The 245,993-nt window shown below is 36.7% G+C and overlaps 5 protein-coding genes and 1 non-coding gene across 15 annotated transcripts; 2 read left to right on the forward strand and 4 right to left on the reverse strand.

Moving 5' to 3' along the window:
• The first annotated feature begins 20,662 nt into the window (after nt 1-20,662).
• On the forward strand, nt 20,663-28,260 carry LOC139967925 (uncharacterized). Its single transcript, XM_071972147.1, has 5 exons — nt 20,663-20,801; nt 22,629-22,832; nt 23,887-24,049; nt 25,274-25,518; nt 26,208-28,260. The coding sequence occupies exons 2-5, from the start codon at nt 22,637-22,639 to the stop codon at nt 26,528-26,530; spliced, it is 927 nt and encodes a 308-aa protein (XP_071828248.1). The 5' UTR covers nt 20,663-20,801; nt 22,629-22,636; the 3' UTR covers nt 26,531-28,260.
• A 2,001-nt stretch (nt 28,261-30,261) lies between these two features.
• On the reverse strand, nt 30,262-47,185 carry LOC139967928 (PACRG-like protein). Its single transcript, XM_071972152.1, has 8 exons — nt 47,028-47,185; nt 44,766-44,948; nt 43,956-44,023; nt 43,364-43,454; nt 41,227-41,361; nt 40,551-40,658; nt 38,222-38,302; nt 30,262-31,966 (listed from the first exon to the last, which is right to left on the reverse strand). The coding sequence occupies exons 2-8, from the start codon at nt 44,916-44,918 to the stop codon at nt 31,910-31,912; spliced, it is 693 nt and encodes a 230-aa protein (XP_071828253.1). The 5' UTR covers nt 44,919-44,948; nt 47,028-47,185; the 3' UTR covers nt 30,262-31,909.
• Nucleotides 47,186-51,009: 3,824 nt separating this feature from the next.
• On the reverse strand, nt 51,010-162,976 carry LOC139967926 (1-phosphatidylinositol 4,5-bisphosphate phosphodiesterase epsilon-1-like). 4 transcript variants are annotated; one of them, XM_071972149.1, is made up of 40 exons: nt 161,459-162,976; nt 160,224-160,408; nt 158,876-159,874; nt 152,479-152,704; nt 146,406-146,524; nt 143,771-143,959; nt 141,102-141,545; nt 136,869-137,441; nt 108,335-108,695; nt 99,978-100,237; nt 93,448-93,590; nt 92,538-92,778; nt 83,009-83,178; nt 81,500-82,199; nt 78,860-78,988; nt 77,822-78,080; nt 76,930-77,043; nt 76,190-76,333; nt 75,819-76,036; nt 75,120-75,236; nt 73,973-74,077; nt 73,051-73,158; nt 72,097-72,213; nt 71,081-71,233; nt 70,166-70,271; nt 69,733-69,844; nt 68,736-68,878; nt 67,749-67,988; nt 65,043-66,413; nt 62,042-62,171; nt 61,256-61,380; nt 60,584-60,747; nt 59,797-60,058; nt 58,873-59,036; nt 58,109-58,237; nt 57,146-57,334; nt 56,451-56,585; nt 55,768-55,989; nt 54,458-54,545; nt 51,010-53,571 (listed from the first exon to the last, which is right to left on the reverse strand). In XM_071972149.1, exons 1-40 carry the CDS (start codon nt 162,945-162,947, stop codon nt 53,471-53,473), a joined length of 11,244 nt encoding a protein of 3,747 aa, XP_071828250.1. In that variant the 5' UTR covers nt 162,948-162,976; the 3' UTR covers nt 51,010-53,470. The 4 variants fall into 4 exon arrangements, with proteins under 4 accessions (XP_071828250.1, XP_071828251.1, XP_071828249.1 ...); XM_071972150.1 differs by having other exon boundaries at nt 65,100-66,413; nt 158,876-159,877; XM_071972148.1 differs by having other exon boundaries at nt 158,876-159,877.
• A 42,105-nt stretch (nt 162,977-205,081) lies between these two features.
• On the reverse strand, nt 205,082-205,153 carry Trnaw-cca (transfer RNA tryptophan (anticodon CCA)). The gene has a single exon. It is a non-coding gene; the product is annotated as a tRNA-Trp (tRNA).
• Nucleotides 205,154-205,806: 653 nt separating this feature from the next.
• Nucleotides 205,807-227,877, forward strand: LOC139967915 (protein regulator of cytokinesis 1-like). 6 transcript variants are annotated; one of them, XM_071972126.1, is made up of 15 exons: nt 205,807-205,984; nt 207,222-207,477; nt 208,819-209,052; nt 209,303-209,473; nt 210,372-210,518; nt 211,064-211,211; nt 211,681-211,817; nt 212,666-212,761; nt 214,139-214,285; nt 215,292-215,408; nt 217,453-217,560; nt 220,950-221,072; nt 221,968-222,105; nt 223,811-223,984; nt 224,541-227,877. In XM_071972126.1, the coding sequence occupies exons 1-15, from the start codon at nt 205,968-205,970 to the stop codon at nt 224,631-224,633; spliced, it is 2,106 nt and encodes a 701-aa protein (XP_071828227.1). In that variant the 5' UTR covers nt 205,807-205,967; the 3' UTR covers nt 224,634-227,877. The 6 variants fall into 6 exon arrangements, with proteins under 6 accessions (XP_071828227.1, XP_071828229.1, XP_071828228.1 ...); XM_071972128.1 differs by lacking the exon at nt 220,950-221,072; XM_071972127.1 differs by lacking the exon at nt 217,453-217,560.
• Nucleotides 227,878-229,189: 1,312 nt separating this feature from the next.
• On the reverse strand, nt 229,190-242,267 carry LOC139967917 (uncharacterized). 2 transcript variants are annotated; one of them, XM_071972133.1, is made up of 4 exons: nt 241,803-242,267; nt 235,486-235,769; nt 233,253-233,378; nt 229,190-232,924 (listed from the first exon to the last, which is right to left on the reverse strand). In XM_071972133.1, the coding sequence occupies exons 2-4, from the start codon at nt 235,735-235,737 to the stop codon at nt 232,718-232,720; spliced, it is 585 nt and encodes a 194-aa protein (XP_071828234.1). In that variant the 5' UTR covers nt 235,738-235,769; nt 241,803-242,267; the 3' UTR covers nt 229,190-232,717. The 2 variants fall into 2 exon arrangements, with proteins under 2 accessions (XP_071828234.1, XP_071828233.1); XM_071972132.1 differs by having other exon boundaries at nt 235,486-235,772; nt 241,803-242,260.
• Between the last annotated feature and the right edge of the window lie 3,726 nt (nt 242,268-245,993).

Consider the following 245,993-nt stretch of genomic DNA (forward strand, 5'->3'; position numbering starts at 1 on the left):
GCTTGCACATTCAAAATATGTTGAACCTAGCATTTTTAAGTAACTCATACACCCGCTATAATTATCAATGTATCGCGGTGTTTATTATCATTTTACACTTCTTGCTATCGTTAGAAATTGAAACAATTATTTGCAACCCCCGTAACCTGCAGCTGTGGATTTATCTTCTCTTTCCGGATATTTGTTCTTTATACCTACAGCTACTCAGCCAGTTCATACCTCGCACTCCAGGTTAAGAAACGCTGCTCTGTTGCAGCAGTCATACCGCCACCCACCAACCCACCAACCCACCTACTCACCCACCCACGCATCGACCCCAGTAACAACCGAACCCTTCGCTCGCAACAACACGCGCAGAAAACTAAACTGCATCGTTTGACGACTATATCAGGTCTTTTTGATATTCAATGTTTTATTATCTAAAAAAAACATAGGACTTTACTCACAATTCAATGGGCGTTCTACGTACTTCATGTAAGGTTATAAGAGTTGGATTGATGGAGGGTTTGGGCAGGGCCGGATTTAGCTTGTGGGGGCCCGGGGCCAGAATAGTTTGGGGCCCTTCTACGATTAGGCCCACTATCTAAGCGGAGCGCCACCATAGGTTGGCGCGTAGCGTGCACGAAAATTTTGGCAGAAAATGCTTCCCAGATCGCTGGAAATGGCACTTCCCAGGCCTTGCAAGTTGCATCTAAAAATGTCCAATTTTGAAATCTCATGTTCTGGGATTGACTATTGTCACAATTAATATGTAAATTTTGTTTTTGGTTTTACGTTGTTTCTTCTAATGCCCCTCCAGGAATCAATATTCCGTTTTCAGTAGGAATCACATGATCGGTGGTTGATATAGCTAGAACGTCATCCAAATATCTATAGGGATGCCAATTTGTTTTGTGCAAAACCGACAGAATTTACATTTGTAAACACTGAATTTATGGGGTTTGTGGTGTCACGTGTGTGGCAAGTTACGCAAACGCCGCAGACTAAAGACCTTGTATCCTTATAGGTCCCATGTATTTATGGAAAGACAACTTTTTATTCAGTGTGAAGTTTCGAACAAAGGTCCGTTTCTTACATGTTGACATATCGACGGACGGACGGAAGGGCATCTTACGCCTCCATTTTTTGGACACCCATATGTGGGGGCCATAAATGTGGGGGGAGGGCCGGTGCCTGGACCCCGGTGAGCCCCTCCGTAAATCCGGCATTGGACCGTTTGGGGTCGGGTCATGTGGGTGTGGGCGATGTGAGCTTGATCTGTCCGTCCTTTAATATTTACTACTTACATAAGCTTGTTTGTTTCACCTTTGAGAAGTTCATCATAGATTCAAGTTTTGTAATAATAGTTTTCATAGACTCGTGGATACCAAATATATATATATATATATATATATATATATATATATATATAGGTGTACATACAATAGGCTTATACGTAATTATACTAGTATACGTAACGTATATCTACTATAAATTTTTAATATGTTTATAACAATTTTTCCCCATTTCATGTAAGATTTAAGTATGTTATTATTGACGTATCCCGCTGTGCCGATTGCCTTACATATTTAATTTCGAGACATTGAGTAGCTTTCGGACCCCTGCCGTTTTAAATTCGCTATATCAATATTTATTCTCAAATTGTCGGGTTAAGTTTCTTTCGTAACTGCAACCTAAGCATTAAAAGTATTATCTGTCACGCTCCAGAGATTAGCTTAAATTCACTGGTTTACGAAACACATATTAAGGGAGGGGGAAAATATCAGAATATATTTATGTTTCGATTTTCTTTGTTATAGTTCCACATCTATAGATAACTGTGCAATTTGCAGCTTGCATTAAATACATGTACTTGTAGCACAGAGATTTTGCCTGTGTAAAATCGCGTAGTTAAGCTAACTGTTAGCTTTGCTATTGTGTAGATTGAAATCTTGTCAAACTCGATTGAACTTTTACGTGTCAATTGATTTGAAGGGATATTCCTGTGGCTGAAGTTAATTGCTGAAGTGATGCAAAAATTGTCTGCATCTATAAGAAAATTTAACCTCATCATCATAGCAATTTTTGTATATATGATAGACGATTTTTCAAATTTGATGATATTTTTGCAACGACAGAACGAATGACGTCATCATGGCAACTGAGCTGACAATATTTCTGTACTCTCTCTTCTTTTATCTTTTTTAATATTTAATCATATTTATGATAATCTTTTATCCTAGGACGAGTATAAAATGTCTACAAAACAGTAGCGTTTGATGATCTGGTAAAATTGGTATTCGTAGAATTAGACTTTCTTATGGCAGACGTTCCAAATGAACCACATTCCAAGGATAAATTAACAAAAAAGATTATCAATCGTATACCACCGGGATATCTCTTTAATAGTAATTGAATTTCGTCTGTATTCTGTTCCAAAATTTTAAGATTCTAAAATTTACAATTTTTTGGCCCAAACTTATCTTTTTGGAGGTATTCACTCTTAACGTTATTGGGGAGGACATTGAGGAGTACTCAATAAAACTAATTAAATCTCTCAACGAAAGGAAAATGCTTTGAAATTTGCAATGCTGTGCAATGCTGTTTAACATTTGATTATGAGTGACCATTTTTAGACTTTCTAAAATATCTGAATCCAAACATGATGGATGACATTTAACGGAAAAGTATGCATGAAAAAAGCCCACGCTGACTTTGACTGTTTATGTCATACCCTAGATGACAAAAAAGGTTAACAAATAATTTTCTATCCAACTGTCCAGCATGACTGGTTAGTACTTCATGCCGTTGGCGTAGCCAGGCGGGAGGGGGAGGTATAGGGTAAAAAGTCTCCCTTCACCTCCAATCACTGACCCGCACACACACAACAGAAATTTTCAGGTACGAAAACTGGCAAAATGAAAAATAAACAGCTAGGCCTATATATGATATATATAATGCTGGATAGGATTTGTTTTCATAGCTGTACTGGGAAAGACCGGGGACTGCACTGAGCCGTACTGTGCTGTGCTGATCTGGACTGTTTTACATTCCAGTGCACTGAACTGTACTTGGCTGGACTACACTTTATTGTACTGGACTATACGATGTTGGACAGTAATATTATGTAGAGGACCGCATTGGATAGTAATGGACTGATTTCTACTGTACTGAGCTGCACTGGACTGCACTTTACTGTACTGTACAGGATTATACTGGAACGCATTTAACGATATTGGACAGTAATGTAATGTAGTGAACTGCACTGGACTACAATTTACTGTACTGCGCTGCACATGATTATACTGGACTGCACTGAACTGTACGATATTGGACAGAAATGTAATGTTCCGAAATGGACTGCTTTGGTATGTAATGGACTGTATTCTACTATACTGTAATGGAATATATTTAACTGTATACAGTACTTAACCATACTGTACTATGCTGGACTGTACTGTACTGCGCTGGACTGCACATTTTCTGTACTGTACCGTACTGTACTGGGCTGAATTATACTGTACCCTATTGCACTTGAGTGTATTTTGGACGGTACTGGGCTGGTATGTGTTGTACTGAAGACTGGAATGGACCATACTGTACTAAACTGAACTACACCTGAACTGATCGGACCAGTCCAGACTGAACTGAACCGAACAGACCAGACCAGAGCTGTAACGTTCTGAAACGAAGTCAGCCTAAACCATCTAAAGTAAACCTAAACCAACCGAACGGAACCCATTCTGACACCCCTCTCCGACTCCCTTCATCCAAGGTATATCAACTTGAAATAAACAAACATACTCCATTCATTGTTCTTGGAACATGAATGGTAGTATCTCACACAGTAACCAATTTTATTATCTTATATCTTATAGTAGCGTCCAACCCACTATTCCTGTAGATAGAAGGCGCTCCAGCTGCTCAAGATGAAATTGCAGGGAATTTCCGCAGGTCCTGTATGCAAACACAACAAAAGCCCTCGACTTCAGTTTGGGGGTTCCTAATACGGTAATAACTACCCTATTAGGTAATAATTGACCTAAATCGACTGTTAGACAACTTCTAACCCGGTGTTGAAGTTTAATTAAAAGAATGAAAACTATATAACTATTATGTTTGTTTATAGATACGCTCTTAATTTGAAACGTTCAATAAAAAAAAAGAGATACCTTGAGTTAGCTTACCAAATTTAGCATTGATCGGTATGATGCTGGTTAAAATATAACTTTTGTATCAGTTTTTAATTATCGCAGCTGTTTCTTTCTTTAATTAATTGTCCTTTTCTTTGAAATAATCAACTCTGCTTGCAGATTACGTCAATTACAGCAGAGACTATTGATTGTCTTCTGATTGCAACTCGTAATGTTTGCGGCATTCGCACGTGTTTAATTCAACAATTTTAAAAGTTTACAATTTTGGTGATTGTTCGGGTTCGGTTAGGAGGCCTACATGCGCTTTGTTATACATTCAATAATATTGTGCGCCTCAAACAAGGGCAGCAGCCTCAAAATTAAATTTGATAACGTCATAGAGTACAGCGTAATTACAAATACACACGTTAGAGTAAGTACGAATATTTAAAAAAAAATAAAAATCATCCACTACACAATGAATTGACATCTCTATTGAAAACGACTAACTATAATCTAAGAAACAAGTCAATAACTCCAAAATACAGAATATGTGCTTACAAATATTCATTTGTATACCAAGCTGCTATATATATCCAAAATGGCAACGTTAAACTGTTATTGTAATTTTAATATACAGTAAATGTGTTTAAATATTTAATTTTCTATACTAATATTCATATTTTATGTTTATGTTTAAATGAACTTTCGTATTGTTTTTCGTAATGTACTTTTTGAATTTTTGATGTCCTTTTCATAAATATTTATATTTATACTGGAAATAAATAAACTGAAACTGAGTCTCCCTTGGTAAGAGAAAGAGGAAGGGTACGAAGGTCTAATGGCGAGTATAGGACAATGGCGTCGCTATACGTGTGGGTGGGGCAGGAGGGGGAAGGGGTCTACAATGATAGCAACATTTGGAGGCACAGAAATCGGACAGTTCGAGTGTGTATCGCGAAGAAATGTTGGCAAGGTTATATAGCCCCTGGCGGGTGGGGGGGGGACCACTTTGTGGTTTTATCATTACAACAACTTACATCAATTTTTAATCAGCAGGATTTTGTTGGTATGGATGTAAACTGTAGAATCAGTAGAAGTCAGAAAGCCTGCCTATTTAATTTTGTGGAGTACCGGGCTCACAGCATATTTTGTGTCACCGATATTGACTTAGTATGACTTATTTCGAGGACTCCATTAATGACATCATTAATTATTGCGCAATGCACTTATCGCAAATAAAAATCGTCAAGTTCAGATGTTTATATCTCAACCACAAAACACGATAGGAGATGTTTGTAGAAGACGTTATCCCTTTAAAGCCTTCGACTGTGCTTGCAACAAGTCGTTTTACTGTCAATAGAAGAATCAAATTGTAGCAGTATTGGTATATACAACAACGCTTATGCTCCGGTAGGTAGATATCCTTATTTGTGTGCTGCAGTGTGCGTAGTATATAGACAATAACACTGTTTCAGATTAAATGGTATAAATTAAGGAGGTGCATAATTTCAATCGGAGCAAGAGTGAAAGTGTTTTCATTACTTTTTAGCATATTTCGAATTAATATTCAGGATCTTGTAGGACAGCTGCTGTAAAAGACGATACGATGGAGATATGATGACGTCATGTTTTTCGTCTGAGATAAATTCACAAAACATTACGCTACATACAGCACTTTTCCTGAATGATCTGAGCGTGGGTGAATTTATATAGTTTTTCCTGGTCACTTAATATTCAAACCCTTCACGGTACATTTTAACTGACTCAATATTTCCTCAAAGCAGAAAACAAAAACGAAAAAACAGGCGAACAAACATGCACAAACACACACATACACAAACACGAAGCAATAAAATTGCATCCCCTTTTGCTATTCTCATATATATATATATATTGTTTTTGCTACACTCAGAGCTCTTCATTTGAAATAAAGGTCTAACGTTTTTCTTCGGACAATTAAGTTATGATGATATCCATTATATGTTGATATTGATGGAGCTTTAATATTTCATCCGTTTCAAATTATTTGAATTAAGTTATGAAGCAAGATATTATTATTACGTGATATTTGTAGCTTTCTGTGAATTCTAGTTTCATATTCAGGTTGATTAGTGAAGGATGTCTTCTTTTATCCCCGAAAGAAAATACAGAAAGACAGAAAGAAAGGAAAAAAGATGAGTTTTATCGTTTATGGTAACCGCATTAAAGATGCACTTATAATCAAGAATTATCATCTTTTAAAACGAATGATGAAATGATCAAACGTTTACGAAGATACGAGTTATTTTGTTGAGAAGGTATTATTGTGTAAACAAACACATTATAATTCTTGAGCATATACACCATCCGAAAATACCGCAGTTTGCATATTAGATATATGAAGAAATAATATTTAGGAAGGGTTAACTAGTGGCACACTTGAAAGAATATCTTAGAAATCTTCAAAGCTTAAATAAGATTTACTCTGGAAAAGAGAGGGGTGGGGTGGGGTGGGGTGAGAGTTGAGTATCGATAAATATCGATAAATGAGAAGGTATTGTTGTGTAAAGAACTACATAGTTCTTTTTTAGCATACCCGCCGTATATATGGCAGTTTGAATAATAGAAATATTAAGAATAATATTTAGAAAGGGTTAACTCATGACACACTTGTAAGGATATCTTAGAATGTCTTAAATGAAAAAAGGGAAAAGGGGAGGGAGTGGGTTGGGTTGGGGGCCTGCCGGGGGGTGGGGGGGGAGGGGAGGTAAGTATCGATAAATATCAAAATAAGAACCGAGATAGCACTGTGTAAGAGACCATTCGGTAGGATGTATACGGAATGCACGCGCCGCAAATTTACTGCAAAATTGTATATAGTGTAACTTGTTATGATCAAATTAATATGTTTGTATACTTAATCTTTAATTCAAAATATCAGAGGGGAACGAGAGCGCCCTATATATAGACTCCCTACCTGGATATGCACCGAAAAAGGGGCAAGTATTAAACATAACTATTTTTGTGTTTTATTTACCTTTATATTTAAATTGATAACAAACTTCGCTAATTTAGTTATATTACAGGATTGAAGACTGGGCTGCACTGTATTACACGTTAATGTACTGTACAGTACTGTACTGGATTACACTGGACTATTAAAATACGTATTCATGTGTGTTATATGTAGTACTCCTGACAAAGGATGCAACACTTAACAGTATGCAGTATTTATGATAGAAAGCAATAAAACGCATTGTATAATCTTTCCACCGTTGTCTCAGCAAATATTCTCATTATTACCGCGATATCAATATAACTGAGGGCGACATACAACTGACAATAATGGTCCCCAAGTGAAAGTTACTTCGATTCGGTTCGCAAAGGATTCGAACCATTCTTTAATAGCTTTTATATAGTGTGCTGAATTTGGTGCGAGGGGTTGGGGGGGGGCGGCATAATTAAGGAAACCAACCAGAAAATTCCACAATAGGTTTTTTTCACTCTTTAAACAATAGCTCCGTGTTTTAAATCAACATCATTTTTTCCATGACATTACAAATTGATAAATTTTTCAAGAAATATTGAACCTTCTTCATGATGGTTGTAAGATTATCCTTCCAACGCCCCTAAATCTTGTGCCCTTAGATAGCCTACGACGAAAGGAGGATTAGGAGGTGTGTGTAATATCTCAGGGTCAAGATTACATTTTATGAAACTGAGACATCATTCTTGATTAAAATTTAAAATTAACGAATTTGGCTCCTTTTGGACATTTTTTCATTAGTTTTAATCACATGGTGATAAAATGCAATTCGATTTTCATCACTTTTACTTCATTATTAGAAACGAACCTGTTAAAATAATCGAGATAATGAACTGTCGATATATATGTGATATTGGGAGTGTTGAGGACATCCAGATATTTACCAAAAATTAGACATAAGAACTTCTTAAAATCTCTAGTATTCAATTTTTTGGCTAAACGTAGATACATATATATAAATGTATATATATATTTATATTTATATATATATATATGTATATATATATATATATATATATATATAAAGCCTATATATAGCCTATATATAGCGTACATATGGCATATAGCCTATATATATATATAGCGTACATATATATAGCATATAGCCTATATATATATATATATATATGCGTACTTTTGTTTATTAGTCAAAGACCATTAATAACAATGAAAATGACTCTTAAGGTTTATTCAATAAACCACTATTATATTATGAAAACTTACTAATAAAGTCACCAATACAAACGGCTGCGTTGCCTTATAGTTTAGTACAAAGGTAATTACAAAGAGGTTATGAAAATAATAACATATTTCGTTTAAACCTGGAAAATTAAAGACAATACCCTTACAACAGCTTCGCTCCTTTTGCTCCTCCTCATTCTCATTCACACTGCGTTTCCTATAAACAAAATATTAAAATATTTGTATTCTTATGTTTGCTGACATTTTTCTCAGTCTTACAAAATTCACCGACAAGGCGGCTTCTTTGATCACCAGACAAAAAAGTTTAGCTATGGAATGGAGAGTTTTGTCAAGGTAATGAGTTAAGCAGTTTTCAGAAACGTTTCCTTTTGGAAATATTTGCTGATTTATTGCAAGAATTTGATGAAATTAAAGTTTTTGACCTTTCGAAGGGAAGTTTAAACTTCTTAATATATAATGAAAATTGTACATTGATAAGATTTTCTTTTCTCATTTTGCAACAAATATTAAAAATACAAACAAATATTTTCGTAATATTAATCATTTCTAGAAGAAATTATTGGATCATACTTAAAATTTAGAGTGGTCAAAACTTGAAACAGATAATGAAATCAGGGGCGTAGGAGCCGCAAAGGGGAGGGGTGGTTGATGGGTATTTACCTCACCCCTCCATTAGTTTACGACCAACAAAATCAAGACATGCATTTAAAACCTTAAAAATCGATATGAGAGAACATAGAAGTAGCTGAAAATACCGCACCTCCTGCCCCCCCCGCCACCCCCACCCCCTAATCCGCGAAATTCTACCAGGGCCATGTAGCCCAACCAATGACAGTTTAACCCCCTCCTTTGCCCTATAATTTGAGATCATTAATCGAAAGCTGCACACAGAGTTGTGCATGCTGTGTGGTATACACTTGCCGCTGTTTATTTTCCATATATAATAACTGTCTTGATTCAAACGTTAGAACAATAGACAGAGAACATTGTACTTTTACTAACGAATCTGGACATACCATGTTCTACAAAGGCTTCTGTTATTGCTACTTATTGCTACAAATTGAAAGTGTTCATTTAATAAATAGCCTATTAAAACAAAGACAAAAGCATTAATATCACATGCTAAAATCTGTCACTTTAATTTTAGTTTTAGAACTATTTTACCTTTTCCACACACCCCACGTCTCGTCCCCCCCCCCCCCCGCCCTCCCTTCTCCCATCCCCGCACATCTTCGTATTTTCATTCTCTACTATTTTATTTTTCATTCTTATTTTTGCCCCCTTTTTCATTTCCATATTAAGGTTATTGAAGATGATTTGATAAGGAAAAAAGTACTGGAAAGTACTGGCAGCAGTTTTATAATCCAAACAAGTAAAACGCCTGGCTGAACACGACTACACATCCTCAGACAAGCTCTGTGGATTAACTAATAACTGTCAGAACCGGGACCACGTCAATCAATCTTTCATTGTCTTCATGAGCTTATTATCTGTAATATTAATCACCGGCCATGTTTGAGCACAGTTTGGTTTTGTCATTATTAGTGTTAATTTTGACTAAACACCCCAAGGTCTTAAAGGAACGCATCACTTTGGAGGGAACGAAGGCTCTTTGTATATATAACAGTCAAGAAAACAAAAAGTTGCGTTTTATATATAATCCATCAAACAGTTTGATTCTGTCCTATTCCAAGGATAAAGTCATAGATGTTGAACAATTAGACACATCCATATATATATATATATATATAGATAGATAGATATACACAGAACTAGTATTGTTCGATACAGGTGACAAACGCCTATAGTGGAATTACGACCTTCAATCAGCGTCCATGGCCTAGTGGTTAGGGTGTCCGCATATAAAGCGGGAGGCCCGGGTTCGAATCCCGGTGGAGTTTTTTTCACTGTTTGGATTTTACAACTCATTACGATTTCAATTATATATATATAGATCGAGGTGGAGAGGGGTTACTGTGATACAAGAGCACAAAAAGGGTTTGTTGATGAGCTCCCTCATTCGACATGCAACACCTTTGGCTACATTTTAAGATTAGGAAATAAAATGATAGCGTGTGACTTTGTCAGGGTATTCTTCAGATTACTAAAAACTTCAGAAAGTGTACGATTATGAAACAATATAATGAGGGTTGTATTATTTCCTTTAAATAAGTGAGAATTTTAGACAATAACATAATCATCCATTACGTTAGATTTATATTGTCTAGATGGCAAAACAATTGCATTATTTCCATTTTTTTTTTAAAGCATATATATTTCGACATATCTCTTCTTCGTCATATCAACAAAATAGTACTGCTGAAAACAGTTTCCTCTTTTTTTCAGCTCAGAAACAGCTTTTATTCTCTTCACTACACTTAGTAACTTAATATTGATCGGACTTTAATGAATGTCTAACTGATAATGTGGTAGATATTTTGTGACTTGGCTTAACTTCGACAGATATAGTCAGCAAGTCACTAAAACCTTCTGAGTAGTTATAAGAATGACTGGCTTCTCCCATCAATCTGGACCCTTTAGTTCATATTACTGGCCTGCCTTCCGGGACGATACTGAACTAGCCCCCCCCCCCCCCAAACCACCCGGTATAATTGAGACGTTAACAGATGAACAAACAAAACATCATTTTACGTGGTTTAGCAGGGGAGTTGCTAGGGTCTTATGATGGCGGGGGGGGGGGGGGAATCATACCATTCCAACTAGAATCATAATATTCCACCTGGGTGGATTCGTAAGGAGGGGGTGCAGTATCGCAAGTGCGAAATTTTCAGCAGCATAACACGAGTGGGTTGTTAATTTTTTGTATACCATAAATATGTTATACCGGGTTCGTATAGTAATATGCTAAGGTGCTAAATCGAACGCCAATCGACAATTGGCGGTATTCAGACAATTTAAAAATTAGTTTGATAGATTATCAACTTCATTATGGGTTATAGAAACAGGATATCGGTTAATTTTAAGTTCGAATTTCATCAAATCTTGTAATAATGTAAGCCTAAATTTAGAAATAGGCTAATATTATTGACTCATAAATCAGAATTATCCTGTCGAGAGTGCGATAGTAGTAGTAGTAAGTTGATCTCGTCTATCCGACATGCTCAGTGATTAACCTCTGCCACGTATCACGATCTTGCGCAAGGTTTATTGCTTCCTCAAAATTGTTAATATTAACGTCTTTAAATTGCGGCCTTATTTTTCCAAGCAAGGTAGTCACGGGCCTTCCTACTGGTTTAGCAGTATGTCTCAGTGCTCCTCTTAAAGCAACCTTTGCTGGAGCGTCCTCCGGAAGTCTTGCTACATGACCGAAAAATCTCAATCTTCTAGAGTGCGATCAGCTAAATTATTTTAAGAGACGATGCATAGATATAATTTTCCAACTGTCATGTTTTGGACCACCAATTTTCCAACTATTGAAGATTCAAGCCAATTATTGGTGGGTGAGATACCCCCCCCCCCCTGTATCTACGTTATTATACTGTTATATATTTGAATTCACAGTGTACTCTAAGTGCTTCGAAATTGTTCCTCATATTCATAGTAAAAACCGTAAGTTGTCATTGGCGATTATTATTTGGGGTCCATGTGGATATTTTTTTCCTTTAAGATTTACTTACACAAATCATAACCTTTTTATAAAATACCCACCTGCACAATTATACAATCCATATTTATTTACATTACTTTCCGCTTACTTATTAACAGCCAAATCTTATTTTATTTCATCTTATTTTATAGTTTCTTCATTCCACCTCCCCCCTTTTTCCATAAAAGTGGAAGGTCGTCGCTAATCTCATACATTAATGTTGCAATGGAATTATCCACAACTTTGGAAATATTGCCTCAAAAAGTGCAATTAATTGGTTTAATATAATTCTAGAAACGCATTTGAGATATTCTAATGAGCTATTCTATACATCATTGCACTCGAAATGATCTATGTTCTACAACTCAAGAAATATTTCTCAAAAGCAAGACAAGAAACAGGAATGGCTTGTACCAGCATCCTTATAATTTCCGATAAATAACAAAACCTAAGCCTGTCTCGTGATTAAAGTTTCACCAACAACAACGAGACACCAATGAAAATAAATAATATTTATTTTCTTCTGGGTGATTTGTAGATTTGTTTTTCTTAGTGATGACCATCTTGATACATAAAGAATGGTAATAGAATTACTCTGGGATAACTTTCTCTCCAATAATTATCAGCTTACATATTCCGTGACATTTTACAGACCATAATAATAGTACTGTCGTAAATTTGCTACAAAGAGAATCCTGACAAAACCAAGATAATTTTCGCACTCTACTTTCAGACTCTGGTTCGTCTGCTTTCGTCTTCTTTTGACTTTATCACTTGTTTATCTGTGTTGTACAAAATCTTATATAGTTTTATACTCTGCTTCTATCTATAGGTTACTATCGATATACGTCAGGCCGTCCAAGTTTTATGCTTTTGGGGACAAATTGGGGGGGACATTACTATTTAGAAAATTTATGAATATTTATCAAGCTAAATTCGAGAGCATTATTAAAATATCTTTGCTTAGAAAATGATGCAAATCTTTACCATAATACTGAACTCGTTCCGCTCAATTGAACAAGAATATTGCGCGTCAATTCCAAACGATACCGTATGGCTTACGTTACCAGTTCCAAATATGTTTATAACCACGTTAGAATCGAGTAGGATAACAATATGATTGGATCTATATAGTACTGGTGGACATAGTGCGGCCCTATTAGCAAACTTTCCAGCGTCTGCGAAAAGCTTTTTATGATCATACTAATGAGGCCCGCAGAACTTTCTGGCAAGGACAACATTGAAAGATGTATATATATATATATAAATATATATATATATATATAAATATATATATATAAATATATATATATATATATACTCACAGTACTTAAACATGCTGTGCCCCGCGGATTGCGGACAAAGTTTTATGGCGGCCCGTAAGATCCATTTTGTGACCACGCATGATCTATATAGAGGACGGAAAATACGTCAGCAAACTGGAGTAGTATTAATAATTGAGAGGGTGCAACCTTACTTTAAATACAAGGACCTGGTTTCAACCAACCGCACCATTACATCAGTGTTAAAGGATGCCTCTAAGCAGAATTTTAGTCTTGACATGTTATAATCCGAGTAAATAAGAAAAACAATGGTGTGCTGTTATTGTTTCTATACCTAATCCGGTTTTCAAGATACTCGCGCTCAATCCTAGGAATGCTCCTTTAAGGCTAAATTATTTATGATGACTTAATCTGTTAATGTTAACCCTTTGTTTTATCAATTCTATCAGCCAAAACATGTTCGTTTAACCCTATATATATATAACGGCTTAATAACACGGCACACACTGGATGAGAGTTAACACCATTTTGTCTGCAGACTAATTGTGTTGCATTTGAGGAACTGACGTAAATGGTCTGTGTTTTAGAATATATAGTTCAGTCGCTATAACTGAAGCACTTAGGCCCTATTGGTAGATCATAGGGTACGCACATAGAGCGGGTGCTTGTTTTCGAAGCACGGGGGGGGGGGCGGGGGGTGTTTCCGTTCTTGTTTTCAAAATGTCAAAACTATTTATATGTTGTATATGTCTTTTGCAAATCATTTCTACATTGATAATATTCAGATAAAATATAAATGTTTACTTTTCATCATTTGCCTCAAAAAATATTTTCATGTTAGCTATAATCCTTAATATTTCATCCATTTGAATAACGCGTAATCACATAAAGGGAGATGTGTCTCTTTTGTTTCATAAGTTACTGCTTGTATCACTTTAAAACGTATAAACAGAGTACAGTTTATACGAAATATCTGTTATCCATCGCAAACTAAACTTTCAACGGGTGAGCTCCGCATAGATAATCTCATCCATAACGGATCCGATCATCAAGGTCACCGTTATTAACATTTATTTCTACTTTGACATTTCGAAAAATTGACTAATTAACCATAATTTTAACATTGCCCTTTTCTCCCAAAATGAACAGAGAGCGATTTCTTTTTTTTCCTGGTGAAATATCGCGTATCTCCCCATGGTGACCTTCAGTGTTGACCACCACGCGTAACTTCTCATATGTTCCCCTCACAAAACTTCTAGAAGATATAGAAAGAGATAAAGATCATGGAATTAAGATTACAAAAATATACTTACATGGAGAGACAGAGAGGGCGATTGATGTGAATAGAAAAAACAATATGTTAATCTACCGCAAAACAATGATGATGTAAATATAGAATTAGAGGGGCACGATAGGAAGAAATATTGATGGCGCTGTATGCGTGAAGTCGTTGTTTTTTATCCTTGGCTCTCTGAAAAGACGGAATTTTTAAGAGAGACGTTGAATACCAACTTATTCTAAGCTGAATTGATCGTTCCAGTCACGTGATGTTACGTCAACGAAAGTTATTGTTCTCTCTGGAAATGCATCTAAGAAGACAGATGAAGAAGACCTCGCCAAAATATCACCAGGGGTCAAGAAGTTAAGAGAAGCCTTCGAATTCCTCTCTCCTCCAATGCTAAGACACATATCGTGTTCATACGTATAAGTAATCAATATCACATTAGCGTTTCCAGGGGACTAAATCTTTCAAACAGTCTGTAACCAGTCGATTTAACCCCCTTAGCAACCAGCAGGAAACAGAAAGAACTCTTTCGCCTAAGATCATTTGAAGTTCGGCCATTGTTGTAGTTGATATCGTTCGTGTATAGTATAAATTGAACAGACTATAGCAGGTTTAAAATTTGCGCCAATTCGAGCACATGACTAGAAATACACTAAGATCAGTCCCTAAGTCTCGTCAAGACTAAGTCCTGTTAAGCTACTTAGTGAAGCGTGGACTAAGTCTTGTACGCGACTTAGTGATCTTTGTGAAACCGGCACTTAGTCCTATCCACTAAGACGCGTCTTAAGACCACTAAGACGCAGCTTAGTGCTTTGTGTAACAGTCCCCTGGAAAGGACCAAACCAAAAAATGGACTTGGAGTAAAGTACGGGCTACGTGAGCTCTACAATGGAGCAACTCTAGGCTAGACAAACCAAAATGGACGCTGAGACAGACAGACATACAAACAGACAGACAGGCAGACAGACAGGCAGACAGGCAGACAGACAGGCAGAGAGACAGGCAGACAGACAGGCAGACAGACAGGCAGAGAGACACAGGACAATGTTGGATGCAATTTTGATCAAAACAATCCAAATCCAAATTGAGACGGACAACCTAAGTTAGGAGTAACATGACAGTGTTAGAATTGCCTGCCAGTTTACAAGTACATTGTATGGTATCAAAGAATCCTTCGCTCGTCAAAACCAAGTTACGTCTAAAATTGAGCATTCTGTTAAAGACCAATCAATACTGCCCCCAACTCTGCTGGAAGTTCAGATAATGATCAACCATGAACACCTTATAACAAACGTTGTACTGCCCCTTTAATAGTTCTTATCCACAATAAGACGTTTAATTGTCTAACATAAAGCTCCTGAAAGTCTTTAACAAATTCAGAAGAATCGGAACCTTCATGGCAATTTATTTTTTGTTTCAGTACTTCGAAGCCTGTTAAACTCTGCCACCAATACTGATGGATTTTAAACTTTTTTTTTTCTTCTAATTTTCTTTCTCATGATACTAGAGATAAACTAAATGCCTATGTCTAGTAATTATGTATATTAAAGGGATCTTGTGAGCTGCTCTGTAGCCCAAAGCGACTTTGTTTTATGTGTTGATTATATTGCAATCTACATTGACATTATACTTGAAAATTTACGAATACGTCAAGACCACTATCGAAAGTTTGGAGAGAGAAAAATGTTGCTGTTTGTTTATGATTAATACTATTAATTCATTTGTTTGTTTTATCGCCAATTGTGTACAATGGGAAAGGAAGTCTCCTATAAAGTCTTAAAAAGACTTAACAAGGTAGGAGACTCCCTGGGAGAAAAGAAAAAAAAAATGTACAAATCTATATAATACAGTATATACGTAAGGAAAATATACAGTAATAATATCCTAATGATGCTGAGATGGATACGTGAATAGATTATATAATACTAGTTACGATTTAATAAATTCCTTTTCAAATGTCTGGTGAATGTGGGTTTTGAAGTTATAGACTTCAACTTTTTTGATAGCTCATTGCAAATTTGTATTGCTCTATTACGAAAACCGAATTTCCCTGTTACTATGGTAAAAATTGCAATGAGCGTTGTCGGCTTGTCTTGTGTGATGGTTATGTAAGACTCTGTTACTACATATAAAGTCATTAAAAGTGACTGGCAGTAATCCATTCCATGCTTTGTAAGCAAAGGTAGCAACCTTGACTGTTTTAATATCACCAAGTTTTAATAAATTTAGGGACTTAAAAAGTCCACTATAGTATGTTCAAGTGGTGGGGCATTAGCAATGTGATGTATCAGCCCTCTTTTGGAGAATATTTAGGAATTCATTCATTATTCATTATTTATTTGATCCAAGACATAAACAATACAAACATTACAAAAGACAATAGGATCTGGATGAACAAAAGGAAACTAAATTCCTATAGCCCAAAGGCCTGTGCACCCAAAGGCGGTCAATGTTAACATTGTATGTACCAGACCAAATAGTTGTACAGTAGGATAGGTGTGGCAGAACTAGTGTTTGATAAAGCATTCTAAGGACATGCTGTGGGAGGAAATATTTCAGTTTAGATAATATACCAGTATTTTTAGGTACATTGTTACATACTGACGAAATATGGTTATTCCAAGAAAGTTTGCAATAGACCTAGAAAGTGTCTGGACGGTGAATTTTTAAGAATTGTATGGGAATTATTAATTATTCGCTTAGTTTACTCTCAAATAGAAACTTTATATAAGAGGTTGTCGTATTTGGAACAATTCTAATCTTATTTGAAAAGTTCGTGGTTTTGAGGTTCGCTAACATTTCCAGGAGTTGGCGACAATAGATAAAGAGCTACTTGGATGGGTTTCTATACACGGTAAACTTGGTTTTCCAGCCGCTTCGATTAATGAATCACCGATGTTCATGGGATAATTTCTCCAAAACCTAAAAGTGGTATTGGAAAGTACAAAGTAGCCTAATAGTATAATTGTTTCTTTAATGTTCTATAAGATATTAAGTTTATAATTATCGAGCTAAAGTCATCCTTTGATTTACCGGATAAAACTTTTGCCTCAACATGAAAATTATATTGAATATAAGATATTCTAAAGTGATAATTGGAACCCCTCCCCAACCCCCCCCCCCCCCAACTCCCGCCCCAATATCGTGTTCTTGACTCGATATAAATTGAATGAATGGAACCTATTTTGAACGTTGTTCAACCCTTGATTCTCCCAGGGGTGGATTATAGTAGGTGGTCTGTGACGTCATAACTTCCTTAAACCACCTAATACTTTTCTTCTTGTCGACTTATCCTTGAAACTTCAAACATTTGGAATATTTGATAAGCTGTCCAGTTTCAGTGTATTTACAATTTCATCAAAGTGCGACTTGTTTGTATCAATATTATTTTCCTCTGTGAATAAGTGAGTTAAAACATTATAAAGAAACACAGAAATAGTTTCACCATAATTGCCGTTAAAATGACACTATTCACCATGTTGTTGCCAGATACATTTACAAAGTACCAGCAGATTTGGAGAAAATAAAAATTATAGACCTATCTCGGCAATGAAGAAAGAAAATTCTCTGAGGTTGTGGTTTTTGACCTAAAGGTGCAGAAAATTTCCAAAAAATTGATTAAGGAATGAACTTAAGCGACCGGAATATCCCTTAAAAATTGTCTTGTCTGCGTCTCCATTCAACTCAAATTAAAAAAAGTAAGTAGATTATCCTTTCCTCCAAAAAAAAAAAGAAAAAAAAGTGACATTTACATCCTTAACAAGATAGTGTTCTCGATTTCTCCTCGTTGACTTAAAAACAATTAAAACTTTTTACCCCTTCGTGAGAAGCCGACAAGAATTCTTTTCCTTCCATGGTCTACTCTTCTTTAAAATTTAATTTAATGAAGTTATTAATCACACTAAATTAACGTCATTCAAACAGAAAGTTTAATCTTACACCTTTCCTAGTCACGGTCAAAAATCATCTCACTTCTTCTTTGTTTTTAGTCGTAACTGATACAAAAGTAACGTCATCAATAACAAAGTAAGCAAAGAAAAGTTACTAAAAATTAACATTAAAAAGATCCTTGTTTTTTTTTTCAAACCTTAGAATTTTCTTTCTTTCATACAGACAAAAGGATCAGACAAAAACTAAAGTTTATCTTTGATTCTTTGAAGTCGTTAGAGCGACGGATGTGTACAAGGGCCTCATGTGTTTGCAGATACTTATATTCTGTCTAAGCTAACGACATATTTGTTCCAAGTCGGTGAGAATAAATAGCCCATACGAGAAAGAGACAATTAACCTTTTTTGAAATATACTCTCTTAGCTAGAATGTAAGCCAGAAGTCACCGGCACTTAACCAAAGAAGTAAAAAAAAAAAAAAAAAAACATGAATGTAAGAAAAAGGAATTCACGCACCAATGCGTAAAGCGCAGAACTTGCATCACTCAAAACGAGTCTTGGCTGGCCGCGGGCAACGGTGTAACATGCGGTTGCTTGACACAGGCTGTTTAACTGGTTTTTAGGCTTGTAGATATTTAGTTATCCGTCAAATTCGACGGGGCTCTTTAAGTCAAGTCTTGGAAATATGAATTAATCTCTCTCTTGTCTCCAATTGGGCGTGAATTCTGGGTGTTTGTGCGGTTATTAGCATGGGAATGAGCTTCAATATGGAGTCAACTGTTTTTACGTTATTATATGCTTGGCTTGATCTGTGTACCTGAACGAGGAAGAACTCATATTAACGTTTAATACTTGGCGTATAAAATGCGACCGATGATACATATCATCAACAACAAAAAAACAGGAAGAAAACGAGAAAAGTATGCACTATTTGGAGAAACCAGTTATGACGATAAAACGGTTTAGGAGGTAGAAATGAAAAAAATAGTTCAGCGAACCTTAAGCAAAAAGGCCAAAAATAAATGGTGGTTATTTCGTCTTAATATTTTGAATTTTTACGATGTGTTAAAATGTATGTTAATCAAAGCGTAAAATTAGCAGAGCACACATATTTTTTTTAAACGTTGACTTTTGACAAGTTCACTCAAACTTAAACTCAATATATTTGTTGATATAATTTTTTTTTATTCCTATGCGTAATTTTTGCATTCCTATGCAAATGTAATTATTTTTTATAACCTGCCATGTAGTCTAATAAAACTGGCGCCTTCTAAGTGTCATAAAGAAAAAGTAATAAAGAATTTGGATCACTTGACATTTCCGTAAATCGAGTGATTCCTTTGTGAGATGGAAATTTAAATACGGCATTGAACTTTACGGGAAGTTTGATAACTTTTTTGCGTAAGGGCGAAAAACTCGCTTTGTTGACTTGCGCAAGAATATCCACAGCAGGTATAGTTATAGTTCATTGTAAGAAACAGTGTTTGGTTTTTAAAACAGTTGCCTCTATTTAGGGATAAGGATGACGGATCTTGAAGCTAATTAATAAATGTATACCTACATAAATACATACATAAATGCATACACATACAGATATACATACATACGCACACACGTACACACACAAACACGCATACATACATATATATATATACATACATTATATTGATAATATTATACTTTTACAAAGTGCTGGTACCCATTTATGAACTGAATGTTGGAAGGTTTCAAGCCCCTTAAAGTGTTTGCTAGTTGGGTTGTCTTTATGTGAAGTATGTTAAATATTTTCGGTTCAAATTCCTAAATTGCCAAATTCGTTTCGCGGTGTTGCCTGAAATTCAGTTAAAGGAGAAGGGAGGCGTACTTTTGGGAAATGTGAGATTTGAGGTTGTTTTGCTCTGAAGAACATTAATGAATATCATCTTGGTATATAACGTCATATTATTAATGGGGTATCCTTCTCTAGAAAGTATCTAAATCTTCTTCATATGATCTTTAGATTTGTCTTACGCCCGGCCAGTGCTGACATTTCTATGTGTTTATATCATATCAAATTTATATGATTTGTATAATATATAATTTATATTTATATATAAGTCGATCGAGTGATACGCTGTGAGACAACCGTCACATATGTTCAAGACTCAGGATTCAGTATAATTTGTTGCATATTTGTTAAAAGCAATCAAATAAAATATGATGGTAGTTTGGATGGTAAAAAAAAACCCGCAGAGAGACAGATGGTTCTTTTAATATCTGAAACGGAAGTTACCACACCTCTCAACATGTTGGTAGGCCAGGGATATGAAGTAACTAGTCTAGAAATAATAATTCAGCAGATATCCTAACGGGGCTGCCCAAGGAGGAATCGGGTAGGGATACTCTCAAGTAAATGGTAAGAAAAACATTGCTTTCTTTTTGTAAATTCGTCATGTAAATTAAGTTGAAGTATTCACGAATTCGGTTGCCTTGGTTGGGACACTTTCGTCTCCCTCAAATAAGCTCAAGTGAGGAAACAAAACTATTTGATATCTTTGTTACAACAGAAATCAGGGCGGGATTAAGATAGTGCGGGGTCTGTAGCAATCAGCTAAGACGCCTTCCATTCTCGTCTTCATCTTTTGTGCAGCGGCTATGACTTCACCAGTTTCAAATATTTATGCGTCATATATGTATCACAGAGATGCCACACTCCTATTTTAATGTGTTAAATAATAACCCAAATGAAAGGTAATAATAAGCTAACACTGCTAACCTTAAACACCCAGTAGTTCATAAAAGTTGCCATGGCAGTATAGCACTATAGTAACAGAGCAAGTATATAGGACCATTGAAAATGCGGGGCCCGTAGCATAGGCCTATGCTACTTTAGCTATTAGGTTAATCCTGCGCTGGCAGTAATAGCACAATAGAAATCGAAAGCCTTTACCAGCGGTTGTTAGTCTCAGCAAAAACAACAACGCCGCCTTTCTCTGTATGATATTGAACGTATATAGCTCAGATAGCCTATATAGCTTACTTTACTTTAACCTTTGACATTTAACCTAAACTCGTTTCCACCTCATTAATAATTCATGCATAACAATTATCATTTACACGTAAATTAATATCGAACCTTTGTCAGATATTATGAATGTATTTGATAAACATTCACTATATGGTGTATATAGAGATATACCAACTTTTCGTCCATGCATGTTTGTATAGACAGATGTTTGTGAAGAAATACTACAAAAGCCCCATATGTGCAAACATCTGGTACTAAACTTGACACACAATATCTGCAATATATACACATGGTAGAAGGCTAGGTCTTCGCATATATCTCACATATTGCGTAGTACTTTCACACATCCGGTTTGACAGTATTGCACTAGGCTAACTTTTGCGCTCGCTACTGCGAATTTTGCGTGGTGACCAGCCTTATATACGCTTACCAAACATTTTTTATCTAACATTCTCCGAGGGTCCTTCTCCGTTACGCTGTATAGCCGGTTAGGACGTAGTCTATAAAGTGACGTAGAATTTCTTACGTTGTTAAAATGTAATATGAGTTTTTATATGGCTCTACATGCTCCTCAACCTGTCTAATTTCCACTAGTTCTTGAAGTGCAGTCTTGATTTAACTTTTAACTGAGATCTACATTACGTTTAGAGTGTATAATTATGTTAGTATTATAAGTGGTATCCGGAAAGTCAATCACCCGTATTCTCAATCATCATTCACTCACGCCTATAGCCTCGTAGACTGATACTTCATGGATACTTAGTGTTGTGGTTAATATCTACCGAAACAAGTAATAAGCCGTGTCAAATTCAATAACTCAGAGTCCCCTGTTTTTTTATATACTTTTATATATAAGTTTTTTTTTTGATAGAGTTGCTTAGCACTTTCTCAGTGAAAATTAAGCGGCTGAGACTTTTAACTGTATAATTACGTTAGGAAGGGTAATTTAGACCGGTTTAGGTAGTATGAAATTTCACAAACCTGTTAAATATTAGGAACACATATTTTGTTCATATAGTTAAATGCTTCAACGACTACCTGGCACAGGGTGCAAGACAAATCAACCTTAATTTTTCTGTTTGCTTTTAATATAAAAACGTTTATTTTTCTATTATATTTGTCTCACTGTGACACGACTATTGGAAACGCGACAATTTGCATTCAAGATATTAAAATAATCAACTTATGCTCACTGTCGCATCGATTTTTCTGCAGTGGTCAAAATGGCGCGAATCTTCGCCATATCCGACATCCACGTAGATAATCTGAACAACATGTATTTCGTGGAAAGACTCTCTTTCAAAAAATACCAAAACGATGTTCTTCTGTTAGCCGGTGACGTCACACACGATTTGCATAAATTGAAGTCAACCCTTTTACTACTCAAGAAGAAATTTAAGGAAGTTGTATTTGTACCCGGTAGGTTATATATATATATATATATATATATATATATATGTGTGTAATATTTGGCTATATACGGCATACATAAGGCCTATATTATAAGGCTTTTCGACACTGACCATCAATTTTTTTTAAGTCCATTTATGAATTGAGGAATAGTTATGTCAAAGGTCACTTGAGATGTACACATATGCAGATTGGTTCTGTAACAAATACATGGCCACGGTACCGGATATGTCAAAGTCGCTATACAGATAATATATATAAATATGATAAAGTGAGAGTGATATAAACTAAATAGAAAAGCACAATATTTATTGCAGAATACGTTTCAGGTCTTATAACTACCTTTCGTTGTGTATTTTAACGATACCAAAGGATATTTAAAAGTGACATTTAAAAACACCAAGAATCCTATTGAATTACTCGTAGCTTTTCTAGGTTTCTTCAACATCAAGTATAAAACGATTATGATATACCTGCAAAATTTGTCATTGTTTTTCCTTTTTTTGTTTGCTATGCAGTATTTCCGCAAGTGAACTATATTTGTTTGAGCGGATGAACAATATTTCTCTTTAGATTCGTAGACCAGCAGATCTGAAGTTCGAAGGCAATGTTTGTCTATGACGTCGTAGATAATGACTTCCTCCGGCAACACTTGGCAATTAGTTATTTGCATAATTTTTTATGATATTGCTGTACATTGAGAACTGCGGACTCTTAAAGTAGTATGACAGGCTCACAACACACACCAACACACACAAAACACACACGCACACACATACAAAACAAGTGAGCACAGGTGTGTTTCACACTCACATACACATGATGTAAAAGGGTGGCATAATTATGGTGGCATGATGGCATAATTATCTGCCGGAAAAATCAAAAACTTTATACTACTACTGGGAATCGATCGAACGTTTTATTTCTGATGAATGGTATCATTATTATTACACAGTTTGATTTTGGGTAAAATGTTTACATTTCACCCCTCCCCGTTTCCCACCCCCCCTCCTAAGAATAAAATATATGTAATATTTGTTGAAAACATTATTTTCCTTTAAAGGTAATCATGACATCTGGATACGTGAAGTCGACAGCTGGGAGACATCTATTGGCAAATTTCATCGTATTATACGAATGTGTAAGAACATTAATGTCAAGACAGACCCCTTTGAAGTAACACTGCTGGATAATACAACAGTATGGATTGTTCCACTATTCTCATGGTAATTTTTACATTCTCATGGTAATTTTTACATTCTCATGGTAATTTTATCGCTATACGTCACGAATATTTAAGTGTCATGCATGAAGATGTTTGATACGTTAAAGCATTTTTTTTTAGTTGGAGGATCGCGGGAAGGGCCTACCTTCACCCCGAATATTGAGTAATTAGCACAAATAGATAACAATAAAACAATAAGTTTACTAAATCGGGTTTGAGGGTGTGGATACCATTATTCATCTCCCACCCCCACCCCTTTCCACCTTCATCAAAATTCTCGGTAACACCCCTCTTCACAAATACACAAAATAAAAGGGATGTAACGAATTGACTCCTTGTGTCATTTGTATTCCTATATACCAATTACAATCCCCTCAGTGCTTTCTGTGTTAAGTGTATTATTTTGAGCTTTTAGTCGAATTAAAACCTTAATTAGTACAAACTATGTTTAATTTAATACAATACATGTCGAGTTCCGTCCTCATGCTTTCCCACACGGTTGTTGTCCCTGCCATGTGATCCCTTATTATTTTATGTAATTCTATTTAAAATGACCAATGAACAATCCATTTTGTTTTAATTGTGTTGGGTTTAATGTATTTCATAACAATGCAGAAAAGTGTCGGTTGACATATATTTCTTGTTGTCGCATGACTGTTTAGCAAATGACAGCAGTAAGAGACTGATTTTGATAAATAACCATCAATTTCTTCTAAAGTAACAGATCAATTTAAGAATCTATACATTGATGTAGAGATTAAAACTATGTACATGCGCGCATGTACTAGGATGGATGCAGTAGTTTTGACAAACGGCCCCAATTAAAACTGATCTGTGATTTACTATTCAATGTTTTCGACTCGGGGAAAGTCTCAAAATTATTTAACAAGTTTTAACATAAGAGATGATTTGGAGAAATAATTTTGCGTAGTCTAAGTATTCAATGCCCTTTTTTGGTCACATATGTTGAGTTCAGAAACAGGTCTAAGCATTATTCGCCAAAAATATAAAGCCTAAGTTTCATATGGAATAGTAGGTTACTACGATAGGGTATTATACATACTCGTCATTCCGTTGTTAGTTGGTCTTAAAGTACGAACGGAAAAGGTAGGGGCTCTTAGCATTTGTGTTACTATGACAACCAAATTCAATTAGCCTAAGCTACTTTTCTTTGATATACGACGACGATAGGCTAATATTCATATACTCACCTCACTACTACTAGGTATTCAACTCCGGAAGAGGACGCAGACGACACCCTTTACATCTTTGATCCTTCGATAAAAACTCCTAAGAGAGACCTTTCAAACAAAATGTGGATGGATCATCATTACTGCGTATGGCCAGACGACATGACCGAAACTCCCGCCAAATATTTTGGTGATTTGAATTCTGATCGATGTGACGTAATATACGATGCTCCCGTGGTTACCATTAGTCACATGGTCCCTCGTCGTGAGCTTATTCTCGGTAAGTTTAGAAAGATGTGTCGACCGAGGAGGTATATCATGCATGAAAGTAAATATTTCGACGGGAAGACAAATGCAAGCATTTATCTGCTGGTATAATTACTTCAAAGTAGAACACCTTAATTTTTTTTCAGGAACTAAACGTAAATATGCGTTGAGTTCCTTAGTATATACCAGAACGATGAAAATAGGCTTTGTGTGAAGAATGGTACAAATAAGGAAAAGAGTCATGTGACCAGATATGTTATAAACCAAGCGGGTGGGGGAGATACAAATTACTATTCCCACCCCTTCCCTCAGCCGCAGTTAGCTCCGCTGTTGAAATGTTGATATAGAATGTCCATTAATAAAGGAACCCACCACTCACACCACCTTCCCCCTGCTTCTCCCCTCCCCCTCCCCTCCCCTCCCCCACGTAATGGGTGGACCGGCCTCGTTACCGGATTAAACCGGCAGGGTTCTAGCCCATCCCCATATCTCCATCCCTACAACGCGGTCTACCACTATCTTGTCTTAAGCAAATGACCAATTAAGTTGGTCTCTCATTTCAGAACGTCACTTGTAAACATATTAAATAAGATACACTACTTTTCCCTTCGTGCTGGTTTCAGTACTGTCCATGTTTTTTTTCTTTCTCAACTTGTATTTGTCACTGTCTCTCTCTCTCTCTCTTTTTAATGAAACCATCAGCTGATTCAGATGATAATCAAAAGACATCTGAGGAAAAACGGCGACGAGGACTCACGACTCTAATTGAAGGCCGACAAGGAGCGGCTAAAAGTTTCAACTTTACTCGCTTCGCCGGATCACAAACCATCGAAAACCAACTCAGACAGGTTGGAGCTGCGATTCATGTCTATGGCCACCAACACAGAAACCGTGACAGATGCATTGAGGGCGTCAGATATATTTCTCACTGCTTAGGGTCCACAGGTGAACAACAGAAGGGTCTCATCACTGGAATGGACGAATGGAAAGGACCCAAACAAATACTACCCAGCCCTAGTCAGTGACGTCAGATAGGTTAGGCTATATAACGTCATGAATATAAAAGTACAATGTAATGCAATATATACCGGTATTTGATATTCTGTGATACAACCCTCGGAGATTCCATGGTTATTGAAGCAACGATGAGATCAGTCGTGACGTAATTTGCGTAGAGATAATTTGTTTGGTGAGTGGAGGGGAAGGGGGGTTGAGGGGTTAACATGAGAGTTTGTGCCTGAAAATTGCAGATCGAGAGTGGGTTCAACATCCTCTGATCTTCCCCACAACCTCCCGTGTCTATCGTCATTTATATTGTTCAATAGACGAATTGAACGGTCCCCAACAAACCCCTGCCTAGTCCTCGTCGGCCGACGTTTGCTAAACACTAAGCCATGGAAATAAGAGTATAATATGTTAAGATATAAGCCAGAGTTATCTTCTGTGGCGTAATTCTTCGAGGTTTGAGCTTACGTGATCTGTGACGTCATATGGTGGTGCAAAACAATTTCTTGGGGTGGATATGTTGGTAGAAGAAACATTTAGCCGAAAGTGGAGAATATCACGAATTAGGACAATATCGTCTGACCATGTCAACAATCTCCTACAATCCTACCAATCCATGGTATCCATTTATATCATTCAATCACCAGATACTAATAAGATCACCGTACATTATCACACAATGTACGAGGAAGCTATATAAACCCTATACAGGTCGTAGGGGAAGATACAGGCTTACCCGATACAGGACTATACATGCCATACGTCATTGTGATTCATGAAATAAATGGCCATAGGACAAGAACCCTGTATAATTGGTCATCCGCATTATTCCCAAATATGTTAGGAAGTCAAAGTGTCTAGAAAATAAGGAATGCGGGGTTGGGGTGGGAGAAGGTGTCTGGACCTCCGACAATGTACTTTTAATAGACTCTTGGCAATGTTAGCAATTTAAAATCTGAAGGGCGTAGTGATGAACTCCAAAGTCCATTAGTCTTGGCCTCAAATATTTTTAGCATACTAAACTCGCTTAAAACTTTGATCCCTAGAAGTTACAACTTCTGCCAATTAACAAACTTCCCAGACAACAGGGTTAAATTTAGGCAATTCAATGTCTTCTGGTGAGGGGGGGGGGGGCATTCACAGTGGCAGTAAAACGCTTCTTAAGATTTGAGCATGATGTGACCATTATTTAACTTTTTAGCATATTTGGGGCCAATACAGATGATAGTTAATGTTGCATTCTTGGTTACAAACATGGAATAATGAACACATTACCAATGTACGGTAAACATTGATCTCATAAACTATAAAGTTTGGTTATCGCTCAAATTACATTTACATAAATCCATGCTCAATTTTCTCGCTAGCATTTAAGGCTATGGAAGATTAATTATTTAATAAGTGGAAGAAAGAAAGGTTATGATTAAGAGAGACAATAAAACCATAGTTTTGACGGATTTTTTTCCATTAAAGGTATGAGTCAACTGTCAGTAAATCTAAATTCATAAGTTTGGCATGACTCATAGGCTAAAACTGCCAAATAAACACATGTTTTTCTTTTTGGGAATTATTTACGTAGAAAGCAATATTATTTTTAAATTATTATAAAATATTCATATTAGAGGGGACGGTTATTTTGTCATCCATTATGTATGCATTTTAAACTGTTAATAAGAGCATGATATACTAAAATATATAGAATATATATATATATATACATATATATTGGTGAGCTAAAACATAAATGAAAGTGTGAAGCACTCACTCTCTTTCTATGTTGATGTATCTATGCCATGAGGGGTTCCAGCTAATGAACGAGGGAGGGAAGGGGGGGGGGTCATGGTACATAACGGTTCAGTGTTCCAACCGGCGACGCTGTTGCCTTGAGACAAGCAAGCGGTGCATATATCCTCAGGGACAAACCAGTACCTTTCGCGACCAAGAGGAATTCGGCATCTACTGCAACTCCACCTTATCGCGGGGTAGTCCAACTCGTCCCGGGAAGGGTTTAGGGGTGGCGGGGCTAATATCCCCGTGGTAACCTCTTTCTGTTCTTACCCCTAAATGAGAAAAAAAGTGAATGCCATATGCTATACTTTATGAGTCCTCTGTGGGTTTAGGGAGAGGGGGGGGGGTTGTGGCCGGCGTGGGGCGGAGGAAGGGGTGGGGAAATTTCCCTCGCAGAATGATCAAACATTATTATGCGGATAACAGATCGTTGTGTGTAAACATGTATAATGATTTCTCATATGGCCTAATATGCAACGAGATAGCAATTAGAGAGTGCAATTAGAGAGTGCAATGAGAGAGTGCAATTAGAGAGTGCAATGGGAGTGCAAATTAACATCCTGCATTCCAAGTTGTCAAAATATGTCAAAGAAGGAAAATCTTAGCAGAAATCTGGTACCATCATCATGTTTTCTTTATATAGTTTGGCGTCCTCTCCTTCACTGGTGAGTATACATCTTATAGTTTACTAATATAGGCCGTTGTTTTCTAACAGTTTCTGCATTAGGGCTGAAAATTGAGCTTTAACTCAGGGAGGGCGTTTAAAGAAGCATTTCTATGTAATGCCGATTAATGTACGTGATAACCCATTGAATTATTTAGAGTACCAGCTGACCCAACCAGACGCTAAGTGCATGACTGACTGACTGATTGACTGACATACAGATTGACATACAGATAGACTGACTGAGTTGTGTTCAGTTCTTGAGGATGGTACATAATTGAATAAAACACGAACAGTCCTGAGAAAAATTCACTTTACTGAGAATTTCTTCCGCTTGGCGAAAGCTTTCAAAGAAAATATATCAAGAGCGGAAACTTTTCCTTCAGATTTAGGTCAATATGTATGAATATTTAGTCAAGATGAATACTTAGGACATTTAGCCCGGAATTAATCACACTGTATGGACTTGTAAAGATGTGTGAAATATTCCTTGACTGATGGCGGCATGTGACAATTGGTTTCAGTTGGAAACTACATCACTCCATATGAGGCAGTTGGGAGTGGCGAGAAACCAAAGATTCGGTAGAGAGGGGTACGGATGGTGGGGGGGGGGGGGGTAGATAACTAAGGGAGGCAGGATTAGGAGAGAGTGCAGTCGCAGCTGGGTAAGTTAATACCAGTCTGTGAATTTATCGTCAGGAGCATTAACTTACCATATTCTACACCACTGAATTTTACCGGGAAAATTCGCAGACTTATTATCAATTGGGGCAGCGGTTGGGCCTCCGCACTTACTGGGAAAGTTAAGAGGTATTTTTTGGAAGCATTACTTCCGAGATCTCGGTAATAAAAACCTCATTTTATGATACCTTATGGCACATTGCAAAATAACATGCCGCATTTTGTGATAAGTAACATTTCAGACACAATAATCTAGGTTAATACATCTCATTACTATCGTCCATTATCATAATCATGGAAACCGCAACATTTAAAGGATTATGATGCGTGAACCGAGACTAATGTCCATGAAAACCGTTTCAATTTTGATGCTCTGCTCTGCTTGCTGCCACCTTCTCTTTCGTCAACCGTTAGCTCATCTATAGGGATGTTCTTTTTGTTCATATTAACTATTTATTGTCATCTCAATTCTAATTATGAAAGCGTCCGACCATCTTAAGACCCCCCCCCCCTCACCTCCATAAACATAGGCCTACTCATATGTCTTCATTACATGTATCGATTTAACTGTTTTATTTTCCAAAGAGAAAAAAACAGACAAAACATGACACTGGTTACTTCCGTTTCAAGATTTTACGCCATGTATTTAAGAAGACCAACAATAACATTATGAAAAGTTATGCTTGTCCAGAATGCGCAACCGCTAAAAGGTTATATAAAGTGACAAAATGAATACAATTACTATGGCAACATCGCATATAGAACAAAATGAATACTTTGCGGAAACAAAAATAATCTTAATATTGACCAAACGCTGAAAGGCACTTATGTAGGTCTACGTGTTGAAAGCAGGAGTTTGCGACGAACATGTCGACTCTTTTTACATGCTCGTAATTCTTTTAAACAGTTTTAATGCTTAAATTTTACAAAAATTACTTCCACTGTACACGTTTATGCATGGAAACAGCGAACGTTTGAGCTTGTCATAGGATTAACACTAATGTAATCAAAGGCGTCTGGGCGATTAATATTTTTCAACAAGCGTTGTATATGGAACAGATAAATGTTCCCTCCTCATTTACAATACAAATAACTTCTTTCGGAAAGGTTCAGGGATATAAATTTTTTTTTTTTAAATCAACTTTTGCATAAAAATACAGCTTTCATCCGTGTAGCTTTGATATCAAGGTGAAACTTACATTCATTATAAACATTTTGTGTAGAATGAAGAATGTGTAGAAGAAACAATTTTTAATAATATTTCCATTTAAATTAACAAAAACACAATAAAGACAAAGAGAAAACATTAATTAGAGAGATTGTGTTTTTACTCCTTGTTATAATAAAAAGAAGAGAGCCTCATTGAAACATAACACGACGATTGAAGAGAAGTAGGCTAACCTAATTTGAATGAACATGTTCAATAATAAGCCATTAAAAACCCTTTCTGGATACCATACAGTAAAACTATTCAAAAAAAAGAAAAGAAAAAACGATCGTGGTAGGATATAAATATGCCATAGATCAATAAAAGCAAGTAATTTAGGCCGTCTCTTTGATGAATTCATTCATAAAACAGTATCATAATTCTCAACACCCACTGCATGGCTTCAAAGAAAATGGTATACATATATACATGTATATGTTACTGAATAGTAATAATAAAAAGTTTTTATAAGGATGAATAACACCTTACGGTTAATAGCACAGATCATAAGGCCTTCTTCATTTTTTATTATTAATGTATTATTATATTTTAATGACTGGCATAAAAACTACGAAGGCAAAATTCAGGGAACTCTAAAACAGATGTTGTGTGTACACAGTTGTAAGAGGGAGACGAAAACACTGGGCACAGACATACACACAATCGTAGTTCAAAAAAGGTCGTTTGTCAAAGGCCTCGAGAGCAGTGAAACTGTTGCTTGAAGAGTGTATAAACCAATTGTCATGCTGAGTAATTTATGATTTGAGAATTCCACCAGAGCTGGGGGTGGCAGTATTGTGATTAAAAAGTGCCCTGTCGTTGAAAAAAAAAAAATGCAAAACAAAATTTGAGTAGTAGGTTGCCATGACATTGAGAAACAATAAAAGATAGGTATTTTCTGGCATCAAATGTACAGGTAATCCAATTTTGTCAGAATAGTTTTTTTGAAGGTAATGCTGTGTTTTGCTCCACAAAGATTGATCATCAACTGCTTGGGAATGTTAGAAATATTAAGCATCGGCTAAGACAAGGAGGAAAAAGTACATAAATACAGCTTGCTCAGGTTATCACAGATGTGTAGGTTGGAATCTTATTTTTGATGATTGGGAGGCTTTCCTGAAAAAGACAAAAAACATAAAAGAAAAACAAAAGATTAAACATTTGGCAAGTTAAAGGGGTAGTCTGGTGGAAAGCTAATGCAAGGCTTATTATATTGGAATGTAAATATTTCACATTATTATTATAGTTTAATTACCATATTACACCATCTCAATGCCATGTCCTTAACTCAAGATTTAGTTAATTGAGTGTATTAATTCTGGTTTGATTGGCTAAACCTTCCCTGACTCTAGGAAGTGGATCACATTGGGTGGCATGTGATGTCCAGTGGCGGAGCTAGGGGTATTGGTCAGGGGGGCGAGAATGGTCTGTAGGGGCGCTTTCGACACTATCTAAGCGGAGCGCCACCACAGGTTGGCGCGGATCGTACAGACATTTTTTGAGTAAAGATACTCCCCAGATCACCGGAAATTACCCTTTCCGGGCCTTGCTAATTTGCAGATAAACGAAGAATAAATAGGTGTCATCGCCATTTTGTCAGAAAATTACACCAACAAAATGTGACAAATGTCAATAGGTATTTGAGAGCGCAGTAAAAAAGTCATAATCGCGAATAAGTAAAAAGTGGTAAAAAGCTGAAATGGGCGCCAGCAGTCCATTTGAGTCCGTCAGGGGGGACATCCGCCCCCTGACTGTATGGACGCTCCGCCACTGGTGATGTCATCAAGGTTAAAGGTACTTCAAATGCTTAATCTCACTGTTCATTTATCCTTGAAACCCGAAACAAACTGGAAAGTTTGCTTGCATGTTCTCTGCATTTAGAATGTCATCAATATGCAACTGTTTGGTAAATATATTTCATTCCCTCTGAGTAAAAGTATAATTTTAATATTACAAAGAAAAGACAAAGACATTTTCCGCATGACATCATCCACCGTGCAATTGTCAGATATATTCACGAAATATCACCAAATTTCGAGAGTTCATATCTCGGCGATACGAATCTCTATTCAGTGATGTGGTTTTTGCCCGAATAAAAATAAACGACGTTCTTCGCACTCTTATCAAAGAATATGACTCGACGGACGTGTCAGCCATTATCATCCATCATATGAAATAAAAATAGGTCAGCCATGAAGAATGAAATCTGGTAACAGTCCAAGAATGACTCATTAAAGCTGGAAATATTTAAAATGTGATGAAATCAAGAATTTTCATCAATCTAAATCAACCAAATATCCTGATGACAGAAGTCATAACTGATGAGAAAACATTATATATTTTTTTACTGTTTCAAATTTCCTGGTTTGGGAGAATTTTTTGTCTAGTTATCTTTCTTTTTTTCCCCTTTTTTTAAGCTCTTGGGAGAATTGATTGTCAACAAGAAGAAAGAAAAAGGGAACTGTGATGACAAAAGCAAAGAATGTTTACATCTAGCACAAGACTTCCAAATGTATGTTTAGCAACAATGAAGGCATCATTCCCATGGCCTAAAAATTCCATTTTGAAAATTAAATTAGTAAATTAATCATTCTCTTCTTAGCAGTTCTCTCAAGTTTCCAATTCGCAAACCTAACATACCAAATTCACGTGACAATCGACCCGAAGAAACTGCACGTCCCATAGGACATCTTAATATCTTCTACTGAACTTGAGATGTGGTTCATTGAATGTTTGTAAACCTATTTTGACTGGCCTAAACTTTCAAGTATGCCAGGAAAGTGGATCCCATTGGGTGGTCTGTGATGTCATTATTGCAGATGTTGCTCTTCAGACACATTGTTTCACAATATAATTTAATCACGAGAGCAACTTGGAGATTATTTAAAAAATTTATCAGATATTGCTCTCCATATTTGAGATCATGAAAAACTTGAACTACTCAATAGCCATGTAATTGATCTGTGCTGTTAATTGCTTTTGTTTTAGTTACAAAGTCGTTATGCAAATTGACCAAATTTAACGAAACAAAAGGATGAAAAGGACAAAATGGATGACTACTTGTATGGGCACAGGCCAAGAAATTTAGTGAACAATGAACGCAAGGTTTAATTGACCAAATTATTCATCGGTAACGATCGTGAAATGCTGTTATTAAAAACATCCCAACATATTTCTTATCTTTAACAAGGTACAGTATAGAGAGGAAACTTGAAGCAAGTTCAAAGACAATCAAATAACATAATTTATACCAAGTATTTTATCTCATTATTTTATCTTATTATTATCAGATAATTCTTTGTTTCTCATCTATTAGTTTTTACCTCAACTTCCACAAACAAAGTCTCAAAACTACTTACTGGAACAAGAGTTCTGATAGAAATATCACCCCTAGTTTTACAATTTGTTAAGTAGGAGATCATTACCAGATGAAATAGTAAAATTCATTTAATTCCTCACTGATCTGAAACAAATGTCCTAGTTAATACGCAACCTTTCAATAGTGAACCAACTGCAAACATTGCAAGCTGTTTTTGCTGGTTTCAGAGAAATTCAAACTGATACAGCCCAAAATTGTTACAATGTTTTGTTCCTTTGTTGAGGAGCAAACTTCAAACACTAACCCTCCCCTGCCCCCCCCCCCTCCACTTTATCAGATAAGAATCTTGTACCGTAATCTTCTGCTTGAACAAACAAAGCTAAACAAGTTTCAGAAGAGCAAACATCACATGGGCTACTGATCTGTCAAATATGACAAACAACGACTATTAAACAAGAATCATTCAAAACACCTGTTTTTTTTTAATTCATGAATGGCATTGTATAATTCCTTGCTTACAATATCTTTCCAAATTGGCTCAGCCTCAAGCTTTATAGGGGGAGGGTCCAGGAAGGTGGGGGGCACCCTTGCTTTGTTTAAAACCTGAAAAGTGTCACTTTTCATAAACTTTTAGAAGTGTCCCATTTCCTTCCACTTGAGTAATCAAACAGTGCCCTTGAAAGTGCCGTTTTGTTGAAAAATTTAAGAAAATCATTTGAAAATGTATCCCTTTGTTGAAATAAAAGTATGCCGTTTGTGGAAAGACATTTAATTACTGTCTCTTTTGGTACAGAATCGACAGAGGATTCATTTTGTAACAATGCTTTGAAGTAACTTTGTGACTTGCTCCCTCAAACCAGATTCACATATCCCAATGCCCCCTTCACATTTTGTTGCCTTCCCAGAGTGAACCCCTTTCCAGAGCACATCCCAAATTTTTTAATTTTTTGGGGACTTTTTCCATTTCCATTTGAAATTAACGGATTAGTTCAGGTGTCATACATGTTTATCTTATATGAAAGAAGACAATAAAAGAAACACAATGATGAAGAAACTGTTCAAATATCTTATTCCGTTATGGAGATATTCAAGTTTAAAGTTCTATCTGATTGTGTAGAAGCTGATGCTGCTGTGATGTCACATCCTCACATTTCTGAAAAGTCTTTGTTATTTTATTAAAATGTTTTGTGAGATTTTATGACTTACAACCAAAAGATATGTCATGTGGATCTCATATTTGTCAATTTTGTCAAGGGAAGTATCAGAGATTTAGCATCTGAAGAATTTTTGATTACATTTTTTTAGATTTGTGAAAAAAATGTAATTAATTTTTATAGAAATATATTCACACATGTTAAGAAAGTAAGGATGTGACGTCACACCCTCACAGTTAGTCTTTCTACACCAGTCATTTTCAAAGAAATTTTTATATCTTCAAAGCATGATATCTCCTAAACAGAGCATGCTATCATGGTAGTTTCTTCACTGTTCTGTTTGCCTTTTTGAGCTCTTTCATACAAGATAGACATGTCAGACACCTGAACCAATCCTTTAACTTTGACTGGTCCAGGTAATAAATTGCTGTACATCAATATGGCATTTAATTATTGACATAGATTTTTCAAAATTTATTTAAAAAACAGCAGTATTAATATTTCATATTGATATGAATTTGGCAGACATGTATATTGGAAATATTAAAATATCTATTGTGATGAAAACTGTAAAATAACAAAATAGCAAATGCACATCACCAGCTGTTTTACAATAACTGGTTTTATGGAGTGCAAATTTGGTACATTATTAAAGATTTTATCTTATCTGGAAACCTGATTGGCTAGTAATTTTTATTGGATAGTTCTTTTATTATATAAAATAAAGACAACTTTTATAAAAAATATAAATATATAGTATATTGAATCTTCACCTGTGTAAACAGAGAGATATATAAAAAGCTAAATAGGACAATTGTTAATGCTCTAAAGTTTTTTTATAAAGTTTTTTAGTACAAAATCTTTACCTACATCTGCCAGGTTTAATGGTTACAAAATGTTTATTTGACATCCAAAATTAGTCTGTATTAGACAAAAAAAATTTAGCTTGTTAATATTGTAAAAAAAAAAAGTAAAAAAAGCTTCTGCCAGCAATTAATCTAAAAATGGTTTTAAATGATAGAAAAAAATTGCATTTGTACCCAAATATTGGATTTTGTGTTGTCACCAGTATTTGATTGATTGTAAGAACAGCCTTGGGACAGACATTTTAATTGGAATTATAAGATACATTCTGACATACGATGATCATTCTAGTCGAATGTTAATTAGATATGTTTCGACTGTACTCTTCTCTGAGTTTATTTCAAGAGAACTCATTACTCTTAACTAAATTATTGTCAACGTATACTTTCCTGGTTTCACAAAGTAACATGAATGATTACCTGTATGCCCTAAAGATATCCTTCAAAAATATGGTGTGGGACACGGGTGGAGGTGGGGGGAGGTGGGGGAGGGAGGAAGGGGGTAGGATGTGTGAGTGACGGTGAGAGGGGAATAAAGAAGACCATAGGTACAGTAGCAGTATTTAATATGGAGAAGTTTTGACAGGCTAATAGCTGTATTCTGCAGACCTCTCCACTCTTTCCTACATTCCACATTTTTAGACACATTGAGAAAGAATGATTTTTGTTTATATTCCCAAAAGAATTGTGGGATGGATGATATTAACATCATCTCTGTCGTGTGTTGTAATATGAAAAGTTTTCAGATATTTTTATCTCTCGTACCTTGCTCATCTACACTCCTGCAAAACCTAATCTGCCAGAAGCACCCTCAACCACCATTCAATTCAAAGTTTATTCTTCTTAATATCTTCAATTCTTCTTAAGATCCTGCTAGGATCGAAATGTCAGGCCAACTTACTTTTACACATCCTTAATATCTTCATAGAGATGTTAGCCACTAGTCTCATTTTACAAAATTTACAAAAGATAAATTGACCATGGCATTATTATATTATTTTAATAGTAACAAAATGTATGGAAATAGGACGGGGGAGAGCGGGAGGGAGGGGGCCAAGAACAAAAGGAAAGAGGTAAAGAATGTAATGAGAAACCTTTCACTTATGAGCTTAAGCGGAGTAAAATGTGGAGAATTAAAGGCATTTAGCAGTTACCATTGGCACACATAGCTTTCTGGTCACTTCGCCCAACAACCATTTCGCCCAACTGCCATTTCGCCCAACCAGCATGGTCATTTCGCCCAACCAGCATGGTCATTTCGCCCAACTAGCATGGTCATTTCGCCCAACCATTTTTTTACTCATATTCAGTCAAAATAATATCACTTTTTCTATTTCACTAGTTCAATTTGATTTATTTTGGGTTATATTACCTCGTGGTAGGTAAATAAAGTGATGTCCGTTCGATATGGATCGGAGTCTGAGCAGTTATTTCGGGTATGATGGGAGGATTACACTACTTTAGGCGGTTACGCATACAATGGAAGTTATTTTATTATACAAAGGGGAATCGGTGTGGAATAATATCACTTTTTCTATTTCACTAGTTCAATTTGATTTATTTTGGGTTATATTATCATTACACTACTTTAGGCGGTTACTCATACAATTGAAGCTATATTTTTATTCAAACAAAGGGGAATTGGTCTCCATAAAACCTATCAAACCTAACCCGTAAAACACTGATCCATGCTACCAACTGTAACCACGACTTCAAGTTTCCTTAATATTCGGTTCGTATCCCGTAACGTCAAAAAAATTCCCGAACGTTTCCTTATTGAATTGACCAATATTGAAGTATAATATTTAATCAATGTTGGTCGAAATGACCAGCAAGGTTGGGCGAAATGACCATGCTGGTTGGGCGAAATGACCAACAAGGTTGGGTGAAATGGTAAGGTTGGGCGAAATGGCAGTTGGGCGAAATGGTTGTTGGGCGAAGTGACCAGCTTCCCACACATATATACAGAAGCTCTATATATGAATGAATTACATATTTCTTCATGATGGAAGCTATGAATAAATTAAAAGTTTACCTTTCCACAGGCCTGTTCAATGTGTTGAAGAGTTGAATAAATCTGTTCTTTGTATCTCTTGTCCATCAAGCCTTTAGACAGCTGTTTCAAGAATAAAAACACAAGAAGAACAGAACCAAAGAATAGATTTCATGTGCAAATTATGATAGAGAGAGAAAAAGATTAGACATCTTACAGGCATTGAAGGACAAACCTAAACACTGATTTATTTTATTTTTTCATAGTATATTTACTAATTCACAAAATGAATGTGTAAAAGTAAGAGGGGCCTGAAGTTTCGATTCCTAGCAGGATCTTCTTCAGAGGCTGAATGACAAGTAACAGTAAAATACAAGGGACAAGATACAAAATGAATGACAAAATGAATAAAAGAATGAATAATGACAATCAGAGAGAAGAAAAAAATTCATGGCTAAGCAAGTTTGGCAATGAGAAAAGCAGAAAAAAAGAAGAACAATTATTATGTGCTCAAACTATGGGAAAGAATAACCATTGTTTTAGATATTAAAGACAAAGCAAAAAAGGAACTGTTTAATTTACAAAAATGATTGATGGATATCAACTGGGAAGCATATTCAGAGCTATCAATGATAGGAATTAACAAAAAAACAAATTCTAGCATAAGTTTGATTGATTTGAATGATCATTTTTCAGTTTAACTGCCATTAATGAAATCACTAAACTCTGCCATTCCCAGATTCATTCATCGAATTCCATCAGATGTTACAAAAACTGTCTCTCTAGTTTCATAATGCTCTTTAGATGTGAATGTGATCTGTATGGAAAGCCAAAACCGACAAAATGTAGAAATATATTTGGTTTTGAAGAATGTAAGCAGTTCGTTGGTCATTATGTGGATACTATCTTATCACCACATAAGGACTAAAGCAGTTTGTTGGTCATTATGTGGATACTAGAATCACCACATAAGGACTAACAAACTGCTTAGTCCTTATGTGGCGACATGCGAGATCCCCACATAAGGACTAAAGCAGTTTGTTGGTCATTATGTGGATACTAGAATCACCACATAAGGACTAACGCAGATCGTTAGTCCTTATGTGGCGACATGCGAGATCCCCACATAAGGACTTGTGAATATTGTCGGTATTGGCGGTCATTATGTGGCAGTGTTAGGATCGCATGACAAGTAAAATGTTCTTGGTCATTATGTGGAGGTGCTATTAGTGCCACATAAGGACTTACATTATTTGATCATTATGTGGCGATTACTTTGTGTTTACATAATGACTTAGGTTTACATAATTTGTTTCTGCATTTTTGTTGGTTTTGGCGTTCCATAGATCTGAGCATGCAGAAAATTCCCAGCAAGTCTGTTAACGATGAACGTCAGTCACGGGGGGATATCCTCTAGTGTTTATATCAAATATTGATACACTCTTATTTCCACAATATTTTTACAGGAACATAAACTTATATGACCCAACCAAAAGAAACTAAAGCTTAATTGTTGTGTTTAGCATTATAGTGAGCAGAAATTCCCCTCTTTGCTCAAAATGTCACATTTCTCAGTTCAACTGAAATGTTAATTATTCTTAAACCCCTTTTTTCTTATCAGTATTTTCTTGTGTAAAATAGGTAGTGATCCGTAAACTGTACACCTTGAACTGTCTGAAGTCTGAAATAAACAATTTTTTTTGTGGATAGGTTTACTTTGAAATTTTAACCAAGTTAAGCAACTTTTTGTTCCAAGAACACATACAGTATTTTCCTTTGTTATTAGTCGTACCTATTCAACATTTTATGACTGCGTTAATGAGGAAAGATCAAAATGGGAGAGAAATGTGGTTTGCTAAATATACATGTGTTGATTTTATACTTAATTGTCCTCATACTGTGCCCCTTGTTAATATCACTTGTACCTTGTGCAGAACAGGTGGTTCTATGTTAACTGACACACACACAAACAATAAAAAATAATAATAATAATAAAAAGATGGCCAGAATTTACTCAGATGAATGGAATCTTTCTAATAGTAATATTTCACAATGATTTTCAAGGAAAACAGGTGCCCCTGTAGTTATTAATAGTCATCAAACAGCTTCCAAACGATGGCAAATTTCATCACTGTCATCTTTATTGCATCATAAAGTCCGCTGCAACATATCTTTTACGATAGTTTACGAATGATCACACGCACATAAAACACAATGCAAATATGATTCCATAAATTAACAAATTATTTTCATGTTTTTGGACAATTTGAGTACATTTTTTATCTACCCTCTCATGTGCACCATGACTTTTTTGTGTCCAGATAATTGATGCTCTCAATAGACACCGAACAAAGCAAACATTGTTACTTACATAGCTGAGAAATGACTTCAAGTGGGGGCAAAGGTGAGGGCCTACAGCAGAGCTGAGCTGAGCGAGTGCTGACAGAGCGCCCTCATATACCGACTGTTTCGTTGACGTCTGATAAGGTAACAAATAAAACTCGGTGGATGGTGAGTATAGAATTAATTCATGTTAAAAATTGAGTAAAAAGCAGTCAAATGACCTATTTCAGTGATTTTCTCTGTCCAAAATATTTTTTTCCTGCAGGGCTTACAATTAAAACTAGGGACTGCTATAAAATTTAATTTTAAAGTAAGCTGTGATATGTAAAATATTGAGCGATATATAATAGTGTATGGTACATTGGCAATGAGTACTCAATAAAACAGTATAGACTGGTTTGTGAAGACGGGAGTACTCACTAAACAGTTTGGAAATTTTGTAATCTAAATTTTTATCCAAATTATTCAATTTTGTTATATAAAAGATATAAAGAAATGGAAGGGTTTTCATTTAAAAAAGAAATGTATATTGAATTTGTGAAATTTTGTGAAATGACAGAATATACTTGCTAAAACAGTATAACATGGTGTTATGATATGGTTGGGTACCCACTTAACACAGTATAGAAGATTAATACTAAAATGATACAGTAAAAACTATTCAGTGTGCAACATCACTATTAACTGATGCCGTGCATACTCACTAATGCAGTGCGTAATGGTGTTATGATTTGATTCAACAATGGTAGCGCCTTCTCCCCAGCATCTTCAACATCTAACAGCTCCTTAAATCCTTGTTGAGCCACAAATTGGTATGGGTGTTTGTATTCCTTCAAGCCCTAAAAAACAACAGAAAAACAGTTCAGTTGTATGGGATATATACATATATACACCGATACACGCATACATACACACATACACGCATACATACACACACACATACATATACATACATATATGTATATATATATATATACATATATATATATATATACATATATATATATATATATATATATATATATATATATCTATATATATATATAGGAATAACGGAAAAACTGTTAAACAACTATGCTGCATTTAGAGAAAGGCTGGATCTCGAGTGAGATACAATAATTGAATTAGGTAAGTGATTGGAAGTAAAACAGCCAATGTTTGGTTTTTTTTATATAAATATATATATATATATATATATATATATATATATATATATATATATATATATATATATATATATATATATATAAATATCACAAGTTGCACCGAGAGCCTATTTCACTTACGTATTTGCCCTCTTTACAAAGAACACAGTAGAATATGTAAATGACATTGCTAACATCACAAGAGAGGGAAGGGGATCTTAGACCATAGTCAACATTGGGAACTTGAACCACAGCGACCAGGGTAACATGGAGGCATATTGGGCACCAAGGTTTTCAGCTGCAATGGAAATTACCTGCGGAGATGGAAACTGGGTAAGGAAGTCTGGAGGAAGGGAGTACAAATCAAAGGCTGGGGGTTGACGAAAAGCTAGCATGGGGGAAAACTTAAATGATTTTCTTATAGACTGATCGTCTTGGACACCATGTCATACTCATGAAACATGACGAGAGGCCATTTTATAAACATTGTGTTCATTCATAATATCAGGACTGGTGGCGCTATTGTAAATTATAAATGTGACACCTACACCCACTGGTAAGTTCATTCAAGTTAGACATTTGAGGTTTGTGGATAATGTAGTGTTTTACAGTAAGACAAAAGATTGTACCTCTTACTTGATGTAGAATATGGTTTACTGTGTAGGTATTCTCTATTTTATGGAGTATGGTACGTTAATATCAATTAATGTCCAACTATATTGGCTAAAGAGTTGTAGGGTTCCTCTGATTTTCGTTTCTAAAACTGCTTGAATGTCCGTTAAATCTTGTTTAAAACAGTATTCAGTTAGTCCAACATATCATAATAATAATTATATAAGAATTTGTAAAAGCGTTTTTATCCAGTTAAAAAAAAAACTGCTCAGAAGCGCTGCAGGAGCAAAGTACCCAAAATGGACACAACAGTTATCAAAGTTATCAAACAAATGGATATGCATTCATGAATAAGAACGTCTTGAGTTCTTTCTGGAAAGTTGACACATGGGAGTTCTGTGTGGACAGTGTGAAACCATTGTGGTAGTTTAAATCCCCTTGGAATTATATAGGGGTTATCTCTCCTGGCATTAAGTAAACCAGTTTTAATTGTTGGCAGATTATGGCTTTTGGGGCTGCTCCTATGGATCGGCATGTGGTATCAGGCTTATCCTGGGATTGTGATGTAACACATGTGATATTTTCTAGGGATATGTGATCACATTCATCTCTGTAAAGGAGTACAATTGTTTGGGGATGGTAGGAATGTACTGTAGTATTTGTGTATTATGTCTTAAGCTAAGTTGTAAGGTAAAGTTCATCATTTGTATACATGTGGTATTTCCACGTATTGTTAAGGGATTTATATAAAATGCATTACCTGGGAGGGACAGGCCAGTCTACTCTGGTTGCTGTTGGACAAACACTCTTGATGGTAGGCTTCAGGGCCACTTAGCCTCAAGTTTGTACCACATATCCAGTACAAGACACTTAACCTTACTGTAAGAAGTTTTCTTTTCAATATATTGCTGTTAAAAATACCATCACCTCTCTGGATTTATTTTGTGTTCATCTTCATTCTCTGGCCAATTACAATACTACATCTTAGGCCATGAACCCTGAATCAGCTGGTCGGCGCTACTCACAGAGGAAAGTGTTACAATATATTTATTGAATATTATAAATTACCATAAGAGCATATTACCTCAGCTAAGGTCACCAGCAAAGGATCAAATTCGAGTCCTTCTGGATCAGAATCCCATTGCAGTTTATGTTTGACTGATCCATGAACCAATCTGAAATGTAAAAAGAGAGAGAAACTGACAAACATTCAAACATTTTGGAAAAGAATTCATGACAGAAGCTTCCAAAACATCCAAATGCATGAATTACTAAAACTATACGATTTGAGTGCACTTCCCAACACACCAATATAACTTTTAATCAAAGTGAGTTATTTTAATTTTAACTCTTTCAATTATACCCTCTCCTACCTGTAAGCAGACAAGCTACTTCAAGAATAAATAAAACACACGACTTCACCCCAGATCTTTATATATATGTAAATGACATTTATAGACCTAGTGCATTAACTATGAATGAGTTACTGTATAGGACTAGGCTAAATTGTGATATCATTTGAACTGCCAAAGGATTGAACGTTCTTACAGTATTCATTGTCCGTTGTAACATTTATCAGTGAATGATGTGATCAACACATAGTTCCTCGATGGGAGACGTTAGCTGCAAATACAACGTGGGGCTGGTTTATGATTTTATCTAATAACTACACTGACCTGCATGGTAATCCACCACTGACATAAACAGATTCAAACCCTGACTTGGGCTTCCAGTTGTCTTTGAACTGAATGAAAAAAGTAAAAAGAACATGTATTACAAGTAAAAATTTGGTCGTCTGTTCAATCAGTTAGGCAATGCATGGTTTATTCAAATTGTCGAAAGGTCTTCTTAAAACAAAGTATAAAGTTTCCCCTGTTGCAGTGTTGCGACCAGTCTAGAGTCTAACAAAATATCGAAAAGTGAAGTAAAGCAGATATTAGTTTGTTATTATTTTCACTTTAACAAGATACTACGATGACTCCAGTCTTAACTTAAAATCAGAGAATATTACTATGTAAGTAATGACTCTGCTCAAACCTTCACATTTAGCGAATCACCACAAATCTATCCCATTCTTCTTGTTAAATGCTGTGCATAACAAACTATCACTGATGAAAAGCGGCAATCCTTACTTTCACAGTATCTGGTGATTCTGGAAGCTGCTGATTATTCCAATATGCAAATTAGTGGTGTAGCAAATATTAATCAGAAATATTGAAATACTTTCTTGAAAGTAAATATCAACTAACAAAATGGTTTTGACAATCCCGTCCTCATCTGCAAAACAGATTCACCCCTCCCCCTCCACCTCACTCAAATGCCACCCCTGCCCTACCGCCTTTCCATCCTTCCGTCACCCCCTTTGTCTACGTGCCACTCTTATTTTTGAGATTACAATATCAATTGTTTATTTCTATGACATAATCCCAAGAGTGGCGCTGTGGACAGTTGACTGTTCAACGTTTAACAAGCTTCCAAGTACTCACAGGATCGATTGTTTTAGGATTAAGTCTATCAGATGGTCTTCCGTGTTTCTTGGCAACTCTAGAATCCCCAGCCATGGCTCCCGATGACTGACCACTTTTCCCAGCCACTTCTTTACCTCTAGACTTTCCTATTGCAGTACTCCTTGAAGACATTTGAGCAAAGAATCCAACTAGAATGGTTCTCTGTGACAGGAAAGAAGTTAAAAATTATGTATTTGATGTGAGGTTAACATGTACAGTAGAAACAAACAATTACACTCCAATGAACAATGACAGAGATGGGTTATTTACTCCTGCCAGCATATGGTCACCATTTGTTAATGTATCACAGGGGCTTTCAGTGTGCCAGCTAAAAGGATTTTCTAGTGACAAACTTTGCAAATTTTATACATACTTGAGATAAATATTTCCACAATATGAATTGAAAGTTACTCCATCTCAATATCTTGTGACTAACTCGAGATATGATTGATTGAATGTCAACTATTGAGACTGGCTAAACCTTCAACTTCTCACATAAGTTGGATCACAGGAGGTAAGGGGTCTGTGATAATGCTCTTCGAAAGTTCTACTTAGGCTATTATAAATCTTCTATTTGATTCGTCCTTGAAACCTGATACATTTGGAATGTTTGCTTAGCTCATTACTAAGAAGTTCATCAAAATGTATTTAAGTTGCAGAAATATGATTTTCCTCTGTGGACAAATGATTGAAAAATGATCAAGAAAGATCAAAATTTTCAGCTGAGATGAAATCATTCGTTCTACTGTTGCCAGATGCATTTATAAAATATTTAAAAAATTGAATAATTCATATCTTCACCATATGAAATGCTATGAGGATGTATTCTACACCTAAACTTTCAGTAATTTTGCTTAAGTAATCATCTTCTGCCACTAGAAAATCCTCTTAACTACTTCTAAAGTTTCAAATAGAAAACTTAGGAACTTTAGTTATCAAGAACAGGGCTCAAAATTTAAGAAACTTTTAAGGTTGTCCTTCAGACAACCTTACCTTCATATTTGATTGTCCGAAGGATTTTGTGGTTGTCCAAATGCAAGCACTTGGATTTTAAAATGGCGTGCCTTGCGCGAGAGTCATACGTAAGTAATACTAAAATGTATCGATTTAGCCTTGTAGGAGAGTACCGTAACGTTAGGCTATGCAGGCCTAGTCTATGGCCTGAGGCTTAAGTCTTACGCTTAGTGACTAATCTTATGGAGATCGAAAAATCTTGGACAGAACTGTAGTGTAGAGTTATAGACATTTTATGTCGTGTATGACACTGTCCATGATTAATCATGTTGGGTTTCGGGAATTCTCTGGTAGTGAAAATGATTTTTGTTATCATTGTTGTACTCCAGCTAGCTTGTCATAAATGCGTGCGGCTGTGAGGTAAAAAGCAAGGGTGGTTGCGGCTGCCAGGGTCTGTACTCTGTAGTGTAAAAGTATGCAGTACTGTATGTAACCATTAATGCATACGTACACTATGCACATACAGCTAGAATGTTGGATTTCCCCCTCATTGCAGAACGTACCAAAATGTGATTTATTTCTTACGTTGTTTCTAATATGAATGGAGGGCCATAGCAACGAGCTACAATAATGTTTAGGTGGATTTTTATTTTAAAGAAAAGGGATTTTCCAAGTTTTGTTCAAAGTGTTGAACATTTACTGCAAAAAAGCAAGTAATATCATAATAATATCGTAAATAAGCTAAGCATGGTGTTAGGTTGTCCCACGTGATTTTTGGTCGTCTCGGACGATCGCACTACCGTTAAATTTGAGCCCTGAATAGAGAAGTCAAATAACAACCACAATATTTCCATCTTTTGTCAGTGTATGACAGAATTGTGCAACAAGTTTCCAGCACAAATTGTTTCTCATAAGTAGTAAACACAGACTGGTAATGGTATTCCTGTTAATGTACATCAGTCAACCACTGTTGAATAAGATTGCTTTAACTAAAGAAATATCTTATATACTGAAAGAACCTTCGTAACATTTACACATCTTTTTAAGAAGTATATCCGACTCTTGTTAACCAAAAATATATGCCTCACCTAGCCTAGGCTTATACCTCTTCACCTAGTGTAATACTAATACTAGGCCTATGTCGCGAATCTGGGTAAGCACAAAAATGTAACGATAACGTCAGTGCAAAAACTTAGGCCTAGCTGGGAGATCGATGGGGATATTGCCTAAGTGTTTAAGTCAGCTTGACTACTTCAAAACGATAAATGAGAACACAGTATACATACAATTCTGAATTCCTCTTTATAAAAAGCAAATTCCGAACAACTTCAGCTACATCACTAAGAAACAGCGGCTATAGGGGTGCTGTTCGAAGTACTCCAGAGTGAACAATGTTTACCCTGCCAACGTGACCTTTTGACCTTCAATTCGGAGTCGCTTGTTGGGTAGCCATCGTTGACTTTCCAGTTAGTAAGATTCGATATACATGTATATATGTATGCTTTTATACGCTATTCATTTATCCAAAAATATGTGTGGAAGGAGCAATTACCACAGAAATACATCACCTGCGATGTATTTCTGTGGTAATTACATTGGCGCATGGGTAATAGTATACAGTTAACGATAGCTAACATAATGCAATTGAGTATTAACTTGAACTTGAAGGGCACAAATGTAAATCTGTCAATGGATACTGATCACAAATCGGGTATAGATAATTTTAGCCTTTGAAGAAGATACCCAGCAAACACAAAAACGTTTTTAAAACGTTATTAAAACGTTTCGTCTTTTGTTTTGATAACGTTATTTGTGGTGTAATGAATATGTCACGAAAACGTTTTCAGGCTATTATTTCAAAACATTTTTTCGTTAAAACATTAATATAACATTAATACAACATTAATATCTCATAAAAACGTTATGCCGACGTTTTTATAACACCACATTTAACGTTATAAAAACATATTTTATAGGCTCTTTTAAAATGTTATGATAACGTTTTGTGTTTGCTGGGATCCTGCTAGGATCGAAAGGTCAGGCCAACTTACTTGGCAAAAAAATATGCTAAGCAGATCCACTTCCCACAAGAAGAAAGGACCAGGTAAATAGTTATAACGATAACCCTTGTTACCCTATTATCTACAGATCGTATATTCTCTTACTATGAGACTCTAAGGGATATTCGGTTGGATGAAGTGAATGCTTAGCAAAAATGCTGGAAATTGAGTCAGAATAGGGGGAAATCGTATGCGGCATCGCATTTACTATATGACGGAACGGATTGTTGTTTTGCATTTTTGAATATATTTTGTAAAAGAATACGGCAACAGCAGCGTCACATTTAATAATGTCATCATGCCAATTTAGCTGCAAAAGGTTTTACTTTTCTTTAATTATGATGTTGAAATCATGATGCAAAGAGACGGGTGAAAATAACATTGCTACAAAGAAAGTCATATTTTGATGGAATTGGAAGTTGTATAAACATTCTAATTGTATCGTATTTTATGGATAAACCAAACTATAGCTGCTTCTCTACCGCAAAAAAAAAAACATGGTAAATATGAAAAAGTTAGAGGGCCTGACGTTTCGATCCTTACAGGATCTTCTGAGTTTACCTGCTAAGATGGAATCATTTGTCAGGCCCTCTATAGGAACGTACAACAACAAAAAATGGTTCCATTGACTTACACACTAAACTCGTCACTTAAAAGGTCGGCTACTGACAGCATATATAGATCATGTTTTCAACTGACACATATCCTAGGGCCCACCACATCATAGCTGAGGTCTTGGCCAGTTTCAAGGCAACTTTCCATATCATGATCGTTTAGATTTTGAGCTTGAAGAGGAGCAAGTTCAGCACACTGAACCCCAACCCTTCCATCTGCTCGTACGGCGGGAGTAATATCCACATTTAACCAAAGGTTTTCTTGACTAGTGCTTTATATCATCTTCAATCCTCCTTATTTTCACACTATCTGTACCTTGATTTATGATCTTTCACATGAAGGCAGATAAAAACGACGTAAGCGACTGGAAATCTGCCGAAACAAACACTGCAGTAGGCATAGGGTAGGAGCCCAATTTGATTTTTTTTGGGGGGGGGAGGGGGGGCTGTAACGACTGTAAATCTAACCAAAATTTTTCGCACGCTCATAGGCATGCATCGGTTATTACATCGCATGCCAATTACATACAAACATTTGCCGTGTTGGTACCCTTCCATATTGGTTATTTTTCGTTACAATAATAATGATAATTATAAATAAGTTTAACCATTGAAAAACACATCGCAATTTATTTTCTTTTAGTACGTGCCCGGAAAATTATTAGCATATTGCCCGAATTTTCACAAAAAAATATTTGGTTGGGGGCTGCAGTCCCCCCCCCCCCCCGCTTCCTACGCCTATGGCAGTAGGTCATTTTGCGCCATTTTTTTTACGTGCGGATGTACAAAATTTACTGTAATTGTGGCATGGTACCTTTATGCATTATTGTCTGCATGCTTGGAACGATCTCGAAATCTAAGTACTGTATTACAGCATTTAGACCCTAGGAACACCATGCTGCTGCGATGGCCTGTTAGGTTGGTCGGGAAGCATTGCGCGTTGGTGTTTGCTGCAGGTCGTGTGAACTGCACCTATCAGATGCATTGTCATAATGGCATGGCCAAAAAAGCCAATTTGACTGGGTTGATGTTAAAATTAAGTTAAACCATGTCCACTAAGAGGCATATTGAGGCACGTAGCCAGGAATTTGCCAAGGGAGGGGCGAAAATATAGGCAACCTATCAGAGCCGTAGATATGTCATTGCAAACTATCTAAGCGTAGCGCCACCATGGTTGGCGCGAAGCGTACAAGAACATTTTGGCTGAAAATGCCTCCCAGATCACTGGAAATGGCACTTCCCAGGCCTTGTAAGTTGCATCTTAGCATTTTCTCTTTTGAAATTACTAGGGACATCATAAAAACATTTTAATAAAATAATAAAAATATGCTCATTCATCTTTTTGCTCGCTAAGTAATCAAAATTTAGTTAGGATTAACTTTATCCTCATGGTTGCCTATGTTCGACTCCCCGCACAATCACTTTTTATAAATTTTACACTTTTATGGTGGGGTCTTGCATTACTGTAATTTTGACATATAGATGATTTGATTGCCCAGTCAATTTTCATTTCAAAAGATGAAGTCTGAGGAGCCGAACAGCTTCATTTGTCTGGTAGACTAAAATTTGGAGATTCAAACTATCAAGTTCATCAATTGTTGGGTGTTTAATCTTCACTCGGTTAAAAAAAAAAAAAAAATGTGGGGTGTGGTGGTCTGATCAACTTGTTCTATTATTACCTGCAGTAATTGACCAATGTAAACCACCACTTTTGTAAACCACCTAGACTAATCTTTTTGTAATGTAAACCAATGTAAACCACCTAAACTAATCTTTTTGGTGAATTTTCATAGAATTACTCTCGAATACTCTAAAAAATATTCTCCCTTCCACAGCACTTTGACTCAAAACCCAGAAAATATTTCTTAATCTACAGATGCTCATTTTTATTGTTACAACAAGACTCTAACAAGAAATTAAAGACATTGCTGAAGCTTTCACTAATTTTTTTTCTTCATTTATTTGCATATAAATTCAAGGTCTTTTCTTATGAAAAAACAGAACAAGAAACATATTTATCATACACTGGCAGTTGTTTGACACCTTTGTGAACAGTAACATCCAAGTGTGGCAGTATTCAGCTCATTGCACAAAACTTTATCAAAGATTCATTTGAATTTTAATCAGTAATTTTTTTTTTTCAAAGAACAAAAAACATGATACATATATGCTGACAAAGCACTTAAGAATAAAACAGCAAGGGAAACTAAACGAAAAAGAAGAAAAAAGGAAATGTTTCAATTACCAAAGATGACCTTAGTTGGCTACACCTAGTGCACATTGCATCGAGTACATGGATGAAATAGGAAATACATCTTCTAAAATGCTTTGGTGAAAATATCATTCATCCAAATTCTTTGCTTTTTTGTTTACTCTTGATATGTTTTTTTTGTGGCAGTTTCACATTTATTTATTTTTAAAATGTTTACTTAAACTCTTCAAAGCTTTGAAATTGCCTTTTTCAAGTAAAATATTGTCAATGTTGTGAGAAAAAAAGAATTAAAAATACATTGTAAACTGTGCTATCTACAATTTATTCAGTTTGTAACTTTTTCATCAGATGGCTTTATTCAAGAACACGAGGATACAATATCAGGTGCGTATCCAGGGGGGGGGCGTTGGGGGCGCGCGCCCCCCGGGTAAGGAAAAGAGGAGAGAAGAAAAAAGAGAAGAAAAAAAGGAAAAGGAGGGGGAAAAAAAGAAAAGGAGGAGAGGAAGGAAGGGAAAAGAAAAAGAAAAAAGAGAGAAAATGGAAAATCCGCCCCCCCCCCCGAGCAAATTTTCTTTATGACATCGCTAGTAATTTCAAAATAGACAATGCTTAGATGCAACTTACAAGGCCTGGGAAGTGTCATTTCCAGCGATCTGGGAGGCATTTTCGGCCAAAATTTTTCTTGTACGCTTCGCGCCAACCCATGATGGCGCTTCGCTTAGATAGTTTGCCTACAGGCTTCGCCCCTCCCTTGGCAATTACTCGCTACACGCCTGTTCGAATTTGTAAAGCAAAGAGCAGATATAACATCATATCAGTGAGCATTGAAATGCATGTTCCACGATGAACAGCCTCAAAAACTGTCTATGTGTGTAGTTAATAGGCGTAGGAGCCCAATTGGATTTGGGGGCTGTAATGACTTGCCCGAAAAAAAAGCCAAAATTTTTCGCGCGATTCGCGCGCGTTCAACGTATCGATGCCAATATCATATAAGCAAGCATCGCTCATTACAGTGCATGGCATCGTGTACCGCACGGTCCGTGAAAGTTGCACAGTATACCGCTGGATGCTATGTAAACAACCAAATGTCTTATGTAGATGGAGAAAAATCATACAGATCCATTTATGTCAAAACTCTCTTTTACAGTAGTAATGTCGGCCAAGCTTCGAACTTTATTTTAATTACCAAGGAGATCATTTTTAAGCTATTCATTGCTATTTATTTTTCTTTCAGTAGGTGCCCGAAAAAGATGGGGAAAAATTTGGTTGCGGGGGGGGGGGGGGGCTGCAGCCACCGCATCCTACGGGATCTACGCCTATGTGTGTAGTGTTCGCTTTCGATATACCTGATATCGGAAATATCTGCTATTTTTCATTTCCTTCAACCAAGTTTTATAATAGCCATTATAAGAGGTTTTAATATTTCTACACCAATAAATTAACTCTGTCTGAATTTTCCAAAATTTCCTCACCAACATTCTTCATCATACTTTCCTCTACTCGTGCAACTTTGACCTGTCTGTTAGGGGATCAAGGAGGTTTTTCTATATTGCTTGTCCATAGATTGAATTTTGTGCAACATTATGGGTATGTTTTCAAGTGATTTTATTCACGAGAAATGTGAATTTTCAAATTCTCAACAAATAATGGGCTTAAAACCTTGAAAAGTGGGGCTTTCGGATATTGTGGGCCGTGACGTAGAATCACCTACAAAAGCAATGATCCATAGGACATGCAATGAGGTCGAACATGATGTGTGACTGGTGATAATCTTCAAAAAGGTTATGGATGGCAAAAACTTTTGGGAAATACTTGGTTCTCAGGCAAAAGTGTACATCTGGTTGGTCATTTTCAAGCCCGAGAAGTGCTATTTCCGGTGATCTGGGGGGTATAAAAACCAGAAATTTTCTTGTACGCTGCGCGCCAACCGATGGTGGCGCTTCGCTTAGATAGTAATTCGCGCCCCCCGGGTTAGAAAATCCTGGATACGCGCCTGAATATACTGTGAATACATTACAGAGACAACATGGAAAGTTCATCATTCAATCAAAAGTCTGATATAATTTAGAAACAGTATTGTTTTTAAGTTTCAGATCTAGGCAATTTTATATGATATCGTCCATTTATGGTTTATCAACAGTTCAAAATGATTTTCAGGGTACATAAGAAAATAAGGAGGGAGGGCCGGGGGGGGGAGGGATTCTTAACTATAAATCTGGTTTCTTTTTAAAAACAAGTTAACTCCAAGTTGGACCTTTCTCTTACTGCTGAAGTAAGAACAGTTGTGATGGGAAGGTTTAAAGTTACACCACAAGTGGGAAGAAAAACCTGTCTGAAGGAAAGAACTCTCCATTTTAAAACAATATGGGCGGGGGGGGGAGGGGATTTCAAAGAGTACTGGATAGGGAGGGGATTTCCTATAACCTCCTCAAATTTCTAATTTATCCCAATCATTTAGTTGACAGGATGCTTCAAGTTTTTTTTATACCCGCCCTCGACTCTGGCACGATAGTCTCGTCCACTTCAATACATTGCTACAAAGCTGACCAAATTATTCATGGAATAAATTACACTTGGATTTAAAAAGCTTAAAAAATTTAAAAAATAGCTTCTCGATCAAGGAAACGATGTATCACAGAATACAATGAATTAAGATTTTATTAAACAGTAATTAAATTTACATCATTGGTAACAAATTTTTCAAGGTCGAAATCTCGGAATAATAAAAATCACAGAAAACGTGATGTTAGAACGAAAGAAAATTTGGATTAAGAAAAGAAAAGAACAAACAACGAAACCAAAAGAAAAACAGAAGAAAACTGAAGGATGTGCCGATGGTCCTGTTTACGAAGACTTCCATATCTTGAGTTTACTGACTTTGCGCACTTTGGAATCTGGTTTAATAATCCCCTCTGAGATTTCCCCCGTCACTGAAACCTTCTTAGCTGAAATTGAGATGCGGAGAAAATATGTTTACAAATAAAAAGAAGACAGTAACTAACTTCCGAAACAAAATAAATAATTTAATATTTAATTGACTGTGAACACCATTATTATTATCACCTCTTTGATGGAGTAAAGAAAATAGTGGAGTGGGCTAGAATAAATTTTGCATATGTGTTCTCAGAAATAAAGTGTGATGTGCATATGAACCAACTCAAAGTCTCAAATTTTGTGGTGCTCCATGCTAGCAATTTCCTTGATGAAGAAGGAGGGGCATGAAGTGGAGAGAGAAGTGATGGTCCTGGGGGCCAAGAACCATAACAACTTCAATGGGTGAAAAATAAAACCTGGAAAGGGGCCTAGCAAGGAAGGTATTTATGGTCCTGTTGTCCCTCACCCCACCCCTACCCTCCAGGCCCCCCCAAAAAATAATAATCAAGTAACAGATAATGTAGTTTACTTTGTACTCAAGGTTTCAAATATTTATTTGTATTATAAAGGGGAACAATTGCTGCTTAGAAGTACAAAGAAACCCAGCCATAATAGCTCAAAATTTGAGTTTTTTTTTGTGTGTTTCACAACTAAACTAAATGATTCAAAACATATTAATACTGTTCTTTGTCACTACATAGGAATCTGCCTTCGATGGTTGAACCTAGCCCCCCCCCCACCCCCAACCCCCCTTTTGTTAACCTTTGAAACATTGCTATCTGTTTTGACTGGTTTGGGCCTATCTAAATATTTCAATTTTGGGACTTGGTCTGGGACCTTATTATGCTGTAGTGGTTTGAGTCACTAAATCCTCTTGAAAGGCTTGAAAAGTTGTATTTTTTTTGTAGGTCCTATCAATTGGTAGTAGATTGATGGTTCCACGACTCGTGTACTCACCTTGGACGGCTGCTGATTGCATAATCTTCTGTTTTCTCTGCCGTAGACTTGTCACCCTCCGCAATTTAGAAGTTGAAGTACTCTTCTCCTGAAGGAGACCAAAATAGCAGTTCGATATTAAAGAAGTCTGTTTTCAATTAGACCTTTCTATCAAAGTATATATGTTCTCATTTCTATGGAAGAAAGTTCTATTTTACATATCTCAGACTTTTGAATTAAATGTTATTCTTTTGATCATCAAGCATGAATTTAGTTTCCTGAATCCACTTTTTGACTACAATTTCAAGTTATTTTCTTGTTTTGTACGGTGTTGCTAACAATTCGTTGCTATTTTCCCAGAGGACTTTTTCATTTTTCCTTACACAGGATCGACCAGGTTCAAGAACACAAATGAAAGCCTTTTAGCGATTTAATTGACCCTTCAGACTATTTAACCTCTGTTAATTTCAGTACTGTCTTTACAAAGTGCTCACTTAGTATTGTCAAATTCTGTCAGGTTTATTTCTTTTTCACATCTATATATATTTCTTTGTAAAATGTGTATTTATTTAAACAAATACACACACACAAAAAAGGAACACAGAATGACATCTCAATAGTAATCTACAATTTGAAAAAAAAAAACACTTTAAATTACATGTGAAGACATTCAACAAGCCATTAATTACACTTAATGAACCAGTAATTTCATTAACTAACAAAATAAACTGAAGACTTGAAAACAATAAAGAACTATGTTTTTCAAAACATTTATGATTATGAAAGCTTATTTTAAAGTTTAATAAAGCAGTCTTCACATATTATGCATGAATGAATGACCGAATAATTAATATATACAAGTTGAATGCTTGTAAAAAAGCACAGATCTAGTTTTATTAAAACACCCTTCACTGCTTTACTTTAAGGCATTGATGACTCGCCCCAAACCGTGTGTGGCCATCTGAAAAAGTTAACTTTCTGTTGCTTGCAAGTGACGTTTTGTTTGTGTCGCTACAAAATGCAGACAGTAATGAAACGTGATACCTTGTTATCTTTAGCTGGACCTAAGATGTCCATCGCTGTATCGTTTATACACTGTGCTGTGGGTATTGACCACAGCTGTACGTACTGACTGTACACTAGTGTCTAATTACCAACGGTAGCAAGCTGTGTGTGTATTTCTTGGGATTGATGGTGGTGTCTAACACTTCTGTTACACCTCATTCGAAACTAGGTCAGATTACCGGCATTAGACGTTTCTTTTTGCCCGAGTCTTCACACCCTTTAATTACCCATATCATGCTTTATTCGACCACACTAGACTGACGCACCTCGTTTTTATCTCGGACAGAGAACCTGCCGTTTATCCCCGCTGTGATCCATTGACTCTGTACGTCCCAGGGCTTCTCATCATCTCCCATGATCCTCTGTATCAGCTTGTCCGAACTCTTGCGGGAAGTGTCCAAGTTAAGATTCTTTCCGTCCTTTGATTTCTCCTCGTAGAGTGAATACTGCTCTGGGTCGACGTCCAACATACCAGCTTTGGCTAAAACCTTGGGAGAGGAAAGAGGAAACAGAACAAGACAAAGAGAGTGTTAGCTCAGTTGTTAACGCCGGTGCCTTTCAATCATAAGGTCCCGAATTCGAGTCACTCCAAGATTAATTGACAATTCATAATCATGGACGTTAAATACGAATCTAAGAGACTGACTTCGGACAGCTTGCGGCTTTGATAAGCCAATGATGGCTTCTTCGCGAGTTCCTGCTTGCAAAAGGATCTAAAATACATACATACATACATATGATTTATGTTGTCCATTTACCTGATGTTATTATTTTTACATTTTGCATGCATGATTCAACTCATTCCATTGTACAAAGCCCACTTTTAAACCTCCACCTACATAACTTTATCCTAGCCGTCCGTCATACATTCATCCTATTCAAGTGGCACTAAATAGTGATAAGTGATAAGTAACAAACAGGTTTCCATGCATTCAATTGCTTAACCCACCCTTGCGATCACATCTGGTGTAGTGGCATTCACTGATATCTCAAATGACATGGTGTCCATGCTACAGGAGACACTGCGGGTGTAAATCTGGACCAGGAAAGTACCAGGAGTCGTAGAGGGGGCTGGTGTCATATTCTGTGGACAGAAGAAAATGAGAATGGTTACAAGAGATGGTTGTCGATAAAAGAAAAATGGAACTGTATATCATGAAAAGTGATATAAACGAAAACGAAAGATAGGCTTGGATTTATGGAAAAATGGTTTCTTTGAATTGTTACTGGCGAAAGGAGAAGACTTAATTTAACTCTTATGACTAATAAATTAACATTGGCACTGAATGCAACATTATGGTAAGTTAATAACAAGTAAATAAAGGTGGTACTTGTTCTAGTTTACAAAGAAATCAAACCACAACCTCTAGGGTTACTATCCCCTTCTCATATGATGAAGCGTACCTCTAGCAGGACAGAATGTAATATCCCAAAGAGGATTTCCATTCCAATTTGCAGGAGTTCAAGACATAGAACATCAAATACTTAGTCCTTTTAGAGAGGTGTTTTTTATCGCAGCAACATATCATTAAACGATATTCTTCTATGTAAGGCTCTATATAAATATATGTTAAAATTATTATTATTATTATGCAAAGATGAATGCTTATTATTAATTCAGACATGACAATGAAGTCCCCTCACCTCGGCTGGCTTAAGAACAAATCTGCCCTTGCCGTTCCAAGCAGCTTGGACCTCATAGACGTTCTCTTCTGCCTCTAGAGACCTCTCCTCTGTCTGAACTTCTTCACCTTGTCTAAAGTTGAGCACTGCCTCCTCTTCCAAAATATAATTCTCCAAGTCTTCCAGAGGTTTACCAGCTCTGCCGATAGCCTGCAAGTAAATGGAATTCAGATAGAAAAGCTAAAGGTAGGGTTGCAAATCTTAACTTCTTCTTCTTTCTTATCAATTTTTGTCAGAAAAATATTTTTAAATGACAGTGTCGGTGGGTCAGAAAATGATGAACATAACACACTTGAACACTTCTGAATGTCTGTTAGTTGTATATCTTATATACCTTATCAGTAAATGAATGACAGAAAATTGAGGGGACAATTTTCCAATATTTAGCGTATCAGAATCTTTGGCAGGAAACCTTTGGCAATTTTTTACCAATTTTAGCTTCTAATATGGAGCAACTCCAAATGATCTTTTATATAATTGTCTGAAAATGCAGGGTCTTTAAAAGGGTGGGAAGACTCGCGCACAAAGAAACGTCTCATGCCGGTAATCTGACCTAGTTTCGAATGAGGTGTAACAGAAGTGTTAGACACCACCATCGATCCCAGAAAATACACACACAGCTTGCTACCATCGGTAATTAGACACTAGTGCACAGTCAGTACATGCAGCTACGGTCAATACCCACAACACAGCGTACATATAATAGCAGCGATGGACATCTCAGGTCTAGATAAAAGATAACAAGGTATCACGTTTCATTACTGTCTGCATTTGGTAGCGACACGAACAAAACGTCACTTGCAAGCAACGGAAAGTTAACTTTTTCAGATGGCCGCACACGGTTTGGGGAGAGTCTTCAAATGCCTTTAAGATGAATGAAAGATGTTCCCTCCTGTAAGAGTCATAAAAATTGTAACCACTTACCTCAGCAAGGAGTTCACCTGCTTTTGTGTCCCCTGTCGTCCAAAGTAAGGTCTCTTCATCTGGGAATTCCACCCCGTACACTCCAACAGAGGAAGCCTCCGCCAGATTTTGTCGAGGATTCTCGGCCAGCTGAGGAAGAATTGAGTTGATCGTGTTTGAGCAAAATGATCATCTAAATCCATCTCAAGATCAATGTTTTCTTTTTTAATTTTTATAATATGCATAGTGATGTACTAGGAGTTAACATAACTGCCATGCTTGAGTCAGATTGATTAAAAAGACAAGCTTTCTTTACATTTTAATGTGTGATATATGAATTTACATACTCCTAATGATTTTTGTCTAAAAGTGTCAGAAACCGACACTTTTACACTGATCACAATTCATGCCCACTAATATGCTAGAAATGTCAAATATTGGTCACTGTTGCTCAAACTTTAAACAGTCAATATGTTATAACCCCCTCCAGATCATTTGCTGAGTCTAGCTGAACACTCCTCAAAACAATCTATTTGGGGGGGAGGGGAGTGAGAGGGCAGGGTTCAAGGCTTCCAGGTATTAAATACTTTTAAATACTCCTAACAATCTGACCTTACTAAATTCCTTTCAATAATGACATTCTTAATATACCACAGAAACATATCTAGTAAAGGCATAATTAGACCACATTTATGTAGATATATTCTATACTGACGGACTACAAAGTCATAGCCGGTTTATAGTGCCCCTACAGAACCTCTCTAGAGTTTTCTGAATCGCCCTACCTCCTTGCCTACGTAGTAGTAGACTAGATCCGTTAGGAGTTCCTTCTTTTGTATGGTATTCTGCAGTTCGTCTTCCTGTATTTCCGTTAATCTGTTCAGGATGAAGAGAGTGGACAACTCCAGAGGTACGTTCTGGGCGCTTCGGAGACGAACGTGGCGGTAACCTGTCAAAAGAAATCAAGTACTGTAATGTCATGTCTTTGTCTGAAATATTTTCATTGATATCATAGATTAATTGACTTGTTTGTTTTCAAACTATCTTTACTAATTTCAATTTTAGATGAAAAATACAATAAATGCTGATCTATGAATAAACCTGGAAATCTAAAATGTAACACATGTCTGAATAATTTATACTGATTTTTGCATTGTAAATTTTTTTTTTTTTAATCAGTTACTCAATATGGCATCAATAAATCAAAAATTAATCAATCAATCAATTACTAATCCATCAAATCACTGATCAATTAATTGTTCCAGAGTATTTTGCTTTAACTATTTTGTGATTATATATATATAAGGACCACTTTACAATTTCCTCCTCTTTTATGACTCATTAACTTGCAAGCAGATATATTGATATGAAACTATTGATGTGGGTACTGCTTAAAGTGCAGTTACCAATCCTTAAAAGACTTAATAACATCACCTGGGTGGGATGGGGGGGTAAGATCACCTGGTGGGGGGAGGGAAATTTTCAGTAGACCGCAAGAGCATGTAAAAGTTTCTGATCTTTTATTTGACAATATAATATATATAACCATGCCACAGTGGCTTGCAAGATCCAATTCATGCCCATACCCTGACACATAACCATTAATGCCCATACAGGTGACCAGTATATGAACATTGTTATATCAGATTTTTTCAAATAATATTTTGCTGGAAATCTTCAAACTGGTGCTTTACCAGATGAACCCATACCTCGCCTGAGACATCGAACGGGAATAATCCGCTGCGCCATGACGTTATTGCCGCTGTTGTCCATGACGGCCAGACGCAGGAAGGCGAGTTCTTCAAAGGCTATCCTGAACGAGAATTCCTCGTTCCAGATTGGGTTGACCATGTTCTTGCTGACCGGCTTGGTCTTGTACTTGTTGCAGTCGCAGGGAAGACCGATGACCTCCAGCTCCACGTACGACGACCCACTCGGGCTACTCGGATTTAAATACTGCCCTGATATGATCTGAATAAATCAATCAATAATTCAATCAGTAGAAAGTGATATTAAAGTTAACATCTAATCAGAGAGACATGTAATTAAAGTCTTGCATTAATATAAAATATCCTAAAGTTACCTGGAGGGAGATTTCCTTTCCCCCTTGAATAACAATCATGGTGCTATCAATGGTATCACTAAGACTGGAATGAATTTAAAATCAAAATTCCCAAGTTTTTATGATGAATTCCATTGATATTATTGCCTTAATCTCTCTCTCCTTCTCTGTTGAACTATACCATTATGGTAGTTAACATGTAGAGATGGCCATAAACTCAGCTGAACCAAGTAGCTGGCCATGAAATCAGCTGAACCAAGTAGCTGGCCATGAATTCAGTAGCTGGCTGTTAAACTTTTACCCTCAGAATAATTCAACCATTTCAACAAGCTATACAAAATCAAACCAGATCTTAAGAGGAATGAAGGATTTACAGAACTGGAAATTTCCAACAAATATGCAAATGTTTCAAACAACACCCAAATAGCACCCACCTCAATAGTCAATTCCTTGACTTTAAATCCAGGGACAGTTTTACCAAAGGCGTCGAATCGGGAAAAGAGTGGGTGTGATCTATCCCTCATGAACTCAGGTTTCAAGACGTAACCACAAGATCCGTTCTGCTCGAATAATGCCATCTGTAAATGCATGGGCAGGTCTAACGGAAACAGCAACAAATGGACATTAAGGTGAGCAAACTACATAAGTGAGATGTGTGGTTTTCAATGTTCAATGTTCAAATCCAAAATAACTGGACTAAGGCAAGTCAAAAGGGCATGCACTCTGGATCCTGCTTTTGAAATTCAGTTGGTGCATTCATAAAAAAAAAGAAGATGTGTCCATCTGTTTTTGTGGCCTCAAATTATAATTACCTTTCTCTGTAAAATAGCTAACTTTAATTAAAACAAAAAGGAAAAGAGACCTGACCCTGTATAGCGATTGCGAGTTACTGTTCGGAACTGAAAGAGATTTATTTGTAACATCAGGGTAACACTGATTGGTTTGCGTGTAGTCATAATGAAACGCATAAATAAATTTAATACAAGGTGTGTTGCATACGACAAATTTACTAGTGGATGTTAATTTACCCCCCCCCCCCCTACTTCTATAGTTGCAACAGGGGGCTCTGTTCCAACAAAAGGACTCGTTTTCAAAATGATTTTTACCTTCTCTCTGGTAATTTAGAGCCACAAGTTGAATCCCACAGGCCCAATACAGGATTGGGTTGTAGTTGGAGGAATCGATCCGCATGCCAGCTGGGTAGGTACGTATCAACTGAAATTCGCAATGCGTGAGGAGATACTTGGCTAAGGAATAGTAGACACTTTAATCCAAGAAAACAATTCAATCAGTTATGTTCTTTGATACCATTCATTTAAAAAACAAGGCCAGTATATTTACTCCCTTTATAACACAACTAAAACATTGGTACTTCCTACAAAGTGTTCAAACTTACTTCCATCAATACTGCTTGCATTGCTTATGATGTGACTGTTTGTTTATGTCAAAATTAACAAACATCTTTAAAAAAGAGTTACAAAGAACTTTTTTCCAAAAATTCTGATCAAACCTCTTTGAAGTTGTGTAAAAACTTTCTAAAGTAAAAAAAAAGTGCTTAAAAATTATAAAAAGCTATTTTTATGTTTTGTGAATAGACCTTTTGTTTTTGGTCATTATTATTTCCAAAAAGGTTATCACGATAGTTTAGTAACAGCAATACAACTTCCATGGTTTTCAGTAATGGATACCGTAGTCTTATGTTTTCTTATTTTGAAGTTACCCTTTACACACATCTTACTCTTGAAAGTGGAATGAAAAACAAGCAAACTCATTTTAAATATAATTCCAATGCCCCCCCTTTCCCCCCCCCCCATGCAGCAATTAAGAGTGATTATTGAGTAAATGTTGTTGCATTCGGTAACATGTGCGCTTCATTAGCCATAAAAGGATATTGCACAAATTTAGCTCCAAATTTGCGAAACATTTTCTTCAAGCTGCTTTCGTTCAGCGATGAAATGTGACAGGATTTCGTCCGCGACTTGAGCAGCCTCACCCTGGACTCTGTGGATGAACTGCCTTCCTCTGAAACAAACACCACAAATCATTTTACTGGTTGCCTCACATTTCATTCATCAACTACAATGCTTCAATGTCCTTATCCCCCAAAAATACATCTATTACGAATAGAAAATAGTGTTAAATCAGGTCAAACAAGTTAACTAGTCAAATTACTGCTAGTACTGCTAGTTATGAAAGAAAAAAACAAACAACAATTATGCAGTAGTTTGGTTTTATTGAGCCTCTCTTTAATAAGCTGATAAATCATATGATCACTACACAATACTTCCAAACCACCCAAAGACATTTTGTGTTTTCCTCTAAACCTGGCTGGAATACCTGCTTTGCACAAATAGTTCATAGGGTAGGTTTTGTTTGGACGAAATTACCATATTTGTTCTTATAAGATCATGTCCACCTAATTATATCACCTCTTGCATGGTGACATTTTGATTGTATATTCCACAAAGGGTAAATTCATATGTCATCAACTATGCCTCATTCTGTGCACGTAATATGAAAAATTCATAAAGTAAGCCATGTCGAAACTATCACATTTGTATACAACGTAGTTTAATAATAATCTCAACTTGGACAAGGAAAGTTTTTTAAGATCGAGGATATGATAGGCAGCAGTTAAACAATTTGAAAAAAGAATCGCAAATAAACTGCCTAAAAAAAGTTTGATATTTTTTTTTTATAGCAAAACAATCCTATAATAGTTTTAATACAGACTTGACACAGGACGGGTATCCTAATAAATGTCACCTCATAAATACACTTCTATATGGAAACATGTATTATTTCTTCTCTTCACAGTGTTCTGAGATATTGTTGGAACTCAGTATTCAGAATTCCTAACTGGCTAGTGGTTTCGGTAGGAGTTTGGTAATATTTAATTAAATAAGTCATATTGTTTGAAGCCATATCAACATTCATTACTTTTGGATTTTGACCAGATTGGATGCAATACAGGTAGCTGATATGTACCTTGCAACATTTTAGTTTTTACTTTGAAAAATCTCCACTCCATAACAATTGGCTATTGGAAACCCCAACATATTTACTTGAAAATGTTTGGCATATTGGAACCGTTCCCCGCACAGTTATCAAGCAGGATCAAACCAGTTTACACTCATTGTATATGTGTTGTTATCTTAATCAAGCTGCATCACAACATTGCAGTTTTATATCCCTCTCTCTATATAATCACTACCAAAATTGAGAAAGTAACAAATTAAAGGGAAATTTAATTATGGAATTTTCCTTCTTTTTTCTAAGGAAAATATCAGGGCATTTTAAAAACTCAGGAATAAGCAAAGCTAGCAATTTTTTCTTTGTATGAAGAACACCTTACCTTTTGTGGGGATATGAGAGCATTTTGAATGTAAAGCAAATTTAAAAATAAAGTTTGAGAAGTATGAGCTGCTTTCATTTTTTTTATAATATTTATTTATACTTTTATCTTGATATTTATTTTCATTTAGTTATTTGGCATGCATGAGCTACTTTTCATGAAGAGGAAGCAAAAAAAGCATGTTTTATGTTTATTTTGTTTAAAGGAAATATGATATAGCTATTTATATAGATCAGAATAAATTGTGATTGGAGGCAAATCTGCCTTCCCATTCTTTGGTTTTGCAAACTCAATACATGCACTTTAAGAAGAAGCAAAAGTAAAAAAAAGAGAATAATGGAAAACAAAAAGGTAAAATGAAAGACAAAAGAAATTATGAAAAGCAAAGTCAAACACTCCCCCTAATTGTTCTTTTTAATGATTGTTGCAACAACTATTACAAAAGATGTCCTACCTTACCATTTTAACTGCGATCGGCCAGTCCACTTTATCTACAAGGCATATGTAATACCACTCATCTATAATCGTCTTTGATACTAAAACTGGGTTTGTGGGAGCAGGGGGATATTCTGAAATCAGGTTGACCAGATTTCTGTTCTTTAACAATAGTTTAGAATTACTTAAAATACAGTTAATCCAATTCATTAATTTATAAAATATGAAATGGTGAAGAATTTCAGCGTACAGAAATGTCTCAGTGTTGTTGTTACTGTAGATATAAACCTACAGCTGACTCCTGTGTTTTAATACACGGTGCTGGCTATCTTGTAATAGAAACACATAGTGTCTTTTTTAGTGTGTTATTATTCAGTTGTTAATCTGGTTACCATTCACGGAGATCATAGAATAGATTTTGATGCTTCATACTTAAGCCCTACGTAGTCTTATTGAGTGTGCTATTATTCAGTTATTAATCTGGTTACCATTCAACAAGGTTGTAGAATAGATTTCGATACTTCAATTCTAATGTAGCCCTATGTAGTTTTATTTAGTGTGCTTTCTACATCTTCTTTTCGGTCGATACACAAGTAAATCACCCAACGATCCTGTTCGACGTGTAACCTAGTAAACATGGCTTAGCGAAGGAGCTATAACAGGACAAATCACTCTTCTAGTTCGCTGTTTCAAACTGATTTAATCACTTAACCCAATAATTTCTCTATTGATCAATTAATGTACATGCATATCCTCAATCTGTAATCTACTATAACACTGTCTACTGATATACTACTTATTCACCTCCGTTATTGTCTCTGACATATCATAGCTATTTGTTCCTCTTAACCTATGAACCAAAGTATACTTTTGTTGGTTTTTGAAGGAATCTACGCAGTTCACCCATATCAGGACCCGCACAGACTTACCTCACATAGACAGTTACATTGTCAGAGTTTTGGCTCCTTGGAGACATCGACCCTTCCCTTTTTTGACTGATACACCTTTCTTAAGTACCCAACCCCTCCCTCCCTCCCCCACCCTCCCCCCTTCCCTTCCGATAAAAAATTAGCAAAAAGCTCACCCAAGCTCGGGTGACTCACCTGCAGCGTGCTCTTTGGCATCGGAGGCAAATTGAGAGCTGATGCTGATGACCTTACCAACTTTCTTCCACTTCTTGGATCGATTGAGAGCTGATTCCCGCTGGAGTTCCACTTTCTTATTCTCCTTTTCGACTTTCTTGGCAGCTTTCTCTAATTTCTTTGCCTCTTTCTTAGCTTTCTTGGTCAACACCACATCCCCCAAGTCACCCCAATCATCTTCCTCCTGGAAAGGAGACGACTCCGCATTCTCATTGGAACCTTCTTTACCGATCTCGATCGTCTCCTCCTCCTCTTTGCCTGTTTCGTTCTTCTCGTCTGCCTCTTGCTTCACTTCTACTTCTGTATCTACTACTGCTTCGGGAACGATCTCTCCTTCTTTTGTTTCAGCCGCGACCTCTTGCTCCTCCATCAAGACTGACTCGCTGCCCTCGTCCTCCTCTTGGTCATCTTGACCGTTGTCCTTAGAGCCGTTGGTGATGCTCATGGTGATGTCATCCTCTGTGTCCGCCGTTCCTTCCACATTGTTGCCCTCCTCTCCTGAGCCCCCTTCCTGTTCCTGCTCTGTACTTTTACCCTCGCCCTCACCTTCCATCTTCTCCCCCTCCTTCTCCTCCTTCTCCTCCTCTCCACTGACTCTATTCTGTGTGTCTTCTACCGTCTCCGGTGAATCACCTTTCACATCGTCTTGTTTCTCCTCTTGAACCTCGCCATCTTCGTCTTCTTGATCCTCCTCCTCCTCCTCTTCGTCTTCCTCGTCAGAGTCCGACTCTTCCCCTCCTTCGTTCACTTCTTCCTTCGCCCCCTCACTGACATCTCCGTTTGCCTCTCCTTCCTCTCGTTCCTCCTGGACTGCATGTCCATTCTCCGTCGCCTCTCCCCCGTTCTCCTCCCCCTCCTTCTCCTCGACGACTGCCTTCTCCTCTTCGCCTTTATCCTCATCGGCAACTCTTTCTTCCTCAGCAGTGACCTCATCGATGACCTCCTCCTCATCATTCCCCTTCCCTTTCTTTTTCTTCTTTTCTTTCTTCTTTTTCTCCTTTTCCTCTTTTTTCCTCTTCTTCTCATCTTCCTTCTCCTTCTTGGATTTCTTTTTGGCCTTAGAGTCAGCGTCTCCGTTGTCCGCATTGACCTCCCCGTCTTCCCCGGTGGCCTCGTTGGCTTTCAGTTTCTCTTCCTTCTTCTTCTTCTCCTTCTTTTCCTTCTTCTTCTTTTTGCTTTTCCCTTCTGAATCTTCGTCTTCTCCGTTGTCTCCCTCTGCCAGCAGATCCTCGTTCTCTTCACCTTTCTTCTTCTCTTCCTTCTTGCTCTTCTTCTTTTTATCCTTATCTTTGGTTTTCTTTTTGGACTTTGAATCAGAATCATTATCCTCAGCTGCGATACGACGGAAGAAAGAAAAATGAAACGTTGGGTTCGTAATTGATATTTCTATATCTTACTACTTTGCAGAACTTAACACCCTCAATATTAGATATTCCCAAAGAACGTGAAGTGATGGGAAAAAGCGTTCAAGACAGCTTTACTGTGACACAAAATCATCTGATACCGCGAGCACAACTCATTCTAAGACGGACGTTTCTATAGTCTCCCTATAACAGGGTTGTCCAACCTTTTGCAGAGGAGGGCCACATGGAATGATTATGATGAAGGAGGGGGCCGCATGAACCCCACGCTCGATTTTTCGATTTTTTGCCCGAAGCCCAAGGCAAAAAAATGTGAGCACTGCGCACGGAGCGCACTGATTTATTTTCCTTCCTGATAGAACAGATGAATAAAGTCCAACCGCCCCCCCCCCTCCCCTCCGCTGAGAGAGTGTCACACAAACTGACCTGTATGCAGTCTTTTGGACCCAGAAGGTTCGAATGATTGATTATATAGCTTCAAATTGTTATCAATAAACCTGCTCACTAAAATTTCGCACCGTAGAGCATCTCTGGCGGGCCGGACCGACCCTGCGGCGGGCCGGACTGTGGCCCGCGGGCCGTAGGTTGGACAACCCTGCCCTATAACCATTGCCTCACTAGGTACATCAGTGTGGGTTTAATACATATGATGGTTTTTTTTCTATCCCTAGAATTGCCCACATCTCCATTGATATAGAGTTAGATGTGGCATGCTTTCATTAGTAGGTCTATATCCTTCAATACAAGTGTTCACAACCAGACTATTGTCACAGGCAGAAACCTCTGAGCCCCTTTAAATTCTTCTGTATTTTTATTTTGTGACTCACATACTGATTACCACTAGCCCCCATATTTCATGAAACCACACACAATTTTCTTCATGGGGAGAGGAGATTTCCAGTTTTCTATTCCACACATCCATATTTAATACAAGTACACACAACTTTCCTTTATTGGGGGGGGGGGCAGTTTTATATTCCACCTGACTCCATATTTAATGAAAATAAAGACAACTTTTCTTTATTGGTGGAGAGAGTTCCAGGTTTTATTCCACACAACTATCTCCATATTTAATGAAAATACAGACAACTTTTCTTTATTTGGGGGTCCAGTTTTATATTCCACACACCTGACTCCATATTTAACATTTCTTTTTTAGTATTACTTTACTATTACTTTTTCATTGGGGGAGAGAGTTCCAGGTTTTATCTATTACTCCAACTATCTCCATAATGAAAATACAGACGATCTTTTTTATGGGGAGGAGGTGGGGGTTGAAGAGTTCCAGTTTCTGTATTTCACACACCTGCTTCAGCTCCAAGTTCTTCGACCTCCACTCCTTTCTTCTCCTTCTTTTCTTTCTCCTTCTTTTTCTTTTTACTTTTGGAGTCTCCATCTTCGTCTCCCTCCCCTTTCTTTGTCTTCTTGCTCTTGCTCATCTTAGTGCCATCCTCTTCATCTTGTTCTTCTTCCAGTTCTCCTTTCTTGGTTTTCTTTTTCTTGACAGATTTGGCTTCACTTTCATCTTCTTCTGGTTCAGCAAATCCTAACCAGGAAAAAGAACGATGTCTGATTTGTAACAAAAAACAAACCCAAAGCAAATGCAAAAAAATGTGGGGGGGGGAGCAACATATGCTCATCCAAGCATCTTTTTATTTAATAAACTAATCAAATGAATAATAAATAGACAAAATATGAAATAACTTGTTACCTCACGTCTGTGGAATCCTGAGTTGGGATTACCCAGGAAATCAATGGCATGGATTGTCAATACAATGCACTCCTACAACAATGTCACTGTTAATTAAAAGTCTGAACAGAAGTTTTTACAAGTAAAGTGTTAAACTGATGTGAATAATGGTTAAATATGGCATCTTAAGCATACTTCAAAGCCATATAATGTGGTATTTGAGACTCTCAATTTGGATTATAAATCAAGTGAAGAAATTCTAGGGGATAATTGATGAAAATGGTATTTAATAACCCAAGACACTCTTCAATAATTTTATCTTATGAATTAAATCTAAACATGTATGTCCTTGTTGATCTAACTAATTTTTTTTACGATAACTGTCGCACAAATGTTTTGTCTTTCAATGTTTGGCTGATGAGCTGATGGGAGGAGGGTTGCAACCATTGATACCATCTCATTAGACACAATGGTATCAATACAAACCATGAAGGTCATTCTTTGCAAATAGTCCAATAGTCTTTCAAAAGTCGGACTAAAGTTTTGATACACCAAAATCCTGATACATTTTACCACCACGTCGAATTGATTTTATGAGAATACCTGGAAACTTGACTGATTGGCAGTAGTTAATGAGTTTGGACAACTCTGGTGAAATAATTGGCTCCTTCTTCTTCTTCTTCTTTTGGACTTCCTCGGCTGCTGCTGCGAGAGCCAGCAAGCTCTGGCTTCCACTCGCATTTCTTCTACAAAAAGAAAAGACAAATTCCCCTGTGAGCATTTTGTTTTTCAAATGACATTCCGAAATTCTTCAAACAACGGGATGCAAGTCACAATACAGTTCCTAAACGGTGCGCAACACCATTGTGTTTTCTAGCAAGCTAAATTTAAATGCATAACCAAGTTTAAAAGACAAACTTGAAACAAGATAGGAACAACATTGACTATTTTGCTAAGTCACTAACAGTTTAAACCTAAGTAACTACCTAGGCTGATGCACATCACTTCCCACCTCCCCCCCCCTCCCTGGGAATCTTCCTATCCCTGTATCTTCATTGGTGGTACTTGGCACTTTTGGTGGGGTGGTAAGGGTTAGTAAGGGGTTGGTAATAGCAAGATGAAACACTAGTGGTAAATTACTCAGTGTTCCCAACATACTTCACTGAAATCTTGGCTGTACTTTTGTTCTAGTCAACTTTGCAGGAGGAAAATAATTGACTCGGTTTCAATTTTACGAAAAACTTTCCATTTCTCGAGACTTTTCATTAACATTTGAAATGTTTTACTCTTTTGCATGACTCTTCTGAGTCAGGAAGTTATTATTTAAATTCCCATGACTCTTCCAGGGTTTCCATGACTATGAGGAACCTAGTTACTGCATCCTAACGTTGGTTTCGATAAGCAGATATGCAATTGTCCGAGACATCTGTCACAATTGCTTACTTGTGTAAAAGTAAGTTGGCCTGACGTTTCGATTCTAGCAGGAGTTTCTTCAAAGGCTAAATGACAAGTAACAGTAACAGAAGGGACAAAAAAATGCACAGAATACAGACAGGTTAATGAGCAATTAACCAATTAATGGGCAATTAAGAATTCTTACTTGTGCTTTGTCTTGCCGGAAGCACTCTTCTCTGAAGGCTGAATGACTTCTTCCGAGTAGCTTTCTGAAGGAGCTATCACCTTCTTGGTCTCCACGGACAACGATGTATTATCTGTCATCAAAACAATAAACCATAAATTAATACTAAATAATAATAACAATTTGACTTGGATTGACTATCCAAGGTCTCCAAATTTAAAAAACTTTTAAGGATGTCTCAAGAAGGGTTGGTTAAACAGTCAACTGATCATTCTGTGAATTGTTTGATGCGGGCGTTGTGTCCTTGGGCAAGGCACTTTATCTCCATTGCCTCTCTTCACCCAGTTGTATAAATGGGGACTTGTGAGGTAACTTGTAAATATAGTTGCGTGAGCCGGTTTGTATGTATGTATGTATGTAGGTAAAGGAATTGTTTGTTAGTCTAAAGAGATACCTTCAGCAGAGGACAGTTCATCGTACGCATCTTCAAAGAGTTCTTCCTCATCTTCATCGTCTGAAAATTCTCCGTTCTGTTGACCGGGACTACTGACCTTGGATGTCTGAAGTTCAAGAATACATCACATTGAAAAGACCTGAATTTTTTGTCCCAAAACTTTCCTTTAAACCATGAAATAAGTATGAAGCCTATTGTGCACATGTTATCCATGTTCAGGTATATTCTGATTTCACACTATTATTTGTATACTCTATCTCAATATCTCATTGTTCCATACTCAAGATATGGTGCATCCAATGTAACCCATTTCTGACTAGATTATTTTCAAAGGATTTTTTTAATGCTATTATAATTTAGTTTTGTTTTATTATTACACTGTTTGCTCATGAGTACACCAGATACATTTGGAATGGTTTGCTTAGCAGCAAAAACTATTTATGTGGTTAGAAATTCATCAAAATGCAATTCTTGTATATAAATATTATTTTCCTCTGTGGATGATGTGGAATATTATGAAGCAAAACAAAACATATTTCCAGTTCGATTCCCAACAATTTACTTCAACCACAAGAAGATCAAGTTGAATTTCTTAACAACTCTTTTCAAAATATTGAAGCAAAACATAAAACAAAAACATTTCCAGTTCGATTGCCCTGATGATGACATCACTCACTCTGCTGTTGCCAGATACAAATTAATACAAATTACTATAAGGATGTAGTTTTGACTACAAAAAACCCAGAAAATTCCCAGGAATTTTCTTCAACCACAAGAAGATCAATTTTGAATTTCTAAACAACTCTTTTCAAAATGTACCATCAATCTAGCTTGCCGATATACCTAAGATTTGAGAATTTTTTTGACAGAAAATGCTAATGGGAAAGAGAGCTATAGTTTTAAAAATTGTCTCACTTTTTGCTTTGTTTCTTGGTTGTCAGTTGGCTTCAGCTTCTTGTTTTTAACAATGATCTTCTCCTTCAATGCCTCAGGACTGGGAAGATAAGCATCTTCATCAAAGTCTGTATCAAACACAAAATTTTTGACAAGCTTATCTCCTAGAACCTCCTGTAGGGGACAGAAAAACAAATTGGTGAATTGATGTAAGGCTTTAGAAAATAAGATCTTTGTTACTTACTTCATTCAATGGTTTTCTTTAAGCACACTGTGTTGGGGGATGCACCATAAAAAAGTTAATTTGACAAGCTCATTAATAATGAAATGCTTTAAAAAGTATAACACTTTGCATTTGTTAAAACAGTTCCCTCCCAGACACTTCTGATGGAACAGAAATAAAAACGCTATTTCGAGGAACAAAATTACTACTTCAACAATCGACAAGGTGTGAATATTTTATTACATTCAATGGTTATCTTCTTGAACACTGCATTGGGCATGAACAAAAAATAATGCTACTTTGACAAGCTTAATATTAATTTTTATAGATTTTCAAAAAATTATTACAGATTGGTAAGAAATATTTCCCTCTTAAAGGATGGCATGTGTGAAGGAGGCAGTAAAGATTGCTACATTAATTAGTTATATTGCAAATTACACCACCAGAAATAGCCATCAACTGTTTGTCAAGTTGCCTGTAGATCTAATTTCTATCCTTTCGACTTGGTCCAGATTTGGAGATAGAGAACATGAATATATGCTTTTCAAAAATTTTAAATTTAATTTTTTTTTTTTTAATTTTTAAATTTAAATTTAAATTTTTTTCCGATTGGCAAAAGAGTTATCACTACTCTCAAAATCCCTGGACCGTCTCTCCCCAGCTCCTCTAAGGTGCAAGAACTCCAAGACTTTAAAGAATAACTCCAAGACTTTAAAGAATAAATGTTCCCAAAAATATCATAAAAGTATAAAAAACTTTGTTAAATATCCTCTTAAACTGCAAACAAAATCACTGACATTGATTGAGCACCTACCTGAAAGATATTGGCCATACGAGTCTGTTGTAGAAGAGAGCAGTGGTTCTCGATGGATAAAATAACGGGGTATTTAGACGTGACAAAGGCAGCTTTATTGATGGCTTCTACCACTTCCTGAAAGAAGCAAAATATCATCCAAATAATTCTTGGTAACTTTTCTGACTTTCGAATGATATAACGAAAAATTTGTTGTGAAAGAAATTGATGTTAACAAAAATGATACCAATGATATTTAGAGCTGTAAGAGTATGCAAGTTTTCATATTCATTCGTTTTCATTGTCCAGAGCGTTAAGGCGATGACGTTAGAAGCAGTGAAACCCAAATATGGGAGGTTGTGCATTCAAGCCCGGCCCAGCAGTTTTTCCCCATCTGTAATGGTCTCCCAAAATAGTGAAAAATTCAAAAACTGTAAAATTGGATAGCCTCTTTACATGTAGGTTATAAGCTTTTAGCTTCTCCCACATTTCACCTGTGGGCTGCTTAATAGTATCCTAACGCAACTGTATTTCCAGCCGATAATCATGGTCTTCGAGTTAGTTAATATATTTTGCCAACAGAAGGCAATGAACCATACATGAATAAGATTTCAGTGCTTCAAAATGTGGCTGACCAAAGTTAAAAGTGGGTTTTTATCATCCAGGAATAATCTGCAATTTTGCCATCTTTTTTTAGGGAAGAAAATTTTGGAAACAGTGAATATAGACATCCTCCACACATTGAAATCCGCTTATTGGTAAATACCAGCAAAGTGTTTAAATTTGGTGATATGGCAGACTCTTTTGAGTTTAAATGATTGGTATGGTAATGGACTTGGCGAGAAAATAATCCAAGTTCAGTAATATAATCCCTGTATGCATTTATTGAGAATGATAAGTTTGCAAGCAGTTAGTGCTGTGTGCATCAAATTTCACTGAACAAATAATGATAGCCAGATAGTAGAGTGGACCTACCTTGAAGCTGATTTTGGTGGTAAGAGTGTGACCATGGTAAATAATGGGCCAGCCATCATCCCCGTCCCAGCAGTCAAGCTCCACACAACGACATCCCGTCAGTAAAACCTAAAGGAGGAATCGCAAAAAGATCACTGAAATGTCTAACATAGTAAACATCTACAAAATATCATTTCAAGTGATTCTGGACTTTGAAATGCACCATGAACCAAGAATAATCATTTCACTGCTTTATCAAACTTTGCTGTACAAGAATAGGTGTCTGTTCATTTCCACCTAAAGTACAAAGGAATGAAATTACCTTCATATAAGTCCTGTAGATGCAGAGAATCTTCTTACCCCCCTCCGTTTCCTCCTGAACACCGCCCACCCCACTCTTGAATAAAAGTCAACCACATTTGAAAATGCGACGTTTAATCCCACTGCCATAACAGTTTACCCGCCCTGGGGCATTTTTAGTAGGCTCTCGGGTAGATCGCGGAATATTTTGAGCTGTGCAAGTGACTTTTCCACACTCGTTTCCTGTGCTAGGCTTGGCGAATTGATTATGGTAACACACAGGCTAACTTTCCAGACTAATCACCTTGAAAGGTGAAGAAGTGGGCACAAGGGCGGCAGAACCGGGGGGCACAGGGGGCATGTACCCCCCCACTTTTCCTCAGGTTAAAAATGTGCCCTTTTCCTACATATAAATTGTACTCTTGATCACCTTATTAGGTCAGCGATATTTCAGTAAGAGATCTAATCCTAATTTAGAACTATTAATGAATTTCTGTGGGTCAATTGAATTTCTGCAAACTGCCCTTCGATGTTGGTGCCCCCCCCCCCCAGATTAAAAGTGCTTCCGCCGCCCTTGAGTGGGCAGTGGCGAAAAATAACCGGAGTCTTACTAAACAGCGGATTTTCAGATGATATGTTATACCTGAGCATAAAGTTCCACTGAGGATTCTCCTCTCAGCTGATGGCCGGTAAGGTAGGTGTTGTGAGAGGATTTCACATAGTAGTGAGATAATGGACTAGTCAGTGGCTGTGAGAAAATTAAAATGGCAGAGTGAAAACCTTCATATTAGTTACTTGCATAGGCGTAGGAGCCCAATTTGAATTGGGGGGGGAGGGGCTGTAACGACTTGCCCGAAAAATATAACCAAAATTTTTCAACATCGTTCAACATCTTAATGTGCATATCATATAGGCATGCATCAGTTGTTACACCGCATGCCAATAACATACAATCATTTGCGGTGATATTACCCTTCCATATTGGTTAGAACTATTGGGGAAAGTTGTCACAATCATCATGATAATACTAATATCAGTTTAACCATTGAAAAACACATTGCAAATTATTTTTCTTTCAGTAGGCGCCCGGAAAATTCTCAGCATATTCCCCAAATTTTCACAAAAATTTTTGGTTGGGGGCTGCAGCCCCCCCCCCAGCCCCCTGCCTCCTATGCCTATGGTTACTTGCAATAGTAGAACAGCTGAATTTCTTATTAAATACACAAATTTTGGCATTAGTTTTGGCAATTAACAAGAAGTCTAATAAGAACTGATACTAAAACTTCAATTTTCTTGTCAGCTTTATTGACTAGCTGCACATTAATATCATCAATGTAATGTTTCATGCACAGAGGAATACTTCACCTAAATTAGGTTCTTGAGATATGAAATATTCAAAATTTTCACATTTTGACCACTGCTGACCATTGAACCCACTAAAAATAATATAGGGACTTTTAAGGGTGAGTTATTCGTTATAAAATGTGAAACAGAACAAATTCATCAATCTCTTTATTATGCTTATTTTGTACCTATTTAAATATGGGTAATGAGGGGGAGGAGAAGAGCAGGAACGAAGGGTGAGGGAGGGCGTGAATAGGTGGACAAGAGCTGTCCATTCTATTGTACCATTAACAATGATGATATAACCTCTGACATGAAGACAGGGACATTGTTTTCCTACCAATTTAAAGGCTATTGTTGTGTATCACTTAAATTTCACTTTCACATTTCTGTTATGATGGCTGTATTTATTCTTTTAAACTTACTTCAGTTTTGTTTTACTTTACCTCATTGCTGGTATCTTCATAGTTAAAAGCATAGTTATCCTTGTCCATCATTAACCTGCTGAATCCTTCAAAGGAGAGTAACTCGCTGTTTCTCAGATCTTTGTTGGGCTCATGCCTCTGCAATGACATAGAAAAAAAGTGTGTGTGATGACACACAGCTACCAACAAGAGAAAGGAATGGTGGGTCCCACTCCCCCGCCCCACCAACTCTGCAATGACATAGAAAAGTGTGTGTGATGACACACAGCTACCAACAAAATCAAGGAACACTGTGCCCCTCACCCACCCCCCCTCCCTCCCCATTCAGATTTAGAAAAAAATTATTGTCTGAAGTTACCATTTGGTAAATGGAATTCCTTCAACACAGTGATGGTATCAAGAGGCATTGAGGTATAACTTGCAGTGACAGGAAGGAAGTGAATAACTCCCAACACAGGCACCATTCTAACCTGCAAATTGATGTCATGTTATTACGAGAGGTGGACATGGAAAGCTTGAGCATGTGGGTTAAATCACATTCCTTCAAAATAAATTTGCAGACTGAATAATTTCAGGCACTATGAGGTACATATAGTTTTATAACAAATAAAAATGGAATAACTTGGGCAACAATTCAAGACTTTGGAACAAAAAAAACTTTTGTAGTCTTACAAAAGTCAGCAAAATAGTCATCTTCTGAACCTGATGGACCTGACTTACCCTTATCAGTGCAGCGACTTCAAGTACGGTTAGTTCCTCACCCTGCTCTTCCTGGAGGAACGATTGCAACTCCTCGGTACCCATGACGGGGATGTTCATCGCCTGGGGTGGCCCGGCAGAGTTATTGGTAATGCTGGAGGTTGCCAGGATGTCCAGCACTTTACTTACTTCATACTGGACGGTATGGGTTAATATATTGCGGGTCACGTGTGGTACCCCTAGAGAGAATCACAGATGAGAGATAGAGTCCATAGTGATACGTCCTATATATGCAAGATATGTGTGCAATAAATGAGTTAATACAAAACATTTGCAACTATATCTTAAGCCATCCTTAAATTCACAGAATTCATAGAAAATGCCTTAATTACCTGCTTTCTCAACGTCAGGAGTCTTGGTGGGTTGTTCCGATGTATCAGTGGGTACGTTGGGAATCTTGTAAGCAAATGGCTCAAAGATGTCCTTAATATCCTTTCGAGTACGGATACTGAAAGCCTGGAAAAGCTGCGAGAACTCTGTAGAAACAAAATCAGAACACAAATATACATGTGTATTCTTGAGACACAAACTTGCAACCAAAACATTCTGCCAAATGTTTAGCTTTATGCCAGGCATCATGAGATGACAACATACTTTAAAATTAAGATTAATGTTGCCCAATTTCTTTCAAATCCATGACATGCCCTCACTGACCTCTCCCTCCCTCCCTCCCCCTCGTTCCCCCACCCTTCAAACCAGAGAAAAATATATATTGATAAGACAACATCAATAGGATAGTTATTCTTCTGAACTATGGTCTACGTTTATCCATAGCACCCTAACCTTGTCAACTTGGGTCTGCCCACTTCTTTTTGGCAACCATCCTTGCATTTTCTTCAATGAAGCTCCATTAGTCTCACTCACTTCTAATATAAACTATAACAGACAGATCTAAAAGCCCTCCTAGTTGCTGTCCCTACCTTGCTTTGGCTGGTTGTTTCCACCTCCCTCCTCCCTCTCAACACTCCTCCCTTCTACCTCTCCCTTCTCACACCCCCCCCCCCTTTTCCCCAAATAATGTAATAAATGACAATAAAGAACAGAGAAATAGTTAAGATACTAAAGTGATTACCTGGAAATGTTAGTTTGGTATAGAAGCTGAGGGTCTTGCTCTTCTCTTCTTTCTTAGATGATTCACCGGCGGTCAGCTCCACGCTCTCCACACCACTGCTATCTACTTGGTACTCTGATTCAAGGAACAAGAAAAATACAAAGGTTTGCTCCAGTCACAACAAACAAATAGATATATATTATTCTGGACCTGACTTGATCATACATCCATTGAGGTGGGGGTGGAAGGGGGAGTGGGATGGGACGGGGGTTGGCAACTTTATTAAATGCAGCCCACCTGACCACCTTTCTGACTCAACCCATTTAGGAAAATAGGCCTATATGTTCTTTTTTTTTTCTGATTTCTTTGGCCGTTGTTGCAATATTCTGATTTAAAGTTTTCAGACCTCTGAGCTTTTGGCCTTTGTAGAAATAGTGATATTAATATAGATTACAATAAATTTGGTCATGTTGGATGACTTTTAAAGCCAGTAAACTAGACCTGCAACTAGCAGGATACTATAGTGATGGGAGGGTAGTCTAGCAAGGCACTATGGCAATTGAAGGGGACAACATGGTGGGCACTATGGCAATAAAAAGGGGAAACTTATGGGAAACTACAGCATTTGAAGGGTGAACTTGTAGGGCACTAAGGCATTTGAAAGGGACATGTGGGACACTACAGCAGTTGAAGGGTGAATTTGTAGGGCACTAAGGCAATTGAAGGGGACAACATGTGGGACACTACAGCAGTTAAAGAGTGAACTTGTGGGGCACTGTGGCATTTGAAGAGTAAACCTTTAGGAATAGTACAGCATTTGCTAAGGACAGTGTTGGTAATGTAAGACCATGCACATGTCGTCAGTAGATAAGTATGGAATAACGAGGAGTGTAATAACAGATAGCTTTGGAACCTTCTCTGTCCAGCTCGGCGGCGATGTCGCTCCCTCCCTCTGAGTCATCATCATCTTCATCTTCGTCGTTGTCCGAATCGTCGCTCTCTTCGTCCGGGGTGTCGGTAGCGATTTCGGCGTCTAAGGCGAGTGCGCCCTCCTTCTTCTTGCTCTTCTTTTTCTTCAATTTTTTGAGACCCTTTAACTTTTTCAACTTCTTCTTTTGCTTTGGAATGGTAACGTTTGATCCGGCAGCGGAAGCCGAGTCCATCTTGTGAGACTGCAAACACAATTATTCAAAATACAAAGAACATTGATACAATGAATGAAACGAAATACAAAAAACATTGATAATATACAGTCTAATATATAAGCAGTCTAAACAAAATATACACTAACTAGCTCCAACAGCGCAACTAAGTGGAACGGCCACCACCCCCCCACCCTACCTCTTGTTCTTGTTGTGAATACTAATGGCATACACAATTATTCATTGCATTGCGGATAATTTCAAGAGTCTTTAGGTTGTGACGGGAATAATGAATATAATATCACTGCACCTAATGAGCATCTTCCACTGCTTCTTGGAAAGATAATTAATGATATCAATATCAGTCTTTACTAGTAAAGTGGGCATCTGCTACCCACTTTGTTCACATACAAGTAATCATATTACTGTGGCTCTCTGTGGGAGGTGGTTTATATCTGATTGGGTAACTGCTACCCACTTTGTTCACATACATATAAGTTATATTATTCTGGGTGTGGAAGGTGGTTTATATCTGATTGGGGATCTGCTACCCAGCTATTACTGATATTGGAATTGTTAACATCAATTCTCTCGACCTGGTATAGTTGTTAATATTAGACTCGGTCAGTGTTACCCACCTTCTACAGGTACTTAAAAGTACTACTATTGAGTTTACTTTAGCTGTCAAAGTAGTCCATGTTAGATTGGGTAACTGCTACCACCTTCTACACACACATTGAAAGCTGCTATATTAATTGACTCTGTCTCACAGTCATTAATTACTAAATTAATTAAACTATATTACCCACCTTGCTCTCAGGCACTTCCTTCCTCTTCTTGACGCTGAGCTTTGCTATCGGTTGAAAGACGGTCGGGCCTTCGTCATCATTGGCCTGATCTTTGATTTTGCTTAAAGTGGAGTTTCTGCCACCAAAGATCTGAGTTGGAAATATATAGTACAAATAATAAACAGAAGCAAACCAATGATAATGCGGCATATCCGTAGTTGAGGCTTAATTGACATTAATTGTGAACTACGTACAGTTCTGTACATGTGATGTAAATGCATTCAAGGAAAGTCAGGTGTTGTGGTTAATGGGCATCAGCAACATACAAACAAACAAAAAGAGATAGATAGGATAAGCAAATAATTCCTTTAATTTGGTATTTTCTTTTAATACTCTATCACTCGGTGTTTCAAAACCATCTATACATATAGCCAAACCTGGCTTTATTTAAATTATCTGTCATCAAAGCTATCACAGAGAATAGTTGCCTTATTATGATCACTTGGGTATCATACTACATAGGGTAAATGCCTTGTTGTGATCACTTGGGTATCATACTACATAAGGTAAATGGCTTGTTGTAATCACTTGGGTATCATACTACATGGGGTAAATGCCTTGTTGTGATCACTTGTGTATCATACTACATAGGGTAAATGACTTGTTGTGATCACTTGGGTATCATACTACATAGGGTAAATGCCTTGTTGTGATCACTTGGGTATCATACTACATAAGGTAAATGGCTTGTTGTAATCACTTGGGTATCATACTACATGGGGTAAATGCCTTGTTGTGATCACTTGTGTATCATACTACATAGGGTAAATGACTTGTTGTGATCACTTGGGTATCATACTACATAGGGTAAATGCCTTGTTGTTATCACTTGGTATCATACTACATAGGGTAAATGCCTTGTTGTGATCACTTGGGTATCATACTACATAGGGTAAATGCCTTGTTGTAATCACTTGGGTTATCATACTACATAGGGTAAATGTCTTGTTGTGATCACTTGGGTATCATACTACATGGGATAAATGGTTTGTTGTGATCACTTGTGTATCATACTAAATAGGGTAAATGCCTTGTTGTGATCACTTGTGTATCATACTACATTGGGTAAATGCCTTGTTGTAATCACTTGGGTTATCATACTACATGGGGTAAATGCCTTGTTGTGATCACTTGTGTATCATACTAAATAGGGTAAATGCCTTGTTGTGATCACTTGGGTATCATACTACATTGGGTAAATGACTTGTTGTGATCACTTGTGTATCATACTACATAGGGTAAATGACTTGTTGTGATCACTTGGGTATCATACTACATAGGATAAATGGCTTGTTGTAATCACTTGGGTATCATACTTTATAGGGTAAATGCCTTGTTGTGATCACTTGGGTATCATACTACATGGGATAAATGCCTTCTTGTAATCACTTGGGTATCATACTACATAGGGTAAATGGCTTGTTGTGATCACTTGGGTATCATACTACATAGGGTAAATGGCTTGTTGTGATCACTTGGGTATCATACTACATAGGGTAAATGGTTCAAATGGAAAACCAGGGCAACCATCAAGTTTGTTGGAGCAGTAAAAAAATCATGTTTGATTAATTCACACAATTGCAAAACATGAAGAAGAAAAAAAAATACTTGTACAGTTAATAAATTTGTTGTTCCTCGGACTAAGTTAAAAACCACTTTTGTTTGTCCAATATTATTTCATTTCATACATCTCAGACCACATAAGAGCCCCTAAAACTCAGCCTTTTGCCCACGTGATGCTGATACAATGTACACGTTCTATGGAATCCACCTTTGTGCTATTTATATACATACAGTAGGCCATTGCATCATACAGTCTCAGTACACAATATTCAACAGACAAAATGCACTCATCCACTTTTTACAATCTCATTTATGAGTCTATATGGTACTCATCTTCATGAGTTTCTGATTACCCACTTGGGACCTCAAATCAACAAGGTCCTCCAGAAAGACAAATAATGGAAGGGAAAACCTATTGTCACAAAGTTTAACTTTCTGGAGGACACCAAAATAAAACCCTAACAGTGTATATTTGGGTAGAGGGTGATGTTAGGTCCCACACAAAGATATTCAAACATACGAAAACCCCATACATGTTTGAGCAGGTGATATTCGATTCGTTTACCAAAGGCTACAAAGATAAGAAAACCAATCACAGGACCAAATAGTCAGGGCTGTTCGGTTGTTAACCTGTCTTTCTGATGCACACATCACTTGCATTGCACATTACAGAGTTCACTGCTATAACCAGTCACCAATCCTGTTAAATTTACAAATTTCACTTGACCGATGTACAGTTCACCAGCTCTTTTTGCAGTTTTGTCTGTCAAGGTGTACAATTTATCAGTATATATGGCATTAGTAGCAGTTACAGTAAAACAAATGCACCATCAGGCGGATTCGACAAACTTAAAAGCTGAACATATGGTGGAGACAGACACACCAATATCCCCCCTCCCCCATGCCCCAGCCCAACATGCAAGTGGAGAGTGCAATGGCAGTGAACTGTTCCAATTTAGTTTGTCCTCATCACTGAATTCATTAATGCAGGCAGGGGGACCATTCTATAATTCATACACTTAACAATAACTTTAATACCTGTATTGCCTCTACGGCTGTTGGTCCTCCCAGATTCCCTTTAAAGAAGAAGGCGTTCAGGAACTGCTTCATCAGCCACTTGGTCCGCTTGTCCGACAGGGCCCTCTGCTGCATCTGGATGGCTCTGATGATAGGACCCAGCCCGGCCTTCCAGATGGCGCAAGTGTTCTTAGGGGCTAGAAAGTACAGCAGCTTGTTGTCGATGATGCTGGTGCCGTACAACATGCCAAAGGGCGAAAGTTCGTAGTCGGTGGAATGTGAAATGTGGGTGCAGTCCAGCTCGTCTGCCTCCGAGAGAAGTTCTTTGGCGTGGGTGAGGTCGAGGAAACCCTCCTCTAGGCCGCCCACGATGTAGGTGGAGGTGCTGTATTTATTAGAGAGGATGGAAAGACTTGCTGATAGAGAACCCAGGGGCAGATCCTTCTGTTGCACTTTTGTCCAGATCAACACCGCGTTGCTCTCGTCCAGACGGAGGAAGCATTCTGAATACTTGCTCCCTTCCTCGTCGACTCGGAAGACCCTGGTACCTCGGAGCATGCAGTGCAGCGCGTTCAGGTTGGCGTCCATGCACTGCTGGGGGACTATTTCCAGCCCGTGGGTCTTGGGAAGGGGCTCGATGGATTCGGCATCTTCAAAGTCCTCACTGCAGCTGTGGTAGGCCAGGTCCTCCTGCTCAAAGACCGTCGGGGGGACTGGCAGGCTGGGGGGAATCAAAGAGTATATAGGACAAATTAAAATATATGCCGTCCCAACTCTGGAATTGATATTTGATTGCATGATTGGGTTTAAGAATGATAAACATGCCACTATGAATCCCCCAATTGTAGCAAAAATGTCTTTATACTTATGTGTACAATTCATTACTACGTAGGTTTCTGCGTAAATGATTTTGTTAAACTTGTACCAAAATTGTAGTTTCATTTAATAGCTGGGCATTCCATCTCAATTAATAACATTGCAAGTATTCTACTTGCACACTGAGATCCCTAAGGAGAGGGCAACTGAATTTCTAATGGAGAGAATTTAAACTTCTTAGGATCTTTATCCCATTTCCTGACAAATTTTTTTTTGCTTTTTTAAGAATTTTAATGTGTGCAAACATAAAACACAAACTTGTTTGATATATCCATCGTTGATTATGCGATGTTATAATAATAATATTTGCTTTTCATATAGCGCTTTATACCAGCGATAGGTCTCAAAGTGCTTTACAGACGTTATTTTACCCCTGGTCAATGATAACCGGTCCCAGAGACAATGCCTCCAGTCAGCAGCAGTTATATACTGCGCCAAATGACAACTTACCTCACAGGTACCCATTTAACCTCTGGGTGGAGAGGACTTAAAGGTTCTCTATTACTTCCCCTACATTTGAATTTGCTGAACTATTCACTTTAGGGCCCATGCAAACTAGAGCTGCATAGAATTCTACCAAACAATTTGAGAATATCACATTCCTGGGAAATGTATGACAGGCCTTTTAGCATAGATTCTACATCTGACCTTTACCTCTCTGTGTTTTCTGACTCTTCTAGACTGGCATTTTGCCGGGCTAATCGTTGACAAAACCGTAAGTCTTCTAGGATCCAGTACGCATGTGACATTTTCTCGGTACTGAGCAGTCCAGGAGATGCAGTGGGCATGTCTCCATCCTTTGTCCACCAACCCCATTCTGTAATCTGAAAGATAAAAGAAAAAAATATATACAATTAAGCCAGATTAATTATATTCCAACCTGTCTTCTTACTTTTCCTTTCCTTCTCCCCTTCCTTTTCCCCTTGTTCCTCCCTCCCCGCCATCACTCCTCCTCTCACAGCTCTCTTCCACCATTTTTTTCTCCACACCTTTCTGTCTTTGTCCTTCTCAAGTTTATTCCCTACCCCTTTCCTCTCTTTGTCCCTCCACTGTTTATCTCCTACCTCTCCTCTTCCTCTGTTGGTTTCTTTGTTTTTCTCTCCATCCCGTGTCTACTAATCCCCTTTCATCTATCTGTTTGTGTTCACCATGCTCATCAACCTGTCTGTATTCTGTGCGTGTTTTTGTCCCTTCTGTTACTGTTACTTGTCATTCAGCCTCTGGGGAAGATCCTGCTAGGATCGAAACGTCAGGCCAACTTACTTTTACACATACTTTTCCTTAAATTTGCAATAATTTAGACCTACTTCATATTTTGCCGCCTTCAACGGTTTGGTTTCTTATCGAGATATTTAACGAGCTGGTTCCTTTTGTGTCTATTTCTACAAAGTTCACCAAAACTACAAGTGTTGCCTAAAAGATTACAATTGATCAAGTTAAAGACACCATCCATTTTCTCATTCCCCACCCCAACAAAAATTTGTCCAAAAAGTGATTAGCGATTGAGTGATGATTTAATATGATGCTGGATCTTTCATTGCCCAGGTACTTTAAATTGGTATTACCCATAAACCAACAGCAAAATCAGAAATGGTTATAAATTTTGGACATGTTCAGCATTATTTCAAACCCAAAATCAACAAGCTTGTAAAAATTAGGAGCTGCACCATGAACATTGTTATTTTCATACATTTAAATACATTTATCTCCTACCTCTCCTCTTCCCCTGTTGGTTTCTTTCTTTCTTCTCTCCATCCCTTGTCTACTAATCCCCTTACATTTATCTCTTTGTGTTCACCATGCTCATTAACCTGTCTGTATTCTGTGCATGTTTTTGTCCCTTCTGTTACTGTTACTTGTCATTCAGCCTTTGAAGAAGATCCTGCTGCTAGGATCGAAACGTCAGGCCAACTTACTTTTACACACATTTAAATACTGTTATAATATCAAAGACTTATAAATATCAATCCAGACAGTCACACATCTGAACAGAAGAAAGGCTAGGGAGTGTGCAATGCCAAATATAGTGATTATTAACCTGTACTCCCTGAACACCCTGCAATACAATTGCAAACTCCTCTAAGGACTGAACTCATCAACAAACTTTGAATAGTTTGCGGTTTGATGCAACCTTTTTAAGGAATGTGGAAAAAAAAAACCAAGTGGATTGGCTCATGGATGAATTCAATTTGCTTCTCCTTAGTCAAGGAGATCTAGTTAGACTGCTTTACGACGAAATTTGATTCGTGATCTAAACACTGTGTCACGTTACACTTTTAAAGACCTTCGCTTTATCCCCTCAATTATACCTCTCTGGCCGACACACGAAAGTCTTCCATTCTGCGACTATACAGTGTCACTTCTCGATAAACGTATACGATATTGCTGAAGATTTCAATCAAAGCTTCCACAACTGTAGTGTTAATGGTCTCCATTTTCTTCTGGTAATCGGAATCATGCATTTACACCAAGAAAAAATGTGAGTTTAATAAGTCACAACACTTCAAAAACCTCATGTCTATCACAGTTCACTCAAATATGTCCGCAGGTGCTATCTTGCCACCATAAAAAATTATACAAAGAGTCCTGAGATTTAAATTAAATTCTAAAAAAATTATTTGAAGCCTGATTTGTTTAACCCTGCAAAAACCTCTCGTATATCCCTTGGGTTAGCCTCTTTAATACAATGAATTTCGACAACTAGGGAGTGATGGATTAATTTTTTTTTCTTCAAATTTTTCGACTTTGAAAAAGAATAGTATTTAGCAGGTGGTCCTCCATAATGAAAACACAGATAAATTTCCAATGCTTATTCATTAAAAATCAGATATAATCTCAAGGGTACATTACAGACAAATTCTGGACACACTTCAATGTTGGCTCAGCCTGATCAATATACTCTTCAAGAAAGAGGTTATCCCCGACATTCTACAAAATTTTGGCTGAGTGGAGTGATCAGGTATGGATCGGCATTTACGATCTAAGGAATTAAATTCCTTTTCACTTTTTTTTATGTTAATAATGAAATTAGATGAGAAATTCTCTGGGTTTACAAAACATAAAAAAAAAACTGTTCAGAATCTAATCAGATTATTTATTAACTTGCAACTTAGCATTATTTGGGGGGGGGGGGGAGTGAAGCAAATGTCATATTCTCGTCAGTTTTAACCATATTCTAAATAATGCTCTGCAGGTTCATTATATTTGCTGGAATTTTAACAAACACAAAGCCTGCTTCCAAACAAGTTATACCACACAAAAACATTGGCCTTGGAAAATGGTAATTCATTGTTCATTCATGGTGCCTCTAATATTAGACTAATAAAGAAAAATGACAAAATGATATGAAACAGACTGATTAAAAAACAAAATAATCACGCTTGAATAGCTGACAATTTTAATTCATTACTATTGATTTCTGTCTCCTGTGCAGTAAACAGAACAGTGGCGGAGCATCCATACAGTCAGAGGGGGTGGATGCCCCCCTGATGGACTGCTGGTGCCCTTTTCAGCTTTTTACCACTTTTTACTGATTTGCGATTATTGACTTTTTTATTGCACCCTCAAATACCTATTGATATTTGTCACATTTTGTTGGTGTAATTTTCTGACGAAATGGCGATGACACCTATTTATTCTTCGTTTATCTGCAAATTAGCAAGGCCTGGAAAGGGTCATTTCCGGCGATCTAGGGAGTATCTTTACTCAAAAAATTTCTGTACGCTCCGTACCTGTGGTGGCCAACCTGTGGTGGCGCTCCGCTTAGATAGTGTCGAAAGTGCCCCTACAGACCATTCTCGCCCCCCTGACCAATACCCCTAGCTCCGCCACTGAAACAGAATGACTATTCACTTAAAGTGTCACATTTATTAAAGATATTGATCTTTGAAATATAATCTCTAAAATATTGATATAGGAAGTGAGTGGTTTCACAACATGCTGAGCTGACCATTCAAACTTAGTAGGATATTTGTGACCTGACTATTTCCTATTAACTTGGCTACCACAAGCAGCTAGACAGACAGCTTCCCTTTCAATATTAGCAATCTAATTTCTTTGGAAAACAGTGACCTAAAATACTTAAAGGGTGTGAAGACTCGCGCACAAAGACACGTCTCACGCCGGTAATCTGACCTAGTTTCGACTGAGGTGTAACAGAAGTGTTAGACACCACGATCGATCCCAGCAAATACACACACAGCTTGCTAGCATCAGTAATTAGACACTAGTGTACAGTCACTACATGTAGCTACGGTCAATACCCATAACACAGTGTACATATAATAGCAGCGATGGACATCTCAGCAGGGAGTTGTTATGGAACTCTCTGATCTCAGGTCCAGATAAAAGATAACAAGGTATCATGTTTCATTACTGTCTGCATTTTGTAGCAATAAGAAAAAAACTTCACTTGCAAGCGACAGAAAGTTAACTTTTTCACAGGGCGGCACACGGCTTGGGACGAGTCTTCAATGCCTTTAATAACTTTGCTGAATATAAGCCTGGATTCTGTTACTAGAGAATTGACAGTTTTTGAAATGAATTTCTATTTATTTTAGATACAATATTTTGTACACACCCACACCAACACACAAACAAACATACATTGCATGTTGTAACGTCCACCGACCATTAAAGACGTAACTGTAACTACATATTCCAAGTATCCTGTTGTGTGTTTATACTGCCATGCAACTAATATACTGGCTACTATACTGTGTTCCCACCATACTGATAGCAGAGCTCCTTCGTGTACCCAAACTAGATTTTACTGGTGCCTCGGTTGACTGACATCACATATTTAATAGTTACTAGGTGCTCCCGATCAAGCTGCAGTTCTCTCCATACTGGTTTATTACACTTTCAACATTTCAGGACACGGTGCTAATAGTAGATATAATACAACAATAAGTCCAGTAGTCCGTTCATTTGCTGAGTAAACATCTTGCATATATTCATAACCGGTTTAATTTTGCATTTGTCGACCTCAACAAAATCATCGGACATCGATTCTAGAGAAAACTTGGCTAAGATTACGCTGACACACTACAAAATAAATATATAGTTTTAACTTCATAGTAATAAATAGACAGGAAACAAAATATGCACTATAACACCAAAACAGGAAATGCTATAATGCTATAATAGCATGGACTTATATTCAGTAATGCTACTGAAACATGTTTCTTGTAAAGTGTAATACATTCCAACAGGAAGTTATATATCTCATACACGCTGACACATGAAACGGTGAGACTTCCCATCTACACAACCAAGTCAACAACTGCATCAAAATGCACAGTCTGCTAGAACTATGAATACCTAGACTTTCTGATAATTACACCTTAAATGGTTTATGTTGAAGTTCCCCACAGAGATCAATGGGACTCACTTCATTCATTCGTTAAAACAAAATTGACGTTAAATACATCACGAATGACAATCAAAATCCAATTTCATAAATTTATGCAAAAAGTGATGAAATTCAAACCAACTAATCTCCGACAAATTAGACAAGGTCACCCAAGGGCTGGTTGAAGTACACTAATGGGGTCTGCCATGGATACTCAAGACTCTTATGACACATCCATGGGGAGGGGGGAGGATGGGGGGAATGTGCTTGAATTATACAAATTTTATGGAGAAAAACAAACCACACCGAAAAATTCCAATTCCACAGAGTATGATTGAAGAGTTCCGTCCAATTATTTCCAAGGGCTGTACAAAGGGCAAGAGGGATCATTTTTAAGTACTTTTAAGATTCTTGCAGAGTGGACATTCTCAGGATTATCTCAAAGGGTGCGTGCGTAGTGCGGGGCTGTGGGGTACTCGTGCTGGAGTGTGGGAGATGAAGAATAGAATAGTTGAGAGCCGCCTTCACAACGTGAGCAGTTTCTTCAATCTGTAAGATGACACAACTCCACTTCTGTCCACGATCTGTAACTTGTAACTCTTGTTATTTTTGAATAATTTTTCATGTACTGCATAAAATATATATATATATATATATATTCTATCGAGGTCACTACCTCATAGGAAGGTTTGTTTCATTTCAAAATTTCAGTACAGAGCTTGTTCATAAATCCTTAATTGTAACTGTTTGTCATCAAATCCTACTGTTACGGGCAAAAGTAAACGAAAGAGCCTAAAACATTTTTTAATGACGCAGGTCGTTAAAAATCGTCTTTGTTTGGTGAGGTTTCATACTGTGATAATGAGCTATTACAAAGGATTCATATAATGGATGATGCTGAGTCCTTTCTTATCTATCCCTGCCTTAGGCTATATAATTCCTGCATAACTTTTTTTTTTGGGGGGGGTGGGGTTTCAGGAAAGGATCTGAAAAGGTCAAAACAGCCTACTCACTTCTACAAATATCCGTCTGCTTTTATAACTCAAGGAAGGAGAGACGGTTTCTATAAAAAAAACGTCAGTGAAAATTTACAAACAACTAAAGACTAATCACTTGTTGAAGGGCCTTCCTTTGCCTAACCAGTATAATTTATAAAGCTTGATTTACCTTGAATCACCTGAAAAGATTTTCAAAATCCATTTTCCCCAGCTTATTGAAGTCTAAACTTGATATTAAAAAAGAGAAGGTCTGGGAGAGCAGATGGAGATAAACTTACAACCGGATATTGAACAAAGCTCTCATCTTTATATTCCCCTTGAATTATAATCGATGCAGTCATTTGATCTTACATCTACCACTGAAGATAACATCCTTGAAAGTCACATTGCCATATATAAAATAACCTGGATCGTCTCAAAAACAGCATTGAACGGTAGATGGTGACTGTCTTGACTAGCAAAAAATAATCATAAATGAATACATGAATAAACAAACAAATGAAATAAATACATAAATAACGAAAAATCACAAAAAATCATAATAAATAAGTAAATCTATAAACAAATACATGGTAGGGCTCCTTGTACAAAAAATAATCTACTGATTATCAACAACAGGATAACTTGAAGAAGGATACTACCTTCTTCACAAAATATGTTAAATTAATGTGAAAAAAATGTTTAAAAGCTAAATACACCCACACAAGGCAAGGCAAGGCAAACAATTCAACAACCAAACCAAACCCTCAAGTTATTTAACAGAGAAATGTTTACAAGAACAATCAGAAACCTTTGATAATAAGCTTTTACTTTGTCTCGGGCAGCACTACCGTTAAATTTACTAAATTAGAGTAGAGATCCATGTTAACTACAGTATCTTAAGGTTTCACCATTCTGGACTTAAAAACAGGTCGTAACACATCTTTTGAGGAACTTTAGTGGGCTTAATAGCTTAATAGCATCTGCACTAATCCCCTGTCCAATCTGAAAGGCTCCCAATTAGACTCTCCCCTCCCCCACCCCGACTCAATGTGGAAATGGCCGGTAAGACCTTTGTAAACTGTACAGGCATCCTTCTTTCATTTTCTTAGTCTGCAAGATTCTTACAATTAAAACAGATAAATATCCTTGACCTCCCTCACCAATTTTTAACCACAAAAGATGATGAACTAACAATTGTCACTTTAGATCACTGCACCGTACCTCAAAGTAAAGCAGACAGTCTCTGCATGCTCCCACAAGAGGATCATTAAAGGTGACCTTTGACCTTGTCTGGACCCTAGGTAAATTCCTTGACAGTTCTCATTAGACTGGAAGCCACTCAAAAGTAGGAAACCCAAAGAGGTGTCCTACTTCTCAGAATGGTTTCATTGTGTTTTAAAGTGAACACTAAAGACACAAAAAATGTTCCATGCATTTGATAAAAGAAGTAGAAGAAATAAATTTTAAAATAATCATCGGTAATATGCCTTGTGATTATGTTAACACAGTCATTTCTCCATTATAATAACTTACAGACCTACTTAAAAACTGTTGAAAGTTGTATTTCAGCAAAACCTCGGATTAAAGTGTTTTTTTTTTTGTATGATGTGCAATTCTGTCTGGTTATTAAACCATGAATTTGCAATTTCTCATTAGCTTTCTATTTGATCATTTTTGATTCCACTTTTGAGAAATATATTGCCTAACTCTGGCAAACATGCAACACCATGCGTCACTTAGCTGTGGAAGGATACAGTGGGCATACCATCCTAACCTGTTGCTCAAATACAACATGTGGGAGATATAATAAGGCTAACACCTCTACGTATCAAATCCGTCTGTTCTGTATTGTGTATCTGTCTGTTAGTCAGTCTACGTTTTGCAGCCGAGAGGATTACACCTCTATCTATCACGTCCTTCAGTCTGATCTCTCACTTCTGACTAGTATTACACTCTGGATCCATCCTTGTCCCTGCCCTCCATCAGGGACCTACTATAACTACCACAATACACATTACGTCCCCATTGAGTGTTTCCTCCAGACTTATTAAAGGGATTTAGCCAAGCACACACAAAGCAAAACAACACTAACTAGTTCAAACACACTAAAGGTTATCAACTGTGCATCAAACATTTTCAACCAAAACCAACACTTCTGTCCCAGAATGTTAATGATTCCTTTTCTTTCTAATCTAATTCTTTTGGGATGACCTAGTTACTGTGTAAGATATGTCTATTTACATTCCTTCCTCCTACCATATCTTTGTCCAAGTGTAAATTTACAAGCATGCTTGCGACAATGTTCTACAGATTTCAAAGCTGTACGATATAAACAGATCTCAATATAACAAGAATTGCAAAGGTCTTCTGATATCAATGCAAAAGTCAATGTGAAAGCACCTTACTCAGTACTCACCCACTCTTTTAAATGGAGGTCACTGTCATGTATGAATATTCATTTACTGTAGATAAATATGTGTGACCTTGTTTAGCCAAGGTCAGACACATTCCAAATATGGCGTCACTCTCATATATAACAGTCACTCACAGAATGTTATACAGATATGATTCCTTCAATTTGCTATGGTGATAACCATACTCTTTACATACCCTGTTGCTTCAAGTTCAGTGGGATGTACCACACCCTACCATCCCCAGCTGATGGCACTGTTTTGCATCCCTCCCTTCGCTGAATGTTTTCATAATAAAGGTTCCACAAACACAACACCAAAATATGCACAATAATGGCTGACTTGACCTCTTCTTTTTAACAATTTGGTCTTCTCATTTTAAAAGTATGGTGGGAGAAAGTTTCCATTAAATTTTGGAGAATTCGTCCCTAAATCTTAGCAACACCTATTTATCAACCTCCAAAATGATTCTGGACAAGCTACACCACAAAGTTCTTGTCTTTCATTTCACCATCTCCTCTCTTGTCTCACCCCCACACCCCCACCTTACATCTTTCCTCTGATAAGCAAGCAATTTTTCAACATGATCAAAGAAATAACTGGTACATGGTCTGACTCCACAAGGGATTTGACCCTGATTCGATAATTTTTAGCTTGAACTGAAGAAATTCATTAATGGAAAGAAGGAGATCAGATGGTTGGTAATGTCTAGCTCTTAATAAGACTTTAGAAAAGTGCAGAGAATAAATGGTATCAACATTTATCACTTCTTCCATAACCTGCCACTTGAATCGCATAAGGTATAACACAAACAGCTCTGTTTATCCCTGGCACACTACCACTATCAACCATCAAGTTTATTGAAAGTAGAATCATGCATCTAGTCACACAAGCTCCAACAACTAATTACACGGGCGTAGGAACCGGGAGGGCTGAGGGGAGCCCCCCAGTGAAAAATATGGGGGGCGGAAGTAAGTCAGAAAACCCCTTTTTCATTTCTCAATAAATGATAACAACATTCGTCATTTTACTCATTTATGCTATTCCCGCTGCCCTTGGTGCTCACAACATATTTGGCAGAAAAAAATCTCATTTTGAGCACCAAATTGCATCTAAGGCCAGGTGAAAGTGCAAAATTATATACAAAATGGAGTGGGTGTTGAAGTGTGCTATATTGCACCAAATTGCATCTGAGGCCACCTGGAAATGCAAAACAAGAATGCACAAAGAATGACACCCCCTCCCCTTAGACCCCTCCCCCAGGCCGGCCATCAGTCTTCAGCCCCCCACTCAAAAGTACCTTCCTACGCCACTGACTAATTACACCAATCTCATCTCTACCAGTACGGTGACGTCGGTTTCAAAATGAGCATTATCCTGTAGTTGGGATGTAAGAAATGAGAAACAAATTGAGTCGAATTATTCTTGTAAGTTCTTACCTCTCTTTCCATTTCTAGCATGCTCATGGAAAGGGCTGGGGATGGCTCCTCCCATACAGATACCAGCTGGTCCAGGAATACCCCAAAGTAGGGAACCACCTTACATCCGGGGATCCTCAGGGATTTATCCAGGGCATCCTGGTAATCAGCCTCTCCTTCGACGATGGCTTGATGAAGCTGCATCAACGAGGAGATATCCCCACTCTCTGCTTGATCTAGGACGCTCTTCAGTTGGTCAGACCTACCGAGATGTAATGAACATTTCACTTATTAGTATTTCGCAACATTTGCCCTGATAAAGCCAAGGCCCCGAAGGTCCCCCCCCCCTCTCACTTTGGCAGCAAAATGAAATCTTACATTAATATTACACACAATTCAGCTGCTACCTATTGGAGAGGTCTTTAATACCTTGGGCTTTGATTGCGAGAATCCATGACTGGATTGTAAGACTTTTAAAACCTCTTATGTAGCCACGAAAGATTAAGTTTGTAGGTCAAGGACTCAGTTTAAGGGTAAACTACAGATCTAATACTTTAATTGGTTTGGGTGGTAGTCTGCCTCCTCATCTTCCTCCCCCCACCCCCCCCCCCTCCCACACTTACCTACTCACCACTCCACCACCGGTAAAAGAAAGACCATAAAATATGGCAATTCATATTTGGGATTTCAGCCAAATTTTATGTCACTCTCTTTCAATGTTTACATCTTGTCCAGAATATCAAAACGAAACCCTGGTAATTATCACATAAAATAACCAGAGTGTGATTTTTACATCTGCCTTCTCTGATTACATGCATGTTATAACTAAATATTTTGTGACAATTGCTCTATTCTCCAGACACCACATTTAATACCAGGAGATTGCATGCAGGTTTATTAATAGAACATCGCACACCGCAATGAGACTCACAGAAGAGCTTCCAGGATCTCAACAACTGCTTGAAAGTTCCCCATATTCCAACAGGTGTTGGCCAACTCCACAAACTGGTGCAGGAGAGGGAATCGTTGTTCCTCTGGGACCTCCAGGACAGTCTCTACTACCCATTCTGTGACCTATGGAGAGAGGAAGATGGGGACAGAATTCAAATGAAGATAAACCAAAGAGAATAAAAATCCATCAGATTACAAAAAAAAGTTTGTCTACAAGCAACCTAAACCATGAATATTTTATCTGTCAAAACAGACCTTTGCATTTTATCCTGTAATTTTTTGGGAACAAAATTTTTGGGGACCAAACTTTTTCGGACCCAGTTTTATTGGGGCTCAAGTTTTTTGGACACACCAAATTTTTGTTTAAAGTTTTTTTTGTCGGAAAACAATTTTGGTCCGAAAAAATTGTGTTCCGACAATACCAAATAATTTTTGGACTCATAATTTTTTTGACCAAAATTTTGCGGACACAATTTTTTCGGACCAAAATTGTTTTCCGACAAAAAATTTTTTTGGTGTGTCCAAAAAAACTTGAGCCCCAATAAAAACTGGGTCCGAAAAAGTTTGGTCCGAAAAAATTTTGGTCAAAAATCCAAAGAGTCCAAAAATTATTTGGTATTGTCGGAACATAGAGACGTCGGAACATAGAGATGTAACCATTTAGTTAGATCACAACTGATCAACCTAAGACATCCTCCAACAAAGCTTTCATGGCTGTGGGATAACCTCATTTAGTTGAATATATATAAACCCACCACCCACCCACCCACACATGAAAACCAACTAATATCTGGTATTGGACCTAAAGTCAAAGATTTCTCTCCTTTTCTCATTCTTTCACTAAACAATACTCAGGATGGTAAATTATTGTCAAGAGTTTACACCTATCAGGTTAAAAAGCCAATAACATTTTTCTAACCCCTTTTTATTCCCTCCTCAAGGTCATTCTCGGCTGAGAAACTTAACTCAGTTTAAAATTCTGGTCCAACTTGCAACTGGCTCTGTTAAGTTCAATCATTCAACAAAGATGCACCAGACTATAAATCACTTCATATAAGCCGGCCATTTCCAAATATAACAGATAGTCAGACTGGATCATTACATTCCTACACCCCAATAAGTTGTAAAGTTAGATCATAAAACCTTTGTGTAGTTTCAACAACAAAAGGGAGTTAAATATGAACCTAGCCCAGATGCATGCACTTGTTGTAGGTAGGATACAAAGATTTAGTGTACGGTAGAGGTGCTGGTTCAAACAACAGCAAATTGCTATATAGACTACATCCATAGGCTACATAGCACATGTATTGGACAATTACTTATGTCCCAGAGAAATGAACACATAGTGTCTCTAAGTAAATGACCATTTAGTGTCCATGGGTAATCACAACTTAGTGGCCATGAGTAGTGACCACTTAGTGTCCCTATGTGATGAGGACTTAGCGTCCCTATAACTTAGTGTCCCCAAGTTATGAACACCTAGTGTCCCTAAGTAATGAGAACTTAGTGTCCAGAAGTTATGAACACTAGGTGTCCCTATGTAATCAGGAATTAGTGGCCCTATAACTTAGTGTCTCCCAATTTATGAACACTAAGTGTCCCTATGTAATCAGGAATTAGTGTCCCTATATACTTAGTGTCACCAAGTTATGAACACTTAGTGTCCCTAAGTAACGAGAACTTAGTGTCCAGAATTTAAGAACCACTTATCAACAGTTCATCAAGCTTTAATTATAGAGTTCTTCATTAATTTGACAAGGTTGTGAGAGTTTGAACTATACTGACTTTTTATGACCTTTGGCCTCCAGTAAGATTCAGTATAGCTTTTACACTTATCAAGGGGAATATTACATATGCAGTGTGAAGTTAAACCAAGCTTTAATTATTTTAGCTATCACATAATTTACAAGCAGGTGTAACATGCATACATTAACCCAAACACACATATCACCACCACCATATATATATTTTCATTTTGCCTGTCATATTAATGAATCAAAATTTTAATCTGCATTCAATCATTTATTATAACCAGTATAAAATAGCAAAAATTTATCAAAATAGGAGTACAAAGACCTATCAAGTATCAAAATGAAAATTTGAACTTGTGCCATTTCTGCAACCCAACCTTTCCAGAATATAAACCCATAAACTAATAAACCAGGTTAAAGTCATCCTTTGTAATACAAACTTGCAGGTAGGTCACACCTGCAATGTATAGATGACCCTTTACCATATCAAGAACCAAAAATAATATGAAATTTATATTTGATAAGGAGCATGACAAACAGGAAATCAGAGTTCTTAGCACCTTCAAGCAGCGCTTGATTCAGAAAGAGTAAATGTTGGAGGGGTTATGGGGTAAGTGGGTTGGCTACCCATCACTTTGTCGAACACTTCTTAGAATGAATATATGCGTCATTGACAGTTGCGGTTGCCATTGACGATTAGATTATAAATAGAATGGAGAGCTTTTGAAGAATCCTATGTTCTACGTACTTGAATCATAAGAAGGATTTAAACTATGTCCAAAAAAAGAATAAAATTATCAATCAAACGCATCTTGAATTTGGGACAAGATATCCGGATGACGTAGTTTTCAAAGTACAGTGTGGAATATGTTTTAAGACTACAATAAGGTTTACATTGTTTGCCAGCAGAATATCCCATAATAGGAAAGGAAAAAGTGTCCAGGGCCCCGTTCCACAAAGACTAATTATGTATACTAGTTTCAAGCAAGTACAGTGACCACCTTAGCACATGTTGTGGTTTCATCTTTAAGCAGCCAAATGATAATTAATATGGTATTAATTGACAAGATTACATGCATAGATGACAAAAGTTGTTCACTTCTCCTTTTCTAACTTGAACTAAAATAATCACTATTTTCTAAAAGAAAAGTGCTACATTAGATGGAGGGCATTGTCCTTCCTTCCTTTTTATGGGCCAGATATATCCCCCTTCCCCCTATATTGAGGTCAGATCCCCCCACCCCTCCCTCCACCGTGAATACCCTTTATTTGCATTTTACTAATTGGTTTTCCAGTTGTAATTACCCTTGGTTGTACAACTGTGTTTCCTCCTTTGGTCCATGTACCTCTTTGGACAATAGCTTGATGTTTGTTGTGAACAAATACTAAGCTTATTGAAAGACTATATACTAGTAACTTGAGCTTTTTGAGTGTAGTCAACTTTCTGGATGATAATTTCTACACTGTTGAAAGAGTTGTCTGGTATTTGTTTTCAACAAACCAGAATAAATTTGGGCATGTTGACTCATTAAACCTAAGAACTCGAAGGTCAGTGTAAGTTACTTTGGACTAGAAAAGGGTTGAAATTTGCTCAAGATAAGAGACCCAACAAAGGGCTATTGCAATTCATCTGTGTGCAGATAACCTCGATAAATTTGCATTAGCAAAGTGAAACTCACAAAGGCATATTTAATCATCTGATGATCTCTTGAACACAGAAAAGCTCTGCTTGTATGCTTTGGTCACAATATTGTATATCTTCAGGGATGATATATAAGTATGTATATATATATATTTTTTTACATACATAACGAAAACAGGGTGCACGAAAACAATGACATGATCGGAGCACAGAAATTGTATACAAAAAAACATATATTTCAGACACGCCTGTGTCCTTCTTCAGCGCAAGAGGTGAAGTGAAAAATAGCAAAACAGTTAGTGCAATGAACTAGCAAACAAAATAATGAACTTGAAAATCAATACCATGACAGCACTCAGGTGATTCAAAGTCCTTAACAAAGGAGCAAGTCACTCAAGATTCCTATGTCCTTATTATGTCCCTTTTTGCAGGTATTCAGGGTTTAAGCATCATACTTGTTTTCATACTTTAGTCTTATGGAAACAGAGCGGTGATCCCTGAGCCAAGCACAATACATTTAAGGTTGGATTATACTAAGCCGTGATCCCGTTGACTGAAATGTATAGCTACTGGGTTAATGATTGATTTGTCATTGGTTTCTTGTGATTATTGAACCTGAGTTAAGTGCCTCTCTCGGTGGACATAGTTGCCTTTTACAAATACATATCACAGTATAACAAATAATCAACATTCAATTCAATGCCCATACAATTTCTGTGCTCTGATCATATCATCGGTATTGAGCATCCTGTGTTTGCTCATATCGCATATGTATGTATATATATATATATATATATATATATATATATATATATATATATATATATATATATATAAAACAAAGATTCAAGTGTTCACTTCCTGCTGCATGTGTGCTCAATAAGTAGATGTAGAGCAAATGATATAATATCATATATCTATACTGTAATTTATAGCATGTTGAACTCAAGTTTTACGCCTCACGGCCATTATCATCAGTGTATTAAATATCTTCATATATACATGTATAACTAACCACTGCAATCTGTGGTCTGAACTAGATATGCATTTTTTAAGCCTATAACTTGCAGCAAAAGGCAGGGCTCGCAATAACTCATTCCGCCATTTCGTGTTAGTCCACTTCCTTCACACTGCATGAATACATTAGCTGAGGTGTTGGAAGCTCAAATCGAGACAACTTTGTCAAAATTATGCAACTTTAATCCACACATCCTCGACTGAAACATCTAAGAAAGGTTTTTTAGTCTGAGGCACTTTGACAAAGTTATTTCACCCATTAACAGGAATTTTCCTCTTTTAAATCTAGATGATATTTGCAAAGTTGGGCGGGAAATTTTTGTCATGGCTTCCTGGCATGATCAAGGTATCGTTGATTAACGTACGCAGTTGAAGGATAAAACTAAACCAAAGAAAAAACTCAAAGACATGATCAAAGAACTATTCCTTCTATTACCATCGCAAGGTTACTGAATATCATCCTACTCTTAGTTGTACATTTTACCACCTTTACATCAGATTTCACCATCCATAACTTATTTAATCTTATTTTTAACTTCATGGCTCATATCTTCAGCGACTATTTTCATACAGATGACTTTAATACATGATTTTCTTTCACTTTAAATAAATTAAATCACTTAGTTTGCACTAATATTAACAAAACATGCTTGCAATTATCAACAGACTACATTCCCAGGGCCTGGTGTCAATTAGGGGGGCCTGGGATAGATGGAGAGGAGCCAGGAAAATATGGAATAAAAGATAAGAGTTTCCTCATTTCATTAGAATAACTGAAGGAAACATTAAGATTGCTAAACCCCTCCTGGAGGGAGTTAGATAGGGGCCCTGGTATCATTATTCTCCCCGGGCAGGCCTTGGCTATCAATACCTACGTCAGAGGATAAATGTAATTAATGCTGTTCGCAATTGATCAGACTTGTGCACCGCTGTTTCCATAAAGTTCCAACATATTAATATTTTTTAATGTGTTTGTGATAGTCCTAATGACAGTTAACTGCAACATTTGTCTCTGGTTAATTCAGTGTGACTAGCCATAGTATGTGTACATTCCCAGGGTCTTCTCAAAGTTTCCTCTTTAAAGTCTCTCTTGAACCTCATCAATTCTTTGATTCTCTTTTCCTTCAAATAATTAATCTACGTACTTGTTCTAATCCTGTCACATTTCAAACTTCTCCTCTGTTAACTCTGTAAATACGACATGATTTAATCAAAAAGTATTCTCCTTCAAATATTTTACAGTGAAGTAGAAATTCCGTGTGTGTGAACAGAGAAATGGAAAGCTTTCATCAAATATTACCAGAACTAATGAAGAAGTTACTAAAAGTTGAACAAGCTGACATTTTTCACTGTCATGCAGAAAAAAATGTGGAAAACAGAAGAAAACAGAAACCCTGTAAAATGCTCAGACAACGATTTATTGCTAAGATGAGCAATTTGTCATATCTTATGTAAACTATCTTCTTGGATTGGAAACAGAGACCTACATTAATGACTGACACCCTGAGAAAGAAGAAAACTGGTACATATCATCCGCAGTCTTGTGGCAGCAATAAAATGTTGAATTATTTCAAGTTCTTACCCAAAGTATAAATATGCAAAATCCTTTAAAGATGAAATGAAGATCCTAACTTTTTTTTTCAAATCTCGGTGGGATAAAATGAAGACGCCCGAGCAAGAGAGGTTGTATCTTTGAAGTTTATGATAATTGGACGGAACATTCAAGTAAATCCTTATCTCGATGCTATTAGTACTCCACCATGCTGCGTCACTGATTTATGGTTCAAAATTGTACAGATAAGTTTTCCAAAGTTTCTCGTCATTCAAGGGGACCATGTACTACATGCATGAGGTATAAGGTAGAGGGGATGTGGAGGGGGTATTTAGTGGAGGGTATACGAACCAGAGGAATGTCTTACGGTTCTTACCACAGGATTGTTTCGCTGTGCAAAGAATAAATCAAACTAATATTTAGGAAGTATATCTCTACCTTATAATGACACGTTCTAAATGATGTTTTTTTAAATTTTTTTTAGGACTACTAATTTGTGTACAAAGCTGTTTATTTCTGGCTAAAACACAAAAGATGTTTTGACTGACCTTCTCGCATCTGTCCTTGAGGTCGTGAATGGTTTTCACATCTCTGTCCTGTTCGGTGGATGGAGACATTAGACCGTTGTTTCGAATGTAGTTGACGTAGCAGGAAGACCTGACGTCTTGGAACAGTTTGAACTCTGCATTGGTTAAGATGCTTGATGCTTCAACTGGGAACCTCAAGTAGTGGCTACAGAGGACCAGCTCTCTGTCCTCGGGTACTGTGATAGAGAGCGTTGACTGCACAGACTTTGAGATGCTCTTATCTGAAATTATGAATGAATGAATGAATTATGAAAAAGGATGAATGAAACAATATTAAAACGAAACGACTTGTAGTGAGTGAGTCTGTACTGGTGGGCTACTGGTTTTCTATCATTGTTTGCCTGAATTCGTACACACCCTTACGATGGATATCTACTCCTACTACTTGAGACACCTTGAAAATCTAGATACTACTGCAAGATTAAGTGCTCATACTCCCTATGATGTAGAGGGTGTAGAATGAAGGCGGCTGGCTTTGCAAGTGCATTTACGGACTGACCATTGACTGGCCGTCCGCAAAACATTCTGACCCATGACCCAGGATTTTCCATGCAGGAGGACTGAGTGACTGACCCATGTACAACCCACCAGACATCCCCCTCCCCCCTCCCAACCACCTCTGACAATCAATGCTCAATCAGAATGCATGAAAGCCAACATAGACCATTGACTTAGTTTTAACAAAAGAAACATTCAGAATTATCCGTCCAAAGCTCCCAAAACTGTAGATAAATTTTCCAACATTTCAAAAATCTTGTAACCCACCTAAATTTTTCATGACCCAGTTCTGAGGTTGTCCCCATAGTTTGTGGACCATTGGTCTTAACTATCCATCAAACCTGTGACACTGCATTATGAGCTATGATAAGTATTGGAAGTTACTTAAATAAAAATGAATAAATTTCACAAGTTATTAATAAAAACAAGTACACTGAAAAGTACAAGGGGATTGGAGTTGGATAAGAAAAACCGGGAGCTCATGCTTGTAGCACGAGCTATTACATCGGCATCAACTCAATAGTTCAATGATCAGATGTATTGTGTGCAGACAAAATCTTGAAAAATATATTTTACCCCGAGGATCTTTGCCAGAAGGTTTTAACTTGACATCCTTCACGACTAGGTTCCAACATGAACTCTGCAGATGGACAAGAAAGATTTCTATGTCTGTCACTGCCGACCCTTTCTGGAACCGACCGGGGTAATTTTAAGGAATGTTCGGGTAGAAAAAGCTTGAATAAGCAGAGGACAATCAGGTCAAACAACAATGCAAAATGCTCAGCCAATTGGGTAGCGAGAAAATAATCCAATCCATGTGCTCGTCGACAGAGGATGTCCCCGACCAATAACCACCCCTGAACTTAATTTTATCAATCAGATACTCTGCCGCTCTGGTTTTTGGCTCTTGGTGAATTTTCAGGAAAAATCAGTGGTGTTCTCCATGGGAGGCCGTTAGGGTGCTAATTTCTCTAGCTCTGTCTGTCTATACGCCTGCCACACAGAGTTAGACTGAATCATCCTCACCGTCACAACAGCGAATAAAAACTAGAAATTACCGGTTTTGCAGCATATATATTCAAACAATGCACTGAAAATGTCAATTGAAACTGGGTTTTCCACTATTAAAATGCCACAGAAAATGTAAAAAAAAAAAATGGGTTTTCTTTTTAATTCACCGCACAAATTTGAATGATGCTAAATTGACATCATAAACATGCCTGTGGCCTTGGTCATGTGGTAAAAGTGGGATCTGGGAGCAATATTAAACCTGGGCCATCCTCATACATTAAATGTGAATGGTAAAACAGGGATATCTCCCATGTATCCCAACCAGAGGTTTTAAAGATCTACAAAGGTTGTATCTAGATGTGAAGAAAAACCATATTTAATCCAATTTTCTATATTACTAATGGACAATGTTTGTTACAATGTGCTTATTATTTTGTGAAATAAAATAAAGTGGTGTTTCAGCATTTACTCCTTTAAAATGCTTGTTCAAAATGTCAAATTTCCATATTTAATATGGTACTCAAGAGACCAGGTTAGTTTTATAACAGTATGACTTTGCATGAAACATTGCTTATCTTGATATGTCATTGATCAAATAAGAACAATTTGAAGGCAAATAATGTTTCTATTAGAAATTGAGGTTTTCAAGAGGCTCACCTTTACAATATCTAAATCTCAGGAATACTCCTAATCCATTTTTTATATATTCTAATCAGTTTTCCAATTCAAACACATTATTATCTTTGACACATGAACAAAAGATCCCTTTCGTTCATCTTTAACCCCGATTTGCCATTATTTGTAATGCATTCTGCACATGTCATTTGAGGCAATAAGTCTTTCAAAGAATATTTACGCAAATTATGCAAAATCATTAATAATACCAATTAACTTCGGGGGAAAAACGTATGCAAATTAGGCCTGGCCTAGTACGTGTGTCCTCTTTAGAAGCATTGTAGTCCTACAGGTGTTAGACACCAAGATGAAAGTACTAAAAACTGTGCAAGCTCCTTTTTACATATGGGTATAACCCCTACAGACAAAGCCTAGCATAAGTCACCATAGCGACAACAGTCAAAGTAACTTCGAAGAAACCTCCAGCATTGGTTGTTTGTGTTATCCTTGTATTGTTATTATTGACTTTTTCTTTCTATATTGACAAAAAATAAAAATTACCATTTCTGTTACCTCTTGTATCAAATTCCCCACCATCTCCCACCCCCATGATGATCCCTGTCCATTTTCTTTGGTCCCTCCAACCCTCACCCTTGCAGCCTATGGTTTGCTAATAGCCATTCTATGACTTTGCATAAGTAGGCTACACATTTGACATGATCAACTATAGTCTAGCCTAGTTTCAGAATGTGACTAGTACTATTTGAATGTCTATGAAAAACCACACAAGTTGTTTCCCACCTCGAAAATGTACACATAATCCAGATCAGCAAACATGCCCATATACCTACCCACCCACCCACCCACCCTTGATCTGAATAGAGTTCTTATTGTATACTAAATGTTTTATAGCTACAGGTAATTTCTTATGACAACTACTGTCTGTGAGCTGCAGAAAACCACTTTTCATCATAACCCAATGTACTACAGTGTGTACACTGACATAAGTCTGGCTCTGGGAATAGTACTTCAACCTGACCATGTATGTAGGCCTAGCTGACATCTATGAATAATGCAACATTTCTTCTATTGTTACCCAGGCTATACTGCAAGCCAGTCCTTGGCACTGTACAAAATATCATGCAACAATAGCCTGCGACTTGTGGGAGAGAAAGAGAGAGAGAAAGGAAAAAGGATCAATGTGACCTTTCAACCTTCTATAAACAGATTAGACCACCTTGTGTGACAAGGGGGAAAGATACTTTTACCTCTTAAAGTAGCCTATGAAAATTCAGGGTAAACCTTAAGAAGAAGAAGGGGTGAAAAAAATAATAATTTATACTAATATTTGATTCACTAGGATATTATTCTACAATATTTCTGGAAAATCTTTAATTCTCTCAAGTATCTCTGAAGCAAGTAAAAATAAAGCGTTTCAACTGCCTTCTTTCCTTTCAAAAATTAAGACTAGGTTAATTTGCATAGAGTTAGTCCACGTTCCATCAGATTATTTGGTTTTCCACAAGAGCACAGCAACCTGTGCACATGTTTGGTTACACATATATTATTTATATAGAAATGTTTCTGGTAAAAGTTGAAAGAACTAGTAATTTTGACAAAACCACTTGATGGCTATATTTTGAAACAACTTTCACAATTGATCAGATATGCAAATTATATTAGGCTTATATCTTTTGATTAGTACACCTGCTGCTAGTGCGTTTAATACACAAGTACCATAAGATATATCGTTTGTTGAGAGTAGGGTTTTTTTCAACTAATGCATAAAGTGTTATCTTTTTTTGCAAGGAACTAAAAATGGTAAATGTAAACATCTGTTCTGATTGATGATAAACATTTGAAATTTCGAAAGGAGATTTACAGCATTACATTTGCAATTTGTAGTACTATGCACTCAAAGCTATACTTGCGGTGATAAGCCTCAAGTCTGCAAACATGCCAAGCTTTATGGGGAGCCAAATTAACAAAGTTCAACTGATCAATTCATTCCTACTCTTCCAGAAATACTTTTTGTTTACTTGTAAGTTTGCATACTTTGTAAGGATTTTAGGTGTATTGAGGAACTTCTGCACGCCTCGCTGTGAACAACTACCTACTATTTAAGGAGGCTGATCCACACTATTACCCAGATAGTATATAGTCCTGCTGACCCCTAGAGTTCCAAAACGACCTGGTTTCTGCTGTCATCCGAGTCGGATGCCCGTAACTAACACAAGAATTTAGACCTGCTATCGTATATGCAGCCTTGCTAAAGCCCTCTAAGGCATAGAAGCAAAGTAGGCAGGTCACAGCTTCCTTGGAATAATTGAATGTGAGAAGGAGACCTTTTTGATTAAGCGTGTGACTGAGACATGCCGGACATCCAGTGGCTACCTTCTACAGACCCACCTAGTGAAACATGACATTTTTGCTTTTTCATGTATGATTCTACTTGATGTACATTATGACATACACTCACAATTACTAGATATTTCCCATAAAGCATCCTACCGATACATCTGGTTTTTCCTTTAAAAAAACAAATTCCGTCATCAGTCATTAAATACATAATTGCACTCTGTTGGGAATTTACCATCTGTGACTATTCATATATAAAGACTACTATATCCACCGTGGAGAATGATGTATGATTCTACTTGATGTACATTATGACATACACTCACATTACTAGATGTTTCCCATAAAGCATCCTACTGATACATCTCGTTTTCCCTTTAAAAAAAATAATTCCGTCGTCAGTCATTAAATACATAATTGCACTCTGTTGGGAATTTATCATCTGTGACTATTCATATATAAAGACTACTATATCCACCGAGGAGAAATTCCTTTTCCAAGTGGATAAGGAAGATCCCCTGATGGTACAGATATTGCAATCCTCACTTGACAATTTGCTTTGAATTGGTATATAGTTTAAATATACAGTATCCCCATGCCTACTCCTCCTCCTCTATGCCTTCTCCACCCTTCGCATCCTCCATCAGAAAAGACTGATAAAGAAGACAAACATCCCTTACTTGACACTACAAGTCTATGGCTAATTGTAAAATACATTTATGGTCACTTGAACACTGATATTCGGTCCTTTTAATCAGTAAGCTCTGTCAGTTTTGCTCTGCCACCCCCCACCTCCTTCCCCACCTCCACACTTTTCTTCTTAAGAAAGTATCATACCCTCAGTTCTGTCCCTCCCCTCCCCCCTAACTTGGCCAAGCTGCAGGTGTCGCTTGAACAACCTACTAGATAGTCTCTTAACTAATGAAATCACCAAGGCGACCATGTAGTTATATTCAAATAACAAGGTAAAAAGTTTGTTTATCTTACATTATCAAAGATTCTAGAACCAATTGCCCTGTCTGAACTCCATGCATGGAAAAATCACCTTTTCACACAATATGTCTCATATCTAATTATTTAGCATTCACACCTTTCACATTTAAGCATAGCATTTGATGAAAAGAATGTAAAAAAAACAGAGACACCTCCCAGCGGTTACTTCCCTTTAAATACACATATGCTGAACAAGAGAAGTTTGCAAGCTAATAACGCTGGCTGAAGTTAATACTGCTGCAGATGGAAAGCAGTATAATCTTATCTATCTATCTTGGGATACATATTTACAAGGTCTGTGTATATAAGGCTATAGAGAGGGTACCTTTGATGACCCCAATGACCTTTGACCTCCACCAAAAACAATAAGGTTCTTATTTTCATTATAGGGAAGCCACATACAAAGTATGAGAGCCAATTAAGTTTGCTATCTAGAGATATTGTGTCTACAAGTACTTCAAATTTTGACCTCTCATGACCTTAAAACTGCCCTGTGTAAAAACTTCAAAACTTTGTTCGAGATCATAATTAAACTTTAATTCAGTATCTACATTATTATTGTTAATTTAAACCTTAGGATGAGTTCATAACATTTTCTGCTAAACTTATGCAAGAGTGGGTTTTCCATGTCTGATATTACAAGTTGGTCTCTGATATTGAAATGAAAAGTTTTGTTTTCTAACAATTGAAAACTTGAACAATTGTGGACTGTGAAACAAAGGGATGTTTTAAATTTGATCGTCCTTGTCCTACGAATTCATTCTAATACCATCTGTCGAAAAAGGAGAAGCCACACAAAATTAATAATCATAAAGAGATACAAACTGATGGAAATCACAAAAAAAACAATTTGCTCTCTTCTTTCCTACATTTATCACTTTAACTTGCTCCCTCAACCTAGAATTAGGTTCTCTCCCAGACAACTTCTTTCCTGCTGTGTTAGTTCAGTCTGTGTACTCATCAGTAGGATACTGTATTACTGAATAATCCTTGAACAAGCATGTCTTTGAAATAACTTTTTTGAGTACCATTTTGAAGTTTTGAATTTCTGTAGCCACTGAAAGCCATTTCATTATTTCAGATTTACCATTTGTACATAGCAAACCCTCTTAACTTTTCATACATTACCTAACAAGGGTTTCTCTGTAATAGTTTACTAATACAAGCTGTTCAGTCTGCACCTGAATGGAATCAAATGCGGCCATGAGCTCTCTTAAATACAAACTCAATCAAAAAGAAGGATTTTTTTTTCATTCCTTTGTCTTAAGGTAATTCACTGCTGGTCTTGCTTTATCATAACATCAGATTTACATGTTTCTACCAAAATAGATTGAACTATTTTTGTGGATGAACCGTCTGGGAACAGCTCTTCCTCCCTAAGTGGCTTTTCTAGTTAACATCCGTCGGATATTTTTGTCTCTCAAGTTTATAGATTTAATCTCTCTGGTTCAGTAACATGTTTTTGTAACTTCATGTCCTTTACCATAGGCATGCATTTCAAAGTCTGATTATGCATATATATACCATTAACAACACACACTAATCGATAAATATCCTGGCAACCTATATAGTGCAATCAAATTACCACAAATAGAGGTACTTTCTCGATCCCCAAAACCCTGTTACAGAATTCAGTAAAAATAACTTAAGTACCAAAACAATGCCCCCTCAAAAGCAAATGATACCTATCATTGGCTAACTGATGTTTAACTGGAACATCGGGTAATACCGTAGGCATTTTTAAGCATTTCACCTGGCCAGTTTATGAAGATATCCATTTCTGTTCTGAATATATCACCCTATTTACATTAAAGATCAATTGATCAATATGAACAAATTCATTTGATTTTGGAACCTCCACACGTGTACATAAGAACTCATGCCAGGGATCGGACCCCACGCTCGCGACCACCTACCAAAAATGAGGTTCATTTACTACCAAAATACGTGCGAAATTATCAGCCATGTGATGCCCTGTGCTTGCTTAAATGCTGCCTACTAATGTGTCAACTTAAATGCTTGTAACAAACAAAAATAGAAGTAAATGGTCAACGGTGTCCGAGCTATGCTTACATTTCAAAAATTTAACCCGAGCACGAGGTCTGATCATTCCTCGATTCGAGTCTTTTATGGGTTCAAATTGCAGGGTCTGATCCATGTTACGACAGATTGGACCCTGTGTGTGGGGTTCATCAACATGCTGGGGGGGGAGGCCCTAAATGTAAACAATGAAGCAAGTCTAAAATAGATATCACAAAGCCACAAGTGCTTATATTGATATTGAATGTTTCTTCATTACTCATTAATTTGTAATTATTTTTAGAAGAAGTTGTATTTGAAAATGTTGTCACTGAACCAAAAACTGCATGGTATTGGTATTTGGCTTGCATTAATATGGACTCTCAAAGAAAAAACAAAGTGAAAGCAATTGTACACCCTAGAAGCACTGGCAGCAGACATCGTTGCAACCTCAATTTCTTGCCCCCAACTGACTTGACTCTCTGAACCCGGATATCTACCATATATAGGAAAAGCTAAGCTGTTTGGATTTCTTGCATCCAAGCCAAGGTATTTAATAAGATAATAGGTACAGATAGATGGTAAGGATTGCAACATCATTAAATCATTCAATGGAAGGAAAACTGGGTAAGAAGTCATGTAATGTAAAAACAACTAAAGCTCAAAGGGAACTCGCTTTTGGGAAAGCAAATTCCTGGGTAAACCATGTTTAGACTCTATACCGATATATCATATTTTGAGGGAAATGCTGATTTATAATAACCTGCTTTTATTTAACGGGGGCGGGGGGTGGGAGGTATAAAAGTTCTATACAATACCAGTACCTCTCTGGGCAGCAAATTTTTGACGTTTACTTTTGCTGACTGGGTCTTTGGTGGGTGTGTCTGCTGGAGTAGTTGACCCTCCTGGCACTCCATCATTGTTATTATTCTGAACTTCTTCCATGACGGAAGAGAGTGTTGTACAAATCTGCTTCACTTGCTGGGGGGTACTGATCAACAGTCTCCAACAACCTCCTACATTGTCGCCAAAGATCACCACTAGCGTCGGGTACCCTCCTGCCTCTCGTTCGAAAGTGACATGCCAGTCTTCGACGAGCGTTAAAGGGTGTCGTTCGACCGGGCTCTTGGAGTCTGCTTGGAGTAGAGATATGTGGCTCTCGCTGATGTGAAGGAGATGAGTTTTCTACGTGTGAGGAAAGAAAAAGTTTCATTTTTTTTAAAAATCCAAGCAAGCTAAAACCAAAAACATTTTGGTTTTTTTCCAATTTGTGGTGATTTGAGATACTCTAATGGCAGTGGGTGGTGACCCAGAAGGCCACAAGTGTTCCATCTAGTACATTATAGATCTTGGAACGAATCCACATAACTGCCAGTGTAGAGGTTACATTGAATTTCACAGAGAGCTGTATTTTCACATTTGGTCCGTATCAAATCCTGAATCCATTAGGAAGCTTATTAATATCTGTTCCACAGAGCAGCTGTAACATGAAATGCAATGTACGAAGAAAGTAAATACTGACAGCTTGTCAAAACAGCTAGATCAAAAGCTTGTCAAAACAGTCAAAACAGAAGTTATACTGTGGGATGTGAATATGTGCAATTAAGTAATTGGTTAAATGTTAACAGCATATATATGTAAGGTGTCAACCATAGGTCTGGTCAACCAAAAACAATCCTAAACAATTTTTCCCGAGTCATTCCAGAGTGATATTTTACAAAATACATGAAATGACCTAAAACACTCATACTGTAGAACAGTATTTTGAAAGCCTTCGTTTCTTAATCAGTACTACTCAGAAGTCTTCATTAAATTTATAATTAAAAACCTTTTTTCAAGTTTTAAGATTACCGATGTTACCGCCTTGGTTGCTATTACAGTGCGTAATTCATCTTCAAGCGGGTTCTACTCTCCCATCCCTTCTCAATAGGATTGTGCAATACAGCTTGCAAGAAATTTCAATTCAACCTCAGAAGAGAAAAAAATCAGCCTCCACATAGTTGCACTTATTGCTTATATGTGTACCCTCAGGACCTTAGGCTTGAGCAGTGAGCACCGGTCTACACTGCACACTTACACATGGATCAATTTAGATCACACTTAGTTCCTACATGATATATCAGTAATATCACTACTGCTGGGAATAACTTAGTGTTCAAATATTGTATGTATGTATGTGTCACATGTATATGTATATTGTCACAGTTTTGTGTCACATGTATATGTATATTGTGTGTATTGTGTGTGTATTGTGTATATTGTGTGTATTGTGTATATGTATATTGTGTATATCGTGTCACAGTTTTGTGTCACATGTATATTGTGTCACATTATTGAAAGCTCTGAACTTTATGCCTCTTAAATATAAATATATACCACTGTTGCTGCATACAAAAACTGCTATGTTCTTTAGCTTTGCACTTGAATAGTAATTTATCCATTTTTGCCTAGAATTTTGCGATGAGATTCCGGAAAGAATTATTTCCTGTCCTCATAAAAATTAGGTCTCCTTCTTTGGCAACGTGTAATTACATGAACTTGTCCTACATATCCAAACTTCTGACAGGACGACCGGATTAGGATAACAAAAGCAATCTATTCTGACACTATTAATCTCACTGCTGATATATCATAAGTACTTGATGACCATTATACTTGATCTAGTTGACAGTTGAACCTGAACAATATATATAGAAATAGAAACTTACTCAATGGAATTGAAAAGGGGGGGGGGGGGAATGTAAACTGGCTATAACCTGGGTCAATGCACCACCAAACATGTTGGAAAAAAAAATCTAGCTATGTTGATTAAACCATATAAATATATCCAACTCTGTTTCCATTCCAAATTGATTTATAATGTTAACACAAAGATAGTGAAAACTAAATATGGCCTATAGTCGTACAAGGCCGTAGCTGCAATCGGACAATTGTTTTGGGAGGTGAGAGGGAATGGCACTAAGACTTTTGATTGACTAAAGATATCTAATGAACTGAATATAATATGACTATAAGTTACTGTAAGCTTGGAAAATTCAGGTTCAAGTGGGGATGGGGGAAAGGGAAGAGAAATTCCCTTATCACATATCCTACATTTAATTAACTAATTAATGTAAAATTATAAAACAAGTAATTTAATATATATATATATATATATATATACATATATATATATATATATATATATATATATACAGGAATGTTCACTCAATGATTTTCCTTTAACATTAAATACTGTATAATGCAGTATATGATATGTAGCCAGTCATTGTGATACCTACTTGTGCTATGATACCATGAAACAATATATCCAGTATCACATCACCATATGCTATGCAAACCAGGCAATTTGCTATACAAGATATATACAGCAGTGTTTGAACACACAAACTATATAGTACATCACAAGAGACACAATTTTAAAGCATTCAAAAGTACTAGCACCTAATATTTGAAAACTAACTTATTCCCTGTGATACAACTGAATATTAAATCAAAATGTTATATTAGGTAGCAGCCGCTAATAAACAGTAGAATATATTAAACTACCAATGACGTTTATATAGCTAGTGGAGTGTGATCCATTCAACCTGGTTAGCCCTCCGTTGGTTTATACCCGGCAAGAAACCGTGATTTTCTGGATATGACATGGTCTTCAAAGTAACCAAAGCTGCCTTTCTTATCTTAGCTAATGAAGCTACTGCAGCAGGAATAATCTTTCACAAACTTAGAGATTGAGTCCTAGTGAGACAAGGAAGAAAGCTTTGGTTACTTCGTTGATCATGTGATACCTGGGAAGATTGCCAGTTTTTTTTCATGTGTAAACCAAGCGAGGGCTAACCAGGTTGAACTCGTAATGTCTTGATTGAACATTTTAACTTTTTAAAATTTAGCCTACTACAGATTAACCAGCCTCATCATGATTCACAGAGCCTTACTAAAACCTGTTCTGTTTTTTTCGCTCTATCTCTCTCTCTCTGTTTGGCCTCAGCCAAAGATTCAATGTTTTGCAATAACTGTTCAACAATTGTTGCTATGCATGAACTGATTTCACAATCTTAACAGGTAAATGATGAGATTTCCTGCCAATTTGGCTTGCTGAGTTCCAAATCATCAATTAATCTGGTTACTGATAAATAGGTTCCATTAAACTAGTTGCAAGGTCAAGGGCTTAACATCTGTAATATATTATGTGAAAACCTACCACACAATAACCAGCAGACTGAGGTCAATGTTTTCTTTCTCTTAAATGCCAATTTAAAAACCCTGGAAAAAATCTCCAATTTAAAACCCTGGAAAAACTCCAAGAAACTTTCCAAAAGTTGAATCTTAAGTAAACACTGGGTAAATTCACTGACAAAAGAAAAAGTTGACAAAAACGGAAGACAGGTCTGAAAAGTTCCACGGATAACAAAAAAGTTCCCAGTGTACTGAAATGATAATCGCTTCTTCTTTCTTCCTAATTCACATTTACACAATTGTACAATTATGCTGTTGTAATAGATCCTGGTTTGGTAGGCACCTTCTCAGAAAATAGTACTGAGTTAAGTCAACTATTGCAGGCGTGTGATTCACTGCAGAGGTAAATACTGTAGCTGGCAGCATTGGATCAAACACTCCTGAAGTAGCCAATCAACCGGTCCGCTTTGCCTAACAAACTTATGTGGTGATACCACACATTAAAGGGATACAACAGTCAATATTATACAAATGTCAAACCAAACAATACATTGCTTAATATCAATTTGGATGGCCGGGCTGGGGAACCGTGCTGCCTACTTTCATTTTAATTGCATGGTAGCATAATACTGATGATCTGTAAAGAAATATCAAATTAAAAAACAGAAAAAGATATACAATTTCTCAGTGGGTTTTCTGTAGTATGTTAATTTGCTATCAAATTTAATCAAACCTTTCACAAGTTACTACCTCAAAAGGAGGCAAAATGGTTATAATTTCGGAGAGCAATGAAGGAGTTGATTTCACCATTAAACTGGCAAATCCTGAAACATAAAAGTTTACATGGCTAAGTGGAAAAATTAACTTGTTTCACCTTTCTTGTTAAATTGGAACCAGCTGGCAAAGTATGATTTTTTGCTGTTGTCATGTTTAATTGTGATCCCAATTGTACAGCTATTATACATACATGTATGTAACCTGATGACCACTGAAGGTATGTTATATTATGTACTGTATATGCCATCAACCAGTTCAAAAGGTTCCTCCAAATCATCTCCAAAGTTTTACTAAAATAGCAAAATATCTATCATTCCTCTCTGTCTCTCCACCTCTCTCTCTCTTAAACAGTCTATGCAGAAGCAACTCCATTTCCAATCAATATTATACCAAAAAGTTGGTGCAAATAAACAAGCCCTTATTAGAAATCTATTGCAATGTTGGCCATTGTGTGGTGTCCACAGTGGATACAAAATATTTCCATTTATATGAATTAACCGGTAGAAAACAAATTTAAAGGCCCTTGAAGTTGCTTTGAAGCTCAATATAAAGACAGGTGCTTGCGAAGTTTAAACATTATAAAGCAAATCATGTTGTGACTTGCTCAGATGAAAATTTCAAGAAAGGATTAAAATGTCAATTTCGATCTGAAGAGCACTCTCGACGTCTACGTAGTTTTCTCCTAGATATGCATGAGCAATCTATTATTAGACGGTTTTTAGTCTGTTCTAAACTTTATTGATTGGAAGTTTTGAATAAGTTCATCTGTTCTCGTGGGCATGTGTAACATATATGCAAAGCTGAACCATTTTAGTTTCAAATACCAAACTAAATTCCTCCCTGTGAAGTCTGTCATATTGTCATGCTGGCCTAGAGCAATTTTCTTCAAACATCTCCTAAGCCATCATTCCTATTAATAAGTATGTATGTTTCTGGGTGTTCTGTGACAGAGCTAGCTGTCAGACCAGTGGGATGTATGCAGTGTTATCCAATTTTATCACCACAGTTGTTGGCATAATCAATTACATAAAGACATAAACCAGCAACATGGGAACAATAAAGTCTCCAAAGTCCAAAACATTAAATGGCTCTGCCAGAGATGGATGTTGGTAGTTAAATATTATAATATATGGTCAAGCCATGATGCACAAATCTTCACACATCTAGAAACAATTTTATTCAAAATTTAGTGTTACGTTGAACATTAGATTGGCTGCACTGTGCAACACTAACACTGATATCACAGAGCCACTTGTGGTTCAATTTTGGATGTTTTTCTGCAATTTTATTCAAACTTATTTTATACATACTTTTTTATTGTTTTTTTTTGTTGTTTTTTTTATTCAAAATTGAGTAGTACGTTGAACATAAGATTGACTGCATTGTGCAACACTAAAGCTGATATCACAGAGCCACTTGTGGTTCAATTTTGAATGTATTTCTGCACTCAATTCAATACTATTCAAATGTTTTCTTTGCAAGAGACACATAGGGTTTGCAAAAATTTATGTTTATGTTTATTGCAGTTTCTAATATACTATTATCTCTAACTTGCCTGTGACTTTTCATTAAATAAAAATGTAAAAATTGAAGAAAAACATCTGAAGAAAGATCTAAAACCTGAACAATTTAAATGGAAAAGTTCAGTGACACAAGCCTTTTTGTTGTTCAGTTTTTAATATTAAAATGCAACTTTAAAAGGTCATCAGTTATTAAAATGATCAGTGAAACCCTTTGTTTCGAATCCTCAACATTTGATATCAAGCACTAGTTCCACTCGATAAATTAAGGGATTCCATCATACCTGACCGACATAAAAAGACACATCACAAATACCACCCCTGCTAGACCATTAGGGAAATTTTACTGCAAATAGAGACAAAAAGTGTTTGCAACGATCTGCCAAGGTTCCAAATAAATCCCTTTAAGATAAACAGGCAATTGCAGGCATAATTATCCAAGTTTTTTTTACCTCTGAACTTTACATATCTGAGTGGTACTTCTCTAGGCAACTGCAGTTACTCTGTTGGCCCAACCAATGTGTACTTTTCAGCGACCAAAAGAGGACACTTTGGACCCATTCGATTAGTTTACCGAAGGTTCTATGATTTAAACAAAAGGGCAAACTTGCTCCGCCTACACACATCTATATCTTATATGGTAAGATGTATGTTAATACCCTCTATCACGAGGAAACAGGCAGCTATCTAGCAAAGACTGACACAGGCTCACACATGACATTCCCCTAATAATGCTAAATATTCCAAGCTTTGAATCATTCAAACATAATGAGCAGTTATATTACCATGTTCATAGCCGTAGGAGCCCAGTGTGATTTGGGGGGGCTGTAACAACTTGCTCGAAAAATATAACCAAAATTTCAACATCTTAATCTCCATATCATATAGGCATGTATCAGTTATTGCATCGCAATTCAACAACATACAATCATACGCCGTGTTATTACCGTTCCATATCGGTTAGAATTTTCGGGAAGTCGTTACAATAATAATGATAATAATAATATAAGTTTAACCATTGAAAAACACATTGCAATATATTTTTCTTTCAGTAGGTGCCCGAAAAATTCTCCTCATATTGCCCGAAATTTCACAAAAATATTTGCTTGGGGGGGCTGCAGCCCCCCCCAAGCCCCCCCCCCCGCCTCCTACGCCTATGACCATGTTGGCGGAGTAACTATGAAAACTTCCGATAACCGTGTGACAGCTAGGGGTTTAATCTGCCAACATGCTGCAACCTTCTGCTTCAAGGATGTATCAAATAAATGATTTTATAAATAAGTGTTAAGTACTCTATAGTGTTGCAACTTTGCATATCCTTTTGTCTACTATCCCAAATTTATGGATCCTTCAAATCATGAAAAGTCTGACCATCATTTGAAAGATGACAAGACATTTGAGAATACATCTTGAATAAATCTTTTGTACATTTGATTGTACTGCACCTCAATAAAAAAAATAATAATAAATGAAACTTATATAGCGCCAAATCAGTAGACAAAAGTAACTGCTCAAGGCACTTTACAAAGAAAGCAAATAAATTTACAAAAGAACAAGTGAAAAAATGATTAATCTTCTCAAGTTAAGAACAATTATTTAAGAATTTATTATAAGTTTGTATCTTTTATAACTTTGAAAGAGGCTAAGTTGACCTTTGACCTGTAGCGCCAACTTTCTCTGAAACTTTTCTTGTTAATCCGCCGTCTTGTTTACAAAAGAAAAAAAGAAAATGTTATAAAGTAAATGACTTTTAGCTTTCCGTCTTTGAAGTTTTTTATCCAAAATACATAATGAAATACCCAATAAAACTTTTTCACAGGTAGTTTTGTTGTTATTATTTCCCATCAAAAAGTGTTTTTCTAAAGCAGAAAGTTGAACTAAAACTGCTCGAGTGAAGCATCCATAGGATAACTAATGGAGGCTACACAAAGTGTCGTAGTAGTTACAGTAACAAAAAAGCTAGGCCTAACGTTAGCTAGGCTTGGGCCTAAGTAATGCTGGACACCACTGACGAAATGAATACCATAATCACAACTTGACAGTTGACACTAGTGATCTCTAAATTAGTCTAGAAGTGGAAATTTTCAAATCACCTCGACTTCACAACGAGAACAAAATTCTTTTACTGTTTATATATATTATATTTTGTGCACCCAGATTTTTTGTCGGAGATCTTAGCCCCCTATCGGGGACCTATTCCCCCACGTGTCGGGGAAATCATGGCGCCAGCCCTGTTTTAATGATAACATAGATATATGAGGAACAAAAATGTATGGAACTTAGAATGTTGTTATCTTTTTGTCAAGAGCACAATGGTTTAGGGCCTTTCTGAAGAGAAAACCGATTGTAGCGGAGAGAGTTGGGGAGACTCTGGGAAAAGAAAGAGCTATGTTAACAGTCGAGTGACTAGAAAAATGGTTCGGAGACTATAAGGCGTATATCAGTTCCGAGGGGGTGGAAAACTGGGAGGAAATTCTTAATGATGGTAGATGCATTTTCAACTGTGACGAAAGTAGGTTCCACTGGCAGGAAGCATGGAGAAAGTGTTGGCCCCAGGAGAGACAAAGAACATCTACCAGTTGAGCAACACTGACAAAAGGCAAATCACCGTCCTGGCCTGTATGACCACTACAGGGTTTTTCTTGGAGCCTATGTTAATCTGCCCGAACAGCCCCTTTTGTTACGACCCCCTGTAGGGTGCTCCAGGAATGGTGCGTAGGACAATCCTCGAACGGCTGGATTAACACGGAAGTTTTTTACGAATGGATCGCCATTTTTTTTGACCAAGCCTTAAGAGGGAGGACATCACCCTTCCCTATCATCCTGCTAGTTGACCGGCTCTTACACCACCCTCGAGACCGCAAACTTCTGTGCCGAAAACAAATCATCCTGTATTGCCTGCCTGCCCATTAATTCATAGTATGTTCTGCGATCTGAGTCTCTTCTGAGACTCTTCAGAAATTTGTGTATCATGGTCTACTGTAATAACTCAAACATATGCCACATCCTACATTTATTGGAGTCTTGTAGGGATTTTAGACATGACTTCCATTTTGCAATCAATTTCTGCATTTCTTTCTTTTTCAAATGTACATAGTTTTTCAATACAGCAAAGTTTATTTGTAATAATTTATATATTTTGAACACTCTTGCATTTACTACTTTCAATTCCATTCGTGCAAATCATTTTCGCAACAATTCATTTTCACATTCTGAACAATTACCAAACATTATTTTTGTAGTTTTTGTAGTTTAAAGGGAAATTCCTCTCACCCACGATGTACCGCAAAACGAATATAAACAACATTACCCATGAAATTCATAAATGTTCAATGCTCAATACGTAACATCAAATAGGCTGACCAGTATAGCAGTTTTCTGGCAGATTTGGGATGAGAGGAATTGCCCATTAATATTTTTGGCTGTAAATGCTACAGTAAAAGTCAGTTTATATTCATTATAATTGAACAATTTTAAAATTCACTTTTAAATTTCTATTCCAGTATCCTATATAAATTTGTAATGTTCTTGCCAAATAAAAATGTAGAAATAACAGATTTCCTTTAAAGAGGCGTCGGGGGAGGGGGACAGCTATGACAGGGGGGCAGTCCGACAGGGGGGCACAAGTTTATATATATGTTTATAGAGGGAAATTCTATCTATATAAAGGGTGAAGCACGCGAATACATTTTCAGAGCGAAAATTGTATTTTTTTTAGAGGGGTCCCCAACGTTTTTTTTAAAAAATCGTTGTGCGGAATTTCCAAAATATCCAACTAGGACTATTCGTATATTCCTGTGAATAACCTAAGTATTTGCAAGTTTCAGTTAAAATTGACCGAAAATCATCCATTTTTCCATGTTTTACTTGTCAACTTTAACAAATTGTATCTTGCGATTTCTTATACTCCACCGTACAAAATTTGGTATGATTATGAAGACACTAAAATGCCTAATAGAATAACACTGTTTGTCAGCTTCAATTCTGCATTTTGTGTACTACTTTTGTTATTGGGTGGGTCCACCATGTTCGCTAGCTTTAAGTGAGTTCTACATACACAAAGTCAATGCAAACCGTTCCCGTACGTCAAACTTAACCAAGTTCTTGAGTCTTTGCCAAACTGGTTCGTATTTAATTTTTGGTTTTGATGATTATTGTAACTTTTGCATTTATGATGGCATAAGTGCGTGTGTGCATGTGTGTGTAAGTGCGTTTGTGATGACCAGCAAACAAAATATATCAAGAAGGGAAGGTGAGACCAATTTCATATTTGGTGTGTAGAAGTACCATGTCATTGAGTACAAGAAGCCTATTGTTTTTGGTGGAGGTCAAAGGTCATTTGGGGTCAAATTATGAAAAATTTGTTAACATGACATCTCAAGATGAGAAGCATGGGATGGGGGAGGGGGGTCCCTGCTTTCGGAAAGAAACTATGTTTTCAATTAGTTTGAGCACTTCAAAAGTTGCAATAGCATTATATTAAAGTTGAGGGGAACACCACCCCTCCTTTTAGATCCCTCCCCAGGACGGTGATCACAAATAGCTTATAAACCTCCTGCTGCCAAAAAATCCGGATCCACCTCTGTAGTTTTTTGTAGTTTAGGCGGATAACTATAATTAGTTGTGCAAACCGGGCACAAAGTTATCAACAAAACCACAAACGTACCGACCATAGGCGTACAAGGTGGGGGTGTTCCCCCCCCCACCAATTCTGAAGACCTAAGAAACAGGCAAAATATCTGTGCAAAAAAGGGCAAATGATAGCACCATTTTGCATATATAATCACCCAAACCAAAATTTCAAAGGGGAGGGGATACCCCTTTAGACCCCTCCCCCAGGACGACGGTCTGAAATTTGTTGGTTTTCTCTTTGAAGCAGCCCAAAATCCATGTACATAGTCATCATTGGCGTCCACATTAAACACCTAAATAAGCAATCATGTTTTTTTATTGAAAATTTCCCGCCTAATTGACATACATGTGACACTTAAGAACATACTTAAGTGTACTGCTGATCATTCTTAAAGTTAAGAACGATTTCAGTTCAAAGATAAGAATGAATTCTTCTTAAGTTGCTTTATGAAATAGAAGATTTTAGAATGTTCTTAAAGTTAAGAACAATTACAGACTTAAGAAAGATTATTCTTCTTAAGTCCAAGATAAGAATGTTCTTAACTATTATGAAATAGGGCCCTGGTAACTTGTTCCATACATAAGAGCCAGAGTATTAAAACGCTTCTGTAACCATAGGTCTTCAGATAAGAATGAATTCTTCTTAAGTTGCTTTATGAAATAGAAGATAAGAATGTTCTTAAAGTTAAGAACAATTACAGACTTAAGAAAGATTATTCTTTCACAAGTCCAAGATAAGAATGTTCTTAACTTTTATGAAATAGGGCCCTGGTAACTTGTTCCATAGATAAGAGCCAGAGTATTAAAACGCTTCTGTAACCATAGGTCTTCAGATAAGAATGAATTCTTCTTAAGTTGCTTTATGAAATAGAAGATAAGAATGTTCTTAAAGTTAAGAAAAATTACAGACTTAAGAAAGATTATTCTTTCTCAAGTCCAAGATAAGAATGTTCTTAACTTTTATGAAATAGGGCCCTGGTAACTTGTTCCATAGATAAGAGCCAGAGTATTAAAACGCTTCTGTAACCATAGGTCTTCAGATAAGAATGAATTCTTCTTAAGTTGCTTTATGAAATAGAAGATAAGAATGTTCTTAAAGTTAAGAACAATTACAGACTTAAGAAAGATTATTCTTTCTCAAGTCCAAGATAAGAATGTTCTTAACTTTTATGAAATAGGGCCCTGGTAACTTGTTCCATACATAAGAGCCAGAGTATTAAAACGCTTCTGTAACCATAGGTCTTCAGATAAGAATGAATTCTTCTTAAGTTGCTTTATGAAATAGAAGATAAGAATGTTCTTAAAGTTAAGAACAATTACAGACTTAAGAAAGATTATTCTTTCTCAAGTCCAAGATAAGAATGTTCTTAACTTTTATGAAATAGGGCCCTGGTAACTCGTTCCATAGATAAGAGCCAGAGTATTAAAACGCTTCTGTAACCATAGGTCTTCAGATAAGAATGAATTCTTCTTAAGTTGCTTTATGAAATAGAAGATAAGAATGTTCTTAAAGTTAAGAACAATTACAGACTTAAGAAAGATTATTCTTTCTCAAGTCCAAGATAAGAATGTTCTTAACTTTTATGAAATAGGGCCCTGGTAACTTGTTCCATAGATAAGAGCCAGAGTATTAAAACGCTTCTGTAACCATAGGTCTTCAGATAAGAATGAATTCTTCTTAAGTTGCTTTATGAAATAGAAGATAAGAATGTTCTTAAAGTTAAGAACAATTACAGACTTAAGAAAGATTATTCTTTCTCAAGTCCAAGATAAGAATGTTCTTAACTTTTATGAAATAGGGCCCTGGTAACTTGTTCCATAGATAAGAGCCAGAGTATTAAAACGCTTCTGTAACCATAGGTCTTCAGATAAGAATGAATTCTTCTTAAGTTGCTTTATGAAATAGAAGATAAGAATGTTCTTAAAGTTAAGAACAATTACAGACTTAAGAAAGATTATTCTTTCTCAAGTCCAAGATAAGAATGTTCTTAACTTTTATGAAATAGGGCCCTGGTAACTTGTTCCATAGATAAGAGCCAGAGTATTAAAACGCTTCTGTAACCATAGGTCTTCAGATAAGAATGAATTCTTCTTAAGTTGCTTTATGAAATAGAAGATAAGAATGTTCTTAAAGTTAAGAACAATTACAGACTTAAGAAAGATTATTCTTTCTCAAGTCCAAGATAAGAATGTTCTTAACTTTTATGAAATAGGGCCCTGGTAACTTGTTCCATAGATAAGAGCCAGAGTATTAAAACGCAATTCTGTAACCATAGGTCTTCAGATAAGAACGAATTCTTCTTAAGTTGCTTTATGAAATAGAAGATAAGAATGTTCTTAAAGTTAAGAACAATTACAGACTTTAAGAAAGATTATTCTTTCTTAAGTCCAAGTCAAGAATGTTCTTAACTTTTATGAAATAGGGCCCTGGTAACTTGTTCCATAGATAAGAGCCAGAGCATTAAAACGCTTCTGTAACCATAGGTCTTCAAGGGTGGTTTTGGAACAGTTAGATACAGTTTGTTGGAGGAACGAGAATATATAGGGCAAGAGAAGTTCCTACTGACATGCTGGGACAAAGCATGGACGTATTATTTGGGATACAGTATTGATCCATTTTAAGTGAAGAACAATAATTCTCAGGCCTAAAATGTCGCTTTGTTAATAATAACTCAAAGTTGACTCCAACATTACTGTGTCGCTATGGAAACAAATACCACAGTATCAGATATATCAAGAATCTAAAGGGATTCCTTTCCTTCTCTGTCACTCTATCTCTCTCTCTGTCCTTGGATACATCCACAAAAGTTACATTACTACAAACTGGAGGCCAAAAGAACCAAAACTAATCAATTTAATCTTAGGGGACAAATTGCCTGAAACAAATTTTGCTGTTGCATGAGACTGAAGCAAAATTTTAAGCTGTTTGTGAAAAATCTTGGCAAGTCCTTTGAAAACCACAAAATTTGTCTATCACTCATTTAGAGCCAAGTTATAGAAACAGGGAGTTGTTTCCATAGCAACTCCCTGATAGAACTAAGTAAGCCACTGTCTATATTGAGGACCAGTGAATGTAAATTTGTTTCAAATGTTGTGCCATTTATAAAAACTCTTTCTTGGCATGTTGAGAATGTGCAAAATTTGAGTAAAAATGATCTATAATCATACCCCCTCATGTAAGAGATGAGATTAATTAGTAACTTGGGCGCATGGCCTACTGTACCTATAAAAAAATTCCACAAGTGATACTGTCATTTATAAGTTCCCCTGCTTCATGAGAGTAGGAGAAAATATCCTTAAATCTGATCATTTCCCTCATTATCTGTTGGGTTTGTTTTGTCATCATGGCAGCTATCAAACAAACCCTGTAGGAGAATTGGCAATTTATGCAAAGACTTGGAGTGATATGTTTCTTAGTGAGCCCTGTAAATCTAAGACCTACTTTTGTATGATTCAAAATATCCTAGAATAGTCTACCTGAATTTAAGGGAAATAAATTTCTGGCTACTATTGGGGGGGGGGGGGAGGGGGGAATTGTGTAATTTTCTTAACCTTACCAAGTGAACAGAATTGGCATGCTGTTTGGAACATTTTGGAGCATCCGAATTTGGTTTTTATATTGAATATCCATAACTTCCTTAAGTTTACTGCTAAGACCCTCAACCAGCTGTTTGATACTGACCTTCTTACCCCTAAATCCCTCAAATCCACATTTGTGGTTTTTTTTCCTCTTTTCTACAGGCCACATAAAAATGTTGTAACCCCATTTGAGATCATGCTACAGGTTATGAGAAGTTAATTGGTACATATGGTTAAATCCTCAACAATCTTACCTAAACATATTTATGTGTTCAATCTACAGCAGCCTCAGGTGGTGGTACACCTTACCTTTATATACAACTCCAGACAGCAGTTAGATCATCCAGACGATAGAAAAACACCAACTTTATTTTCTAACTTGGCTGGTTAAATGTTCGCAAGGATTTTCTGGAATCGAAGTGCTTGATCTTTGATTCATTGACGACCAACAAAGAAAGCAAACAAACATCTGTGACTTGGAAACCTTCACGATGTATAAAATTCAAACGTTTACCTATACTTGATCGGATTCGACAAGTTCTTCGAAACATTTGTAAAGGAATATTTGCTGGACAAATACTGAAAGTCCATAAGCAACTATTTTGTAAACATGTCAAGTATGTCAAAAGGTCAAATCTTGAACCACTTTTTTCTTTCTTCTTCTTCTTCTTCTTCTTCTTCTTCTTCTTCTTTTTCTTGTTCTTCTTTTTAAAGTGGTTTTTTGCTGTGGTTGGTTTTGCAAACATAGCAACATGTACATTACCTTTGAGAATTAGGTGAGAACATGATAATATTACCATTTTGTTGCCTTGTGTTTAGTTGGTATTTCAACATACCTCCAGACCGTCTGTTACAATACAAGCATTGGATCAACAAACACACCATCCACCTCATTATAATAATCAGTAATAATCAGCAGTTATTGTTACGACGCTTAATAAGCGACCAGAAATATGGGAGAAACCCGCAAGGGCTCATCGATTACAACTTACATGTCGAGGTGGCTTCCAATTCAACATTTTAACTCAACTTTGGAATCTTTTCAATTTTAGAAAGTCACTTCTGATGGGAAAACTGTAGATTGCTCTTGGATGAAAAACCCACCTACCTGCCTACTTAGTTAATACAGACCTGAGACATTGACACAAAATGATACGAGACCCAAACTGTAATTATAAGCTCAATGAGGTTTCGATGACATCATTAGTGTATGGTTTAAGGTTTTGTGGCATCTCCTAGAAACCAGAAGATGCCACTTGATCCTCCTTGAGATATCATCTTTAAAAGTTCCCCACAGTTTGCTGACCTCAAATAACCCTTTACTTCTAAACTCCACTTAATACAAAGAGGGTTCATCTTCTTCTTAATACTTTCTTGTTAGGTGCAGATAAACTGAATTGAACATTCAACTTCCATCAATGCAAACATAACAGAATATTAATACTCATACATCGGAAATCAACATATGGAGGTCTACGTTTTTTAATCTATGACATATGGCAACTCGGGAAGACCTTGTCCTTAAAACCTGTAGCTCATAAGGTTTCTCAGTTCCCACGAAAAAAGTAGGCTTCTTGTCATCACTTTAGAGATGGACCTACTTGCTACGTATTACATTCAACTAAGCTTTTTTTTCGAAACAGACGTACTTTTCGTTTTGCTTTGGCAAGGAAGAAAAGGACTTGAAATTTGGCTATAAAGTAGTACTTCTGCAAGCTCTATACTAGTTCATTCCTAACTGAGCTGATTTTGAAATCTTTGCTCCCCAGGCTAGAGCTCTGGGAAATATACATTTCAGACAATCCAAAGCAACTATCAGAGATTGCTCTAGCTTATAGAAGTAAACCAATAACCTTGTAATTTACTGGCAATAAGCTAGACTATTTGATATCATTGACCATGGACAGAGTACATTTGCATGCAGAAGCCATTTTCCAAACCTACAGAATTGTCTTTAATTCATGAACCCCCCCCCCCCAACACCTGTCCTTAATTGTCCTAGCAACTAGCAAATATATTATAGTCATGCAAAAATCAGAACATTCCCCAACCCCCCCTCTCCCCAACCTCCATCCCCCCAAATCCTCTTCTCCCAATTCCATTCTCCCAATCTCCCAATAAATTAAAATAATAAGCTCAATAATCCCATCTAGTATAATAAAAGTGTAAACTGCAAAGCTTTTATCACTTCCATCTGTTGTTTATCTTTCCTCCTGTCAAGTGCCTCTCGATGATCTTGGAAAACTTGATCCCATAAAACTGAACACTCTACATGACTATAGTATCCATGTCTGGTAGCCCCCACAGTGGAAACTTTCCAATCATATATATGTCCACTGCACTTAAAATCATTTCTAATTACCAGCTCTCCCAAAAAGCCCATCAGGCATTCACGCTTTTCAATTTAATATATAAAAAAAAAAAAAATCACAGCAAAAAAAAAAAAAAAACCTTGGTTAGTAGTCTGTCAATCAAAAAACAATACAATATGAGAAAGTAATACAAGTTTACAAAATATTACCCCAATGGCTGCAGAGTCACGCTTCGTCCATAATCAGAATGTCAAAGTTAACACGACAGAAACGCCTGGATGAGAAATTCCATTGCGATCGATTTTATATTCTTTCTCTTTGACTACCTATCACATAAAAATTTGATGCAAGGAAAGGTGCAAAAATACTGCTCAATTCGTCAATTCACAGCGTTTCATCAGCCACACTTTTAGGACTGAGATGGTTTGGGGCTTATCAAAGGCTCTACGAAAAGAAGTATTCTGGTAAAAAAAAAAAGTCTTGATATTTGAAACTCTGAAGGAAAATCTCACTCTCAAAGGAATATGCACAAATAAAAAATAAAAAAAAAATGTTAAAACATTGTAATGGTACATACTGTACTTTAATACTTACATGGAATGTGGAAAAACAAACCAAGTGACTGATTAATATTGAAAATAGGATAAAGATTTACTGCAAGAAGATATCTGAGCAAACTTTGAGCTTGGTATTACATAACAACATTATGTTACATCCTGGATTCAGACAGTTTCAAAAGAGAAAAGACAGAAGTTGAATTTTTGAAGCATCTAATTTGAAAGCCTCACCATTCTGTCTCTCACCAAAAGGCTGGGATGCATATCTATTGGAATGGTGGGGAGGTACAAGGAGATGGAAGAGAGGACCATTAAATCTTCCAAATGACCATTAACTTAAACTACAGGTTCTACAAAGGTTATCAGGAGAGGACATGGAGGTAGTCCTAAAACAAGCCTAAGTTAGAATGTGGACTGTACCACTGTACAGCTGTTACTGTACTGTAAGTAGTAAATTGAGAACATGTGGCAAATTCTTTCCACGCTAAAACCTCCCATAATACATGAATGAGTAGGACAAACAGAAGCTCCTTTAGCCAGCTTTGATACATTTCCTGCTATTAAATCCACCGACCCGGTCTCACTTGTTACCACACAGCGTGTACCTATAACTTTGGCAGGTTATTTTCAAAGTTTGTAGTTCTGCACTGGCACAGTATTCTACAAGGCCTGGATCGACAATTGGCACTGTAGACACACAGTAGATATATGTTTTCATTTGCTATTCAATGATGCACAATTATTAGAAATTCAACCAAACCAGCATCTGTTAATAATAATAATAATAAATGTAGACTGTTTAGCAAGTCAATACCAGTAATGTAGCATAGCAATAAAGATACTAAACCATGATTACTCATACTCATTTTCAGAGCCTTTTACTCAAACTCATACCAAGGGGAATGTTACTGGCTCCCATAGGCATAGGAGCCCAATTTGATTTGGGGGTGGCTGTAACGACTTGCCCGAAAAATAACATCTTACTGTGCATATCATATAAGCATGCATCGGTTATTACATCGCATGCCAATAATATACAATCATTTGCCGTGTTATTACCCTTCCATATTGGTTAGAATTATTGGGCAAGTCGTTACAATAATCATGATAATAATATCAGTTTAACCATTGAACAACACATTGCAAATTATTTTTCTTTCAGTAGGTGCCCGAAAAATTCATATTGCCCGAATTTTCACAAAAATTTTGGGTTGGGGGGCTGCAGCCCCCCCCCCCCCGCCTCCTATGCCTACGCTGGCTCCCACATTCATGCTCATACCATGTGGACAGTCCTGATTTGTCACAATAAATGCTCACCACTGAGGGGTTAACCACCTCTGGTGAATAAGAAACTTCATACAAGTCTCATTTAATATGCAGTACTGACATATCAATGCTTTACCTCTCTGTGCTATGATCATCAAATAAACTAGCTGCCAAGTTACTTAGAAACTTTGGTAAGAATTTGCTTTGTTGCTATTATGCCTTACCCATTATCACAAAAAGTACACAAAGGTAGAACTATTTAAGATACTGTTATAGAGTGTCAATCAGAAGGAAAATAGTATGCAGATATATACCTGAAGATATTAAAATTGAACTAAATAATACTTGACTTGTAAAATCATACCAAGTTGATGGAACCCTCTAGTGTGCATGAATACAGGTCATATCTCCTGATAAATGAACTCCCTCATGCCAATACCTTAAAATGAATATTGCTACTATTATACAGTCCAGGGTCTACCCCTGACTTCTGTGTAGACAAACCAAATAACAGCTTTGTTATTTAGAGACATAACTAAACCAAGCTGGTTACAGGCCTTTGTAAAAGAAATATATAGGTTAACAGGTTATGCAATCAAGTATGGAGAAGTTTCATAAAAGTGATGTCACACTCCAACGACGATGTTGAAATTGTACAAGCCGCACTATAACTGTTTTCTTTACTTTTTGTCCATATAAGCCAAATTTATAATGAAAAACCGATCGTGCATGCAAACTGAAAGCTTTGTTTGCTCAGACTGTTTTATGTTTTACTGTTTTACAAGAGATGTAGAATTGAAATTATATACTGTACAGCCTAACAAGCTTAATGTGTTGTACAATATAAGACTTCAATGATGTGTTCTAAATAGAGATTACACCAAAATTACAGTATGTTACTTCAAAGCACACCAAACAGTCCCTGCTTTCTACTCCGATTATCAAAGTGTCACATTGGTTAATCATAATGCAACTGCTTAACAATTTATGGTAATAACATACATGCAAATAATATGCATGCAAATAACATTCAAATTAAGCTGGAATGATAGGTATATATATATCAATTTTGTTTAGAACTCTATGGTCAGAGAAGAGAAAACTATTTATCTATGAGTCAAATATAATTTGACAAAATGAAAGACCACTCTGGAGGGGACAAGAAACAAAACAATGATAAATAAACTCTCTTACACTTTATACCACTGCGGATGAAAATGAAGAAATCATTGACAGGCGACGACTGAATGACTTGAACATTATCTTCAGAATTATAACAACATGTCATTTGTTTTCGATATCTTTCTAAATGTTGTTGAATATTCTCACAGTTTGTAACATCTCAACATCTAAAATAAGACTTTTCCAAGATAATAATATCATTTCAACATAGTGTTGTACGTAATTCATATGGCATCATAGAATTAATGAACAATTTTCGACTTCCCATTCCCCCCCAAAAAAAAATTATGGTATATCAAAACTCACCAAATGAACAAGATATTATCATATCTTTTCACTGGGATGATGGTGGCAGAGGGGGGTGGCACTGGGAGGGGATGGGGAGGGGAAGGGAGACTTCCATTGTCAGTTGGGAGATTTCTTACGTTCAGCCAGGGAAGGTAGTGAGATCACTGCCAAGGGTGTACACCACATTTTCAACCTCACACAAAAATTCAAGAGTATTTTGGGCTCAACCATCATATTTCGAGCTAATTATAGAGTTAATTTATAATCTAAATTTGCCAGAATGTGCCATTGGACATCTAAATTTTAAATTGGTCAAAAAAGTTGATCTTTGGTTTATCTGGGAAGGAACAAAAGACCACCCTACATGGGACTAGGCTTCAACGACCCCAGAAGTCACAACCCACCCCAACCCTTCCCCCCCCCCCTCTGACACTAAATATGAAGGTTAAGCACCTTACCTCTACATCAGCTGGGGGGAAAGTTTAATTTGGCCACCACCTTTGAAATCCTGTGCACACCACGCGTTATTATTACATACATATTGTACATTAGAGAGTTGACGATGCCAGTATCCCTTTAAATCACGGAAGTTCAGCCACCATATGAATGCAACCAGTTCATGCACTTTACCAAAAGAAATCAAACTTTTGCAAGAAATATTATTTTAATTGAAAACTTGATGTAACCTTGGAAAAGAACTAGAAAAAAAAGGATAACTTGAACACCATGCCTGCTGATAACAGCAGTTCAAAGGAAGTCATTGTGATATGTTACACTGAGAGGTCAAATTACTTCTTTCATATCAAACTCCTTTTTTGGCTTCAAGATATCTTCAGAATAAGAAGGGTTTTGTCAGAAAACCAGAGATCAAATATGGCACACTTTTCTCTTAACTATTTATGTGGTACAATGACCTAACGCTGCGGTTCTTATCCCAGTCACCTCACGTTTCTGTCATAACTTAAACAGCGAGGTTTACCCTTCAATTAAACTGAACGTATACATGTACTGATGTGTTGTTTCAGTGGCGGAGCTAGGGGTATTGGTCAGGGGGGCGAGATTGGTCTGTAGGGGCGTTTTCGACACTGTCTAAGCGGAGCGCCACCACAGGTTTGGGTGGAGCATACAGAAATTTTTTGAGTAAAGATACTCCCTAGATCGCCGGAAATGACCCATTCCGGGCCTTGCTAATTTGCAGATAAACGAAGAAGAAATAGGTGTCATCGCCATTTTGTCAGAAAATTACACCGACAAAATGTGACATGTCAATAGGTATTTGAGAGCGCAATAAAAAAGTCAATAATCGCGAATAAGTAAAAAGTGGTAAAAAGCTGAAAAGGGCGCCAGCAGTCCATTTGAGTCCGTCAGGGGGGGCCTCCGCCCCCCCCCTGACTGTATGGACGCTCCACCACTGTGTTGTTTCTTTGCCAGATCTACTTGGCTTGGTATTAACGAGCTGGGATTAATTTGTGTTAATTTATGCACTTGCAGTGCTCTGTTAAACGGTGACTGATTGTTCACTGCAGCTGCTTGTAGCTAAATTTAATTTTCAAGATATTAAAGGTATTCCGAGATCTACGTTATATTTAAGTATTTATCCCAAAAAAAATCACAACAGCCAAAGATTGAATTACGTATAATTAATTCAAGTTGGAAATGCATATAAATTTTAGTTCAAATAATACATTTAATTTTGTGAGACACAAAGTGTTCTTTAATGGCCTAAATGATTAATACTGAATGGCTATATGTGGAGCATCCAAATTGTTTTAATCACCATAAAGAGCTCTCAGTTACTGTAGTGGCAGCGGCTGTAGACTGGTATTCAAGTATGTGTGAATATGTTAAATACAAATATGACATGGTGAAGTTACAAACTGAAATAATACTCTTAATTCTTATTCATTTAGAATAAGAAACATTGAATCTGCTTCGGAAGTTTGTTTTCAGCTATTCATCAGCAAACACCTATTGGGACTTTAAAATATTTTGTCCATGTAGTTTATGTATCACAAAACAATTCAGTAGTCAACTTAATTTAACATACGTCTACAGCATTCACATTGAAATATCTCTTATGCTAATTATGAGCACACCACCACCATTAAGTTCAAATTTCAAAATAAATGTCTTAATTATAGTTTATCGATATTTCTCTTTTGCATTTTGCATACTGCTTCCGTAATTTGTGACGAAGTCTCTGGTTGAAAAAGTTTATAAAGTGGAAAACAATTTATTGTGTAGGTATTTAATTATCAGGTGTCTTCCATAACCCCCCTCTCCCCACCTTAATTATCCCCTCCTCTCATTTTGAGATCACTGCTGAAGTATCCATTCATTTGGACCACCTACATGTTACCAATGTCAGCAAAAACGAATGTCAGCAATATATGAATCATTGCATATAAATCAGAGGGGACAAATTTTTGACAAATTGGACATTTTAACAATTTTACCAGGGCTGAGCTATTCTTCAATTCAACTATCTATTGGTAGCGGTACTTAAATGTCATGACAGCTTGCTCAGTTATATATGTTTTCACACATTAGGCCTACTGATACCATGGTCCTATATAGAGAAAAGCTCTCATATTTTGACACAAACTCTAAACATTACACAGTAAAGCAAGTCAGAATCCCTGGTATTGAACCACACACAGTCCATATGTGCACTGTGTTGAGGGAGGAAGAATTGCTCTTTCGATCTGATCCTAAAGCCAGCCACCTGTATCATCAACACACTACTACAAACATGTGCATGTAACATTTCACTGTTATATAGTTCATTAACACTGGAAAAAAGAAAATAACACTTTTAACGATGTCTTTAAAAAAGTATGCATGAGCGCTTCTCGGTCACCGTCCAGCATTGTTAGTAAATACAAACAAAGATGGCGTCATAACTAACAAATTACAAAATAGATCAAATTACGTGCAAATAATTGGTCGCCATGCGCCCAGCTGTACATATTTAATATAGTATTCAAGACTGTGCCAGTGTATCAAAGTGGCCTGAACTTACCAGACAGACAGCAAACTCTCATAGAATTCCCAGTGGTAGATATATATGAGACTTTTCATACACAAGATGAAACTTTCCTAACAAGGAAAAATTAAATAAATACCCAATAACCAGCTGATATAGAATACAGCCAATGAAATCACTAAAACATGTATATAGATGATACACAGTATTCTAAATGTTCAACAGATTGTTCCTGGCAGACTTATGTTGTACAGTGAAGTAGTATTACCTGTAAAATCTATACTGTAATACCCACAACAACTTCCTGAGCCCTACTCTCCACAGGGAACCCACTGTGACAGAAGATCAACAAAATATGTGGAGCAAAAAAAACGGAATCAAATTTTAGTTTGATATTTTCTGTGCCTGCTGCAAGCTTTTGACCTTTCATTCGAAATTGATCCCACAAGGCTAAACTCTAATTGCCAGGGTTGGAAAAGTCAACATGGTATTGAACCACGAGACTGATAAATTATGGAAGAAAAGTGTCATTTTTCGGCAACTTCTTCTTGCTAGATGTGTATTGGCACTAGACATTGTACTGAGATACTGAGATTAATAGTTTAGGGGGAAAACCTTACACTTGGAAAATAAATTAGGCTGGTCATGGATAATGTAAGAATAGTAGGCAATAAACTAACACAAAAAGAATGATTTAAGATTTAAAACAATTTATAGATGATATTTGAAGCATTTTGAATACAAAGTTACAGCTACTAGGGAAAAATCTAGGAATATCGACTTAATGATCTAATGAATTGCATGATTTCAGCTGACACAACAAGTGGTTCTTGACAAGGATGGTTGCGTTAATGCCATCCTACTGTATACCATATATGAGTATTCTCAAAGATCATAAAACAAATCCACAAATTTTACTTACATTTCTAAAAATTGTTAACATTTTGGAACAGTACTTTTCTGAAGCATATACCCCCCTCCAAATAGTAGGCATACTCATTGTCATTTTTTTAAATTTTTTTTATGATATTATATGGTTTGAACAATCATATTGACCTGATATTTTGGTCGGTATTTTTTGGTTTATTTTGGTGCCATTTTTGGTGCCAATCCAAACAACCTTTCAATGTTCAGGTATTGTTATCCACAGTGACACATAGAAAATAATTAAATGGTCACATAGACCCAAGTCTGTTACTTTTGAGTAGATTTCTATGGCTCATTGCTTGGTATTCTCAGGAGTCAGTTAGCTGGTGGTAGTGGCATTCTAAATATGTTTTGTTCTCAAACAAACAGGGGCAAAAAGGGAACAAAATTTCCACTGTTCTATAGCCAAGTTAAGCTTGTAAGTCTATATCCATGCTGTATCACCTTTGTGGGGCCTCTCAGAAGATGAAAAATTCAATTAAAAACTTTTCTGGAATTTATTAGATCCAGGAATCCAGACCTAATCAAGTGTCATTGACATTCAGTGAAGTCAATGAATTTATCAACTTAAGTGCCACAAGGCACTGTTACAGAGCAAGTAACGATGCAATTTAGAACTTAAGGGACTTAAATGCTTTCCAAAATAAAGAAAAAATATACATTTCTCTCTTTTTCTTTTCATTCTTCTTTTTGGTCTTGTCAATAGATTGAGATAATTTCTTGATAGCAAAAAAATATGACTCTGATACATCATTCTATTTTTGCTCTAGTCAGCCTGAGAAAGTTGAACAAGTAATATCCAGTGGCGGAGCTAGTGGTATTGGTGAGGGGGCGAGAATGGTCTGTAGGGGCGCTTTCGACACTATCTAAGCGGAGCACCACCACAGGTTGGCGCGGAGCGTACAGAAATTTTTTGATCGCCGGAAATGACCCTTTCCGGGCCTTGCTAATTTGCAGATAAACGAAGAATAAACAGCTGTTAGAGCATTTTGTCAGAAAATTACACCAACAAAATGTGACAAATGTCAATAGGTAGATGAGAGCGCAATAAAAAAGTCAATAATCGTGAATAAGTAAAAAGTGGTACAAAGCTGAAAAGGGCGCCAGCGGTCCATTTGAGTCCGTCAGGGGGGCATCCGCCCCCCCCCTGACTGTATGGATGCTCCGCCACTGGTAATATCTGCAGCTAGCTCTCATAACTGATTAACAAACATTCTGATGATTTGTACCTTTTCTAATGAAAATGAATTAGAAAAGAAATTCAAGGTTTGCTTCATTTTACAAAATGTCCCAAATCATTAAAATATGCAAGTAAGTACATTAGGCCTATTTTCTTCCAGTCTACATCTGTATTTTTTTATTTTTCTTCTTCTTCTTCTTTTTCCTCACTTGATGTGGAATATTTCTCGTTGGTACCCCTGCAAACTTTTCAATCTACGCCGCCGTAAGCAATATATGTTGCTAAGAACACCTGCCTTGAAATTAGAAAAAATTCAGAGATCAATCTGAAAGTGCTAATCTAAACTAAAGATTCAAACTTCTGCAATTATGTGTTGTTCATTTGCCCATGCATGAAGCAGGGAGTTACAACTCCCTGCTTGAAGTATCTGAAGGTACAAGATTTTTCCATCCGAATATAAGCTGCTTGGTAACCTTCACAGACACAACGGCCTTTTCATGAAGAAGAGATTCCTCGAGGGGGGAGAACATGTCTTTGAATGAGGTAAAAACCACAGAATACAGACTTTTCTTTCCAATTCCAAAGAAATCTTCTGTCTGCAATTTTTACCCTAAAGCAAACTCAAGCTGGAGAGTTTTTACTTTCACAGTATAGAATCAAGTATCACCTTTCTATGAAAAGATATTCATGAAGTTATTTTGCGATAAAAAACAATTTAAAAGAAAAACATTCAAAAGGGTATGAAATCTGTGTACAGACAGGTATTATTATAAAACGTGATTTGACAAATTTTAAAATTCAGTTTATGGAACCATGCATAGCGGAGAGATAAAGATAGGTTTTTGTATAGGCCTAACTTTCTGTCAACTTTCATTACATGGTTAACTGTAATCAATGGGTTGATAATTTTACTACTTTAAAGTTGAAGTCGTCACTTGTACAGCAGTGAACTTCTTGTGTTTTATAGGGTATGTTTCCACCTCACACATATATATAGTAACAAAGCACAAGACCATGGGGTACCATGGGAATTTAAGAGGGTTGTCTGAGTGGGGTGTGCATGGGCTGAGGATATATGTGGGATGGGATCTATGGGTGAGAGGGAGGTCCACCTCAAAAGTCCTTGCACACTTTCATCTTTACTATGTCACATAATCTCTGCAAACCAGAATTGTACCATGCTGATGTACATGTGAATTTGCACCCCAGAAGTTTATAGATCTTGCATGTATATAGTCTAAACCTTGACGTGAAGGCTACGAAAAGTTACACTGCCAGGGCAATTATTCACTTCTTTTACAAAGTACTTTGTTACCATGGCAGTGTACACTGACAGTTTGCCATTCAGCTACGTTTATTTATGAATACCACACACAGTATATAGAGTACAGGGCATAACTTATACGGTATGACATTGCAAAATGCTATGCAAAAAGGACAAACTGCTATGCAAAATGGGCAAAGTCCTATGCAAAATGGGCAAAGTGCTACGCAAAATGGGCAAAGTGCTATGCAAAATGGGTAAAGTGCTGTGCAAAATGTGCAAACTGCTGTGCAAAATGGGCAAACTGCTATGCAAAATGGGCAAAGTCCTATACAAAATGGGCAAAGTGCTACGCAAAATGGGCAAACTGCTATGCAAAATGGGCAAACTGCTATGCAAAATGGGCAAGGTGCTACGCAAAATGGGCAAAGTGCTACGCAAAATGGGCAAAGTGCTACGCAAAATGGGCAAAGTGCTATACAAGTCCGATAATGTGTAGCAGTTTCTGCGCACAGTACACATATTATTTTATGTTGGACCAAGTTTAGAGCCTTCAAACCTGCTATACAAAAATGTGAACACTAAATTATTCGCTGGAGTGTACACTTTAAATTGAAGGATGACCTCAGCTTGCAAAGTGGTTTACAACCAAAAGATGAGGTAACATTGACAGAATAACTTAAAGACAGGTCTTTAGCTTCACCGCAAGAGTCTGAAGCCTTTTCAAAAGTTCTCTTAAGAGTAAATTTGATCTGAATGTAATATTTCTTGACGAAACAATATAACGATTAGGGATGGCTGTAGTCAAAATACAACATAATTTAAAGTGAGACCTTCACTTTAATATAGACTCATTCATCATTAAACTGTATATTATTAGTCTTTTTCATGAGTTAACACCCCAAGTAAATTCAGGATCCTGGGGTGGAAACCCATTTATTCCCAATCCACCTTGAGGTGGTGTTAGATACTTGAACACTAGCTGCGCTCGACAAAACCAAAGGCACAGAGTGTTTTTGGTGTCCGCGTCCTTCATACACCGATGCCCCTCCAAAAATGACCCTACTGACGGCACAAATTGCAGCGATGCATTTCTCCTTACATGCATGGATGGTGCCCTTCCTCTTCGATCAAACAAAAATTTGAAATTTATATTTGTTCGATCATAACAAATTTGTATTCTTCGCTCAACACTCTATGAGTGACTTATTATCATAACAACAACTGGAGAGACCTGAAATTTTGTTGTATTAATTTTTTTTTTTTTTTTTTCCTTAACACATTATGAGAAATAAAAAGGAAGCTGTGCAATGTGTGTCCTTTGATAATTTTGAGATCTGTCCCATTACACCCTCTACTTTTAATCATAGATGTCATTAACCCCCTCCCCCCTCCCCATAATATAAAAAAGAGAGACTACTGGTGGCACATATATGATGTGCTCCTGTTTTCAATATTACGTCAAATCCTGGTGCAGTACATGTCAGACCACTGCTGTACCCAATACTGCCTCTGACAAGCAAATAACTTTTGTCTTAGAATACAGATATAACTCCTCTTACCACTAGATTAAATAATGACAGTATATTATTCTTGCCATGGGCATACTAGTTTTAATGGCATAATTGTATCCATGATGCTGGGCCACCTGGATGCATTCGCTGATTATGAACTGTAAATATGGTAGGCTCTTTTGGGGGAGTTCATATCAGAAGAAATCCCAGGGATATATTCATCCATTCTATATTCCAAAGATAACTGTAGGCAAAATGTTAATTTTGATATATATGTATGATGCTACAAGATCCCAAAAATGGAACATGTTAAAGTGAAGCATGGCATAATTTTTTTTCTCAAAGTGATAAGTGACATATTTCGATTTTTATATTAAATGCTTTAGGGTAGCATACTCCATATACAGACCATACCAATCTGAATGAGTGGTTGTATCCCCCAGGGATAGGGCCAAAAATTCAATGCATGGATAATCTTCTTTTCTTTTCTTTTTTTCTTGTTCTCTTGGACTTTATCTTATTGAGAAAGATTTGTGGCTTGGATGTTTAGCTAGCAAAGACTTCTACAAGGTTCCAGAGAGCACAATTATTATTATGAAGAAGTAAAATGATGTAAGGTTAAACAAGCTAATTATCAAGGTTAAATGACTTCATAAATTGTATTACATGCCTCAGTGAAAAGAGCAAACTTTCTAAATGTGTAGCATTCCAATGCTTTCAAATTCAGTTTCAGGAAATAGTTGGCGCTATGCATAAATACATGCTACCAATTTTTTATTTTATTTCAACAGATGGTTGCACAATTAATGATTTGAGAATAGGGCAAAGCTCCTTTAACAGTGAATATGGTGGAAAGTGCAACATAACTTTACCAAATTTATAAGCTCAAAAAGAAGCAGCTCTAAAGATTTCTTTTAACGAACAGACATTATGTGTGCCTTAAGGCAGAAAGTTGATGAATTACGTTCATAGGGTGTTTTCCAATACTGCTGTTAAATTGTGAGACACTTGAACACAGACTAGCCAGGGTTAAATTGGTTGTTTTAATCAAATATATGATATGTGAAGATATTATTTCTCTTAATTATTAACCTGATATTCACTGAGGCTTAGGAAAGATTTGTTTTGTTAGAAATGTTGCTGAAGAAAATGTTTTTAAAAATGATCTTATAATGAACTTATCAGATCCACCTACCTTTTTGCTGGTTTTACTGAGACGCTTGACGGGGAACATGACCAGCTGATCTGCTTCGAGTTCCTCGCAGATGTGAACATATTTCTCCTTGAGATGTCGGACTTTGCCGTCATCCTCCCTCATCGCCCAGTTAATCCCTTTAAGATGCATCCTCACCAACTTCAACACCAATGGATGCTGTGCTTGCTGCATTGGAAGACAATGGTTAACGATCGTCATAGAGTCCTGCTGTTCGCTCGGGTAGCTTATACACGCTTCCTTTCTGCTCTGCTGACCGGATCGGAAATTTCTCGGTACCGTGCCAAACTTTCCGAGGAAGGGAACGTCCCTAGAGGAATTGAGAACATTTGGTTCCGAGTTTCTCCCCTTTCGCTTTAAAGTCCAAAATGCAAACAGACCGTTGAATATTTTTGCCTCTGCTTGATCAGAGAGGAGGTCGGTTTCTTGGACTAGTCCATGTCTGGTCAAGAGACAAGGATTGCAATATGCTTCAACCTGGATCTGAAGAGCGGCCAACTTGGCAGCCGTTTCTGTGTTGCATGCCAAATCTCCCGTAGAAATCTTCTTCTGCCACTGAAAAAAATGATTAAACCAAAGATATTAGAAATATTACACATAACACAAGAATTTCAACTAAATGATACAGATGTATTTGCATCAAAGGATAAATTTGAACAAAACTGAAGAAAGATATTTTTTAGATCCACTCATCTCAAAAAGTTTCAAGCTTTGTGTCTGTATGTATACTGGAAGTGCAAATAATACTGGTTTTAAAATAAGCTTGGTCAGAATTGTACTGGTTACTTCACTACAGTTGCAAATCTACAGGGTACAGCAACTTCACAGTAAACTTCAAATAAACAGGTTTATGTACACAGAGGTCAGGTGCGTCAAAAAAATTGTATTAAAACAATGATATTGTACATAGCTTTCACAAAGGAGATGCTTTAAGTGTCCTTTGAAAATATCGTTTTCTCCTTTTCATAATTGTGCCTTCTTTGATGTTGTTGATTATATTTAAAAAAGTCTGATCAGTCAAAAATATTAAATGTTTTTAATTAGTTGAAAGAAACAAGCACATAATTGTTGAAAATTCATAATGAATTAAAAGTATTTGCATTTGAATTATAGACAACTACATAAAGAACTTAACAGCCTAGCTGCAGGGGATTCTGCATATGCTGCAGCTTTTCTCTCTGACACAGTGCCTCTGGTTGGTTTAATTACTTCGGTTCAGTTCGGTTCGGTTCAAGTTAGTTTAGCTGAGTTTATAGGTAATGCCATCTATCCATGGAAGACTCCGCTCAACATTACTGTAGTACAGTACTGTTAGTGAATTAAAGGGTGTGAAGACTCGCACAAAAAGAAACGTCTAATGCCGGTAATCTGACCTAGTTTCGAATGAGGTGTAACAGAAGTGTTAGACACCACCATCGATCCCAGATAATACACACACAGCTTGCTACCGTTGGTAATTAGACACTAGTGTACAGTCAGTACATACAGCTGCGGTCAATACCCACAGCACAGTGAATAAACGATACAGCGATGGACATCTTAGGTCCAGCTAATGATAACAAGGTGTCACATTTCATTACTGTCTGCATTTTGTAGCGACACGAACAAAATGTCACTTGCAAGCAACAGAAAGTTAACTTTTTCAGATGGCCGCACGCTGTTTCGGGCGAGTCTTCAATGCCTTTAAGACAAGTTCAGAGAATCTATCTCTTGGTGGATCTTATGAACTGAGAACGGAAATGATTGCTTACTTCACCTGCACTGATTTCTACTGAACTCTGACATACTTAAAACTTATATCTCAGTTTTACCCTGAAATTCTTCAACTATTACAGATAATCACATTCCATAATGGAAGACTTACCATCAAATGGCAAGTGCCTCCAATTTGTTCTTATCTTAAGCTTTAAGGGGTAAAAAAGGCTTTGCGATATTGGAAATATTGTGAAGTACATATTACCCCCTAGAGGATTAGAGAACCAAATTTATTAAACATGAGTGTTCTAAAAAATCCCCCTCGAGCAATCACAAAATATTCAACTGCGTCCCAACAATTTAATAACAATAATAACTATGTTCTGTTCTTTTAGTTTTACTAAGAAACTGAGAGCAAAGATGGAATGGCCAAAGAAAAAGATGAAATAAATCAAACTGTCTGAGGACAAATTAGAACTCCAAACCAACCCAAAATCTAATTTTCTCTCTCAACATGCAACTCCTTGCTTCCAGATGCAATCATTTTTTAGCAAAGACATTGAAAAGTAAAGCTGACAGTTTGACATTTGGAACCTCCAAAAGAATTTCCCGATTGCACATTTGCTGTTCATCTTTTTTAGATTAAGTTAAGACTTTGGCATTTGTTGAAGGTCTCTGTGTTGCTGAATAACTATATTACAAAGTGAAACGGTCTTAAAATCTTGTAACGTTTTCGAGGTTTCCACATGTTAGTTGTGATGATATTCTATTATTCCAAACCCCTCAAATGTTGATAAAAAAAGGCTCTATACCAGTGGGTTGTGAAGCTGATGATAGTTTGGCTGTAAAAGAGACTAAGCATGAGGCATTCAGCGAGGAAATGTAAACCTCCTGATCGTTGGACCTTTAACATACTTCTATGTCGAACGTTGTCGAGTGCATTTTTTTGTTTCTCTCTTAGGTGGGGAGAATGTGATGATATTGTACTATAATGTTAATCTTAGCAGTACATGTTTTTGGCCTTTACGGCCTTCTATATATTATTCGGCCTTGTATATGTTATATACTTAGGTTCGTTTTGCTGGTTGTGTTTTGTTGTTTAAAACCTCATTAAAGGTCTGTATTCAAGTGTATCAGTCGGTGTCTTTTGTACTACATTTAGTTACCAATGAAATTGTTACATTATCAGCCAATGTGTTTCACCTTTCACTTTATTTTATAAGGTTCATTTTTTTTGGGGGGGGTGGGGGGTTCTCTGTTCATAATGTACAAGACCACCAAACCCTGTGATATGTGGAACTAATTCAAATAATGTCCATTAAGGCTAGCTACTTACAAATGTTTTAAAAATGGAGATTTGAGGCTAAATTAACCCAAGTTTTGAAGTTTGTACAGGCATAGGGTCCAAACAAGTGTGAATATTACATGTGTGCATGGTTTGATTTACTGTAGATTGATACAAGATTTGGAACCACAAGGCAAAATATAACTGGACATGTTTTCTCTTCAATTCCTACGGAACCCTTAAAAAGATAATGACAATATAAAGGTGTAAAGATTTTATGATATGTTTTGGCATAAACAAATATTATCTGATATAAAGGTGCTTTTTTTTTTTCTTTTTTTTTTAACAGCCTCTTATAAACATCCGACCACACTAGTGACCTTTAAATTAACGGTCCTGTTTCTACGAGCAAAATGAACCAAAGTAATTTCTTATCTCTTCATCATGAAAGACATCAGAACCAAAAGAGTTTGTGCGTACGATAGCCAAACATACTGGTCAATACTCTTCACTTAAAGGGAGAGGATAAATTGCAGCAACAAATGAAACGTCTATGAATGGTACCAAACGTTAAATGCGGAAGCCATTGTTCGATTTATGGCGTCGTGAAAACTTGTCGACACAGAGAATGTCACAAAATTACAAATAGACCATGCAAATAGAAATTTCAAAACTGCCAAAAGAAATGCTGAAAGGTATGTAATAAAGTTTTCATTCTTGGTGACCAGTTTGAAATATCAAGCAGTGTTTTGTTCTACTACATAGTCCCTTTAAGAACTGTTCCTTTATTCTGACTTGTACAATTAACGACATGTTATTATTAATACAAATTGGGAAGTAATTGCACCCTGATTCTAAACTTCAACAATCCCAGATATTGAGGTCAGTTAAAAATGTTTAGTGATTTAGGACTTCTGAAAACAACTGAAAACAAGAAAAAAAATTGGAAAGGTTTTTTTCTTTTTTTTTCACTTTTGCCATAATAAGATCAATTTACAACGTTATACTGAAGTTGATATACAGTATGTTTTCAACCAGTCACAAAATAATATGAAAGTTATTCATAATACAAATGATAATTTGGCAAAATTGTCAAGCAATTTATTGAGTTTGTGATCCCTAAAGTCCACCTTCAGGCAGAAAAAACAAAGTTGAAGAAAGGAAGCAATATCATTCATGACTAAATTTAAAAGTTGAGAAAGTATATTTTTGTGACTGTAACATGATTACTATACCTGCTTGAAATCTCTATCGAGGTTAGCGCTGCTTTCAATAGTTTGGGAATCCGAACCACTCTTTAAAGATAACAGATTCAAGAAAGTTTTTGGGATTTTGCTGGGAGTGCCTCCAGATATGCGATCCAGGCTCCTTCCACTACCTCTAAGCCTCTCATCTCTACACAATCTGGCAGGAGAATGCATCTCTTGAAGTTGAGGAGGGGAACTGGTGGTTCGATTCACCAGACGTTTCACGGAAAAGCCTCTCTTGGTGAGACCTTGGACCACTATACCAGATTTGATCTTTCTGAAAGTGGTTTGCAGATTGATTGTCGTTGGATGGTCCTTCAGTTTCATTTCCCCGAGGAGATTCACCAGAGACTGAGTTCCTTTCTCTGCAGTCGCATCACGAACAAAGTCTTGTGGATAGCATCGAAGCCATTGGTCGAGGAGAGTTAACACCTAGACATCGGACCAAGAAAAAAAACATGTGATATTAAGTAGCGTAACATATTGATTCGGAATCAGATTGATTAGGAAAGTATAAAAGCAATGAGGTACTGTATATCTGCTTTTGTGAGTCACTCAAGTGAACATTTTTGTTTTACATTATTTGTATATTTCACTTACTTGATAATACAAAGAAATACATTGTAATAAACTACATTACAATGAGTTAAAAACAAATTTGGAGTAATCAATCATAAAAAAAAAGGAAAAAAGAAAGAAAGAAAGAAACTTGTTCATTGAAATCTGCATTCTTGGTAAATAAGAGGAAATTTGTGGGATGTAATTAATGACTGGTATATAGGTATTTACAGTACATGTCACAGCATGGGATTAAATGTCAGAGTCTAACTAGCAATCAGAGGTGTAGGGAGGTATTTCTGATGGAGGGTTTAATGTATGTTATTGGTTATGGCTTGCAAGGTGCCAACAAACAACACTGCTGAGATACAGGGGCAGCGCTCTGTTGGGCAAAAGCCCTCGCAAGCTGCAGCATTTTTTGAGATATTTCTTGTTCTATCCTAGTGATTTACAAACACAAACCATGTCAGAAAGAGGTGAAATTTCTTGGGAATGTATTTTATATAAAGAACAATGGGACTTGATGAGCCAAACAACAGTAACTACATCCTTTAAATCTATTAATCTTTTTCCTGCATCATGTTACCAATGGATCTAAAGGTTTAAACACAAATTCCATGAAAAGACATCACATCTTACAGTGGAACTAGTCATGGGATGGGTTACAACTCCAAAAGGGAATTAGATACAAAGACATGCACACTGAGAAAAAAATCTGTGTTGAGGAAAGTTTGGATGTGCAGAGATAAAAATCTTGATTCAAAGATTGTTGGAATATCTTGCATCTACCTAAATCAGATGACTGCTGTAAGAGTTGTATTACTTAGACCTCTGGTATTCAAACATTTTGCTTGGTGAACTCTCATTTTTAAGCACCAATATCATCATGGCAACCCTCCAGCAGCAGTTATCTGTTAAGGAAGGTATCTACAGGGCTCCCTTTTTTTAATATTATTTATGATGTTTAGCAGAAAAAATGGTGTTATATTTTTACAAAATGTTGAAGTAATTTTATGTTCCAGATTTTCCCCTCTATTTTTCCCCCAAAAATATTAGCATTTCCTTTTTCTTCTGAAGTTTTTTGTGAACCTATAAAAAAATTGTGGTGACCCTTGAAAGGGTCACAACCCCCACTTTGTAATACTAGGGGTTTAGGCCATGTCAGATTGCAGGAAGAAAATATACACTGCAGCAACAGAAAACCCTGATTGACATGAGAAGTCCACATATAGTCTGGCTGCACAGAGACGGATCATTTACTTAGTAAACAGCAGCAAAATCAGCTAGGGTCCTGGGTTATTGATAATTGAACACAGAACAGGTTTTGGTAGAGTTTATATTAAAGATTACAATTATAGGATGACTTTAGGAAAAAAATTATGTTTGATATGTTGTACACCGTTAAATAACACTGCCGTCAGTCTAGGTTGTATTTCTATATTACTTTTAAATTTTGAAAAATGACCCTTTAAACATCTGTGGTTCATCAAGTACTACAATATAGTGCAATCCTCAGATGAAACACCAAATCCCAAAGAGGAAAATATGAGACTCTTATGGCCTCAAAGGACATGTTTACAATGTAATGCAAGTTGGTCAAGGATAAATGGTGTTGAAGTCCATGTTTTGAAGAATTTTTTGATTAAGTTATTCAAATTTATAAAACAATGGATTAACATTAACATTTAGGCGGCCTGCTCTAAGAAGACAACAACATCATCAAATTAGCTGTTAAAGGATCTTTCCATAGTTTGAGCATATTCTGAAGGTGAATATCTTGAAAACTGGGAATAGGTATAGAAACATTACTAGCGCTCACATTTTTCATTTTTCTTGGACTGTAACATATCAAGATTAAAAATATGCCTTAATTCATCCTTTAACACAGGATAGGTAGGCCTCGACTGAGGTCCAGGGGCAAAGGTCATCAATTTGGCCTTAAAGGAGCAATTCCAGACATTTCACATACAAATTAAAAGTAAATGACCTGAAACCAGAGTAGATAAATGAAACATGAGGGAGTATTATAATAAATTTTTGTGAACTATGACACATCCAAACTAAATTTCTCCCCAAGTCGTTCTATATAAACTACTTACATCATTAACTTCTGCAGTACCAGCCATGTTGCACTTCCCCTTTGAAGCCTTCTTACTTTGGTCATACAGTCTGAGGTAGGTCTGAATAATATTAAGGATTATCTGGGTGTGGACCATGAACGGCACAATCTCCAGAAATAGCTGCCATTGATTATTGACGGAAATGCCAGAGGATGTGGACAGAAAGCTCTAAAGAGGACAAAAATGGATGACTTCAGATCAAAAGAAAAAGAACTTTTAACCAACAGAATGTGTTTTTCTTCTTTTTTTGTAATTGTATGAATGAACTGAATTGAATTGAACCAGTCCTGTGATTATATATGTAACCATGACAGCTTTTCGGTTATACTTTCTTGGTCTCTCTGACAGAACAATTAGCTTGTGAATTGCGGGCAGAGATATTTATGTTAGCTTGCAAATCAGTTACCCAGGCTTTTATCTTAGCATTAATTTTTTGATCATTGACGGAAATACCAGAGGATGTGGACAGAAAGCTCTAAAGGAGGACAAAAATGGATGACTTCAGATCAACAGAGTTAAAAAGAAAAAGAAATTTTAACCAACAGAATGGTTCTTTCTTCTTCTTTTTTGTAATTGTATGAAAGAACTGAATTGAACCAGTCCTGTGATTATATATGTAACCATGACAGCTTTTCGTTAATACCGTCTTGGGTCTCTCTCACAGAACAATTAGCTTGCGAATTGCTGACAGAGATTTACGTAAGCTTGCAAATCAGTTACCCAGGCTTTTATCTTAGCACGCAACTTTGTTTTACACAGGGTTAGAATGGTTTGCGACCACAAGCATAGCGATCAAGTTTAATATGTCTGCATATATAGTTAATTGCTAGCGAGATTCTGACAACTTCTGCATGCTAATTCAAAATTCACAGCCACCCCCATTCTTTGATGAAATATTCTTCAATGTCAGTCTGGGAACAACTTAATGAACATTGCTCAAATCTAGCTAGGTTAAGTGATAATTTGGGTTCTCTTTGGCCGTGCTTTGCTCTTTACCAATGTTAAACTTCGGTCTGGCCCTTGCAGAAAGTTAATTGAGAATCTCTGATTGAGAGCCAAGGTCAACTTCCCCATATAGAAGAAAACATTTGCCATCATTCAGCCAGTTTTTGGCACTATAAAAATTTGGAGGAATTACTGATCATAACCTTGATATAATGATCAATCTAAAAATCTCTGTTTTTCGTCGTAAATGTTCCATAAGGTGTACCAAAATAAACTTATCATGATTGAGGATTGCATAAAATTGAAATTATGGAATTTTATCAGTAAAATTCCCTTCAAGCTTTTTTTTTTCTTTTTCCAAGTCATGACATCATGCTGCGATGTCATTACATGTATGCAATGATCTGATCTTAGTGTGTACGTCTCTGTATAAATGAACAGTCGTATATTAACAAGTACCCTATTGACGTCAAAGAAGAGAAATAAATCTCACGTCTAGGCACTGAGCTCATGTATATACCCCTTCTGATAAATACTTTGATCCACGGCAATTCATTAAACAGACAAAGAGACAATTTCACTCAACGACTTGCTCTCCTCGAGTATCCTCCGTAAAGTCATATAGAAAGGAGATATCTCTTAATATCTCTCGGAGTTATTCCACAGAGGATATCAGGTTTGACTTTAGTGTATCGCATTTTCTGGACTGTTCTTTGAAGATTTTCGACACTGATGAAACTTTCGGAATAATTACATCGTAATGAGACTACTCTGCCGCAGCTGATTATTCACTCTTGTTACGGTAGAAGGGAACACATCCCATGTTGCCTTAAAAGATAAGGCAATCAGCTCCCAAAAGCAACTTCATTCAATTTGTAAAAAGTGGATGCACACTTGTCTTATTGTCTTAGCTTAGCCTTTCTCTCTTGTCATTGTCCTGAGACTACAAACCCTTAAGAGGGTTTATCTAGAGCCCCAAGAGATGCTCTTGAATCTTGTCAGCAATTATGTTACCTAACTACTTTTGGGGCCCACATAAGCAAAAACAGGGCATTATCTTTTAGGCAGTTTCTTGTTCTCAAATGTCATTTTAATACCCCTCTTGCCATTTACAAACTGTAATGTTTGAAATGGTTTTCAGGTCTTCCTTTCTTGTAGTCTCCTTCCTCATTTTATGTGTGAAAAAGTGAGTATAACTTTTCAGTGTTTTGAATTAAATACAGTGTTGTTAATTACAAACATCTATAATTTATATATGCCGTTTTTTTTTCTCAAACCTAAAATATTCTTAACTGAAATGATGTAGATATCTTTGATACATACATGACAAAACTATACAGTGGCTATATCAGTGGAACTCTCCAAACAATTACGCAAAACAAGTCTACTACCACAAATGTTCCTTCAATTAACATTAAAAAAAAGTACATCTGAATCTCAAACACATGATTATCAAAATTCACAGACGTTTCATTTCTGCTTTTGAATTTCTTTTTTTTCTTGTGTTTTTGTTTTGTTTTGTTTCGTTTTCTTTTCTTTTTTCTCTCTCTCTCTTTTCCACCTTTCTTTCACGTCCCTATCTCGGTTTTCACGATACTTTATAAAACTTGGTATGATTGGATCAAATTTCTAGTAAGTAACTACTTGCCTCTGAATTTAAAATATTTACCTTGTCAAGATCAAGGACCAGAAGAAGAAAGCTGTACAAGGAAGGTAATGGATTGTGACCTTCAGCACTTCTCCTCTGACATCCAACATCCAGAATCCTGTCGAGAGCGATCTTTAAGGCTGATGATGAGAGGAAAGGAAAAGAGATCCTCAAAGTAAAAATGTAATTTTTACATGTAAGAACACCGAGAGCCCCCGAGAGTGGTTCGTGCTTAGAATTGAGACTATTATTATTAATAGGGGACAATGTCTTCTCAGGGAATAATTTATGATGGCCCAAAAAAAGGAAACTGCTGCTTGTTTAATTTACACAATTTTTGAACTTGAGGTGTCTTAAAGGTCGTCAGTATTATTATCCCAAAATACTTTGAAAATCAAATGTAGTCAATCACTATCAAACTGCAATTTGCATGTTATTGCCATCTTCTTTCTCTAACATTCTTAAATCCTTCCTGTCTAATAAACACTTTTTAAAGTCATGTAATATCGGCTTGATGGGCAGGTGGGTGGGGGGGGGGGTGTCACATATCCAGGAACTTTTCTTTTTGAGTATTTCTAGCAGTTTTTAGCAGACTATGTTGGCAATACTGCTGACCTCAAAACACTGAGAGAGTAAATGACCATCGTCGGAACATATTTCTGCTTATCCAGACTACATATATGAAGCCACAGAATGTGCTAAACAGGGATATATTGGACTGCTGTTCAACACAAACGGTGAGGTCCAAGGTTATCACCTTTCCCAACAGTATCCCAACAGTATCAATAATTATACAAAATGAAATGTAAAATTAGACAAATGTAGCTGGTTTTGTATACAAACCGATGCTACTTTTTGTTGCCTTTTACTCAACCAAAGCTTAATACTAAGCCTCAAATATGTTATGCGAACATGAATTTTATTCCCTGCACATACTCAGAACTGGTCTTTGTAGAACATGGCTGCCTTTCAGACTGAATATGGTTTAATACCAAGACTTCACCAGGCAAGATTTTTCACTTGCCATAACTTTTCAAAAGGTAACTTTAAAGCTATTACCATTCTTGCCTATAGCCCTATCCTTATGAAATCTCCACATAACCTAGCCAACGAAAATGGCTGTGTGTGAAAAGGAACAGTCTCCTCTCTATTTTGAACTTAATTTGTTGCTTGATATATAATAAATCTCCCGTTTTCAGATACATCACATTTACAATAATAATTTGCAGGTTAGAGGGTCAAACGTAATTCTGTTAAAAAACCACATTTTTCCGATTTTTTTTAACCTTTGATTAGTTTTAAATCATTTCCATCTATATGCTACCAAGCATTGAATTACAAAAACTTGGACTATAATCTGCTTTCCACTAAGTATTAAATGCAAATTCCTGCAGATTGTCAGTTTTTCAACCTCCCCATCCCCAATCTCATCCATTAACCTGCATACTACCTCCTTTCTGCAGGTTAATTTCAGCCAGGCAGACTGACTGACACTAAAAAGGTTACGCCTCTTAAACTGTTTTTCGTATATAATATCTTATGGTTAGACACTGCTGTAGACTATACATTCCACTCAGTAATGATCTTCAGTATATAAATGCATGAACTTGCAAGTTATTCCAACACATTTCAGTTTGATCTCTCCCCCCTCATTAAGAGGGGATTAAAGTGATACACGCCTGCGGTTATAAAGCTCAGCTTTGGACTGTGTTTAATAACACATCACTGTAGTCGTAAATCCAACTCATCGAACAGAAGGAAATAGATAGAGATTGGACTGAATAGCTGTATGCAGAGTTAGATATCATGCCCTTATCCTCCGAAATAAATTGCTGGATCAATTCAGATGTCATCTCAAGACAAGACTGCATGCTTGCACAAAGTTAAAGGCATTGAAGACCCGCCCCAAATAGCGTGCCGCCATCTTTAAAAAGTTAACTTTCCGTTGCTTGCAAGTGAAGTTCTTCTTCTTGTCGCTACAAAATGCAGACAGTAATGAAACGTGATACCTTGTTATCTTTTATCTAGACCCGACATTGACTGTGTTGTGGGTATTGACCGTAGATGTATGTACTGACTGTACACTTGTGTCTAATTATCGACGGTAGCAAGCTGTGTGTGTATTTTCTGGGATCAATGGTGGTGTCTAACACTTCTGTTACACCTCATTCGAAACTAGGTCAGATTACCGGCATTAGACGTTTCTTTTTGCGCAAGTCTTCTCACCCTTTAACGCCACATGTGCTGGTGACTTGGTTCATGATCAAATGCATAGTTTCAATTGAACTCATGGACAGGCTTCACTGTGATACCTTGTAATTATGATCCACAACCTCGACTACAGGAGCTTGTGCAAGCTGGCAAAGCAATATGTGGTGGAAATCTTTTCCAAGCTAGGACATACAAGTAGCAAGCTAATAATTTTTACTGGCCATGAGCAACATGGGCAGTGTTGGGCCTCGCCTGAAAATCATGTGACATTTTCTTTCCTTCAGTTTCTCGACTTACATTACATATTTAGGGCTGCAGTTGATCTCATTGTGTCAGGCAATCATGGGCACCCTAGAGAAACTTGGTCAATATTTTTTATTTATTTATTTATTTTTTTTATTTCTATAATTTCTAATACAAATCACCTTTCCATATTGTATTTTAACTAAATATTTGTATTTTCTATGTCGGTCAGCTAGTACGTATCCTAATGTTACGAGATTAGAAGAATGTTAGAAAGTTCTACATACATTCGATCATTTCAGTCTGTTTTAAACATTTCAATAAAACATTTGCTATAAAGAAAATGTTAAGTATCAATTGCAAATAAAGCAACTCATGGACAGTATGGTTATGATTTGCATAACCATATTTTCTAGTTTCTGTAAGGGATAGGGAAGGAATTTATGCAGATTCTTGCTTGTTTCTTGCTCATATCCCTTTTATTCTGTGTATTTTGCCATAAACTAGATCCGTGTAATCTAGGCAGTGACGCATCCTAAGTCATCATCAGTTTGACCTCGGTCCACCATTATCATCATGAGGGGTAGGAGAAGTTGGCCGGACAATAACTGGACATCAAGATTTCCAGTCATTTCTGTCTTCCATAAGGGTTACTAGCTCAGACGTACTTTCAGCCCCACTGTCCTCTAGTAGGAAATGCAGGAAGGTTTTATGCCTTGCACCAGGGGTACCATGTTTTGGCTCCCAGAGAATGAACTTGTTTGCTGCTTCTTCTGGGTGTCGGTGGTAGTGACCAGCTGCTCTAAGTCCTAAGTGAACAAGGAGCGAAATTGTGTTTGCCCTGCCCCCCCCCCCACACACACTACCACCTTAATCGTAAGCCAGGGATTTTGTCAGAATTCAAAAGTGCTTATAAGTACAACTTTTCATATAAATCTTTAATTAAAGACCCTCATTGGTAATTTTTGTTTTCTGACTACAGCCCCTCCATGAAGGTTCATGCATTTAACAAAATCAATTTGGGAGGGGGGGATTTGGAATTCCCCCAACACTATTAAAATCATGTGTGCACGTAACTGCTACCCTCCCCCTCCCCAAATCCAGTGTCATCATGCAATAAGTTCACTGATGTAGCCACTTTTAGGCTATAAATTCGAAATTTTAATAATAAGAAGTTGAAACTTTTAATATGACTTTTGCACTGAACTCAAACTACACTTGATTCATGATGTTGACAAAAGCACGTTTTGAAGGTTCAGGTTCAAACAGCAAAGGGATATTCACTTTGTGGTGCAGAAAGTTCACAAAAAACTTTGACTTTCACACTATATTCTTTAAACTGAATCATTTTGACTAAGCCATGCTGTACAGAATTCAAAACCATGTATGTAACCTGTGTCTATAGTAACAGCCCTGGGCTACATGCAATTCTCAAGCTATCCAACTATTTAATCCATAACAGAAAATTTTGTGTCCCACAACGTAATACAATGTTTTATAGATTCATATACAGAAAATTATCAGGATTTCCTGAGTGCCGGGTATACTTATCACCGTCCTGGGGGAGGGGTATAAGGGGTGTCCCCCTCCCCTTTGAAATTTTCAATTTTTGAAGGTGCTCAGATGCCAAATGCTGGCACTTGTGTAGCTTTTTAAGCACATACACAAGTACTAGTTTTGCTAACAATTTACATTTTTTATTTTTTTTTTAGTGAAATTTAATATATTACGTACCTGGTAAAAGTTATTAGTTTGTTTCAGAGAGATTTTACAAGGGACCGATTGAGAGCTGTAAGTAATGTTTCTCGGATGCGTAACTGATGCATTATTCGTCTGTATGATTTTGGCATAGTCTAGGCCCAATTTATGTTGAATATATTGTTAGGAATGTCAGGATTTTAGATGAAAATAGTGCTGGGCGGGATTCACGATTTTAAGACAGTACTGGGCGGTAAGTTTCAGTGCTGGGCGGGGCCGCCCAGTGCCGCCCAGCGTGGGCACATCCCTGTGAATGATTAAACTTTCATCCACCTTCAGTCTTTCCTTTAGTTTTTAATATCAGATATAATACCTGACTGTGGTAAACTTAGTATGTACACAGACCTGTGTAAAGAAAGAAACGAATAAATTTACTTGCTTTTACCTGTTCCTTTAAGTTTTGTTAACAAAGCACACATAACAGGGAACTTTGCTTTTCATTTTGGTAGTCAGTTTTCTGTCCTTATTTGTATTAAGTGCCACTTAATTAACTCTTTCTACTAACTGGCCTACAACAACATTTTAATTTATCAAATGGATAAGTTATCGATCTGGTTTTGAATCGACACAGCAGGTCACGTAGAATGAAGGCGGAAGAGAGGGCCTCTATTGCTTACCCCCTCAAGCAACAACGCTTCGAAACACAAAGTTCTGACTATATCACACAGGTTCAGAACACTCACTTTGTTCATAATGTTTCAACAGACTGTAGGTGAATGTTCAAAGTCACAACGGCAACAACAAAATAGTGGTTGTAACATAGAGCAATCACAATGCTACTCATTATCTCATAAACGTATTTAAACAATTAGCATAAGAATTGTCAAACTTACAGTATTCTATTATAGAAAAACATGAAAGAAATATTAATTAAATTGTAAAGAAGTTAACAAGTTCACTATGTAATATAAAACTTATGAAATTTCAATAGCAACAGCATCATACTTTATATTCAGAAGAAAACCCATCTACTTTTGATGGTCAACGTGGCAAATTTGTTCCGGACAACCATATTTCCTGTTAGGAACACCAAACGTTAAGACATGGACGACCAGGCAAAATCCTGTAAAATTTGCCCCGGTGAAATAACCATCGTGATGGTCTAGTACCAATATCAAAAGAGCAATTTTTACAACTAAAATGTTGGTCGGAATAGCATCCATCACAAAGAATACCTTTGATTCGAAATAAGTCATCAATTGAGCTCAGTTATTATTATTATTATTTTTATTATAATTATTTCTGAGTAATTGATACACTACTGTATGTTAAGTTTTATTTCAAATATTGATAGACTTTTTACCGGAATTCAGTCCTCTTTTGCAGTTGTTTGACAGGAAATAATCTATCCCTTATAGCAGATCATACTGCTTCAAAAGATTGCCAAATAGTTACACAAATGAGAAGATTCACAGCCCCCCCTGGCACCCTCCCCCCCCTTTTTGACACATTTTATTATACAGAAAATGATATCTTACGATATGCTACGTAAACTCTAAAAGTTAACTGAGCAACTCACATATCATTTGGCAATCAAACTAAAGTAATTTATGGATATTAACAAATGTGCAAACTTATTAAGTATCAAGGGAAATATTTGTCCAAAGTTTTCTTTAGTACCTCAAAATATAATATTGGAAAGAAAATGTTGTATTCATATTTTCAAAACACACCCTAACCTTTGGCAATCCACCAACTCTAAATAAATGTGTTAAAAAAGAACTGATTTGTTCATTTCTTATTAAAATAAAGTGCTTTGCATTTAAGAGGCATCCATTATTTTCTAGTTGCAGAAGATGAGCAGTTTTCTTTTCTTCTTTTCATTTTTATGCCGAGTAGAAAATAAATTGGTCTCTTCTGAGCACTGTTCATATCAACTCACCAGGATATTTGACAAGACTGACTGCTTCTGCAATTTTACCACTGAATACGAACACTCTAAAGACCTCCAGTGAGGATTCCTGATAGTTACGTGTCTCCGAACTATCTTGTTGTTTTTGAAGAAACTGTAGGAGGGAGCTTTTCAATTCCAACGTTTGAAGGACATCGCCGTGTGAGGGATGGAGGAATACTCCCTGTAGGATAGAAATAATACCTACGCAAAACCCCTGTGAAAGACAAACAAAGTGGACCATTAAAATACAAATATTTGTAGCAACTTGAGCCTTATAAGAAAACTGCCAAGAAGTCTGAAATGCTAGCTTTCTTCATTTTAGAAAGAAGATTCAATTAGGTAGAAAATGTCTACCAAATATATATGCCATGGTAAAAAAAGAAGAAACTGTCAAACTTGTCCAAATAGGGTTGCACATCTTCATCATTTAAATGCTATCAGCAACTGCTTCATTAAACAGTACCATACATCCATATATCATATAGAAATAAGTGAAAGAGACATTAAAAAAATGTAATTGATATAGCAGACCAAATGATCCACCCACATCAAGTTGATTGAATTGCAAAAAGGAATAAAACAACAAAATAATATTTGATATATATATATATATATATATATATATATGGATGTGCTCACACTGGGCGGCACCGGGGGGCTGCGCCCAGCAGTTCTGAATGCTGCCCAGCACAACCAGTATTTTAAACATTTCCACCCGGCACTTTTTTAATGATAATTTAACAAATTTTACCATAACCAAAATCCGGGAGAATACATGGCACAGAATAGGAAAATAGCACCACCTAAGCATACTTCATGTGCAAAATTCGTCCAGTGGGGAGGGGTTACCCGATCCATGAGATCCCTCTCCCAGGGCGTGGATCACACTACCGCACAATCCGCCCGGCACTCAAATATTCCTAAGCACATCCCTGTATATATATGGAAAGAACCATACAAGGAAATGTTTCCTAAAAACAGATTTTGATGTGTGTTGTTGTTTGACCTGCATCTAAGTAGACGGAGCCATATCAAACAGGATTCCAATTTGGTGAAGCGATCAGTGTTGTTGAATGCAAACTGAACATATCTAAAACCCACAAAAATGTAATGCATGTGAAACTGAATAGTATTTTCCAGGTAGGGAATTGATATTTTCATTATCTGCTCTGCAGTAATGCATGCACACTGTTATACATATCGTTATATATATATTCGATAGCCATCAATGATATCCGTAAACTAACACCCCTCCTGAAGAATCTGGCTGTAGGATCTGCTTCTGCCATCAGCCTTTTAGTCAATACACTTGGAATTCTCCACATTAATTAATTCAAGTTAAAGAATCTTGGGAAGCGCGACGGGCGGCATGGTGTCGACCTGTCCAAGGTGTCCATCATCTTTGATGGACAGCGTGCATCTGTTGCAGTTAAAACACACGCTGAAATATCAGTATTGAAGTAGTTACTATATATCTACAGTATGCTAAAGAGTGCAGATTTGCAGGTGATGTGCTCAAATTTGAGTCGCCTTTAGCAAAGCGCAACAAAAATGTTTCAAAACAATATTTAGCAGAAAACTTTGGAATTTGAAGAGGGGCTCGCAAGCTACACAAATCATCTACTAAACTTTAACAGATATTACGAAGAAGCCCTTCATGAGGTCTACAAATAAAATCCACGCTACTGTGGCAACAGGCTCTTTTCAGTAATTTACTTCATGTAGGTCCTATTCATAATTAAAATGAAGCAGTCTATGCCAATTATAAAACATGAAGTAATTGAACCTTGGTTAACTGAGAATATTTTCTAATCAGAAAAAAAACAGAAATAAATAATTGCAAAGTCACTTGTATCACTGGCAATTAGCATCCCTCTCCAGCTTGATAAGTGATGTCATTAGAGGGTGAGGTGAGGCTGAATTTCTTTTAAACAATTAGTAAGCTTTCAATTTAATTTAAAGATGTGTATCTGAGTACGAGTGGCCAACTACAGTATGTGGATGTTTATTCTCAGACTGCTGTCTAAATAGGATATCATTTAACAAATCTTGTAGACTGAGTTCACGAAATAACTTATTATGATTGCCGTAGTTGCATTCTTCTGTGCAGTGACGTGTCTTCACGTTGAAAAAGTTTTGTTAAGGATGTAGAACTAATTATCCTCTATTGACTGCTGGTTATATGACATGTACATTATTACAGGGCAGTCTGTGTGCTAGCATAGTTATACTATCTATGCCAAAAATTCCACTTAGAGTCAAGCTATCAGGCCCAACACAAATAGTTTAGAAGATAAATGGTTTCATAACAGCAATATTTCTACATTTCCTCTTTGAGTGATTGATTACTAGTTTTAATATAAACTTACTATTCTAATATGCTAGATATAGAACCCATGCACCTACAATGTTGAACTATATTGTAGATTTGTAACAAATGAAATGGAACTGATAGAATCAAAATAGAATAGAATATAAAAGCTGAAAGAGTATCAGCAGAGTGTGGCATTAATCCTAATATTCATTTATGAGAATACCCAAGTAGTCTGCTGTAAACTATATCAAAGAAACAAATGTCCAATGATTTCTACTAACCCTTAATTGTAGCAGCACTTACAGCAGTATTAAAGATATTTCATATTTGCTCAAAAATCAAATGCAGGTGAAGAACAGTTTTGAAGAATATTAATACAATTTTGTACTACCTGTTTCCCTGAGGGATATATTGGCTGACACTTGACACAATTCTGAGGCACCTGAAGTGCTTTGGACAAACTTTTGGTCAGGTATCTTTTAAAAAAAAATCCACTAAAAATTTATCAGCATTAACTGTGTCTAACATATTATATGCAACATCCCTGGCATCATCCATGACAAAAAAAATTCCATTTCTAAAATGGAATTGAACCTCTCTGGATTGGTCGACGAAACATCACGTTCGGGGGAGCAGGGAACCTTTTTTCTTCTCTTCTCTGTCAGTCAATAAGCAAGCTGAATTCAATTTGCAAGTGACTTCAAAATCGATACTCACACACAAAGGAATGATTACAGGAATACTATAGTCTCTACGCAGAGAGTTCAAGATCGAACAATATTTGAAAAGTTCTCAAATCTTCTGGCAAAAATTGATACATATTACATTAGTAATCACACTGCTTGGGGCTAACCAAAAATACCGTGGTAAAATTGAATGCAGCAAAGGTCAACGTTTTAATAATAACATTAGCAAGCTAGTAACACCTCGGCTCTCATGTTTAATCAACGTTAAAATAAACAATTGTTCTGCAAGTAGAAACAATGGTACATCTTTGCAATTTACTGCTTCAAAAATATTGGTACTTAAGTTTGTTATTAAAAGGAATAAATTATACCACTAGATAACATTTTAAACTGATAAATCTGGAACATGGAAAAGTGTGTTTTACGGTCAATTGTTTTAAACTTTAAGGCATTTTCAATTATCTAATGTATTTGAAAGATACACTCATATGATTCAAACTACATGAGGTATAGAAATGTTGAGATGAGCAAAGATTTAGTAAAATATGCAGGGTTTGACATATCAAGTAAATATCCATGCTTGTAACTTTGCTACTAGTACTAAGTGATATCACAACAATGTACCATTGACTACCATACAATGCATGTCATGCTGTCTTTTTGGTTGTTCCTTCTTTTTCTTCATTTTCTTCTGAAGATTGCCTACAAATAGAGTTCTGTTCTAGGTAAATATCCTTGCATTTTCAAAACTCATGGAATTTCCCAGTGGCAGATTTCTGTTCATAATTTACTCACTTTTGTAACTGTATCATGGGATTTACTATAGATAATAAAGTACAAATAGAGAGTTGGTCCTTATGAATATAAATTATAATACAACTAGCCTAGCCTACCTCTGTTAATACTTATCCTGGTTTGCAACATTTATTACAGAAACTGTGAACAATATTGTGCATTGTGATGTTAACTTAACTTGCAATTAGGTCTAAATTAACTTTAGGCCTTTATTCCAGCGTTTGTATCCAGGTTGCAACATGATGTGACCTCAGCACTTCCATTGTTTGGAATTGGAGTAGGCTAGTCTAATTTAGTGAAAGGCAAATTGCTGAATACAATGCAATATCTGCTGAGCTACTGACAGAATACTAAAGTTAACTTTCTTTTAGCTCGTATCAAATTGTTAAAATATGCACATCAATTTGTGTCATGTTAATTGTTATGCCTAGGCCTACCAAAATTTATAGTTAGGGCCCAGAATTACTCCATATTGGTTACATTACTACATTCACTTTCTTTTGCTAGGGAAATATAGGCCAGAAGTCGTGATATGACGACTAGAAGCCTGTCTAAGTAGAACAATTAGCATTCTTAATAAGAAAGTTTACGAAGCCTAATCAAACAAATTAGGCCTAGGCCTAGTCTCTATGTTTACGTGACCTAGCCCTAACTTACAGTTACATCTCCTAGCTATTACTGTTACTAGTGTTAGGACTAGGCTAGCCTAGGCTAGAGTAAGCAAAACCTTTTACCAACTTAATTCTTGCCCATTCAGCATTCACGGCGAACCTGCAACCTCTCTGAAACTTCTTCACCACATAGAATCATACAAAAGCAAAAGTAGGATTTCCATCGAAGGTAAGCGACTAAGTACTACTAGTCCAACTTTTAGTCTTACACTTGACCTTCCGAACATGTAAATCTCGAATTTACACCTGTAGGCTAGACGCGGCCAAGGTTGCCAGTTATTCTGTGACACACCCGGCCAAATTGGCGACAAAATCGTGGAAAATGCCAAATAAGACTGCGCTGTGATATCATGACAACTTGAACCTGGGTAAGGTTTAGAACTTTGTGGGTTCGATTGCATGACCCCCGACTCCTTTCTTGTCCTTCGCGTTTTCTCACATTATCTATTAAGATGTAACAGGTTCCAGCATCGTTATTGGCTCCTATCAGGGATCTCACCATGCAATCCAAAGTTTGATCACACATCGAGTATGGCTCAGTATGCAGGTGTGAACATTCGCCATTTGTTCCTACAAGCATCTGACCTCAAATGACCTCTGCACCCCCTACACAACAGGATTAATTTATGGGTCCACAAATATAGGCAAGTATGGTGCCTGCGGACCCTCACATTCTCACATTTCGTGGTATGGCGTGAGCACTGACACATTCAATGTAAATATCACCTGTTGTGATGGCGCGGGTTATGACTTCGATACCCGACGGTCAAGGATAAACTTTTTCATTTTTTTTCGCAGCTCATTTGAAGAAAATACGAATTACTGTGCTTCTTTGTCCTTATGAAAAACAAACTCAGATGATGGGAGTTGAATATAACAAAATATATATACTTTTTTTAATAACCCAAATCGCAGATGGGGGGCACTCGGGGGGCACTAGGTTTTCCAGGGGGCACGTGCCCCTGCCCGCCCCCCCCCCCTTGGCGACGCCACTGCTTATATTGCAGTTTCTAGCAGCTTAAATTGACTTCTACCGATTTGAATTGCTTTAAACGGGTAGATCTCGATTTATTTATACATTTATTTTACATATCATCGAATTAAATTAGTATATGTCGATTTAAATCGATGATATGGCGAATTAAACTGTTATATAAGCCAATCTAAATCGACATCTAAATCTACCGGATTTAATCGATGATATGTCAATTTAAATCGGTAGAGGTCAATTTAAGCTCCTAGAAACTGGTACAATTTCCGACTCATTGCCTATTCCTACTAAATAATGATGTCAATAATTTCCATATTAGGGCTCAGTTTAACAAAGCGGTGAGTGGCGTAGCCAGGTTTTCGGTGGGGGGGGGGGGCAAAGTCAATTTTCTGTCCCCATTTTCAGGCACATAACGGTGAATCGTCGTCCTGATGGAGAGATATGAACATTTTTGTTTTTCGAAAAGCGCTTAGATGCAAATGGTGCTATCATATCCATTTTTTTAAACTACATTCGAGTACTAAAAAAAATCTATTTTTGCTCCAAAAGCTTTACAAATTTTGGGAAAAATAAACGATAAAATAATGTGCGCGCCTTCGCGGTCGAAGATCATCCGGTTATATCACATATTGAAAAATATATATATATATATGTGAATACATATATATGTCTACTCATATAGTGATACTGCAACCGCGCGGGTAGTGCACATATTTTTGAAAAGACCGTTCATTACATTCTCTTTAGTAGTCCCCCTCCCCCCTCCCCCGCCACATCATCGGCCCCGTCCCCCAGGTTCGAGTACATTTGGTTGCTCCCTTTGATTATTCACCGTCTGGGGAACTCTGCCCCTGCCCTCCCCCCCCCCCCCCCCCCACTGCTGGCTACGCCACTGACAAAGCGTATCTCATTATTGTCTGATACTTACCGCATCGCATTGGCTGGAAAAACTCTGCAATGGCGCAATCATTTTATCCAGGCAACTCAGCAGGACAGAAGTTGTAACATATCGGGAATCGCTAAGCAACGCTTTTAAAAACCAAGTTACTTTGATCCGCGTCTTAGTTACCTCTTCGTCATATTCAAACTTCATTGGTCGATTCATATCGTCTGAAGTGGCGGTACTGGTCAATCCGTACGCACAGAGCTTTTGATAATCTTCTTCTGTCGGGGATTCCTTTATTGCAATTATATTTCTGAAAGACCTTGTCGCATTTGTTTTACTACCACTACGTACCTTTTCGTCTGGAATGTAATGTACGGGTTCGACTGACAGCCAATGTGGATCGTTGCTTATGTTAGAATGGCGCCTGCTTCGCCTGCATTTATGCAGACCAATCAAACAGTCGATAAGTAGATCGTGGCCTAGAACAGATCGACAGTTTCCGACGAATTTCTTTCGCATTAGAGATTTCATACGACATCTACTTTTCTGACGATTTCTTACATTACAATCCCTGAGTTGATGAATATCACATAAACTGATTCCACATTTCTTGCAAAATGGTCTCCTGGGTCCATTCTTCCTTCCAAAGTTGTGTAAACTTTTAGTCTTCTTTAGACATTCAACTGATTTCCCGCAATGTTTGCTACGAGTATGTTTAGGTGAATCTTGTGTTCCACTTGACAAATAGGCCGACAAGTTTGACACTGTTTCAGCCTGTTGGGGATTGTGTGATTTCGAGTAGGTCATTTTCTTGCGGCGCTTAGACATAACCTCTCTCCGTCTGCGTGCTTTCGATGCGAAACAATTCTGGCGCAACTCTTCAGCAATGATGTCCATCATACTGCAGACGACACTCTTCAAAACACTGTTCTCTACTGATTTCATTGAGGATAAAATACCAACGGCTAACTTCAATACTGCAACGGGCTGCTCTAAAGTCTTGTTTCTACGTCTGTCGTGATTTTCACGACTTAAAATCATCTGCTGGGTGAAAGAACAAAACTTGAAAATAATAGCCCAAAAGAAATAAAATTTTAATAATATTATATAATATTATACTAACAAAGTCACTAGTTTTCCATATTGTGAAACCGGTTACGATACAGTTATCGACACCAATGAGTTTATCAACGCACAAGGAGGAAAGTGCAAAATAGTTATAATATCAGACTATCACATTCATTGGTATTTTGTGCATTTAATTCCTACCCCTCTTCCTCTCGTCGTCTCCTCGCCGATCCCCTCTCGCCCCCACCCCCTCCCCGGTTCCCCGTTCTTCATGTGATTAAGTGACATATCCCTTCGGTTTAAATTCTCACGTGTAACTTACATTCTTGACCCCTGATAAGATGGCAACTGTATTTCTGGACACTTCAGGGCCTAACGTTGTAGCCAGGGCTAGAATACGGGGCCAACAACGGGGAAGGCGTCTGGCTACCATCAGGGCGCAATCCTGGTCACCTATCATGTAACTCAGGGTCTGAATACTCTGTTCTGAATCATGTGGATATTTTTCTGTAAACAAAAATCTTTCAATTATTAATCAATCATTCAATCAATCAATATTTCAATCAACCAACAATTTAATTAATTGATGCAATGAAACTTCAGCAAGCATCTCTTCCTTATATAGTAAAACAATGCTATTGAATACCTCGTGAACTGCTGCTGGGGACTTGGTATTCTGTCAACTTATAAATGATGACACAGACACGAGTAAATTAATTTCTCGTATTGAAGATGTGACCTAAATACTTGACACCGAGTGACTTTCGTCTGGACTTTGGATATTTAAATAATAGATTATCATCGATCGCATCATGCTTTAATTCTGACTTAATTTATTTGCTACTTCGAACTAATTAATGAATATGTTAAAAAATCAAATATTAGTTTGCAACATAAAAAATGGTCCCAAATTCCCAACACATTAAAATATTCCCAATGAAGGCTTTTACTTGACGTACTTTTCTTTATAAAAGTCAAATCCATCAAATTAAAAAAATTAAACAGAGGATTTTAATGATTTCATTTTTTATTTGATTTTAAGATTCGATTCGATACATTACTATTTGAAGACAATGACATGTTTCAGTGCCATTACAAGCTTCCATCCGAAAAAGTCACCGGACGCAATCAGAGGAAGTTATATATATATTTTTAAATGAATATTTTTTTCCTAAATCTCACACTATGTACATTAGCATATCAATTGATGCTTAAATTAGTGATCGACAAGTTAGTTCAGTCAAAATCCGAGTTCAATATCAAACAATTTCAGTGTCAAAATTTAACATAAAATAAAAACAAACGGTTGCTATATATACCTAATTTTTTTGGTATTTTTGTGGTCTGGGGATGGGGGATGGGGGATTGGGGGATGGGGGTGGGCTTCTCATTTACCTCAAACAAGGGTAACGCACACAGTACTGCTTTACCTTAGGCTATTTGGGCAGGCTCTCGTTGCCCGGTGATGGGCCATTTTGCAGACAACCCGAAGCAAACTGTTTATTTAATCAATCCCATCACTGACGGAAACAAAATCAGTTTCATAAACATACTTACCAACTTTATCGTTAAAGGATATACACCGTCTCCTTCCTATACAACGTGACGTTTCTCCCTTTGACCTTTGACCTGCGAGAAATGTTTCGCCTCCTTCTGCATCGATTAGATCCTCTAGTTGACCTTTCTTCCTTTTTTCGAAGAGGCTGCGGAATGCAAAGCTCATTTTGCGACCAACCGATACTCGTTTTTGATCGCCGTACCGATCGTGTTCACCTTCACCATCTCGTTGACTCGATTTTGAGTCATTTTTTTGTCCGGTTTTCTTCAATCTTAATTTAGATAGAGTTAGAGCTCCAATTGATTGTTTCCTGTTACTCGAAGGTGTCCCTCCTATACTCCTCAACCTCCTCTTAAAGATAACTTCCTCCGATGGCATTGAACAACTATCGGGGGACAAAGGCTCTAAGTGATCCAAAACGATTCTTTTGTAAAGATGCCTGAGTTCGGGGTTCAAATCAAGGGGAGTCTTCCCATCTGCATTACGATGGTACAGCGACACACCTTGCTCTAATAGTAAGCTCACACACCTAACGTTTTGCATCAAGTTACTGACAATAAAATGCAGTGGACAATCTCCATTTTCGTCCGTTACATTGACAGCAGTTCCATAGTTTAGTAGCTTCTTCAAAATATCGTGGTTACCGACATGGGCCGCGAGGAATATCACCGGTCGTTTGATCCAAAAGTCATCGACCATAGCTTCTTTTGCATCGTACCCAGATAAAGACGGTGGGACAATAAATCGTAAAACCGATTCCCTTTCTTTCGAATGTTTGTGAACCTGTTGGATTTCACCAACGACATTTGGGTCAAAGCCACGTGATAATAACATCTCCACAACATCAGCTGACTCGTAATAAACGGCAGTGTGTAAGGCATTTTGAAATAACGATACACTTTCTTCTGTCACAGAGAAGTCGGTTTCTCCTTCCTCGAATTTTCCAAGCAGATGTTCACAGTTACGAAGTAATATCTCTGTCTGTACGCTGTCTCTTCTGGTGTTTTTGTTAGTTTCCGATTCCAGTCGTTCGTAACGTTTCCCGAAGAAGGGTAACATGTGACAATAGCGGTCCATTGCCAATGAAACCTCTTCTACGTCATTGGTCTGTAGGGCGGTAAAGAAAGCTCGTTCTGCGATATCACTGAGGACATCAGCAGTACCCACAAGGAGGGACATGTTGATGGCCAGAGAAGAAGCACATGGGGATGTTTTCCACTTGCCAGAATCGTCGTCCTTCGGGACAGAACCATTCCGGTGAAACCGCATTGTCCATGCCCGGCATCTCGCAGCGATTCCGCTAATCGGTCTTGGCCTGATTGAGCTCTGTAGTAAGTCCTCGCTAAAACGTCTCCGTTTTGCCGGTTGAGCGATGACTGGCTTGTGGTTGAAAGTACCCACGTGCAGAGTCGCTCGGCGACCCCATTCTGTCGTAGTGGCTGCTTCGGCATTTTCTTCCGGTTTCGCCTTCCGTGACTGTTCCATCATAATGGTAGCTCAAACACGAGACTGAATATTACATCTTGAGATTCCTAAGGAGAGAAATAATGTAAACAAAGACTGATAGCTACAGCTTAATTTATATCTCCTTTAAAACAACTCTGGAATTCTTGTAATTGCAGGCGTTATATTGAGTCCCACATTAACAGGCTAAACGTTTAATCAAATTATTTGTAGTACCGGTATATACTACATGTAGAACTTACTCTGAAGTGAGTTCCATTCACGATATTGTGTTGAAAATGTACTCTTTAGAACAGGACCAAATGAAATTTGCAAAGTTCATATTGTGTCTAACAGTTTTACATTTTCACCAATATCCGATACGATTTTCCTTTTTCTCAACCGTACTACTTTTACAACTTATTTTGAGTATTGAGTATAAATTCTACACAGAAAATGATATAAAACCTTTTGATTGGAATAAATGTATACTATGCTGGTATATATCTTTGGAGGCTTTCAATTGATGCTTCGTGCTGAAGTAGATGCCAATGTTTGTATCAACCGACTGCTTTATCCAGTTTTCTGACTTTCTGTTACGACTTACCCAAAATGAGACATTTTAAATGATTTCATCATCTTGGCATTTGAATAAGTCTATCATAAAGGGTTTCGTTTTCCTGGTGAATTGTAATTATGAGCTTTCATACCCCGGAGGCTATTGGAATCTTCATTTAGTATCACTGAAGACTTAAATGAGTAATTTTGTCAAGAAACCATAACATTTTCTATACGCATGCGTAGGTCTACGCCTTGCATAAGAAATGCGCTTTGAAGTCTATGTAATGGTATCGCTCCATGATTGTCGACATAGACCTTCTCCATGAACAACGTTATATCATCGGAAAGTCAACTCTACTTGGAGCCCATTTCTATATTGCTGCAAGGGCTCGGTTGCTCCTGGCAAAGCCACTAAGATAAAGTCAAATTTACTTTAAAGGAGACATCAGCCTTAATATAATCATGGATAATTTGTGAAAGGATGCCTTGTATATACTATGCAAAACGTAGGAATAGTTTAAGAAATTTATATTGAAAACTTGGCTAATCTTTAACTTTTGTGATATCAAAATTGCTTTTACCGAGATTAATGTCAGTAACAGTTTGCATATACAAACGACATTTGTTTATTACACTTGTTAAATATGTCAACGAAAGCGAACTTTTTGTTACGGTAACATTTTATTAATTTCTTCTCAAAACGGTAACCTTTAAAATTACAGAAGGGCTCCTTTTACTTACAAAAACGTGTACTTTTAACTAACAAAAAGGGGCCAATTTAGTTTATGAAAAGGAGCACTTCTGATGTTTTCCCACAAAATTTGGAAGCATTTGGCCTCCCCCTCCCCAAACCCAACCCCCTCCCCCTCACATCCGGGTTCACCGCTCCTGTGCAAATACCACATTTCTCAATTGGGAGAAATAGCTTAGTTACCGCACTAAAAGAACTTCAAGCAATATCACGGCTATGTGAAATCAATCTTCGTCCAATTTAAGTTTGAGTTTTGCAGAATGGAACAGCAAAACCGTGGTTTTGCTCTATATTTGGGAGATTTGTGCTTCGATAACATTTTTATTAAACTTGCACTAATAGAATGACTTTAGGCACAAAATTCATTTCCATAAATTTTTATTTAGATCATTATTGCACTCATTCTCAATCCAAGTAAACATTTAAATACCACGGTTAGTTTTTGAGCAATTATCCTTTAAGCATCGTATATTGATCATTGCCAGAACGGCTGGATTACATAGTTTATCGCTCAGCCGAGAAGATGAGCTTCTCAGACGCAAATGTAGAACAAGCAGTAAGTAGAACATTTATACATATTTTTTATGATGGCCACAAATGACGCGTTAGCAATGTATTAATAATATATAACAACAAAAAGTTTTTTTGAGTTCATGCTTGGATACTATATATGTTGATAACATGTACATCCTGTGGTCGAGTTACAATATGTTTGTAAACGAATGTTTAACGATTAATAAATATTCATGGACTGAGGAGGAACGCCGTCAACTATTTGCTCTTAATGAAGCATTTCAGACATTTGGCTCATGCAAATATTTATCAGTTATAGCCAATATCAGGGATCAGCACAAGGTTTCATGTTTTTCCTTGCCATAAGGTTTTGCGGATCGCATCAATTTGGTTTTGAAAACCTTCTCCCAGTCTACAGAATATTTGTCCGCACTTTACCCACCTGTGACAAATATAATTACAAGTGCTCACTTTTTTCTTCATACTATGACATATCAACACAAACACTATCAACTATCATTTCTATATAACTAAAGCTGTCCTTTACCAGTTAACTATATGTAGTATATAATATGTACATTTCAATCATATTAAGTCTATACCGTGTAGACATTTTGTCATAAAGAGCAAGATTGTATTCCGTATATATGTGTATCAATTTCATCACAATGTATGTATCCCAAATTTGAAAGGAAACTTAAGCATTAAATAAACAGTCACTAGAATTACGCAGTGCACTGAGCAGCTGTTTCCACTGTCCTTTTTTATTGTTTTAGAGAATACATGGTTAAACGAATTTACGAATACTTTCTTACATTTCTTTGATACAATTTCCATCTTTCATATTTTTTTATTTAATTTTTATAAAACATGTATCACTACTTCTCTTTCATTTACAAGACAAGTTTTTGCCCCTAGCTGTGGAAGAACATCTAATTTAGACTTTGATATGTAAATTAATGTAATTAAAGTTACTCCTACGCGTGGTAGTTGTTAACAGACAGACAGATATACGTTTCTTGTTTCAGCGACCAGGGGTGCATTTTTTTTTTACTTTATCGACTAGTTGCCTCTCGGCTGATACAGACTTTTATTTATTCGCACGGTTAACTTCTTTCATACAATGAGGATGATTTGAAGGAGTGTCTTTAATCAAGAAAACCATGACTACAAATTTGTAATGCCTGTGAGAATTTCCGTAATATCAATATGCATGGATTAATTATTGGCTCTTAACAACAACGGTTACAGCTTTGATGGCAGTCAGTATCTCAAAATAAGAAACTATAAAGAAGCACACATTGGAAAATGTGTTTGCTGTTGTTATGTCGTTGTTGCTGCTTTTCTAATCAAATCAAATATAAAATATATATATATATATATATATAAATATATATATATATATATATATATATATATATATATATATATATATATATATATATATATATAGAATATAAAGTTCAGTAATAGCAGTAAAGTGCTCAATACATCTGGTGCAGTGCTATATAGACATAATTATGTATAAACACACTATTCCAACTCAGAGTTTCACGCGTGAAACTGAGATGCAACGCGATGGAATATACATGTCATATACATATGTCTATACTTATATGCATGTATGCATGCATGTATGTATGTATTCAACCCCCCCCCCCCACACCCCACTCAGTTTGAACCCTCTTCTTTTCGCCTCGGTATTTAACTATCGCTCGATGTCAATTCTTGTTATATAAAAGACCCACATATATGAAACTAGATCCTCCCCTGTGGAGTGTAGTTACAGATATATACTTGTATAAGTATACATGATATGAGCAAAATAGTTTAAATGTGTTATCATGCTGAGTAACGCTAAGAATCTTGTTAGCTTTCTTGAATGAAATTCCATTCTTAACATTTCCTCTTCCAAGAAACTTGAATCTTAAGATCGCAGGGTCATCTGTAAGCCGTGAAGAAATGTGAACAATCTTTACGCGATGTGCTTAACACGTAGCTGTATAAGTTGTACTTTAGAGGAAGGTTTACTACGTTTAACTTTACACTATAAAACAAGCCTTACACCGAACACGTTGTATTTTGTGTACATGAGTATATACTATTCCCTCCTCAGGGTCAGTTTGGTGGCTACGGTATTAAATGATGGTGACGTTTATCACTTATTTGGCTCACGTTCTTGTTTTACAAAGAACGACCATGACTGGTTTGCATAATTATTATTTAGCAAATGATCACTCTTAAGTTTGTGTTTCTCGTCAGCAATTAGTATTGTGATGTTAACATGAGGTCATGTCAATGAGCCATGATATATATATTTATCTATATATCTATCTATCTATATATATATATATATATATATTAACATACAGATCATGCGTAACAGGTACATGTATAGGTGTTTACTAGCACGATTTGGTGTTTCTTCATAATATATACATTCTTGTCAAATGTAAATAAAAAACCATTAAGTCATTGTAACTTCGTTCTATCGAAGTATAATCCATAGAAACAATGTTTCAAGCATAACGTCCATGTGGCTTTCGTATTTAAATATTCATAATCTTATTCGTATTTAAAAATGAATAATTATCGTCTCATTGTTGAAAATTACAACGAACTGTGAAAAAGCATCATGGAACCTCAATCAGAAAAAAATATTATTGTGTTAAAATTCGCTTACATGAATCTGAATCTTCTGGAAATCTGAGAAGTCTTGGAACGTTTTCATCTAACGCTTTCTGTCTGTGATTGAGGCCTATATGGCGCATGCAACGTGACACAAAGGACACGTGACACAATGGACACGTGACACAAAGGAAACGCTTTGCGATCTGTCCTGCATTGATTCCAGGTCGAATTGTATTCGTATATTCCATTTTAATACTGTGATATATCGTTATTTGACATTCGTGTTTAGAACAGTTAACAGTTTGTTATTTTTTTCATTTATTTTTCGTGAAGCAATTAGTGGCGAACTTTTTGTTTATCGTTTTTCTTAATGTTGAGTTTATAAATCTACACAATTGGTCAGCCTTGGGTATTCTGTTTCTAAGACTACTGCATTCTTATTGTTACGTATGTGTTCCTAAGAGACATAAACATGTATGTTTGTTACTTGCTTTTGTTATCATGAGTTTGAACTCGTGTTCTTATAGATAGGAGATGTGCGTCACTTAATTATTTTAACGTTAGAGTTTACAGGTCTACCATGGACAGGTATATAAATATGATGATGGTGATCATGTAAGGCATATAATGAAATTGTCCTGAAATGAGCCTGTAAGGCCGCATAAGTTTCAAACATCCCCCACCCCCTACCTCCAACTTAATCCATACGTTTGCGAAAACCCCGGAAAAGTGCCACTTTCCATACATTTTATAGGCCTACAAGCAACCCTTTTTTGTGTGAATGAAAAGTACCCGTTTCTAGTTCTGGTATATCAAAAGTGACTTTCTGTTGATTGTTTTATCTTTTTGTATTTAAAATGTCCCCTTTGTTTGACATTAAAATTAACATTAAAAAGACTGAAATTTGTGCACAAAATCCACAGATGATTGATTTTTATCGGAACCATTTGTGGTCATGTTCTGTCTTTTGCAACATCGAATCAACGTTACCTGCATGTTCCACTGTTCCTTGAAGTTGTGCCCCTGTCCCTTCCCCCTTCCTCAGTAAATTCTATTCTACCCCCCCCCCCCACCCACCACCATCACCCGGTGATGTTGCACATTTCTTATACAGTCTCGCTAATAACTCGTTCATATACTCTTCGATGTGTGGACATCATTTAATCATATAGCGTACGGTATAGCCTGAAGATAAGATGCCATTCGAAATACGTTTGATTAATTGTTTAGGTTATAGTTACACCCCCCCTCCACAAGGGGAGGGGATGGCGCCGATGAATTATAAACAGAAATTTATATATAATCGTTCTCAATTTGTACTTTGATTCACCATGTAGCATTTCCTTCGTCTTTCATAATTGTCGTCTTCGTGTATTTTTGAAGTTCCATTATTAGTTGAAACATAAAAAAAAAAACATTGTCATTCCAGATTATAATTAGATCATGTCCTAAATATACAGTACAGCGCCTTGATATTAAGAATTATTTGCAAGAAAAGTGGATTTCGCACAACATTCGGGTTCTTCACCCCTCTACCAACACCAACCCCCCACCCCTCTCCAACGCACATAGTATCTATACTGTGTATCCTATGACTTGAAATCCTTGTTGTTTTTTTGCTTTAGTTCATGCAAGCAACCTCACAAATATACTTGATGAAGCTGTACGGTTTTCTTAAGACAACCGTACAGTTTCAGCAATTGCTGTTATTTCAGTGCATATACCCATGCATCTTAGTTGATACAAGACACAAAACACGGAGAGATATATACAACAATTACGAAACGGTCAAGGTATCTTCAAGCTTCTTATATATCAACTGAGCTTACTCGCTACATATTAAGCTCGGCTGAAGTTTAGCCTCGAGTCATATATAGGGTCATAATATATACGTATATATACTGTCAGTGCTTCTATACTTCAAGGAGCTTAGACAAAGAAGGATATAGTATAATTGTTTGCAGTAAAATTGTGATTATACAATCCGCGTCTTCAGTATATACACAAAGCCGATTTGTTCGCAGATAGGAAATCTGATTAGCAACCTTCAAATTGAACACAACTGCCATCAGTTTTACACCAGGAAAAAAAAATTTGCGTTGATGTGGAACAATTCACAGAATTCCCCACCCCCTTTTCCCTTAACCACCAGAGTACAATATAATCGTGTTTAATTTTCTCCTTTACATGTTATGCTCCAATGTATTTGAGCAGTAGAGAGATTGTTTAAAGTTACCATCAAGAACAGTCAAGGCATTAGCTTAAAGAAACAAAATGTTCAACATTGTAGAAATACAACATTTACTAATTGAGTCGGTGAAGTGCCGTATTTTGAGAGAAACGTGTCCGAAATACAAGAATATAAGTATTATTTAACTCAAAATTTTGCATGAAACTCATTGCTACATAAGCGATTGGTTGGATGCTTTCTCAGAACCAAATATATTTTCACTGCATCGGTCTATGTTTTATTCCCAAACATGCAGGGAGTCGTTTCAACTGGGAGCGTACACGCATGCGTATACGATTTAGCTAGTGTATTTGGCATCATAGAGATTGTATTTATATATATACTATACTTATCGCTTCTACGTAGATTCTTACACATCGATGTAGGATCGGTTAAGGTATCAAATATCAACACGGAATGCAAAGACGGGCCATCCATAAACATGTCACATACACTTGTATTCATCTCAATTAGACCACTTAAAATCTCTGGCTTCTCCTTCCGTGTAAAAATGAGGTGATTTATGGCGGTAGATTGCGACAGTTTAATTACACATTGCCGAAGTTCGAAATCAGATAAATGACTTTAGAGATAGATTTCACTTGTGACCTTCTTGAAGTCTATGTGGCGCCCACTATCAGAAAATGTATTAAGTTTGGAACGCCAATAGGGTCATATATGTTCTTCAGTCTGATAAACAGTATCTAATGTTTCCTTTGATTTGTCCAGACATTACGATGTACATTCCAAGATATAAGTTGTCAAACCGGGATGAATATCGAATGCTGTGTTGTAGATCTATACACGTGTAAATGGTACTGGAACACAGTATTTATAGATGTTCCTTGCACAACCTGCCGTATATTGCTGCTAATGTACAACTTCTTCTACGACAATTTTTAAAATGTTTGAACGCCTTTATAGACAAATAAACTTTGCCTTGACACATTTTGTTAAATAGTCAGGTCTTTGAGACCTATACCATTCGGAAAGGCCTTTAATTGTTGGTGGGTCCGAATTTTAGGATTGTCATGTTTTTTTTTTCTTTCTTTATTTTTGAGGTAAACCCTGGATAAATTATTGTCATATCAATGGTAAACACACACTGATCATTTCACAGTTAATCAGGAAATGAAGTGAACTGAAAATGAGCATAAAAGAAAAAAATATGAAAAACTCTCAAGTTTACTGCATTAATGTATTACCAACATACAATTAAAAGTCTTAAAAGCCCATTATATATGTAAATATAACTTTAGAAAAAAATTAACCGAGGCTAAAACGACACTTTTATATAGTAATTGTATCATTATAGAAACAATAACTGGATAGTGAAACCCTGGACGGATGTTCTTCTTGTCGTTATAGTGTTTAGGCTATAATAAATAATATGTCCGGAAGCAACAATCTTAATCATTTGAGGTTAAAAGGGAGAGATCTTCTGGAAACTATATAAAGTATTATTTATTCCGATAGGTTTAACTTAACGAGGAAAATAACCATCTGCTGGGGTTATGGGCGATTTGATGTACCTCATATATCCTTCTATAGAATTGTACGTCCATATATATGGGAACAGCCTCCGCCAATAACCTTTCCTCACCCAAGGCTTCGCCTCACCTCCACGAAAACATGAATCTCACTACTTATTACTGAGTTTCGTAGTATATTTGTAATTCGAGGAATAGATTCATTGGTGTTAGTAAATAGTGATAGAATTCAAGGCTGTTTATAATATGATTAAAGACCTCCTGATAACAGGTTTCTACATTTTGGCATATCGTCCCGAGATACTGGCCTCAAACCTTGCCCGACGTATATATGAGTTTGACAACAGTGTGACATTCTTTCTCTTCCACTGTTACAATTAATTAATTATAAGTGTAGTTCACGCAAACTATATGTTGCAATTTTAGTAAACACGCAAAGGGATGTCTATAAAATCACCGTATCATAATTGAGTGTTTAATGTTTAAACTTAAACAGTGATTTTTTTATTACCGAATTATCTATTTTATACAGAGAACAAGACCTAATTCTTATACAAAACGAATTTGCATTTTTCAAATTTGGAAATAAGCATATACTGCCAGCTTACGAAACAACATAAATAAACATATAAATGTTTAAGGAGATATCAAGTAGATATATAAAGGAAAGTTTTAAATAACAACGTTAGCCATAATTATTTTCCTGGTGTATGAAATGAAGAATTTATTATGAATTAACTAATTTTAAGCAACCATACATAAAGCTTAATTGAAAACAAAACGCATTAGAGATTTTGACGTGTTGCAGATGGATTTATCCATTTAATCACGTGAGCCCGGCGTGCAAAATGTCTGCAGGCTTTGCAAACATGTGAAATCGAGAAGTGATCATTTAGTTGGGCGCCTCGTTTTTCTTGTATACGGTGCATATCTACCATGCATTGTAAGTTATGAAATACATATACCAGTTTTATTAAATGTTGTTATTATTATTAACTCCAACAGGCTATCATCAGGGGCATCGGAAGCTATTTTTGATTGGTACGGCAGATCAGAGTGTGGCCATCTATCATAATTATCGGGGGGGGGGGGACGTTTGGTAGGTCAAATACGCTACGCGCCACCATGGTTGGCGCGTAGCGTAATGGAGAAAATTTTGAAAAAATGCCTCCCAGATTGCAGGAAATGGCACTTCCCGAGCTTGAAAACAAGACCCCAGCAAGATGTTACCAGAGTAGTCACATTTAGCCTATTTGCTTGTTTCATTTTGGTTCTTTATTTTTTGCCATTTTTTTTCTTCTTAGTCCTACTTTTTTTCTTTTCTTTTTTTGTGCCGTGAATATTGGTTCGCCGGACCTGCCGTACCGGCTCCGACGCCCCTGATCATAGTGACTTACCGAGTTTAAATGTCAAGTGATTCACTGCAGTGTCGGTAAGGGTTCATGTGGCGCAGATTCCTTTCTAAGTACAAGAGTGTGTTCATAACCTTTTTGTGTGATGAATTTGTATATAATTTCATGATGTGTGTTATTGTTTTAAATTATGGATGAAATATGTTGGCAATGCATAGCATTGCAACATCAGCATTAGACGTCATCCCTTTAGTGATGTTAAGTGAATTGCTATGGTAGGTACCTAAAAAAAAAAACAGGTTTGCAATTGTTTCAGTTTTGAGAAAAAAATATTTTGGCATTTTCACAGGGAAACTTACGGGATTTTGTCTTCACTATTTATTGTTATGGAAAACATCATAAATTCACGAACAGGAACCAAAGACATTTAAAACGTTAAAAATAGAAAATAAATGTGAAAACAGAAAGAAGACACATTTATAAAGTTTACCTAGATAGGCCTATATTCGTGAAACGACTCCAAATGTCTTTTTAAGTGATTTTGTTTTAGCGTAACAATAAGCCAAGTGTTCAATATCATTGGAATCAACACTTTGAACATTGTCATGAATTTGGCTAATGCCTTGTTAACAATCTTATAGGTCAAAAAGTCACGGCTTCTATAAATATTGATGACCATGGATTCTGAAGTCGGTTAATCTTCATCTTGTATGACGTAATAAGCTATACGTCAAGTATATAAACGAAGAGCTGTTGTGACTTAATATCGTGTTTTTACTTCGAGCAACCAAGAAACATAAGACACTGTCCTTCAAGTTTCAGACGTAATTAAGCTGTTTGCAGGCTTGTAACTCTCCTGAAGTTGTTGCCTTCTTTTCGTTTCTTTTCTATTATCCATTTGTCTCTTACTTCGGGGGAACCAAACACTTATAACGACGGTGTCCTTCTTTGCAAGATGTCAAGCTTTTTTCTTTTGTCGTTATACATCCAGTGAGTGTCGATTGCGCTAGAGGCCCTTATGTATCGCTTACACCTCCCATTTGACATCTTGTCCATAAAGTCTTGTACATATAATTTTTGCATACATACCTGTAACACTGTATATACGAACAAAACACATATGACTTCAGATGCAGTCAATACAGAGGTTTCGTTCATAACGTATCAGCCTACACACAATTATTATAATGCTGTTATTAATATGCTTATACCAGAATTTTATTTTCATTTTATGGCACATGCAAATCCCAGGATCTATTGCTTTAGGTCTATAAAGCCTTTATAGCTAACTATACGCTTTATCGCCTTTCTTTAATAAATATTGATTCTGTTGCATTCAAAATTAAAATTCTTGGTTTGTGGAACTAAACCGGGCGCTACTGATAACAAGTTCATCGTCTGCAGGTAAGCCTGCAAACCGATAATAATATTATATCCAATCATCTTAATTAGGCCTATATTTTTTCTATCCTCTTAGAAGCATTGCTGTTGTTCCATCGGATTTTCGAAGTGATTTGATATACTACGAAGTTCGTCCAAAGATCGTTTTATCAGTGAGTAAGAAATATACACGCGCACACAGTTCAGCATACTGTTTGAGAGCACAAGTGGGATGTCCTCTTAACCTAGATCAAACTCTCAAATAGCAAATTGTAGAGTAGCCTTTACTTGACCTCTCATGCATTGTTAACTATCATGATCGGTTTCTCTAGCGTCATTTGATTGTGAACTTTCACACATCACCTAGTTCTTAGCAGCAGTATAGGCCTGTTAGTATAGTAGCCTATACTTCATTATGTCTATAACCTGTTTACGTGCATGTGTGTAGATTAACTTTCACGCTTTCAACGCTGAGGTATTGATTAGTATACCGAAGCAGCTGGTTAAGTTTCAATACCTTTCGTTTCCAATTATACAAGCATCTCTGAAAAGATGCAGCTTTTGTTAAGTTTGTTGCTGAAGTGTGGTACTACATAAAGTAGTTGGAGAAAATCCTAACATAACGAAATATAAAATGAAAAATTCGGTCTCCAATCGGCGATTGTAGTGGGAGCATTTCACACCTTTTTTATCACCCCCAGCCCCAAACACACATATTTACTAATCACTCATGAGGTTAGTTGTGTTTACACGTTACGCAAAATGACATTTTCAAATTTTACAAAACACATATTTCAAGGAAAATAAATCCTTAATGCTATTTAATCATTTTAATGATCGAATTATCAAACACATACTTTACCGTTTCTGGTATGTCTAAAATGTGCGTGTAGTAAAGTGTTATACTCTAGGTATCGGTGTGCGTGGGTGGTGTTAGGCATAGTGAAGGGGGAGATGTGGAGCTTTCCAAATATCCACTTTGAATGTATTTTCCAAACTGGACCAACGATGGTGATTAACAGAGGAGCAAAGTGTAACGTTACACTATTCATTTCAATTTCAATTTCATTTCAATTTGTCACAGTCTTGTTTTACTATGCCCCAGTTGCCCTAGTTTGATACAAAACATTATTCAGTTGGAAGACCCCGTCGGTGTTAGATCCGTAATATTAATTTATTCATGGTTACTTTAATATTATTTAATGACATTTTCTTAAACTTATAAAAAAAAGTTAATTTTGAAGAAGACTTCAAAATTGTTGAAAAGTTTTGCTCAAATTTGAGAAACAAATTCCAAACATATTTCCCTCTTGCTAGAATTTTTATAGAAGATGAAAACAACCCTAGCAAATCTGTCATCCAGTATGCTATTGTATTCTACTTTGAAGATTATCTGCGCTCTCGATAAAATACTCAACTTCAGACACCATTCAATTTTCATCGCAGTAAAACGTGTGGTTGTTCGTCGTTTGAGCAATAAAGCTTGTCCTTGACTGTACAATTTACAACATTACGACAAGTCAAAATCACGACTGCCAGTCTTGAAATTCTGTTATTTAATTGGAAAGCGTTTTTTGTTTCTCATCAATTGTATATATTACTTTATAGTGTTACTTACAGTGCACCGTAGTGTATATATATATTCCAGCATATACGTGCCTCGAAGGAGGCACAATATGCCATTAATGTCTCTTAAGGATTCCGTCATCATGATAAAGAGACCAAACGTCCCGATTTCAATGCTTCGTCCCCGATTAATAAGTGTATCCCCGAATATGTCCCCGATTAATGAAAAGTCCATGAAATCTTTAAATACGACATTTTATTCCGAACTGATTTTGAAATGTTGCAAAATCTACATATTTGGAATTTATATATATATATACATATATATATATATCACATATAGACAAGATATACAAGAGGTGACACAATCAATAGGAGACCCGAGCTTATTTCTTTGTGTCGCCATGGGAACCCCAAGCTATTGAACCGTAATCGGTTGAAAAAGAAGTATTCTGTTTTGACCATCCACTGGCCTGAAGATCGTCGCTCTATGCGTACGTGAAACCCAGGGTAGCAATGTGGTGTAAATTGTATATCTTGTCTATATGTGATATTATTGCTCTACTACGGTATTGAGCACTTTCTGCTACTACTGATTATACTTATACGTGTGATATATATATATATATATATATATAGGCTATATATAGATATTAAGAAAACCTATCGTGCAAGAACGTCTTTGACAATTTTGTAATGTATTTGGATAGTATCAATATATATATACATCTAGTCATTCTTGTTCACGCTGTCGTTATGGTGATAAAGACTAACACATGTAGTCTTGAACTAAATTTTCTAGCTTCAGGAAATAGCGCTGTTTCGTTCACTGTGTGTACACCTTTGAAGTATTTCTTATTCATGTATATATGCGTTCTTTTTAAATCACTTGAATGTGACATTTAATACTGTTTAATACAGAAGATGCAAAAGAAAATATTGACTGATCTGGAAGATGAAACCAGATTCAAAATATTTTATCTTATTTCATTTTTATTTATGGGGAAGATTGTTCTGTGTTTATGCCAGAATTTTGCGTTGAACTATACACAAAGACTGTTTTCGACTATGAAAGGAAACACAAGTTAGCTAGACGTTGTATGTTACTGGTCACACCTGGAAAAGAGAAGCCATGAACTAAACTTTAAAACAATTGGCAGATGAGACATGCAGGACACTGCAATTTGTGGCATTGAGCTAAAACCTGAACGGTTAATGCTCGGAAAAATGCACGTGCAGTTACAACACAACGAAATATAACGATGAAGGACAACAGTGTCCAAACAGTACCTTTATGAGCTCGCAAAATCGATGGGGAGGGATGGGTTGAGCGAATAATATAATATTTTAGAGGGGCCTTACTATTTCGGAAGCCGAATATGTTACCAACTGCTGCATGAACCATCTTGGTTTTTGCTTTTAGATAGCATGTGCGCTCACTCTCTGTATTTGGATAGGGGTAAGGGGGTGGGGTGTGGGTGGAGCGGGAAAGACGGTGTTATTCATTATAACATGAGGTAAAGAACCTGTTATGAAATGAGGAATTCCTAAAATTCTGTTTAAAGTCCTTTTAATTAATTGTACCTCATTCCGCTTCTCTGTGTCCTATTGTATATCCTGTATGTCCGAATATTTGTTTTATTGTGACGTCACTAATTGACATCCATTCACCTACAATAACAAATGCTATAGTAATTACATCAGGCCTCTCTACAGTCTTTACATCTTCTTACCTATAAGTGACTCGTAAGCAAGCTTATATATACTCAATCGAATAGATATGTACCTAGGCTTGTTTTCCAAAACCACCGCAGCTGTTGCACTGACCAAGTACTAGAATCTATGTAAGTCATTAAAACATCGGAGAGTGAATATATACAGATTAAGAAAAAATCCCAGGATTTGTAAGTCCAATTTACTATTCTACCTTTGTTTTTGTTTCGTTTTTTTGAGCGCGTATACGTGTTAAAGAGACCATAGCAACGTTGATACTGTTTTAAAACATGTCTTGCAACTTCGTTAATCGACTTGTTTGACAGTATAGACAGTTCAGGTATAGGTTAGTTTGATTGAGAGGAATATCGTAGAGTGATTGAGGTCTCTACAATATACGGTAGTTAATGCTGTTTATATACCTCTGTGGAGGATTTATACACACATGATGCATGGTGCTTGTGATTTGTAACTTATTTTAGTCCAATGAGGAAGCTGAGTTAATGACATTATAAATAACTATTCCGAACTACAAAGTATGACAAATACTATAATCAAAGCAGTATAATGCATCATATCATATTAATAATATTCAGGATTTATAACGCCCAGACATATCCACCGATAACGGTATCGTACAGATTTCTATTGGCGGTGTATCGGTATACCGGTTGTACGACAATATTTGCAAGACTTATATCACTGGATAATTCCACACCTTACAGAATACGGGACCAAGGGCGTAGGAACCGGGGGGGCTGGGGGGGGCGCCAGCCCCCCAGTGAAAAATACGGGGGGCGGAAGTATCATTCCGCCCCCCCGCTCAGCAAGTCAGAAAACCCCTTTTTCATTTCCAAGTCAGAAAAAATCTCATTTGGAGCACCAAATTGCATCTAAGGCCAGGTGAAAATGCAAAATTATTTACAAAATGGAGTGGGTGTTGAAGTGTGCTATATTGCACCAAATTGCATCTGAGGCCACCTGGAAATGCAAAAAAAATCCAAAGGGGAGGGGGACACCCCCTCCCCTTAGACCCCTCCCCCAGGCCGGCCATCAGTCTTCAGCCCCCCCACTCAAAAGTACCTTCCTACGCCACTGTACGGGACTATATCGTAAAGTAAAACACATACTGTAGTACTTGCGTAGAGTCACTTTCTAACCATCCCCACTTGTTAGCACAATCCCAAAATTGGTTTGGTAAAGCTTATATGCGACTGTGGTGACTTACATAGTATTTGTATTACGAATAACTGTGTCAATTAGAAGAAATATTTGAAAAGCAGCTTTCCTTGGTGTTGATGTACAAGTAAGAAGTTAAGAATAGTCTCGTGACCGCCATAAAACCATGGCGATATTGTACCTATAGTACATGATCTTCCAAGTATTATATGAGCATTCAACCATTTAGTCGCCATGGTAACCACCTTTAAAATACTATAGTTACTTCGAAATACTTCTTCCGCAGTTCCATAACATAAATCAGTGGGCGATTCTTGACATTTCTCAAACCCGACGTTAACCTTTCTAGAACCGGAAGTTGATTTCTGGAAATATGTCGTTCGTGCGTGAAGCTCCTAGAAATCAGATTACAATAGTGATAGCGATAGTCTTAGACTAAAATGAAATAATGGCTTTTCTTCTTTCCTGTTTATTTTTTGTAACACTAACGTATTTTAATCTTGCCACTGTAACCTTAACGCAACTGTGATATAGAAGCATACATGTAACCACGACATTCTGCAGTGAAATATATATGTATATATATATATATATATATTATATATATGTATATATATATATATATATATATATATATATATTCAAGGTTGTTACCTGTATACAATACAACCAATGCCTCTTCGGTGTAAGCACCCCCCCCCCCCACCACCACAACACCAACCAATCCTTGCTTGACTACAATCGCTACCGACTATCTCTGTGGTGAGGAAGGGAGTACCTTTAAGGTATATTTTAATGATAATTTATATTTCTTCTTATCCCTTTGACACCCGTATAAGTTCCTTACTTCGTCCTAACAATACATGCATGTATTCCTTTACACTTTTCCCTAGAACAATTTATTTATATAATTTTATTTTCAAACAACTTACGTAGTTCATTATGTAACCTGTTGCCATAAGTGTTATGCAATCAATTTTCACTTAACAACTCCCTCTGAAGCAATGTCTTTATCAAGAATCAAGCATCTACGTCACTACAAACTATAGTATAGTTAGGCAATTAATTGATGGGTAAGTATATAGGATGTAGGTAAATACGTAGGTACTGTATAGGTAAGCAGGAAGGTAGATATAGGTAGGCCTTTATATAAGTAGAAAGTTAAGTATGTGTTGGTAAATATAATGTGAGGTATGAATTGCGGGTGATAGGCTATGTACGTTGGTATTTATAGGGAGCTAACTATACATAAATGAATGAATGATTGGATGAGTACTTGCGCGGTGTACATCCACCGCCCCCCCCCCCCCCGGTTGTTCAACTCCTCTCAAAAATTCAAAAGTATTGATTAGCACAGATTACTTATAGATATAATTTAAAGCCTAAATATACCTCAGAGTGCACTATTTTTGAATTATTTTCTTTCTGAGGGTGGTAAAGGAATCATCAGAAACATGAGACGGCTGAAACGACATCAGGCTCACACCCCTCCTTTGTTAAACCCTAAAGCCGCCCCTGGAGTGTATGATCATATCTAATGTTATAAACATGAGATACATTATAACATCACTTCAAGAGTGGTCTCCATGAATGAATTATTTACTATAGTTATTCCTCCAAGTTTATTTCACCTACAAAATATGGTCGATCTTAAAATATTGTTACCGGCGTTTGAGATAACATACTTTCGTATGGAAACTACTGAGGAATTGGAGTTGGTAGGTATAGCAGGCTATGCGCGTGATTTGACGAAGACAACATCTATACGTTTGTAGTTATATAAATAGTTCGTTGAAAAACGGAAGGTTGAGTAACGTCTTTATCCCAGTTTCGATAATGCCCTGTTTTCTTCTCGTTACTCGGATTTTTAATTATAAATAAATGTCCCTGTAAATGAACGTAATGGCGGAAGTCGTTATGAAACCTTATAATGAAAAGCTTCACAGAATACTCATTAATGAAAATCGAGGCGTAATCAGTAAACTTATTGTCTTAATTATACCTTTTATAATGAATGTTATTTCCGGAATGATTCTTCTTCACCTTCTTTTTCTTCTTTTTTTGAACAAAAGCTTGCAAGGTTGATAAGAAAGGTTACACATTGCTTTTGTTTTTATTTTTATTTTTCATTTCGAAAAGCAATTATGCAATCTTAAAGCAATCATGAATATTCAAATATTTATTCAAATACTTATGCAAATATTTATTCAAATATTTATAAAATATCCTATCTAGTAAACCACAACACTTCGAATATGCGAAGTTTTTCATGTCTCTTTTTTTTTTTTTTCTTTTTTTTTTTTGCAGTGGTAGAAAATGAACTTTTCATGTAAACCTGTTCCTGTCTACTTGTATAACCGAATTACTAAACGAATATAGAATTTTTCTTTTATCGTTATCTAAGATATTCGGTGATACGAGGAAATAATAAGTAGCAAAGAACTATATAGGCTATAATTAGACGGAAACCATAAAGCTATTCATCAGGACGATTAGGTTTTATGTTATATATGCATGTGTAATATACGCAGGCGGAGTAAATATGTTACTTCCGCGTTGGCTGTTATGTATAGTAGGCCCTAGTGTAAACTTTCGTGCGGAAATGACAATATTTTACATAAATCCTTCATAAAAGATATTTCTAGTCATTGATCATTCTTTACCTATTAAAGAACTTTGAATGTCGCCCTGGAAATCATGAACGGAGAAATGTAAAAATGGTGGCACCGTTCGGCATCCTAAAATGACCACAAGCCATTCGTTGTTCCTCATATACTTGATTTAAACTTGCTGTATGTTGCCATGGGATATAAACACGTGTCGTAACTTGGTTGTACTGTCTCGAACAAGCTCAATACCTCAACAAAAGTGCTAAACCTGTGAAATTCGAATACAGATGTTGAAGTCGTTCAGAGTAGTTTATATGAACTGATCTGCGTGGTAAAGAATTGAATATCACCGTTAGATAGTGGTATATAGTAAATTGACATGTAGCCAGTTGCTATAGTATAATATAACGAAGGAACTGAGCACGAGGTTAAACATGACGTGAGCGATATCAAACTGAATTCCAACTAGTAATCCCGTTTTGACATGCTTCCTTGGGTGTCTTAATTTAGTCACCACGTTTATCCTCGCACCCCGACCCCACATCTCAACCCCGCCAACCCCCCCCCCCCCCTTGTCCTTTTTTCGGAATGTAATTTATTGAATTATATTTTATATTATATTATTTACTATACGAATACATGTTTGTTTCCCCTTTCTCCTTAACATAACATATCCATCGATTAAAAACACAGAAGAATTATATGCCGGCCCACCATATAGCCATCATGGTGCCCTGTTTTCATTTTCGTTCGTTCCTTCCATCCGCTTATTCATTATGTTTTGCAGTTATTGTATTTTGTCATTGCATGCACATATGATGACCTTTTCTATGTGGCGTTTTCTTAAGCTATACATTTAGTAGCAATGGATGTAACCAGAACGAACTACAGGAAATATGCCAGTACAGAGACGTACAATTTTCAATTAGTTGGTATAGGTTAGTTCATAATAGAAGCAACGCAAAAGTCGGTGGATGAAAAACGTAAGATTTCAACGGAATGTGTTTATCATGTAATGCATTAAAGAAGTTGTCAGGGACAATGTTGTTGGATGTCCATCGCGCCTGGTGTCCTTTCGTATGCAATGCACGTGTATACAGTTGCCTTTCGTTGGTGTCGGATATCTCAGCTAAACGGTAGTGACATGATGCAGTTGTAATGGGAGCTGAGATTTGGAGTGTATGTATGTGGATGTTTGTTTGCGTGAGTGAGTGAGTGTGTAGTCCATTAACTAACATTACTAGACAGGCTTGTAGGACGAGTGCAACAGTATGAGTACCAATACAAGTACAATTCCCCAATTCCACGGATGTGAGTACGTAGCTCACAAGCATTATTTCGTGTTGGTATTGCTGGAAAGGTTTTGCCATAAATTTGCGACTAAAGTCAACCTGTTAGCGACATCCCTTCCTCTCCCTCCCCACGCCCCCTCCCCTCCCACCCTACTTCCCCTGCAAAAGGTATTGACCAATATTCCGAACGCTCGATTTATCCAAAGTGAGCTATTTTACGTTTAAGATTGGTAGCTTATACAGGCGCGTATCCAGGATTTTCTAACCCGGGGGGCGCGAATTACGATCTAAGCGGAGCGCCACCATCGGTTGGCGCGGAGCGTACAAGAAAATTTCAGGTTTTGAAACCCCCCAGATCACCGGAAATGGCACTTCTCGGGCTTGAAAATGACCAACCAGATGTACACTTTTGCCTGAGAACCAAGTATTTCCCCAAAGTTTTTTTTTCCATCCATAACCTTTTTGAAGATTGTCACCAGTCACACGTCATGTTCGACCTCATTGCATGTCCTATGGATCATTGCTTTTGTAGGTGATTCTACGTCACGGCTCACAATATCCGAAAGCCCCACTTTTCAAGGTTTTAAGCCCATTATTTGTTGAGAATTTGAAAATTCACATTTCTGGTGAATAAAAATCACTTCAAAACATACCCATAATGTTGCACAAAATTCAATCTATGGACAACTAATATAGAAAAACCTCCTTCAACCCCTAATAGACAGGTTCAAAATTGCACGAGTAGAGGAAAGTATGATGAAGAATGTTGGTGAAGAAATTTTCGAAAACTCAGACACAGTTAATTTATTGGTGTAGAAATATTAAAACCTCTTATAATGGCTATTATAAAACTTCGTTGAAGGAAATGAAAAATAGCAGATATTTCCGATATCAGGTATATCGAAACCGAACACTACACACATAGGCGTAGGTCCCGTAGGAGGCGGGGGCTGCAGCCCCCCCCCCCCCCCGCATCCAAATTTTTTCCCATTTTTCGGGCACCTACTGAAAGGAAAATAAATAGCAATGAATAGCTCAAAAATGATCTCCTTGGTAATTAAAATAAAGTTGTAAGCTTGGCCGACATTATTACTGTAAAAGAGAGTTTTGACATAAATGGATCTGTATGCTTTTTCTCCATCTACATAAGACATTTGGTTGTTTACATTAGTATCCGGCGGTATACTGTGCAACTTTCACGGACCGTGCGGTACACGATGCCATGCAATGTTATGACCGATGCTTGCTTATATGATATTGGCATCGGTATGTTGAACGCGCTTTGGTTTTTTTCGGGCAAGTCGTTACAGCCCCAAATCCAATTGGGCTCCTACGCCTTTAACTACACACATAGACAGTTTTTGAGGTTGTTCATCGTGGAACATGCATTTCAATGCTCACTGATATGATGTTGTATCTGCTCTTTGCATTACAAATTCGAACAGGCGTGTAGCGAGTAATTGCCAAGGGAGGGGCGAAGCCTGTATGCAAACTATCTGAGCGAAGCGCCACCATGAGTTGGCGCGAAGCGTACAAGAAAAATTTTGGCCGAAAATGCCTCCCAGATCGCTGGAAATGACACTTCCCAGGCCTTGTAAGTTGCATCTAAGCATTGTCTATTTTGAAATTACTAGCGATGTCATAAAGAAAATTTGCTCGGGGGGGGGGGGGGCGGTCGCCCCCTTCCCGAAATGCGTCATGTTCCCCGACGACTCGGTCGAGTTCAAGACCAGCCACAGTTGGTTCCATATAGCACAATTGTACAATTGTTTAAGGCGTCCACACACACACACGCGTTATGATAGACCATATATAGTATTTATATAGATACATTAGTGAGAGAGGAAAAATGGAAACGTCAAAAATGGAGTTGTTGGTGTAAGGGGTAGGGTGAGGCGCATACCCCCTCCGTAATCCTTGATCTGTCACTGGCTACCCTGTGTATATAATAGGGATCAGCGCTTTAACTTTGACTGTTCCTCTTTCTCTTCCCGAGGTCTTGGCTATCTTCTACTCCCTCCTTTTCTCCTTTTTCTCTCTTTTTTCTTTTTCTTTTCCCTTCCTTTCTCTCCTCCTTTTCTTTTTTCCCCCTCCTTTTCCCTTTTTTCTTCTCTTTTTTTCTCTCCTCTTTTCCTTACCCGGGGGCGCGCGCCCCCAACGCCCCCCCCTGGATACGCACCTGTTATAGTATATGGACTGACTATATGCTCTTTCATTTTCTTTTAGGGTAAATATATTAAACGACTTCAAATCCCAGGACAGCTCGACCCGGCTTAAAACCTCTGTAAACTGAAACTTGTAAGATATCTCTCATTATGACACAATATTACTTCCAAAAACTACCAATGAATTTCATGACAGCTATAGAATGATTATTTGATCATATTCAAGTATTTCAATGGTATGAATGAAACCATCGTACCCATGATATGATGATTCCTTTGCTGACCATGGCGGCATAGTCGGCGTTGCTATGCAGCGTTCGTGTTTGCTGCAGGTCGTTTTACAATTGAGTCGTTAACTGATGACAAACTTATCCTTTATACAAATCATCACCACCTGCTTGAAGATGTTTTGCTCTTGGACTAATTTAAGCAGAATAATTCCCACAAGAGATAAAAATCATGTAATTATTCGGCTGTTGTCACAAACAGGGAGAATTGGTAGCCAAAGCCTATAGGGTTTGCTCAAGGTGTTTTTCATTATTATCTTTCTCGCGTCTCGCATTCGTAGGTTCATTGTAATTTTAGAAGAAATTAAAATTCAAATAAAAAAATTCGATTGTGCAAAATGTTTCTAGGCTTTGTAGCAATTATTCTTTCTTCTTTTCCTTTTCAGGAGATTGTTAAACTTTTGAAACAGTTGAATAATCTAAGAAAAAGTAATAATTATTTGCACGCTTCCGAAGTGATACGGTTAAATTAGATATAGCGAAGAAAAATGTCAAAACGAAAATAAATAATTTATATCATGTATATTTTGATAGCCAATAAATTGTTGCTCATGAAATCTAAATCGCAAGTGACTTTAATACGTGTCTATTCTACAATTTTAGCTACGTTTTAATACCCCCCCCCCCATCCTCCCCACCACCATTATCTCCTAATAGAAACACCAAAAAAAAATTATAACAATAACCGTTTGTTTATAATGATCGTAGTATTGTTGTACTTGTTAAATGAAAATGAATCACTCTTTAGCTCTACTTGTTAATAAATTAATTGGTAATTAATTTTGGATGAATTTGGTTTCCATATCCTAATGAATACATAGTAGTCTCACAGTACTTTTAGGAACACAGAAAATTACAGAATGTCTTCTCCCAAAATAATAATTAGTCAATGTGCCACCGGCAGGAGATATTTATTTATCCGTGGAAAGTTATTGTACCACAAATAGTGGAGTTTTATTACCAGAAATGTTTTTCTGTCAAATATGGCTAAGGTTTATATCACATAAATATAACAAATACACAAACTCACGCACACACACGCACAGAGATATAGTAGTTTCCCTTTTACCAGTCCCATCGTCCTCACTCCCCCCCCCCCCTTCCCCTCTATTAGAACTAAATAATGTATAGCTTTCTTCACTTCATACCCGTTTATGAATATTTGGCCAAAGCTTCCGAAACAACGGAGACATTTCTTATTAAGTCATTGTTGTTTTCGGTGAGTTATTTGCTGTCATAGCTGGGTTCGATTAAATAATAAAAGTGATATTCAAATTGCATATAAAACGGTAATATGTCATATCGGTAAATAAGGCCAGACGGCTAGCTAAGGTACATATTCCGTTTTGACCATTGACATGATTTGATTTGATTTGATTTGAGTGCCATGTGAAAGCAGATTGTATACAGGATGTAAAAGCAACGCTATATTTTTGTCCATGAACTCATATAAACAGTAGTTAAAATTATATGAACAGTTGCATGCCGAGATGAAGCTAAAATAAAGAGGGATCTCTCTGCTAAGGGAACTGAACTGAACGATTTGAGATACAACAGGAGTATAATATGTAGCTTCAGACGTGTCGAATCTTTTGTAGAATTAATTTTTTTAAAGTTTTGCTCATATTTTTCACAGTAGAATGTTAAGAGTGTTGACACTAAAACCAATACCATCGTTTGGTCCACGTAAAGAGCTAAAATATGATAGAGATTCAGTATTTTCCACACCCATCACCATCATACTGAAAATTAATATTGTAATTAATAAAGAACAAACATAAGAAAACGAAGCACATGTGGCTCTGTGACGTCGTGGTGTGTAAGTGAACAATAAATCTGTAATATTTACTAAAAGAAATATAGTTTTTCTTAACTGTTTTGGGGGCGCTTGTCCATGACAGATATATCTGTCACATTCGATCAATAATGATGGCTGAGTTGAAGTTTCCTTTAAGGAAAAGATTACCATCCAAGGGCGGCGGAACCGGGGGGGCACAGGGGGCACGTGCCCCCCCCCCCACTTTTCCTCAGGGTTAAAAATGTGCCCTTTTTCTACATAAAAATTGAGGTGTCTCAAGTTAGCAAGAGGCCAGGGAACCAGAATGAACACTCGGGAAGGGCCGTTTCCGGCCATCTGAGGGGTTTGTAAAACCAAAATTTTTCTTGTACGCTCCGCGCCAACCGATGGTGGCGCTCCGCTCAGATAGTCGTGCATACAACATTGCAAATCCTGGCTACGCCCCTGACTTTTAATGAATTTATGTGGGTCAAACTCAAAGCTATTTCGAATGGAAACAATTTGTTAAAATATTAACAAGAAATAAACTCTAATTCGGAAGATTCCTACATTAGCAACTAGCATGATTTCACCTCATTTGTCTCAATAGAAAACTTGTTCCTTGTTTCCCAATTTGCACATTGAATATTGCAGTGCTAGTATGCATATTTTCCTTGAGGGGGGGGGGGGGCGTTGATGGAGTGATGTGTATACGCAAATAAAATAATACAATAAGAGTTATAAAGGGTACTAAATATCAGGCTACATCAGTCCAATCGAATTTCTGCAAAGTGCCCTTTGATGTCGGTGCCCCCTCAGATTAAAAGTGCTTCCGCCGCCCTTGTTACCATCGACACAATGTAGATAATCTGGAAAGGGATTTAACAGATGGATTAGAAAATAAGCTGATTGGATTGAGATGGGAACTTGACAACTTCCAATTATTTCAAGCCAAGCTTTGGATTTGAAAATGTGCTCACAGAAGTTTTTGATTATTATTATGATTAATAATTTTGTTTAGTTTTTGTAAGTCACCAATCACTTAAATAACAAATGTCTCCCAGTTTACCATTTGATTTCAAGTGATAAATGGAGAATGTATAAAGTGTAATGCTTTCCGACACATTTTGCTCTCTTTGGGGGTGGGGCGGGGATGGGGGGAGGGTAATACCGGTGCTGAAAGTAATGGTTTATACCTTTGTTAGGATATTGGTATAGAGCAGCATGGAGAAAAATATGGCTAAGGCAACAATGGAAGCTGTTGTCGACTATATGTTGTTGTGACATTAATGGAACGAGCTGTATGAGAAATCAAATGGCTTCTGATAAACTTATAACAACAAAAGCCTATACACTTGAATTATGTCAAGCAACGTAACAAATTAAAGAATCATATGACAAGCCTGTTTGGGATATTTTGTAAAGTAAGCCTACGTTTAACAAAACATTTTCTTTAACAATAAATTTATGTCTATATTTGTCATCATTTGCTATCAGGATAGTCTGAGGATTCCATTGGCGGGAAAGTGACCACACCGCACCGTCCCAAGGAAATTTCTGGGACGCAACGGGGATGGCGAAAAAAGGAAGAATGGAAAAACTGATAGCCTTGATATATACGATACTGAATAGGCTTCTTGTTATTATAGCACTTTGTGATCTCCTTCTCATAGGGTTCTCAATATTAGCCACACTAAGGATAGAACGAGATTTCTCTGACCGAGTTAACTTTGATTCAGTCATTGACATTTTAGTCAAAGCTCTGAGCGTCGCATGCATATATACTGGATTGTCGGCTTCAATGAAAAAAAAAATGTAACATCTCCATTTATTTCAATATCACCATGAGATAAGATTTACATACATGAGTATACATATCCACTCGAAATATTATATATGTAAATATTTTATGTCGTTAATATATATACAGGTCCGTAGCAACTTGGAGTATGGGGACGCGAGCCTCGTCCAGACTTCCCCAAGTGGCCTACATTTTATACCACACGCACGCAAAAGCGTTTAACAAAATGTAGCTAAAATCATGGAAATTATAGCAGCATTTTGCATCTATAAGCCCCCCTCACCCGAAACAAAACTTTCTTGAAATTTTATTCCTCAGACCAGAAATAAGGAAATTTTGCTAAAACTGAAGTCGTTGCAGATGGTAGACCTATATGGTATCATGAAAAGTCATATCAATACAAGTGTAAATTAAACCTTAATTCTCTGACTCTGACAAAAAAACAACTCTCCCCCCCCCCTAACACCACGAGAGCTGACTATACGTATACCTGGAGGAATCACATATATTGTTTAATCATGTGTATCTGTGCGTGTGTATGTGCGGTTTTTTTCCTAATCCATTTTATTTAATTGTATTCATTCCATACATTGTGACTTATTTTTAATCTATTTTGATTCTTTCACATTGGGTTTTTCATTAATTATTTGCGTCTTCTTTGAGCTTTTTATTGATTGATTTCAAGCAAGTGTAATTCTGTTGCCCCTTAAATTTCCAAGAAATAGAGATTATTTGTTTAGATTAGCGAAGATTCAGTATATTAGATACATGTATATAACTTATGTACAATGTACAAGATGGTTGTAAGCGTTCAGGGGAATCGAAAATATCATCTCTTTTTTTCTAATTAAAGTTGGTGTCACTTAAAGTTATATATCTTTATACAAGTATTTTTGGCAGGAGATTAAATCGTTGTTGACCTTACCTATATTACGTACTATAGTTGTTAAGTCCATAATTCTCTAGGATCGCATGTTTCCCCAAAAGGCTTTTCTGATGAAGTGCCATACTTGAAGCCTTGACATAGATTTCGGTATGAATTAATTAAGTGACTTTCCGATTGAAACGTTCAAGGTCTGCCGAAGTAATTTTATATACTATTACCTTTCGCTGCCGAATGAGACCCTTTTAAGAAAAGTCACCAACGATATGAGCCTGGACACAAAAACCAATCAACTTGATCCATGATGATTTTGATTGTGAATATTTAGTATATCATTTGCATATTGCAATTTCAAATTATGTTTGATGGCTTCTCATTATATACTGTTTTATATAAATATATTTATATATCATTTTCAAGTATAGTCTTTTGTTGCGCTCAGTAAGCAGAGTGGATCGTTAATTATAGTCCTTTATACTTTTGGTCTAATGCCTCAATTGATAAAATCAGAAATATATATATATATATATATATGTGGACATTTAGTGATTCGAGTCAAGTATCGTCACAAAACACCATGCGTTTGTACCAAGTTAACTAAGGCTGTGTCAAAGGAATGCAATGGAGTTTTTCTCTCTTTAGTATACAGAGGGTAATTCTGTGGCGCCGCCGTACTTCTGAGTTAATTAGTGTTAAGCAGTTTTGGAAGTATCTTGGGCAGGAATAAAGATGAAATTGTTTGGCTTCTACATATTAAATTCCGCGCACGATTCGTCTTTAAATTAATTAAAATGGCCTATGTGGTATAATATAGTATACATGTCCAATACACAACAATAAAAGGTGTTAAATTTAATTCGAAAAAAAATCAATCGTTCAGTTTCTTGATTTGAATTGCGCATGCGCAAAGATAGTCGTAGGTGAGACTTACAAGAATTGATGTCTATTGTTTAATTTATTAGTATGGCAATGTATAAACACCTTCCACTTCGTTGGATCTTTATATTAAATTAAAACAATAGGCTGTCACGCATGTGATTTGGAAGTAAGTATACATATCCTCAAAGACATAAAGTCAAGCGCAATTTTCATCAATGATATTTCTCGTGAAATTTGAACAGACAAACAGTAATGACAAACACGGACTGATAAAGTCACTTTTTACCAATGTATGTATTGGTGTATGTGTGTGTGTATGTATGTATTTTAGATCCTCCTGCAGACAGGAACTCGCGATGCTATTGTGCTATTGTAAATAGCTATTGTGCTATTGTACATAATACAATGCTATTGCAAAATATCAAATTGCACACTTCACACTTGTATTGACGAGAAAAGTATAGCCATTAGTAGGTCAATGTGAAAGGTGATTACCTGAAAACAAAATACCTTCGAGGGTCAACTATTTGGGGAACGTATCTCTTTAAGAAGATTGTGACCAGGACGTGCTGAACAGTATGCAGTGTTAATCATTAATAAATTAGTATTCTTGTATATACCATTCAATGATTACATACAAGTAAACGCACTACACCCTGACAGCGTGAATGCTGTTAAGAACTTGAAGCCTATCTGCCTATAGGATACAATAATTGATCACGTGACTTATAGAGCTGTATATGTAGGTCGTGGTCTTGCAAGTATTTGTAATGGGCTTGTAGCACGAGTACATAAAACATGATTACAAGTACAACTGGAATCTCCACATTGGTATGAGTACAATCACGAATACAAGAATCGAAGTACGAGTACGTTATCTTGCTCTTTAGTACCGTCAGATCGTATGCTATATATATATATATATATATATATATATATATATATATATATATATATATATATATATATATATATATATATATATATATATATATATATATATATATTATTTATAATATATATATATATAAATTTATAATCTGTATGCATGTCTGGACTGACTTTACCCATTTAAACTCGATATATTATTTATAATATACTGCCTATATCGTAAATTTAGTAATGCTACTTGGTAGATGTAATAAGTTTAGTGCAAATTACTTATTTATATTTTCAATAACTGGTAATAACATACTCGAATTTCTTCAAACATGTACAGTGCAATGAGGGGAATAAGAATGATTTACATATAGGCTAAGAATCATTTCTATTCGTCAAAAAAAAATCTGAGAAATAAAAAATTGAGAATATTAATCCTATATTATTGTAAATTTGGATAATTATCTGTTATTTATGTTGTTGGCCATTGGTGTTCGCTTGGTTTTTGGTCTGGTTTGTGTGTTTGATATATAGGCCTATTTACTTTACAAAGTCATACGAAACTTCTTGAGCTTTTTGTGCGTCATTACTGTTTGGTAACTTTAACCAAATTAACATCATATGTTAGCTAAAATGTATGCGTGAGACTCATCCGGGAAATCTCTCGCCGTACACGATTACTTCCAAGACTGATTTGTTTATTTGTTTATTTGTTATTATTATTTGTTATATATTTATTTAAAAGAAATTTATTTCCGGCTTATTTCTTTGCTTCTCTATCCAGCTGTTCAAGTCACGCACAAAATCATGCTCTTCTGTACAGTCTGTAGATCATTGCTCACTTAGCACGTAATTTATTAATTTAATTATTTATAACGCATATATACAAACGTGTTAACACGTGTCGATTTCAAGCAGTATAAACCTATCGTATGCAGCTAATCGTGTTAAACCATACAGAACCATATATAAAGTCTCAATGACGTCTATAGTGTGTCACAACACGTCACTCATATAAACTGCATGTTATGAGCCATACACTTCAGCATCCAGATTAAAACTATTATTACGGTATCGCATACATCCACTATTGGACGTTGATGACGTAAGAATGACGTAACTGCCATTCATTGTAAAACCACTCGTCCCCACACTCATCAATCACATGCGAAATACAAATAAAAAGTTGTCAAAAACGTCATCTTTTCTATCATAACTGTATCCATGCTAAGTATATGGAAACTGCTTTGTTACGGAAATTTAGCATCGCCGGTCGAAAACAACCGAAGAAGCTGCTCCATAAATAGACGCCATTTTGATTTTTGCGAACATATAAGGTTTGCTTATGTATTTACCACACAGTATAGTATAACCGTTAGAATTTGTCCCACCAATGCACCACTCCCCCTCGCAGAATTTTCGAGTACGAAAATGGAACGTCAAAAATAGGCCAAGAAAAATAAATAGCTATTGAAAGATACGATACTGTTAGGTAACTTGTCACTTTTGTAATCTGCTTCTTAGAATACTTCCCTTATTTGCGATACTCAGCATAGGAAGAGATTACTCTGTCGTCCTCAGTATAAGCACACAAAGCCCCCATTTGTGTCAGTATATAGATGTGAAATCTTACGTATAACTACCAAGACTTAATATATGTATATGTAAATGTTTGATTTCGTAATTACATATGCAGGGCAGTAGCCTATGGGGCCAATGGGCACGTGCCTGCCCCCCCCCTCCCAATTTGCTTCGAAATAGCATGGCTAATATTTTATAAAACACACAAGTCGTATACATTTTGTCAAGATTTAAGAAAATCAGCCATGTTTTGTGCCCCCTTCCCCACTCCTCTAACTTTCGAACTCCTAAAAGAGGGTAGAGCCTATATGGTATCATGAAAAGTCATATCAATTCAAGCGTTAAGTAAACCTAATGTCTGACTCTTATCAAATGGGTTCAAAAAGTAGCTTTCCCCTCACACCACCGGGCTGGCTACGCGCCTGCTCGCCATGCCCCTCCCCCCCCCCCCCTGTACCTCCACGACCCTTAGTTATTTCCTCAATGTATTATAATTACTTCATTTTTCTTTAGGTTGTCAAATATGAAAGCTGTATTTTGAGTTGTATGTATCCAATCCAACTAAAGACGTCTGTATGCAGAAATAAACAACAACAAATGGTTGAACAAGTTATTTATACACATTTCAATGAAGTTTCAACTAATTATGTGTCGCACATATTTAAGATTATTTTTTGGTGGTTTTCATTGTCCAACCTTTGAAGTCTTTTCCAAATTTCATCAATCTGTTTTTAAAAATGAAACAGATTATGATTTCGTGTAAGTTATCCTTCCTTAAAAGTTACTGTTACCAATTTAGAATGCCAAAACTAGCTTAAATGTTTCAAAAGAACTCTGCATGAAATTCTAACTCTTGAAGTTACTCCCAGACATTAACGAGGGTTCACTCAGATCAAGAGATAAAACAAATTCTCTGAGAGGCGGCAGCAAAATGATAGTTGAAGTTTTGAAAATGAATTACCGTTGAAGTTTCGAGTTTATACGGTTAAACGGAGGCGTCTTGTCAATGGCGTACTAAGCGAGGCGGGGGGGGGGCGTCCCTCACCGGGTACCACATAGTGGGGGCGCCATGCCACAGTCCCCCAAACATAAGAGAAAAATAAGACTGAGAATTCCTAACCATATAATCAAATCCCAGCTTCGCCAAAGATAACACCATTTTGCATCTACGCCACTCTACATAAACAAAAAATTGCTCACCCCCCCCCCCCTCAGGGACGACATCCCCTGCACGGGGTGACAAAGGAACGATCAGCCCCGGGTGCCAACTATTTTAGGTATGCCATTGCGTCTTGTTCTGCTTGTAACGCACTTTGTTCGTTAAGCCGTCCAAACATTTGAATACTATAACGTTATAGTCTGTTGTGTTATTCACGTAGCAACTCCTGAGGTTGTCGAGCAATTTTCTTTCAAACCAATATCGTCACCAGTATAGCCTGTTATAGCTTGAAAACGCAATAAGACCAGATGACATGTTCTTTAAAAGCCATAGCAAATTTTGCATATTTAATTCTGGGCAGGTTTATTTGATCACGTGATGAGGATATATTATTCCACACTATACATGATAGAAATATTAGGCGTGTAAGAAATACTATATTGACTACATTTTGATCGCACAACGAATTCCTAGTTAGTTCATTGTAAAACTATTGAATACGTACTTGGTGTTCGTACATACTACAGGTTACTAGTTAAGGACGCACCTGCTTTAAAATAAACACGTGAAGCCACAATAACTTTCATTACCGATAGATTCAGTAAAATATATCTCAAGCAATGCAATGAACTTTTGAGATCCCCTTAGTTTGAGAAAAACTTTTTGGGCATCTTAGCAACGTGTGACTTAAAATCTATGTTGTGATATCAGATCTCTGGGCGGACCACACGTTCCATTTCATGCTGTATTAATGTTTTAACATTCATTATATCTGACTTCTGTTGTGTATGTCAGAAGACATGCATATATTGTAATGTTAGCAGTTCCACGCAAAGTTATAACATCTATAACAGTGTCCTGTAAATGGACGACCAACATGGCATTTCATGGCTACGGTAGTATTGTTCCTTTCGGTTTCCATTGCCTATATGTTAAGTGTTGTTCCCTGAATGATAGCCCAGCTGTAAATATTTATATATCCGGTCGAATACGTATAACCAGCCACCCTCATCCCCCACCCCACCTCCCCCCCACCACATTTGTTTATATACAGTAAAACTATTAACTATTAAATGACATTTTTGGCTCTCCATGATTGGCTATTTAGCTGAAATATTTAATACATTTCCTTGGTATAAGCTCTGGCTGGATGAAAGTATAGATCGCCTACGTAAGGGTCGCAAATGAAACGTTTCCGCTGTAGTAATATCATTTTTTTATTATATGCAAAAGGTTATTAATGCAGTTTATCCATTAAAATTTTAAGCGTAAAGCGTTGCCCACTCAGAGAGTGACGTCCGATTGCAATGCACTTTGTAATGAACCGCTTATAACAGAAAGAAATATAGTGTGTGATGAGAATTTGTATGTCAGTTATTATTATAAATATTATAAATATGCGTGAAATGATTCAAACATGTCGGGGTCCAACCAATCCATCCCACCACTCCCCCACGGTGACGCACACATACACACACACACGCATACACCCATACACAATGACTTTCATTCTGCGTTCAATTTACAACAATCCTGAGAAATAAAACTCAATCTTTAAGGAGTATATAGGGTATACTTGAAAACATAATATTTTACTTTAACACACAAAAACTATATCAAGCCAATGAATTCCTTTTTGTGGAAATTCTAAACCTTGTTGAAATAAATATTAAAATAACTTCAAAGTAGTGCTCTAACTGCACGTGGCGTACATATAGCTTGCTAAATTATACATAAGACAGTCTATATGTTTTTATCTGCGTATAACTCTGCGCTCAGTTGGATAGTATTCAGTGGTCCAATTATATGTGGATGTTACATGTCTTAAACACAAAGCTACAAAACAACGCAAAATGAGCTTTAAGGCTGAACAGTCGTTATAGAATGATTTATGAGTTACAAGTAACGTAGCCTACCTATATAGTTTATATCGATAAATGCGTGTACTGAGACAATATATTGTTAGAATATCTGTGTAAAGTTCTTTGGAAATTCAATTCAGAAAGATATGCAACTTAAGCTTTCTTTACAGTTTTGATACTCAAGACGTTTGAAATTTTATCCCTTTTACATTTCCTCTTTACCATTCTCTTAAAGGTTTCTCTCCTCGTTAAGATTCCCAAAGGACCTATATCTCCATGGAATCAGATGTAGAAACAAATGCATGGAGTATAACCATTGCGTCTCGCTGAATCCAGCAGCTAGCTCATATTTGTCAAATATGATGTTTACCAAGTGTGGGGTGCGAAGTGATAATGGAGGGTGAGTTGGGGGCGGGGTGGGGGGGGGGCTGTATGGAAATATATAGGAATGGTATGAAACAGGGCTACTTCGTCAGTATATAAAACCGTTTTGTCTGATATTTGAGTGGCATTTTTGTGGATATAGGAGGAACTCAAAATTTTCGACAAAATAACTGGAATGGCCACAAAAAAAAAAAAAAATGATAAGCTTATAACGCACCCTTCCCCCTGCTTTATATTCCTGGGTAGGCAATGGTCTTTCGTGCTCCAGGGGAATTTAATACTAACTGCGTTAAAACGTCACAAGTGAAAATGACATTTTCTATCTAAGCGACCTTAATTTATACTAACATTGATCCCTCCTCCCATAAATATTTCCATTAAAATGTTCCATATCTTCACTCTAAACGCACGGTCCCATAGAAAATCCTGCGAAGGGGGTCGGAAAGATACAGATGATCATAGCTATTAGTCAGGTACGGATCTGACATATGACCAAACTGTCTTAACGTAAAAACGTAACCATTTATTCGACTAGTACTTTGTTAGATAAACAATAAACAAATATAAAAGATTACTTACAAGGCAATCACTACGTTGCGTGGTAGGAATGTCCGCTCATCCATTATCTTAATGATGTAGTTCTCATTCCGTCTGCTTGTAACAAGTACGTAAGGCTCGGTTTGAAGATCTTTCCAATGACGGTTTAACGGTCTGGGTTTCTTAATTAACCAAACTTCACGTATTTTCAAAGTTTTCCCTCTGAGCTTATAATGTACGAGCAATGTTATCCTAATTGACGCTGCGTGAATCTCATATGCTCGGTATGGCTACGTTCACTCTAAATATGCCTGGAACGCTTTCTCTCTATTCCCGCACTTCGCTCTCCCGTCCTTTCTCTTTTTATATTTCTCCACTTCTGTCTCTCTCGCTCTCTTTCATTCGTCACTGATTCACGTGTAGACTATTCCAACATATCCGAGCAATAGTTGTTGCTTCTCGTCGAAAAAGCTAAAAAGATGAAACTGAACATTCCACTCTCATTGGCTGTAAAGAACGCCTGATCTTTAAAAAGCAATTTAGGCGCAAAATCACCGTTGCCATGCGTGCATGGAACAGTACGGTGAATATATAAGCCGTTATTCTTGCCAGTGTTTTTAGGCAATCATTTCCACTTACGATGTATCGTCTTTATATATATACGGTAAAGGATATCCGGTTCAATAGATGTATCAGTGATAAATAAAGCAATTCCTCGGCACATCATAATTCTTCTCGGGGATAGTAAGTTTTCTGTTTGTCTTGGTCAGACGATTTCTCTCTATTTTTGGGGTGACATTTTATAAACAATATCGCGGTATATGTGTACAATGTGACTCTCCTCAGTGGCTGACCATAATTAGTCTATCCCATTGACATAAAGTATCACATCACTAAGTCATGTGTTAATCTATGGGACAGTAATCGGAAATTGGAAAGTAGGGAGGTAGCGTGGGATTCCTATTTTTAAAAAAAAAACGTCCAAATAATATGGATTACTTGGACACTTACTGTAAAAAGAAAGGTGAACTAATTAACCCCCTCATCCAAACAAGCACATATCGAGGTATTAATGCTTCGTATAGCATAATTATTGCTTTGTTATGAGAAAATTCACTAAGCAATTGCATTTACGTGTGATATGACAAGAAATAACATCATAATGGAGACGATTTTTTTTTAGGCCAAATGATCATAACCATATATATTTCTTTTGAATCGTTCTCCTTTTTACGCACCGTCATCAATTTCATAGAACTGTGAACTTGAAGGTTTTAGTTTCGTTGTCGAGGGGTGCTTGTTTCCCTCTGTATTTCGTAACTAATATGTCTGTTCAATTTTAGTTTTATTATCATATATAGTTGTAGTCAGATGTAAATTGCATTCCTCTTAAACAGACTTAAGAAACTATTTAGAATGCAAGTTTGCAATATTGTAAAAAGAGGTATTTTATATCTTCAATTAAATAGATTCAGATTTTTTTTTACACTGTTTAAGTGACATTTTACTTTCTGGTCCTGTTATATATTGCAATTATAGCAACACTTTCTAAAACTTTAAAGTAAAACTTTCTTCGCTGTCGATAGGTAAATTTGCGCTAGACTGACATGCAAGGAAAAGGTGATAATTGGTCATTTGTTATAAACATTTACGACGAATTGGGTTTACTTTAGTGTCGTTTATTAATCATTATATCTCATCGATCTCGTAGGGGATGAGATATTGTAGTTACTTTGGGGGAACATTGAATTGACATGGAAGCTTTACAGGTAAAATATGTAATTGCCCTGGGAACCGAAGTCAATGTTCACATGTCAAATGTATATTTTATACCGGTATACCCAGTCCTTATAGTTAGGCTATACATGTCTATAGTGAAAGTGAGGAGCATAAACCTAGCCTATACTAAACCATAGATCTAGCTCAAACAGCACTAACTGGACCCTTACTGTTATGTTATAGGCCTGGGCAAATGATGAATTCAACTATAGGCTAGAAAGTACAATATTGTGCCTGGTCCAGTTATGTGTGAAAAACCTGGCCCGGCTTAGTTGACGGGCTTTGGAATTTGCAAAAAAATGGTTAGAAAGGAGTTAACGCGCGACGCGATGATAACGCCTTTTAAATGGGAATGCGGTGACGCGGTTCACCTTCGCATTAATTGTGCCTAGGCGCGTAGCCTAGATCCATTCAATGCATCGAATCGCGCAAGAGGACAAAGTCGGCCTAGGCGCGCCTATTCTATGCATAATTACCTTCACATGGCACTTCAATTTCAATTAGTGCCAATGAGTGGACCGAAACAATGGGGGGAAAAAATCACAATAATTTTATCACTGTTTAAGTATGATTCTGGAGTCAGGACTGCAGCCTATTTTTTTTGGAATTACAGGGTTCAAAAAAGCATGTAGTCATGTTAACTTCAAAACGGTTTTCATAGATTCCATATCTTATAATCAATATGTTCATTTGAAACCAGTGTTTGTAGGAGATGTGATATGCAGCTCCGTGGATTACCCTCTTGTTTTCATAAGCAAGTCAAGTTCAATGTCTGCTGAGTAGTCATTCACTTGCCTAGCCATAAACTAAAATATTTCCCTTACGGATACACATTTCATTTTGATGTTCAACTATTTCAATGTGTATTCAAAGTAAACGTAAAACAGATAACAGTAATACGCCTGAAAAACATGATGTATACATTTTCGGTTTCAAGTGTAGCACAAGACATATCATGATCACGTTCAAATATTGATCATAACGATATGTCTACTGTAGAACCTATATATATTTATATATATATATATATATATATATATATATATATATATATATATATATATATATATATATTTATATATATATATATATATATATATATATATATATATATATATATATATATATATATATGTTGAACTGATACGATTTCTTTCCAGCCCAAATACTTGTAAAGCAGTTTTGATAGTGGGGTACATCCTCGCACTATCTCGAATCTCTCCCTCACATGCATACAAATATGAAAGGGTACTGATTTTGTTAGTTTCTTCTACAAAAATTATATGTCTCTTTAATATTTAAGATATATTCAGTATAATCGTAATCATGTTTTGCCTTCTTGTCTTTTTTTTTCCTTTTTCATCTTCTGCAAATTAATGATTTATCATATTTATGTAAGATAGACCTGTATAAATATATAAATAAAATATAGATATCTTAAATTTTAATTACAAATGTGCAATTCATTTTTCCATATCTCGAATTAGTCAGAGAAAAAGTTATTGCAGGTATATGTTTAACATAAACCGAAGAATTTAATATATTTATCATGGAAGAGTTCTTGATGTTTGAATTGTTTTAATCGTACCGTATACTTTGATTCATTCAAAGGTACTGTATACCTCTAATTCGAACTTAATATATATTTAAATGAATGAATATTATTATATATATATCGTATGGCACTAATGATATACCTAATTCATTTATACTGTTATATCGTTAATGAAATTAGCTTGAAATAATCTAATTTGGGAATCAATGGCAAGATGGCAAAGCATACGTATTTTGCAAGTTGTTACACTATACTGTATCATATAGGTACTACAGACCACTATACGAAATATAAAACAACTGGGTACGTGGAAAATGCTTATAAATATCGTGTATACATTTATGATAAAACGTCAGTATAACCGCTATATCGTCCACTATATAACTCATGTTCTACACTAAACGGAAATAACTCTGTAGGTGGAATGTTATGTCAGCATGACAAAGGTAATTATATTTTCCTGTATTGTTGACAGGCTGACAGATATTCATGTCCAAATTGAAACATTTAAAGTGATTCCATGCGAAGCGAAAAGGTGAAAAATAAGGTAATGCTTGAACTTACGTCTTTCTTTGTTTTTCAATCTACCACCGATGTTGTCCATACATGAACTATGTTGCTTAATGACTGCAAATGACAGCGATAGTTGTTAAAACTAACGGAAACGGGCGTAGCAACGGTAAAGTTTGAAAGCATTTTGAAGAAACGGTTCTCGTGATAAGAGTTAGACCTCGCCTATAGATGTGAGTTTAGTAATGAATATGAAACACAAAACAGCGACGGTGCACCTGTGTAGCACATTCATATTACTCAAACTTAGTTTTAGATTCCAAATTTGAGTTTAAATTGTTGAATTGGAAGCCACCCGACGTGAAGTTGTAATCCATAAACCCTTGCTTCTTCAACATTCGTCGTCATAAAAATAACTGCCTCTTGGCCTGTATTGATTTATTTATCGTCATGGTCAGCAAGGTAATGTAATGGTTAGGTATTCATACTGTACATATACAATATATACTAATCATGTCAGATAGTATAGTAGTACTAATACCGGCTGTTTTCTTCACGACTTAAATCTTCCTCTACTTATAGGTTTTATCACCGGACAACTGTTTTCATATCATGGGACTTTGAAAGCGAAATTAAAGCTGAATTGAATATACAATAAAGATGGCAAGTCAGTGTTCCTTCGATCAGTTTCATTGAACGTCAGTTAGCCTAGAACTTCAGCTAACTGTTAGTATATAGCCTAGGTCTAAGTATAATATTAGTAGCCTATATAGACCGGCAGCCCAGGGCACTTTGATCAAACGAACGAGGTACCAATATCTGAGTATTGGAACATTTGTGGAAAAACCCAGTATATACAAAAGTGGATGTCTGCCGTGGTCGCTCTGCTGCATGTGGCCCCTGGGGCCGGTTAAAGGGGGCCCAAAAATGCATCTGATCAAACGAACGAGGTACCACTCGAAACCAATGTCAACTTAATGCATGAATGCCACATAGTACTGAATGGCCCATGCCAGACAAATTTTCTGCTGCAAAGGGCCCGCCAGACGCCCAAGAAGGGCCCTAAAAAATGCATCTGATCAAACGAACGAGGTACCACTTGAAACCAATGTCAACTTAATGCATGAATGCCACTGAATGGCCTATGCCAGACAAATTTTCTGCTGCTAAGGGCCCGCCAGACGCCCCCAAATATGGCCCAAATGCCCATTAGCGTAGCATTGACCCAGATTAAATATGCAAGGTACCACTCAAAACCGGTTTGGAATGTTCGGGTTGATCTTACAGACTATGGAAATCATTATGCCAGACAAATTTTCTGCTACAAACGGGCTAACAGACCGCTAAAAAATACTACTAGTGTAGTATTATGTATAACCATAGGCTAGGTTTTGCACATTTCTACTGTTGTCACTAGTCTGCTAGTCGCCTCGACGATCAGCTGTTCTCCAAGAACGGAGAGTTTCGTTATAGTACTGAATATGCATTACAGTGCGTTCTCTCATTGGCTTGTTTAAATCAAGAGGCATGGCGTAACAGAATACATGAATGAAATCTGTCTGCAGACAATAAATGTTTGGATGCTTTCGATCATTTATTTCTTAATTAAAAAAACGTTTTTGTGTGTGTGTGTGTGTTTTTTTTTTTTTTTGGTGCAAACTTAGCTTGGTGAAACCGTCTCATTTTTTCATGGTTTGTCAGATACGCAGCTTAACGAAGTTCGCTTGTTTGTTGTTAAATGTGAACAGTTTTATGTATTTCCTTTTTCGAAACGCACAGAATCACTTTAAGCCTGGTTGAAACTGAACCCCTGCTTTACCCGATTACGACGTATGCGAGTTTTCAGGGGATTAGGTCTTCCTATTTGGATATATCGTTTACACCGTATACTGGGATGGTTAACAAAGTGGGGTGTCACCTATAGAAGACTACGAAATGTGTAAGAACCATAATATAGATTCATTATCGGCAGATCCCTTATATAGTTGCCAACGAATAGCAACACCCCAAGTGGTGTATGTGTGTGTGGTGCCGGGGGGGGGGGGTGCAATAGGTTAATACGACACCTCTCGGTCACTTATTACCGTTCTCTGATCTTAAATCTTTGACCTTCTTGCATGTTAAATAATGACGATATTCTGTCATCCCTCAAATGCATTGAAGAGTTTGTTTAGCGCTTTTCTTCAAATCATGGCTATCATCTTTACCTTAAAAGTTAAATGATGGTGGTTAATTTAATTTACTTAATTAAATATATATATATATATATATATATATATACGAAGGTAGAGAATACATGAGCCTATGTATGACGCTATACCTTCTGGACCAGTAAGTAGCAATTATATTGGAGTATATATATAGGCCAACTTACCATCACATAACTACATGATTACCATAAGCCTAAAACCCAGACTGTGTACTATACAAAAACTACTTACCACCGCCAATTTTTCATTCAGTCCAATAAGATAAATTTGCTGATGATGACTGGAAACATTCTAGATTTGGCGGGCAATGACAAGATTCGGGTAAGTATAGTATCATTCAACCATTTGCTTGTATAATGGCAATAAGGGAGCAGTAATAAACATAGGGTTCTTGAAACCAATACGTATACTCGTAAACTACTCGGATGCCCGAAGGTACTCGGAATCGGTACTCGGATTCTAACCCCATTATACTCGGACACTGGTACTTTGTATTCGGATCCTTAAACTTAGTCCTCGGATAATGCCGGTACTTGAATTGAACTCGGAACTTCAAGTAATCGGGAGTCCTTGATAGTGGGAACTACCCGGCTACAATATTGATTATGAATGTAAGACAGGAAATGTATTCCGATCTGACCGAATTTAAGTTGTACCAAATGTCTTGGCCTGGCAATAACTCTTTCTCTTTCTGTGACGCCGGGATGAAGTTTAAGATATATTATATCCGGTTGTGATATAATGCCCTCCTAGGCAGTGGCGTCGCCAGATTCGATGTTGGGGGGGGGGGGGGGGCACAGAGAGGGCATATCACTGAATAAGGCGGCACGATGTTTATTTGTGAATGCCGTCCTGGGGGAGGGGTATTAGGGGAGGGGTTTTTTCCCCCTGATTTTGTTGGATTAATTAAGGGTCCTTAGATGTAATCTGGTGCTATATGTTGCAACTTGAAGTTACTTTGTGTTGAAGAATTTTCGGGCTTAGTCTGTCCGATATTTATGTTTTCAATTGAAGCGGGTGAAAAAGTTATACAATAACTGGAAATTAACCCTTTTGCTTTGATATTTTGTTCAAATAAGATTGTTGCAAATGAAATTGAAATTCATGCAGGGTTGTAGTAAAGTTTAAGCACTAGCGGGGCCTCTGTGACCTGAGAAAGCAACCGGTTATTGTGATGGTCGGTGGAAAGACGTTTTACTGATGAACATAATACATAATACGTTTCGTCCTTTGTAAAAAAAAGTTTTTGTTTGAGTATTTCTTTTTTACCCTACAAATCGCATCTAAGGGACCCTGTAGGCACGTTTTCTTTGGGGGGGAGGGCCACGTGACCCCCCCCAAAAAAAAAATCAGGCCAGCTCTTGGCGATGCCAATACTCTTAGGACTTCATTAACAAAAAACATCAGCTACACCTGACGGAGCATGGTCTAGGTCTGAAATTTGCGATGCTGTCATTACTTCGTCGGAAATAGGATTAACCCCAAATTTCTCAAGCCCTATTGAGGGTCCAGGGCAAACCCTCGGGACTTACAGCTTTTATACATATTTATTGTATAGTGATTTGTATATGAAAACACAAGGGTCCATTGGCAAAGCCATTGCGGTGGCGCTAGTATTGTTATCAGATTGTTTGCCTAATATATATAGGCCTATTACCTTAATCTTGGAAATGTTCAGGTTAGGGAGACACAGAGAGAACAGTTTTGCGTTTCTTCATTATTACGTTAATTGATGTGAGATGACGTTGAATTCGGCTATAATTTTTGGACCGACTTGGCCGCGATTTGGGACCGACTTTCACTGGGGACACCCCCATCCCCTCATAGGCGTACGGAACCATTTCAGTTTGGGGGGCAGAAATTTTTGTGCCCGAAAGTTCCCGTGACACTATCTAAGCGGAGCGCCACCATCAGTTGACGCGTAGCGTACAAGAAAATTTTAGGCCTCTCAGATTGCCGGAAACGGCACTTCTGAGGCCTTGCAAGTTGCATCTAAACATTCTTTATTTTATAATCTCACGGTTTAGAAATTTACACTTCCCCAAAAATTACAAGAAGAAAAAATGGTAACATCACTTTCAAGGGGAAAATAAGACAGTATATTTTTTAAGCTCCTATTTAGTTACCGTATTTATTATTTTAACACAGTACTCAGCTACCTCCAGAAAAACATACATTGTTCAACGACACGTAGGCGGGATAATGTCGCTGTGTCGGGTGAGACTGCAATTTGTCTCACAAAAAAGTATAAAATATAACAAAGAATATGATAAACCTGTATACTTCTAGGGACTATAAGACTAATCATGCTTGTTAATACTTTATATTGTTATTAATATTTCCAAAGCACAACAAAATTATATATAGGCTATACCTGCATTGTATACGCAAGCTGCAAAAAATGGACCATATATGCGACAAGCGATCTGGTCAGATGGGGTGAGAAGTGGGGTGGGGGGGTAGGATATCAAACTCTTGGTTTACTTGTAGTTAATTATAACCTCAATTGCTTACAAAGCCATTTTTTAGTACTGGTGATAGTATATATGTGTGCAAATGATATGAAGCTGCACGTTGGGTGAGAGTAATGTCTTCCCTCAACTATTTGTTTCAGAGAAGTTGATGACAACAGACGTCTGTAAAAGGGAGAGAAAAAAATTCCGCTGATCCCGACGTGATTCGAACACGCAACCTTCTGATCTGGAGTCAGACGCGCTACCGTTGCGCCACGAGATCACTTATATGCAACAGAATATATTGTACTTATATTGCTTATATTTAGTATAGCCTAAATGTAAATTCTAAAATATCTTGCAATTACGGTGGTGATTGCATCATCCAAGCTAGATACTGCAGGTTCACACTTAATGTAGATCAATTTTTCATTAAATAATCCCTTAAAAAACACTTTAGTTAGGAAACGACTCAGAACAAGTTCCCCCAAGTCCAAAAATGTAAGTGTTACCAATATTATACGAGAGTAGGCTACATTATGTTAAATCAAACAAAATAATGGTCATGTCCACGTATATGCCACATAATGAGGGAAAAGCCTTATACTTTAAAGGATCAAAGTACGTAGACCAGGCGTGTAACGTCTATAGTCAAACACACAGGTAATTAAGACAGCGGTTCAGAATAAAATAAACAAAAGCAAGGAACACATACGACTTTTATATAAAATAACATATGTTTGCATTTCCCCCTGCCCCCCGCCACGTACGCCTATGCATGATCCCCTTCCCGGTATGTGCGCCCCTGTATACGTCCGACCATTAGACTTCACAGAAATGACGGTTCCCGTTAACATATCAGACGACAAAATAACGTTCCTACAACGCCCTCAATGGCATCTGAATATTAACCAATCAGCAGGCTCGTCATTTGAACAAATTTTAAATCGCTATCATTCTGTTTACGTGCAAAGATGCCTGTCGATGACGAGTCAATTTAATGAAGATATTTAAGTATTCAACATAAGCGACTTATATTTTTCACCAATAAGTAAAACTGACGGGTTTGACTTCTGTTGCTCCTTGTAGAGAATATCATGGCAGAAAAAAGAAGGTAAGCTTACCCGACATTGCAAAAGTTGCACGTTAAAATGTATGACTAACAGTAACACCTAAGTTCTAGGCTACTGTACTGTGTTACACGTTAGGCGTTGGGCAGCGGCTACTTCATTTATATGAGTGTACGTAACGCCTCTTCTAAGTTAAGGCAAGGCAAATGCTTATGTCACAGTAGCTAACAGCTAACCTATGCAGTAGCGATTTTTAATCCTAGTTGAACTAGGAGTAGGACTTAAAGTATGTAAAGTAACGTTCACCTATCCTTCAACAAAATAAACAGATGAATAAAGTAGCCTAGGCTAGTACTGTACTCATACTTTTCGTAGTAGTAAGTTAGGCTATGCTACAGTATATTACAGTTACTGAAGTTTTGATCTACACAGCCTCGATAAAAACAGTTCAAATTTCTATGGTGATGAAGTAAATGTCATAATTTTTATAATTGACCAGCACATTCATGAATTATTTTACGCATATACTACTGTACTACTATAGTGGCCTAGGCCTGTTACAGTGTTAGTTGTTCTCCCTACAATTTACAAAAAACATCAACTAGAATTAACATGTAGTTAGCCCATGATTTATTTTGACCCCAGGCTGCCTGTATATATTACATTCCTATTAAATTTCCTTTTCCTTTGCATAACTTATTCAAGATTAATATGTTCAGTTCTGAGATAGGCCTGCTGTACATTATTACCTGTTTTGGCTAGACATTTAAATATAATTCGACATGAAGAAGAGGAGCTTAATCTAAACAAGGTCCTTGTGAACACTTTACTCAATTCCTACCTTCTACAAGATATACTGTACATTCATTTGAAATTAGTACTTTTTTTCAAAAGTGAACTTGTAGGAAAACATGTGTGATGTCATACAGCAGGTCCATGCACAAGCACAACTAAAAAGTTTTGTTGTTCTTCAAAATTGGTGAGAGTTTGAAACATAATGTGTACCCATTCCAGATTCCAAACAGCCTGAAGATAAAACTATTTTTGTCATTGCACTATGCACTATTTACATGAATTGACCAATATGCTTGTTTCAAATTCACTTTTGATGCCAAATGCATTATTTTAATAACATGAATAAGTGTACATCGTAAACAGTTAACAGTATGTAGAAATTGAATGTAAACCCTCCAAAGTTCCTCTTCAACATGTCAACATGAATTTTCTTCTAAACTATCCATTTCAACTGTTGACCGCTGGCACCTTTTCTTCTACTGTCAGACAAAGTATGAAACTAGAAGTTTCAAGATGTTTGGATAGTGCTCTGAATGATCTGATATTGATTTGGAATGAAATTGGTATCGAAGAAAACCAACGAGATGACAGGCAGAACGTAGTCCTCCTTCACCTCCAGAATCTCTTGGATGAGATGGTCAGAGAAGAAAAAGAGATGAAGAAGAAGTTGTTAGCCAGTGTGGAAATATGTGGCCAAGAAGTAGTCAAACTCAGCGCAGAACTGAGAGTGGCTCGTTTTGAGGTATCTTGATTGCAAGCAACCCCTCACCTTGAATTGTGTTTGTTTGTTGTCTTTTTTTGTGAAGTACATTTTTATTAATTTTTTTATTTATTGTTTTGTGCCTTTAATTCGTTCATGTGACTTGTGAGTAGAGCATCCCTGATTTTGAACATTACTCATGTATTGAAAAGAATAAGTGGAATTGTTTAACCTGAAGAATGATTGGAACAAGCCGAACCCTGAAAAAATATGCAAGTATTTCGTTAAGAGAATAGTCTCTTATTTAAAAACTTAGACTTTGATTGAAATGACAGCAATGCATAACAAACTACTGTACAGTACTGTAGTGTTGTGCTCTGAACTTCTGTTCTCACATCACTGGTTCAATGTGTGATTGCTGTTGCACATTGACACTTCTTTAATTAGGTAGGCAATTGTCTAAACTTTTCAATAATAGATTAGTGCCTATCAAAAAAGTACATCTTTCCTATAATATGTCACTGATACACCATTCAATTGTTTAGCACTGTGTTTTGTTGGTTTGGTTTTTAACTGCCGAAGCGCAGATAACCCCATGCAGCTTACTTCATATCATATACTGGGTCTCATGGAAGTACAGTTAAAGGTCTGAGTTGTATGGACCCCAACGATAGCACCCCATCATGAAAAGTTTCTTGAGATTATGTAATCGACCTGCCTTGGTTGTAAAATTACCTCTTTCTACCAGTTAGTCTGCAACGCCAGCCACATGTTTTTTCTTGTATGAGGGTCTTTGACACTCTTTGTGTGAATGCTGTATGATTAACTACACTGTAGACATGAACATATTTCCACACAGTGTTTGCACAAAGAGCCTAATGGTGTTAAGAAGCTATGCAGGCTAATTGTAAAGCCTGAGGTCGAGTTACGAAAGTGGCAGGTCGATTATGTAATCACAAACCTTTCCTTGCTAAAGCGTGCTATAATTGGAGCCAATAAAACAGATCTTTGAGACCTCTGGGGTTTGGTCTATTTCTTTACCTGCAATGACACAGCTAAATGAGCTAATCATTCAAATTTGACATCACACAGTAATCGTTTAAATTGTTTCTCTTCTCGCACTAATCCTTTCCCGGTTTCTGTAGTTGAAGGCTACACTACCTACTAGAACAAGGCTAGCATTGAACATCAGTGAAGTTTAATAGAGGGAAGAGATAATACCCTAGTAAATATGATAACCATTTCTCCCTTGGTTGCTCGATATCTGATTTACTTCTTATTTTCACTTTCAAATGTGTTCCATTATGATCATCTAGCTATTGAGCATAATTGCATAAATTGCATCGATTTATTTTTTTACGTTACATATTTTGTCATTTTTAGCCAGAGGAAGACTTGAGCATTCTGCAGGTCGAAAAGGTACTGAGACAAAGAGTAGATGCCCTAAAGAGAGAAAAGAAGGAAAGGATGGACAGGCTAGAGACCCTCCAGAAGACGGAACAATTACTTTGCGACATTTTGTCCACAACGCCGATGTACATACCCACTGGTACAGTCCCAACAGATGAACAGTTAAAGTTGTTACAAGAACACATTGAAACCCTTAGGGCTGACAAGGTACTGTCCAGTTTTTAAAATAAAGCTACAAATCAGCTACAGTAATTGTAAGCTTTCAAAAGAAGTTCTTCAATCTAATTTGGAGTTTACTGGGTTTTGGTGGGGGGGGGGGGGAGGGCGTAATATTGGCTTCTTTTAATATTGAAAACTTGCATAACTTTTGGAAAATATCATATCAAATATTTTGAGATTTTGGAACAAAGCTAACCTTGCACATCTTTCAAACATGTAATTCTTTCCTAACTCGCAGCAACAACGGGAAGATACATTCAGAATTGCCAAGAGAAATATACTGGACCTAATGGACCTCCTAGAGCAGGAGCCCAACACATCATTTGAACGAGACGTCATCTGTGAAGAAGAGGAAACATTCTCTCTCTCAATGGAGAACATGGACGCCCTCAAGAGGTTACAAGAAGAGGTAACATTCCTTTGAGACTCTACATGTGTTAATTTATGCTATGCTATGTCAGCAGCTTATTACTTAACCATTGCAGATCTCTTTATCAACAGACAATTTCTCTCTGATTCTCTATCAATATTTCCTGTTGTGTGGAAAGATATGGTGTGTTTCTGAATGGTCTTGCAATGTGATAGTAATATAACAAAGCCAGCTTGATATAGAAAAACACTAGTATCAATCTCAATTGATCTGCTTTGAAGCTCCCTGTAACCATTTTGGGGATAAATTTTTAATATTTAGTATTGTTCAATACTAAAAAAATTCTATAATAGTGCAGACTATAACCTCACCTCAGTCAAGTTTCATTTCAAATAACAGAGACAATTTGGAAAGTTATCATTTGCTATTTTTCACAACTTAGGTACCATGTCAAAAGTACAGGCATGAGCGAATTCGCGGAATATCCGTGATTTCTTTTCTACCTCGGGGACAAAAACAATTATCCTAACACGCTGTAGCATACGCAAACTGGAGCCTATACCGCAATTTTTGCAAAGTTCCGTGATTTTTCATTTACCTCAGGCTCATCTCTGAAAGTAGGACGCTGAAGGGGCTGCAGCTTCCTGCAGCCTGGCTGCATAGGACAAAATGGTTTGTGTGCTGCAATTGCACACAGTAGGTAACACATGCCTGAATGGATACTTGTTACACCATACTGTTTGATATGGATTCATCCTAGCCGAGCAGGATTTTGCAGCTGCTGCAGCTTTTCTTTTCACGCAGTGCTATATAGTCACCTTACATGAAATTCCTTTGTCAGAAAAGACATAAGGCACTCAGACAACATCAGCAGTACTGAACAAGAAAATGATTATTTATCTATTTGACAGTATGTCCTTGTTTTTGTGTTACTCAGCTGGAAGTCAAGGACAGAGACAACGCAAAATTAGCAGCAGACATTACTGAAGAGATTGAATCCATTTGGAACAGATTGCAGTTTACGGACGGTGAAGCATCCAAGCCGATTACAATGTCGGGTCATAAGCCCAGCGATCTGGAAGTTGTAAGTGGTCACCTTGTCTCATTCCAACATTCAAATTAATTTGTGGATTACACATTTTGTTTTTGAAAAAATAAACATGCAACTATTATGCAAGTTTTTCCACATATTTTTCTTTATTTTTTATTTTTAGATATCTATTCTTATCCTTGACACTCTTTGGATATAAATCAATGTGTGCACTTATCTTTTTACAATTATATACTTTTCCTGGAGCAGTGATATTGCTAATATGCTTAATCTTAGAAGACAATAAATAGTACAACCCCCATGTTAAATAGTAAGTGGTACTAAGAGTTTTCAAAAGGATATTTGATGTGCTTAATAACAACAGATTGCATTTGTTAACTTCTCAGGATTCAGTGCTCCTAGAGACTAGATTAAAAGATTTGAAAGCAGTGATAAAATTTTTGTAAAAATATGATGAACAGTGACAGTTATTTGACTATCTGGCATATTTGGTCGTCATTAGGAAGTTTTAGGCCTGCAGATTAAAAATTTGCTCTTTTTGGTCTTTTTTCATATAATTCTCTTTTGCTATTTTGCAGCTTCAGTCAGAACTTTCAAAGTTACAGGAACTGAAGAAGGCGAATCTGAAGAAAGTCATCGATGCAACAAGGGAGGAAATCTTCATATGGTGGGATAAGTGCTTTTACAGTCGAGAACAAAGAAATGCTTTTGCGGCAGCTTACAACGGTAAACATCAGTCATTCTGTGAGAGAAATAATTTACATTTGAATCCCTTCTCTTGCTCTTTTTTCTTTCTTCTTTTTGTAGTAAAGTTTTAATATTATTTTACATAGCGATAGCCGATAGGTGACGTGTTCTTTTGTGCATTCTGCAATCGAGCAGCTATTTACTTTTCATTTCTGGGACTGATGGCGGGTTAACGATATTCGTTTTCCCTTGAAATTTATGCATCCGACAAAGTTTTTGGTAATAAGATGAAATGATGGTGAACGTTTGTGACCAGCGTTAAAAAAATGCCAGAAAGATAACTGTAAACAATTGTCTTTTCACTATATGGTTTGACATTGTTGTTTTTGTTACATTACTGTATGCTGCGTTTGTAGTGTAAGGTATGGAAGGGGATGGGGAGGGGGGCTGTTAGGGTTAATGATCTACATGATCTACAAGAACATCTGTCTATGATTATGTCCGTCAGACGAATATACAGAGGAACTGCTTCAGCAACACGACGAAGAGCTTGTGAAGGTGAAGAATTATCATGAGGCTAACAAAACCCTTCTAGAGTCTGTCAAGAGGAGGGAGGAAATGTGGAAACAGATGCTAGAATTTGAGGTAATATTTGTTAATTTTACATCTTGTAAAGTTCTCATCTGAAGGTGAAAGTTTTTTATTTTATTTGTTATGAAGTTACCTTCAAACTTGATAAGTATAGGCAGTAGAAATTTCAGTGACTAGACTAGGTGGGGTCTATATTGCTAGAAAGTTACCAACCTCATGCTAGGCTAGGTAGATGGCAGTGCTTAGGTATCACAGAGATCAGCAAGTATCCATGTGAAAAATATACAAACCAGTAAACTTTTCATTCAAGTGTTGTGATATGTTTCATGAAAAGATATTGACACTGTGTGAATTTGTGATACTGATACACCATAACCATTTTTGATTTTGTGGTTTAACTTTTGCAAGATAATGTTTACAAGACCTGAGAATTCATTGGTCTTCTTTATAACTCTCCTGGAACAGATTGGTTTTCCACCTTGGAACCGGTGAGCTCCCGATTCCAAGGAACTGAATGCAACAAACTTCTCTAAGTTCTCTTGGCTGCCAAATGATCTTGTATCTTCCAAGGCACCAAAGGCGTCGTTCGTTCCAGCCCCCAGAACTGCTGACTGGATCACTGAGTCAGTGACAATTCATGCCCCTGTCGGCCCCTGTAACTAATCATATCCAAATGAAGAGATAAAATGACTATTTGCAGTAGTTGTGTGGCATACAGAGCAGTCGAGGTGCCACACAACATGTAGAAATTTTTAATAATGTATTTAAACAAATCCTCTCTGGAATAAACTTGACAGAGTTTACCAGCATGTGGCCTTTGGCAGTTCATTTGCTCAGTCTTTATAAAGTTTGCTGGGAATGATTTTAACTATGTGTTTTTTTATCGTTTTTTTTTTCTTCAGAAAAAAGCAACTGACCCAAACAGGTTCAACAATAGAGGATGTGTATTACTACAGGAGGAAAAGATGAGAGCAAAACTAAACAAAGACTTGCCTAAGGTATGTAATTAACCCAACGTACCCCTTGAAACATTACAATAACACATCACTAAACAAAGACTTGCCTTAGGTACGTAATTAACCCAACATAGATATTGAAACATTAGGATACCCTCTACAAGTTCTTCATACTCCTAATGTTGCACTTTATATGTTTCACTGAGACATGGATTTTCCAGCTGGTGACTCAAGATTTTTATTTGGATGAATTAAGTATTTTACATAATTATGCCCAAATATTGTAGCCTATTGTTCTCAGTGAAGTTAAAAATTAATTGAGGCCTGCAGTAGTTAAAAAAATGAAACCTTCTAAACATGGTATGTAAGGCTGAGAAATTTGTCTGTTTCTTATTCTTAATGTAAAAGGTGGAAAATTCAAAGACTAGACTGAGACACCATCTGTGGTACTGTGTGTTCTTTATTGTGGATCTTGATGTGTTTGTTACCAAGTCTTAGTTAATCCAGTCTTCCTGAATATAAATGAAATCTACACGAAAGTCTACCTTGAGAACTGCAGGATTGGCTAGATAAATGATGACGTACACATCTATTTAGCAAGAACGATGCATATATGTCACCATAACACTCGTGGTTGAACTGTTAAAGTTAAAGGTTGAAGTTCCCCAATATTCAGCAACATATTCAACTCAGTGAAATAGAGGGAAGTATTCACAATTACATCTTAATGTGCCTGTCACATTAGTTTGAGGATGCCTCATAAATCAGTCATCATAGAAAACTCAGTTGAGTCATTTTTGTATTTCTCGTTCTCTTCACACTCCATGGCTGTCCAGCCTTTTAGTTTTATTGATTGCTAGCAAATAAGTTTCCTTTACAAAGCAACCCTACTTGTCTGTCCATTAAAGCCACTGCTGCTATATCAAGTTCTGATGGATAATTATGGTTAAGACCATCCACAAACAGCTTTGTGTCGGTGGATCTTCTATGATTAGTACCGATACCTAGTCAAATGCAAATCATGATGATATCAAATATCAGTATCGTAAACTACTAAACTAGATGTTCTTGTTTTTTTTCGTTTTTTCATGTTAAGTGCTCTTTCTTCATGAGTGTAATGTCACAGTTTGGGCAATGATGGCAACATTAACTAGGCCAAACATTCCTGCACTTTTAAGCCCTAATGTACCGTGTAGGTTGAGGCTCATAAGAAAAAGGATTTTGACGAGATTCAAAGATAGCAATATTAGCGATCATCTTTGAGTCAAATCTTTTGGGTGAAACTGATCTGATATGATATATAACCAAGATGTAGATTAACTATGATTTCATTAGTTTACATTTCCATCACATTCCCATATTTCTCGATATTTGTTGATGTTCGTATCAAATTTGTCTTCTTCTCTGCAACTTTTCCAGTTGGAAAAAGTACTCGGAGATAAAATTGAGCAGTGGGAGGGGCAGAACGGCACTCCCTTCCTGGTCGATGGAGTTCGATTCGTGGATTACGTGGAGGCTCAATGGGCGGCCCATGAACAGCATAAGAAAATAGTGAAAGAGCAAAGGGTGAGTATTCCAGATGTAAGGAGCAAAGCAAAACAAGACTCTGCATGGAGGCAGATAAACAAGAAATGATCAACGATGTGAAATTTCATGTCTGCAGAGATTATCTGCAACTGTTCACAAGCCAAGATCTTCAAAACTTGTTGCCACTTGTTAATAAATTCTAGTGCATGAATATAATGTACACATGTGCTAAAAGCATATTCTCACTGGCATTTTCCTTGGATTAATAGAAAAACAGCATCTGTATATATTGGCTTTTAGCAAATAGATTACTTATGCACTGGCAATTTTCTTGAATTAATACAAAAATCAACATGTTTCTTTGCCCGTAAAAAAATTTTTGATGCTTTTTTTTTTCGTTTTTACTGGCAAATGGCAAAACCCACTGGCAATTGGGGAGTAAATAGCCTGGATTTCCAGGCCTGCTTGAATTACTGATATAAAAAAAAATTGGTCTGTATAGAGAATTAGAAAAATTTGAACTATTGGTGATGGATTGTAGAGCAATATTGAACTCATTGGATAGCAGGTACAGTACAAAGAAACATCACTATATGGTAAACATTATAGTGATAACTGGAATATTCTCTCTCTCCCCCCCCCCCCCATAAAACAAAAATTGTCAATCATGTTCCAACAACCCCTGCCTTGAACAAAATGGGTGCACATAATATTTGTTGCCGAGTTTGATGAGCCTATATCAGTTTCTGTAGAAAATAATATTTTCAAATGGTTATGGCATACGGTACTTCTTAGGACAATTTATCATGGTTTCATATTTATTTCCCCTTTAAGTAAGACTCGGCTGACATAATACATTTTGTTAGTGCTCAGCAGAGTTCAGCTGGCAGTCTCTGTGCTATGATGCAAATTTCAAATGAGTTTGTTTTGCCGACCACTGACTCATCATTCCTCCTCGGTTGATCCGATGCAATTCATTCATGTGCAGGTAAAAATGATGATGAAAGTGAAAATGATATTTTTCCGACTATTATATTCATCCTAGGTAAATGCGAGGAGCAAGGAGACAGAGCATGAGATGAGATGGGGAAGCAAACCTACCACTCCGAACAAGAGGCGGTTCCCTGGTACCCCAAACAGAACACCCAAGAGGATGAAAGGGGTAAGATCCCCCTCTGTCCAGAGAATTCCTCGATAACAGGACAGAATCTTTACAAACACACACACACACACGAAAATAAAACTTTCTTTTTGCTTTGCAAACTTTGCACGGATATTTTGCCATCAAGTTGCGTTATTTTGTTCTTTTGGAATGTTTGAAACTAACTGATGTCCATTGTCTTCAATTTCAATCATTTAACTGCCATTTTTTCACTTTTCCATATTTATGTTTTATATAGTTTTTATTTTGTGCTCGATACTTGTATCATTACAACAACCATCAGTTGAATTCTTTAAGGAGGTATTCAGCAATATTTTATTATTCATCCTAATAAATCAATTGTTTTTTTTTTTCTATTTAGAAGCAGAATATAGCTTATTCTCTCTTCAGCTTGTAAAATTTATTTTTAATTCTATAGACTTGGTATTAATTTTTTTTACATTTTTTTTTTACAATTGTACAGATATTTATTGTACAGATAAAGTTATGTCATAATTGGACTTGGATTCAGAATTTGACCTACATATTAACCAGATATAATGAAGCCACACCATATCTTACCGCTAATGACTTTTTCTCTTTGAAAAAGATAGCCGTCTTTAGTTGCATGCTAGGCGAATGTATCCAAGTATTATACAACTTCCAACAAATGTCTTTATACTGCATAAAAAGCAGCCAAAAAAACAAACTAAGAGATTGAAAAAATGGAATTAATTCATAGTCTGCATGAGTCAGTAGTGGAGGTGGTATAAGGTTGTTAGATTTCAACTTATATGTAATAATCAGTAATGTGGAATTTATAAAAAGGCATCATAATTCATAAATAACAAATAAGTAGAGAATAGAAAAAAGGAGATGATGATTCATAGCATTCATGGAATTGTTATGAAGATGTAAACTGTCAACTTGTATGATGGATTTATCATTCATAACAGCTTTAAAAAGCTTATCCCCCCAACAAAAATTATATATACATATATATATATATAAATATATATATATATATATATATATATATATAGATATATAGATATATATATATATATATCTATATATATATATATATATATATATATATATATATATATATATATAATAAAAATAGAAAGAAGGAAACATATCATTCAAACAATGATATTAATCATGGATATCTTTCTTTACAGTAGTTGTTTTCTATAAAAAAAAAAAAGAGTCTAAGTTGTCTAGAAATACATCCATGTGGCATTGGTGGTATAGGCATGGAGGTACTAGACTTAAAGTCACATTTGTAGTTTATTTATCTCATAGTTCCAATCAAAAATGTAGTTTTGTTACATGTAATAGAGTGAGAGGCACACAATAACATTTTGGAAAGATTGAAGCCCCATACAAGTGAAATACTGTTACGCACCCTCACATGTTCTGCACTTTTGATGTTTGCTGTTTCTTTTCATTTTTTGTTTGGAATGGTTCTCGCAAACTTTTCTCTTTCCAATCAAAGAAGTACTTTCTTTCGAAAAATAACCGCACTTGACTCTGCATGTCAGATCGAAAAGGTCATTTCTGCATCTTCTCTTAGCGAGTCTGTTTGGTGGATGCGATTAAATAGCAGTTTGGGAGTATTACATATTCATGAAGCCATGTCTCTATAACTGCTTCTACACTGCTAATTTAATCATGCAGACAGAATGGACTATACAGACCACAGAAAAATAGCACACACAGATGTACATTATCAAACAGAATTACAAGAGAAAGAAATGGAGCTAAATATTAACCTGTTTATAAATTTCTATCATTCAATAATTGATGTTTTGCATCAGTTTAAAACAATTAACCATGCAACGGACATGAACCCGCACGTTCATATTGTAATAAATGATCATACGAAAAGAAAAACCTGTTTGGATTCAAGGTGTATGCTTTATTTGCTGTGAGATTTGACGTCATTTCTTGTAAGAACACAGTTTTACTTAAAGCCCCCCTTCTAGTTACTAATAGCGTTAACCCTCGCAGCATTTCCAAAGTGTGTCTCTATCATCAAAGTACTGGGTTAATTCCACAGGCTAACGGAACAATGGTAGGCTCCCCAAGGCTAGGCTCAACCTCTGTCATGCCTTCACCCCGCAGTGCCGGACGACCACCTCACATGGGGACCAGCTACATGAGAACGGTAGGTCTCCAGTCCAAAGCTTGAGAGTGCAGTGCCTTCGCCTATCTGTATATTGGTAGAAAGCTTTCATAGCCAGACATTGTAAGATCTTCATGCCCATTAGTGATGATTGATTGATTGATATTGATCAATCAACCCCCAGAAACATGTCAGTACTGAACTTTGCTTGCTCCGTCCATACTTGTTTCTCTTTATCTCTGCGCTGCTTTCGCTCGTCTCTTCCTGTGCAAGTTTTTCTCTATGATCAGGTTTCACATCTATAACATAAATTAAATTTAATCTGCAGCCTGGTTTCATTCAGCGCCCAACACCCTCCCCCCCCTCCCCCTCCCCCTCCTCGCCCCATCTTATTTTTTTTTCAAAAAACTATTAAAGTTTCCAGCCTTGTTCATGTCCAGTTTCAAACCACATGTTTGAAACTGCATTTACATTCTTCAAACTCATCGCCTCATCAAATTTGTTGAAAATTTACAATCAACGATCCCTGTGCATCAGAGTTATCAAACATCATTCTCTTGCCAAATATAATCTAAATAAATCCATATAAAACTACCAAAAACACTTCTTAATTGTCATGCTGTTGTCCAATTGTGTCTGTGTCATTTACCAAACGAAGACCTTTACTGTGATGTTTGGGTCAGTCACCGTCAGTGAAGAAAATACCGTCAAGAATGTGTACAACTCTTTTAAGTAATTTGGGAGTAATCTTTGACACACAAATTTTAGTTATTCTAGGTTGTTAACTTTCCATGGCCTATGTTAATATGGTTGTATAGAATGTAGTTTGACCTATTCAGAACATGAAAAACATGAATATGAAATGAGAAGCCATGTGTTGTTGATCTTAAAAATAAAAATTTAAAAAAATTCTTTTAGTATATATACAACACCACTCACTCACAGTGTGAACAATAAACACAAATTAGTCTCTAAAAGTGTGCAAAGATTTTAGATATCAAGCAAACATTCTATGTTTGCGTTTGGCAAGTTTTCCCAATGAAATATCAAATACTTCCTAAATTAAGTAACTGCAAATTGAATTTGTCAAAACTAAGACACCAAGCAAGAATTGTGAAATAAGTTTAAAGGAATCATTCCACTCAATTCTAAGCATTTCATTGGCCATACACTGTCACATTTCTATTAACCCCATGCAAATATGAAAAACCTTACATATTCTTATTTTATATAATTTCCTTTGTTATTTGAATTATAACATGATACCTCCAGCTAATTAATAGCATCTTTAGGAGCTTTTAAGTCTAGCCAATTTTCAAATTAATTTATTGGTTGGATTTTCTTCAGCAATGGTTGGTGACACAGTCTTAATCCCAGTTTAAAACCTTACTGTTTTCATTTTAAAATCAGTCAGACATGCTCTGTCATGTGACTGAGTACCTCAAAGGCATTGAAGACTCACCCAAACCACTTGCGGCCATCTGAAAAAGTTAACTTTCTGTTGCTTGCAAGTGACGTTTTGTTCATGTCGCTACAAAATGCAGACAGTAATGAAACCTGATACCTTGTTATCTTTATCTAGACCTGAGATGTCCATCGCTGTATTATTTGTACACTGTGCTGTGGGTATTGACCGCAGCTGTATGTACTGACTGTACACTAGTGTCTAATTACCGACGGTAGCAAGCTGTGTGTGTATTTTCTGGGATCTATGGTGGTGTCTAACACTTCTGTTACACCTCATTCGAAACTAGGTCAGATTACCGACATTAGATGTTTCTTTTTGCGCGAGTCTTCACACCCTTTAAGATAGCTTAAATGCTCCATTTGGTGGCCTAAGCATCAAAAGTGTGCATACCACATTCACAATTCAGTTCTTCTTTCTTGGCGTAAGCCAGTGATTAAATGTGACAGGTTTCCCTGTATTATTACTGTATTGTACACAGGACAATGAGTAATGAATATGAAAAGAGCAGATCTAACTACTATATATCTGAGGAAATATCCTCTTGGATTACAACATTATCTGGTTATCTAACAGCCATTATAAACAGGACAATGAGGCTTTCAACCTCATATAACGCATAGTGTCTGCTTTGAGTGTTCTTCAAATTAGGCTTGAAGTTCCTTGAATCGCTGTCAACCTCGTATAATGCATAGTGTCTGCCTTGAGTGTTCTTCAAAGTAGGCTTGAAGTCCCTTGAACAGCTTTCAACCTCCTATAATGCATAGTCCCTGCATTGAGTGTTCTTCAAAGTAGGCTTGAAGTTCCTTGAACAGCTTTCAACCTCATATAATGCATAGTCTCTGCTTTGAGTGTTCTTCAAAGTAGGTTTGAAGTTCCTTGAACAGCTTTCAACCTCATATAATGCATAGTCTCTGCTTTGAGTGTTCTTCAAAGTAAGTTTGAAGTTCCTTGAACAGCTTTCAACCTCATATGACCCATAGTCTCTGCTTTGAGTGTTCTTCAAAGTAGGTTTGAAGTTCCTTGAACAGCTTTCAACCTCATATAATGCATAGTCTCTGCTTTGAGTGTTCTTCAAACTTCAAAGTAAGCTTGAAGTTCCTTGAACAGCTTTCAACCTCATATAATGCATAGTCACTGCTTTGAGTGTCCTTCAAAGTAAGCTTGAAGTTCCTTGAACAGCTTTCAACCTCATATAATGCATAGTCTCTGCTTTGAGTGTTCTTCAAAGTAGGCTTGAAGTTCCTTGAACAGCTTTCAACCTCTATAATGCATAGTCTCTGCTTTGAGTGCTCTTCAAAGTAAGTTTGAAGTTCCTTGAACAGCTTTCAACCTCATATGACCCATAGTCTCTGCTTTGAGTGTTCTTCAAAGTAAGTTTGAAGTTCCTTGAACGGCTTTCAACCTCATATAATGCATAGTCTCTGCTTTGAGTGTTCTTTAAAGTAGGTTTGAAGTTCCTTGAACAGCTTTCAACCTCATATAATGCATAGTCTCTGCTTTGAGTGTTCTTCAAACTTCAAAGTAAGCTTGAAGTTCCTTGAACAGCTTTCAACCTCATATAATGCATAGTCTCTGCTTTGAGTGTTCTTCAAAGTAGGCTTGAGGTTCCTTGAACAGCTTTCAACCTCATATAATGCATAGTCTCTGCTTTGAGGGTTCTTCAAAGTAGGCTTGAAGTTCCTTGATTGTTTTTTCAACCTCATATAACGCATAGTCTCTGCTTTGAGTGTTCTTCAAAGAAGGCTTGAAGTTCCTTGATTGTTTATCAACCTCATATAACGCATCTAGTCTCTGCTTTCCATTTCATGCTATTTTACTCCATCTCATCTTCTGTGATATCCTTTTTCTCAGATATTTAATGTTTCATTTATCTCACTACTAAAAAATAACCTTATCATCTTCACCACCCTCTTTCTATTTTCATTCTTTTTTTTGTTCTTTCATATTTCCTTTCGTCCTTTAGCGTCCTCCTAAGTCCCCAGCTATCGCACGTAACCCTTCAATGAGGCACCTTAAAGTATCATGCAGTAGTCGGGTTATCACTCACTCCAAGGATCGTGACAAAGCGAAAACAGATCACAAACCAGTGAGTCAAACGACAAAACCGTAGATCTCTTCGAGATGATGGGTTTATATGACAAAGGAGTATTGGCGCGGCAAAAATTTGGGTGTAGTACGAAAGTTTACGAAAACCCCTCCTCGAAAAATTTGGATTCTAAATAGTGGGTTGTTTAAACATTTTGATGAATGAATTCAGGCAAATGACCTTTTAAGTACAGGGAAGGTATTTGTGGCATTTAGAGAGAATATTATGTTTCATGTAGCAAAGAAAAATTTGACTAAATCTTCTTTCCTGGCTTTTTACTATTCAACTGTTAGGCTCTTTAACTACATGAGTCAGTACAGGGGTAACAGGATTAGATTTGCACACTGTCATTCTTAGACACTGTAAACAGAGGCTGCATTATTCATAATGCAGAACTCTTACTTCCTAAGAGCTTCTGCTACCAGTGCAAGTAAGTAAGATAATTCTAGTTGTCTACGATTACAAACGTTTTCCTAATGCCAAAAATAGTATGATTTTCATTTTTTGTTTATCAACTCAATTATGAAAGGCTTGACGAAAGAAAACAGATCAAATGAACGGTTACTCTATGGTTTTACAGCTATTTTTGTGGGCTAAACGAAAATAGAAGGCATCAAATATTCCAAACACGTTGGTATTTTTCCCCCAAAATTATATCAGAGGAGAGAAGATTGAAGAGCATGGGGCCATTGAACAATAATAAAAATGGTACTAAGTGAAGATGAATTGTCTATCTGTAACACTAATCAAGTATATTATATATGTGATCATAGTTCATCCCATACCTAGTATAATCCAATATGCATGTTTTTCTGCATTTTTCTCTTTTTCATTTGGTGGCATATGCAAATTATCCTCACAAAGGTATAAATTTGGCTAACTTTATTTTTCCCAGAATTTACCAAACTCACCCATCATTCCATCCAGCACAAATGCAAGCGATTGCACTAACCTGCAACTTTCAGTTCACATACCATTCCCGTCGCCTGCGGACAAACTGAAAATCACCAGGCAAAGGAAGACGTTGAAAGCAGTGAGTGTAAATTCATACTAGTTCACTATACTAGTCTTGGAGTTACATCTGCCTGTTCTTCATTCTGTCTGCTAGGCCTCGTGTCTCGCTTGATATGAGAAATTCTGAACCAATTCATGGGCAGACTCTGCAATTAAAAATGAATATATCGTTGAAGGTTCATGTGATATCATTTTTGCCATTAAAGTAGATATATTGTGTGGCATGATATGATACTTGTGTAGAACATCAACATTCATTCATCAGGTGAAAAGTGGTGTATTAACATTGTGAATTCATACTAGTTTATCATACTGCTGTAGTCTTTGAAAAACATCTACGTGGTTTTTTCATTCTGTCTGTTAGGCCTTGTGCTGCAGCTTGGCTTGACATAAGTACATTCTGCAATTAAAAATATTATATTATGGGTAAAGGTTCAAGTAAAATCAATTTTCTATTAAAATATAGACATATATATTTGTTTTAATAATTATTTTATTTATTTATTATTTTGTGTGTGTGTGGTATGATACTTGTGGAGGACATCAAACAGTACAGACGGTCATCATGTGAAAATGGGTGTAACATTTGGAAGTTTGGATCTGACCTTGGTATTGTGTGTAACCACTGGGCAGTATATGCTTTATGGGTTAATCCATGCCAAATCAACAGAGGCCTCCACGTCGACCCTCTCAGAATCGCCTGAAATTGATATGGTGTCTTGCCACATGTCTCAAAGGATGAAAATGGGCAAAAAAGCATTTTAAAACGTTTTGGTTGCTAGGATATGGCCCCGCCTTGCAACCAAATCCAGATTGCTTTTTAAGAGCCCTAAATTTGTGTCAAGTTTGGAGGCATCTTTTGCATAAATGTAAAGTATTTTATGTCTGATATTGTGGAAGACATTGACCAGTCTTTTAATTTCAGCTAACTTTGAGAAAAATTTCTGGTCTCAATTTTCGGTAACAAGTAATTGAAATGACAGAAAATGAGATAGGGGCCTTTTCTGGCCCTACTTTGAGTGTGCTCTATATTCACAAGCAAAGGCATGTTTGAGATTTAATTTGCATAGGATGCTTTTCAAGTGGTAGTACAGTACTTGTACAGGAGAAGTGCAAAAAAATGTCAAGGGGGTCGTACGTTCTGTTTTACCTCCATGTTTTTTACGGACAGCACCCTCAAACTTAAGATGTCTTACTTCTGGCCCTAATTGGGGTCCAATTTGGGCATGTGGGTAAATTTCACTTTTCTTAAAAAAATCACCATTTTTCAGGAGTGTATTGACCCTATTTTTAAAAACTCAAATCAAAAGTTTGTGTACTTATGTATGTTATCTACTCAAATTTTTGACTCGAAAATTGCGAAAATCATGCACTTCATATGTATGAAAATGCTTCCACAGGCCCCGATTTGAGTAATTCAAATGACAATAACTTCTTAGAATTAGCATACAGGTGCTTAACAATTAAGAGGGTGGTACACAAGTATCAGGGCTACCAATAAACTGCATTTTCAGGGTCGTATGCCCAACGATGCTTGTGAACAGCGCCCTCAAAAATTACATTTTACCAATATTTTGGGCTATTATATTAAAGGGAGCAATTTGTGTGACACAGCATTATCTTGCATAGTAAAATGGTATAAGTTATATAAGTGAGGCCACCATATGTCCTTTCATAGCAAAAATCATAATTTTTTTAATGCAATCTTTCCTCTATTGTATCAGACACCTAAGAAGCTTAGACAAACGCCATCTAGGAATTCCCGCCGGAAAGTTCTTGGGGAAAAGAACTCTGAGCTTTCCTTCAGCACCACTATGAGCAGTAACAGTTGGAAACCTGGAAGAAATACATCTATCAGCTCTGTGGGATCAAGCTGCCCATCCTACACCGATTTCTCGGTAAGTTGTCAAAACGTTGCTAATGTTGAGCACCGTAGGGTCGTCCAGGCTGTCATGGGTGTGACCGTGTCCTACAGAAGTAAAGCATTTGAATCATAGGACAGAAGTAAATTGCCATGCTTTGGTCTGATCTTGAAAACCTTGTCACTTTTGTATGCTGGAATTTATTTAAATTGCAGGATTAGCTGCAAAGCTCTTTGGTACAGCTTGAATCCTGCAGGTTTTTTTTGAGGTTGATGCTTGTGTTAAGATAACTGATTCCTTTCCTGTTTAACACTTACAATTTTAACAAACATATTCAAAACATAATTTGAACTTTGAAACTGTATTACTCAAGCTACTGGATTACATCGTTGTGGGAATTTTTGCAAATAAGCAACAAACAAATTTGATCATGTTTGACTCAAGAACTCTGCTTTTAAGAATTTAGGTCAAAAGTATCCCTAGGTTTTGTTTGCAATGTGCTCCTTGATCCATTTTTGCAAATTATTCCAAATCAGAATGGAGTAGAACAATTTCATATCTGTTCCATAATATTTCTAACTTTGGTTCACAGAGACATTTAGACAGTGAAAATCGTCAGTACTGTCTGAGCAGCAGTGTAGTGACCAGCCCACAGCGCTCCCATTCCAGAGTGACGGGCATGTAAACACCACACAGGGATCTAGCCATCGTAAACTACCGCTACGGGAGGAAAAATGTTCGTATTTGTGAATCGGTCTCAGACACTTCTTGCTTAAGCTGAAATACTTGAAATGGAGTTGCAGGTGTTTCTGGGGAGAGATCAACGACTGGTCAATATTTGTTCTGGTCTTAAGTGTTTTTTATTGTATTGAGACATAAACCCAAACAGCATCTTTAGCTTATATATGATAGGGATTTTGTGATAACAATGCAACTACTCCAACCAGCTAAGAAAAAAATCTTGGGCTGTTTTGAAGATATTCTAGTTAAAAAGTTGTACCTAGTAGCTGTCAGTCAAAGTTTTTGCATTTTCTCTCTTGATTTTGTTTTCTTCATGTTTTCAAGGTAGAATGTTAACAGCATTGACATTGAAAACCATAGCCATCCTCAGATCATGTCAAGAAAATGTGTAGTAAGACATAAAAAGACATAAGAAGCTGGGGCACATGTGCGTTAGTGATGTCATATTTAGACTTGGTCAAGTCTTCAGGCTCATCTGTGAAGGCTCTTAAAAACTGAGATATCTCCCAAATGGAATCAGATTTTTCCTAGCTGTGTGGGGAAGTTGTCGATACTATAGCGATGGTTGGGTTTGTGTCTCCTTGAACACTGCAGTTGGTGTTGAAGTTGACACAGTCTGCTGACACTGCATTTGTTAGTTCAAAGAAAGTTAAGGTACTTGAAGTTAAAATCTGCTCGTTTAGTTAAAAGAAAATCCACAGCAGATGTGATATTAAGCATAAACATTTGCCAACGATAAAAGTTAAAACGTTGAAGTACAGTAAGGTTGTGGACCACGAAATTTTCTGTATCGGATTAAACGGTTAATTTAATTAGCAGCATCTAAATGGTTCCATTTGTTAGAATAATAGTATATCCAATGATATGTAAATACTATATCACTTTGTCAGAGTGACACAAAGTTAGAAAACCAAGTTGCAATATGCAGCTTTAATGCAAATCAGGTTGAACTGCTGTACTGAACTGGTAATCTTCAAGGCATAAACTATAGTAGAACTCTCTTGGAAAATGGTGGAAAAAATTTTCTTAAAACTTGTCTTAAGGCTTAAAACTTAAATATTTCAGCAAATATGGGACGTATGACATCGTCAGTGTTCATTCGTCATTCTTGTAAAACAAAGGTCGCTTTAATTCCGTCTCATTGAAAACACCTGCCATTCGGAGCAGAAAGTGTTCGACAGACGTTTGAAATACCTTTTCAAAAGAATGCAGGAGTTTGCGCAAGTTTGGAAGAGTATTATAGAGTTTTCACTGTTGTGTTTATGGTGATTAACTTCTCCAAACGTAGCCCCAACAGTCTTGCAATTAAAAATGTACGTTGTGGATCCAGTGCTACTTTTCTCTTAATCCTGGATATTTATCAACTGAACTTCTGTGACAAAGCTACTTACCCTGTATAGAAAGAACGGTTGTACTTTGTTGTTCAAATAAGTTTCTCAAGTATGCAAAATTTAATCAGTTTATTAAGTTCGCTTTTCATTCAAGAAACAGACCATTTATGAATTCCCTACTCTGTAAGGCAGTATTCACAAATGTTTCTCGTAACGGCAAACCTTTATTGGCACTTTTTTTTTCTTTTCTTTCTCATTTACGTTTTTTTCTCACATTTAAAGCTTGGCAAAGAAATAATACAAAATACAGGAATTAGAAACAGTAGTGGCAAGAAAGTAAAGTAAAATATTCTTTAGTTCTGCATCATAGATTAAATTACTTGAATGGTTGCTGGGTGGAAGATCAATTCTGCATAGAATAAATTACTGGAATGGTTGCTGGGTGGAAGATTAAGCAAGTCTTTATGATTTTTTAGTACAGAGACCTGTGTACTAAGGGTCTTCAGTATTGCTGCTTCTAAGTTTACAGTTTTGGAAAAATGACATTAAACAAAAAAATTGTTTTGCTGTCCAGAGTATCTCTAACATTGTGAAGGGTGAAAATGTTAATATATCAACGCTAGAGAAATGATCTGAAAGAGGTAATAAGAGATGCGGTAACTTTTGCTCATAGCTGACCATTTTTTATCTCCGGCCCGGTACGTTAGAGGTCAGTACTGATGATCCTTAGATATAACAGATAGATTCAAGGCATAAAATGATGGGGGAAGTGCCATCATGGCTCACTGTATGTAGTCTGTATCTAGCCTCCACGTAACGTAAAAATGTAAACTTGATTGCAAAAATCATTCTAATGTCTATTTTCATTTTGATAATGCAATTCAATCAATCGACTGAACTTGATTTCACTGAATATTCTAAAGTTAAAAATGATAGTCATTGTTTTAAGAATGTAACAAGTTACATCCACATGTAAACTCTGATTTACTTTATGTTTATATTTTCTCAGTTAAAGTTTTTTGCAAGTGAGATTTGGAGATACCACCAATAACACAATAAATAATAGTGTGGTGTTATCAGTGTTAAACGGTGACAAATGAATTGTGTATGTTGTAAACTAATACATGCAGTCCTCAGCTAGCCATTCCATGACTCAATCTGCACTTTGGTAAATTCGAAGTTAATGAATTAATACAGTGAAGTCAGGATTGATGATGATTTAGTGCTTTCATTCTGTATACATAGTAACTATTTTATGAATTTCTTTTATCGTCTGATACTACTGAGGTTCTGTGTACAAGAAAGAAACCACTGCTAAAATTCTTTGAATAGTTTGTATAGCAATATTTGGTATGACATTTGTTATGCTGTAAATCTGCTAAATTATTCCCTGGAGTGATACACCATGATTCAGGCTTGGCAGATGGCATCCTAATACAGGTTATTGTAATGTTAGTTGACTATTAGTCTCCTTTACAACCAGCCACAAAAGCACCGTTTTATCTAATAGAGTAAGCAGAACTTGACAAAATAATTTGGTACTCTCCATTACAAACTACATTCCCTTCTACTCCCCTTCTTTACCCATAAACCACCAATGTCTGGTACAATCCCTGGTTTGGGTCACGCTTCAAGAAGAGGTTTGTCTGTTGGCCTATCTATACCTATATATTCATAACACAGAAGAAACACTGTAATAGAGCCCCTGATGGATTCGAATAGCATTAGGTTTGTAAATAGGTGGTGGTATGTTTTTACTCGTAAGGTTAGAAATGTGATCTTTACATTAATATCTGTACATAATAAATGCTTTTTGCTGTTTTACAAACTAAAAGTGGTCTGTTTTCTTTGTCATTTTGTGTTATTGCTGTATCTTGGCCTTTATATTAACTACACTTCAATATACAGCTAATCAGGTAAGATGTTATATTGTAGTATTGACTGTGTTGTCAAAGATCATCTGTACTATCAGCCCCAAATGTTTAGCATGCTAAACATTGCAAGAACTTTTAAGAATAACTTTCCCTTGATGTTCTGACACATTAGTTCCCGACTCTGGTTAGTGATAGAGCTGAAATGCCTCAATATTTGAAAACAGCAATGAAATTTTTCGCTAGAATGGCTTTCAAGCTCGTGTTCTAGCTACCAACTGAGCTAACCAGCCCATTAATATTTGACAACTCATAACCGCATATTAAATGTATGTCATAACTGTATCAAGTATATACTGTACAAATAACACCTTTGTCATCAAGATTGCCAAAAATTAGAGCTAATTTATTGTGAATACAACTTAGTTTAATAATAATAATACATTTATGTAGCACTAAATTCAACTCTGGAAGAGCAACGATCTAAAGTGTTTTACAAAAACAGTTATTATCACATATTAAGAAGAAGCCTGATTATAAAAGAAATGCCTATTATTTGGACCTAAAGCTTATGACAGAAGTCAATTTTTCTAATAGACAGACGGAGCGATTTCCAATGGACGGTACCAGGCGCGTAGCCAGGAATTTGCCAAGGGAGGGACGAAACTGTAGATTCGGCATTGCAAACTATCTAAGCTGAGCGTCACCATGGTTGGCGTGAAGCGTACAAGAAAATTTTGGCTGTAAATGCCTCCCAGATCGCTGGAAATGGCACTTCCCAGGCCTTGTAAGTTGCATTTTAGCATTTTCTCTTTTGAAAATACTAGCGATATCATAAAAACATTAAAAAATTTTTTTTTAAATATGCTCAAGGGGGGGCGGCTGCCCCCTTCGCCCCCCCCCTTGGCTACGCGCCTGGACGGTACCAAATTTGCAGAGAGAAAGATCGCCATAGGATCGTAGTTGCGAGAAAGATTTCTGTAGAATCGTGGTCGAGAGGACGATCGCTGTAGGATCGCAGTCGAGAGAATGATCTCCATAGGATTGCAGTCGAGAGAATGATCTCCATAGGATTGCAGTCGAGAGAACGATCGCCATAGGATCGCAGTCGAGAGAACGATCTCTCTAGGATCGTAGTCGAGAGAAAGATCTCTCTAGAACCGCAGTCCAGTATTTGGAACGACCAAACATGTTTGTCAGAACTACAGAGACGTCTAGATGGGGATGCAAGAGCTCCTTGACATAAGAATTTGAACTTCTTGGCTTCTTTCCCGAAATCAAACAACACAAGATGCCAGTTTCATAATGAACAATTTTTATTATCTTTGTGCATTATACAACAAGCTTATTGGAAGGTTAATATTAGGTTGGAATGGCCTTTATATACATCACACCTTATTAAAGGTTGTCATCAAATCTGCTAGCAAGTCAGATAACGGTCACCCATGCTGATATTTCCAACAACACATTTTGACTGCCTCTAACAAATAGTTGAGCACACAGATCCTCTAGGAGAGTACTCTTGTAAAATTCTAGCAATGTTTAGTGAGCTAACCTTCCAGGGCCAATGATGAGGTTTAATATGTTAATAACTGGCTAGTTAGAAGGCTATATAGTTTTGTGCATGAAGTTTGTAGCAATTTTCTTAGATACAATATTTACAAAAGCTTCTTTACTTATGGTTATCATCTTGATACAACATCTCACTTTTCCCTTGGGTTACTTCTTCTAACCAACAAAAAATATCATTTAGAGTGTTGTATGTTAAAAGGCATACAGCATATATACTACATTTCAACTTTATGTACAAATTCAAGCACAATGGTTTTACCTGTTTTACCTTGCAATAAAGCAAATCAATTAAGATAAAAACAATTGTCACATTAACAAAGCCAACTTCTACTAAAAACAGATATAACATATTATACTCATTTCATGAACAACCTCTCGAATTGCATTTTGATACTCCTCTTAATCCCGTCTAGTATACTTTATATTTTCCTCCATTGTCCTGGAGGAGGAAAGAGAGTCCATTACCAACCATTTTTCCACACATAATAAATTGACAATCATTTTGCACTGCAATATCTCATGAGGTATGCATATCCACACTAAAGAAACCTTCCAACTGAATACGATATATGACTTCTTTGGCATTTTACACCAAGCAGGGCAGCTACACACAGCCAAATAACATTCAGCAAGATAACTTTCCAGTTAAGTACTGTTTCATTTTTACTATCCAGCATCAGCAATTTTCTTATACTTTCACTCCTACTCACTCCTCTTCATATTCTTTTTGTTATTTTTTTTCCCCCGTCTTAAACACAAATCTCGTTGTCACACTGTGCATCCATTACAAAGTTCAAGCATTGACGATAATATTTAAAGATTGGTTTATATGAACTTATAATGATACAAGATTAAAAAAAATACTGATTGGTATCAAAGAAAATTTATAAATATAATCTGCTACTACATATGAAAATTAGAATTTGTAATAGTCCCAATAGAATTAAGCACAAAGACAGTGAAATTTGGCAAATATTTGTACATGACTTGTCCAATAATATACTTTCCATAATGCATTAATACTGAAATGACACATTAGAGCTATTCAAACCTTGCATGAAAATTCAAGTCCATAACGGTCGAGCCTGCCTATAGAAAAGCAGTTCTCAAATTCGCTCGAGCATTAATAGTTTGTTACTTGATACTGCTATTAGGATTGATCCTTGAGCGCATCTAATTAATTGACCAGCCACCATATAATTGTAAACACTTGGGCCCTAATTGCCACTACTTTCCTGTGTGAAGACAAATTTGGCTTGACCACTGAAATAGTGCACTGTGTTTAAACATGAATTTGTGTAGAGGAGCACTCAGTATTGCTAGCATTAGGAACTGGGGTAGATATTCGATCTCCCCTGTATTTTGCCACTAACAGGGGACTTGGGTGGTATATGCTATAGGTGGGGAAGACCATAATGCCCATGGGAGCAACAGAAATTTGTTATCTTGTGATTGGAGTATCTGTCATGTTACCAGAAGTGAGTTACACTTATTTTCTGGCATAATTACCTTAACTTGTACTTGTGCATTATGCCATACTCCTAAACTGGCCTGTGGTTATTCTGAAAATCTAGTAAAATAACTAAGTCGGGCTAACGTATTTCTTTGGTTGAAAAGTTGGGACACTGCATCCATCCATCCCTCCCTCCCTAAGGAATAATAAAACTTTTCGGTAGCCCCATAAGCTTGTGAGGCTAATACTATGGGGCCATCAACCATATTTTTTGTTGAAACATTATATCATGCTTCCAAAAGGTCACATACGGTATTGCTATGCATAGGTACAACTGCATGACTAGGTTTTCAGTTTGCGTAAGGTCAAAATTGATATTTTTTAATGCTGCAAATTAGACCTTTTTTAGAAAATCGAGACAATTAAGTCTGCCATTTGCAAAATTTATTCATTACAGAAAACGGATAATCGCCACTTTTGGGACGTGGGGTACTACAAGTTGGATGGTACCATCACAACGTCGCAAGAACTACAGTATTTTGCTTGAATTGAAGAGGAAAGCAACATCAGCAAAGTATGCCCTCACTCACAATAAATAACAACCATGTGTAGTTATGTCAATCACAACGTCACAAGAACTACGGTATGTTGCTTAAGAAGAAAGCAACATCAGCAAAGTATGCCTCACTCAATAAATTACAAACATCTGCAGTTATGTCAATCACATCATCACAAGAACTACTGTATGTTGCATAAGAGGAAAGCAACATCGGCAAAATATGCCCTCACTCAATAAATTACAAACATCTGCTGTTATGTCAATCACATCATCACAAGAACTGCAGTATGTTGCATAAGAGGAAAGCAACATCAGCAAAGTATGCCCTAACTCACAATAAATAACGAACAAGTGCAGTTATGTCAATCACAACGTCACAAGAACTAAGGTATGTTGCATAAGAGGAAAGCAACATTGGCAAAGTATGACCTCACTCACAATAAATAACAAGCAAGTGCAGTTATGTCATGTAAAATATAAATTATAACAAAATACCACCTGTAGGGCTCTTGTAACCTGTGCGTAATACAAGGATATCCAGTGTTGTTGCAGAAACAAGAAAAATATTATTAAACAACCTCATTTTAGGCTGAAAGTGCCTTTCATGCTATGACATGCCTAGCAAACCAGGCAGTATTTACCAGACTATAACTCTTCTCATATCCACCTTCTCCCCCTCAAAAAAAAAGGAAACCTTGACTAGCACACTTCCATATGACAGAGAGTCAAACCCACATCCCAACCCCCCCCCCCCCCCAATGCCAATCTACCCTCACTTCCTGTACTTTATCAGACCTCTTTCATGCTTCACTTTCATCTCCATTTTTTTCAACTCTTAACATTTACCACAAAGCCTGTCTGGTCTGTAAATATTGCCTTCTTTTTACTTTGTCCTAAACCAGTATTATGCATATCAATTTAAACCTGCACATACTGATGCCACATCACGACAGTACTAAATCTTTGTAATCCATAACTTTCCAAATCTAACAGATGAAGGTTCTGTTTACAGAACAAGTCTGTGTGCATGTTGAGTTGTTGACAATTGCAAAACTTTCTTTTGCTCATTCTTTTGCAAAAGGGCTAAAGTTCCTGCAGGTGAGAAATACATTTGTCATGAAAATGTGATGAAAATGAAAATCTAAATACGGAAAGCCTGCAAAGATTTAGGCCATCCTCAGTTTGTGCATGTTTATAATGGAATGCTTAATACAGCTTTATAGTTTCCATTGGGGTGTCCCTTTAAGTCGAACCACTTGGGAATGGTATTCTCCGACGTGGCTGGTAAAAGAAGGAGTCGTTACTGTCCGTTCCACTCCATCTGTGATATTCAGGACAGGATCCATAGTGGCTCGATGCTGCACCGGGAGGCAGAGTGGAATCACAGAAAACGCAAACCGTGTCATCAAATGTGTCAAGATTGAGGTCTTTTCCTGCACCTTCAGGCTCCTGGCGAATTATGACAGATTTAATTCAATTTGCAGTTTTTCAAAGCTAGCCCCTTTCAAAGTGAGGAACAGGTAGGACTATCATTAATTTTGTTATTTAATAAACTTTTGATGCCCAGAAAGTTCACAGGCACACAACAGGTGGTTATGTAAATTCCTTTAATAGCAAAACTATCCTCAATTATAAACTGACAAAGAATGCAAACTTTTTTTTAAATATTTGACCCTTGCAGACCGTTTAACATATATGCAGATGAGCATAAACGAATAATGATCTAAATATGAATATGCATATAGAATAATATGAATATATGAATATGAAATATAACCTGGTTTGCTTGCTCTGCTGCAGGATTTGCTTCGTTTATATCCTCATCCAGCAACCTGTCATCTTCCCCATCTAGCAGGAATGGTGCCAGATTTTGAAATTCCTCATGTGGTTCATCTTCAGGTAGCTGTGAATATGAAAAGGAAGTGATAACAATTGTGCAACTAGGGTAATTAAGAGAACCCTGCACGTCAAGCAATCAATTAAAACCGATCATATCACCTTAATAAAGCTATTAAATTGATCAGCTATTCAAGAAATTAGGCAGCTACTGTAATACCATTTTTCATTTTTCTCCTCCGACCCAATGTACACTTCTCTAAATAAAATACATAAAAGACTTTCTGTGCAGTATGTAGGCTACCCAATGCTTTTGTTGACTTCACAATAGTTTACTCTTGTTGACTCCACGATAGTTAACTTTTGTTGATCCCAAAATAGCTGATTTTTGTAACTTCCACAATAATCATTTCAGCTCTGTGTCACCGGGCTGTATGACAATGTACAAAAAGATAACACACAAACAAGATATGAGAGGCTACTTTACGATGTATTCACTTAGGCTTCACAGTCAGTAAACAGAACATGGTGAGTGATCAGTAGGATATGGGCTTCAATTCAAAAACAAATGATACTCATACTAAATTTATAAAGCACAAATTAACATGTACTTCAATGTTAGTAGACTAGGAGTAACATCAAACGAAATGTCCCAATTGCGAAGTACATTTGATTAAAGATATTTGAAAAATACTGATCAACCAAAATGATTATTTATATAGTAATTGGCAAACATATTAAACAAGATCAAGTAGTTTAGATAAAATGAGGATAGGTAACAACGTTGCAACTGATTGAATCACAAAATAACTTTCAGAAAGAAGGAAGTTCTCTTTGGCGAAACCATCATTAAAAAGAAATTGAAAAGAATTACACATGTATGTGAAATTCATAGTCGCAAAATTGCACCCACCTCAGTTACATAAACTACATGTTACAGCTTACTGGTAATTGTTTCTGGGGTCATAGGATGATTGGTGGTACAGTATTTATAAGCTTGAGTATTGTCCTTGGCAGGTCACAAGAAGACCATGGTCGGAGCATAAAATAGAATGGCGATGACATCAACATGATAGACCAGGGCAACAGCAATGAATAAGGCACAAAGTGGAACCAGAGAACTTGATGAGGAATTCGTTGTAACCGTACAGAACGTCAACTTTTAAAACACAGGATGGTCCATCTGAGGGGTCCAACAGCCAGGTGATGCGGAACTTCCGAATTGAGGAAACTGTTTAATTCGTCGGTGGGATTGATATGTTATGCAAAAGTAGAAAATAGAGGGTCTAGAATGGTAGAATTAAACTTTATGGCGAGTCCAAGATGGTAATAGATAGTGATGACAGAAGGTCGAGGTCCAGAGACTGATAGGTGGCATCGTCTCAATCACACACAAAACACACGTCGTTTGAGTTTGATGTATGAATGGAAAGGACATTTCCACTCATGGCACTGGCCAGTCAACTCGATACAGATTAAAAGTAGTCTGCCACTACATGTCCACCCAGAGTAACAGCGAGAAGGAATCAATCTTCTTGACAGCATTCAATCCCTTCAGCTGGGCGTAGCTCTCAAAAACGATGTCACCATCTGGCTGGAACCTCGTTTTCCAGTCCCAGAAAAAGTTTCCACAGGATGCTCTGATGATATTATATTTAATAGAATTGACAGAACCCGGATTCCCTTCAAATCATTATAATACAGAATTGCCCCGCACCTCCACCTAATTGTCACCGGGGGTTAGTTGACAATGTACCAAAGATAAGACGCAAACAAGATCGATATGGAAAGGTTACTTCACGATGTATTCACTATAAAGGCTTCACATGTGCAAGATGAGATGTAAAAGACCCCTAAACAGAGATGAACCACCTCTTATATACTTAACACTATGTAACAGGGCCACATGGCTGGAAAGGAAGTTACACTCCCATAACATATTTGGCAACTGGCCCCTGAGACAACCTGTCAACAAGGGAGGTTAAGTGATACATAAAGAAAACTATCAGGAGGATAGCGAGATGTCACAGACTGTAAATTACTTGGGAGTATCGATAACCAGTGAGGACTGACACAGGATGTGAAAATCACCCAATTGGATTGATAATTGCCAGTTTACTTCTTCACAACCAACACATAGTAAAGAAGTAGCAGTTGGCATATATAGTACTTACCAGTTCCATCTGAGGCTGGTTGATCTCATCTGCTTCTCCAAGGTTGTCGTATTGGCCTTGCTGAACGTCCTGAGGTTCCTGAAACATGTGTCGATGGTAGAGAGCCAACCTCACCCTCTGCAGATCTTCCTGATCAGCTCTGTTTGAAGGCTGTTTCAATCTTTCATTCTCCATTTGCAGAGTCACGATTCTCTCCTGGGCCATTATCAGTTCCTCTCTCAAGCGTGAGACATCTTCACCACCATGCGCCATGTTCTGTTTCTCTTTTTAGCTTGATGTCTTCTCTTCTATGACGAACGAGAACAAACACAAACTTACTAGTAAATTCATGGATCATTTTCATTTTCAGATGGGTACTATATGGTTCTTTTCTTTAGTGGGGTATTAAAGTGTTTCATGTCATCAGCCAATACCATAATAGTTATGCCCACATGTGCCAGCTAGTAACCAACAACTGTATACCACGTTTGGATATATAATCTGATTTAAGGTTGTGGAGTTATTTTGCAATTTTCCCATTTTGGTCCATCCCAAAGAAACTGGGTCCGATCAAATTTTGCGCATAAATGGTCCCAAAACTACTGGGCCTAGACAGAGTGGCTCAAAAATATATTTGCCCCCAAAAATTGAACCCGACAAAAATGTGGGCCAAATGGTCCCAAATATAATGGGCCCCACCAATTCAGGACCAAAGAATGTGTCCCAAAATGCATTTGAGGTGGAAATAAAATTTGTACCCACCCGGCCTTAAAATGGGCCCCGAATTTGGGGGGGCGCAGATGGTCCCAAAAGATTTAGGCCTACATGTACCAGCTATTAACCAACAACTGTATAAACCAAGTTTGACTACAATACGACATTCAAATGTAAAGAATTTCACGTTTGACACCATGACCTCATTAATATTCATTAGGTCAGCGTGAGTAATCACAGACCCAAGCAAGTGTCCCTGACACACACACACACATGTACCCACACACAAACCTGACTGAATAGGTTCCTTTACTTCCACAAAAGGAACCAGAACCAGTTTAGTTAGGAGAACAGTAAACTATTGGCTGGCTTGTTCACATTGAATGTAATTGCAGCTGAAATAAAAGCTTTTTGTGCAGAAACAAATTCACAGGCGGAGTGTATAGCCTAGTGGTTAACGCCGGCGTCTCCCAGTCATGAGATCCCCGGTTCGATTCCCCGCCGACAGCAATGTGTGTCGTCTGGCAAGGGTGTTGTTCAATAACAACTTCCTGACATGGACGTTAAATGGATGTGTGCCGAGAGATTGGCTTCGGTCAGCTTGCGAGTCTACAAGCCTCCATGGCTTCTTTCGCGAGTTCCTGCTTGCGGGAAGATCACATATACATACATACATACATACATACATACATACATACATACATACATACATACATACATACATACATACATACATACATACATACATACATACATACATACATACATACATACATACATACATACATACATACATACATACATACATACATACATACATACATACATACATACATACATACTATCAAGATTCACCATCACCATATACTGTATATGAAACTGAACCAACTTTTCATTCTAACTCTGGATAAACTAAATTACTAAAAATAGTTTTGTAAATTTCTTTTCAGCAGTAAAAGAAAGGGACACAGTTGCAATTTTAAAGATAATTTTTGATAGATTGAATGTTTAGGGACAATTATGAATCCATGAAAGAAGACCTGTGCAAAATTGTAAAGAAATTGCTCATTTTACCTGTTTACACTCCTTTGAGCTAATTGCAATCAAATATTTTTGGCATGCTTTGATGTTAATTTATGATTTAAACTCCCTCATCGCATTTCATAAACATCAAAACTGTCCCAAAATATGACATGATGCTTCACAAAATAAAAGGAAAACAAAATGCTAATTTCAACAATGTCAAATTCCCAAGAAAATTAAGAAAAAATATTCATTTTACTTCACAATGCAACAAATGATTCATTCGATCAAACACACATTGCAAACAAAACAAGCATACAAAAAAAATCACAGATGTACATCCAGTGTGCAATCTTTTAACCTTTTAGTCAAGCCTCCACTTGGCTTCTGGCCAACCAGCAATAGGAGGGATTTACAAGTGTTTTGCTAAAACTTAAGAATCGACAAATCCCAGTCACCAAAATTTTATTAAAATTACGACAGTCAATGAAATTCATTGGAGGAAATGCTCGCTGGCAGCTACCATTGTCTCCTAGCAGTAATCTGGCAATGGGCCAATCCGCAAGCAAATGGGAAATCCTGTCACACATGATGAGCACACAGAAAGAATCAATAACAACAGAGGGGATTATACTTATATACTTTATATGGAAGTTTTTGAGTGGTTTATAACAGAAAACTACGCAGTTTGGAGTTTTTCAAGCCTGTGAAATCATGTTTTAGCTGTTTGTTTGGATTTTTAAATGTGCAGAAGAACTTTGTGATTGCAATCAATATTTCTAGATATATGTACCTGTAATGTTTGGGTCTCTGACACCAAACTGACATTTACTAGTTGCTCAAGATAATCAATCAAAGACAAAGAGATGGAGAGTGTAGCTGGATTGGTGTTTATTCAATAATTAATTAATTATTATTCTAATACCACTCCGGCTTACTGCTAAGATACAATGTGACCCACTCATGAGAGGCATGCAAGAAGAACAAAAGGCTTCAAATGAGGATGATGCAAGTAGTTATTCCTGGCTGTTAGGACTTGCTGTAAACTTTGACATGTCCTTGGTACTTAGACATTGAAATTTAGGGATGACAATGCACAACTTAAGTTGACAAAATTTTGTCAATCCACAATAACACCAAACAATAACACCAAACAATCATACCAAACAATGACACCAAACAATAACACCAAACAATCATACCAAACAATAACACCAAACAAGGAACTAGTTCTTTTTACAAATGGACTTCCATTGATCTCTGTCTAGGTGATTGCAACATAACCACCAGAAGGTCACTTTCTCGAACAAAATTTAGGGAGATACTGTAACTAAATCCTCACTTCAAAGTCTATTCAAACTACCTGTATTATGTAATGATTAAAAGATTGATTAGGAGATAACATCATGCGCAATTTGAAGTGAATGGTGTGCCTCAAACTTTCTTTTGTTTTGTTTTTATAACCTACAACCAAACCCTTCTCCTCCCTCCCTATACAGTAGTACCTCACATACGTTATGACGACCTACACATATCTTAAACTTCTAAGCAGGTAAAGGCTAGAATTCTGGAAGTCAGTATTTGCAGATGTGACAGTACTGTACCTAGTATCGCAAACTTAACAGGTGTACATCTGTAAACAATATTAAAAGGAAAGTAGGAATAGCACATACAAAACTGTACAGTGAAATTTATTTATATGCATATATTCAATATTTCATTCTTTATAGCTACAGTACCATCGACATCTATATTTATATTTTGTATAAATCTTTCCAAACTCTTTTATCAAATCTACAAATTAAAATTTACAAATTTTTCCACAAAATCATTGTTGACAGAAACCAAATTCTATAGATTGACTAGGAGCAGGCAGGCAGGCACACACAGCTTACTGTATAGTTACTATCTATTCAAAACACCAAACAACAACAAATACTAGGGGTTTACACCCTTTCTGGCTGATTGCCAAAGTTTGACTACCTTGTCTGGTTTGTAGACAAACAAAGATTAACCATGTGAAGGTCACTTTCTGGATAAATTTTGTGTTATTGAAAAGATACCATGTAGTTAAAAATAGCATGCAATCTCTCTCAAATTTATTCATGGGCAATTCTATTAACAACAGAATCTTGATATAGATGATAATGTAATGATATTACTGGATACTATGATTGGCTATACCTGACACACCTATTTATGAAAAACAAATAGTGCTAATTTGATAATATTAGTCTGAAAATTAACAATACACATATGAGTAGGCCTATTATGCATATCCTGCATATATCACTCAGGAATTCACAACAAACCAAGTTCACTGACTGGCCTACAGTAGCAAAGTGTGACTCATGGTAATAAAATTAGTAATTTAGCCAAATTTAGTACCATATATGCAAATAATCTTTTGTTGACTAATAGTTAGGGACTAAACAATTGCTGAAAAGTGGAAGTGGTGCAAGATGTGAATTTTGTCGTAGAAAATAAAGTATCTATCCATGATATTTAGCAATGCCATCCTTGACTTGCATCAGTCTGTGGTACAGTAAATAATACTATATTTATATATGGACACTAAGTTTAGCTACTTTGTTACTTCTTCCTACAAAAGGAATGCTGCAGTCTATTGACACACATACAGTAAGGTCTTAGTAAGTTTTCTGTTATAAAGGCTAACCAAGTTTTCTGGTATTTAACTAAGTAAGAAAAGTAACTTTTGAACAAGCGTGCGAACAATCAGTTCTTAAGACTTCCTGTCGATTGAATCCACCACACATAACAAATATATTTCATCTTAAAGAAACTCATACCATGAACTCATGAACTCATAACATGAACAGGCCTCATACCATGAACAACCAATTGAACACAAAACTTAATGTGAAGTTCTTCCATTAATGTAAAAATGTCGATCAAAGCAAAACACATTTAAGCTAAAACTAGGGCAATCTGATATACTGTAGATGTGGCTATTTTACCTGACTTTGTCTATAGATATGTGTGACGTTAATGTTACTGGCTATATTTAACACCTTATTTTACTCGAAGAAACCAAAAGTTTTATCGCAGTCATGTACTTATTCAACCAACAACTTCAGTGAAACTTTGGCTTAAAATTAGAACTTTGTAATGATGCAAGTTATAAGTAGCTCATCACAACACAATGTTTAAAATCATCTCCCAAGTCTTGCCATACAGAACATCCAGTATTTATGTGTCAAGGACCTCCTGGGTGGTTGGGAAGTCTGGTGGTGACATCCATGGGGGAGGAAGGGGGGGGTTGAGAGAGGTACACCATATGGCAAGACAAGACTGAACTGAATTTTGATCTATAAAAGTTAGTATTTTGTTCCCCACTAGCAAGCTCTCTCAAAGAGCTCTTGATGAATAAACTTCCCCAGGGAAAATTTATCAAAAGATACACAGATTTTTTTGGATATGAAAATCTTAGATTTCATGTGCGAACCACTTTCTTAATTGGTCCTGCACACAAACTTTTACCAGGTTTCTAACCCTCAATTTCATGGAGGTTAATTGGAGGGTTAAAATTACAAATAAGCTAGTGCATATGGTTGAAGGGCCGAAACTGTGAATGAACCAGTGGATATCACTACATATGAGTAAATAAGTATTTCAAGAAGTGAAGAAGACTAGGAAGGCTTTGATCCTATTTTCATACCAAAACAATGCAGTAATTAAGAGCTATTGCTTGAATAAATCTAACAGCAATTGTGAAGTGGACTATATTTATAGAAAGGTTAATAACTGGAACACAGACAAAAATAACACAACATGCAACCATGTATATACTACCCATCATTAATTTGTGAGGTATTACATGTATAATTACAGTTTCAAATTATCTAATGAATAGAATGCTGTAATTGTCATTTGATTACAGTATAACTTGAATATTGTAACTGCTGTGGACTAACTTAGTGTAGTCGTCCTTTCATCACAGAAACCAACACGATGAAGGTGGCAGTTCAATGCTATATCTTAAGTTAGAGCAGTGGTAACACATGCAACGATAAATATTGCAAATCATGTGACGAGCATAGTCCAATATCCTTGCATATCTACTAGCAGGAGCTCAAGACGCAAGCAGCATATGTTGGTGACTGGATGCTTGCTCAGTCTGCACCTCCACTGAATTTGTGCTACAAACTATGTTAACATACTGGGTTTCAGCCTGTAAAAAGTAGGGTTACCATTATAACCCACAGTCAGGGGGGGGGCAGCCGCCCCCCCTTGAGCATAATTTTTTTTTTTTGTTAATGTTTTTATGATATCGCTAGTATTTTCAAAAGAGAAAATGCTAAGATGCAACTTACAAGGCCTGGGAAGTGCCTTTTCCAGCGATCTGGGAGGCATTCTAAGCCAAAATTTTCTTGTACGCTTCGCGCCAATCATGGTGGCGCTACGCTTAGATAGTATACAGTTTCGCCCCTCCCTTGGCAAATTCCTGGCTACACGCCTGCCCACAGTTAAGGTAATAAGGATACAATATACTTATGACCTTCCTAGGCAATAGATATATAAGTACCATTAAACTTTTATCAGAAGGAATTAATATATACGATATTTAAAAACAAACATACCTCAGATCCTATTGATGATAAGTTTGCTGCAGGAATGTATTATTGTCGTTGTGTTCTGCTGTATTGTTTTTATGTTTATGTCCGTGCATGTGTGTCCCGGCCAACGGCGACTGGAGTTGACTGTCAATTACCACTTACGTAGTATTATTGCACGCCGATGGAGACCTTACTTTTAGGCTGAGATTTGTCTGCGAATTGTACACTATAACGAAGCGAAGATTGTTACTTATATACACTCTCAGCGTAGCAGTTGCCTTAAATGACGTCCTCAACGATACTTATCATTAGGTTATTGCTGTCGTATGAACGAATTGAAGGTCTATGACTCTGTGTTGCAATATTAACAACTTCGATCCTTCTTGTTACTAGTAGTAGTGCAGTAAAAGTACATAATTTACAAATCAGCTACTAGACATGTGCAGTTCATGTGGCTAGTAAATGGCCATTTCAAGTAAATAAACAAAGCACCGAACCGGGGAATCCCTACTTGTCATATGACTGGTTGCAATGATAACGGCTATGGCAGGCCCTGTGGGACAAATATACCATATTATATCTGAATATCTACACGTACTAATTCGAATATGTATGTATGTATTTTAGATCCTCATGCAAGCAGGGACTTGCGAAGAAGCCATCATTGGCTTATCAAAGCCGCAAGCTGACCGAAGTCAGTCTCTTACATTCGTATTTAACGTCCATGATGATGAATTGTCAATTGGCAGCAACTCTGTAACTGAAATCAAAATCAAAACTCGAACTCGGGACCTTATGATTGAAAGGCACCGGCCTTTATATAAATATACCCGTATATACCCGGCCTCTATATACCCGTAAAGTTTTCCCGTATATACCCTTAATATACCCGGCCTTTATAAATATACCCGTATTAATTCGATAATATACGCATATTAATTGGAATACATACGCAAAATAAATCAGCCAATCATATTGGTAGGAATATATAAAAGTATTGATTCGAGTATATACGCGTATTAATGCGAACATAATACGCGTATTAATTCAAATGTATCAGCTGATTTAATACGTGTATATATTCAAATCAATTAGCCTATATATTCCATTTAATACCTGCTCATGTGATTGCTTGATGTTATACGTGTATTTATTCGATTTAATTAGGGAGTGTTAGCTCAGTGGTTAACGCCGGTGCCTTTCAATCATAAGGTCCCAAGTTCGAGTCACTCCCAGATTAATTTATGTCGTCCAGTTACAGAGTTGTTGACAATTAACAATTCATAATTATGGAAGTTAAATATGAATGTAAGAGACTGACTTCGGTCAGCTTGCGGCTTTGATAAGCCTATGAGGCTTCTTCGCGAGTTCCTGCTTGCAGGAGGATCTAATATATATACATACATACATACATACATAATACACGTACATATTCGAATCAATACTTGTGTATGGTATATTTGTCCCTCGGGGTCTACCATAATCGGCAGCGCAATTTGGGTCATTGTCAACAGTTCGACATAAAGAGATGTACATACGGCTTTGGTTGTTACACAGTTACAAGATGTGAAACCGGCCAAACTTCTGTGATTCCTTAGGTATCTCAAATACTGATGCCATTATCCCGTTTTGGATCATGTCCCATACGTCACCGGTCGGTATATTGTCATATTCAGTCATATCGCAAACTTTTACTGTTATACTAAAAGATGGAGATGTATAACGAATTTGCATATTGATTGATTGCCATGCCAGTGACTTGTAGAACGGAAGCGAATCGAGTAAAGGTGAGGGTGATAGAAAACCTGGGATATTGTACGTGCTATACTCTTATGAACCCCTTTACTTATCGATGTTCTCTTATCGACCGATTAGAATTGGTAGTTCCATTCCAAAGGATGGCCTCAGTCATAAAATTATATTTAATTTGTTGTAGACACTGTTAATTGTGCGGGTTGTGTTTTATGACGCTTTCAATTTGGGAGACTGATTTTTTTCTTTAAACATCTGAGGTTCATCAAATAAAATCGTCCTTAAAATAAAAGAAGGTACGTGAAATGAATACACATATAGTGACAGTTCACGAAAGTTGTATCGGGAACCACGTGCTATCTATAATTTCTCGAATTAATAGCGTTTTACAAGTCCGTAATAGTAGGATATAAGAAGAGTCCTTATACAAATCGATACAGACATTGCAGTGCCTTGCATCAGATCGTCGCGGTTGACACCAGGGACGTAGCCAGGGGGGAGCAGGGGGAGCGACCGCTCCCCCCCCCCCTTTCAGTGTCGATTTTTTTTTTAAACTCTCGTTTTTTTTAACATGGTATTTTGTCAGTGCTCTTTTGATCTTGAATACTCGTCAGCTCCGTTAACTCGATTGTAATTGTAGTAACATACACGCCTACTGATTTAACTACTTACTTAGTTTGGCAGATGCAATTAGCTAAATTTAGCTTATAGCCAATTACAAGCCTACAGTTGGCCACATATTGCCTACCTAACCGCACTCTATGGAATGTCACGAACTGTATGCACAACAACGTCGACAACGTTCGTTCAATGAGTCGTCCTAAGTTGTTGCACGAACAGCATGTTATGAAGCTAAGCTAGCAATCGTACGTGATACGCATGCACTTCCTATAAATAATTATAACACTGCTAATACACTGCGATAACGATATTTGTTTTTAGGCCACTGCATATCTGGCTGTATTACAAAATATGAAAGTTTATATTGTCCATCAGTTAAGTTCATCAAATGTATTAAAGTCCAGACATTGGACAATAAACAAGAATCATCCTACTGGAAACTTGTAAAAGAGCACTATGTTTGTCTTTCTGATATTCTATGTAAAAGAACATGTAAAAGAATTTAAACAGGAAACAAAATCTGCTGATAATGATATCATATGATCAGGGCGTAACCAGTATGTAGCACGATAGTTTCATTCAACACTCTACCCGCCGAAAAAGACTGTAGGATCCGATCTTGTCAGTTTTTTAACATGTAGTTAAGAACCCGTTTACGCAGATAATATTTCAGTTGAGAAAACACTTGAGAAATTTGCATCAGATGGCAATCGTCGCGGATAGCTCTCGCCTTCTCTTATTAGGCTAACTTAAACATTTACTAGCTATACAGTTGTATCAAAGACATTTCTGGACTATCTTTGTATCTACAAGTCTCAGAAGTTGAAAAGTAAGACTACTCTGTACATGTACCTTCAAGGGCAGCGGAACCGGGGGGGGGGGGCACAGGGGGCAAGTGCCGCCCCACTTTTCCTCAGGTTAAAAATGTGCCCTTTTTCTACATAAAACTTGTACTCTGATCACCTTATTAGGTCAGCGATATTTCAGTAAGAGATCTAATCCTAATTTAGAACTATCAGGGGCGTAGCCAGCGGTATGTAGCACTGTAGGCCCGAGCCTACACTTTTTTTGGCCAAGTCATCTTTTTTATTAAAACACCCATAATTCAAATCCATAAGCTTGCTGGATGAGTTTAAGAGTCTAGACAGGAAAAACTATTGAAATGAACGTAGCAAGATTATGGCTAAATTAAGTGACCTAGTCTTCTGTCATCTAGGCTGTCATTCATATCGCGTGCCGTTTCATTCAATACTCTACCCGCCGAAAAAGACTAGGATACGATCTTGTCAGTTTTTTACATCTATTTAAGAACCCGTTTACGCAGATAAAATTTCAGTTGAGAACATTCCACAGTCAAATAAGCCTATCGTTGATTAACAGGCTTTATATGTATAGAGCTGCAGCACTTTGTTGCCTGTTGTTGTCGCGATCGGTGTTCCAAGTTCCAAAACAGCCTTTTCGATAAACATTTACTAGCTACAGTTGTATCAAAGACAATTACTGGCTATGGTTGTATCAAAGACATTTCTGGCCTATCTTTGTATCTACAAGTATCAGAAGTTGAAAAGTAAGACTACTAAGACGGGGGGGGGGGGGGGGGAATTAATGGAGTGATGTGTATATGCAAATAAGATAATACAATAAGATTTATAAAGGGTACTAAATATCAGGCTGCATCAGTCCAATCGAATTTCTGCAAAGTGCCCTTTGACGTCGGTGCCCCCCCCCCCCCCCAAGATTAAAAGTGCTTCCGCCGCCCTTGTGTACCTTGCTAATTTTATTACATTATGTATTATTGAATTACGTACTATTTTAACTCATGATATTGAATGAGGTGTCTCA

The sequence above is a fragment of the Apostichopus japonicus genome, chromosome 5 (assembly GCF_037975245.1).
Source record: "Apostichopus japonicus isolate 1M-3 chromosome 5, ASM3797524v1, whole genome shotgun sequence".
NCBI lineage: Eukaryota > Metazoa > Echinodermata > Holothuroidea > Aspidochirotida > Stichopodidae > Apostichopus > Apostichopus japonicus.

What these genes read in the sequence shown, in the direction of transcription:
- LOC139967925 (XM_071972147.1), top strand. Translation starts at nt 22,637, where the DNA reads ATGGCGCGAATCTTCGCCATATCCGACATCCACGTAGATAATCTGAAC. An exon ending in GGAAGTTGTATTTGTACCCG is followed by an intron (nt 22,833 to 23,886) that starts GTAGGTTATATA and finishes TTTCCTTTAAAG; the next exon opens with GTAATCATGACATCTGGATA. An exon ending in ATTGTTCCACTATTCTCATG is followed by an intron (nt 24,050 to 25,273) that starts GTAATTTTTACA and finishes CACTACTACTAG; the next exon opens with GTATTCAACTCCGGAAGAGG.
- LOC139967917 (XM_071972133.1), bottom strand. Translation starts at nt 235,737, where the DNA reads ATGGCGCATGGTGGTGAAGATGTCTCACGCTTGAGAGAGGAACTGATA. An exon ending in ACCAGCCTCAGATGGAACTG is followed by an intron (nt 233,379 to 235,485) that starts GTAAGTACTATA and finishes TCATATTCACAG; the next exon opens with CTACCTGAAGATGAACCACA. An exon ending in CAGCAGAGCAAGCAAACCAG is followed by an intron (nt 232,925 to 233,252) that starts GTTATATTTCAT and finishes ATAATTCGCCAG; the next exon opens with GAGCCTGAAGGTGCAGGAAA.
- LOC139967926 (XM_071972148.1), bottom strand. Translation starts at nt 162,947, where the DNA reads ATGATGGAACAGTCACGGAAGGCGAAACCGGAAGAAAATGCCGAAGCA. An exon ending in CAGCCGTAGAGGCAATACAG is followed by an intron (nt 78,989 to 81,499) that starts GTATTAAAGTTA and finishes TTTCCAACTCAG; the next exon opens with ATCTTTGGTGGCAGAAACTC. An exon ending in TTGTTCTTAAGCCAGCCGAG is followed by an intron (nt 56,586 to 57,145) that starts GTGAGGGGACTT and finishes TTCTGTCCACAG; the next exon opens with AATATGACACCAGCCCCCTC.
- LOC139967915 (XM_071972126.1), top strand. An exon ending in AAATAGTGAAAGAGCAAAGG is followed by an intron (nt 214,286 to 215,291) that starts GTGAGTATTCCA and finishes TATTCATCCTAG; the next exon opens with GTAAATGCGAGGAGCAAGGA. An exon ending in CACCCAAGAGGATGAAAGGG is followed by an intron (nt 215,409 to 217,452) that starts GTAAGATCCCCC and finishes TTAATTCCACAG; the next exon opens with GCTAACGGAACAATGGTAGG.
- LOC139967928 (XM_071972152.1), bottom strand. Translation starts at nt 44,918, where the DNA reads ATGTCTTCAAGGAGTACTGCAATAGGAAAGTCTAGAGGTAAAGAAGTG. An exon ending in ATCCTAAAACAATCGATCCT is followed by an intron (nt 44,024 to 44,765) that starts GTGAGTACTTGG and finishes TTTTTCATTCAG; the next exon opens with TTCAAAGACAACTGGAAGCC. An exon ending in CACCATTACGCACTGCATTA is followed by an intron (nt 40,659 to 41,226) that starts GTGAGTATGCAC and finishes TTACCTTATCAG; the next exon opens with ACGTCAACGAAACAGTCGGT.